The 288,358-nt window shown below is 40.1% G+C and overlaps 2 protein-coding genes across 4 annotated transcripts; both read right to left on the bottom strand.

Moving 5' to 3' along the window:
- Window positions 1-15,163: 15,163 nt before the first annotated feature.
- Window positions 15,164-45,425, bottom strand: HDAC2 (histone deacetylase 2). 3 transcript variants are annotated; one of them, XR_013967019.1, is made up of 14 exons: window positions 44,892-45,203; window positions 35,482-35,594; window positions 34,234-34,351; window positions 32,103-32,177; window positions 31,356-31,494; window positions 29,188-29,329; window positions 25,505-25,597; window positions 25,314-25,422; window positions 21,133-21,273; window positions 20,808-20,916; window positions 20,068-20,198; window positions 17,701-19,002; window positions 16,183-16,240; window positions 15,164-15,535 (listed from the first exon to the last, which is right to left on the bottom strand). XR_013967019.1 is itself a non-coding variant. In XM_080806714.1 (14 exons), exons 1-14 carry the CDS (start codon window positions 44,941-44,943, stop codon window positions 15,505-15,507), a joined length of 1,467 nt encoding a protein of 488 aa, XP_080662840.1. In that variant the 5' UTR covers window positions 44,944-45,425; the 3' UTR covers window positions 15,164-15,504. The 3 variants fall into 3 exon arrangements, 2 of the variants coding, with proteins under 2 accessions (XP_080662840.1, XP_080662841.1); XM_080806714.1 differs by having other exon boundaries at window positions 18,847-19,002; window positions 44,892-45,425; XM_080806715.1 differs by lacking the exon at window positions 44,892-45,203 and adding an exon at window positions 43,804-44,335 and having other exon boundaries at window positions 18,847-19,002.
- A 60,888-nt stretch (window positions 45,426-106,313) lies between these two features.
- On the bottom strand, window positions 106,314-260,676 carry HS3ST5 (heparan sulfate-glucosamine 3-sulfotransferase 5). Its single transcript, XM_080805128.1, has 4 exons — window positions 260,485-260,676; window positions 211,781-211,893; window positions 112,200-112,338; window positions 106,314-108,516 (listed from the first exon to the last, which is right to left on the bottom strand). Exons 3-4 carry the CDS (start codon window positions 112,304-112,306, stop codon window positions 107,586-107,588), a joined length of 1,038 nt encoding a protein of 345 aa, XP_080661254.1. The 5' UTR covers window positions 112,307-112,338; window positions 211,781-211,893; window positions 260,485-260,676; the 3' UTR covers window positions 106,314-107,585.
- Window positions 260,677-288,358: the final 27,682 nt, after the last annotated feature.

Here is a 288,358-nt window from a genome sequence, read left to right as displayed (position 1 = left end):
TATTTTACACACAGAAAAAAAGGTATAGCCAATTTAAAAGAATATGTAGCAATAATGTTAAGGAATTTTTTAGTTATTCAAAATCTCATCACCAACAATTGTTTAAAATTTTTTTCATGCTAGCTGTAATGTTTTGTAACAAAGCACAACAAAATTGACTGCCTTAAAATGCTATTATACCTAATGAATCTCTTTGACACTTAAGGATTCCCTGATCTAGGCTGAGTTTTTTGACGTTATAGGCTGAATTGCATCCCCTCAAAATTCGTATGTTGAAGTTCTAACCCCTAGTACCTCAGAATATGACTGCATTTAGATAAAGGCTCTTTAAAGAAGTAATTAAGTTAAAATTGGGTCATCATGGTGCGCCTAATCCAGTGTGATCGGTGTCCTCACAAGAAGAGGAAATTTGGACACAGATAGGCCTAGGGAGAGAATGCTATGTGAACATGAAGGTGACCAGCCTACAAGACAAGAAGAGAAGCCTCAGAAGGAACCACCTCTTGTCAGCCCTTCCTGATCTCAGACTTCTAGACTCCAGAACTGTGAAAAAATAAACGTCTCTTGTTTAAGCCCCATAGTCCGTGGCATTCAGTTACGGCAGCTCTGGCAAACTAATAGAGCCGACAGGAGCTGGTCTCCAGCTGGGGTTAAAAGGCTGGGAGCTCTTGCTCTAGGCCGAGTTTGGCTAGGTTGCTTTAACAGGGGCAGCTCACCTCCACACGTCTAAATTCCTTTTTCCAGCGCGTGGCTAGCCCTGGGCGTATCTTTCTCATGGATGGCAGGAACACAAAGGGAAAAGTGGAAATAGGCAAAATCTCTTAAGGCTTCATTCTGGAGCTAACGCACTATCACTTCTGCCTTATTCTATTGGCCAAGGCAATTCACGTGACTAAGCTGAAGGTAGAGATCAAACACAATGTAAATTAGAGTCCATAAGAAGTATGTCTACTGCGGGAGAGCATTGCAAAGTGGCACCGCATAAAGTATGGATATGCCAACGGGAAAGGGGGGTGGAGGGAACTGGGGCAAATAGTGTAATCTATCATGGCTTAGATGTTCACATATGTTTACATGATCTTAAGTTGCCTACTCTATCTATATATTTCCAATGTTATTTAATGTTTAATCTTATTCTACATTTTTAACAAGATTAATAATTTTCAATTTCATTGGATGTATAATACACCACATTAAACCCACTCTTTTCATTAATCAGGACTATACAGGTACAGAATCAATTTTAGAGTAGGTTAGTGAGGAACTAGAATAAAAGCGAATTTTCAATTTGCTTCTAACCATCAGCCTATGAAATTCACACATAAGTTAACCAACATTCAAGTTTAATTCAAATGGGAAGTTCATAATAACACAGTCTAATGTTTTGTACATAGTGAGCATTCAATATGTATTTGTGGAGTAGATTCTTTGTAAATTTATTTTGAATGTGAGAACTGTTGCTAAAACAACACATTAAAAAATGTGAGAAATCTCATTTGTTAAACAAAGGAAAACAAAAAAAATACATACAAAATACTGATGACAGTATTAACTGCATAATATTAAAATTTGGTATCCACCATCAACCTTCTGCTTAGAAATACGTGGAACTGCTAAAACTTTATTCACTTCGATGGAAGATTGACTAAAACTTAGCAATCCTGATAGCGATTATTTTTAAGTGTGATATTATTTTGCCCTCCAAAACCAGTCCTACATTTATGCAAAAGAATGCAAGAAATTATCAGAGAATTTTGTTTTCTGAAGACTAATAAGCCTCATTTTTCTAAAAGGATCAAAGAACGACAAAACTTTATTGAAGTTTCCTTTCTAAGAGAAAGTAAGTCTTGGTTCCAAGTTCATTTTCCAAATCAGGAAGCAGAAAAAAATTTTTTTAGGAAAATATTGAACCTGAGAAGTAGAAAAAAACTTTTTTCCACTGTTTAATTATTTTTATAATTTGGTTTTAAAACATTACCACTATATATATTCCTAAAAAAGATTTTAGTGTCTTATGTAATCAGTAATGCAGTCACTTAAAAAGTATGTGGAAATTGCCAAGCTAAATAGCAGACATATATTTATTGCATTTGATACATGCCCATACTCTAGGGATAGCTAAATTGTGTCTGTAGTACTCCTTTGTCTCCTCTTAGAAACCCCTCTAGAGCTCTGTTATGAATTATATTGTTTAAATATGTCCACACTCAGTTTCAGGAGAGTTATTCCCAAGTCACTTTCAAACTGAACACACGTTGCATCTGTTTTCTGTTTGTGAACACTGAATGCTTGGCACTTTAATTGGGATATTTTCCTTTGGAATGAAATAATTTCAAATATTTGCTTAATCAAAACATCAGTTTCCTTTTCCAGTTTCCATCATGGATTGTTGGTAGGTTTCCCAGACTCGGTCTCCTGTGCGTTGGAAAAAGACCCACCTGTCCTTGGGGTGTAGGGGGGCAAACAGAGGGAAATCAGGCGAGGGCTGGACCATTAGCTCATCCCTTCTCCATACCCGGCCCCTCTCCAGATTCCACCCGCCTCACATGCAAATACTCTTGAAGTTAGAACAGTCTCACCTTTTTTCGATAATTTATAACCTTTTTCTTTTCCCTTGACACTTTTAACGGCAGCAGAAAAAGTTTTCGCACAGGTGAATTCTGTGACGTCACTGAAAACTCACAGCTCCCTCCCCTGCCTGATTCAAGCACAAGTTCTTAGGGCCCCTGATCTTTGGGATACGTGTGTGTGAGAGAAATTAGCCTGGCAGCAGGGACAGGACAGGGCTGGGAGGATCAAAAGAGACAGGAGGGAAGGAAGACACACTGTTGCTATTGTCCACGGGGAGAACGAGAAAGGTCATTGAAGTAGAACTGAAATGTGCTTCTGGGTAAAGCAGGTACTTCAAGGACTTGAAGCAAAGCTCAGTCCCTTAGGAGCCCCTGGACCCAATCTCTCTACACCTCAGTTTCTCCGCTTAGAAAACAGATGTGAAATTAGCATTTGTAATTGTTTTAAAAACTAAATTATAAAGCTCTTTAAATGCCTAGTATTTTTAAAATTAACATATAATGTATTATTTGTTTCAGAGGTACAGGTCTATGATTCATCAGTCTTATGTAATACACAGTGCTCACCATATTAAATGCCTAGTATTTAGATTTTATTGATTTATTTGACAGAAAGAGATCACAAGTAGGCAGAGAGACAGGCAGGGGAGGGGGCAGGAAGCAGGGTCCCCACTGAGCAGAGAGCCCGATGCGGGACTCGATCCCAGGACCCTGAGATCATGACCTGAGCTGAAGGCAGAGGCTTTAACCCACTGATCCACCCAGGCACCCCAACATGCTTATATTTAATAGAAGCTCAATATTAGTATATGATTTTAAATGGACACATTTGAAAAAGACTGTGAAGGGAGAAACAAATGCATGTTAGTGGATTGAATACAGGAAATGAAGAAGAAAGATTTACATGAGAAGCTATCTAGCCCACTGACATATATTTCTCTACTTTATTGACCACAGGAAATTTTTTTTTTTCCCCACAAGGAATCTCAGAGGATACTGACTGGTTAAAGACCTGTGAACATGATACCTGTTCGGAGATCACCAAGCACAGCTTCACATTCCAGGCTCTGTGCAGGAGCTCCTGAAAATAAATTTGTCGACATTTAAAGGCTTCCCCAAACTGTTTGAGTGTGGGACATTTTTCTTGTTTTTTTTTTTTTTTTTAAGATTTTATTTATTTATTTGACACAGAGAGAGAGATCACAAGCAGGCAGAGAGGCAGGCAGAGATAAAGGGGGAAGCAGGCTCCCTGCTGAGCAGAGAGACGGATGCGGGGCTTGATCCTAGGACGCTGGGATCATGACCCAAGGTGAAGGCAGAGGCTTTAACCCACTGAGCCACCCAGGCGCCCCCATTTTTCTTGTTTTATCATGTGCCAATATGCCATGGAACTAGAGTCCACAGAATAGACTATGGGAGACACGGGTTTAAATGTGGATCCTGGGCTTTGTTACGGATTTTCAACTTGTCCTAAATGAAATTCAGATCAGCTCACTGGAGGGCAGCCCCTGGAGACTGGTCTGCAGACTCCCCAAAGGGCAGGTCCCTTTGTTCTGTGGCAAGTCTTCATCACACTGGCTCAACAACAGGTTCGGGCTTTCCGTACGTGTTCTTTTGTATTTCTTTAAGATTCTAGTTGAAGGAGCACCTGGGTGGCTCAGTCAGTTAAGCATCTGCCTTCAGCTCAAGTCATGATCTCAGGGTCCTGGGATTGAGCCCTGCATCAGGCTCCCCCCGATCCCTGCCTACTTGTGATCTCTCTCTCTCTGTCAAATAAATAAATAAAATCTTTAAAAAAAAAAAATTCTAGTTGAAAACAAAACAAAGGGAATCTCAAAGTTTGCTTCTCTGTGGAGATTTTTTTTTACCTCTAGCTTTCCCCCCATTATCTGAAAGCTAGAAAATGTTAACAATATTTCAGTGATAGAAAGTGAAATTAATCACATTTTGTGGTCAGTGAGTTGTTTTAAGAAATTATTTTATCAAACTAATATATATTTTCATTGTAAATAAGTTCAAAAATAGAAACAAACAGAAGAAATTAAAAATCTCATTATGGACATTGGGAAGGGTATGTGCTATGGTGAGTGCTGAGAAGTGTGTAAACCTGGTGATTCACAGACCTGTACCCCTGGGGCTAATAATACATTATATATTTATAAAAAAAGTAAATAAAATTATTTTTAAAAAATCACATTAATCCCATCATACAGAAACAATCACTGTTAATATTTTGACTTTTGTCCTCTGTACCTATGTATTTACCACTTGAACAAAAATGTAGTTATCATTATGTATTTGTTATGTAACCTGCTTCCCCCTCACTAATTAATATCTCTAAACATATTTCCATGTCAAGAATACAGGTTTAGATCATTATTTTGATGAAATAATGAATATTCCAGTGAATTAATAAACTATAATTCCTTACAGAAATTTACAAGAATGACTATTTAGGTTGTATTATAAACAACACTACAATGAACATCTTGGAACTAATTTTATCGTGTTTGCCTACAGTTTTTTTAAATCAGGCTTAAAACCACTTATGAAAATTTACAGTTTCACGCATTCTTCATATTTACAAGCACCACCCTCTCTCAGAGAACATGACGCAAGAAGATTAGTTAGTCCTCACACTTCTGATCAAAGAAGGGAAAGGGATGAGCATTTTCCTTCTCCTCAGCTGTGTTTTCCCTGTATATTTAAGGCACCCTGGAGCCAGTATCTTTGGGGACAATGATACATAACAGTCAAAATGTTGTCATCAAAACCTTGCGGCTTGCTTTCAAAGTACCTTCATATCTGGGGCGCCTGGGTGGCTCAGGTCATGATCTCAGGGTCCTGGGATCGAGCCCTGCATTGGGCTTTCCACTCAGCAGGGAGCCTGCTTCCCCCTCTCTCTCTGCCTGCCTCTCTGCCTACTTGTGATCTCTCTCTCTGTCAGATAAATAAATAAAATCTTTAAAAAAAAAAAAAAAGGACTTCATATCTTCATTCACTAACTCTTGTCTTCAAATCCCATGTATAGTTTTGTTATTTATTTTTCTACCTGGAAAGTGATTGGAGACAAGGTGATTTTAGCCTATGACAAGATATGCAAGTTTCCAAATCATGATATCTTTAATTTTTAAAAGTATATTCTAGCAACAATGAATCTCTACGTTGGTATACTGTTGAAAAACTAAGTGAATCCAGAAATCACAGATTAACCTTAATTGCCAAATTTTGTTCTGATCTATAGGATAGAATTTAAGTATTAATAATAAGTAACATGAAAATGGGGCACCTGGGCCGCTCAGTCAGTTAAGCATCTACCTTCAGCTCAGGTCATGATCTCAGGGTCCTGGGATCGAGCCTTGAGCTGGGGAGTTGGTCTGCCTCCTCTCCCTTACCCTCTGCTCTTCCTGCCCCCCACGCCCACCCCGCTCCCACTCTAGGTCTCTCTCTCAAATAAATAAATAAAATCTAAAAAAAAAAAGAATTGACCTGTTCTGCGTATTTTATATAAATGCAGTCATAAAACAGATGACTTTTTGTCTCTGGCTTCTTTAACATAGTGTAATGTTTCCAAGGTTTGTCTGTGCTGTAGTATGTATCAGTATTTCATTCCTTTTTATGTCTGAGTAATGTGTCATATATGCATAAGAGAAGTTGGTCCATAGTTTTTTCCTTGGGGCATCTTCATCTGGCTTTGGTATCAGGAAAACACCGGCCTCATCAATTGAGTTAGGAAGTGTTTCTTCCTCACCTACGATTTTGGAAGAGTTTGAGGATTGGCGTTAACCCTTTAAATAATGGATAGAATTCACCAGGGATGCCATCTGGTCCTGGACTTTTCTTTGTTGGGAGGTTTTATTAAAGAACTTCAATTGTTCTAGGTCTATTGAGACTTTTCTGTTTCTTTTTGAGTCATTTGGCAACTTGTGTATTTCTAAGAATTTCTCCATTTCAACTAGCTTATCTAATTGCTGGCCCACAATTCTTCATGTAGTCTCTTATAACGCTTTATTTCTGTAAGGTTGGTAGTAATATCTGCACTTCCACTGCTGATGTTAGTTATTTACATGTCCTTTCTTTTTCTTAGCCTAGGTGAAAGTTAGTCAGTTTTATTAATCTCTCCAAATAATTCTCAAATTTGACGAATATATGAATCTATGAAGCTCAGTGAACTCAAGAATTATGACTTCATGGGGCACTTGGCTGGCTCAGTCAGTGAAGTATGGGACACTTGAACTCAGTGTTGTGGGTTCAAGACCCACACTGAGTGTAGAGATTACTTAAAAATAAAATCTTAAAAAAATAATTATGAGTCCACCAAGAGATTTACATTCAGTAGGGGCTCAGTTTGGTATGAAGGCTTTCATTTTCTCAATGTGTCACCTTACCTCCTGTGTTTCTGAGCCCAGAACCAACCTGGTTCAATTTCTACAGAGGGCAAACCTCTTACTAATTGGGGTGGGGAAGGGGTGCCTGCCAGGCTTCTCAGGGCAGAGAAAGGTAATATAGGGATCTAATCACTTCTCTTAAAAACATCAACCAATCTTCCCATTTTCACCTCTAACCAGCACTGCAGCTTTCCTGATGCCTCCCATTCTAAGCCTTTCGGAAGTTCTGGCAGGCAACTGACTGCTTCCTGGCTTTCACCCTTGCAAGAGAAGGTTTCAGTTACTACTTGTCTATAACTTTCCAAAAATGATCATTTCTCTTCTCTGCTATAGTATCCTCTTACATTCCCCTTCTGGATTTACTTTTGTTCCTTTTTGATATACTAGGAGAGCTTTGGGAAGGACCAAAGATAGAGTCATATCTTGTTTAATCTTTATATCCCTCTGAAATTGATATTATACCCATTTTATAGAGGAGGAAACTGAGGCTCAGAGAGTTTAGAAAACTTGTCCAAAGTCACAAAGATAGTAAATGATGGATCCCAGTTACAGTGACCTTTATACTACCTTATCTAGTTTCCACAAGCTTAAGGAGACACAATCGGCTCCAGTGTCACCTGGTTCCAGCAAGTGTCTAAAACAAGTGTTGTTCTAGAGTTCCCTATGTTCTCTAAGTAAAGTTCAACAAGTTTAACCTCCTAGTGCTCATACCCCAAGACTAGACAGGTTCATTATTTTAACCTTCCCTCATAACTCAATACTCCTAGACACAGGAATCCTATTAGGCAATTGCCAGCAACGGTTCAAAAGGCAGTAAAGAGGAAACCAACTGGGGGTGAGAGTGGCTGAAAGAGGTGCTTGGTAGTCGTGCAGGGAAAAAAAACCCAAAAAACAAAAAAAGAAATGGATTTACTTCTAAGGAACGGAGAGCAAGGCCAAAGTGACTCGTTGGGCAACCTGAGTCCACAGATAACGGTTGATGATTTCCTACTCCACGGCACACAACAGCTAACACCAAAGAGTCCTCTGGAAAGAGGAACAGGCAGTTATCAGTGTATTTGGTTCTCAGCTCCAAACATACCGCTGCACGGCGGTGTGAGAATTCAATCTTTTTAAGTATTTCTCTTCTGCCAGTTGGCGCAATACTAAGATCTGTCAGTAGAGGGCGCTAGAGGGCGCAGTGGCTTTTCTGGTTCTGATGCGCTCTTAGTGGTCTTTGCAGGTGCAGGGCTTCTCCAGCACCTAATGGCCAGAGCCTGGGCAACTCTTCTAGCTCTTGGCTCCTGAATCACCAGTCAGCTGTCTAGCACTTGGCCCCTGTAGGGTATGATCAGCAGCACCCAGCAGCTAGTCGTTTCACCTGTACCTAGCCAGGCAGCTCGAGCAGTTTTATGGCTGAGTGCCCTCCACAGGACACCTTTCTTTTCTTTTCTTTTCTTTTTTTTTTTTTAAGATTTTATTCATTTATTTGACAGACAGAGATCACAAGCAGGCAGAGAGGGAGGAAGGGAAGCAGGCTCCCTGCTGAGCAGACAGCCTGATGCAGGGCTCGATCCCAGGACACTGGGATCATGACCTGAGCCGAAGGCAGAGGCTTTAACCCACTGAGCCACCCAGGCACCCCCACAAGACACCTTTCTATGAGCAGTTTTCGCTCCCACCTACAGGGAGGATATCTGGCAAGCGTCAGAGGGTGGATTTCCAGGAAGCCCCAAATGCAGTACCCCAGTGACTTCTCTCTGCCATCCAGTGAGCTGTCAATGTGCCCTTTTCCGAGTCTTGAGTAGGGGAGGTGGCTCTTCTATGGGTACTCTCAGTGTACCCAGTGGCTGCTCCTTACATCTGCTATTCCCATATTTTTTAAAAAAAATGATCTCTTCATTTTTTTACTAGGCAATCCCTCCTTACTTTAATCATGTTATAATTAATGGTAGAAGGATGGTAGAATGGTCATTCACAAAGCCCAATGCCTTACCATTTACTTAAAGATTTATGTTAATTTGATTTTCAAACAGATCTTAAAAGGGTATTCACCACTGAAGTGAATAGCACAAAAATCACACCTAAGTCTATTGCATGTAAATATTAAACTATACAAATAAATGTGCCTGAAGATAATACCTTCTTATTTTACTTCACCAAAAAGAAGTTTTGTTTGCATTTGATGGATAAGGAGGATATGAGCTAGTAATGGTTTGGACTAAGGACTGTAGAGAAAGTACAGGAAAATACTGTATTTCCACTTGAGGCAGATCCTATGGCGATCTGAGGAGTCAGAAGTTAGAAGAGGCTAACTCTTGAAATACTGAGATGAGCTCTCCCATTCTTGCATCTAGAGGGCTGTTGGCCACCACTGGAGCATCTCAGTCTCACCTGCAACATAGTCAAAGGCAACAAAGTTTGAACTTTCCTGCTATCCTGCAGAATAATGAGATTTTTGAAGTCTTTCCCACTTAAAACATAGCCTAAGTACACTTTAAAAAGGCAAAGGGAGAAATTCTTGTCTCTTTAAATCATTCAGTTTATTGGTTACCAGGCCATCGTGACCTTTGGTTGGTATCTGTTAAGCAGAAGGAATTTTGATGTTTCCTCTTTTAACTTGAGAATGCCTATCTATACTTGCCTATACATCATCCAATAAGTATAGACCACCTGATTGGAGGTCACCCTTGAAATGTTGATTTCCACCAGAATTTATTAATGATCCTAATCATAACTCTGTAAAGTACCAAAGATCAAAGAGGTTAGGTACACAGTTCAGAGCAGAAGTTGTAGAACAAGAATCCAATGCCCCGTCCCCCGCATATTACCTTCACTATACTAGGCTACATTTCCTACAAATAAATTTCAACTCTCCTTTTCTATTGTGTATATTAACTGATTAAACCCCCATGAAAAATAGAAAATTCTTCTCCTTCTAATATTCATTTCTGTTCTAGTTTTTACGAGAGAAGTCATGATTTACTACCAAATACATTCTCTTGTGTGTTTTGGACAGAAAGTTCAGGAATTAGTGTTATAATTGTTTTACCTAAAGAAAAGCCCAAATGAGTACGCCAAATTGTAGCTTAATTCAAATAGTATTGAATCCAATACTGCATCCAAAAGAGTCTGTTAATATGTGTTACTCTGCTTGTTAAATGGACCAAGTGATTACAGGAGAAAATGCACAAATAGAAGAGCATTTAAACAATGGAAACGTGCCATCTTGTGGTGAGGTGAGGAAATGCAGCAATTGTCCCGCAGTTGTAAATACTGTGACTCTCCTGAGCATCATCTCTTCACATTAACATGGCTACTCCTGTGAATAGCCAATAACAACGTAAGTCCTATTTTTTCTATAACCCATTCACAACAATTTTGCTTGACAGATTATCCTTAAGTAAATTGCAGGGGTATTAAGATTCTCCTAAATTTGCCAAATCTTACTAGCTTTTTTGCTAAAATCAGTTCTCAAAAGGTTGTTTCTCTATCCACCATGACCTAGGAGGGTTTTTAAAAAAATTTTATTTTTTTATTTAACAGAGATCACAAGTAGACAGAGAGGCAGTCAGAGAGAGGAAGGGAAGCAGGCTCCCCGCAGAGCAGAGAGTCCAATGCGGGGCTCGATCCCAGGACCCTGGGATCATGACCTGAGCTGAAGGCAGAGGCTTTAACCCACTGAGCCACCCAGGTGCCCCTGACCTAGGAGTTTTAAAAAGCATCAGACTGCATCAAAAGGCTCAAAAGCAACCCATGTGATGTTTAAAGAATACCTGAAGGGCACCTGGGTGGCTCAGTTGGTTGCGTGTCTGCCTTTTGGCTCAGTCCTGGGATGGAGTCCTGCATCTGGCTCCCTGCTCAGCTGGGAGACTGCTCCTGCCTCTCTCTCTCTCTGCTCCCCACCCATCTCTCTGAAATAAATAAAATCTTTTAAAAATAAATAAATGGATAAGTAAATAAATACCTGAAGATCTAAGACTTTCCTTCTGAATCATTTCGGCCCCATCTATCACTCTTTACCTGACAGGGTAACAATAGCAGCTGACATTTATTGATTCCTGTATTTCTTTAATCTCTCCATCCAACGTGGGGCTCGAACTCATGACCCAAAACCAAATCACATGCTCTATGGACTGAGCTAGCCAGGCTTTCTTTTTCTTTCTTTTTTTTTTTTTTTAAGATTTTTTTATTTATTTGACAGACAGAGATCACAAGTCGGCAGAGAGGCAGGCAGAGAGAGAGGAGGAATCAGGCTCCCTGGTGAGCAGAGAGACCGATGTGGGGCTCGATCCCAGGACCCTGGGATCATGACCTGAGCTGAAGGCAGAGGCTTTAACCCACTGAGCCACCCAGGTGCCCCTAGCCAGGCTTTCTTAACGGCAGCAGACAACACTTATTGAACGTTAAGTATGTATCAACTCAATCCTTGCAATAACCCTATGACATAAGAATGACTATCATCTTCCTCATTTAAATTAAAAAGGAATGGAGGCACAGAGAGATTAGTAAACACAAGATTAAGGTGAAGAAAAAGAGTCGTACACTTTGAAATGCACTACTTGTGATAGCACACAAATCAAAGTTTTTATTTAAACCTTGAAAACCCATGATATTTATATCACCATATAAGTTATATTAAGAAATGTTATGAATCCCAGAGAACAGAGAAGTTTCAGGAAGATTTTTACTGAAGGCACTGGAACCCGAAGTTGCAGGTAAATTACTTCAATGCAAGAACCTCAAAAACTCTCCTCTATTGACAGAATGCTAGTGGCTTCGGTAGAAGGACAAAGATTAATTATATTATAGTATTTATTGGTACTTAAACAGTACCAATGCTGATTTGGAACAAGCACTCACCTATGTCATGAGGAAATGTGAAAAATTAAGAACAAAGCAACATCTTCATTAAATTAAAGCACTGTTTTTGTTTTGTTTTTCCAAGTCGAGGTCTTGGTTTTAAAGTGCATTATTTAAAAAATGAAATGCTAGTGATAGTTGATAGCGACTCTACCCTGATCAGGAACATGATTCTCCCAGATGATTTATATAATCTCATCTTGGGCTCAATGTCTTAGGCTCGATGGCTTTTAGCCACATGGCACACCTTCCTTCTTCTTCAAAGAAATGAAACTAAGATAGTCCCTATTGTCCCAGCAACTGAACTGTATGAATCTGCAAGTCATTCCAAAGGATGATTTGAGACATGGAAAAGGAAGCTGTAAGGTTGTGTAAAATTTCTGACCCTTTGCCTAGAAATTAACTGCTTGTGTTTTTTAATCATTTTTGTGTAATGTTCACTTGCTGCAACGTTCAAATCGCCATGAAAGCAGCCAATGCTCCAGTGCTCCATTTCATTATCATCTTTGCCAGATATTACCATCAACTTTCTCTTTTTCTTTTTGCACTCAAAAAAGATAGTATGGCATGTATTCCACCTCCTCTTTTCTTTTAATGGTAGATCTTGAGATCTTTCCATATGTAGTATGTACTTCTCATACTTGCTATGGCTGCATTCTTTTGTAAATTATCCCTCAACTCCTCCTCTACATTTAAGTCCTTTAAATCTTTTTATTTCAAACAATGTTGCATAATGACTTCTGAAAGTCATTTGCACAGGTTTATTTCTCAAAATGGAATTTTGAATCAGATTTTTAATTTTTAAAAAAGATGTATGCATGAGCGAAAGCAGGGGGAAAGGGAGAGCACAGGGCTGTCTCACAACCCTGAGACCATGACCTGAGCCGAAACCTACAGTCAGTCACTTAACTGACTGTGCCACCCAGGGCACTCCAGATTTATTTCTAATTTTGACATAGGATGTTAAATTAAGTCATTATAGGTTATAGTGACTCTCACTCTCTACTACAGTGTATGAAAATTTTCTCATCCTCTTGCCAACATTTGTTTTTCAAATTTACAATAGGTTTAAAAAATAAGGTCAAAAAATTAAAAAATTACCTTCATAGGTTTTAATTTGCATTTCCTAAGTGGTTTAAGATCTTTCTGTATTTAAAGATTTTATTTATTTGACAGACAGAGATCACAAGTAGGCACAGAGGCAGACAGAGAGACAGAGAGAGAGGAGGAAGCAGGGGCCCTGCTGAGCGGAGAGCCCGACGTGGGGCTCAATCCCAGGACCCTGGGATCATGACCTGAGCCGAGGGCAGAGGCTTTAACCCACTGAGCCACCCGGGTGCCCCACGATCTTTCTGTATTTAATAACTATTTATTTTCTTTTCTTTCCCAGTATTCACATCCTTCATGCACTTTTTCAGTCTTTCTCTAGTAGCTGCAGATATTAGCCTTTTTAACTGTGGCCAAGTTGTAATTCTGCACACTGCCGCCTGCCACGTCATTTCCCTCAACTTAGAGCTATTTTGTTAGCTTCAATTTTTTTTGTCTCCCATAGTTTGGAGTCAGATTTTCTCTACTCCCAATTACTCTTTTAAGTCTCTTAAACAGTTTCTAGTACTTAGGGTCTCATTTTCTTTCCAATTTAAATTTTTCTAGTGGAAGGTATGAAACTTTTCCCATTTGACTATCCATTATCCCAACACTCCTTTAGGAATAACCCTCTTTTCTTCCCTCACCAATCTGAAATATTTATCCATTATTTATTTCCAAATGTACACTGGTATTTACCTAGTTACTCTCATCTTTCTCTTTAACACCAAAACTTCTTTACACTTTCATTTCTAGAAATTGTTATTGCTATTGTAAACAGGGCCTTTGTTCTTTCCACAGTTGTTCGGAGGTTGTACCAAGTCACTTGGGCTGAATGTGATTGTTTCAGAATTCTCTTGAAGCTTCAGTTATATATATGCTATTCGTAAATAGGAAAACAAAACGTAAATGTGCCCAAGGACGTTCATTACAGTACTGAAACAGATGTTTGGTGTGTCTTTACAATAGAACAGTAATACATAGCAGCTAAAATGAACTACACTTGCTCAACGGCGTCAATCACAATGTAAGAACCAAGTTACAGAAGTATATGTATGTGATACTTTCTGTGTTTCACGAACACTAAACACATTACCTTAATGAAGGACTGAGTCAATACCTAATGTCATCAAGGCTTAGATGCTGGATTTGCAGCAAGAGTAAAAGCATGGATAAAATATCCACGAACTTCAGAGAAACAGTTACTTCTGCAAAGTGGGAAAGGGGAGTTAAATGGCAAAGTTTATAAAGATGTCTTCAAACTGGTATAATATAAAGGAAAAAAAAACACTTGAAGCAAATATGGCAAAAGTGAAAAAAAGTGTTAAATCTGAATTGGTCCATGGTTGTTCGTTACCTAAATCGGGTGCTTCTGTGAATGTGTGAAGTATTTCTCAACACAGGGGCTTACAGAGAAACATCTTCCACATCACGTTCTAGAATTTTATGATTTTTATTTCAAAGCAATCACTTTAGGTCTGGCAAAAAGGTAATTTCACTCATTTTGACAAGTTCCTAAAACGTTATTTTTCCTGTTGCGTATCCTAGAGTAAGTATAAACTACCCACTTGTCTGCTTTTCTACCACTAGAATGCAGGCTGCGGCTGCAGGCGTTCTTCCACTACCTTCAGTGGCATACTCAAGGCATTAAAATGAACAAATACTCAATAAATGGAAAAATAAACTAATTATTTCCTTGGTTTGGAAACTTGTGTGCAATAGTGGAACCTGGATGCTGTGCAAAATGCAGTAAAAGGACCAGGTTTTGTCTAAATAGGTTTTATTTTAGACAGAGTTAATATGAATACAGGAAAATTCTGGTCAAACACAACCATACAATTCCTTTTCTACTTCGTACATAGTGGGGTTGGCAACAAAGTCACATATTGCTCAGTATGGAAGACAGTTTCCTTCTCCGATTAGGATTTCTTCTTTCAATTCAGAATTTTCATTTCCAGTTTTTGGGAATCTTTGGTTCAGCTCAAATATAATTCCTGATTTCAATCGCATAGCTTATATTATTAATTTAGAGATAAATTATTATAAAGAGGTGCCAATCTTCACTGGTGACTGGCCAAACTATAAAAACCAAGACAGCAGAACTGCTATTGCATTAAGAAATAAGTACTGTAAAATACTCTTTCCTGAACAGTAAAAGGATGTCCTTGAAGTTGTAATCAGTTATCTTTCACTCCTAATGTATCCTAATTGTACAGAAAGTCACGGTATTAGCCCCCCAAAAAGGATTTCATGTTGTAATAAACAGACAAAAGACAATCCAAGTACAATTTTTTAATAAAGATAATTACAAAAGATGGAAAAAATCAGCTCAGAAAGGCCAATTACTTCTTTAATAGATCAGTTTTTGACATAATAACTCACATCAATTTTAAATACTATCACATAAAGCATGGTGGAGAAAAGAAATTTTGCTTCATAATTAGAAAACTCACAATAAAACTTGCCAAGAAAAACAAAAAAAACAAAAGCCATTTTGAAAATAAATACAGTCCATGCCAAAGTAGTATAAAATGAAGCCAGAAGTCTTCAAAAAGAAAAAATTTTCCTTCCCAATATTTTCTCTTTTATGGTTTCTGAAATTGGTGAGACACTCAAATTCAAGGGTTGCTGAGCTGTTCTGATTTGGCTCTGTTAAAAGAGGCAACATAGAATATTAGGGTCCTATAGGGTCATGCCCAGAAACACATGATAATGCCTTGTATTTGGAGTACTGACTCCCTTAATCTTTCCAGTGATTTTTAGAAACTATTCCAAGTTATCCTATGAAGGCTGGCACAAAATTATACGTGGTCAAGTATTTATATGCTTTATGATTATAAAAACCTCAATTATGATTTTGCTAAACGTAAGTGCATTATGAATTGTGTTACGCTAGCCCCGTGTTTAAATTTATCTACCTCCCAACACTAAAAAAAAATCATATATGGAAATTAAAAGAACCATGAAAAGATCACATGAAGTTACTAGCAAAAGGTCTCAAATACATTGTGTACAAGAGTACAAACTAATTTACGTTCAGTTATACAGTATTACTATAGTCTTTATCATTTTTTAAGGCAAGCTACGTAAGTAACAGATGAACAAATAAACTGGATGGTTAAGATGGCATATATTACCTTATCCACAAATATGGACGAAAATTTAGAGCACCTCATACAACTTACTGATGCTCTCAAGCAAGTTCAGTCCAGCACTTCCCAAAGCACACACCCAAAGTAAATGTCTTTATTATTTTTATAGTATATAAAAATTACTAGATAAGGAATATAATTTACCCTTTGGTATCTGTTTTTTCACCACTACTGTCCTTAGATTTATCTTCTTCCTTAACATCTAAAAACAAAAATTGGGGAGAGTTTAAAGCCTATTTTAAAATACAAAAGATAAACATTTAAAAATATACTTTCCTTACAATAAAAAGCTGTCATATACAAACAGTATTCATGAATTCAGTAACTACAGAAGCTTTGCTAGGTTCAAGGGTCAATGTAACCACCCAGGTCCTGCCCTTTTGAAGTTCTGTTTCACTCATACTGCAGTATTACAGCTGGGCATGTGTTGTGGAGAAGTTCAGCCTACAGACATAGGCACAGCACTGAGGGAGGCTGGGAAAGGCTATTACAGAGAGAGACATTTGAGGTGTCCTAAAAATGAATAGCTTTTGGGTGGGAAAAGGGATTAAGCATCCTGAACAGAAGGAAAACTTAAAAGGACTTTGAGGCAAGACAGAATTTTTTTAAAGATTTTATTTATTTATTCATGAGAGAGAGAAAGAGAGAGGGAGGAAGGGAGGCAGAGGGAGATCCTGGAATCATGATCTAAGCCAAAGGCAGACGCTCAACAGGCACTGAACCACCCAGATGCCCCAAGACAGAACTTATAGATTAGGAGGAAGAAAGGAAAGACTGGAGAAGAACTGGAATGCCGTACTGTGAGAAGACAGGAGAATTAGGTAAGATAAGCTCAGAGGCGCAGTAGAGGCGAAATCCTCCTGCTTCCACCATTCACTTTTAACGCTCACTGTATGTCCTGAAACTTTACAATTCTAATAGAAATCAATAAAACAGTAACATTAACACTACAAACTCAAGACTACTAAAACAAATTAGCCCAAATGTGCTGAATTTCTTCAAAGCAGCATAGGAACCAAAGTTTTGAAGCAACAACCCGACAATAAAGATACCTGACTATAAAACATCGTTATTAAGCGTGCTACACAGACATTTCAGGGAACTGCTCTGACAATACAAACGTGTGTGACAATAAGGATACTATGACTTTTTTTGGACTACTGGCTTAACTTGGGATATGTAAACTTAGTAATTCAAAGTGCCAAAATGGAACTGAGAAATGGAAGCAGGAAAAAGAAATAGCCCCAACTTTAGGTTTTGATTTACAGATTTTAAAAGTTTTCTGTAGTAGTATTTCTTTCCGTGTAAGACAAGGCAATTTAAAACAAACGGAAGACCTTATAAGAAGCGCCCACCATAAAACAAAATTTTTAAAATTATCATTATCAGCAGCAAAAGTTTTGAGGAGCCAAACACTAAGAGATTAATCTACTACGAGGCCATTAAGCCAAATCAAACGTTACTCCCATTTTTAGCTAGAAGATCAATGAAGACGAGCAGCATGCCAGTGAAGGTGCTTTCCCATTTGAGGGGAAAAACGCACAAAAAAGCTAAAGATTTTTAAAATGAGAAGAAACTTCAAAAGTGACAGTAGTATGTACTGATGGTGAAAGAATGAAAAATACTAGAAAAACAATACAGCTAAAGCTAAGCCCTCCTTACCTCAAACGTAAGTGGAATTTCTGGATGTCAGTCGGTACATATGAGCAGACTGGAGCCATCATTGTGATACATTCAAAGTTAGAATTTTAAAAGTTAGAGAATGGTAGGTAGCCTACAGAGGAGTGAATCACGAGTAAAAGAATCGAACTGCAAGTGTCAGATGTGCTGGGGAATCTAACCTCTCTAGTAAAAAAAAAAAAAAAGAACATGACAGCTAGCTTACTCATGAAACTTCAACATTGACAGATGTAAGGAAAAGGATGCTGGCCAAGTAGGTCTATCAGTTTCCCACATGCAATAGGGTCAAAATTAACAGTCAACTAAAACTCAAGTTCATCACCATTACTTGTATACAGGTATCAGGTATCTGGTATCCATTCCGTCAAGGAACGCACCAATGTTAAGAATATAGATATTTAAGATACTGTGTTCCCTAGCCACGAGCAGCTCAACCTAGCATGGAAGTACATAAAATCCTATTATGAGGCATTATAATATATGTTAAATAAAATGACCAAGGTATGTGTAAGTACTCTGGGAACTTAGGTAAGAGATAAGAGATTCTGGTAGTAAATTTACTGCCTGAGGCATCCTTTTGTCAGAAGATAAGCTACCAGCATTTTTATGTTATGGCATCAAAGTATTATACCTCCCCCCTCCAACCCAGTTTCCACCTTCCTATCTTTCCTCAGAGTTTTTATGTTTTCATCAAAATTTCTGAGCAAAGTGTACTCTCTCTCAGCTCTTTCACAATGTCGAAACTGGCCTAAGGATAACTCTTTTTTTGTGTCTTATTCCTATCAAATAAACGTTAGGTAGTTAAAAACCATCTTAGAATTTGAGCTCTGCTCAGAGAATACAAATGGATCTGTAACCACTTTGTCTTTACCCAATCTGTATCACAGTGTGATGTCTGCTGTTCTATGCCTGTGTCGGCAAGAGACAGTAAGGTTTTCTATACTATAAGAGCAAATGTGACTAGTAACATTAACAGAGCAGGTAAGGTAAGCCCATTTACCACATGGAAAAGTTATAATCATCCTTTAATACTTGCACAATTGACTTCAGGATTTCATTAAAAAATTGCAGTGAAGCTCATTTTAAAAACTTACAATTAAAATACTTTTACCAAAAAATAAATCTGACCTGCTTTTTTGTCCTCTGTTTCTTTCTTGTCTTCTTCAATTCTAGCTTTCTTTGCTCCTTTCTTATGATCAGCCACATTTCTACGTCCTCCTTCTCCTTCATCCTCAGAATCTGAGAATTCTTCATCACAAGCTATTCGTTTGTCTGATGCTCTAACTGATTATATAAAAATTTTAATAAAAGTTGACAAGGCAGTCACAGGTTTTATAATTGTTGTAACACACTCATATACAAATGTACCAACCAATGTCCACATCTAAAAGTACAGGGTAACAGATGCTTAATAATCCTAAGATTAGAACTGAATGCATGGTTTGTTCAATAATGAAATTTTAGATTTTATCTAGGAAGAAGTAATTCAAAGAAACATGAAAAACATTTGGGGAGCTCACCAAAAAAAATTTGGAGGGAAAAACTATGTTTTACTAAAAGGAGGGTGGGATACTATCTTTCTCTAAAGAGTGACCATTTATTTCAGAGCTAAAAGGAGATGTAGACAGTTAACATTAAAAATATCATTAATACCAAGTATGTTAGAAGTCTATACAACAACATATACCATATTATGCTACAACTCTAGCAACCAATATTAAGTGGAATGAGAGACAAGAGAATCAAACAGAAGGTGCTTAATGTTACTGAACTCATTCTCATTTGGATAAATGGCATAATTTTCCAATTCATTCCCAAATACCAGTACAGGGTCCAATGCGGGGCTCGATCTCATGACCCTGAAATCATGACCTGAGCCATTATCAAGAGTCAGACGCTTAAGCAACTGAGGAACCTAGGTGCTCCTTGATCATATAAATAGAGCCACATGAACTAAAAACATTGACGCTCAAATGAGGCTTTAAGACACAAGAGGGGCGCCTGGGTGGCTCAGTCGGTTAAGTGTCTGCCTCTGGATTAGATCATGATCCCAGGGTCCTGGGACTGAACCCCGCATTAGGCTCCCTGCTCTGTGAGGAGCCTGCTTCTCCCTCTCCCTCTGCCTACAGCTCCCCCTGCCTGTGCTCTCTCTCTCAACAAAAAACAAAACAAAAAAAACAAAAGTCAAATCTACGTAAGATTAAAAATGGGAAAAAAGGACAACAATAATAGTGTCCTCGTGGAACATGACCCATAGTGAAGTTCTTGGAACACCAAAACCTTTAATTTGTAGTGCTATTTTTAACAAATCAGAAGAATGTAACAGTACACATCAAGGCATTATCTTACTAGAAATTCTCTTGTCTGGATCTTCTCCATCTTCATCTCCACTGTCTTCATGAACAGCATCTTCCGGAATAGCTTGCATCTGGACGCCAGGTGCATGAGGTAACATGCGTAAATTTTCAAATAAACGCTGTCTAAATTACACATGCGAATTTGTTAGACAAAATTCATTTCTTTTCAAGTTCCTCTTAAATGTAAGAGGAAACATTAAGCAAAAATTTCATCGTTTATCTGACTTAACCATTGAGTTAAAATAATAACATAAAAGCAAGATACTTCAGACTATCATTAATTCACCTAGCACTCAAAATTTTCAACATAGGTACTACTTCATCCCCCATTTCAATGATGAGAAAAATGTAAGCCTAAAGGCAAATTAACCTGCCAAATGTCACAGACCTAGTTGTGTCACAGAGAGGACACAAACTTGGGTCTGTATACAACAGCCCCCTAAACACTTTGCTCTTGGAGATAAAGTTTACCAAAATGTTTCGAAAAGGAAAATTTCACTTTCAAGTAAGGCAAGAAAGTATACAATTTACAGTGCCCTTTGAAATTTAAAAATCCATTTTAAAAGAAAATGGAAGTATTTTTGAGCTATGAAGCACATACATTTTCATTATCTCAGGAAAAAATAACCAGTGATCTTAAGGTTTCAAATGTTTTTGAAAAAGACAAAGGAAATATCTGATATATAAAAATAAAAATTAAATGTTTATCAAATCAATTCAATGATCTCTTACTTTATCTTTTCCATATATTCTGGAGTGTTCTGGTTTGTCATGTTTGAAGGACTAATATGCAGTTTGAAGTCCGGGCCAAAATACTCAAAGTAATCATTATATGGCAATTCTATTAAAAACAATGAAATAAAGCAACATATTAAAAGCTCAATTTCACGCAAACCCATGCACAAAATCCAGATTTAAGCTGTGAAACAGTCCCTAAGAAAACTTTTAAAAGTGACCGCTCTCCTACATGGTTTGGAATCTACTCTCATCATTCATCTGCCCATTTGTATACAATGACAGTTTCATACCATACAGACATCACAATATGACTACTTACCATTGGGAATCTCACAATCAAGGGCAACTGCAGTCTCGTATGTCCAACACCGAGCAACATTACGAATTGTGTATCCACCTCCCCCAAGCATCAGTAATGGTAAATTAAAAGTTTTCACAACTTCTACACATTTAGCATGACCTGAGACAAAAAAAAAGATTTGGGTAACAACAAATCTAAATATTCTGACAGTTTGACAAGTAAGTTTTAAAAAGATAATGAATGCAAACAACAAGTTTTACTCAACCAAAATGGCTTTTCTAAGTATTTAAAGAGTATGTAAAAATTTCAAGAAATTTCTAGTCTAAAATTTTTATTTAAATTATCTTTCACACAATGATATATAGAACACAGTAAGATATAAGTGGCTATTTTAACAAGTGTCCCTAACGGAAAAGTGAATTATACAACTAAATTAACATAAAAAATATGAACAGAACACCTATTTTTATTAACATAGGAAGACATTATGTGGTATGAAGATTCTATGTTGGTGTGACATTACATGGGGAAAAAAGGTTACAATGAAACATGAACAATCATAGGGCACCTGGGCGGCTGAACTGTTAAGCGTCTGCCTTCGGCTCAGAGGTCATGATCCCAGGGTCCTGGGATTGAACCCTGCATCAGCTCCCTGTTCAGCAGGAAGCCTGGTTCTCCCTCTCCCATTCCCCTTGCTTGTTCCCTCTCTCGCTGTCTCTCTGTCAAGTAAATAAAATCTTTAAAGAACCATGAACGGGGCATCTGGGTGGCTCAGTGGGTTAAACCTCTGCCTTCGGCTCGGGTCATGGTCTCAGGGTCCTGGGATCGAGTCCCGCATTGGGCTCTCTGCTCAGCGGGGAGCCTGCTTCCCTTCCTCTCTTTCTGCCTGCCTCTCTGCCTGCTTGTGATCTCTGTCAAATAAATAAACAAAATCTTAAAAAAAAAAAACAATGAACAATCTAAATTTTACCACTCTTCCATATAAACATAATGCAGACAAATCAAGAAAAGCTATACAACAAAGTTTAACTCTAAGTTATCTTCAGGTAGCAGTACTATGAATAATTTTCTTATTAAGATCATAAAATTACTCTCTATTGCTATTAAGAAATACTTCAACAAATACCTATGTGTAGAAATTTAAATGGAAAGTAAACCTAATACAAAAACAAAATATTTTCTTTGGATAAATGTAATTGTTTAATAATTAGTTTTAAGTTAGTCACCAGTATTAATGATGTATCTATCATTCAAGGCATACAAATCAATCTTTAAAGAAAAGCACCCTTCAATTACAGAAGAAATCCATGCTTACTGAAGAATATTTGGAAAAAATTAAAAAAGTACAAAGACGAAACTGCTTAAAACTCCATTATCCAAAGTTAGTTTTTGAAGTATTTCATTGCAATTCCTTCTGACTTAATAAGATTTAATGATTTTTTCATGTAATTGTATATTTGTGAGCATTTCCATTGAGTTTTCAACGGTTGCAATATAAAATTCATAACCCAATTTCTATTACTGCTACTAGAAAAACACGAGCTTCTTATAATAGATTAAAAAAACCACTTTAGTATTTTTTTTTAAGATTTTTTAAAAAACTTATTTATTTGACAGGGAGAGAGACTCAAGCAGGGGGAGCTGGAGAGGGAGAAGCAGGCTTCCTGCCCAGCGGAGATCCCGATGTGGGGCTCAATCCCAGGGCCCTGGGATCACGACCTAAGCCGAAGGCAGGCACTTAACAAGTGAGGCACCCAGGTGCCGCACACTTTAGTATTTTTAAAGACAAAATAAAAAGTTAACTCATAGACTTCTGAGTAAAGACAGCTAGCTGGCTAAACAAAAACAATTTTCCTTCTCCTTAAAACCTGATAAAAATGACTATAATGGTATTTTTTAAGGGATAAAACCGAAACCTATAACAAATGAAGAATGGCAGAGAACACACAGTAACAACATAAAGTAAGGTAGAAAACAGATGGACAAGAAGTAACGGACTTTAAAAGATCTGAGAAATCTAAATTGAAGCTGGCAATGGAGAAAACTTAGAATTAAGTTTAAGATCTGGGATTAAAAGTACCCTTAGTGCTTTATATAACTGAAATTCTAACAGTAGAAACGGAAGTTACTATAAAAGTAAAACACTACAGTTTGATTATGAATGTTAAAACTTTTAAGTATGAAAACAAAGCATTTTCAAAGTGCTAGGACATGAAAATGGACCGTTAATACCCATTTTGTACATTAGGAAGATCATATCCATTTGAAGCGAACAGATGGTTATCAACACATTAAGTTCAACAATATGAAACTGCTATTTGACCACTATTGACCTACCAAGAAAAGGGGCAATCAAGTTTGTATGGTTCAACCTAATAAAAGTAGAACAGATTGTACCATTAATTCTAATGCTAACTGGTATAGAAGCAATCATAACATTAAATAAAAGACTTTAATATCTAGATTTAGGTATTTAATTCCACTTAAGCCAAGTCATTTTTAAAAAGTTCTATTTGAGAATTCTTCACATCTTAAGAGGCAATTCAATGCAAGAACATCCATTTGTCAACTGAAAATTCAGAAGGAAAACAACTACAAAATCATGTACAATATTCATCATTACTGATCCCCATATAATAAATTTTAAGAACTTATTAAATAAAATATAGGATTTATTCTTATACCCTAGAAGTTCATTCCATGACGGTGAACTTTCACTTTGGTCTGGACTTAAGTCGCATGTTAATTTCAACAATGGATCAAATTTAAGTTTTGGTGCTATACTCCTAATCCCCCACACATCTTTTCTCAGAAAGCTACCTGAGAATGTGCTCTAACAAAGTAAGACAAAAATTTAGAGGAAGACAGAGGAAAGAGCAATGGGGGAGGGAAGGCATATAAAAGAGAAACGAAGATCGCTTTTTCCACCAAGTCTGTAAGAGATACTTGTCCAAACAGTAACAGCTCAGAAGGCTCTTCTTCAAAAAGGTAAAAATGATGGAATATTTGATGCAACTGAACATTTGAAGCTATTTAGATACTGGTGATTTAATAATAAGTAAAGAGAAAACTAGAAATGAGGCAAGAAAAACAAGTTATACAATAAAAATCTGATAAGCTGAAAAGTGCTTTAATGTTGATGATGCTGTAAACACTGAATGCCACACCAAAATTCTAGTATAATTACCAGATTTAAGCTATAAAAATGAAGATAGTGGGAGGGTGTATACATGTATTGGGGACAAAGTGGTGAAAAAGCGCTAAATCCCTCTTCTTCCATGATAGAAACTGAATATACACGGGGCGCCTGAGTGGCTCAGTGGGTTAAGCCTCTGCCTTCGGCTCAGGTCATGATCCCAGGGTCCTGAGATTGAGTCCCACATCGGGCACTCTGCTCAGCAGGGAGCCTGCTTCTACCTCTCTCTCTCTCTGCCTGCCTCTCTGCCTACTTGTGATCTCTGCCTGTCAAACAAATAATAAATAAAATCTTTAAAAAAAAAAAAAAAAGAAACTGAATATACAAAGCTAAAATTGAAAGTAACAAAGTTTGGGACACCTGGCTGGCTCAGTTGAAGGAGCATGCAACTTTTTTTTTTTTTGAAGATTTTATTTATTTATTTGAGAGAGAACATGAACTGGGGAAGGGGGAGAATCTCAAGCAGACTCTGTGCTGAGCACAGAGCCCAGTGCAGGGCCCTATCCCAGGACTGAGATCATGACCTGAGCTGAAATCAAGAGGTGCATGCTCAACCTCCTGAGCCAGACAGACGCCCGGAGAAACATGCAACTCTTGATCTCGGGGTCTTGAGTTTGAGCCCTATATGTTGGGAGCAGAGATTAAAAATAAAATAAAAACAAAAACAAAAGAAAGTTAGTTTGCATGTTATCTGGAGAAAGATAAACACCAAAAGGAGCAACGAAAAACAATGAAAATGGCTGCCTTGGCTAGGACTGCAAGAAGCTTTATAAAACTATTCACGTATGAATTCAACAACAAAATAAAAAACCTAATTAACTGAAACAGCATTCCAAATGCATATATACATCCAACAAAAACCAATGAAAAATACAAAACGTGTGATTCTGTGTTAATATAGCAGAGGCAAAAAATTGTAATGATTAACTTTAATGGGAAGTTCTCGGAGAGGAAAAAAAAAAGAAAACATGTTCCTGAGACTATCACCCATTAAACCACTTACCTTTGACTGTCAGATTGAAGCAACCAAGCCTATCACCAGAGAGTGAGTCTGCACCACACTGTAGCACCACAGCACTAGGCTGATACATCTCCATCACCTTTGAGATAATCTATGTACAAGACAACAAATGTTAATACCTGTAAAATTATTTCACAAAACTCCATTTTGATTTTGCAAATAAAAATACTTACAGGCTTAAATATCTGCCCATAGGACTCATCATCTATACCATCTCTCATTGGGAAATTGACAGCATAGTATTTGCCTTTTCCTGCACCAATATCCTAAAATACACAATTAAACCGCTCTTAGAGACTATTTCATAGTAAAAATGTTTGACATGCTTATTAAGGAATTTTTTACAAGATTAAAAAACTAGGTAACAATATCCAATTCTGAATTCATCTTTTAGTTTAAATACAGGAACAAGTGTAAATTCCATTATCAATGGATTGTTTTATTAAGCTGAACAGAACCAATTCCAATTAATCTGTAATAGCTATTTTGGGGAGAAAAGAAATTTAACAATTAAAGGCATTATTACATTAGACCAAGAAATAAATCATGAACAGAATATGTAAGACAACGTTATGAGTAAAACTGCAGAAAATAAATACTCTGAGCAAAAGAATCATGCAGAATAATTGTCACTATAACACAGAATCCTTCTTGTGGCTCACATTCTGGTGTAAGTTTATTTATGATGAAAGAAAAAGCCCCAACTTCCCTCAAGTTTTGACAACTGCAGACTAAAGCACCAAAATCTGCTCTTTAATTGGGCTTGAAATAAATTTTGTTTCTACTTGTTCAATTAAAACCACTCTAGGCATTAATACTTCCCTAAGCAGCAAAAGAAACTGAGAGCTGGGTTCAGCAAGATATACACTTAAAATATATATATACACCCACACACTACATATACTATTTGTATTATTTATTATGCATGTGTAGATGGATGTGTGTAAATGAACCTGAGTGCACACACACATAATTCCTAGAAGAAATGGTATAGCACAAAAATTGCGACAAAATAGTTCTTTAACACCAAAGAATTGGTGGTAACCGATTCTTAATGTGTTTTAAATTATGTCTCAGTGTACATGAAATCTTTAGGACTACTACTGCTCTTATATAAGTCTCCCTTTAACTCTCATATAATGATCTGAGTTTGATTCATTTTAAAAAAGCACAGTTTACCCTTCAATATTAGAGTTTCTGTGATCCAACTTCCAATGAAGAAAAAGTGGAATTAACTTATCTCCCCCAACAATTTTTCCTGAAGAAATCTAAATGTTCATATATAATTAAATACAAACCATTCAGATGTGGATAAACTAAAGCACGGTGAATCCCTAAAATCCTGCTCTAAAAACTGAACTGTGGAATATACTTTGACATTAAGATTTCAGAATACAGAAAGCTGGTCAGCACCTCTCACTCCAGCCAAAAGCTGGCCCCTCAGCTGTTGCCCTTGTTGCACCCAGATTTATCCCTTCTAGTTCTTACTCTTAACTGCTACTTTATCATACCCTTTTTTCCCTTAGACTCCTGCTCTAATAAAGCCAAGCAGTTTTAACAATGACCTAAACTCGAAGTAGCTTTCTTTTCTAATTTAGAATGAACTGGCAGGTAGAAAAGAGAATGTTTAGGGGCGCCTGGGTGGCTCAGTGGGTTAAGTCTCTGCCTTCGGCTCAGGTCGTGATCCCAAGGTCCTGGGATCAAGCCCCGCATCGGGCTCTCTGCTCTGCGGGAAGCCTGCTTCCTCCCCTCTCTCTCTGCCTGCCTCTCTGCCTAGTTGTGATCTCTGTTAAATAAATAAGTAAAATCTTTAAAAAAAAAAAAAAAAGGAATGTTTATTAAATTAACATCAAAGATACATACAAGTTTTATGAAATTCCAAATATAACTCCATACATAATGACTGACGTTTAATCTCCTTACAAAATTTTGGGAACACCTTTATAATAACCAAAGGGAGGGGCGCCTGGGTGGCTCAGCCGGTTAAATAAAGCCTCTGCCTTCGGCTCGGGTCATGATCCCAGGGTCCTGGGATCGAGCCCCGCTTCGGGCTCTCTGCTCAGCGGGGAGCCTGCTTCCCTTCCTCTCCCTCTGCCTGCCTCTCTGCCTGCTTGTGATCTCTGTCTGTCAAATAAATAAATAAAATCTTTAAAAAAATTATTTTTATTTTTTTTTAAAGATTTTACTTATTTATTTGACAGACAGAGATCACAAGCAGGCAGAGAGGCAGGCAGAGGGAGAGGAAGGGAAGCAGGCTCCCCGCTGAGCAGAGAGCCCGAAGCGGGGCTCGATCCCAGGACCCTGGGATCATGACCCGAGCCGAAGGCAGAGGCTTTATTTAACCGGCTGAGCCACCCAGGCGCCCCCCAAAGGGAAATTATTATGATGACATTTCACATAGCATAAAATCTTTAGTGAGTAAAAGAGAAATTCAAAGTCATTCTGAAATCTTTAAAAAATACTCATTCTCCAATACTTTCTAACAACTTCAATCAATCCTAAGAATATTGTCAGAAATGAACACAGAGGCCACGTTTTACTAATTCTGACATTAATTAGGATTATACTGAAAAGAGACCTTCTTTAAGCTTAAAACTAGGAAGAGCCTTTGGTGAATTTCCACTGAGTACAATGGCTATAGACCAAGGAATTCTACCGGTTTAGAGTAGTGGTTCTCAAACATTAGTGTGCAGAATCAGTTTCAGAGGCCTGACAGGATGTTCCTAGTGATACTGCTAATTTAAGTCATAAACTAAGAATCACTGTATGTAAAGTTAAGACCAAGAGGGAAAGGCACTGAAGGAGCTAAAGGAATGGAACTGAAAATATATATTTGCAATTTTAAAAGCCACATAATTTAAACTCAAATAAACAACTGACCTTCTATCCATTTATAAGTAAAAAAAAGATTTCACCATTACAACTCTTACTGAAAGAGCACCATCTTGTGGTCAAATTAAAAAACTCACATACAGTAAGGCCACTCTTCATTTGGTTGTTATATAGCTCTAACTACATACCACAGGTATGAAAAATAACCTTAATAAAATAACTTAGAATACTGAATGCCATGACAAGAGAAATTCCCCATATAATCCAGGCTGAATTTAAAACAACTATTTAAATTTATGACTAAATTTCAACATGCACGTAGTTTGGTTTAAGAAAAACCAGCAAAGCAAAAAACTTCAGGAACTTTGTTTTTTTTTGTTTTTGTTTTTAAAAACTTAAGGAACTAGGTACAAACAAGATCTGACCAGTGGTTTTCACATTCATAAGATTAAAAAAAGTACTAAATTGAAGAAGATAACAGAAGTATAAAAGAAATAAATGCACTTAATGTAACAGGCAGGCAGGATAAGCTATGGTATTCTTTCTCTCTCCAAATGATATAGACTACAAATTTCAGAAGCCTAAGGAAAAAGAGATTAAAATTAGGCCTATTAAATCAAGACTCATCGCAGAAGGAGGGCAAGAACCTAAAAAAAGAGTTATTTTCTTCCCCCAATTTTTACAATCAACAGCAATGCTGGCTACTATCAAGTAGGTTTTAAAGATGCAAATAAACATCTAGAAAACTTCTTCGTGCTTCAGGGATGTTCAAAAATAACTACTCAACCAACGAAATTATTTATGGCTGAGCAAAAGAAAGCTCTCTCAGTTCTCACTAAATTTTTGCTTTTGGTTAACAAAAGTGAATTCTAGCAAATGTTACACAGCATATAAAATGACTCAATTCTGCATACAAGTTTCAAATGAATGACTGAAGAACAGTATTAGTTTAGATATGATTATTAGCTTCCTCTGTTCTAATTTTTATATCACAATACTTATTCAGACAGAAATTCAGTCTTACCCTTAAGTCTCCTGTTCCGGGAAAGTATTCCCCATATTTATGGAATGATACAGTCATTACACGATCTGTCGTATAAAAAGCTTCTTCAACACCATCACCATGATGGATATCAATATCAATATATAAGACTCTCTGATGATACCTGAAAACAACGCCATCAGTTAAGTTTCTAAAAGGTTTTAAAAGATGAAAGAACCACCATGGGTTCAGAAAACCCATTTTTGAGCTCTTGCATTTCAGAATGTTCATCCCCTTTCTTACTTTATTTCCAGCCTAAGAGATCATTCAAACATCTAAAGTTACAAGTTTGGCCCTGAGATCTTTAAGTCCTTCCTTTAGCCCCACTCTAGGTAAGAAAATGTACTCTCCCTGTGAAATCTGTCCAATTCTCAGGTATTAAAAACATACTACATGTTTCTATATATTAACAACTGAAGATTATACTGTACTTACAGGATTATTACTTTAAAACATATCTCTAGTAAATTTTCAATGTTATAAAACAATGGTTGGTGATCTATTTTATAGCCCAAATCTGACCAACAAAGTTTTGTAAAGCCTTGAGCTAAGAATAGTTTTTACACTTTTAAACAAAGTAAAACAAGAATATTTCATATGTGACAAGGGAATGCAAATTTCAGTGTCCATAAATGAAGTGTTACTGAAACGTGGCCATGTTTATTTGCTTACAAATTAACTATGGCTTCTTTTGTGCTTTCAACAGCAAAGTAGAGTAGTTGTGACAGAAACCACATCTGGTACTCTCATCATTTCCTAGTGCTGCCCAGAGCACTACAAATTGTTGTGATACAGTTATAGCTCAAACGTATTTTAGGAGTCATGTATATCACTATACTGTGACATTTTTCTATCAGTACATACCCATGTCAAAACAGAGAAAATGAAATGAACTTTGAGTGTCATACTTTCATGGCATGGTGAACTGAGGATTATTTTGTTACTAAATTAAGTGGCAGAGCTTTGTGTGTTTATTATACAATGATACCACCACTACGTTAAAAGAAAATAATGTAATCTGACATTACTAAACTAAGCACTCATTAGAATATTCTCAACTCACAGGAAAGTACCATTCAGCAAAGTTATGGGGAAAAAAGAAGAATGTCTCATTATAATAGACTTTCTTCTCAAAAATAATTTTAAAAAGCTGTTAGTCAACTAAGTGGTTTATAAGTGGCTTATCAACAGTCAATTAAATTATGACTGTTCATACAAGTTAAAGAAATTTGTCTATACAAATTAAATTAAAACTTGTTTAAGGCTGTAAGCATGTGAGCAAAACCACTGACCAGAGATGAAGACACAAGAACCAAAATCAACAGGGAATTAAAAACCAAGGCAAATAATTTCAAGTGGTTTTCCTTGGCTCTGAATGAGTTAACTGAAACATTTTAGTTCTTTATCTGAGGAGTCAATACCAAATTTTAAATGACTGAAAAAGCAGCCTCTATAAACAGTGTGCATGGAATTACTACAGGCAAGAACATTTTTGATACTGAGAAAAAACAAATTCACTACAATCTGAAGTGGCATCTGCTAAGACATGTTACAACTGATCATGGTTAAAAAAAAACAAAGAAAAACAACAACAACAAAAACCCTGTAAATTTCCAAATTTTTAAGTCTCTCTATCGATCTCTCTCTCAAACTGCAGTCAAGGATAACTTTACATCTAATTCCTTTAGTTATTTAGAGACAATTATATCCATTAGTAGAGAACAAAGCCTCATTCCATGTGGAAACTAGGCAATTAGCTAGACTCATTTCATGAACAAATTTCCTTTAACACAAGGTTTCAAATTTTTGCCTTCAAAAGTAAAAACTTATTTAGCACATAAACTTTCAGGGTCCTGTCATCTTTCATTAGTTGAAACTGTAACTCAAAATCTAAATCCCCAAACTATTTTTGGTCTTTTTTAAAAGGATATTTAATGGGAATTTTAAACATGTATATGCATTTCTCATTCTTATTAATCCAAGAAATGGGGAAATGTCCTGTATTTCTATAATGGTTTGTAATGAAGAAGGCTCATCTCTGAACTATTTTTAACCTACATTGTTTCCTTGATATTTTTTAGGAGTTACAGATTTCTATGGTTTTAATTAAAACTTTTTCATAAGAAAAATATCAACATAAATTAACTTACTTTAGTAATTCAAGGATGGCAAGTACAATATCATTAACGTAACAGAATCCTGATGCTTCTGATTTCTTAGCATGATGTAACCCTCCAGCCCAGTTAACAGCCATATCAGTTTGTTGTCGATTTAACTTCACAGCCCCAGCTAAAAGACAAGACAGGGTAGACTCGGAAGTTTAAAATAAAAAAAATTAATATAACTAGACAAAAGCCCTATAGGAAAGAGAATGCCACGTACAAGTAAAACAGTTTAAAATTACAAAAAGATAAGGCTCATCATCTGCGACACCGACAACAGTTTTTTCTTAAATGTTATTCTAGAGCTGTATTCTGATTTAAATAAGAGTATATACAGAAACTGGTAGCTAGAAGAGAGACAGAGGAGAGAAATCTCTATGTGAAAATAGAACAGAAATAAACAAAAAGTTCAAGTCATTATGATCATAAAGCATGGGGTTTATTTTTAAAGAAAGAAGGTAATTACTTTTATTTATTATTTTTTTTTTAAAGTGAGCTCTGTGCCCAGAGTGAGGCTTGATCTCACAACTCCCAGATCAAGTCACATTCTCTACCAACTGAGCCAGTCAGGTGCCCCAAACGTGGATTTTTAAAGACAACTGTTCTACTATAAACATACAGACTACTTTTTGTTTTCAAAATCCACTACCACTAGAAACTTCTGCTTTAAACAAATAACCCAAAGGTTACATACCAAATTTAAATCAACTTTTAGAACTGAATCAGGACACTTACCAACTGAACCACCGGTTGAGAGCTGACAAAACTCAAAGAGTCCATCAAATACTGGACAATCCTCTCCAACATTAACTGTGAAAGACGGATTTCGGTTAGAATCCACTCTATGAATTAATTAAAGGTTTCCTTCCAAAAACTACTTCTTACAAACACTTTTTATATTTGATGCAACCACTGAACATACATCATAGAAGAAATCTAAACTTTGATATTTAAAAATAATTTGTCATTTTACCCAAGGTAATTAAAGTGTTATGTATGAAACAGCACCACCAAATCTTACCAGGATTATTTGTAAAACATCTTTGCTCTATTACTAAAAAAATTAATAGCCATCAAAATATAAAAGGCATTTATTTAATTAAAACATGCACTTAAATTTTAGGCATTTCTCCTTAAACATACAATAAATTAATCAGGATTCTAAAAAATTTAAGCAACTTTAATCCCTTTATGATTTACTTTCTCTAAAAAATCCCTAAATGCACAGAACATCCATTAACTTTGAAATGTATTTTAATGAGTACTAAAAAAAATAAAGCAGCTGGTTGCCTACCCAATCTTAAAGGATGGTAAGAATTAACTAGGTTCATAACAGCCAAGACATAGAAAGAAGGGGTATATAAAGCACAAGGAAACAACACATACAGATCCATGACACATCGCAATATATTTAGTTCCTTAGTACTGACAGGATAAGAGGGACTTATTATGTACATGATCCATTCTCAGCCTCTTCCCACCCCCAATTATAACCTTTTAAAAAATAAGGATAATTATTTTACACAGCTTTGCATACTCATAATTATTAGCACTATAACAAATGCATTTGAGTTTCTTACTGCTCAGATATAATCATAATCTTAATATAATTATGTAGTAAATCAATTCTGTTAATTCATTTGCCCAGTCTACCCATAACTTTTAATCTAAGCCTGATTCTCCATCAAAAAACCAAGGACAAATAATATATTCTATTTACATTATAGCATTTTATTGAGTAAATGAAATAATCTATAGTAGAAATGCACACAAAGTTCTATAAATGTTAACAATGTCTAGCAACTACACTTCAGTATTATTAAAATTGTTCTTTTTAAAAAAGTCATCACTGAAGACTATAGAAGTTTACTCTACAGAACAGAAACACTGATGAGAATGACCTTTAGTATCAAGCTTTCAAAAAACTCTTGTTCCAAACATTTTAGGATGACACTTTGCATTCCACTTTCAAGCCAACCACTGCTAATAATAAAATACTTTTTATCTATATAAAAGAGAATACTATATAGAAGAAAATCAAAAGCTTCAAAGGGAAGGAACAGGTTATATATTACAATCCACATTAACTAAAGCACACAAATAGAAGATGAAAAATATTTATACCAGGCTAAGGTCAATCGAAGAATTTTTTTTTTTTTTTTAAAGCAGGCAAGTAAGGTCTCCCCACCAATATCCATTTTCCCAAAGTTAAAAAGGGACAAAAACAAAGAATAGAGGAACATCCAAATAGCTTTTTGGCAGTTTGGCAGACCAATAGGCTTCAGGTAGATTTTGTTTTTTAAAGATTTTATTTCTTTATTTATTTGAGGGAAAGAGAAAATCTCAAGTTGACTCCGTGCTGAGTGCAGAGCCTGATGCAGGGCTCTATCTCAAGACCCTGAGGATCATGACCTGAGGTGAAATCAACAGTCAGATGCTTAACCAACTGAGCAGCGCAAGCACTCTTTTTTTTTTGTTTGTTTGTTATTTAAAATAGCTCTGAGGCTCGCACCTAGGTGGCTCAGTTGGTTAAGCGTCTGCCTTCAGCTCAGATCATGATCTCAGGGTCCTGGGATCCAGCCCTGCTGCATCAAGGCTTCCTGCTCAGCAGAAACTGCCTGCTGCTCCCTTTGCTTTTACTCTCTCTTATCTGTCAAATAAATAAATAAAATCTTTAAAAAAAATTTTTTTAAAAGATAAAGTAGCTTTAATATTTTTACACTGACTTTTCAAACCAACAACTAATTTAAAAATGTATTTTAGATCAGGCAGAATACCTAGATTTGGATAACTCTAATTATATGCTTCTAAAAATACTCATTTATACTTATAAATACTAATATATACTTTTAACACAGAAACGTACATCTCTGCATCTGCTTACTATACTCAGACATGTTATCTGGTCTTATTGAACGTAGAAATTTGATGTACTCATCACTGTGGTATTTTGTCATTTCTTCAGCAGTGGCTTTATGGGGCCTCTGTGAAGAAAAACATAAGTCAGAATTGTGGAACTACAACTGGTTATATCAGAGTTACCAATACAAAGTATACGATTTCCCCTAATAGTCCTCTCAAAAGAACTAGGTCTGCCAGAACAAAATAAATCCCAAAGCTAATCCAAATTTATACATGTGTTTTAGAAAAGAGTAGTCAATTCCAAAGCTAAGTCCTACTCCTTTAAAAGCATTACACAGGTCTGACTCCAACTATGTATTACTCCTACTATTTTAGTAGAAATCAGTCAACACTTACAAAGTTGAATCTGTGTTCAGAAACTACTTTCACTTTTCCCATCATAAACCTGTTCTATATCCAGTAAGAATGAAATTCATTCTCAATTATAAGTCTTTGCCCACAATCACTCTTCCTTTCCTTTGCCTATCCTAATTATTCTTGTTCCCAAGAGCTCAATTTCATTTATGACATACTTCTCCCAGGTTTCCAGGAAGATTTATCCAACTCCTCTTCTGTAAATGTTTATATTTGAAAGAAAGTAACTCATAGACACCCAGTATTGCTAACTGCTTCAAGTCTTTTCTCTTGTGTTCAAAAACAAAACAAAACAAAAAAACATAACAGGGAAGTTAAGGTCTCCCCACCAACATCCATTATCCATCCCAAAGTTAATATATAATTCCATCAGTGCAAAAACATTTAAGGCGGTTGTATCCTAAATGTTAGCTGTACTGTGCATGATCACTAACATATTGTTCCATATGCCAATAAGTATCTGTAGAATTTTCTACATAGTTCTTTCTCGTAATAACTACCCAGGTCAACTCTTCAGCAGCACAGCCAGGTCAACCACTACTTTAACAAAGATATTTAGTATGCTAAACTGAGCTGGTTTTCTAAAATGTGAAAAGATGGGGTATGAGAAACTTTTAAAAAATGGTTGAGGAAGAGGGACAAGAGAGGTCATAGCTCCCACACTCTCAGTTTCCTCTGAAGAGTAAAACAAAAAGAGGATTTTCTGTTTTCTTCTAGAAAACATCATGTGCTACATGAACTTCAAAAGGAATAAGAAACAAGTTTCAAAGCAGATTAAGAAAAAAAAAAAACAAAAAACAACAACCACTGCTGTGTATTTATCAAAAGGTATACTCACATATATTTCCATTTTTCTATATAAGCCATAATTTAGCAGCAAGTTATGGGTCATGCGGATTCTATGAGGTTTCATGGGATGACCCTGTCCATAATAATAATTTCCAATATCACCTAAAATAGAAAAAAAAAAAAAAACTGAACAATACAGATAAAAGAATCTTCACAACAATTTAAATTTATGTATATTCATCATTAGAAGGCACTTACCACCTAAATAAGATTTAAAGCCTTAAATGATTTTAGATTTTTCAACTCTCAAACTGTATTAGAAAACCAAGATCCTGTGTACACATTTACATGTGATAACTCCACTAATATATATGTTTATTTATAAATTAAAGCAAGCAAGCTTTTCTGATTTTCAGTTTACCAAAATTTCATATTAACCCTAATAAAATACTCTATAGACACTTACAAAAGTAGTTTTAGTTACTTAAATTGATAAATTTTTTCATATTTATGGGCAAATTCAGATGCCTAAAGTAAATTCTGAGTTTCACTGTTGCTATTTAAAAACTTTAGAGCAAATATTGTTTCTTGAACATTTACTGGCATCACAGAAATTCTTTATAGTTGGAATTATGGGGGTTAAAACATTCTACACATCCATCACAGTCTATAAGAGGAAATTTTTGGTAAATGAAACTTAGATCCATAAAGTTTTGCTCTGGTAAGACACACTCATGACATTTAAGATAGTAAGGATATTTTGTCTCATTCTTCATGATTAAAAGTTATAACTGCCAGCCTATCTTTCTATGACATCTTATATTCTAGTGTTTTAAACCAAATTTTCATCTATCAAATTTCAACGAAATCAATACTTTTAGGTAAAGACCCTGTGTTTTTATAAAGTAATATTAAGGAAACCCTTAAAAATATACTGTTTTTTAAATGTAACAAGCACTTTTTGCAACAACCTGTATTAAATTAGAAATTACCATTAGTATTAATTCTAGTCTTTAAATAAGTAATTCCAAGATTTCATTAGGTCAAGCTGATTTTAATGGCTTGATATTAATCATTTCAACACAAGCTGATATAAAAGTGAGGTATAAAGAATGTCATCTCCCCACCATCAGGATAAAAAAAAAAATCTTTCAAAATCCTGCCTAAATACACCTTTTTTTTGTTTAATAGAAACTGAGAACTCAAAAACTGTATTTCCCTCTCTTCCATATATTTGATAATAGTCCAGGATGAACATTCCTATTTCATAACCTACCTATTTCTAATTACCATCACTGCTTGAATTTGTTGGTATACCACTAATTTACTTACTTCTTCATTTCCAACACAAACTCTCTTCTGAAAACAATATATACAGTAATTTTAAGGGAAAGCCACCCTTCTCAAAACAAGAGCCAATGACAAGACTAAGACAATACAGACAAGTAGCTAAGCAGGGCTAAGGGGAGGTGCAACATTCCTCTGCATTTACCGCAGTCTAGAGGCTATGGGTGAAATAAGCGACCTGTAAGAGGATCCGCTGCAAAGCTCCTCTCTACGTGGCTGGCACTACACATAATTCCTTGAAAGCAGCCGGATTTCAAATTCTTAAGGTATGGAAAGCCCACTAGAATTACAAGGCATCGTGTACCCAAGTTAATGCCAGGGAGGTATTTCTAAGTTATCATCACTACCAGAAGAAATCACAAGAGTTGGAATAAAGAAACTGTCTTCACAGAACTTCCAAATACCTCTGTGTAAGATTTACTAGTAACAAGGAATGTCTCTAACATCTATTACATTTTAAGACCAAATATTCTAGTTATAGACATACTGAGAATCCAGTGGGAAGCCACAAATAACAGAATATGAAAGATGACAACCTACAGAAGGGAGACTACAGTTGGAATTTCTCAGCAAGCCTGTTTAAAAAAAAAAAAAAAGGACGACAACAGCAGTAGTTAATATTTATTGAGTGTTCACTAGAAGATTCTGCTCTAAGCACTTTACATGTATTATCTGTTTATCTTCTCAATTAACCCTATGATGTAGCTATTATTACTATTGTTCCTATTGTGAAGAAAGGTGAGATGCAGCTGAGTCAGGTAACACTGCCAAAGTAACCTAACTAGCAAGCCAGAAGAGCTAGATTCAAACACACGCAGAGCAATGCAGAAAATCGTAAGCAGTAGATACTAGGAAAGCAATGGCATTTTCAGTCACTAAAAAGAAAGGGAAAGCCTGGCAAGAAAAGGACACAATATGTAATACAAATATTTTAATCAAGATTTAGAATCTTTATTATTTTAGAGAAAATGAACATAAGAAAACTACCTATTCAATTCATGAAAGTAACTCACTTTTTTAAAAAACCAACTGAGTCTTCAAATTTTTTATGAATATATATAGCTTTCAACAAGTTTCTCTGCTATAATTAAGGGTCCCAAGCCAATCAAAAATATGTGCATTTCCTAAATGACACGTGTCCACAAGAGGAGCCAAGCCAAAGATAAGTGCTATTTCATTTATCAAGAATTCCCTCAAAATGTAAGGGGGTTATAAAAGAAACCTCTCCCAACATTTTCTGGCTTAATCACGTATCTCAAAATTCTCTACAAGTTGCTCTGTAGCTATCCACTTCTTATTAAATATAAAATTTCTTTTCTTAGTTTAAGAACCTACACATTCTATTCATGATTTAAACAGTTAGTTAAGTTGGGCATTTTAAATGTTATCTTGATTTTTATCAAAATACACAAAAATGCATTACCAATGAATCAGATACATCCAGAAAAATTAGCGCAAGGTGGTTCCTTGAATATAACAAACTTTAACTGTCAATGTGAAGAAGTTACCATAGAGAATTAGGTACGTGGAAAATTTCAGAAATTGCTCACTCTTCAAAAGAAGCTATCAGAATGAAATGAAATGGCTACTAAGGTCTATACTCTCTTATCCAAAGTACTTGGGACTAGATGTATTTTAGTTTTTTTTTTTTCCAGGTTTTATAAATGTAGTATGTTATATCTGCTATATATTATGTGGTACCCTGGGGTCTGCACAGGGTTCTATAATCAAACATTAATATTTTTGCAGCAAAAATGTGTGAATATTCTCAGTCAACAGAATAAAGACTACAAATATTCAGATTAAGCTTTTGATTCCAAATGAGTTACAGATTTTTCTTCCCATTTTCAGATAATTCTGAATTTTAAGATTGTAAAATGTGACTTTCCCCTTAAAAGATAAGCAGGCTACAAAAATTATCCAGGGGGTGGAAAAAAAAAAAACAAAGGAAGCAAGAAAAAGCTATTATTTTTACCTTCCACACACTACTTACTTAGTCCACTACTGGCTTAAACACTCTGTCCACTGGCTTCCATAACACCACCGTCCTGAACTGTATTCCTACTGCATAGCCACTCTGCACCAACCTTTAAATATCAGAAATTTCTCACGTTCATTCATTCATTTAACAAATTAAGAGACTGTTGTGCGCCACACACTATTAGGTGCTGGATTAGTCAGTGAACAAGCGTGATGCCCTAAAAATCCTCTTCTCTCTGCAATAAGTCACCTAACTGTTCAATCCATAAACTTAGAGGAGTTGTCCATCCTTTATTCTGTACCACCATCAACCACCTCCATCTCCGTTTCTAATCCATCAGCAAGTTCTATCTGTTGTATTCCCAAAACCTCGCCTCGGTGTGTCAATGTCTGTTAGCCACAACTATTGTATTCTATGTGGACCAACATGCATTCAATTCTTGCTTTCTGTCTTCTATTCGTCACTCTTCACCATCCTTTCTCCACCGGAGTTCTACTTAAAAATCCTTCAGTGGTTTTCTACTCCCTGAAAATCTCAAATCTCAAGCTCAAATCTCTTACTACAAAGTTTTTATGGTCTGGCCCTTTACGTAGCCTGGCATCCCATTGTTCCCCCATGTCTTCCTTTTTGTTTAATGTGCCAAATCCTAACTACGTGGCTTTGTAGTTTGCAGTATCTTACAGTACAACTCTTTTAAGGCTGGCCCATTCTTTTCCTTCAGGCCTTCCTTGTCTTGAACACACTACAAAGGCCCCCACTCTTACTATCTAGCATACAGTTTATTTCCTTCTTAGGACTTAAATAATCTTTTGTCTACCCGGCACACAGTAGAGACTTTAAGCCCTACTTACTTTCCTCAAAGATAAACCCGAAGTTGATTTCATGACCAAGTATAAACTAACTTATTAAATTAGAGAGCAGTAAGTCTTATTAGCCAGTACAAACATCCTTATACTTTTAACTTTTAAAAAAATATTTTATTTATTTGAGAGAGAGCAAGAGAAAACATGAGCAGGGGTGGGGGAGAGGGAAAAGCAGGCTCCCCGCTGAGCAGGGAGCCCGATGTGGGACCTGATCTCAGGACCCTGAGCCACAAGGCAGACACTTGAAGGCAGACAAAATCAACTGAGTCACCCAGGTGCCCCTTTATACTTTAACTTCTAAATCTGATCTCATCTGTGTTCAATGCTATTATCATTCCCTAAGAGGTTACCAGTTCCATCTATTTCCTTAAGCATTTGTCAACTGAAGCATTTACAAGTTTTTGTTAGGAAAAAGAAATAATTACTTAATACTTCTTTTTTGTATCAGTGGAAGGAGTTCCACTCTTGTGTCACCAAAAGAAATAAGAAAAATCTTTAGGTGCAAGATATTGACCTCTTCTTGGACATTAAAACTAGTCAGTATGGTAGAGGATAAGGAGTGGACTGAGGTCAAACAGGGATACTAATCTATTTTCATCTGTAAAACAGACAAAATGCCACTGATCCTACCTGTCTGTAACTCAGAGTGGTTGTAAGCAGCAGAGAGTGTTATATAAAAGTGCTCGATCCATAAAGGTAAGGTACAAATCATTTATTTACCAATAATTCAAAAAATCTTTAATTTTTAGTTAGATGGTAGAGATACAGATGTAAGCAAAACAGACTCTGTCCTCAAACTTATATGCTAGTGAAGAGGACAAAATTTTCGTGTTAGAAAAAGGATAACAGTACAAGTGGTAAGGAGAAAAGCAATAATCAGCATTAAGGTAACAGGAAAAAAGTCTGATTAGGTGAAATCTGAAGGAAATGAATAGTGAAGTATAGCTGGGGAAGAGGACCCAAATATAAGAAAGGCTGTTTTATTTGAGGATTACACCCTACTATGTTTAAACAATGATGTGTGATTAAAACTATTGGCACAAAGACTCTGTGCTCAGTGTGGAGTCTACTTGTCCCTCTCCCTCTGCTCCTTCCGCCCCACTTGCTTGCTCGCGCTCTCTCTCTCAAATAAATAAAATCTTAAAATTCTGGTATTTATGAACTGCTGCTGTAATTAATTCAGCACTCTGATTTGCTGATTACCTATTTTGGAAGAAATGATTACGTATTTTATGGATGATATTTACACTACAGCTAAGAACACAAGCAATTTTATTAAAGGCTATCTACCAAAAGACTATGGCACCGCTGTTACAAATAAAGGTCTAAAAAAATCTGTCAATTAGTTGGCTGCCAAATAAATTCTTATAGTCTCCTAAACTATGGGTATACTGGGAGGCATGATCTTGGTAACTTTTATAATCTTTGAATAGTGTTGAGTGTTTTTCACGGCACCACTGGCTTCCAAACATTTTGATACACCCTATTGAAAGAGGAAAAAACAAGAGCACAGAGCAATATCTGTACAACTATGTAAATTATGTTTATATGCAACCCTATTATACTGTATACATTATAAAAACAGGCACTAAATGTGATTGGCCTAAAGCTTAATTCAAAATAAAGTACACTTAACATTTCTGGATAAAATATTATAAATTATTTTTTAATAAAGATTTTATTTATGTGTGAGAGAGAGCACAAGAGAAGGAGCAAGGGAAGGGCCAGAGGGAGAGAGAAAATCTCCAGCAGACTCTGTGCTAATAATAATAAGCACAGAGCCAGATGCAGGGCTCCATCAAGGCCCTAAGGATCACGACCTGAGCTGAATTCAAGAGTCTGACACTTAAGGGACTACTCCACCCAGGCGCCCCCTAGATAAAATATTACAATTTTGAGTACTATAATATGGGACTAACACAGTTGGTTTGCTACTTATGTTTAAGTACAGAATTCACATCATTTTATAGTCAGAAGGTACCTCAGCCACTAAGTATATCATTTTACAGAGTACTGATAATCGTGCAATATATAAAAGATGACCAAGATTTAGAACTAAATTTTTGAAAACTTTGTGGGGGTATGGGTCAATATCTACAGTAAGAAAAGTGAAGTTCTTTTACTTTCCTCAAAGATTTAAGGATACCTCCTCATCCATCAATGCCTGAAGGTTCAGCTGGAACCAGCATTCCAGTCATCTAAAAAGTTTAATACTGAACACTGTTAAAGCATGCAGAGAAGAATACATGTCTTTAGACGTTCCTTTCATTTGCTAAATATTCTGTGTTGCCAAGAGTGTGCCTAATGATCCCACTAAGCCTAAAGGTAGGACTCCCTATGGTTATAGAACCCACTACTTCATTCCTGCATTCATCTTTCTTATTCCTACTTTCTTTATCAAGTTAAAACAAAATAATTTAGCAAGCTAGCAAATTTTTGTTTTACTTTTTAAAAAGATTTTATTTCGTTATTTGACAGAGAGTACAGCAGAGGAAGAGGCAGGCAGAGGGAAAAGCAGGCTCCCTGCTGAGCAGGGAGCCAGATGTGGGTGGGACTTGATCCCAGGACCCTGGGATCATGTACTGAGAGGAAGGCATCCACTTAACCAACTGAGTCACCCAGGCGCCCAACGCTAGCAGATTTTTAGTTCTAACCCAATCCACACTGTTTACCTTCAACTCTCCCAATTCTTTGGTGCAGAAACTGCTTTACTTACATCTACTCCTCCCCACCCCCGCCAAAAAGAAAAAAATACCACTACCTTTTTAAGATGACAAAATAGGGTTTTTTAAGTAATGAAAATGTAAGCTTTTAGAATTGTTCGAAGTTTAGTATATATACTATCACATACTAGTAATTGGCATAATGATACCCAACCCATTTAATAATTTCTACAAAACAATTTTATTAGCACCCCCCCCGGCCGCAAAACCCAAAGAATAGTCCAAATGCAACTAAAAATTCCATTCTGAAAATGAGGCATGAGCCTTAGACCAAAGGCATATAACCTAATGAAAGATTTACAAAGAAATCCAATGAAAGATTTACTGCTGGCCATCAATAAAGCATCTGAATGGTCTGAAGTTTTAAGTGACAATCACTGGACTTGGATATTTCCACTCTACCTATCAAATCCATTTCCTGCCCTAGGCATTCCATTCCCTCAGCAAAGGCTCATCATAAAGGGGCCCAGAAACAAACAGCTATTCATAAAATTGCTACTTAAGTGTACCCCTGGGTTCTACAATTCAAGTTTGGTAACAAGAAGTTACAAGCAGCTTACTTCATCAGAGCTTATCACTACCAATAGCAACCAACAGCTGTAGAAGAGCCTTAGCACCAGCCTCCCCAACTTTTTAAACCTTTCTCTTTTACCCCAACCCGACAAGAACAAGTCTCTAAACATTAGGAACAGCATCTTTTTAAAAAATTAACTCAAACATACAGTTATTTACTTTTCAATTTGGTCAGGGAATGCAGGGCTTGGATTTTACCATTGTCTCAAAATATGCATGAGAACTTAAAAGAATGATTTTACCAAATATAATTCATATTAAATTAAAATGTACTCTTTAGTCCTCCAGGACGGCATAACTGCGATTTGTATTACACATATATGTAGTGCTCTCAAAAAATATCTTTAAAATACAGCTGTTAACTATTTAGTACCGCCATTAAATAACAAACAATTCAGATTTTTTCTGTATGATTTTAAGTTCTTCCACAAATGACACAGGTGCTCATTTTATAGTCAGGCATTAAGAGATTCATCTTTGTTAACTGAAGTAATATGGTACGGCCATTTTCAAATTAAAATCAGATTTACTCTGACCTAGACCTCTAAGGTCTTTCCACCTAAGGTTTTGTAATATACAGATAATACACCATATGTAGGAAACATCTTCCAAGATGTGTATTGCTTCAAACAGACCAGATAGGACTTGCAGGTCACTGAGCCTAGGTTCTTAGAAAAATTTTTGAAATCTTTCTCTCGAGAGTAACCCAGTAAAAACTATTTACCAAATTAATGTCTTTGAGAAATCTGCAAAAACAGGTTACTACTGCATTTCCACAGGAAACAGGATTCAAGAGATTTAATGTTACTGCTCAACTTTCAAATGAGAGAACCCCTAGAATTACATTATCTTTCATAATTTCTGCACCGCAAGCTCATGCTTACCTGATTATTCAGTACTTCTGCATTACTCCTTAAAGTTTTCCTACACCAAAACTTCCAACACCAAGAAACAGCTTTCACAAACAAGATGCCCATACTCTGCTAGACCTCCAAAGCAGGGTCTATTTCCTGATCGAACAAAGAGCAACAAAGAAGTGGGTGGTAACCGCCTCTCACAGAGGCAAGCCAGAACCCATCGAGTCTGATCTGCAACACAAGCAGTAACAGCTCCACGTTTCCCTAACACCGTCACATTTCCCGCGAAGACTAACTACCTCAAACTCGAAAACCCCATTTTTTATCGAGGAAGTGAAGACTTTTCATTTGAATCCTGAGAAAGTGGCGCTCAAAGAACCCGGCGAACAAAGGAGAGTGATGGAGCCCGGGAGAAACGGCAGAGTCAGTGTGTCCCAAGGCGGACGTAGGCCCCCACCCTTGGTAACTGCTCGCCAGGACCGATCCGGTCGAGGGGTCCCGGCTGAAGCTGCAGGCGGAGAAAGGAGCAGAGGCGCCGGCCAGCCCGAGACTTAGAGGAAGGGAGGGGCGGGGCGGGAGCGAGCGGTGACGGGGCGGGGGAGGGGGGACGAGGGGGCTGGGGGCGGGGCTCTCGCGGCCGCGGGGCTTTGTGTGTGAAGTCCGGGCCGGGGTAGATATTTTGATTCGGGGGGGGGGAGGGGTCGGAGCCGAAGCAGGGCACCCCACACCTCCGCCCTCGCAAGTGGCAAGCAGAAGAGAGAGGGCAGGCCATCCCCTTGGCCACCTCCACCAAGACGGGGTAGGCCGGCACCGTCCCACAGACGGCCGCCTGCGGGGCGGCGGACCGTACTGCAGAAAGGAGAGCGGCATTAGAGAAAAGGGGGCGTCCACCTGGCTCCCGCCGCACAACCCGCGGGGCCCGCTCGCCGCGGAGGGGCTCCCCCTGACGGCGTCGGGTCGGGAATGGGTTAAGATGCGGCCAGACGCCGGTCCCTCCTCCTTCCCACCCCTCAGCACCGGCGCCCACTCGCGTCGGCGGCCGCGGAACCCGGCGCGGCTCCGGGCCTGGATCCCCAGCCCTGCCCACCCAGCCTCCTGCTGGCCGGGCCTCTTACCATCATAGTAGTAGCAGACTTTCTTCTTGCCGCCTCCCTGACTGTACGCCATGGGTTCCCCGGCCACCGCCGCCTCCCGGCTCCGGCTCCTCCTGCTGCTGCTGCTGCTGCCGCCGCGGCTCGGCGGGCAGAGAAAAGGGCTGGAGCGAAGGTGGGGGTGGCAGTCCCGCAGGGAAGGGCTGGCCGGAGGGAGGAGAGTAGGGGACGCCGGGAGGACTCGGTACCGCCCGGCCGAGGGGCCGAGAGCTCGGAGCGGGGGGTGGCAGCGGCGCCAACTCGCGACACTGGGGAGGGGGAGGGGGCAGCCAAACCACCTCCGGAGGCCGAGGGGAGGTGGGACGTGTCCACTGTGGCCTTTACAGGGGACAAAGGGGTCCGACTAGAAAAAGAAGTCTCTTCAGTCTTGAGATAAGAGGCCTTCCGTCGATGAACACTTGCAAAGGGCGACGCCAACTGCAGTCGTGAAAGGAAAAAAATGGCTAGTTTGTTGCTCCGCAAGTAGGTAGAAGGAGCGCAGAGCCGAGTGAACACTACCCCCCTCTGGATCTTCGCGCGGTGGTTGCGCCTATCCGGAGCCTGCGCAGTGGCGTCTTCCCAACCGTAGCCTTGGCCGCCTAGACCCCCTCCGCGTCGTCCCACGCCGCTCCCCTCCCCCACTGTCGCGAAGCTCCCGCCCGAGCGGACCACGTGCCGCAAACCGGGCGGGGAGAGACCACTACTGCACCCCTTCCGGCCTTTTCGAACGCGCTAGCGTGCAGCCCACGGTCCCTGGGCCGGGTCGCTTCAGGTTTCTAGTTTGTTCGTTTGTTCTTTCATTTTTTTGCTGGTAATTGCTCCGAGATTCTGACCTGTTAAGGGGACCTATTACAGATAAGGAGTTGCGGAGTGTACTGCCTGGGTTTGAATATTTATAGAACGCATTTGCATTGGGGCGTAAAATGCCGTTCTGAGCGTTTGCACTTATAGTATTTTCATTGATATCTATATATGGTAGATACCTGTTAATTCATTTAAGACTCTCCCAAACTCTGGGATGTGTTATTTTTTTTATAAATTACTTCTTTATAAATGGGGGCAGATTAAGGAACCTGGTCCTCTCAACTGTTGAGAATCTGGGGTTTGAATTCATTCAGTCTTTCCCCCAAATCCACACACCCTTTCTCCATTACACTACTGCTGCTGGCTGGACACTGCAAGATTGGAGCAGAAAGCTAAAAGAAAGCACTTTCAAAACTCATGGAAGTTAAAAATACCTGTGTCTGATCAAGTCAACAAACATTTATCAAGCACCTATTCCAAGCCAACCACATTGCATGTGAAGGGTGGGGGGGGGGGGAGTGACAGCTTGCAATATAGTACTCTTATCCCAACTATACCTTTTATAATTTTTCCTAAATAACCAAATACACACTCTCTTCCATACCCATCTAAAAAAAAAAAAAAAAAAAAAAAAAGGAGGGGGGGAAGTCTTCTTGAAGCAGGAAGCAGGAGCCATTGGAGCCACTACCAAAAATATCTTCTTTATTTTGCTATTTGACTTCAAATTCCCCAAGGTATTTATAGTTAAAGCAGCAATTTTCTTGGATCTCACCCCAAGAAGTTTAGGTCTGAAGTAACCTCTTTCCCCCCTCTTGCCAGGTCTTTTAACAAGCACCCCATGTAACTGATATGGTTGGTACCAGAGCAGTAGTGTGAGAAACACTGGCTTAAAGTTAATTAGGAGGTATTGACTTTCACAGTTTTACTCTATGAAGTCCCAAGTCAACTTTTAGATAGATTCTGAGAAGAAACTAATATTCTCAGAACCAACACAGTGAAGTCTGAAATGAGACTTTATTTACTTCAGGAAAATTTCCCTGCCTCTGGGCACCACTCTGCCCCCAGGCCTGTTTCTTTGTCCTTCACGTTGTCTGTCCTTGGGACTCGTACCACTCTAGCTCAACACCATGTTAAGGTTGCTCACAACTCCTCTGAACTTCTCATTAGAATAGTTTAACAAGAGGAGGGACTATGTCTGTCTTGGATATAATTGTATCTCTATGCCTATGACATGGGACAAGTCCCTTAAACTTTTTTTGGTCTGAATTGCCTTATCTGTAAAATGAGGCAGTATTATTTGAAGAATATTTTCTCATATGAATATTGAGTGGCTCAAAATATGGAATCGTTTTTAAACAATGAAAAACCAGGGACGCCTGGGTGGCTCAGTTGGTTAGGCGGCTGCCTTCGGCTCAGGTCATGATCCCAGCGTCCTGGGATCGAGTCCCACATCGGGCTCCTTGCTCGGCAGGGAGCCTGCTTCTCCCTCTGCCTCTGCCTACCACTCTGTCTGCCTGTGCTCGCTCACTCTCTCTCTCTAACAAATAAATAAATAAATAAAATTAAAAAAAAAACAACAATGAAAAACCATGTAAATATAAGGAATTGTTATGATTATTGTTACAATATTAGTAATAATAATTATTGTTTGCATCCACAGTGGCTAACCTTGAGCATGTGAGAAGGGACTGGGCAATATTTTGTTGTTGAGAAACTTGTCATTTATCATTTAATAATTTTACTTATTTTTTTTTCAAGATTTTATTTATTTATTTGCCAGAGAGAAAGTACAAGCAGGGGGAGGGGCAGAGAGAGAGGGAAAAGCAGTCTCCCTGCCAAGGAGGGAGCCCAATGCAGGACTCCATCGCAGGTTCCTGGGATCCTGACCTGAGCCGAAGGCAGTTGCTTAATGGCTGAGCCACTCAGGCACCCTTATTTAAAAATTTTAAACTATTAGAAGCAATTATTTTACCCTTAGAAACTGACATTAGGGAAGGATATCTTACTGGTGATAGGAGCAGGCCAAGAGAATTATGTGCCTAAACATCTATAATGAACTTTAGATTATCAGAGCTAACATACAGTTATTGAAACCTAATGACAAGTTCTAATTTCACTTACCATATTCAGACTTGTCTCCGTCAACCCTTTTTACCATTAGATAAAAGAGTTTTAGACAGTATACAGGGGAAGGGAACAAGTTTAGAACATGTTGATTCATAGAATGCATAATTGAGGATTGTCCTTATTCTTAAACTATTTTTCTTCACCGTCTATATGAGTTTATAATCTCGAAGATGTTTAGTGCTTTGGGATTATTCAAAGGATCTGTTAAGCATAAATGGGTTATTTAAACTATATAGAACCGACTGAGTATTTAGAAACTGTTTAGAAACCAATTGCCTCAGCTTATGCTAAAAATGAAACCCTGATACCAACTGCAGCAAATAGTCTAATTTTTAGTTACTATCAAGGAATTGTTCATAGTAACTTGTTTCTACTCTAAGGAAACTTAGGTTTCTTGGTGTTAAATTCTTTGTAGCAATTCCATAACGTAATACAGAAGGTGGAGAAGTATAATAACTACCACTAGGGTATTGTCACAGGCTAAACCAGCCTCAAGCTGAATTCTGATTTCCTCAGAAGTGTGATTCCTATTTTTACTCAGTACTATAAGCCATAAATCAGTTATCTGATCAGTAGCACCGAACAAAGATTACAGTGCTATTTGAACTGTGCATTTGTATAATAAAATTTAAAACTTCCAAATTTTATTAAAAACACATTTTTGGGGGCGCCTGGGTGGCTCAGTGGGTTAAGGCCTCTGCCTTCGGCTTGGATCGTGATCTCGGGGTTCCGGGATCGAGCCCCGCATTGGGCTCTCTACTCAGCAGGGAGCCTGCTTCCTCCCTCTCTCTGCCTGACTGTCTGCCTGCTTGTGATCTCTCTCTCTGTGTCAAATAAATAAATAAATACAATATTTTTTTAAAAACACATTTTTGTTTTTTTGTTTTTTAAGATTTATTTATTTGAGAGAGAATGTGTGTGCCCATGTGGGTGGGGGTTGGAGGTAGGAGGTAGCAGGTAGGGGCAGAGGGAGAGGGAATCTTAAGCAGACTCTTCTGACCTGAGCCGAAATCAAGAGTGAGACCCTTGGGATGCCTGGGTGGCTCAGTTGGTTGGACAACTGCCTTCGGCTCAGGTCATGATCCTGGAGTCCCGGGATCGAGTCCCGCATCGGGCTCCCAGCTCCACGGGGAGTCTGCTTCTCTCTCTGACCTTCTCCTCGCTCATGCTCTCTCTCACTGTCTCTCTCTCAAATAAATAAATAAAATCTTAAAAAAAAAAAAAAAAAGAGTGAGACCTTTAATTGACTGAGCCATCCAGGACCCCTAAAAACGTATTTTTGAATGATAGCTTATTTACTGAATTATTCAGTTACATTGAACTTTTCAAGTAACCCCTGTTAGCCTGTTAACCGATCAATGCTTTGTTCCTGTCCCTTAAAACAAAGTATTACTTTGATCCACTTAAAAAAATTTTCTAGTAAAATTCTAGACCATTCTGTGTCTGGGAAAAATCTATGTGCTAGTGTCTCCCAGTCACCCTGCATATGTATCTTAATTCTTCATTTTTCCTATGTCAAATTTTTAAACTTTCCTTCAAATGTGATAATTACTTCTTTCAGCTGAGCACCAGCATTCTATAAATGGAGGGGGAGTATGCTTTTTGGGACCATCAGGTGGAAAGCCAAATGATGAAGATGGTGAAGTGGGAGGATAGGGACCTGGGTCCTTGCAGACCTCATTTATATCTGTACTAGACCTGTACTGTTCACCTCTGGACTTCTGGTTACCTGCAGGGGGAAAAAGAACCCAATTCAAAACAAACATTTGGTTAAACCATTGTAGTCGATTTTGTTAAATGCACTTGAGTACAATCCTACCTCATGCGAAATAGGAATTAGAGGTTAGTGGCTTCTGGTAATTTCCACTAAGAAATTACAGATCTCTGTTGAGACCTAGCTTTCTGTGGGTTTTTGAATGTCTTGAGAGTGGGGGTACTAAATGTCCTTCTTTCCAAACAGTCTATTCAAAGATGTTTGTATAGAGGACAGCTTTGGAAGGTAGAGAAAATGGATTCTTCTGGAGCAAAGGTAGGGCTTGCTTACTACCCATTATAAAAGATTCAATTTCTCTGAATTCAGGATTCATCTCTTATAATGCAATGCACAACAAGTGTAGGAACGGAGGGTTGGCAGCACAAAAAAATAATACTTATACTCTGGTCACTGCTATGGTTGTGAATAATAAATTATCTTTGTCTTTAGCACAGGAGTCTTGTGCCTTATACTAGCATCTATGAAACTGTGGTTGGCTAGCTCGTTAGTTTGTAAATAGGGTAAAATCTCAGACCCTTCTCATTTCTTTAGTTTTGGTGATGAGGTTAGGATACAGAGAAAGACATAACTTTCTAAAAATGGAAAGATAAGAGCTTTGTCAACCAATGGAAGTTGAGGGAAGTCCATGGGAACTGGTGGCAAGCATCTGACCATGTTGCATAATCAACTGGGAATTAAATGGCCCTACAGTGTATTGCCTGTTAATGAGGAGGAAACAAGGGATTTCAGGCTGAATACCAGGAAATAGGGTTGCTGCTGCTGTTGTTGTTGTTTTTAAAGATTTGTTTATTTTAAGGGGGGAGAGGAACAGTGGGAGAGGGAGAGAGAATCTCAAGCAGACTCCGGAGATGTGGGGCTCAATTTTACAACCCTGAAATCATGACCTGAGATAAAACCAGGAGTCAGACGCTTAACTGACTGCACCACCCAGGAACACCAACCAGGAAGTAGGTTTACAGACAGATGGCTGGACAGTATCCTTCTTGTGTAACTTTCCTCCTGGCGGGGGGTACTTCTTCACCATGTCAGAGACACTGTCAACTGGACCTGTCCTTTGAGATGGAGGGTGATCTCTCTAGGGATCCCCAACAACTGTAATCAACACTTTCTTTCTGGGGATACCCTATTCACTTCCAGAACTGTACTTACGGTATGGAAGCCAGGCATTAATTTTACTGCTTCCAGGATCACAGTAACTTGCACCCTAGCCGTAGTCATAAGAGATTTTCAACTATTTAGGGATGCACCAATAGATTGCATAGGCTCCAGATGACAGTGGAGATCTCTCTAAAACAGAGCCACCTTTAGTTACTTGGGGGAACTCCCCAGAGGAATAACGGACTCATTTATGTGCACTCTGTTATCCTGATGATGTGAGTCAGTCAGTTAGAAAAGATGGTAAGAAATCTGTCCCTGAGTTTAGCTAGAGTGATCAGTGATGCCACCTGAGCCTTAGAGGGCAGGTCTGCCTCAACTCACTGGCCAGAGTTGTTCTAGATACTAGAATTGCTCTAGAAGGCAGATTTTGGACCATCCTCAATGCATTAGCTGAACTTGGATTAATGCCTCAGAGCAGACAGGAAGGTCAAATCAGAGCCGTAAGGAGAAAGCCAGTGGCCTTCTAAGGTAGACGCTGATGGCATATGAGATTCCAGGAACCTAGGGACATGATTGAGGTCAATATGACAGATTAGTCTCATCCTGCCACTTGGCTATTGGTGACAGGGCCTTAATTAAATGCCGTATGAGATAAATTGAATGAAGCCTCTGCCAGTCAGATTAATCAGAGTGGTCAACAGGGTTGTATATTCATGTGAAAATGTCAGTTCTGTGAAGAGCTCGTGGGGCAGATTGTTAGAAGAGGCTGCCCCTGCACGTTCTTGGCGAGTGTCCCACACATTCTTGCTGAATATGCTAGATGGCCAGGCATCTCTGTCTCCTGAGACTGGGCAGTTTCTAAAGCTAGTTGCAATGGATGCCTAACTAGGATGGTGACCATATCCTGTCTAATGTGTCAGTACTAACTACTCACTCTCAGGGTAGGAGAGACTGGCTTCTGGTTGCCTGCTAAGAAATCTGGGCCCTTAGTCATGGGTTTCTCTTTTACTGTACAACCCACTGTGTGTGCACATTGTCCTCTGGGTCCATTATGTGTTCTTTCTGGGACTTAGGGGGCAAAAGCAACAGACACCAATTGATGTTGCAGCTTATGCAACTTGATGCTCATGTAGCTTACTGTGCTGTGGGAAGTGAAGTACTTTGGGTCCAATCCAGGAATCTCCTGAGGTAGCCAGAGTCCGTGAAACTAACAAGTTAACTTAATTAGCTTGCAAGAGGGGATAAAATCTCCATGGCTCCAGAGTTTGTGACCAATATGAAGTGTTAGCACTGAGAAATGTTTCCTTACACTGTGAACCTACAGATATGTGCAGCTTAGGGTGAATTCTAGATTCTTCTTTGCCATCTTGAGGGAGAAATGTGAAAATTCCTAGAAAACTGCATATTAGCTCCAGATGGGTTTAATTGGGAGACTGCATCCGATTGGTAGGTAGCAGAGAAAAACTGATACACTTTTATCCCATTTGTGCTAATGTGAATACAAGGAAGTTGAGGTATTAAACAAAAGCACTTAAATAGAACCACAAATTATTGAAACTTCAGTATCTTTTTTCCTATGCGCCTGGACAGGGAATGCTAACAACCTAGAACAGATATTATGTAGGAACAGTGAAGGTTAGATTATGCCAACTGACTTTCTCTCCACCTTCTCTTGCTCTTTTCTTTTTTTTTTTTTTTTAAAGATTTTATTTATTTATTTCACAGACAGAGATCACAAGTCAGACAGAGATTACAAGTAGGCAGAGAGGCAGGCAGAGAGAGAGGGGGAAGCAGGCTCCCTGCTGAGCAGAGAGCCTGATGCGGGGCTCGATCCCAGGACCCTGGGATCATGACCTGAGCCGAAGGCAGAGGCTTTAACCCACCGAGCCACCCAGGCGCCCCTCTTGCTCTTTTCTAACTGATCTTTTTTTTCTTTTTTTCTAGTTCCATTGAGCTATAGTGGACCTATGACCTTTCTCATCCAAATTTTACATTGCCGTGCCCCAAGAGATTACCACACTTCCCTTAACATGGCAGTGACCTCCACCTGAGTGGGCATAATGGCAGAGACTGCATTGTTTAGTGCTTTCCTTTTCTCTACAGTGAAGTCTCATTTTCTGAAGCATTAAACTATCCCTATAGATTCTGGTCTTAGTTGACCTAGTGGCAGATTTGCTTCATAGGATGTTCACAGCTGATGGCCTGGTACCAAATTTTGCCACTTTGCTTTACAGGAATAAGTTGATACTAGATTTATAGTTTATCTGTTGATATAATACATACTTACATTTGTTGGTATATTAATATGTTAAAAAAATTCATCAGACAAAACTTTAAAAACAGGACGTTAAGGCTTGGTTTTTGGTGTTTTGGTTTTTGGGTTTTTTTTCCTTCTTTTCCCTCCATCCATTATAATTTGCTCTTATTGCATTTCATTTGTGATGGTATGTTAATTAGCCAAACGCATTTTCATTTTTCTTAAGCTTAAGCAACTAGTATTTATATGAGGTTTGGCTCAAGAAAAGATTTTGCTTAAAAATAAGACAAATAATATCCAAATCCACATAGAATTTTCCTAACCCTTCTTCCCTAACTCTCCCTTTTATCCTCCACCATGCCATGTGCAATTTCTATCTTAGCATCTGTATTTTTTTCTTATTCACGCTTCTCTCTCTTTACAAAATTGTAAGATACTTCAGGGCATGTATATTAGTTTACTAGAGCTGCCATAACAAGATCCCATGGACTGGATGGCATAAACAATAGAAATTTATTTTCTCACAGTTTTGGAGGCTAGAAGTCCAAGATCAAGATGTTGCTAGGTTTGGTTTCTTCGAAGCCTCTCTCTTTGGCTTGCAGATGGCTTCCTTCTTGCTGTGTCCTCACATGATCATCCCTTTGTTTTGTCCATGTCCTAACATCCTCTTTTTTTGTTTTTTTTTTTTAAAGATTTATTTTTTATTTATTTATTTGACAGACAGAGATCAGAAGTAGGCAGAGAGGCAGGCAGAGAGAGAGGAGGAAGCAGGCTCCCTGCCGAGCAGAGAGCCCGATGCGGGGCTCGATCCCAGGACCCTGGGATCATGACCTGAGCCGAAGGCAGAGGCTTTAACCCACTGAGCCACCCAGGCGCCCCCATCCTCTTCTTTTGTAAGGACACCAGTCATATTGGATTAGGACCAACCCTAACAGCCCCATTTTAACTCAGTCACCTCTCTAAAGGCCCTAGCTCCAAATACAGTTGCATTTAGAATTTCTAGGAGTTAGGGTTTCAGAATTTTGAGGGAACACAAGTCAGTGCACAACAGGAGGGAATCTTGTCTTATATGTCTGCAGATTTTGGATAACTGACGTAAATGTACACACCATTATGTTCTAAAATTAATCCAGGCTTTGTAGTGCATCAGAATACCCCCACTTATGCTGTAACTACTCTATAAAATATATCAAAACAATTTCCTTTGAAATTTCCTAGACAAGGGGATTACATTGGTCAGGGTTCTTGGTTGCCAATTCTGATTACAATAAACAAAAAGAAATGCATTAGAAGGGTATAGGTGGTTTACAAAGTTGGTGGGAAAGCCAGAGGATAGGCTTGAAAAATTGACAGGAATCAACCAGTAAGACAGACGATGAAACATAGCTAAATATCTTCATGAGAGGGGTCTGGTTATGATGTTGCTTCCTCAGTGGGCATTGGAAACTCGTTGCTAGCATCACCAATACCAGCTCAAGACCTTGGAGTCAGCTGCCACTGTCATGTCATGGTCATGCATTTTCTCTGCCTTCTCTGTGTGTTTACTTCAATACAAAAGTCGTGAGGAGGAACATCCAATAAATGTTTCTTAGGTTATATGCTCTAGGTGTCAGGAGTCAATGGGAGCCAAGTGTGTCATTTCAGTAGAAGATGAGAATTTGGCTTCCATAATGCATGAGTGGCAGACTGCCCAAACATAAGAAGAAGATCAAAATGCTGGTCACCCCAAAAGTGTCCACCTCAGATGTTAGCCTCTTGATATAAGTAACTCTGGTGGTTTTCTCTTATCCTGAAGGTCTTCCTTTATTTTCATAAAATAACTTGGAAAACTTAATTTTTCTTATATTCAATGAGAAACTAAGCCATTTGTTTAGGAACTAAAGAAAAATTACTGTTTATCTCGGGCATCAGATCTAACTTTTTTCATTGTGATGCTTAATTTTGTGTGTCACTTTGGCTGGACATAGTGCTTAGAGATGTGGCCAAACAATATTCTGGATGTTTCTGAATGTTGGTTAGTTTTACATGTCAACTTAAGTGGGCCACAGGGTGCCCAGATATTTGGTTAAACATTATTCTGGGTCTTTCTGTGACGGTGTTTCTAGATGGGATTAACGTTTGAATCAGTCAGCTGAGGAAAGCAGATTGCCCTCTATAGTGTGGGTGGGCCTCATCCAATCAGTTGAAGTTTCTAAATGGCAGTAAAGACTGACTTCCTCCTGAGCAAGGGAAATTCTGCCAGCAGATAGCCTTCAGACTTGAGCTGCAATATTGACTCCTCCTGGGTCTCTAGCGTGATTGCCTTTGGACTTGAAATACAGCATCAACTCTTCCCTAGGTCTCCAGCCTGCTGACCCACCCTGCAGATTTTGGGCATGCCAGCCTCCATGATTGCAGGAGCTAATTTCTCAAAATAAGTCTCTGTTTATAGATACACACATCTTATTCATTCTGTTTCTCTGGAGAACCCTGACTAATAAAATCATAAAGATAGAATGAATCCTATGTCACTGAAGAATAAGCTGTGTGTTGCATGACTGAAATCTGGCCGACCACAATTCTCTTATGTTGATGCTTTCTTTAAGCTATTAGGACCGTAGTAGAAACCAAAGAAGAAAATAACTGAATAGATAATTCAGTTTTTGTATTTTGCTGAGTTTCTCTCTACACTGTATTTCCAAGTACTTTCCAAGTACTTATAACAGGCAATAAAGATTTTTGCTACTCCCAATGGAAAAACTGTTCAGCATCTTTATAATAAAGATTTATCAGAATTTAGCTTAGCTCATTTTGTTCTATTAAACACATTTTTCCCACTAAATTATTTCCTTAATTACTTACTGCTTTCCGTTACATTACTTGCAAACACTCATTGGCTAGGTAGAATGGAAGCTGGGTTAATTATTTACCTTGCTTTTATTTCCTCATTTAATTATTATTCTACTAAAATTTTAAGATAATAGGAAATAACTTAAAATTGTAGATTCCCCAAAAGTTAATTTGCGAATTGAACTTCGGTGTATTAAAATTGTATATTAAATAATTAAAAAGTAGCCATGATGGCATTTTCTGACTATAAAAGTGCTTGCCCTAGGAATTTAGTTGGCACCTAGCAAAATTCTAGTAAATTTTTCCTTCCCTCTTTGTTCCTTCCTCCTTTCTTTCTGAATTATCTTTTCTTTCAAGGCTGTTTTGCTAATATCATGGTTATGATCCTAGAATGATTTCTATAATGTGAATTTTTGTGCATTTTATGAATTTTGATCCCTAAAAATTTGGAATGTATTCTACTAGAAAAAAATGTTGAAGCCATTTATGTAATATGATTATTCTATTTTTCAAGTCAAAGATGTTTAATGACAACTTCATAATTTTCTGATTAGTGTTCATGTTAGAAAAAAGAACTGTGCTATTGATAATAATCATAATATAAAGTCCCTGGCATGTATGACAGTCCTTTTTTTTTTTTTTTAAGATTTTATTTATTTGATAGAGTGAGATCACAAGTAGGCAGAGAGGTAGGCAGAGAGAGAGAGAGGGAAGCAGGCTCCCTGCTGAGCAGAGAGCCCGATGCGGGACTCGATCCCAGGACCCTGAGATCATGACCTGAGCCGAAGGCAGAGGCTTAACCCACTGAGCCACCCAGGTGCCCCATGACAGTCCTTTCTTGTCAGCACAATTACAGTTTGTTCCTTTCTTTCTTCCTTCCGTTCTCTTTCTTTCTTTCTCTCTCTCTCCTTTTCTTTCTTTCTTTCTTTCTTCCTTTCTTTCTTTCTAAGATTTTTTTTATTTATTTGAGAGAGAGAGAGACAGAGAGCACAAGCAGGGGAAGAGGCAGAGGGAGAGGGAGAAGCAGGGTCCCCGCTGAGCTGGGAGCCCGAAGGGGACTCCCATCCCAGGACCTGCAGATCATGACCTAAGCCAAAGGCAGGTGCTTAACCAACTGCGCCACCCAGGTGCCCCAGCACAGTTACAATTTCTTATTGACCAAATCACTTTGTCCAAATTAACCAGGTAAAGGAGTGAGGCCTGACACCTACCTGTTGTGAAACTGACTGCCTCCAGGCTCCATGCTAGTTTGAAAGGGATTAGCACTTGCAACTAAAGTTGATGCATAAAACTTTGAATTATATAGAATTTAAGCTTTGTTTTACATGTAGTTCTGTAGAAAAATAAGAAAATATAAACAGGCCAAAAAAAATCATCTATCATTCATCTCTTTCTGGCCTGAAATAGCCCTTTGTAACATTTTGTTGTATATACTGTCCTACTTTATAAATGCACATAAAGCTATGTAAGCAGGAAGAAAATACATTATAAAATGAAAAGTTTTATCAAATAAAACTGTTGATACACTGTTTTATACATGTATACTGTTTTAAACTTACCTTTTCCTCTCAGTAATACATTTGCATATAAATAAATGGCAAAGCTATTTCATGAATAAAGTAAGATTTGTTTAACCAAATCTCCATTAGATTTTTTAAAATGTCTGGCTCTTATAAAACTGTGCCTTCTTTAAATCTATTATAATGGATCTTCATACATTTGTTCAGTATTTATCTTAAAGAGCTTTTGATATATGGTTACCTATGTTTAGGTCCATTAGAATTACATTATAAAACTCTGCCTTTATCAAACATGGGGGTTTTTAGCTATGGTTTTTGTATGTACCACATTTTCCCCTTTTTCTTCTGGTTCTTTAAGTGAACTATACCTTGTAACCTACTACTCCGTCCCCCATCTTGAGCCAGGATCCTGGAAGGGTTGTAAGTCACATGGCTTCCCTCCTCCCCTCCCAGGGATCTGCTTGTGATCCAAATTGGACCAGACTATTACCCCAGACATTGCTGATAGAGCAAATCGAGAGACTTATTCTATCTGCTCTTGGCTGTCTTCCCTGGCATTAAGGAGAAGGCTGTTTGTACAAAGAGTGAGAGAAATAAAGAGGAAAATAGAACAGTGATAGATGATAGATAGGAAGGAAGGGAGGAAGGGCAGAAGCAAACAAGGGAGGGAGGGAGTGAAGGGGGGACAAGGAAGGAAATATTTGAGCTTCTGTATCTAGCCATGCCTGAGAGTTTGAACCACCTCTTGGACTCCCCAGCTGTATAAGCCAATAAATTCCTTTTTTGTTTTGTTTCTTGCTTAAACTAGATGATTTGGATCTTTTTCACTTTATAACCAAAACAGTCTTGACAATACATGAAGCATTATAAAAAACTAAAAGTTATAGACTTACCAGTCTTATCAATAAATTATCTTAACAGCTATACACGCATTTATTTTCTATCATGTGCTCCACTATTTTAAAGCACAGAATTTCTGCTGTCAAGCTTACACAACTTATCACTAGTCTCTATCTATTTAAACATCCGACTTTGCAGGAATACTGCCCTTTACAGAAACATGATTTTTTTCAGAGACTGAAAATTTGGCTTACAAAACTAGAAAGTTTGTATGTTTTTACGTTTTAAAATGTTATTCTATAATATTTTTTAAATGCTTCTCAGTGCAATGAAAATATGATTTCAATTATGCAAATTCAGTTTACTCATAACTTTTCAAGAACACAACATTATGCCAAGGGACTATTACATAATTTGTTTTGCGGTTGCATTTTTCCCATTCGTGAGAACTTATCCAGTTGTATTTTCATCATCTTTTCTTGGCACTTGCTTAGGTTGCAACACAGTTGTGGGACAGGAACTGACAAAGCTAAGGATTGGCATCACCTTATGAACTCAGGATGCAGACGCTGTGACATCTCTTTTCTCCCCACTTTGTCGTTTGAAAACTCACCTACTATATTTAATAGGAAACATAATGTCTCCTTAAGGTCTTTTCTCCCAAATTGTTCCCCAGCTGTGGGAGGTAACGGAGTTCAGAGGTTAGTTCTGGCAGAGATGGCGCTCGAGTCTGCAGTAGCTCCTCACTGCCACACGGTGTCACAAAAGGAAGAGCTTGCACACACTGATCACTTTGCTCTGGGAGTCCCGTGCTGGTCCAAATTCCTGTCCAGCATCCATGACATCCTCCGTAGTTTATCCCCATCCCCTGACGATCACCCATTGTTTCCTAAAGCACAACCAGCTTGTAAGTGTTGTTGGGATTCAGAGAAGCTTCTAAAAGCAAGTATTGCCTGTGCCCAAATGAGCCCCATCCCCTAAACATTTATGTCCTTTTCATCTTTGGGGGGGGGGGGGAGTCCAGGAAGAGCTTTGCATTTTGACATCATTTTAAACTTCCAGAATAGTTGCAAGGGTATAATGAGAAACTTCTATATACTGTTCTTCCAAATTTGCCAATTATTCCCACATACATTTTCCTTTTTCTGAGCCATTTAAGAGTAGGTTGGAAACATTCCGATCTATATTTCCTAAGGACTAAGAATTCCCTTACACAACTAAAGTAGAATTATCAAAATTAGGAGGTAACAATAGTTATATAATGCTATTATCTAATCCAACATCTATGTTAAAATTCCTATAACTATCCCAATAATATTTTTATAGTTATTCCCTCATCCCTCCCTGCCCCAGTTTAAGATGCAATCCAGGATCATATCCTGTTAGTTAAAATGCCTGTTTCATTTCCTTTAATTCAAAACAGTTTTTCAGCCTTGTTTTATCTTTCTTCATCTTGCCATTTTTGAGTACAGAACAGTTACTTTATAGAACATCTTTCTCTTTGTTTATCTGATGTCTCTTGTTATTAAATTTCTTTTTTTTTTTTTTTTTTCAGAAATACCACTGAAGTGATGTTGTGTCTTTGTCAAGTGCATTATGTTTGGAGACACATAATATCTATTTTCCTCATTAGAGGTCATGTTAACTGGTTTGTTAAGTTGGTGAAGGTAATGTTATTATTTTTCCCCTTGTAAGTAAGTTATTTGTGAAGAGATAGTTTGAGATTCTCCTTGTGGCTGCTTGGTGTTTCTTATAGCACAGTGGCTGAGTTCTATGAATGAACATATCAAGAGAACAAAGTAAAAAAGAAAAAAACATTTTTATGATCTTGCCTCAGAAGTCCCTTCTCTTCACTCCTACAGCAACTTGCATGAGACAACCACAAAAGTGCACCCCTATTCAAGGCCAGGGGATATAGAGCCCACTACACAATGGGTTGAATGTCAAGGTCACCTTTAAGACAAAAATGGATTGCAAGTCTTGGCAGCAATTTTTGGAAGATGCTATCTGGCACACTAGGCAGCACCATGCCTACTGACTCGTAGCCCTTTCTTCAAGCAGTACCAGCCCTCCCACTGTGTGGTCAGTCCGTTTAGGTCTCTTAGAACCCTGGCCTTAACCTCCAGTGGATTTGTTGGGGACCCAGTCATCTTGTGGGCCCTTTGCTGTCACCCAGTGCGGCCATCCAGATGGAGGAGGTGGCACACTCCTCCGAGCCAAGTTGGCAAAGAAGAGAACACAGACAAAGAATGGTTGGTATTTAATCTCCTTGCCCTTCAGTTCCCGTGATATGCACTTTTATGCTCCGGTGCTGGGATCTGTGCATACCTAACAATTGACTTTTTGCACCTTCCTCGCCAAGCCCTTCTAAGTTCCATGCCATGAGAACAGTGGAAGCTTTTGGAGGAAACTGGAGAAGTCTCCTCCTAGAACATAGATCAAAACTTATCACATTGTATACTTTGGGGGCGCCTGGGTGGCTCAGTGGGTTAAAGCCTCTGCCTTGGGCTCCGGTCATGATCCCAGGGTCCTGGGATCGAGTCCCACATCGGGCTCTCTGCTCAGCAGCGAGCCTGCTTCCCTTCCTCTCTCTCTGCCTGCCTCTCTGCCTACTTGTGATCTCTGTCAAATAAATAAATAAAATCTTAAAAAAAAATTTGTATACTTTGAATATATACAGTTTTTTGTGCATCGATTAATATCTCTAAGTGGAAAATAAGGAGTACTATGTACTCTAATGTATATACCCATTACACATGCTTATAATATGAATAGGTTTTAATTCACTGATTAGGAGATAAAAATGGCCTAGAAAAGCATTGCTGTTAATTGATAATATAATTCAATGTTAATTGATAGTATAATTTCATATTAAATAACCGTAAAAGAGGGCCACCACCTAAATTTCCTTTTACTGAAAACCTTTTCTTCTTCTTTTTTTTTTTTTTTTTTGAGGGAAGATTGTGACTAACTCTACACTCAATCGATGTTCATTGTTCTCTATAATCCTTAAAATCCTAGGCTGTAACATCTGTCATAGATTTAAGGTGACCTCAAACTAATCTCTGAGGACAGTGGATGGTTACTAGCTAGCTTTATCTTTGTGTAAATAATTCCCTGAAGTTTTCCAAAATGAATGGCAGCAAACCCAAAGGTAATGGTGTCTTCATTTCTAGGAACTGAAATTACCATTAACTGCACAAAAGGCCATTCCCTGGCTGAAAAGTAAATATTTTAACAAGTTTTCCTTGAAGAAGCATCACACACTACGGGGTCAAAAATTTGGAAGTGGCCTTGGGATGGGCGGAGGATCATGCTGTCTGTACCTTCAAGTGATGGAATTCAGAGGTCCTCGTGAAGTTTCCCAGAACCTGTCCCATCCCGGTCACCCTTCCCCAGGGGCAGGTGCTGTGTGGATGCTAAATTCCGGGGGGTTGAGTCAGGAGTGGAGCAGTGTCCGTTAGTGGGCTAAGGGGAGCCCAGTGGTCTGTAGAGCTCTGAAGCTCTTAAATGTTTCTGATACTAAAAACAAAGGCAGTAGGGAAAGTGTAAGAACGAGCTAGCCGCTGCTGGGAGTCCTTCTCATGCCTTACTGGGCTGCTTCCCGATAAATTCACTTGGCGGAGAAGAGGAAGGAGGAACTCTTACGTGATTGCAGGGCTGGAAACGTGTGTGCCGCCATTTGTCACCCAGAGTTGCCTCCAAATAAAGGGACAGTGTAAATTCTGCTGCAAAATTGCGTTGTTACGGTTCCAGCTGCCCTTCGGTGTCGGGTGTAAACTCGGTGCACTGCTCTTTTCCGGCACACATTCACCTGCTGGGCCCTTGCTGGGGCCAGAACCCGTCGCCTGTCCTCTGTCTCTTAGGAGAGGCTTGCAAACGGTGATGATAAAGGGGGTTCTCAGGAATTCTCCAGCTGCTCCTTCCATGGATTCAGCTTCCATTCCTGCCCAAACACTTGACGCCAGGCAGCAGGCTGAGGAAGAGGCGGGAGAGCCGTGGGCAGCTTACAGAGATGTCCCCCTGTGCCTGCCCTGCTGGCTTCTTCCCGTCTGCCACCGGCATGCACCTGTGACACCTTCAAGAAGGTCACATCATCAGAGGAAGCACAGTCGGTCATGGGCCGCCTAGAGGGCAGGGACTCCATGTCCTCCCAGTTACTGAGTTTCACGAACTTCAGTCTTTCTACAGCAGGTGTGGCATTTCCAGGAGCGAGCTCCCCCTGGGCTAGCCAAGGAAGCAGTTTACACAGACAGTGACTCTGTAGGTCCCAGTGGTTCATCCCCTGAAGTGATCCAGACCTGTGGGAGGACACTGAGTCCACCAAAAAGAAAACCAGAATCTAAATGAGGTAAAGACGGAGCAGTCTTTAGTTGGAAATCTTTGCCGTGGAAGGGTTCATGAGGATCTGAGAAGATCCTCCTCCGAAAACCCAAATATAAACCCTTGCAATGATCTGAGTTCTGTGGCCCATAACACTGATCACTCAAGAACCGTGTGACACTTTGCATTTCCCAGTCCAGATTTCATGAATTACAGTGTTTGAAAATCTGTAAAATAGAGCAAGACACTGAATCCGTTAGGATGCTTTGTGTTGGGTGTAACTGAAATCCTAACTCAAAAAATGGTTTAAATAATAAATGCACTTACTCTCCCTCCCTAAACAGGGAATCCAGAAAAGGGCACCCTTTGGGGTTGGTTGATTCAGCAGCTCAGCCATTCGGTGAGAGACCAGGTTCCTTTGTTCACTTTCTCTGCCTTCCATGAAGCCACCCCCATCCTAAGGCTGGCATCAGCATGGGCAGGGGGCTGCCTTTCTCTTACCTGGTGGGAGAGAAAAAGACACAATGAGCTGTAAATCTTTCTCATCAGCTTTCTAGGCCAAACTAGATCACAGGCCCACCCTGAACTGGTAAGGTAGCCATGGAGAAGACATACACCTCTTGGCTTAGAGTCCAGAGCTGCTCACTTTGTGCTGAGAATGGGTCGAGTGTAGAGCTCTTGATCGCTTCAGGCCCTGACGCTGCCATTTACTCCTGCCCGGAAGCCACTGTCACATCTGGCCACTCATCTCTAGCCAGAGTGGACTGTTCCCTTTATCCCACGGTGGCAGACACTATCCTTTTCCATATTTGTCATGTCATGAAAAACATGAAATAATCTGATGAGTTTGTCCATTTCCACGTGATATAAAATAAGCCTATATGTGGTTAGCTCTCACGTACTTCTATGCTTTTAATATCTTTGATTAATTACTTAGATTTTCATTGTTTAAGAGTAGTTAATACTAAAAAAGCACTCAGCCATGTCAGGCAATAACTATATTCATTTAATCTTCACAATGAGCCCATGAGGAGTTATTACTATTATTATTTTAGATTTTAGTTGTTTATTAGCAAGAGAGTATGAGCGGGAGAGCACAAGCAGGGAGAAGCAGAATCCCCAGCTGAGCAGGGAGCCCCATGCCATGGGGCTCGATTCCAGGACCCTGGGATCGTGACCTGAGCCAAAAGGAGATATTTAACCAACCGAGACGCCCAGGAGTTAGTATTTTTTTTTTTAAGATTTTATTTATTTATTTCACAGACAGAGATCACGAGTAGGCAGAGAGGCAGGTAGAGAGAGAGGGAGAAGCAGGCTCCCTGCCGAGCAGAGAGCCCGATGCGGGGCTTGATCCCAGGACCCTGGGATCATGACCTGAGCTGAAGACAGAGGCTTTAACCCACTGAGCCACCCAGGCGCCCCAGGAGTTAGTATTTTTATAACCATTTTACAGATTAAAAAAATTGAGAAGTAGAGTGGTAACGTAATTTGTCCAAGAAAACACACTAATCAGCACGGGAACTTGTGGTTGAACCCAGATAATTCCTAAATCTTTCCTCCTGAAGTCTGATTTGGGATTCTCTGAAAAAGATAGTGGCCTAATCCAGCCAGTACTCAACTTTTGTCTATGATATATCTATCAACTCATAATAAGAAAATTAAAATGTTAATTGTGACCAATGCCCATACACTAAACAAAAGAATCTTAATACTTGCTCTTACTAGGGAGGCAAGCATTCTGCTATTTCTACTCCATTCCATGCTCCTCCATTCTTTTTTTGTTTTTTTAAGAGGGGGAGAGGGAAGGGCAGAGAGAGGGAGAGAGAATATCAAGCAGGCTCCACACCCAGTGTGGAGCCCAACACAGGGCTCTGTCTCACAACTGTGAGATCATGACCTGAGCTGAAATCAAGAGTGGGATGCTTAACCGACAGAGCCGCTCAGGTCCCCCTATGTTCTCCTATGCTCGAAGAAGCAAGTTGTGACTCTCAAAGTTAATTCTAGTCCTAATAATAGGTCATGATCCACAATTTTTAATACTCTGGTAATATAATGGGATTGATTACAGCGATGACTTCAGATGCTCAGTAATCATTTCTGAGCCGAGGCTCCAATTCTTCAGGAAAAGCAGGGGGACACAGGCACAAGGGTAAAGGGATACCTGTAGTTCAGTGCAAATTAATCTCAAGGTTCTATTGGAACCTTGAAGGTTTTGTGCTGTGACAATAGCAGGAGATGCAGGTCTGGGAGTCAGCAGCAAAGAGTTGAAAACCAGTCAAATCTATAAGAATGAAGTCATGGGGAGAGAACATGCAAAGTGAGAAGACAGAGACCCAGGACAGAATGACAAGGAGCACCAATATTTATAAAAGGATCAAAGAGGTGCCTGCAGGAGCAGTTGGACAAGCAGGAAGCCACGGGACAGTGTGGTCTTGGAGGAGATGAGGAAGCCAAGAGGGGCTAGAGAGGTTGGTGGTGTGGGACGTAGCAATCACATGTGAAAGACCCAGTTGAGTGTTCAGTGGATCTATAGTCATGAGTCAGGAGCTGGTGGGAACTGCCATGCTTCTTCTGACCCAAGTTTCCTATTTGAGTTTCTAACCCCTGCTCTTTTAGACCACATACCTGGCTAGCAGCCTTGATTCTTTTCTTGATTTCTAATCTTTCTACTGGGTAGGTTCAGCCAGGAATCCAGCCTAGATTGACACCTGCATGCCACCAAGCCCTGGCCTGTGCTGGAGATGAAGACACCCTCACTATCAGCCGTGAGTCAGGCAAACATTCACCCCTTCAGGGATTCTCAACCCCAGTTCTGTGAAAGCAAGAATATTTTCCAGTCCTTTTATAGATAAGAAAACTGAGGCTCTCAGAGGCAAAATTACTTGTGCCAAGTCTCACCACAGGCGAATGGTGGGACCAGCACAGGAACCCCAGTCTTTCTGGCTCCAAAGCTAGTGCTTCTACTTTACTCGTCTGCTTGCTGAGCCCCCAAAGCCCATCATGCTTTTAACAGCCACTCTCAGCTGGTCAGTCCTGGATCTCCTTGCCCAAACCCTGTTGGCTGCTGGCTAGGTTTTTCTTCAATGTTAATGGGCCCCTGGACTACAGAGTGGTTAGCAAAGCAACTCCAGCTGTTGGAGTCATCCAGAATTACCTGCTGCAGTTTTCCATTCGATAGATCTGTTCAATGTTCAGACCCTTATAGTACTCCCAAGTTTCCTGTGCTCCCTACTGTTTGGTTCCCCCTTTCTACTTTCTCACCAGCCCGCCGATGACGTCCAGCATATTCTAGGCTAAAATCCTCAAGGAGTATGACATTTAAGGTCTACATTGATTATAAAACTCAGTGTGAGATGAAGATATCAAGTAGCTACCAGAAAAGTGAATGCAATTATAGACTGCTTTAATAAAAAAATTGTGTCTGATGAAAGTTTTGGAGTAGTGAACTTCTGAGCCATTCGTAAATAATTCTAAAACAGCGTAGACTGTGTGCCCAAGGAGTCACAAAGTAAAAATGGGAGACTGCTGACTCCAAAAGGCTGGGAGGAGATGATCTTTGAAATGGGCTCTAAAATAGTGGTAGAACTGATAGGTGGAGAGGCAGGTCAGACGTTCCAGGCTAAGTTAATGGTAGGAGCAAAGAAATAGAGGAAAAATTCATGGCCTGTGTGTGCAACAGGAAGTGGGATACATGGGAGGAAATCAAATCTTTAACAAAAATGAGGTTAGGTCATTAAAGACTTTTAATACCACTATTATTTACTAGATAGGCTGTTAAGAAGTTGACATTCTGGCTTTTCTTGCTTAGCAATCAGTCATTTGCGAGTTCGGAAGATTGTCGCCGCCCTCAGAGCCTGTTCAGGTCTGCATGAGCTGAAAGGATCAACAGTCCCGTGTGTGAGGTGGAGAGAGGGAGATCAAGATTTGCGGCGACCTCGGGGGTGTGCTGTGAGCCTGTCTTGGGTGTCCTCCCTGGGGAGGGTCCGCTGTGAGTCCAGTAGCTGTGTAGCTAGGCGGCCAAACCCCTCCTTTCTACCTAGCGGTCAGCTCCAGGCAAGGAGTGCTTTCCCCAAATGCTTCTTAGCAGTTAGGGCTTCTTTACTATAAGTAACAGGGGCTTCTACTAAAGAAGAGTTTATGAAAAGAGTTCAGGGGTGTGTCACAAACGAAAGGGCCAGCTGCAGTCCTGTTTTAGGAATACTTCCGGATCAAGGGTCGTGGGGACAGGAGCAAGGATTAGGGCGTCCTCATCTCATTGTTTTCGCCAAGTCTGCCTCAGTCCTCTCTCTCTCTGAAGACTGGCCTCTTCTGCCTCCCCCATCCCCTTGCAGGAAACATGGCCAGCCGCAGCTCCTGAACCCACCCACGGAGAGCCTGGTTCTCTGTCATTTGCTCAGCATCTAGGAGAGGACACTGACTGGCTCATGTTGGTACAGTGCTCACCCCAGGTTTAATCAACTATGGCCAACAAAGAGGAAAAATTGTTTGAACCTGGCTGTGCAGAGCCACCTGAGTAAACTTGTGGTGGGAGAAAGGCGAGGCCAGTGAAGACAAAATGGGAATTGCCCGCCCCCCCCCTCCCCCCACCAACAGAGCCAGGCTGGGCAGGACACGGATACTGGCCACATGTGGTTCGTTATAAATGTACATTTCTCAGAATTAAAATGAAAAATTCAGGTCCGCAGTCCTATTGGTCTCATTCAAGTGCCCGAGAGCCTCCCGGGGCTGGTGGCTACTGTATTTGGCAGCACACGTGGAACATTTCTATCATCGCAGACATTTCTGTTGGACAGCTCTCATCTAGACTATGGCCATTTCCGGTTCTAGCCCCAAAAGCCTTAAGCACTCCAGCTACTGCAAACAGCCAGTTTTTTTCAGGCAATGGACAAGTCAAGAGTTATTTCTCTTTTATAATCAGGAAAGAAGTTCTTTGGAGACCCTGGACCTAGTTCTTGATTACATTCCACCTGAACACCCAGCAGTGTCTCCTAAACCTCAACATACCCGATTTCATAGTCAGTCTTGCCCCAGAAGCTCAATGGTAATTAATTTAATCATGCATCGCATCTTTGTTATAAAAAGCCACCAGGGAAATGGCATTCCCTTCAGTTAACTGTCTTGCCTGGTTCCCACAATGTTCTCTGCTTCTTTGGTTACTAGTTTCCGGCTCAGTCCTATCTATGGTCCCCTCTCAAACCTTTGTGTGGTAGAGATGGTCAGCTGCTCCCCAGCACTCAGCTCTCCTTCTTTGGGTAGAGATGTCACTGGGAGGTGGCTGTCCAGCCGGGAGATGTATCCCCCAGCCCTTTCCACATCCAGATATGGCCATGTGACTAGTTCTCACCAGTGGAATAAGAGACTTATGTCACCTTCCAGGTGGTTTTTGAAAAGCAATCTGCACCTTCCCAGCTCTCTTACTCCCACCTGAATGGGAGGGTTCTGTAGTTTTAGGGATTGGCAGAGCCACAAGATACAGGGAGCTTGGATCTGGGGACTACTGCACAAGGTCAAGTTGCAGCCAATGACGATAACCTGCAATGGACTGGATGTGAGAAAACTAGCCACTGACTTTTTCGAGGTGATTTGTTACAGCATTTGTCTAGCATCCCTCTAATGGGTACCTAAATAACTTCCTTACATCCTCAACCTCCTTGCCTTAAATTTACTCTCCTACTCCTCCCTTAAGGGTTCAGTTCTGTAGCCTTCAGAAGAGGCTGCTCATTGGCCCTGGTCCAGAGACCAGGGGGCTGAGAGATGGCGCTGGCATTTTCTTAACTCCTCATTGTAGCTTTCAGACCACTGCACCTTTGAAATTAATGCCATCCAGCTTTTCCTAGTCAGTGATTAGCACATAGGCTCAGCATCGACCTTGGGATATAGTCTGTGTGTGCTCAGGGAGAGAGAACGTGAGAATGAAAGGGAATATCAGAACTGGGCCAGTGTCTATAGCAACCGTAAGAAACGTAGGAAGTGGGGTGCTCATTAAATTCTCTGATTACCAAGAGGAAAAACACTAATTCCCTCCCAGACTAATCTCTGTTATTACTCTCACCACTGCTCTCTCCACTCACCAATCGCCTCAGCTATACCATTGCTACGGAGGGTAGCCAAGGGAGATGCAGCATAAGACATCAGGTTGAAAAGCCTTCCCCCAAAAGACCAAAGACCCAAGGTAGCAGAAATCTCTAATGTTTACATATCTCCAAGGTTTCATGTTTGTGTTTAAATCTCCCAGTGATGTGATAATATACTGATGATCCACTTTGAAAAAAAGATACTTTCATATTTTTGTATCTGTGTTTCTGAAAAGTCCTAAAATTCAATACTCTTCTTGCATATCTCGAATATTACCCTGTAATTGCTGATTTTAGGTCAGCACTTTTTTTGCAGGCTGTCTTAAAAAAAAACTTACTTTTCTATAAAACCATCTAAGTTTCTTTGCCACTTATTAGATTTAGAGCTGATTCTTTCAGAGCTGACTTTCACCTTGACCTGCAGACAATAGCAGAATATGAAATTTTTGGAAGGCAGTAGCACTGTCCTTTCTGCCTCTTCCACCAGAAACAACCTAAGAAATGTTGCAGATCTGGTGCACATGGCTAAAGTAACTCCCATATAACCTTTTTTCTCTTTTCTTTTGGTTTGTTTCTCTTGTCTCTAGCAGTTACTAAATCTTGTGCCACTCATATCCTTCTCCATCTGATCACAAAAAAAATGTGTATCACAAGATGGTGTTCTTGTGCTCTGGTAAAACCCATCTTTAGACTCTGGGGTCCACAGTAAAGCAATGGGTAGAATGGACACCAATAAAGACAAGCATTCCTGAGTGGCAGAAACCAGGTGGGAAATGGCAGTCGTTGTATGTAGCGAATCCTTGGGAGAACAATTACTCCTTCGAGGTCCTGTGCAGGCATTTCAATCAGTGGCTATCAGGCAGGCTCATCATAGTTTAGGCTGAATTATAGCTCAGATTATTTTTTTATTTCTAAGGAACTGAGAGAAACAGGAATTGGGTATCTCTCTCTTTTTTAAAGATGTTATTTATTTCAGAGAGAGAGAGCATGAGTAGGGTGGGGGGGCAGAGGGAGAAGCAGGCTCCCCACTGAGCAGGGAACCTGATGTCGGGCTGGATCCGGGGATCCTGGGGTCATGACCTGAGCAGAAGGCAGACGCTTAACCTACTGAGCCACCCAGGTGTCCTGGTATCTCCTTTCATGTGAATTTTACTTTTTCAGAATGGAACAGCAACAAAAAATAAGTAACTGGTGTAACAGCAGAAGCATGGTTTCTTCTAAAATGGGGGTCATAGGGGTGCCTGGGTGGCTCAGTCAGTTAAGCATCTGCCTTTGGCTCAGGTCATGATCTCAGGGTCCTAGGATCGAGCCCCACATCAGGCACCTTGCTCAGCAGTAAGTCTGTTTCTCTCTCTGCCCCTCCCCCTTTCATACTCTCTCTCTCTCTCTAATAAATAAATAAAATCTTAAAAAAAAAAAAAGATGTGGTCCATATACACTATGGAGTATTATGCCTCCATCAGAAAGGACGAATACCCAACTTTTGTAGCAAGATGGATGGGACTGGAAGAGATTATGCTGAGTGAAATATGTCAAGCAGAGAGAGTCAATTATCATATGGTTTCACTTATTTGTGGAGCATAACAAATAACATGGAGGACATGGGGAGATGGAGAGGAGAAGAGAGTTGAGGGAAATTGGAAGGGGAGATGAACCATGAGAGACTATGGACTCTGAAAAACAACCTGAGGGTTTCGAAGGGGCAGGGGGTGGGAGGCTGGGGAAACCAGGTGGTGGGTATAGGGGAGGGCACGGATTGCATGGAGCACTGGGTGTGGTGCAAAAACAATGAATACTGTTATGCTGAAAAGAAATAAAAAATTAAAAAAAAATAAATAAAAATGAAGGTCATATTTAGAGCATCTCAAATCACGACAGTCAGTCTAACAAAAGGTCAGAATACCAGAAAATGGAAGTGTCTTAATTAAATAACCCCTAAATAATTTCATGGGTAAGCAGTGTGTTTTAAAAGGTTCAAAGGAAGCCAGGTCCCTATGTAGAAATACGCAGTCCTGTCGCTTGCACAGTTGTCACCATCTTTGTGTGCTATAGTCATATATGCTGCGCCCCAGCCAGGGATCTTTACATTGTGGCATAGATGCATCAGAATCACTTGTGTTGATGATATAAAATAAAGATTCCCAGGCCCCAAGAGTCTGCAGGTGTGCAGAGGGGGATCTGAATTTTTAAGCAGTTGGTCTGATTCTTCTGCTCACTCCTGTCTGAGAACACCCGCCCTCTGCTCCTTCTGGAAAGGCAACAGTCTTTGAAGAGCACTACAGCACAGCTCTCCACCAGAGAGACTTCTCATTTCTCCCAGCCGAGGTCACCCTCCGCCTGCTGCGTTTAACTGCTGGCTCCCGGCCTGCGGTCTGCTCACTGCTCTGCTCTCCAGCTCACACAGTGGAGACCAGCTGGGGGGCACCTGTGGGCTCCAGGTCCTCCACTCCGAGGCCAGGCTTTGGTTCTGCATTTACATTTTTGCAAGCATACCCTCTTTTTCTTGGAGAGGTTAACCATTTCAAATCTCACACTAAAACAAAAAATCACCTCCACTGAACTCTACCAAAGCAGCTTATAACTAGCTTTTTTAGCCACTGATTCAGACAACAGAAAAGTCAGCAGCAGCTGGATGCTTGCCAGTGGGGCTTTCTTGTGCTTTCATGCTTAAAGAGAAACACCATTGAGCTAACATGCCGTTGTTACTTTTTTCATTTAAAAAAAAAAAAAGAGAACTCTATCTTACTAACAAAACTAAACCACTTTCGTTCTTGGGGTTTCATTATTATGGCACTTAGAGAAATCTATTGAGAACTTCTTACTGAATTATAAGGTTTATCAATTGGTTATCATTGTGGAATAATTTATTTTCTAATAAATGTATAATTGAGAAACCTGATATGACTTCAACTCCAGAAGAATAATTAATAAGAGCACTTGGATTTTGGATCTCCACCCATATCTAATGCGAGTCACTAAAAATAGACCACTATCTAGGAGTTAGAATTTCTGGACCAGTTTCCCCTGATTACCTTTGTCTTGATGTTTATGGAACTAGTCATTTCCCAAATATTTCAGCTCTGCTCTTCCAGTCTTTAGAAGAAAAAAGAAAATAACAATAACGATGATAGAATCTCATCCCCTCCAGAGAATTAGCGGGGAAATGAGAGACGGAAGAAAGCAAATGGAAATGTTCGAATTGGGGAAAATGAAATGAAAAGCCAAATGGGAATGGGAATAGCAGTTGGCAAGAGGGGAAAGGTGGTGCAGAGGACAAATGTGTCGCTGGGGAACGTGGAGGCTGAGCAGCACGCGGCCTCCTCAATGTTTTTAAGTCGGTTCCGATAGTGGCTAAGACAAGAATATTGACACATCACAGAAGGGGACATGCCAAGCCTCTGAATAAATTTTAATGACAATAGCAACGGACTACCTTCTGGGATCACATCAGGGGCCACAGAGCTCCAGGAAGCAGAACCTTCACTGGAAGGAGATTCTTCACCGCCTCTTTCAAGATGGCGCACACATACTTCATTTATATTAAATTTCAAACACGGGGTGCCTGGGTGGCTCAGTGGGTTAAAGCCTCTGCCTTCGGCTCAGGTCGTGATCTCAGGGTCCTGGGATCGAGCCCCGAGTCGGGCTCTCTGCTCAGCAGGGAGCCTGCTTCTCCCCCACCCCCACCTGCCTCTCTGCTTACTTGTGGTCTCTGTCAAATTAAAAAAAAAAAGAAAATCTTTAAAAAAAATTTTCAAACACAAAAAGAAATTAGAATGAAATTTGTTTCTACCCTCACAACCTAACACCCTTTGAAATCTGACTCTTAGGCCAACCTAGAGCAAAAAAGCAACATTGGAGAATTGTAGAGTGAGAAAAGACTGTGAGGAAAGAAGACCAAAGAAAGTCCCCAGAAGGAAAGACTCCCGGAGCATGTATGGCAGCACAGTTTAATCCATAGACTATGTGAACCACCATCTGCAAGGGGAGACCCCGTCCAGTTGGTGTGGTGATAGTTCTTTCCCTGGCAGCAGCTTTCTTTGCTTTGCTTTGCTAGAAATTTCCTTTCTTTCCTTTCTAGTTACAGCGGGAAAGGGAAGCCCGCTAGCAGAACACATCTCTCCACAAGACTCTGACACAGGAGTCTGCATTTCCCAGTTTACACGACCGTCCTTGAGGAGAGGAATTTTTCGTCGCACTCCTCCGGAGACAAAGGAGCCTCGGGGATAATCAGTCAAGATCCTAACATGGCAGCAGGCAGTCTTCTTTGGAACTCGCACTTCCATCTCCCACAACCCGCAGGGTAGTTCAAATAAAACACTTGGCCAGCACTGGGGAGAGACCCTGAGGGGCATATCTTTCTCTTTTCCTCTGCATTTCATTGCCTGTTGTCACTCGTGGGAGGACTGTGGCGGGATGAAGACACCACCGTCTGGTGTTGCTGCCCGCAGGGAAGATGTTGGGTCTCGAGCCCGGCTCCCCAGTTTATAGCACTGTATACCCCTCTCCTGTTCTCTCAGTTTTGCTGCCTGGGGGGGGGGGGGGGAAGCAGGGTTCGCTATGCCGGAAGCGGCTGTGGCAACCATTTGGATGTAACCTGGGGCTCTCAGGGATACATCCATCTGTCAGGCCTGTGGGAGGAAGGAAGAGGAGTCAGCCGAGGTAGCAGCTCTGACGGGGTGCGCCTTAGAACAGATGTTCGAACTGCCCAGGCTTCTCGGTGGTGTGACATAGACCTGGGCAGTGTTGGTATGGAGTGAGAAAGTGAGTGAGACAGTGGGGCTTCGTCTTTGCAGCCATTTTGTTGTGGCTCATTGCGGTGGTCTGAAGGGCATGGATTTTATTTTATTTTTATTTTTTATTTTTTTTTTTAAAGATTTTAGTTTCGTTCTTACTCTTCCTTTCTTTTTCTTTTCTTTCTTTCTTTCTTTTTTTGGATTTTATTTTTTTAAAAGGGAATTTAGCCATCTGTGGAATTTCTCCGGTATCGAGCACCCTGATAATAGCTCATCTGCAAAGGGAAAGTTCCATTGTGAGTTGTCTCATTTTGTAAGAAAGCAGAACAGCATCGATTTATTATTTTGCTCTATTTTAGGGATCCTCCCTCTCTAGAGATTCATTTTTAGGTGTCACGCTTTCTCTCTCTCTCTGTCTCTGTCGGGTGTGAGGGAAGCTTTGCAATATGTTTCTGTGAGACTTCTCAAAAGTGATAAATGAGATTTTCAATCTTCTCATTCAAACGGTAACTGCCTGAAAAGCCAAGAAGTGGAGTGAGGGGGCGGGGCTGGAGGTGACAGATTGATGAAGATAAGGAGAAATGCGTTTGGAAAGGGAGGGAGGAGCAAACCGAGCAAGAGTTGTAAAAACTAGAAAAGCAGTTCTAAATTGGATTTGGAAATGGCAGAATGACAAAGTGAAGTTTTCTATAGGGAGAAAGTTGCTAGGCTGCCACATTTGAGACAGCCTGGAAATTTTGAAAAGTGAGAATTCAAAAAAGCCAGAGAAGGGTGATTATTTCGTAAGAGGCAGGCATTGATCAGAGGATCTGAAGAGACAAGGCTGGCCCGGCTCCTCTGGAGACGTTTCCTGGAGTCCTTGTTGTGATTTGATCAAAATAGCTTGTGTGTTTGGAGAGGATTAATTGCCCATCAATAATGATGTGGGTAATACTTAGTCATAGAGAGCTGACCGCAGGAACGCTGGCATGAATTTGGGATTTCTAAAGACCCCACATTCTTGTCTTCCTCGGGGTGCCTTCCTTCCAGCTCTGCGGCTTAGATTATCTCAATCTCTGCTGGTTCCTGAAAACTGCTTGGAAAGGAAAGATCCAAATGATCCACCCCCTTCAAATCTCACTGCCTCACAAATACATCCTTGTCTTCACCCCATCCCATGTGGGGTTAAAGGAAAATCCGTTGGAAATCTCCATCGGGACCTACAGGAGAACACTAGTGTCCAGGTTCACTGGCTGTCTGGGCTTCCGTGGTGTCTTTCCTTTTGTCTCCAGCAGGAAACTATCCATGCACCTTCTTCCTGCCCCCCAGCCCTGTTGTCCTCTGGACATAGTCTGAGTGCCTTTGGGTCTTACAGGGCTCAGAGCAAGGCAGCTGGACACACCTCATCTCTCTACCTAGCTCCAAGGTTTCCAGTGAGAACCAAATGAACTACTGTATCCAAAACGCTTGGTAAAGCAAGGCAAGCACAACCCATATATAGGTGTGATTAAAGTACTAGTCTTAAAAAAGTCTCACTACAGAGCTCCTTTTCTTGCTTCTGCCTGTCTCTATCTCATGTGTGTATATGAGACACTCATCAGCCCAGGAGTGCATCTGGCCAAGCATAGTTGCAAAGTTTCTGGTGCCTTATTTTTTAAACAGTTCTTTTTATGTCACCACAAAAGTGTTATAGGGTTCAGATTCCAATTAGTATGACTGTGTATTTACAAATGATGGTCAACTCTTCACTATCAATGGACGTTGGGAGCAACCCGTATTGAGCAGAACAGGAACAGGAGAAAGTGCTTTTATAATGAGCAGTCTTTTTCATCTGTCTTAGCATCCTCAGAACAAATTGAATTCGGTAATCCCCAAAAGGCCTAAAGATGAACTATCTTATTTTTTAAGACAAAGATGAACTCAGTGTCAGGGTTGTGCAAGAATATTATTGCTATTTCTTTTATTATCATATATAGTACCTTTCCGTTGAAAAGCCAAAAGGCATTTTACAAAATCTGACAGTGATCCTCACAATGTCCCTCTGGGCTCAGTAGGCTTCATTACAAACAATAAATAATAACTGCCCTCTATTTTGAAATGTCTCCTACAGAATTTATTAACAATGGAATGGCTGGTCATGATTCATGGGTTCTGAAGGGAGTTTATTTCCTGGGAGTTAGAGAAGATTGTAGATTTCCATGGGTCTCTAACTGTTCGAGTTGTTTTGGTTCAAAGAGCTGGTTGCATCGGAATGACTCCGGTGCACTTGAAAGGTATCTCTCGTAATTACTGGCATTTACTTTCAGATTGAAAGAAGTATAGACTATGATTATATTACATAAAGTAAATATGGGATGGTTATGCAATTTACTGGCTCACTGAGGATCTGCCAATGAGGTAAGAGCTACCTACGGGCATGTCTTCCAACTGAGTTTTCCTGATTTAGTGTTTTGTTTTGTTTATAATATTTATTTATTTATTTTTTTATATTAGAGATGCCATTCACGCTTTTTGGCTACCTTTCAGATATTCCTGAGGGAAGCACCTCATCCTCAGTACCTAGGGAGGAAAGAGCCCTGGGCAGTCATACTCGATACTATACATCCTTCTCTCTTCTGGACATAATTGGTTACATAGTAGGATGGGCACTTGACCCAAAGGCAGTCAGTGTATGCATTAGTCACCTGGGCACAAAAAGGTAATCTGAGACAATTAGATGGTCTTTCTTGGGCATTTCATGTGGGATGTGCCAAGAGAATAAGTGGGTTAGCAATGGGGCAAGAAAGTGAAAGGAGTTGAGATGGGAAATAGAAGGGGAGACAAACCATGAGAGACTGTGGACTCTGAGAAACAAACTAAGGGTTTTGGGGTGGGTGGGGGGTTGGGAGAGCCTGGTGGTGGGTATTATGGAGGACACGTATTGCATGGAGCACTGGGTATGGTGCATAAACAATGAATTTTGGAACACTGAAAAGAAATAAAATGGAAAGGTGTTGAGATAGAGCTAGGTCACGAGTGACATAAAACTACACACGAGTTACAGTTATGCATGAGCAGACACCTCAAGACGGAGGAAAAAAATCAGAGATTAGAGAGTGAAGAAGCGAATTCATGAGAAGAGAAAACAGAAGGCAAGTGGGGAAGACTTGGTGCTCTGTGGACTGTGGAGCACTGCGGCAAAGGCCTATCACTGCTGAGGACTCCAGAGAAATCTTGGGTTAAGACCTACCCTTCAGTTTATTCTCCAAGACTTGAACTTGAACCCTACTCTGACTCCTGTTTCTGTATACCTGTGGCATTCTTTTTCCTTTATCCCGTTTGTATGTCCCCAATACCTGGGCTGGAAAGTTTCTTAGGACAGTGGCCTTTCCAGTCTGAGATGGAGAATCAGCTATGTTCATTGCTGTGTCCACTTCACCAGGGTGTGGGTACAAGCCATAGCCATTCACTTAAAAAAATAGAAAATAAATAAATAAATAAATAAGAGAATGGAAAACCCAAACCCTTATTTCCAGGATATCATTCAACAATCTTTGAGATTGATGCCTGCTCTGTAGATAACTCCTAAAGAGACCACTTGCAAGCTGCCACCAAGCTGAGGTGCCAGCTTAAAGGTATGAGGATGGGCGTGTGCATATAATCTCCGTGCATTCTCTTCCTAACCAATTTTTTGTCCTACCCAATGACGTTAACATCAGAACTCATACTCAAAACACCTGACAAGTGTTGTTATACTTTGGTCTTCTCCCCAGACACCACTTCCAGATTTAGCTATTTTCTTTGGCCATATAATCTTCAAGAGCCATGCAACTTACTCTTCATTATCATTCTCGGGCTTTGACTAATGCTCTTTTGTAAATTGGTGAGTATAATTGTTGCCTTTGAGAAACAAATCTAGAAGGACTCATATAAAGTGTTCACAATTTCACTAATGTTTATTCTCCTTGGTGTTATTTATTAAACAATTAAATTACTATTAGCAAATGGTAATTGCAGCGTATATAATGTGAATGTGTATGATATCAAGTAAGTATATTTTGCTGATAGAGTTTAATTTAAATGCTTATTGTCGATTGGTCCTTTTCTCTTAGAAATAAGATAATAAGGGTGCCTATTCCATTCCACTTAGATTAATTAATGCATTTATTCAGGAAATTCTGGTGGTGTCATGAGTTAATGATGTGGAAAGATAGTGATTTTTGAGCATATGGTCAGTGTGCAAGATAACGGTCCAGGCACAGAACAGGCTAGGATTGAATGGCTTAATCTCTGTGAACCATTACTTCTTGTCTCTCTAGAGAGGATAGCACTCTTGAGTCGTGACTAGCTGAAATCCTTTACATTTCCTTGAGGAAAGGAAACGTTTGGGCATCAATGACCTCTCATGTTTTTCTCAACAATAACCTTTTAAAGTTATTTTTCCTTCATGGATTCCTTGTTTTAAAAGTGTCTATTTTTCGAATATGTTTTAGTCATTAATTTACTGAAAACTATTGAGGGGAAGTCTGCCGATTTAAGCTCATGATGGTAGGTACGTGACAAGAGTCTGCCTAGGAAGAAACCTAATGGGGAAACTTTATGGAATTATTTCTTCGTTCTTAAAATAAAATGGAAGGGGTATGCCTGGGTGGCTCAGTTAAGAATCTGTCTTTGCATGAACAGACACGTCTCCAAAGAAGACATACAAATGGCTAACAGACACATGAAAAAAATGTTCATCATCATTAGCCGTCAGGGAGATTCAAATCAAAACCACATTGGGATACCACCTTACACCAGTTAGAATGGCCAAAAGCAACAAGACAGTAAACAATATGTGCTGGGGAGGATGTGGAGAAAGGGGAACCCTCTTACACTGTTGGTGGGAATGCAAATTGGTTCAGCCGCTTTGGAAAACAGTGTGGAGATTCCTTAAGAAATTAAAAATAGAGCTACCTTATGACCCTGCAATTGTACTGCTGGGTATTTACCCCAAAGACACAGATGTAGTGAAAAGAAGGGGCATCTCTACCCCAATGTTCATAGCAGCAATGGCCACGGTCGCCACACTGTGGAAAGGGCCAAGATGCCCTTCAACAGACAAATGGATAAAGAAGATATAGTCCATATGTACAATGGAATGTTATGCCTCCATCAAAAATGATGAATACCCAACTTTTGTATCAACATGGATGGGACTGGAGGAGATCATGCTGAGTGAAATAAGTCAAGCAGAGACAGTCAATTATCATATGGTTTCACTTACTTGTGGAGCATAAGGAATAACATGGAGGACATTGGGAGAAGGAAAGGAGAAGTGAGCTGGGGGAAATTGGAGGGGGAGACAAACCATGAGAGACTGTGGACTCTGAGAAACAAACAGGATTTTGGAGGGGAGGGGGTGGGGCTTGGGTGAGCCCAGTGGTGAGTATTAAGGAGGGCATGTATTGCATGGAGCACTGGGTGTGGTGCATAAACAATGGATTTTGGAACACTGAAAAAATAAAATTCAATTTAAAAAATGCAAAAAAAAAAAAAAAAAAGCATCTGTCTTTGGCTCAGGCCATGATTCCAGGAGCCTGGGATGGAGCACCGCATCGGGCTCCCCACTCAGTGGGGAGCCTGCTTCTCGGTCTGCCTGCCACTCCCCTGCTTGTGCTCTCTCTCTAATAAATAAATAAAATATTTTAAAAAATGGAAGGAAGGGAAGATATATGTATATCTATATCTATGTCTATATCTATATCTATATCTACATCTATATCTATATCTGTATATAGTGGAGATACCTGGAGCTGCTGCAGTCATTTTGTGACCGTGGGGGGGACTGCTAACACATAGACAACTGGCAGGCTGGAAGGAGGGAAGAAATCTTGGCCGTGCCTGATCATTTGTTAAGCAACTTTATTAACTAATTCTGGAACTTCTCTTCCTCTGGATTTCTTTTTTATGTGATGTGGCTTAAGCTCCTCTAGCTGCATTTTTCTAGATATTTCTGTTCCTTGAAGCTGAAAGTACTTCAGCTGATATATAACTGTGATTATAACTTTTAAAATATTAACCATAAACAAATATATTCATGGAATCGCAGAGTTGGGAGGGATTTGAAAAGTAATTGATCCAATTATACAAATTAAAGGTTTGACAGGCAACTTGTAATTGCCATTAGCTGTTGTGACAGTAGGCTTGCATTGACACCCTGAAATCGTCACAGTGACCTAAGAGGTGGTATATTATCTGTAAGAGGAGACCTGTTCTGAACTGAATTGTGTCCCATTCCCCACCTTCCGCCCCCCACATTTATATGTTGAAGCTCTAACCCAAATGTGATTACATTTGGAGACAGGACTTCTAAAAGGACAATTACAGTTAAATATGGTCTTAAAGATGGGGCCTTAATCCAATATGACTGATGTCCTTATAAGAAATGGAAGAGACATCAGGCACGCACACACAGAGGAATGCCCATGTGAGGACACAGAAGAAGGTGGCCATCTACAAGCTAAGGAGACGGGCTTCTGTAAACCTGCCAACACCTCAGTGTCGGACTTCCAGACTTCAGAACTGTGAAAAAAATTTTTTTTCAGTTGATTAAGCCACCCAGTCTGCAGTGTCTTATTATGAGAGCCCTAGCAAACTAATACGAGATCCAAACAAGATTGCTTTAAATATAAGCAAATTTATCATCCTATATAACAGAGAGAGTTCTAGAGTTAGGACATTTCCAAGGCTGACTAATTAAAGCTCAATAATGTGAACAAAGAGCCAAGCTCTTTCCATTTTCCAGTCTGTCAGGCTCAGCATGTTGACTTCTAACCCCTAGGCTTGTCCACGAGCAGAGGCAGGAGAGCTGTTACCCGTCTGAGTGTTTCTTCCGCTCGCTCGCAGCTATTAAGAAGCAGAAAAAGCCAGCTTCTCCTCCTGCAAAGTGTTTGAATGAAAAAGCTCCTCCAGAAGCACCTTCCCCCCAACCCCCTCCCCCTCCCATAGTCCTAGGGTCAGTCCTGTTAGTCAGAATTGTGTCATATGCTTTTGGGTAAGTAATCCCTTCAAGGAGAATGGGGATTACTGTGATTGCTTTAGATCAATTGTGATTCACTCCTGGGGCAGGGGCCTCGAAGGGGACTCAGCCTCCCCTGAAGCAGGTAACCCCTCCGTAACTGCTAGCTGGGAGCTACGGGATGGGAGAGGGGATGAGTCTTGAAGAGGCAACCAGCAAGGTCCCTGTTGCGCGCTTATTTCATTTCCTGCTTTGATCAAAGAACTCTGACGCATCTTCTGGTGTGTCAAATCACCAGGGCAGGGAAGACAGTAAGATCCGCTAAGATTCCCTAGCTCTCTCTGACCTTATTTCACGCTGATTAAGCAGTTTTCTCTTGATTCATTGGGCTACCTAACTTCCTTGATACCTGGTAGGAAGAGTCCCGGATAGCCGCCTGACATCCTCAGTGCATTAGAGAGGTGGATCCCATGTTATCCATTAATAACTTCATGTTCTGACCCCACGTCACAGTGCCAGGAGTGTCCCTACAGTAAATAATTTGTCCGTCATTCCTTCGGCACTTTCTGTGAGCTGGACACTACGGGAGGCGCAAGCCATTCAGAAGGGACTGGGATGAGCTCTCTCTGCTGGGAGCTCACCGTCCAGAGGTGGCCTAGTGGCTCCCGCCGTTACCTTCTGTTCCTGCTTCCTAGGATTCTTTCCCTCACTCGTTCTGCTCCTGTCACTGGTCCACGAACTCCCGAAGCCACATGTTCGGAAATAATTCCTAACCTAGAATGCCTTTCCTTCAGGGATCCTTGTGGCGAATTCTCTCATCACTGTCCAAGATGGGCTCCCATATTATGTTCACAAAGAGGCTTTTTTCTGTCATTCTGTTGAAGCTTCTAACTTCCCAACGCTGCCCATTGCCCTTCTCTGCGCAGACTTTCGCCACGGACCACAGAGCATGCTCCGTGTTTCACACGTTGCTTTTATTTACTGCCAGTCTTCCCCTACCGGAGTATAAGGTCCTCGAGGGCAGGGCTTTTCGTCTGTATCCCTCATGTCTACAATAGCAGCCGATACATGGTAGGATCTCAATAAACACATTTTTTTGAATAAATGAATTATCTCCTCCAAGTAGAATTGATATCATACAAGTTGCTCTTCATTACAAAGCTAGGAAGTGGAGGAACTAAGATTTGAATCCTAGTCTTTCCAGTGGGAAAGCATCCCTGAAATTCCCCATAATCTTTGGAGTTCATAAGTCTGCAAAGACAAGTACCAGACCCTGGATCATGGTAACTGTTGGGGACCCTATTTCCATGGAGACTTCATGGAGGTAGAAATTTTTTTGAAGATTTTGTTATTTATATGTCAGAGAGAGAGAGAGAGAGAGAGAAAGGCACAAGCCACAAGCAGGCAGAGCAGCAGGCAGAAGGAGAAGCAGAGAGCCCGATGCGGGACTCAATCCCTGGACCCGAGATGATGACCTGAGCTGAAGGCAGATGCTTAATCGACTGAACCACCCAGGCACCCCTACACCAGCAATGTGAAGGGGGAAAATTTAATTTGAGGAATTGCTAGCTTGCTAAAGTAGTTAACAACTAAAAGGGGCAAAAAGGGACTCCAAGAGATAAAGAAGTACTAAGTACAGAAAAGCAGCACCCATCCCTGAGAGAGATGTGCACAGGAAGGACACTAAGAAGTATTCACCACACAGGCCAAATCCCCTGATGGCCTAGTGGAAACCTCACACCAGGTTAAAAAAAAAAAAGGAAGAAAGAAAATCCCGGCCTCCTATTCTGGCTCTTGCAGAGTCTCTCTAATACCCTCTGTTGGCCAAGCCTATATGATCTAGCCAGCAAAGGAGATGTGTTTATAGGGACCTGCTTCGGAGTCACAAAGCAGGGGCACCTGAGTGGCTCAGTGGGTTAAGCAACTGGCTTTGGCTCAGGTCATAATCTCAAGGTCCTGGGATCAAGCCCCGCATCAGGCTCCCCCTCTCAGCGGGAAGCCTGCTTCTCCCTCTCTGACTCCTCCTGCTTGTGTTCCCTCTCTCACTGTATCTCTCTTTGTCAGATAAATAAATCAAATCTTTAAAAAAAGAAAAAAAAAAAAAAGGTGGATTTGGAACTGTGAGACAACGCATTAACACCTGGCCCACCAACGTAAGAATGGCCCGTGAGGCCGCACGTAGGCAGGCGATAGTGACTGCGCCTGTGTCTTCTCTCCACAACACTGGGAAGTTCGCTGTCTTAGAACCTGCCTTAGCTGTTCTTGCACATTTTCTTCCCACATACAATTAGAGAACAGTTGCTTTAGTCTTTTTGTCGGTCTGCTCAGGATTTCCGTGTAACCAGATGGGGTGGCAGATGATTCAGCTGAGGAAAGCAATATTTGGGTTAATATAGTCTACCCCTATTTTTTTCCACAGTTAATTTCTTCCCAGTCTTATCACGTCCTTAAAGGGAGGATTACAGAGCTCCTATCCCCGCCACTCACACACACCGTACCCTCAGTTTGGTTTTCTCGGCCCCGGGATGCGTGGCGGTCCCAGGAGATCCACGCATCTCCTGTCGGGAAGTAGAGACCGATTCTCTCTCGGTGTGTGGACATACAGGGGCTTGTGCTTCCCTCCTGAGGGGGGGCTATAAAACATACGGAAGTGGAACCTCCTCATTACTATTTTAATAAATATCAATTTATCAAAGTTTCTTTTTCTTCACATCTTCAGATCTTTTGCCTGAACACGGAGTGCCACGCTTCTTCCACGTGTATGGTTTCGTCTTGCTGCGGGGAAGGATTCAGGGTATCATTTTGATGTCTGCCCCTTTCGGGCAAGCCATTTATAGATTTGCCGCGTGGGCAGCACTGTAACCTTCTCAAAAGCAGCAGAGCTGGTTTCGGGGGAGAGGTGAAGTACATTAAAGACAATAGCCTCGCTCCTAGTCTGAACTGAACTACAGTTTGGGTCGGACAGTTTTCTAATTGGTTTGGATTTTCAGTCCATTAAAGGAAAGCTCTGATTACATTTTAACAGCAGGCCACTAGGCAAAAGTCTGCTTTATCTGCACAATGAGTGTGGTTCCATTTCATTTGAGAGTGCCTTCGAAAGACACTTACTGTGTGCTGGGGAGTGAATGCGTCCTCTGGGGCGTCCCATCCTCCCCCTGCCTCAGAGCACTTGCCACACCCCAGAACCCTGAGGGAGGACACTCAGGTGCACCGTCTGATGTTCAATTAGCCATGTCGATGCCTTCAACATCGGCCTTGGAGCTTGCAAACGCCAGGGTGGTTTCTGCGTGAAGAAAGAAACACGAATAGACCCAGATCCCAAAGTGAGTTGACCTCCCCCAAAATCCTTGGCTTATGCCTGGAAAACCAAGTCTTTCAACTTTAATAGCTAATTGAGGACTAAGAAGGGAAACCATAGTCCAGGAACGTTGCAGGGTCCATTGGAAGGAAAGCATGCAGGGTACATGCATGGCTCAGCTGGTTGTGTCTGCTTTTGGCTCAGATCATGATCCCAGAGTCCTGGGATCGAGCCCCAAGGTGAGCTCCCTGCGCAGTGGGGAGTCTGCTTCTCCCTTTGCCCCTCCCCCTGCTCCTTCTCTCTTGCTCGTGTGTTCTCTCTCTCTCAAATAATTAAATAAAATCTTTAAAAAAAAAAGGAAAACATGCTTGTTAGTGTCTGTCATTTGTTATCTGAGATAGTCTTAGAATGACAAAAAAAAAATTGATCAGAAAGGAGGTAAATAACTAGGATTTTTAAAACTATATACCTATGAGCCTGGGGTTTTAGGATGGCTGCTGAAATGTTTCCTGCAGGCTTCAGTATCACTAAAAATAATTATACTGAAAAATCACTTCCAGCCTTGGGAAAACATCATCCTAAAGTAAAGCAGACTTTCTTTGCCTTTCAATCCTTTGTGAGAGGGGATTTGTTCTAGAAAACCAGTCCAAAAAGACATTTGTTTTTTTTGGAATGCCAATCCATCAGGGTTTTCGGACTTCACAAAATACTGATAGTTTCCTGGTCAAACGAAAGAGTCCACATGCTTTGTGGGCAAAAAAAAAAAAAAAAAAAAAATTATAAGAGGCATGTCTTTTCCTTGATTAAAATATAAGTGCCTTACTAAACTCCAGACTCCTCAAGGGTGGGCACCATGAACTCGTTGGTATCCCTCGTGCCGGCTTGGTACAACCTATAGTCAAGTGATCGGCAGAGGACAGGAAGGAAAGGAAGAGAAAAGAAAGAAAAAGGTGGAAGTGGAGGCAGGGAGAGGAAAGGGAAGGAGACTTCAGGCAGGTACAGAAGGTGAACGTAGCAGAAACCACGCCTTTCAGACAAGAGTGAGAGACCATGGCAGAAAGTGATGGGTCAAAGGTGACAGCTACTTTGCCCTTTCTTCCTCCAGTGTGTGTGTTATTTTTTTTCTTCTTTGGGGTTATTTTTCTTGTTCTCCAACACATTTTAGGGGGTTCCCTCTGCTTTTCATAGCTTCATAGAATAATTTTTTCTGTAGTGAAAGGAGCCGCACGGGCTACCAAGAAGGGTCGCCTGACATGTCCTTTCCCACCTGCCCCACCTATCCTGTCCCGGTGTGACTGGAAGGAAAGGAGGGCATTCTTTTGTCATTGAATCTTTCAGAGAATGAGGTACATGGGAGCTGGATAAATACCTGTAAAGAAATTAAAGCTTTTTGGATCGAAAAATGAGCCAAGTAAAGGTGAAGTCTTATTAGAGAGGACACACTTGTTGTGTGTTACTGAGAATGAGGTCTTTTGTGGAAAATGCAAATGACTTTTGTCCTAATAACATTTCCACGATGCTAATTTAAAACAATTCTTAAAACCTCAATTAAAAACAAATGCATTTCTTTGACTTTTATGTTTTAAAAGCCTAATTTTAAGACTATAATTGAGGATTAATTACACTGCCCTTTTCCATAGACCTCATAATACAATACTGTGCACTGTTTTCCACACCTACAGAAAGAATTTCAGCACTTGACTTTAGAGTAATTTTTCCTAGACTTTCTCTCAAAAGTAAATGATACTCAGCGTATAACCATAGCGTATAACATTTATTAGTCAGGATTTCTTCTTACGAGTGACACTTCTTTGTGTGCCTTCTGAAAATAATAGATTAATTATTTTGTGTGCTGACTGCATAACGTGGGGGTTATGATTGTGGGTTGAAATAAAAAATTGTGCACCTTTCATATTCTTAATGTACCTTCTCCACACCTATTGTCATCCTGGATTTACTCTCCTGGAGCCGTGCTTATCAGTCTCTGAGAGCCGATGCCAAAACGCACACCTCAACCTGGAAGCCCTCAGGGATTCTTCCCCCCTTCACACGTCCCACAATCCTGCCAGTTATCAGTCCTGTAGACCCTGTCTCCTTGTCATTTCTTCTCGCCATTCCCTCTCCCCATCCCCAGTGCACTGAGAGCTCGCTCTTACCAACCTCTGCCCGAGTGCACTGGTAAACGGAGCCATCCCATCTCCCCAGTGTATTATTTTTTAGACTTGGTGAAATGAACTCCATGCACCTTTTGTCCAACATTTTGTACATTTGTAAAGATAAATTTTAGATACAGATGATTGATGCAGTAATTTTTAAAAGTTGAATTTAGTAACAGCACAAAAGCGATTTTCTCACAAATTATAGAAATGCATTTACTTTCATTAAACTTCTTACATTAAAAAAATCTGCATGTAAATTTTTTATTTAGTTTTATTTAACATGCATGGAGAAAAGGGGACAAATCATTAAGTTTCTAGACTGAGGAAGTTTTGCAAAGTGAACATAGGTGTGTGACCATGTAATTTAAATTAGGTCCAGGAAATAGAACATTACTAGAAGCCAGAAGCTCTCCTGTGGCCTCCTCTATTCCATACAGCCCCCCTCCCCCTGCTGCCAGGGATAACCACTAGCCTGACCTCTCTGACCTCTGCCACCACAGACAATGTTTACTTGTTTTGAACTTTATGTAGTAGTCAAATAGCAGTATAGTGGTCAAATAGGGCGTCCTCCCTGCATCTGGCCTCTTTTGCTCAATGTAAAGTTTCTGAGATTGATTCATGTTGTGAGTATCAATGTATTTTCTCATTCTCATCCCTGAGACATCTTACTAGTTTTCAGGACTTCACCCTACCAATAGCTAACATCTCAAAGCACAACCTACCATTTAGGTAAGGCTTTCTTTATCACTGTAAAGTAATATTTCAAGTATTATGGACAACTTTAACTATTGTGACCAAGCGTCTCGCCAGATCTAGGCCTCCAGTGTGGCCAAAGGAGAGCTCCAGCTGAGAGAAGAAGTTTTGGCCGTGCCATTTCCTTGGGCTTGAATTTTTCATGTCCTCTACAATCTGATGTCTCTTTGCAGGAATCTTTTAAAAACCGTGTGTTCAACCATGTGTTCTCTTCACAGGGCTAGTTTCACTGGAATTAGATAACATAAGTCATAAATGCACTTGACTGGACCCTCGTGAGGTGCACTATACAGTCTAAAGTGTGTGAGATGAGGAGGATCCCGCCGGCTCGTCATGGAACTTTCTCTACTCTTCTATCACAGTAACAACGGCCCTCTGGCACGCAGAAAAAGTGAAGGCCCTCACATTAATTCGTATATTAAATGCTAGTAAGCCTTAATTGTTTTAGAAGACAATATAATAAATACCTATCAACAAGTTCTGATAGTCCCTTCCCTTACCACAGTAGATCAGTCTGCAGCCCTCCCAGGGTACATCCTTCCCGTTTTGGAAACCTCGGCTGAAAGAAATGGCTGTAAGAGCATCCTCTCGACTGTGCTAGCCTCTTACCCACTGAAGTATACCCTCCAAAGCTGCTAAGTCCCATTTTTTTTTTAAAGAGTTTATTTATTTATTTGACAGACAGAGATTACAAGTAGGCAGAGAGGCAGACAGCGAGAGAGAGGGAAGCAGGGTCCCCGCTGAGCAGAGAGTCCGATGCGGGGCTCGATCCCAGGACCCTGAGATCATGACCTGAGCTGAAGGCAGAGGCTTTAACCCACTGAACCACCCAGGTGCTCCCCAAGTCCCATTTTTTAAATGCATATCTAATCGAGGTATTTCCATGCCTGAAGCTTCACCCCCCAACCCCCTTCATTAGCTCTACAAACGGCCTCCAGCCTACACGGCCAAGCTCTTCACTCCTGCCCTTCAGACAGAGCTGTCCCCTCTGCAGAACTCGCCGGGCTGCCCTCTAGTCATAAGCCAGGCTGACACAGGCCTCTAACTTTTGCTGCTCTGCCTTCCTTGCCCAGAAGGCACTCTTGCAACTTGCACGTGGGACAAATGCTTTTTTAGTTTCACAACTCATCTTCTCGTCTTAAGAAGCATCTTTTCCATGGGGTTCCTCTTTTTCTGCAGTGGGGTTTTTGTAGCCATCCCATGCAACAGGGCTCTGTCCTCCTTTCTTGCCCTAGTTTTTGGTGCCAGCACTTTCTCAAAAGGTACACTTTCAGCAGACAGTGATGGTTTATAAATGACCACATTCATTAGACATAAAAAAAAAAAAGATAACTGGTTCTCAAACTTTGGAGTGTAACACAATCATCTGGAAAGATTTTCAAAGCACAGATGGTTGGGGCTTACTCCCAGAGTTTCTTATTCAGTCTTATGCACACCACAGAAAAGATATTCCAGAAACTTCCATCAAAGCTCCCTTAACGCTGATGTTGGCAATAGTGGAGCAACCTGGTTGGGGTGTGGATACAATGATGCTGTGGAAAGATTATACACCATATTTCAAAGACTAGATGCTAAATAATGCTCCTCGGCAGCAGCACTATTGATATTTGGGGTTGGGTAAGTCTTTGGGGTGGGCGGGCTCTTCTCTGACGTGTGCTTTCTAGGATGGTTGCCACCATCCCTGACCTCTGTCCACTAGTCGCAAGTGGCAATTCCACACCCCGATCCCCTCTCTGACCTCTCCCCACAAGCCCTCACCCTAGGCTGTAATAACTCAAAAATTTTCAGGCATTGCCCAACGTTCTGTTGGGGGAAAAAAAAATCACCCGCAGTTGAGAAACACTGTGCTAGATTCACCACTTCTTAGCTATGTGATTTGGGGCTAATTAGAAAATCTCTCTATGTTTTGGTATTATCCGTCCAGTGGGTATAATGCCCCATCTTAAAAGGCTGCCGTGTCGTTTACATAAGCTAATGTGTATGAAGGGCCTCGCTGGGCTCAGCTGGGCTCCCCCCAGAAACTCGGTATTCTCCTGGCTTCGGCACCCTAGACAATTACATTGCTTCATTTGCCTTTTTCTCCCTTTCACTGACTCTTCCATTGCCTTCAGCCTTCTAATCTTCATGTTCTCCACGGCTCATTTTTAATGACTCCATGGTTTCTTTTGTGTAAACGACTCCAAAATCTAAATCTCTAGGTCCCTTCCCTTTCAACCTCCCATTGTGCGTCAGCGATGGCCTGTTGGATATTTGGACTATTTTTTGATTTTTCTTGCCGATACCTCAAATTCAGCACATATAAAATGATTCATTCTATTCCTTTTTTCTTTCTGGTTTTCCTACTTAAATGAAATGCGTCATTCCTCCTTTTTTAAAAAAAAAAAAAGATTATTTATTTATTTATTTGAGAGAGACTGAGCACCTGCATAAGCAGGGGGAGGGGCAGAGGGAGAAGGACAATCAAACTGCCCCCTGAGGGTGGAGCCCACCTTGGGGCTCCATCCCAGGACCCTGAGATCATGACCTGAGCCCACATCAAAAGCCAGCCGCTTAACCGACTGAGTCACCCAGGTGCCCCAAAGTTTTGACTTTAAAAACAAAACTGGAAATTAAAATTAATAAGTATTTTAATTAAGTGTCTGCAAAACCGAACATATTATCAACTAATCAGATGCAAATCAACTTTTAGACAATGAGGTACAGATTATACTTAATGTGGGATTTGGGTTCTCTTGGATATGTTTGACAGACAATGGGGTTGGGTTGCCAAATTCAGTGTCTAGGCCCTAGGGACCATGACAGTCTTGAACAGTTCTTCTGGAGAAGTTGGAAATTCAGTTTTTAGTGGGAAATGTTTTTATTTTAAATGTTGGCAACTTATTTGTTTGAATTTTTAAAAAAATGTATGTAAGTATTTGGGACAATATGGATAGACCTTGAAGGCATTATGCTAAGGGAAATAAGAGAGGGAAAGACAAACACTACATGATACTAGTTACACATGGAATGTAAAAAAAGCTGAACTCATAAAAAAGAGAATTAGAATGGTGATTGCCAGGGGCTAGGGGTGGGGGAATTGGGGAGATTTTGTTCAAAGGGTATAAACTTGCAACTAGAAGATGAAGTAGTTCTGGAGAATTCATGCACAATATAATTATAGTCAACAATACTCTATTATATACTTCAAAGTTGCTAAGAGACTAGGTCATAAACATTCTTACCACAAAAAAGAAATGATAATTACGAGACACGATAGAGGTGTTAACTAACACTATTGTGGTAATCATACTTCAATAGATAAATGAACCAAATCAAAACTTTGTACATCTTAAACCTACATAATGTTATATGCCAATTATATCAATTAAAAAAAATAGTACATAGTCTAAATAAAATCTGTTGTGGGCCAGACTGGGCCCTGGGTTACCAGTGTATGAATTTGGTTTGATTGACTTGGATTATTGCAATAGTCTTACTGATTCCTCCACCTCCGTCCTTTTGACCCATCTTGTTCACAGATCTCCCTTCAAACTTTCTAAATCTTCAATCCATTTATCCACAGGTTAAATACAAATTGCTAAGCCTGACTTTCAAAAAATGACATCATTTTGCGTTTAATTACCTTTCCAAGTTTATTTTTCATTACACCTGCTACAGGAATCCTACACTGTATTTAGATTGGACAAGCCAGGTGAATTACAACCTCTAGAGATTGGCTGACACATTTTCCTTTCCCTGGATGCCTATATTCTCTTCTCCATTTATTTAATTCTTCCAGGACTTTCAAATTCATTTCGTGTCTTCACTTTCTGTAAATTCTTTCTTGACTTTTCCAAACCAGTGTTACCTCTTTCCGTGATATTTGTTTTCCTTAGCATTCATTTGGTAGATATTTTATTCCACTTTGTTGTTTTAATTCATGTTCATGTGCATTTTGGTTTTGTCTCCTTAATAAGTGTTTGGTGACGTTGACAAATCTAGGGTAGTATATCCTGGTTCAAAGTCTAGAAAATTAAAAAATGTCCTTGAATAATAATACCATGACACCAGAAATGGCGAGTCAGTACGTAAAAAAGGTCATGACTCCAGCTGCCTGGGAACATTCCTAAGACTGATGGAATATTGGACTGAATTGGCCAGATGTTCCGCTCCAAGTAAAATGTATTTTTTTCAAGAGTGAAAGTCTGTGACAAGAAATATAAGGCACTTATTTTTGCTCCAAAGCTTCTATGTATGTGCTTTTGTCTGCTTATGCCTTCTCCAGACAGCAGTGCAGATAAAATATAGCCCCACCTTACCATGCTTTGTATTGGATTGAATTTTCACTACTCACTCACGGTTCTTGGTATCATATTGTCTATTACATTGTTACATGGGTCTTAGTACTATATTGTCTATCACATCATCATGGGCTTTAAAGCTAGTTGTAATCTATTATTTATATTTAATAAAAACCGATCCTCCATACATAATAAGTTCACGTGTAAGGTACTGCTTCCCAAACCTTCCAAGAATCGGAGGTTACAGAATCTTTTCTTCTTGCATCTGAGGGTTAACACGAGTGCCGGCGGTGTCATTACTAGCGGTTCGCTGACTTTGACCTTTGGACCTTTCCCCTGAGTGTGAGATGCTCTCCTACTCTTTGTGGCGATCTAATTATGATGTTGGCTTTTCTTTTTGGTCCTCCTCGGCTCTACTACCTTGAAACGACATCTCGTATTACCTCTGTTAGTGAGAGGCCATATTTTCCTGCAACCAGGTTAGTTCCCCTTAACGAAGGGAAGCTTTGTCCGTTAGTATTCCAGATGGGTCCCTAAAAATAAAGCCTACTACTCCCTTTAGGACAGGAGTTAAACCAGCCAGTCTACCATTTTCTGAACCTAGAGCATCCCTGGATCTTTATTATTGTTACCTAGACTCAATTCCTTGAGAATTTCTCTTGAATTCCTGACCGATAGCACGCCAATTAAATCACCTTGGTGTTTCAGTGTTGTGCTATAACTTTGGCCAATCAGGACTTTTAAAAATGAGTGAACACTAATTTTGACCATGTGACCAGTAAGTGTTGATGCCGCGGTCTTGTTCATTCTCTTGTTTTATGAGCAAATGAGCCTTGCGAGGAACACAAAGATGGTTTCCCCTGCCTGCTTGCAGAAGCTGATGTACTTCTGATCCCCTAAAGAGCAGTTTCAAGTAAAATCAGGGAGAATACATTGAAAGTAGCTAGCTTGTTTATTTCTTTCATTTTGAGTTAGACTTTTTTTTTTTTTTTTCCTTTTCTTCCTCATCCTTAGCCTAATGGTCCATTTCCAAACTGGAGTTAAGTAGCTTTCTGTTCACAGTCATCCTAAATCCCATCTGCTCTTTGTCTGCTTGGGGCAAGTTTTCTAAAACAATTCCATTTTGTCAGTTTCCACCTCATTTAAATACATTCAAAAAGCTGTGAGTTACTGTCCTGAACAGTCTTCCAAACTTTCAAATTAATCTGCCATTTAGAAACCCTTTGTTCTTTATTTTAACTTTGGCAACTTACCTTTCTCCAAAGACCCTTGAAGTTATTATAAATAACTCCAGCAGAGTGTGGCTTTCTACTTCCTCTACTCCTGCCTTCCCTTTGGTCTTGTGCATTATTAGAAGAAAAAATATCCAGTTTCTCTTTTCTTGCCTAAGCTATGAGTTTTTCCAAAGTTACATTAACCTGTTTGCTTAAAGTGGTCAATTTTTTCTAATATTCTAGTTTTTATAGCATATAAACATAAAGTAAAAACAATATGAGTTTGAGGTAGCAAATGTCCCGATTCATAGAGTGCTCTCACCAATTCTTTTTACCAGGATGGATACAATCTTCAGACATATAAATATTTTCATGCCGGAGATGTGCGAGTCCGAGAACAGAGTGCATTTCTGATGAAAAGAATAGCTCTTGCATAAGCCATAGAATACATTAATGAAAACGGCATTGAGGGGGTTGTCTGACTGGCTCAGTCGGAGGAGCGTGCACTCAGTCTCAGGGTCGTGCGTTTGAGCCTCACAATGGGCCTAGAGCTCACTTAACAAAAAGCATTGAGGATAACTCCTTACTTAGAACTGTGCTAGGCACTTTGGAGGTATGATTTATAGCACGTTAGCATTCTTGGTGGAGGACAGATTTTGATATGGAGATTTAAATGACAGTTTAAGGCAATATGTTGAGAGAAGTTATGGGCAAGAGTGGGCTGTGAGTGTCCTTGGGTGAGAATGGTCAGAGATGTCTCCATGGAAAAGCCGACACCAGAGCAAAGTTTGTGTGATGGGAGGATCCAGATAGGCAAAGGCCAAGGAAGAGGGCATCTTGGTTGGGGACAGTGGTGGGACTGACGCTTACAGGCAAGAAGCAGATGTGGCAGGTCCTAATGCATACTATTGTCAGTTAGGAGGGAGATCTAATTTTGAAAAGGCATTTGGGGCCAGGTTATGGAGATTGAAAACAAAAAGGAATCTGGAGTTTGTCTTAAGACAAATAAGATGCTATTGGGGGGCGCCTGGGTGGCTCAGTGGGTTAAAGCCTCTGCCTTCGGCTCAGGTCATGATCCCAAAGTCCTGGGATCGAGCCCCGCATCGGGCTCTCTGCTCCACAAGGAGCCCCCCCCCGCCCCGCCTGCCTCTCTGCCTCCTTGTGATCTCTGTCTGTCAAATAAATAAAATATTTTTTAAAATATTAAATTATTAAATTAATTTATAATATAAATTAATGTGTATTAATATTATAATATATATAATATATATTATATAATATATTATATATAATATAATATAACATATATTATATTATATTAATATAAATTATTTATTATTAAAAATATTAAAAATATTTTTTTAAAAAGATGCTATTGGATAAATTACTAATCTCTTTGTATTCCAGTTTACTATGAAGTTAGAATAGTAATAGTTCCTATTGCATAGGACTGTTGTGAGAAATAATTGAATTCATGTTTTAAAGTTATTTTGTTCCTAGGGGCTCCTATTGTAACTTTACAGTGACGTTGCTTATTAAAAAATAAACACCATCATATTTTAACAAGAAAAAATAACTCTGATCACAAAAATCACAACCATAGCAAATGTGAATTCGTTGAAAACAGTGGTTGAAATGTTTTTGGATACTCATCTTTAGGTTCATTGTGTAAGACATTGACTTGATTAAAAAGAATTAAATTACTTTTGTGGGCTGGAATGAATTTAGGGAAAGGAAAGGAGAATGAGAAGAGGGCCTGAGGTGATTCCCACTGTTTCTGGAAAGCCTTCTTGCCGGGGATCTATCATTCTCCTCTAGATGATAACACAGGTCATGCTCTGCCTAACCTGGTCATCCTATCCAGCGTAATGACACTTTCTGAAACCGAACTGACTCAGTGTCAGTGACCTTCCACACATATCTGTGCTCACAGACTCGCTGAATTCAGTGGACCTCGGCATCCGTGGAATGCGATCTGCTCTCTTAAAGAATAAAACACTTTAAAATCAAATGTTTGCCATCTGAGTGACAGTGTAGTATAGTAGAGTTATAAGGATTTGGAGGGTGGAGGTCACACAATCATTGTTGAGCTCCGAGCTTCTAAGCAAGTCATTCAACCGTTCTGAGATTCTTTTCTTGATCAGTAAAACAGCAGCTATTTCAGAAGATCACAGTGAGGGTTCATGAAACGGTATATCTCAAATGACAATCCTGGCACCAGGCAGACAGTAAGCAATACTCAGTAGTGTGTTGCGCATGGCCTGTACCAGCTGTCAGGAACTGATGGATAAATTGTCAGAAATGTTGAGAGCTAGTTATTAAACACAGGCATTAACCTACAATAAAACAAGTTATATTGATATATACACAAAACAAATCACTTTCTAATCATTTCACTGTATTTTGTTATTATCTGTCTATGCTCTGAGGCGATTCACATCTCTTGGATCTGTAGGATGGAAATGTTATGTAACAATGTTCCGTTGCACTTGTATTCCCAGCTCTGCACTCAATGACTACTTGGTGGTGACTTGAAATCTCGGTGGAAGTATTTGTACCACAGATATTGGAAAATGCTACAAATCAGGGCTTCCCCCCACCCCGTCCCTTTCCTCTATCCTCCTGAAAAGAGCTGGTGGCTAAACATTTCCCAACACACCACTGGTAACAACAAAAAAAAAATGTTAGTTTTCTTCCCTTTAATGTACGTAAAGTGTCTGGCAGTGTGCAAGAGTAGTATACAGAATATGTTGGTGAAACAAGTCCTCATTGGTCTTTTTCCAAAAATATTTATTTATTTATTCATTCATTCATTCATTTTAGAGAGTGCACAAGTGGGGGGAGGGGCAGAGGGAGAGAATCTTCAAGCTGACTCTCTGCCCAGCATGAAGCCCAACTTGGGGCTTAATCCCACCACCCATGAGCTCACACCTGAGTCCCTGTCAGCTCTGTCCCAAGCCCCAGGTTTGGTAACTCATCTTGGGCTTCACTCTACTCCTCAGAGACCTGGCAGCACTGCCGAGGGCATCTCCCTTACTGGCCCTGCCAGGGGCCCTGTCTCGGGACCCTGAACCTCTACTGTTCGGCCTTTGCCTTGTCCTCGCCAGGCCAATCTTCTGCTGCAGGGACAGCATCCTGCTGGTGGCAGATCTTTGCTACCTGCTGCCCTCCCAGCACGAGTGAGTCTCGGATTTCACTTACATGTGGCTGTACTGCCCCCAGAGCCTGCCCTCACTGTTAGACTCAGCGACCTAGACCAGACATGCCAGCACCCATGGTTATAATATCGCCATACTCGAGCTACCAACCCCCATGTTTGGCCTGCAGGGCTGAGCCGATTCCTCCCGGCTCCTGTTTGCCTGTTTCCCTCCCAATTTGCCTCGGGGTCACGTATCCTGCAAGCCTCCTCCTTCTGTGGTTGGTTGAGGCAGGGCAGATCCTGTGACAAAATACGAAAAAAGTAGAACTACAAAGGGCAACTAGCTCTACCACACATTAAAATATCCTGTAAGGCCTCTATAAATAAGAGAGTTTGGGGCTGGCTCCTTGGAGAAGTGGGTCATTCCAGAACCGGGGCAGGGAGACTACAGATGAACCCGTGATGCCCTCTGATCTTATTTCCTGGGGAAACACCAGAGATTTTCTGCCAAGATCAGATACGGGCACATTTCTACCAAACTTTCAAAGACCATATGGTTCACATGCTCTATAAATTCTTCCTAAACAGGTTTCAACAAGCCCAGTCCCACAGATCAAGATCAAATCGGGCTCACTGGCACCTGTTTTTATAGATCAAGCTTAATTGGACAGTCACACTCAGTCACGGCCGCTTGTTTCCCCTTGGTCTACGGCTGCTCTGGGGTCAAGGTGAATTGTTGCAAAGGAGACCATGTGGACAACAAAGCCGAAAATATTTACTGTCACTCTCGACCCGTTACGGCACAAATGTGCTGACACCTGTTCTAATATACTGAAGAAGAAGGAAAATTTTCTGATTCGTTTTTGGAAACGAGTTTAACGCTGATCCGGAAGCCCGATAAAGACAGCACGAGGCGAGAACCGCGGACCAGCATCACGCATGCGCACTGAAGCACACAGACTAACAAAAATACACCAAAGAGTTGTTTTCCCAAAACCTCACAGACAATCGTTTTGAGCAGAAATGTAGTAATTTTGTTCAGCCACACACATCTGTGTCATCTCTGGTGGTAGTGGTTTTGTTTGGGGGGGGGGGTCACTGTGCTTAGTGTTGGGGATACGAAGACAAATAAATTATAAATGAAATTATAAATACACTTACTGTCCATGGAGGGGAAGTAGACCCTGAAAATATTTTGCTCAAAAGTGATGCTATTGGGACGCCTGAGTGGCTCAGTTGGTTAAGCGGTTGCCTTCGGCTCGGGTCATGATCCCAGGGTCCTGGTATCGGGTCCCATATCGGGCTCCTTGCTCAGCGGGGAGCCTGCTTCTCCCTCTGCCTCTGCCTGCCTCTCTGTCTGCCTGTGCTCACTCTCTCCGACAAATGAATAAATAAAATCTTAAAAAAAAAAAAAGTGACGCTATTTATCAGGGTATAAATGGGAGGTGTGTAAGCCGTTTTCAGGTCAGGGGCTTCGAGGAAGGCAGTGCCTTGAGGATAGGCATATGGCCTTGTACATTTCCTTGTTCATTTTTTTAAAAGATTTTATTTATTTATTTGACAGAGAGAGAGCGAGTAAGAGAGAGCACAAGGAGGCGGAGCGGCAGGCAGAGGGAGAGGCAGAAGCAGGCTCCCCGCTGAACGGAGAACCAGACATGGGGCTCAACCTCGGGACCCCGGGATCATGACCTGAGCTGAAGGCGGACGCTCAGCCGACTGAGCCAGCCAGGCGTCCCTGCCTTGCTCACGTTGCCCGTATAGAAGCTGGCACACATCTCCCATCCTGGTGTTCAGCACCGAGCCTGACTCCGTTCCCTCCAGGTGAGTACATTTCATTCTGCTCTGTTGGGCTTCGGGTGCCCAGCACGGAGCCTGGTCTTCAGCTCCTTGGGGGCAGGCGCCAGTGTCGTGCACCGTCCAGTTCCTCGTGCTCAGGACTCAGCCAGCTGGCAGCCCCTCGGGGGTAGATCGGTTGTGCGCTGCTGTTTTCCATCTGCCCAGTGCTGAGTCTGGTGCTCAGCTCCTTGTGGGCAGGCATCTTGTATCGTGCACTGTTGCATTCTTTGTGCCAAACGATAAGCTTAGAATAATGGCTTTCTTGGTACATGGTTCATGGGGCCCGCTTGTGAGCCTGGCACACAGCTCCCCTGAGGGTCCGCATTTCGCCTCGTGCACTTTCAGGTTCCTTGTGCCTAGTACCAGGTCTGGCACATAGGAGTAATTGGAATGATTCTCAGTTGAATCTCGAAGGGGCAGCAGAGGTTCCCTAGGGAAATGTAGACAACAGGATTCTGGGTAAAAGAAATAACTGGAAGGAGGCAGGAATGTAAAGTGTTGACTTGTGTATTGACTCCCCCTCCCCTACTTTTATTCCTTTCTCTTCTTATTTTCCCTTCAGATTTTTTTTTGCCCTCCCTGGCCAGTGGGGCATGGGGACACGTTTCCGGCGACCCGCTGAGACCTCTGCTTACCGTTGGGGGCTACATGTTGGGGGGCTTGGTTCCGCTGGCCATAGAAAGTGTGTCTTTGCAGTGAGAAAAGCAAGGCTCAGGGAGCTTTCTCAGAGATGACTGTTAGGCTCACGAAGCAGAACACACACACAGAGTCGTATGTACACACGCACACGCACACACACACACATGCACATGCACACGCGCACGTGCACACACACTCCCCCTGGAATTAACAGCACAAGAAGCAACTTACTCTAACTGACTTTCACATTCCCACTGCTCTACCTAGAAACGGCTTTTTGTTATTTCATGGTTTCCTGATGAAAGATGTCACGGGTGGGAAAATCTTCAGCAACACTCCGAGTGTCAGAAACGTTCAAAGAGGAGGGAGAACCTGCTCCGAAAGCTGAGTGAAAACCCCTCTCTCTTCCGAATGCCCTTCACAGCCTCGGGTCTGGTCTTTTCAATTTGGCTTTTGAAGTTCGGTTATCTTTCAAGCTTAATTCCTCTTGGAGTGTGACCAACTTACCAGAGAAGTTACGTTTTTCAAAAGGAATACCGGAGCCCAAGCATTTGCATAGGAATAGGGATTAGTATTCCGGCGCTGCTTCTCCCATCAGCCTTTGCTCTGTTCAAAAGTGCGTTCTTGGGCAGACCCGTGAGTCCCACGCTCTGGTTTGCCGAACAAATTGACAAGGTCAAGCCCCGTGAGTATGTTACGGGGATCGCGCCCTCCATCCTGCCCATCCTGCTGTGGCTGAGTTTAGGTCCAGATGTATGAGGGCGTCGCTTCTCGGAGGTCACGGGGCCTGCCACCATGTTTTGAAGGTGTGGGTGTATTAAAAAATGAAATATGTCAAAATATGTGATATGTGTCTGAATTTTTCAGGGACTGCAGTCGATTCCTCCTCGGAGGTAATGCCGCTGGTCTGACTTTGACCTCTTTGCCAATGCGAGGCTTGGAGCCCGTGGCCCTTCTTTGACCTCCTGCTGCAGGTGATGAACCCTACACCAAACCCGTGCGTCTCGGAGGATCTGTATTTGGGGGTCCCTGAGCGGCTCTGGGCATCAGAAGCTACTTTTCAGCAAACAGTGATCTTTTGGTATTTTTTATATAATTTAAATAGTTGAATTTTTTTCCTTCACAATTTAAAAAAAATCATTTACTCTGGTATGAGTCTCGGGCCTGCTGGGGAGGGGGAGGTGTCTATGACACAATCCTTGTCCTAAAATTGTTTATTGATACAGAAGAAATGTCAAAGACACCATTCTCTTAATTATGCCGCACTGATTAAGACAAAGAAGTCAACATGTACATTTTAGGATAGAAAATAGTGGTTCTCCACCTGGGCTGCCTGTCTGTACCACAAGGGATAGGAACTGACATACCCATTTCTTTACGGTCTCTTCCAGAACTGCTTGTGGGATACTGAAATACGCAGCCCAGAGGGTCCGCGTTATCCGTATTACCCATTGTGCCTTGACAGGTGTGGTTCTATTGACTTGGGTAGAGAGTCAAGTCAAGACATTTCTTCTATGCACAGTCGCAGCCTCTTTAGTTGGTGAATTTTCCGAAATCATTCATTCACCAAAGTATATTGCTCAAAGGGGTGCCCATGTCTGTATGATATAACCACCACCCGAGATGCAAGAATCAGCTAGACTCGTAGAATGACAATTTCAATTTGCAAGTACTTTTGCCATTAGCAGAAATAAATGGACTAGGGGCCTGGGTGGCTCAGCTGGTTAAGCGACTGCCTTCGGCTCAGGTCATGATCCTGGAGTCCTGCGCTCCCACAAGTCCCACATCAGGCTACCTGCTCAGCAGGGAGTCTGCTTCTCCACCCCTTCCCCCAAACCTCTCTCCTCTCATGCTCTTTCTCATTCTCTCTCTCTCAAATAAATAAATAAAATCTTAAAAAAAAAAAAGAAATCATCTATCATTTGGTTGTTTTACTTGTACATACAGGGCCTTCAATAATTAGTTCAGTTAATGTAATTCTTTCATTAATATCTACTAATGATTTTCTAAACATGTCAAAGCAAATAAAAGGAAGTATTTCTCCTGCTCGAAGGCAGGAGCATTATTGTGTATATGTAGATCCCTGTTATTCCCCAGTATTCTGGGGGCTCGTGAACTGTCTATGTCTCATCCATTATATTGCCCATCATACTGTGTCTGCACATTCCCAGACTAAGACGCATTCACATGCAAAAAGGTAGACATCAAGTGTCGTTGAAAACAAAACCAAAGAGCTCTATTTCTATCCCACCAGTGAACTGAGCGGCTCGCCTTTCATATTATAATCCCCTAAACAATGATACTCAGAGCATGGTTTACTATGACGAACGTGGCAATTAGTTTATTGTTTCTGAAATTCACAATTTTAATTTGTGCTTCATTAAATGTAAACCCTAACAGTTTAATAGAGAACGTTTAGAGAGCTGTCTCACTGGTGCCCGGCATGAGAAGGCAGAGAACAGAGTTTGAAGGCAGCCCTCGGTACTTAGCATTTGTATTGTACAGTACTTTAAATATATAACGGGCATTTGGGAGCCCAGCAAAAGCCTGCCATGTCCACTGCTGTTTGGTGGGTCGGCCACCAGAGGTCTATTTGCACAGAAGACCTTAGACTCTCCTGGCAGAGACCCAAACTCAGTCCAGCAGTAAAGCCTCCATCATCATACTGAAAGAGGATTTATTCATTCAATCCACAAATCTTTACTGAATACTTATCACAGATTCTAAGTTTAATATGGTATCTATTCCCCAAATTTGTCTTCTGCTCTAGCCTGGCCTTATGGAGAGGGTGATTCTGAACATTGGAATGGGAAGAGATGCTTTGTTGATATCTCCATAAGAAGGTTTGGGTACTTCTAAAAGGCAGTATAGCAGAAGATTCGAAGGATACCCCCCTCACATACATTCATACACCGGGGATGTGGAGGGTGTGGCCACGCCGACTGGGGAAGCCACAATGCCCAGCGAAGTTGGCTGAGGTGCTGAGTGAGAGACAGCCATACCTGACAGGCGCACTGTGGCGTGGGCTGGCTTGTTTGTCAGCAGAGCTAAGACGCTCTTGAGGACCTCTGGGAATGCTTTGAGAGCACGTTGCAGGGGCTGGGACCCATGTCGGGCATGAGCCAGCCAAAGAGATTGAAAAATAATTATTTTCATATAAAAAATTAAAAACAAATTTTAAAGCTTTTATTTATTTGTCACAGAGAGAGAGCACAAGCAGGGGGAGCGGCATGTAGAGGGAGAAGCAGGCTTCCCACTGAGCAAGGAGCCCGATGTGGGGCTCGATCCCAGGACCTTGAGATCCATCATGACCTGAGCCAAAGCCGAAGGCAGACGCTTAACCCACTGAGCCATGCAGGCATCCCCACATAAAGAATTTTAGGTTATTTCTTCAAATATTTCAAAGACATTGAAGGAGAACTTGAAAAGATTAAAGTGACTTTTTTGAAGATGATCCTAGTCACCAATAATTTGGCCAGTTTAACACACTGTTCAAAATAAGGGTTTGTGTGGTTGAATTCAGCTGGTTAGTGTGTGTGTATAAACACAGATAACACTCAGTGTGAGTCTACTCCCTTTGTAGTCTTTCCCCTGAGGGGGCTGCGGATGAAAAGCCAGGCACTGGGGCTAGTCTGTCCTTGTGATTCTGACCACTCCCCTCAAATTCCTTTTGCCTTCTTTGCTGTTTGAACCTTTAGCACAGAGTTCCCCAAGACATCCCTCCCCCCCGAGGGAGTTGTCAATTCCACGTTCTGTGTCCCTACGAATTTCACGCCATTTTTTATATTAGTGCCTCCAACACACCAGCTACAGATAATAATGCCAAGTAAACAAGTTGTTCTTAAATTTATCTTTCAATTTAATTGTGCTTTCAGAGAAACTTGATACAGTTCAGGTGGAAGATTCGTGGCGGTGATCAAGCCAAAGTAACGCGATAATCACAGGGGGAGGAGACACTGTTCCAGAACCGCTGAGAATCACAGCCATGCACACGTGTGTCCATGCACATGCACACGGTCGTGCTGTGAATAATTCTTCCTGTGTGAGCACCTGCCGTATCCTCGAATTAGCAAGACATATGTCTTTCTACCATTAATACTTCTTATATTCGATGTAGCGATGCTTTAATTAGGCAAGTTGTATTCTTTTATCAAAGTATTTGTTTCCAGATCAGTTGATGTGAAATATTAATTTATTGAGTTTTTCTTTTCTTTATGCGTATTCACTTTGTTTGGCTGGACTGTGACACCTTTGGAATGGAATTTTTAAAAGGCAGCTGTGCAAATTTGATAGGTAATTGCTAACAAAAGAATGGTTTTGATTATTCCCATAATGAACCATTATCATTAGCTTCTTTCAACAAGCTTACAAATACAAATATGCCCATACATATTACATGTGTAATAAATGTGTGTACATTTTAATTTTAATGCTAATTCATATTTTTATACAGACTCAATACACGTTACTATTCAAGGTTGATTAAGTACAAGAGGGATGAAATGCAGCCAATAAAACAAGATTAGAAAGAGATTAGAAACAAATTTTAATTAGAAAATCACCACCTCAAATCCTTTTAGGAAGTAGGCAGACATAAATAATAAAGAGAACCATTTAGAGACTTCTTGACAAGCAGTCCTGGTCACTTTCCGGTCACTCCTCTAACGCTAGCTTTTCCTAGTGACCTTTAGCAATTGTTTGCTAGATCTTTCAGGAGCTGGGAACATATTAGGTGATCAGTAAGTGCCTCCGAATTTCATTAATCCCAGGAGAAAGGATCTCAGCTCTTTGTTTTCTTTACAGGATAATTTTTGAGGCCATTTGGAGGCGGTCCTGGGACCAATTTGAAAAAGACCAAGTCTCCCGTCTCTGAGCTTTGGAGACTTCGGACATTCTGGATCAAGGCTAGATTCTATGGACTTGTGAAAAGACTGGAAATATTTTCTCTTTCTAGTGTACAAACCTTAATGTTAAAGAGACAGTTACATAACGTATACCTTGTCATAAGCTTCTCTGCGAGTTACCATTAAGCTGTTTTTGTACCCTTTGAGCTTCAGGGGAAGTGTCCCAGAAGGAATGAGATTTGCTCTGGTTTTTATTACCAGGGAATTGTCTCCTCAAGGGTCACTCTGCCTGCATTTGCCCTTGGGAACTTGCAAGGATATCCCTGTCCTTCAGGACTTCTGCTTGCTTGGTTTGGAAATGCCCTTTGGGACTGATGCCTGCTGCTCCATCACCCTGTGAAGGTGAAGGAGCATCAGCTGTATAAACACGCCAGCACTTTGGAGAGGACTCTGTTTCTCCTTATTTTGTGATTGTTTTCTACAGCCCCTGTACCAAATCACTGCAAGTCAGTCATTTATAAAGACACAAACTTGTTCTGACATTTCTGTTGGTCTAGCAATCCAACACAAGCTCCACTGGGCTAAAATTAAGGAGTTGGCAGGTGTTCCCTTCTGGAGGGTCTAGGGACGATCCATTTCCTTGCCTTTTCGAGCTTCTAAAGGCAGCCCACATTCCTTGGCTCACAGCTCCCTCCCTGCATCGTCCAAGCCAGCAAAGCTGCATCTGTCTGAAAAGGACAGGGGAAGCAGAATTCTGTGCATGGGGAAATGTTGGAGGTGAGCCAGCTCTTTGTAAAGTTACCAGGCTACGGGGAAGCCCTCCCCTTTGCGGCGGACTGCTTTTAAAGTGGGGGTGGCATGTGTGTTTAGAAACAATAGCCCTTTCACCAACGGCTCCTCAAGACCTGATAGACTGTCGTGGTTCATGGACTCAGGAGGGATAGAAGGAGGCCTGTCAGGTACCAAGCCTGCTGCTGCCGACGTGTTGTACCTGAAAGAGTGTTTCTTCTCAACTGGGCTGCCTGTAAATAACAGACACTCGTTCTTTGGGATACCAGTCAGGGGCTTTCTACGGGAGTGCATACTGTCATCAGCTCAGTTCTGCCTCTTCTGCTCCCCACCCCATTTTGAATGATTATTAATCAGCACTCTTATTCCTAACATGTACCCTAAAATGTCATTGGAAAGAAATCTTTGAAAGTGCATTTGCATTTGTATTTGTAGCATGTGTAGTAAGGCACCCTTGATTAGGACCTTACCGAATGACCCTATTTGGGCCTAAATTTCATCCTTGGCCTCGCTCTAAAGGCTTCCTATGAAAATTGATAAACAGATGTTAGAGGGCCTGAGGAACCTGCTTAAGAGAACAGACTGTTTTGAAATACTTGAGGAACACCAATTTAGAAAAAAAAAATTATGCCAATCGAGAGGCTTTTATTTCATAAAGCAGACGCAATTAGATATTTTTCAGTATATTGTTAGGACAGTTTTGCGGCTCATCCACTTGGGAATAATTGCAATGCGTTTGCTTGAAGATATTCTGTATTTTCACCTTGTTAGCTCCAGTTGCTAGGATTTTGCCGTATTTAGTCATTTTTAGGGGGAATGTTTTCGGCGAAGTTTTCTTTTTTGCTTACTCTGTGGACTGTTCTCCCGAGCAGAGAATGGCTGCTGACTGTACCAGAAGCGTCCAAGAGACTTCAGCAGGAAGATACAATTTACGATCATTTGAAATTCTCCATCCCTGGGACATTCTCAAATCGGGCTTAGGGAGGCAATCCAATTTGGCTAACTGCTAATTGGAGAAAGCAAAAGCTTACTGGCGGGGCTGGCATGTGGACTTCCCTTGTCCTGGGTTCCCACCTTCCCTTAGCAGCAACCCCCACCCCCCACCCCCCGGGCCCCGGGTAACGCTCCTCACAGGGCCCTTCTACCAGCTGCGGCACCCAAACAGTGCTCTCGTGAGGCCCTGTCAGCCTTAGCGGCAGTTAGTGAGGGTTCTTGCTTGTCTCGCCACAGGAAAGGTGCCAAGTCTAAGATCAGATGTGATCATGATGGTTCACATGCCTTTGCTTTCTCATACACAAGTAAGGACCCTAATGTCTTAGTTGTTTCCTGTACGGCAGTGAGGTTAGTAGGAAAAGCGAGCGTTTTCATCAACCGAGGGCTTCTGTGAGGTGATTTCAGGTTGAGGGGGACAGACTTGGAACTGGGGATGTGGGCCTCTGGGTCTGTAGGTCTCTTTTTCTCTCTGATCCCTTGGGACTCTCATTCCTGTTTGTGTATTTGTAATCAGAATTCCTTGCCTTCCAAAATGGTGTCATTTCAGCATTTTTGGTCCAGCAGAAATGTCACCATTGCTTAAAGTTTTTTTTTTTTTTTTTTTTTTTTTCCCTCTTTGCAGTTAGAACGATTTCACAAAGCCGTATGGTGCCACCAAGCCTCCAGGAGGAACACAGAGATTTCATGATGTAAAAGGAATGACTTATTCAAGAGAGCCCTGGTAGGGCTAAGGTAATGAGCTGAGCATTTCTCTAGAGGTCTGCTGCCTGTTTGATGACAACAGGAAACATTTTTCTAAACAAGGAGGTTTAAAACCTCCAGTGGAAGTAAGCTACTAAGTTATAGGATTTTTACTTCTCTCTATGTTGCCCAGTCAGCAGTGGCTGTGGCTGGTTTTTTTGTTTGTTTGTTTTTTGTTTTTTTTTCAGTGCAGTGAAACCTATTTCCAAAACATCCTCCCAGGCCAGGCCTTCTGATTTAGGCCCCCGGGGGGAGGCTCCAAGGTTTAAAGCAATTCTCAAACTTATTAAGGAAGCAGAACTATTGGAAATCACAGACTCTTTTTTCTGAGTGTGATGAAGAAATACTGGCTTACTGAGCCAAAAATAACCAATTAGAAAAGTCAGTATAAGTCAAATAGAATCTTTGAATAAACTCTGAGACACACATTGTTGGTAACAGCAGCAAAATTTAAGAAAAATGTAGAACATAAAAGATGATCACTGATTAATTTCTATTCATTGTTTTAGAAAAATTTCTCTCGTTGCCTGGGAAAAGACTGCCATTTATCAGTTTTATTGGTGGAATACTCAGGCTGACTTTTGGAAACACCTGTGTTCCAATGGGGCGTCATTTCACAGTTACTGTTCTAATACAGTATGAGCTGCACAGTGCTCTAGAAAGAGTTCCAATGGAATCGATGATGGCGTGTGATTATGACCTCGAATGTAGTATTCAGAGCTAGCCGACAGTTGAGGCACAAGAAAATCTAATGCTACATTCATTATGTTTGATTTCATTCATGGCTTGAGGGAGAAGGGATTGGTGTCTAGACCCGAGACCCCCTCTCCAGAGTCGCTGCACGGGGAGGGAGAAGCGGGCCTGTCAGCGTGTGCTGGTGTCACGCCTATTGCACGCTGAGAGAACGGCATCATCGCTGATCGAAACAGGAGAGATGGTCACTAAGGCTGTACCTGAGAAGCAATATATACCGACACCAGAGGGGAAAGGGCTATTTATTTAGACAAGTTCGCCATCAAGTCACTGGACAGGAGAAACAAACTCATGGAGAAAATCAACACTTATTACAATCAAAAGGGAACCCACTGTACTTCGCTGACTTCTCTAGGCACACTCGATGTGATGTTGAACAAAACTCCCTCAAACCTCTTCTACCGGATGAGTAGCCATGACTGGGAAAAAATCCGTCTTGGCGTTGCTGTCGACACCCCTCTTTCCAGGGTTTTCGGAATTATATTTAAGCATGATACAGTGCATCTGATGTTAGCACACACCCGATTTAGCATTAATTTCTCTGGATGGAAATAGAAGCCATATGTTTACGTTAGTAACAGCAGCACTACGCATTTGATCATTTCTGAGCAGACTGATTTTTTTTTTTTTTTCATCTCAAAGAGGGAGTTCTGAGAGTTTGTATTCACTTGTGAAGCATCAGCAGCTTTCAGTACAGAGGCCACACAAGTTTCCTAATCTTATTTTATTTAATTTCTCCACTGGTCTGACTCTGATTAGAGGTTCAAATAAAATTGTGATTCTTCTATGCCTTGATTATGTTAAAATATTTCTGTCTCTCTCCGGACACAGCAGCAATTGCATGTAAATTAATTGTTACAAAGCTGTAGCAGAAGAGCTAGTATTCTTTGAGGTGGCTCTATGACTAGATTTCCAGATGGCTGAGTTTTTTTTTTTTTTTTAATATATTCAACCTCACTTCATAAAAACATTTTCACAAGGGTACAGAAATCCAGGGGAGAAGCGTTATCTTTCCAAGTGCGCTCATACGCACAGGAACAGCTTTGATTTGGGGAGCCAGCAGGGGGCGTGTAAAACAAAACAAGTTAAAAAAAAAAAAAAAAAAGGTTGCACATAGAGTAATTTTAATCCATTCCATTTTTAAATACCACGATAAATTTAATTTTCACAATAAATTAAATAGCCATATTCAGTTTACAAAATAGAATTACTTAGTGTGAAACCAGTATTTACAACAATATACATTATGTACATGACATTTCTCTTTGTTGACATAGAACATGGAAGTAAAAGGACTTTAACTTTCCAAAGTGTGATTGACATGCTACAAGTGACACCATGGTCTATACGAGAAAACAATAGTGCAAAATCACCACAGGAACTTTGGGACAATGTCAATTTTATGAGATATGACATTCCTTCAAATAACAAGAAAACAGTATTTTCTGTTTTCACGGCACCGATTCAGTAGCTGAATTAAAGAGCCAGCTTTCCCTTAGAAAAGAATGCATAACTGGGTCCTCTACTTCCCGAAGCTTCACAGCCATTGGTACGTTTTCACACATAATCTTTTGGCTTAACTTTATGAAAATGGCGGGCGACAAATTCTGACTCAAAGGAAGACTAAGCTTTTTGAGAAGAGCTGAAGTCCCTTTCCCCCAATACCACCACCTTTTCTTTTTGTAAATAGCTTAAAAGATGCAACTACTCGAACAGCAAATTATTTTTTGTAACTTTTCAATAGAAAAAGAATTGATCTTATATTTGGTCACACACTGTGTATGTACAAGTATACATGGAAAAAATGACTTGGATAGTTGTGTCTAAGAAAAGTGCATATTTTAATCTAGAGGAGACATTGTGTGTCTCCAGCCACAACACATAGTGTTATAGGACTTACTATTTTAGGGCCAGTTCAATGTCCTCCCAGTGATCTGGTAAAATTTTTGATTGAAAGGGTGAAAAAATTTGCGCAATTTGGTAATGACAGAGGGGTCTACCTCTGGATGAATGCGCCCCTTGCTGCCCGCCAGGCACTTATTAAAGATAATGTTAAATCGCAAACAGTAAAACCCTCTGGTGGCATTAAAATATAAATTGTATTGACTTATCCTCGGGGGAAGGTTCAGGAACTTCTCCACGAGCTGAAGTTCTGGCAGAGGTTCCGTGATGAGGCGATCTCCATCGACGATGTGAAATTGCTCAATCGGAAAGTACTTTAACCACCGTTCCAGATGTTTGGTGTAGATGCTGGTTCTCACGGCCTTGTACTTCGTGTTCACTTCGCAGGTATTGGGGTCTATGGCCAGCTTCTCGAACTTGTAGTAAGTTTTATTCTTCCTCTCCTTCCCCTCTAGCACCTGAGTGTAATCAGAAATAGCTCTTGTGGTCGGCTCCCTGACAATGATCAACAACTTGATGGATGAGTTCATTTTGTAAATCCTTTCCGGAACCTCCTCCGTGATAAAATACGCCGGGCTCTTTTCAATGGTGATTTGCTGTGGGTAGGAAAAAGGCATCTTTTTCCTGTACCACTCAATGCCCTTGGCATAATTCTCATCGTTGTCAAAAAAGTGAATTTCTTGAGAGGCTTTGACCACAGCTGGATGGAGGTTCAGCATCTCCAGCAGGGCCCTGGTGCCTCCTTTCCTCACCCCAATGATAATGGCCTTGGGGAGCTGCTGGACCAGGTCATGAAGGCGAACCTGATCCTTGGAAGCGTTGCCCTTCCGGAACTCGTGCAGCAGGCCACGCTTAAACTGCAGGGCTCGGAGAGGGAATTCGGCCTGGCTGCGGGCCCCGAATCGGCCTTCGATAGGGCAAATGGGCTGTAGCCTGAAAGCAACAGACAGAGGCTTTTAGAAGCTCATGGTGACTAACGTGTCATTTTTCTGCTTCCCTAGTTGGAGTAAGACTTTAAACGCATAAATAAAACCACTGGTTCCCAGCCTGCTGCAATCCATAATGAACATATGTTTGGGAAATTTTATTTTAGGCAACCCTGTATTAAATGGAGCACACATAATTGATGGGATTATTTTTATTAGTGCTCCTTAAAATTTTTATTCGTCAAGTACTTAATTGACTACAACGTGTACTTATGTTCGCAGTACAGGACAGGCAAGTGACACGAGCCATACTAATAGCCTTTTAACAGCTCACCAGTTAACATCATTTAGGAAACGTGAAAGGCAGAAGAGGAGCATCTTCAGCTGGGAGGACGAGGGCTGGCTACGAGGCCACGTCTTTTGGGTTCCGTGGGGTATGACTTCCTTGCAGCTCAGCAGCACTCATGTGGCTCTTAGAAATCTGAGACCTAATCTAATAGAGGTCCTGGTCTCAGCCTGTGGCTAGTTGTATCGTCAACCTGCAAAAATCCAATCTTGGGACTTGCTGAACTTTTCGTTCTATGAGAATTCCTGCCGTGGGCCTTGGGGACAGCCAGGTAGATGCTGTATTTCTTCTGCCTCTCTCTCTCTTTCTGTCTAAAGGGGTCAGGATTATGGTCTTACTTTGCTGAATGTGAGAACAAACCCAATGCCATCCCCAAGTGCCATCTCTCACCTCCCACGCCTGACCAGAAATCAACCAGACCTTGGCAGAGCCAGAAGCTGTGGGTCCTCACTGCCAAGCCCAAGGATATCAGGGACTGAAGCGTAGGAAGGAAGGAAGGAATGCAGTGGATGGAGCCAGAAAGGAGGATTTCCACGTCAGCGTTGCCCGAAATAATGAACAACCACCACTGCTTTTTTCAGAGAGAAAGGCATGATAACAATCGTAATGATATTAGAGTACAGTTATGGCTTGATTTGGCATGGCCAATGTCTAGGGGTGGCATATGGTGTTTCCTTTTGGGTAACAGTCTGGAACCTAGCTGAAATTCATTATAACTTCCCCAAGTTTATCTGAAACGGCATTTCAGCCTTCTTGCTAAAGGGTAGAAGATTAGTCAAAATGCTGCTAAGCCAATCCTCCAGCTGAAGCTTCTAGCTAATGAGGCTGTCTCTTGCTTTTCCCGAGAGACCTATTGTACCATTCTCATCTTCTGTATGTTTATAATTAAAGGGAGAAGAGGAAAACTTCGTCATGCCACAGCATTCTACAGAACTGAGGGAAAGGAGTTTGCCCGTCTGTCTAGACGTCTATCTATCATAAGGCTTATGGAAAACTATACTTATATATTATTTGTTTGTGGTGTTTGGTTTTTATGATTTTAGAAACAATTCATGCTCACCGTGGAAAACATGAAAATATGGAATCGTATAAAAATGGGAATCACCACATTTAATATTTTAGGTTAACATGAGTTTTGTTTTTACAAATTTGTGAACAAGATAAATATGCTAGAGCTCTACATGGAAGATATAAAAGTAGCAACCCATACATAGTCAAAAATATTTTTAAAATTGTGACATGGGGATATGACAAATTCATCTTTTAGCTCTTCTTGGGTTCTGGTTGAGAATTAAGCCCCAGTTCCCTACAGCATCCACTGGATGTAAAGGATGGACTTCTCTCCAATGCGTCTAGAATGATGTTAGTACCATCCTTGGGAGAATTGAGGAAGTAGTCAAATCCTTTTCTCTAAGCACTTAATTCTCTGCAGAACTCTGGCCAAGAGAGGCTGAAATAGACCATTTTTGTCCTGTTAGGGCAGGAAGACTTTCTCTACTTCTAGAAAGGGCCGTTCCTTCTTTCCTTCCTTCCTCTTTCTACCTTGCACTTTGGGAGCTCATACCCTGCAGAACAATTGCTTTTTTGACTTCCTAACTCACCATAGGAGAAAATACATTATTACCATTTCCCGAAGAGTAGATTCTGAGCATGGGCCTCTGATAATGAAAAAAAACATGGAAACTTAGGACTGGAGGGGACAGCTCAGCCCCTCAGTCAGAGAGCAGGTCTTCAGTTACTAAAGGATAGGGCGAAGTAAGTGTGTGTCAATTTCAGACGTAATTTTGTCCATACTCTCAAATGAGAGGTTTTGGGAAAGCCCCAAAGCCATCCCATTAGAGAACAGACGCCAAGTTAAAAATGAAAAGAATCGGGGCGCCTGTGTGGCTCAGTGGGTTAAGCCTCTGCCTTCGGCTCAGGTCCTGGTCTCAGGGTCCTGGGATTGAGCTCCGCATTGGGCTCTCTGCTCCGCAGGGAGGCTGCTTCCTCCTCTCTCTGCCTGCTTCTCTGCCTACTTTGATCTCTCTCTGTCAAATAAATAAATAAAATTAAAAAAAAATGAAAAGAATCTTCAACTAAATAACTACTGTGCTAATAATCATTGGATCAATTACTCAATAAAAAGGAAATGACTGGAAGCTAACTAAGCATAGGGGACGAACTTGACATAAAAATTTCATTAGGGACCTAGGACAGTGGTGCCCACCTCAAGGCTTTTCACTAATAACCAAGTACCACTTTAGAGAACTACTTAAAGTCAGTGACAAGCTCTGGATTATACCATTTCCCATACTTAGCAACCAGTGAGTGGGAAGTTCACTTAGGAATTTTGAGTTGAAAAGCGTCAGAGGGGTTCACTTAACCAGTCAAAACTGACACCGGCTGAAGGAAAATAAAACCATGCGATATTATTTGTTAAATAACCTAGTGATAAGATCTATAGATTAGAAAAGGAAAACTGTAAGGAAGATATTTTCATTGTAAGTGTGGCTGGATTTTCATGGAAAATGGGAGTTGAATTCATAGAGAACATACTTCTGTCTTTCCAGTGCAATAATTCATTTTAAAGGGCAAAGAAGGGAGCTTCGCATTTCAGAAATTAACTTTTCTGTCTCTTCCAATCATACCGAATATGAGACAGTCCAGAGGGACTCAGTGGGAGGCCAGCTGATATTTGCCTGGACTTCTGCAAGTCTAGTACCTCTCAACGGTTTGCTCATTTACAGTCAAGTGCTAGTTCTGTAAATTTCCTTTCCCTGGATTTTCCATTGTTCTCTGGGCAATTACCCTGAGTGGCAGCCTCCTCATCTGGTACTTTCAGCTCCTGGAAACCAGACCTAATTTACATAGTTCAAACTCCCCAAGCCTGCAGCCATCTTTCCAAGACAATGGATTCCAAACTTGATGAGCTCCTTTCCAGGCTCATACATAATCTTAACTCTCACGGTAGCACATTAATTGCTCACTCATAAACTGCAAAATGAAGATAAATAGATACAACATCACTATTTTGCGATGGCTAGAGGTCAACGGCCAGATGCACATAGACCACACTGAGCTCTAATAAATGACATTTTTACTGTATACGGCTTTATCCCTTCTCCGAAAACAAATGTCAAGGCACACAGAATACAAATGGATCTTGACGAACACCTTGCTTTGAGCAACTTGGAGCCCTTTCTCTTAAAGGCTCAATAAGTCAAAATCAATACCACAGGAAAGCCCATTTCTTGGGAATTTTGAGAGAAGAAAACCAATGGATAGATTTAAAATTATGTCCTAAGGAAGTTTAAATCAAGAGACACTTGAAGTCAAACAGGCATACATACGTGTTGATTACGTACCTATCCAAGCTCCCAACTCTGGCGACTAGATACAGCAGACTCCCAACCGCAAGGCTTCCCAGCACGAGCAGCTTCTGTCTGAGCCACGCCTGCTGTTTGAATAGCATGGCCCTCCATCAACCTTCAGGACTCCTGCAGCCTGAGAGACAGGGAGAGAAGGGGACTCATCAACAGTTGTCTCTAATGGGCTCTGTGGTTTGCCACAAAGCCAAGGAGGGGGAACACAGGCGATTAAGTGGTGCGTCATGGAGAAAAGATCCCATTCTGACCTTGACAATGTTCAATAATAGGTATTTACCCAAACTTGCCTTCCTTTTTTCTGGCCCATGGTCTAAGATCAAATGCTAAACTAGGGGGAAGTTACTAACTAGAAAGAACCTGCTGGGCAATTGTCAAAGTGAACTAATGCGTATATTATACTATATATTTACTTGCATGATTTTTTGTTTTGTTCTAACTCTGAAGGGGGTGAGATCAAAAGCTAGTTCTTTACTCTCCGAGGTCATCCGTGATAACTAGCAGGACCTCAGATGTCGGAGGACAGTGGCTCCGAGTAACCTGATGTTGCCCTTCGCCCCCTCTGCTCAGTCCGGGATTGGACTGACTGATTCTGGAAACATGCGCAGACTAGATTCCCCTGCTGTGTGACCCCCTGCTGGCTCTCAGTGAATTCACACAGATTTGGTGATACGGGTTTCACTCTTCTATCAGGACAGAAGTTTACCGGGGAGCTTTGTGCTCTTATTCCTGAAGTAAGGCTGGCTGAGGAGTGTAAAGCTTTACTAGTTCTATTATCAAATTTGGGGGAAAAATGCAAACTTCCAATTCAGTCTTTCTTATTACACAGTAAGTCCAATCCCCCTTTGAAGATAAGATTGTTTGTTTCTTATTGAAACTCAAAATAGTAACCTGAGAAGAGGGACTCCAGCAGTGGGCATGGGTAGAAATTATTTTCTTGCAGTGGTATTTCCATGTTTGCTATGTGGAAAGGGATATACGAGGATTGATTGACTGGTTTATTCATCCACTCATCAGGAGATTACCGGCCACCAAGAACATTTCCAGCGATTCTATTAGATTTATGGAGGATTCCAAAAAAAAAATCCTGAAAGAATTTTAACCCTTGAAAAACTAATAGTAGGAGCAGAAATTGCAAAACAACCAGAGAACGCAACCCAATTCATGATAATATATATATTAGTGTTGAGGAAAGAAAATAAAGAAGTGGTTGGGGAGGTGAACTCCATGGGAATGTTTTTTCTGTGGAATATAGTATATGATCTGGGGAGGAGAGTTTAGGAAGGAATCCCAAAGGAGAGAGGTCAGAGAAGCATTTATCCAACAGTCAACAAATATTTATGGAACTTGCCTTATGTGCTAGATTCTCTACCAGGTGCTAAAGAGATAGTGGCCAACATGGGAGTCTGTGGTCTAGTGGAGAAGACGGATATTAAACCGGTAAGCATCAGATTCACATATGCTTACAAGTTGTACTACCAGAGGAAAATTATAGGAAGTAATGAGAAAGTATAATAGGAGGAAGCGATTCAGTCTTTCCTGAAGAAATGACACTTTGTCTGACAGCTGAGGATGAGAAGCAAGGAGGGCAGGACGAGGGCACAGCGGGTTTTAGGCAGAAGAACCGGCGTGCACAAGAATACCGAGGGGGAAGAAGGTTTGGCTAGTTCGAGAATCTAAGGAAGTTGGTGACTGGACACAGGAATTGAGGGGGACAGAGAAAGGGCTAGGAGCCAAAGCAGAGAGGAGGTGATAGAAAGAGTCTTTGCAGACACTGGGTGAGCCTGTTGGTTCTGACTGAGCACATCCTGTGCTGTGTGTAGGTAAAATGCGGAAGAGAAGGAAAAGAGGGATTTCAGGAAATTCTCAGAACACCCTATGAATACATTAAGGAGGGCACGTATTGCAGGGAGCACTGGGTGTTATACACAAACAACGAATTATGGAACACTACATCAAAAACAAATGATATGCTGTACGGTGAATAGCATAACAATAATGATGATGATGATGATGATGATAAAAAGAAAACCCGATGAAGTTATTTCCACTTTATGAATAGGTAAACCGAAGCTCAGGCAGTTTTCTTTAACTTGCCCGTCATCACACAACTGGCAGAGCTAACGCGATGGCAAAGGCAGTAACTTGCACTGTGTGATTCAGGGCTGCCCCGAAAGAGTCAATTTTGTGTCTCAAGGTTAGTGTCTAATGTTGAATTTGGCAGTTGGAGCCACAGGTCTTTAGCAGGGGGGCTCTGATCCTTGTTGAAATGAAAATACTGCAGCAATAGGGTGGAGGAAAGAAAACTGCTCAAGTCCCCTAGTCACTGTTTCCTCCAGCAGCTCTGGGATCGTCCGTGGGGCTGCTTCGATGCCCAGGGCCTCCCTTTCCCTATCTATAAAGTGGGGACAGGCTCTGACCTCCCCACTCCGTAGGCCCACGGTGAAAATGAAGCAAGGCTTCTACCAGGAACATCGCTGAACACAGATTTATTGCTATGATACTAACATAAGGGATTATATGTCATCTTTTGTTAGTGTGAATGAATTTCACATGTATTCACATGTCAGAGAACAAAGAGCTATTATGTAGGTGAAGAGGGCCAGCTACAAATGGGACAGATGAGAAGAGCAAAGGTAAATGTGCCTGTCCCATGGCCTTAGGGAGGGTCAGCAGTCCTATACAGAGGAGCAACTCAGAGGAAGGCTGGGAAAGCCACCTGGCCTCCTCCACTCCAGAACGGAGTGCCCACACTCTCCTGCTTCACACTCTGCGGCAATTTCCCCAGCTCACTGGCGCCCTGGTTGGTCTTCAGCTACAGGTCACCCAGTGTCTAAGGCCGGGCTACATCCCAGTTCCCGGAGGCAGGGCCCCTTGGGCTGACGGCCCAGTGTGGTCATCTCCAACTGCCTCTGCATTCCTGTGGTGGGGGTCCGGGCAGCCACAGCTGAGGTGAGCCCTCCATTGGTGTAGGTGCTGGATGAGAGTGAGCGGCCGCCTTCGTCTGTGGGTATCACCACGTCTCCCAGCAATGGGCTAGCCATGCTCGCTGGCTCAGAAGTACCAGAAGACTAACTGAAGGGTGGTGAGCCTGGAATCGCTCTGCTTTGCTGCATAGGCTCCGGGGTCTCTACGGTAGAGCAGAAACTTCAGAAAAAGCACACCTGCCACCACCTTCAGAGATTCCAACTGGATGGGTCTGAATTAATCTTGCATCATGTTTTGCCTTTTTTTTTTTTTTTACAGTGGAGTGAATGACACACAAACCTTAGTCATAGTCATTTTCTACTTTTTTTTTTTTTTTCCTCTTGAGTCACCGGAGTTTAGCAAACTCTTTCTCCTTAATTTCTTCTTGCCTTGTCTTAGGGAGGAACTTAATGTGTCCCTTATTTCTTAAGGATGTTCTCTTTGTGCATTTCCTATGGCTGGTATAGTCTGATTATTCTTCTCATACAGGTTGTTCTGTCCCTCATCTGTTTTTTGGTTATTTGCTGGATCAAGTCCGATCTCTTCTTGAAAGCACAAGCCCTTCCCTCTGACACCCCAGCTTGGATGGTCAGCCTCCTTCCTACTTGTCACTCCCCCACATCAGCCTCTGTGGCCTTCTGGTCAGCTGCTTTACTCCTTCTCACACCTCTTCGCTCTGATCTCTATGTTTCCATCAGCTTCCTCATGGGCCCAGAATGGTTTTCCTCCATTTCCTCCTTCAAGACTTCCAGATCCTGTTAATAATTTCCTGGAGAGGGTGATCCTGGTGGATGGGCAATTTGGGGAGAAATCCCAATATGCTGTCCATTAGTGGGGGGGAGTGGGTCAGGTTCACTGTTTAGATAATTACAGGAATGAAGGGGATCGCTGGGCTTAGGGATAACACTGGGGAGACATTTGCATGTGGAGGGGGGAATGACTGGGGCTATGAAGGCTACAGAGGAAAGAGCCCAAGATTTACAAGAATATCACAACAAGCTATCGAGCCTTCTACCGCGATGCCCATGCCATCTGGTAAACAGTAGGTTATGAAACCTTACTGAATATGACTCCACTATTTTTTCCGCCACCCAGGAGGATCTTTCACTGTCAAAAGCACCAATACTCCACCTACAGACCCTCCCATTATGGTAAGTCCAGCTGTCACCGTGGAGGATTTGCTCTGTGGGGTAAGCTGCTACTGCCAGTCTAGCTTCCGTTGGATGCCTTAAATAGGCTCACCGGGTATCTCCAAACATTTGTTTACATCCCCTCTTCTCCTTATGGCAGGCCCATGGCACCCTCCAAAGCATCCTCTTGTCAGCTCAGGATATTGAGGAGAATGACAGTTTTCATTTGAGGGCTCAGTTAATGTGAACGAGTCGTCCGCGGTGAGGTGCAAAGACCACTGAATTGGTAGTCAAAGACCCTGAGTAGCATCTTGGTTTAGTTTTATAATGGAAACTCTCCAAATTTTGGTATCCTCATCTGTACAATGAAGATAGTAAGGTCTATCTCACAGGATTATTATGACATAAGCCTTGAGTAAGACAACGTGGGATAGAACTTTATGAATATTTGGGTACTTAAAAAAGTGAAGCATGACAAATATCACCAGGAGGCTGGTATATTTGTACTTGCAGAGCATTTTCAAGAGGAAGAGAATAAAATAAACGCATTCCCACTAACAATATAATTAGATTGTGAAAAATAGAAACCTTTTTTAATATAAAGAACTTTGAAAAAAAAAGATTTTATTTATTTATTTATTTGACAGACAGAGATCACAACTAGGCAGAGAGGCAGGCAGAGAGAGAGGGAAGCAGGCTCCCACGCTGAGCAGAGAGCCGATGCGGGGCTCGATCCCAGGACCCTGGGATCATGACCTGAGCCGAAGGCAGAGGCTCAACCCACTGAGCCACCCAGGTGCCCCAATATAAAGAACTTTTAATGGAAACTACTGTTAACTATTAGAATCCTAACACTATATTCTCTCTTCAAAGTGAGATGGCAAAGCTTGGCAAAGCAAAGAGTTACCAAAAACAAAGACAAAAACTCAACACTTACTGCATTAGGTGGAAATCACTTGGAACTTTTCAGAAATGAAGAGTCCAAGTCAATAGTTTCTAGTAAGGGTCTCACAGGAAGTGAAATCTCATTCTGTTTTGTAGTCTGTCTCAGACTATATACTAAGAGACAGTATCCTAGCAGCCCCTGCATAAACCCTGCTCGGGGAAGACCAAAGGTGCTTGGTTGATCTAACATTCAAGATGTCTCTTTGGTTTCCCAGACCATCATGAAGTGCCTCAGCGTCCGCCAGGGCGGGGTCTGAAAAGCTGGGAGTTGTTGGTCTTGGTCAGAGCATACAAGCCAAAGAGAAGTCACACCATCCAAGGTTTACCAAAAATAGTGCTAAACTGGCGAGAAAGTTAACCGCTCTTCCAACCCCCAAGTTTCTTCCCTTTAGCTATGCCAGCTTTAATGGATATCTTAATAATCTTTCATCACAGAAAGCATACTGGTAATAGGCAATTTATATAAAATTAAAGTTTTTAAAAAGTTTATTATTTCCTCTTATGAATAAAAGAAAGGTTAAAGACCTACAGCGACGTTTAAGCCCTCCTTCATCTCCTGTTTTTAATCTCTCAGTGCTTTTCATCTGGTGTGCCAAGAACAGTACAATTATAGTTTCCCCAGATTACTAAAGCTTTAATAGACACCGTATCTTAGCTGAACAAAGCAGAGTATCTAAATAACAGAGTACGTGGCCAGAAACGACACATTGTATAGACATCTGGCTGTTTCTTAAAAGCAGCACTAAGCAAAGAGAGAAATGATTCCCAAGCTGAAACAAAGAAATAAGGGAACTCAAAAATAATAATAATAAAGATATGTTCAAGTGCTGCTCAAAAGCTTGTAGACATGGTTACCACAAGCCCCTGGTAGCAGTAAAAACAGCAACAGAAACAATAGCAGTGAAGTTCATTAAAAACGACTGAACTCCCGTAGCAGAATTATTCCGAGGAAATCACAACTGTCTGCGGAGTATTAGCTCACGTAGCAGGAGCCTTATGAAGTGGACAGGAACTACACTTACTGAGCAATACGCTGTTACTTTCTTTCACATTTATCATCTCATGTTACACGACGTGACCCTTTAGTACGATCTATTTTATTTTTTCTGATGGAAACTGAAGAGCAGAGAGGTGAGCAGGTCATTTACCCAAGGGCATGTGGCTGGTAACTGCAGAAGGAGAATTTAAATTCACAATTAGCTGATGCCAAAGCATGTGGCCCCTTGATGGCAATGCCACTCGTGGAGCTTTGGCCGCTCACCTGGGAGACTCTTAATAAATACTTGTTTACTGATTGATGAGAGCTGACAAAACCACTTAACACCACCCAGATTACCTGCCACCGAACCCTGATGTAGAAGATGGGGAGTTGAGAGAAAGTGAAAGAGAAGAATTCCCATGGCCGGGCGCAGGCGACAGGGACATTTTTGGATATTTTGAACCGGGAAAAACGAAGGGAAAATATTCAGAAGTGATGATAATGAAGATGAAAATGAAAGGTGCTGGTCCTATGGGAAAATAATGTTTTTAAAACCTTACAAAGTGGTTTTCATATTCACCATACCATTTCTTTTACTTTGGCTTCTTCTGTTGTTTTTGGTTGCTACATTCCTTATGACATTTTTTTCTTTATTCCTTTATAGACCTTTCAGATTTTTTTTTTCTTGGACTGATGGAGAAGTGAGGTCATTTGTAACATATAATGTCCCTGATTGATTATTTATCTATTTTAGAATGTTTTTTTATTTGTATAGTTATTTCCAGTATAGTTAACATACAGTGTTATATTCATTTCAGGTGTACAATACAGTGATTCAGCAGTTCCTTTCTCAGTGCTCATGATGACAGGTGTAATCTTAATCCTCATCACCTTTTTCATCCATTTCCCCCCACTGCCCACCTTTCCTCTGGTAACCACAACTTTATTCTGTATATTTAAGAATCTATTTTTTGGTTGCCTCTTTGTTTCTTTTGTTTCTTAAATCCCACGTACGAGTGAAATCACATAGTATTTGTCTTTCTCTGAATGATGTTTTTCACTTAGCGTTACACTTTCTAGCTCCATCCACATCCTTGCAAATGGCACTATTTCATTTATTTTGTGCCTGAGTAATTTTCCATTGTGTATATATATATATATATATATATATATATGCCACCTCTTCTTTACTCATCTGTCTACCAATGGACATTGAGGTTGCTTCCATATCTTAGCTATTGTAAATAATGTTGCAATAAACATAGGAGTGCATATATCTTTCTAAATTAGTGTTTTCATTTTTTTGGGATAAATACCCTGTAGTGGAATTATTGGATCATACGGTACTTCTATTTTTAATTTTTTGAGGAATCTCCATGAAGATTTTACACCGTGAAGGAAACCATCAATGAAACAAGAATCCAACTTTTATATTTGCAAATAACATATCCAATAAGGGGTTAATATCCCAAATAGATAAAGAACTTATACAAGTCAACACCAAAACCCCCGAATAATCCAATTAAAAAGTGGAAAGAACACATGAACAGACATTTTTTTCCAAAGAAGACATCCCGATGGCCAACAGACACATGAAAAGATGCTCAACATCACTCATCATCAGGGAAATGCACATCAAAAGGGCCATGAAATATCATCTCACACTTGTCAGAATGGCTAAAATCAAAACCACAAGAAACAATAAGTGTGGACAAGGATGTGAAGAAAAAGGAACCTTCACGCTTTACTGGTGGGAATGCAACCTGAAGCAGTCACTGTGGAAGAAGGTATGAGGTTCCTCACCACACCATTAAACCAACCAGACCATGGGAACCTCACCTGTCCTCTCCATCATTTAAGAACTGACTTTCCTTTTGATAAATTTTACAGCAGATTATCAAAATAACATTGCTTTTTACTGCTGTTTGATTCAGATTCTTATGTCTGATCTCCATAAGATCTTGGTTACATCTATTAGTGACCTCTTGTTATCACCTCATATCCATCCTACCTTTCTCAGTTCTTTCCCTTTCTATCTCAGTGAATGGCACCCCCTCTGCCCACTGGGTTGCCCGTACTGAAAACCTTGGAGTTCCTTCTTGGCTCCATCTGGCCCTTAACATTCAACCATCCAGTAAAATTCTACCTCCAAAATACTACTAGAATCGACCTACTTCTCTGCATTGTCATCTGTGATGGCCTTGTTTCAAACCATGTTCTCTTTTCCTTAGAGTATTACAGGCTCCTAAATGGGAGTAATGGTCTCCCCACCATTACTTTTGTTCCTGCCTCAGTTTGTTCTCCATACTGATGCCAGAGTGGTTTTTCCAAACAGAAATTTGATCATGTTGCCCTCAGGCTTAATGCACTTTTTTTTTTTTTTAAATTTTACTTATTTATTTGACAGACGGAGATCACAAGTGGGCAGAGAGGCAGGCAGAGAGAGAGAGAAGGAGGGGTTCGAGAAGCAGGCTTCCCGCTGAGCAGAGAGCCTGATTACGGGGCTTGATCCCAGGACCCTGAGATCATGCCCTGAGCCGAAGGCAGAGGCTTTAACCCACTGAGCCACCCAGGCGCCCCAGGCTTAATACACTTTAATGTGTTCTTATCATCTGCATGGTTATGAAAGACTCTATGCTCCTTTCCACTGCGGCTCCACACAGCCCCCAACATCTCCATCTACAACCTTTAGCACAGAAAATAACTTTTATTTCTTTTCTTATCCTGTCTCATATTTTGCTTTTCTCAGTTTCTTTAAAGAAAAAAGAATTGGAAAATCTCTTTCTATATAACATCAATAGCATCCAGGGATGGCCCATCCATTGGAGAGCTGGGGCTGGTTTGTACTTGGCAAGTCAGCTGTTAATGCCATGATTTAGAGTTACATTATAGGAATTCATTACTAAATAAATTAAAACAAAGGCAATAAATATTTAAAACCCCATTATTTCCCAATTATCATACTACATTTTACTCTTATCTATGCTTTGAGATTAAGTCCACTGTATCTGTACAGTGAAGATACCACTGTGCATCTCTCCCTAATTTCACATTCAGTGAATTCACGTTGGTAGCTCAACATTGGACATGGGGGGAGAGAGGAGTTATACAACGGAAACTGACAATTACTAGAAATCATCCCCTTCCCCAAGAGCTGGCTGTTAAGTATTTACCAGCACACCACTGATCGGACTCCATTCATTTTCCTGAGCACGGTCATTAATCAGGCCTTTCCTGAGTGCCCTCTGCACGGGCAGTGTGGTACCAGACGCAGTCAGGGAAAGAGAGGGGGCCTCCCTCTCGCATTCCCCTTCTCTTTTAGCTTCCTCATTTTCCTGCCGCTCTCTAGGGGTCCGTTTTCATTTCTGAGGCCCCTTTCTGTTTTCACTTTTCTAGGTCTCTCTCGTCAGCTTTCAGCGCCTCCTCCCAGGTTCTCCCTGCTTCTGCCGCAGCCTATGTTCTCTAAAAAACAGAACTTAAAAAAGAATACAGTGCTATTGTTGATAGCAACACTGATAACGAAAGAACAGTACAGCACAAGGTCTTAAAAATCTTAAAAATATTGAACAAATCTATAAAACAATCTATACTGGTTTGTATGCAAGATTATACCAAAAGCTGTCCAGACTTGGCAGGCTACCATTTTCTTAAATTGCAGTATTGTTAACACGCTTCAAAACTCTCCTCGGGGCACCTGGGTGGCTCAGCCATGCAGTGTCTGCCTTTGGCTCAGGTCATGATCCCAGGGTCCTGGGATGGAGCCCCACATTGGGCTCCCTGCTTCTCCCTCTCCTGCTCCCCCTGCTTGTGTTCCCTCCCTGTCTCTCTCTGTCAAATAAATAAATAAAATCTTCAAAACAAAACAAAACAAAGACCCCTCTCCTCTTTTTATTATCAGAGATACCTCTTTCCTTGGACTCTCAGATCTTCCTTTCAAGGCCAGAAGGGCTCCACCAAATTCTGACACTAAGATAACCACGCACATCACTAGTCAACAACAAATGTTTACTGAGCACCTACCACGTGTCAGGCACTGCAGACACCAGGAATAATATAGAGAACAAGAGACACACAGACCATGCCTGTTGTGGTCCTCTAGTAGTCAGGGCCAATTCTTGATGAAAGTGCAAGGAAACGGCATCTTCCCTTAAACAAGAGCCCAGATCCTCTTAAATGGCAGTGAAGGAAAATTCCCAGGAGCGCAGGGTCTGCAGGACCTCAGAGACTCCTCCCTTTGCCCTAAGACCCACTTTACCAATGGAATGTTCCTGCCTCCTATCCAAGTTGCTAAGGGCAAGCCACTCTCTAAAAGGTACTATTCTTCCTTTAACAGGACTCCTTTTCTCAAAACCCTTTGCTGAGTGAAGACTTCACTGAGCACAGTTAGACCAGACTTGGCCAAATTAAGTGCTTGTGACCAAACAGCACTAGCATCATGGGTATGTGACTTGTGGGTCTGTATAGGGCTCTGTATTCAGAAGGATCCCATGCTTCTTTTTTTTTTTTTTTTTTTTAAGATTTTACTTATTTATTTCACAGACAGAGATTACAAGTAGGCAGAGAGGCAGGCAGAGAGAGAGGGGGAAGCAGGCTCCCTGCCGAGCAGAGAGCCTGATGCGGGGCTCCATCCCAGGACCCTGAGATCATGACCTGAGCCGAAGGCAGAGGCTTTAACCCACTGAGCCACCCAGGTGCCCCTCCCATGCTTCCTTTATTTCTCTCTTGCCACAGTCCTGAGATCCTCAATTTTCTGAACAAGAGGCCCCACATTTTCGTTTTGCACTGGGTTGGACAGATCATGTATACAGTGCTGCCAGCCTTCAAAGAAGAGATTACTTGTGTGTTGACATAACTCGTTATGGTGGCACCTCCTTTTTCCAGATGCTTGGCTTCAGGAGGCAGACATTGTCTTAACCCCATCATGTAAGAACACCAATCTTTAGGTCATCTTACACAGCTGGGAATTCCACTCCCCTTCACTTCTTTAAGTTCTGTGACCTTCCCTGAGGCCCATATCTTTGCTGAGTCCCCAGTACTGAAAATGGCGTCTGCCTTCAGGACACACAAATCTTTACAGTCCTAAGTACAACATCCACAGTGGGGCAAGTGCCATACAAGGATGATGTTCACACACACACACACACACACACACACACACTTGCACACACAACAGCACGGGGGTTTCATTACAATAGACTAGTGGGGGGAAATCCTGTGAGATGAAGAGGGCAGTATCATCATCGCTAACATACAGATAGGAAAAAAAAGAGACTTAAGGACTATAGGCATCTGCTCCTCTCATGGGCGGAAAACTATCTCCCCATTCCCTTCTCCCTTCAAGACAAAAAAAAACAAAAAAAAACAAAAAAAAACAACAAAAACCCTAGGGAGTTCAAACTAAGTTATGCACCTGCTATGCGACTGTTGGCCAATCTTTTAACCTCCCATATCTTGTTTTTTTCACCCAAGAAGGAAAGGGCTTTGAAATGATGAGTTCAGCAATCCCTTCTGGGTCTAAATTTCTCTTGTTCTAAGGGATGCCACCAGATGAGCACTAGATGAGTATTCTTATAATGACAGATTAATGGGTAAGGAAGTAAAAACAATTGCAGTGGGGGGGAAATTAGTGCCCGAGGTAAATCTTATTTTTTCTTATTATCCCCTAGCTTTAAACAGCTTGACCCCTTTCAAGATGGCTACAGCACATTATACTGCTTATTCCTGTGAAAAACAATCCTCTCATTCTAAGACATGAAATTTCTTTGAAAAGATACGGACACTTAAGAAAGATTCTACTGATTAGCTTTCAATTTGCCCAGCTGTCAGAGAACCCATAGGAATCACATTTTGAAAAAAATTAACCAAGGGCAGCTGAGGAAAATTGTCATAAAGAATTCGCTTTTCTTCTATTATAATGATCACATAAGAGAGCTGTAATGAGAAAGAAACAAATGAAGAGTCACAAGAACAAGGGCACGGAAGCGGTGTTCTGCGCGTGTCAAGTCGAATGTGGAGATAGGGTGTAGATTAAGAGGAAAATGGACACCATTTGTTAGCAGATTAAGCAGAAAATGTATCAGTCAGGATGCTCATAATTGCTCTATCAAATGACTGAGGAAGCTATTTAGCTCTTTGTTTCTTCAGTTAACCATGAAGGGTCAATGTTAGAAATGAAAAGGAAAAAAGTTGATAAATTATACAGAACGGCGGAGTTTATTACTGCACTACGTTTGGTGCTTATCCTCCTGGGAAATACTGCAGGAGCAGCTTTGAGCAAATTCCAAATTTTCAAATGGGTTCTCCATTTCTTCCCTCCATTCAGCTTTTGATATCATGCATACATAATTTATCACACGCAGCTACCATTATTGTGTTAGCTTGAGTAGTCCTCTGGCTCTCCGTCTGCAGGAAGATACTCATTTTGCATTTGTAATGATCGAACTTAAAAGGAGCCAGTTAATTCTGCTTCTGTTCAGGGGTCTCATTTAGTGGAATAATGTCTTAAGGAAAGAGATGGGAACTGAATTGTATTTTGGCATAGAATTCCGATTACTCTTAATCTCAGTATCTCATTGCTATATGTAACTAATGTTTATGGAAGAAGAGTGTCTTTCCCCTGAAAGTTTCTTTTCGGTTCATTAAATAGTTGTTGGGGTTGAGTAAGTTGTCCTGCTGGTGAGTTTAGAAGTAGAATCTTTCCTTCTCTAATCTAGTGTTGATACAGAGAAGTGTGAGTTGGAGAGGTAACAAGTATACCGGTATTGAAGTTAATATAGCATGGTCCAAGCAGCTCATTCCAGTAATTTAGGCTCATGCTGTTAAAAAGGTGAAGTTCACTGGATAAGCTCTTCCCTCTGCCTTTCATAGCTAAGGTCAGTTTTATAGTAATATTAGTTCTACTTATCACCTCCCAGGAAAATCAAGTGTAATAGTCACTACCAGACAGAAGGTTATTTTTCAAATCTTATTTCCATTCTCACAAATGTTTTGTTTTTGGTGAGGATCAAATAAATGATGTCTTTTTTCTAAAAGATTTTATTTTATTTATTTATTTAAGATTTTATTTTATTTATTTATCTCTGCTGAGCAGAGAGCCTGATGCGGGGCTCGATCCCAGGACCCTGAGATCATGACCTGAGCTGAAGGCAGAGGCTTAAACCACTGAGCCACCCAGGTGCCCCAGAAATGATGTCTTTTAAAGCCATAAATAAGTTAGAAGTATGGTAGTATTTTTATCATTAATTTTTTAAATTTTTTATTAACATATAATGTATCATTAATTTTTTATTTGATTGGCGTTCTCATTATCTCTTCTCTGCAGTGACTTCTTCCTCTTTTAATCTCTGTAACACTATGCCATATGTTTCTTTTATAGTGACTAAAAATGATGCTGATTTAACATTAAACATTTTAAGTGAAGAATTAAACCATGAGTAGACTGATTATACATAAATATGAATGTACATGTTTAAGTTACCAAGTTAGACTCAGAAAATTCAACACATTTAATGTAAAATTTAGAGAAATTTGAATGGGTACACCTTCCTGAAACCTTTACATAAAGAGTTCCTATTCTCCACTAAATCATTATAAAAGTACAATCCATAATACTACTATCCATTTGTGTGGCATTTTACAGATTTTAAAGTTATAGTTTAAACATTATTTTATTGGATTTTTACAACAAAGACATGAGGGACAACAATACCTACTTATTTCTCCATTCTATAGATGAGAAAGCCAATGCCTGGTTCAGGTATGGTACCCAGGTCCATCCAGCTAATGAGTGGCAGAGTTCAAAATAAAATACAGCTGTATTGAACTTCAGTATTTGTGCTGGGAAATACAACCTCTTTCTATGAAGATGTGGCATTAATTTTAGTATCAAGACCTGATGTTCACTCATTAGTGCAAATCTAATCACTGGATGTTACAGGTTTTGAAAGAGTGCTAAAGTAATTTTTGTTAAAGTATATGACTTGGATAAAAGGAAAGAGATCTAAGGTAATTTGTGATGAACAAGTGTTAATATTCTTCCTGTGTCTCCCTGGTTGGATCATCAATTCCTCTCAGAAAAATATCCTGGTAGGAGAAAGATTATAGTAGATTCATCAAGAAAAGAAAAAGAGGAAATAAGCTAATTCCTGAGTATAACAATCATTATGTCAATTGTGAATTTAGAACATTAAGTCCAATCACCTTCTCCCAACTAATATGTATATTTTTGGTCAGGATTTTCATTCTAGCCCGATTCCTTAACCCCTTTTACATTGCACAATATTTTCATTATTACTGTTTTGCACAATTATTGTTGGTTTAGATTTATCTACATTTCTTTTATCCTCAGACACTATTCTTTTTAATTGTTGTCAAATTTATTGAGATATAATTCACATACCATGCAATCCACGCATTTAAAAGTATAAATTCAATGGATTTTAGTATATTCAGACTTGTGCAACCTTACCACAAGCAATTTTACAACATTTTCCCCACCCTGAAAAGAAACACTGCCTTTGAGTAGCCCCCCTCCCCCATCTTTCCCCCTAGCCCTAGGCAACCACTCAACCACTTTTTGCCTTAGTCTACCTTCTTGCATCTCATTTTCCTTTTGCCAGAAGTACAAGTTCCTCCCATCCAGCAAACAAACATTGTGACATTTCATATTCATTGCAGAAATATCTTCCTCCATTTTTCCTTCCCAAAGGGAAAACCAGGAAGTACTTCTTTCTTTCTTTTATATGTTTACTCCATTAGGGTGATCTAATTCCTGAAGGATTTGTTAGCTGTTGAATTAGTAGTGAGCTGAAACTTAGTTTAAAATAACAAATTATTGGGGCGCCTGGGTGGCTCAGTGGGTTAAAGCCTCTGCCTTCAGCTCAGGTCATGATCCCGGAATCCTGGGATCGAGCCCTGCATTGGGCTCTCTGCTCAGCAGGGGACCTGCTTCCTCCTTTCTCTCCACCTGTCTCTTTACCTGTGATTTCTCTGTCAAATAAATAAATAAAATCTTAAAAAAAAATAACAAACTATTAAAATGTTCTCTTCCAAAATTAGTCTTTTTTTTTTTTTTTTTTTAAAGTGGGTTTTAAGATGGTTAGCGTTCAGTAAGGGGCTCTTAGGCTAGTAATCACCTCCAGAACATAAAGAAAATAGCTGGGGAAGCAGTCAGCACCAAGAGGCAAACAACTTCACTGGGACCAGGGGAATGTGCTGAGATGTCATTGAGTGGTGTTAAAGAAAACAGAATTGGACACTAGCTAAAAGTGGTCAAGACAGATTTTTTTCAGTACTACTACTGCAGCAGGAGAGAGACTTCAGTACAGAACTGAGCTTACCTCTGAGGGGGAGCTGACTGGGAGCTTCAAATAAAAGGGAGAATGAGGGAGCGGGCAGGGAAGGGAGGGGGGCTCTAGTAGAGTGGGGAGAGTGAACAATTATTGAGTGGGAAGGGGGTGGGTCACTGTGATTAAGCCATCTGGGTTTGTTAATTGGTGCTTATCTGGAGGATGAACAAACTTCTTATATCTTCAGGACAGGAACTAGTTTTGCAAATTGGAGCAAGGCACCCAACAAATTAGGCTCTTACTCTACCCCAGGGTCTGGGAGGCAAGAGAGCAAGAGCCACCTCCCTGAAGGTTTGCATTTCCAGATCCTTAGACAGTTCTGGGTGTTGGATTTATATCTCAAAGGGTCAAGAGAAATAATTTATAACTATAAGTTTTCTAGTCCCTGCTTTGAGAGGGAGTTCATGGGCCTACGTCAGGTTTTGGCTGGAATAAACAGTAAATTCCTTCGACGGTGTTGAGCTGCTGTAGGCAGACATTTTAAGGAGGGCTGGGGTTACCCTAGGGACAGGTCCTGAGGCTGCCTGAAGCCAGGCTAGAGTTTGTGCAAGACTCTTTGTGTGTGTGTGTGTGTGTGTGTGTGTGTGTGTGTGTGTGTGTGGTGTGCTGGGATGGTAGGGGGGAGGGTGGATGAAATTGTTTGTGCTGAGTGTCTGCAGTTCTTATGGAGTAAGGATGAGGCCTCACTGAGAAGAGGGCCCAAGGGAACCTGACTGGAGTTTAGTCAAGGAGAGAGTCTCTGTCAGCTCCTGCCATGTGGTAGGTCACAGGTCTGCACGAGCACGTGGGTGAATCCTACGTTTGTTTGTTTTTTGACTAGTAAATCAAAACAGAGTTTCCAAAATTTTCTTGGATAATCATTAAGAGTAATAGTGGTGGATATTACTTATGGGGCACCGTTACACTAAGTTAGTATGTTAAGTATTAAGTACTTAACATACATGATCCCTTTTAATGGCTTTGTGAAGTTGGTTACTGTCATGACCATTTAAAGAAACTTGCCCAAGTGGCAGAGTCAAGAACCCTATTATTTCTAAGCCTGGGCTCTTAACAGTGATGTTATTTTACTTTTAGCCTGATTATCATCTTAGCCTGAATTTTCCTCCTACTAACTGGACACTTTTACCTTTGTTACTGTTTAATACAGTAAACATTTGGATCATTGCCTTTTATTTGAAACAGAATTGCTTTTAGGAAAAGTCTTTAGGTGAATATTCACTGACTTTGTGTTTAAATATGAATGTCTTTTTTCATGCTCATTTAAAAAATTATTTATTTTTATTTTTAAAATTTAAATTCAATTCATTAACATATAATGTATTATTTGTTTCAGGGGTATAGGTCTGTGATTCATCAGTCTTATGTAATAACCAGTGCTCATTACAATGCATACTTTCCGCAAGGTCCATCACCCACTTATACCACCGCCCTCCTCTCTGGCAACCCTCAGTTTGTTTCCTATGATTAAGAGTTTCTGAGGACGCCTGGGTGGCTCAGTTGGTTAAGCAACTGCCTTCGGCTTAGGGCATGATCCTGGGGTCCCAGGATCAAGTCCTGCATTGGACTCTCTGCTCACTGGGGAGTCTGCTTCTCCCTCTGAAACTCCCCCTTCTCATGCTGTCTCAAATAAATTAAAAAAAAAAAAAAAAGAGTTTCTTATGGTTTGTCTCCCTCTCTGGTTTCATCTTGTTTCATTTTTTTTCCTCTCTTCCCCTATGATCCTCTGCCTTATTTCTTAAATTCCACATATCATTCATGCTCATTTTTGTAAGGAAGTCTGGGTATAGAATTCAAGGGAAGTAGCTATTTTCTTGAAGCACATTCTATTAAATGTATTATACCACTGTGTTCCAGTTTCCTTTGGTGCTGATTCAAAGTTGACAATCAGGCTGTCAGTTCTTTCAAAGCAATGTCTCTTTTCACTGTGCTTTTAAGATCTTCTCTTTCACTTTGGAGATCTGTAGCTTTACTGTAGGTCCTGGTGTAGAAGAAAACTTTCATTTATCTGATTTGGGATTTACTAGGTTTCCTGGTTCTTGGGATTCATATGTTCCAATAAATTTGGAAAAAATAGGAATCATCATCTCATGGAGTATTCCTTTTTTCTGTTATTTCTACTGCCTTCTGAAGCTGATGTAATTTATGTGAAACCGTCTCATTCTATTCTCTATAATCCTTGACCTTCGCTTAAATTTTATGCCTGTTTGGACAGAATTTTAGTTCATTTCTTTCTTTTTTTTTTTTTCAAGGTTTTTAGTTATTAAATTAGAAAGAGAGAGAGAGAGAGGGAGAATGGTGGTAGGGGCAGAGGGAGAGAGAGAATCTCAAGTAGACTCCCTATTGAGTGCATAGCCCGATGCGGGGCTCCGTCTCACGACCCTGAGGATCATGACCTGAGCCGAAATCAAGAGTTGGACGCATAACTGACTTAGCCATCCAAGTGTCCCTCTAGTTATTTCTTAAGATATCTTCCAGTTCACTATCTTCACTGTATCTAATCTTTTGGATAGTACATTCATTGCATTTTAAATTTCAGTGATTATATATTACTTCTAGAATCTAATATTGTTGAAAGACGGTTGGTCATTATTTCATGGTCTCCTGTTCCCTGCTCATATTTCCAAGCTTTTGGTAAATTTCATTAAACACAGCTATTTTAAACTCTATGTCAAAAAATCTCATTATCTGAGACCTTTGGGTTGGTTGTTTTACTCGTAATATCTTATTTCCTTGTTTCTTCTGATTCTCACTCTGGGTTGTTCATTTTCCAAGGAGGTTTATTCTTTGGTATTCTTTGAGGCCTGGGTTGAGGTTGAATTTTCCAAAGGAGTTACAAATTTGCTTCTTTCTGCCAGTTGCCTGAGGGCATGGTCCTCTGGGGTCATGCTTGAGGTTTTTTGGACCATACATGTAGGATGAATGAGAACCCCAAACTCAAGAGAGAACAAATTTGTGATTATGAATCTTCAGGGAATTTTGTCCTTTTATCCTGGGTCCAAATTGATTTCTTTATGGAATTAGGTTTTATTTCTAATTCTTTCTTTCAGTGACAGTATAATCCTCTAGAATACTATTTTTATGAGTTCTCAGTTTAGATTCCTTGCACTGACCAGGCCCTTTGCTTTTTTTCTCATAGCTGAGCCCATAAAACCATCAAAGTGGACGCTTAAGGATCCTACAGTTTGGCAGAAATTCTCAGAGTAATCCTCATTTTGGAACTTACTTGCCAATCATGTTTCCTGATTTTTATCTCATTTTGGGACTCTATTGATTCCTTACTTTCAAGCAGCCTTATAAATATAGTTCTAGATTTATAGAGATGGACATATAGTTCAGTTATTTCACCATAGATTTTAGTTATTTCAGTAGCAAGTGTGACACAGACCATCTACTTGACCATACTGCCAGAAACGAAAGTGTCTTTTATTTTATCCCCTTTCCCTTAAACTCACACAAATATCTTGCTCACCTCCTTAATCACTCAGCCAGAAGAAAATCTCTCCCTTCTTAGACATTCAAAGAAATGTTATCTCTTTGTTTCATCTTGTAAAGCGGCCAGAAATTTCTTTCAACTTAAAAAGAAAAGGAAATGGATTCATGTGGATGTGCTCTGACCAGATGGCAAAGGGCATTACAGGCAGGGAAGGATTTCTCATGTCCCCCCTGACCTCTGCTCCTGATGTTATTTCTGTGATTATGTCATCATACAGAGCAAAAAGATTTTGTGGATTGTAATTAAGGTTGCTAATCAGTTGACCTTAAGATACGGAAATCATCTAGGTGGGCCTAATCTAATCAGAGGAACTCTTGGAAAGCAGGAAGTTCTGTTTAACTGGTAGCTTAGTGTTCAACACACTGCTAGGAGCTGGAAGGTGCAAGGACTTGGAGAGCAGCCTCTCCGAACTGAGAGCAACTTCTGACCAGCAGACAGAAAGAACAAGTGACCTCACTCCTTCAACCACAAGGATCTAGATTCAGCCAACCACAATGAACTGGTATCAGTGAGTGATACCAGCCTATGAGACTCTCCACAGACACTCCAGTTGAACCCATCTGCAACTTTATTTTTTTAAAAGATTTATTTATTTCTATTTGAGAGAGAGGGAGAGAGAGAAAGAGAGAGTGGTCGAGTGTGGAGGGGAGGGGCAGAGAGAGAGGGAGAGGGAGAGAGAGAATCCCAAGCAGACATCACACTGAGAGTAGAGCCTGACGTGGAGCTTGATCCTACCACGCTGAGAAGATGACCAAAGCGGAGATCAAAAGTTGGATGCCCAGCCAACTGAGCCACACAGGTGCTCCTACACCTGCACTCCTGATCTATGGAACTGTGAGCTTATAAATGGGTGCTGTTCTATGTGGCTGTGTGTAGTCATTTGTTATGCAGCACTGGAAAACTAATATAGGCCTATCTCTCCATCATCTGTAGCTTAAAAAAAAAAAAAAAAAGCAGTGGTGATTTTCCCCTGAAGCTTTCTTCGCAGGGAGTACTGAGTGCCAAACAGCAGAAGCTCAAGAGATACGCTGTACCCCTTACAATGCTAGCTCTTACTCTCAAACTTTGAAGGGAGACTATAATGCAATTATGTTTGCTACTGGCAAGAAAAGGTCGATTTAGTGAAATGTCGAATACTGAAAGTGAAAAGGCAGATCATTACATCTGACACCAAGTCAGTACTCTGAGTTATACTGTGCAAACTACTGTCTTCATATTTCTCCCTTAGAAACTGACGCCTCTGTGTCTTTTTCTCAAGCTAAATCCATGTTCCCCAACACATCTGTGGGTCTGAAGTGGCTTCTCTCCCAGATGATGCTCCAGGTCTGTGCAGCACAGTGGAACACTGTGCATTGACCTAGACGTTGACCTCCCCCACCCCCGATTTCTCTTTCACCTTTCCTGCTTCATTTCTTACGACATGCCCACATGGACCGCAACTTTGGCAAATATTTATTATTTCCAAGACATGCCAGATACCTTCCTAATTTTCCTCATGCTTTTCTTTCCACTCTTCCATTTCCACTTGCAGAAATTGTACTTATGTTTCAATATTCAGCTCAGATGTCACTTCCCCCATGAATCTTTTCTGGATTCTTCCAGGCAGAATTGTATATTCCCTCTCATGTTCCCAAAGCTTTTGCTCTTTGTTGTGTAGATAAACGTTCACTTTCCCTATGTGATTGCTAAATTACTGTCTTTAAAAACAACTGTCTCTCTCTATATATATATCCCCAAAGATGGCATAGTTCATTAATAATAGAAGTATGATTCACATCTGTAAAACAGAGGCTTGGGTCTAATGAGATAAGCAAGATAATCAGGTGATGACAAAGAATATATCTGCTTCTTCTCCAACTGTATGAATCAGCTCATCGATCACTACTGTGTCCTTCAACTGGATTGTGTAGACTTTACCTTTCTCTCAACTTGTGTAATCTGTGAGTGGACCACCATAGTCCATCCCCAATCACTTCAAACCCAGATAATTTCAACAGCATCATCTCCCCATCTTGTGTCCACTCTACATACTAAAACTTTATTCAGCTACTGAGAAATTGCTTTAACTGAGCCACTGTCCACCTCAAAACCTAGCAGTGCCTCCTGGAAGCCTGAAACTACACTGCACAGAATGACAGTCACCAGTCAAGAGACATAAAGACAACATGAGATGCGCTGAAAATGCTAAATACCCAGGGGTTTCAAAGGCATAGTATAGAAAGAATATGAAATATCTCATTAATAATGTTTTCTCTTGTTTATGTGTTAAGAAGATGTTTTCCTTGGGCACCTAGATGGCTCAGTGGGTTAAGCGTCTGCCTTTGGCTCAGGTCATGATCCTAGGGTCCTGGGATCTAGTCCCACATCTGGCTCCCTACTCCATGGGGAGCCTGCTTCTCCCTCTGCCTCTGCCTCTGTCTCTCATGAATAAATAAATAAAATCTTTTTAAAAAAGAAGATATTTTGCTTTTACTGGGTAAAAGGAAATGCGTCACTAAAATTAATTTTACCTGTTCCTGTTCATTTTTTCTTTTTTAATGAGGCCACTAAAGTTGAAAAATTATATATATGAGATTGAAATCAAAACCACATTGAGATACCACCTTATACCAGTTAGAATGGCCAAAATTAACAGGACAGTAAACAACAAGTGTTGGAGAGGATGTGGAGAAAGGGGAACCCTCTTGCACTGTTGGTGGGAATGCAAGTTTGTGCAGCCACTTTGGAAAACAGTGTGGAGGTTCCTCAAAAAATTAAAAGTAGAGCTACCCTATGACCCAGCAATTGCACTGCTGGATATTTACCCCAAAGACACAGATGTAGTGAAAAGAAGGGCCATCTGTACCCCAATGTTCATAGCAGCAATGGCCACAGTCACCAAACTGTGGGAGGAGCCAAAATACCCTTCAACAGATGAATGGATAAAGAAGATATGGTCCATATATACTATGGAGTATTATGCCTCCATCAGAAAGGATGAATACCCAACTTTTGTATCAACATGGATGGGACTGGAGGAGATTATACTGAGTGAAATAAGTCAAGCAGAGAGAGTCAATTATCATATGGTTTCACTTACTTGTGGAGCATAAGGAATAACATGGATGACATTGGGAGATGGAGAGAAGTGAGTTGGGGGAAATTGGAAGGGGAGACGAACCATGAGAGACTGTGGACTCTGAGAAACAAACTGAGGGTTTTGGAGGGGAGGAGAGTGGTGGGGGGTTGGGTGAGCCTGGTGATAGGTATTAAGGAGGGCGTGTATTGTGTGGAGCACTGGGTGTGGTGCATAAACAATGAATCTTGGAACACTGAAAAAAAATTAAATTTTAAAAAATATATCTGTGGCTTGCATTAGGCAGTGCCAGCCAAGGGCATAAAGTTCCAGCGCCTGAACTTGTCATTGTGATTCACATGTGGCCTCAATGTCCTCTAAGAATCTCATCTCTCATGTTTTGCACATGAAATGTCCATCACGGCCAGTAATTTTTTCAGAAACTCTGTCCTTATTCTTTTCCTCGGCTCAGACTATTTCCTTCTTAGCTTTCATTTTGTTTAACCTTCTTCCAGGCTCTTGTTAGCTAGCTCCATTGTCTATAAGAAACCTTCTCTGGTCCTATCAACAAAAATAAATTTTTTTTCTTCTAAAGGTAGGATTCGGATATTTTATTATTTGTGAATATATTTTGTCTCTTCTTTATAAAATAAGTGCTTAGAGGACAGGGACAGCTCAACATGTCTATCTGTGTATATATACCTCCACAAATAACAGCACAGTGTCTTTTCTCAGTGAATCTCAAAAAATGTGTGATGCATGAAGGGAATGGAGGAATTCTTTTTAGGAAACAGATTATATTCTATATACATATGTGTATATATGTACTGACATGTTTGTGTGTGTGTGTGTGTGTGTATATATATATATACACACACATGCATATATATACACACATACTTATAAATATTTCATAATTTAATGAAGAGGGAAAGATCACCATGAAGTCTCTGAGTCTTTGGAGAAGAATAAAGAATGAAAATCCATAGAGAGAAGGGTACCTGGGTGGCTCAGTCAGTTAGACAGCTGCCTTTGGCTCAGGTTGTGATCCCAGGGTCCTGGGATCGAGCCCTGTACTGGGCTCTCTGCTCAGCAGGGCCCTCTCCCTCTGCCCCTCTCCCTGCTCATGCTCCTTCTCTTGCACTCTCCTCTCTCTCTCAAATAAATAAATACAATCTAAAAAAAAAAAAAGAAAATCCACAGAGAGAAAAAAGACTGAGAACATCAGAACTGGAAGAGACTGTGGTGAGCATTATGTCTACTTCCCTCGTCTTACAGATGAAGGAGCTCCGGCGGGAGAAGGTGAGTGATCCTGCTAGATGTAAGCCACGTGAGAGGTAGACTGCGCCTGCTTTGTGCAGGACCTGACACATAGGAGTCGATGAACACTGGTCCAGTGAATGAATGAATAATACAAGGTAACCATACCTAATGAACCGAAACTAGACTATACATCTGATTCAGAGTAGTGAGATTTCGACTCTACCACACAGAAAGGGGGAGACAAGTTGGGAAGCAATACAGAAGTGTGTTTAAAACATTCTTCTTAGTCAAGCATTAAATTAATTTTTAAAATTTTTTTTTTTCTGACAGTAGCATCTAAGCATATGTGGATTTACAAGAGTAAATGACTACTTTCGTTCCTGTTCAGATGACCCTTCCAAGGTGGTAGTGCTTATCTTGCTGCTCCGGATCTGTGCAGAAGAGAATATGACCCTTCAGCTACTTGAAAAATAGCAGTAATGGGTTTTCATGGATTTCCCTTGTTCTTTCTTGTCCTGGTCCCTTTTGTGCATTTATTTATTGGTTGGTATTTTATGGAGAACTCCTCTCACATATATTATATCCTAAAATTCTCAAAGCAAACTTAGTAGGTATTATTAGTACCCCCCCCACTTTGAAATGTAAAACTCAGAGAAGTTAATCTGATCAAACATCATACAGCTAAGAAGTGATGAGGCTGTATGTGTCTCCAACATTGTCTCTAAATATTCTGATTGCTTTCCCTATGATACTCTTATGAGTATCATAAGATACTTATGAATAAGAACACCTGCTCATTATAGCTGGGACAAGAAGTATTATTCGAGGCATGAGTGGAGGGAAGCAACTGGTCAACCTCAAACCTTAGCCTTACCAGTTAATTTCTTATTTTCAGAATATTCTGTTCTATTCTATTCTATTCTATTCTATTCTATTCTATTCTATTCCGTTCCATTCCATTCACTTTTTTTGTTGGAGGAGGGGGAGAGTCTTGAACAAGTTTCCCACCCAGCACAGAGCCTGACTCGGGGCTAGATCTCTTGACTCTGAGATCATGACTTGAGCCAAAAACAGGAATTGGAAGCTTAACCAACTGAGCCACCCAGGTGCTCCCAGAATATTCTCTTTAAAACAAGGAGAAACAACTTTTGGGGTTTAGTATGAGTGGAGAGAAAATACCTCTCAATAATTTTATCTAATATAACAATAACCAGAATAACTGCTAAATTGACTCCCCAAAACTTTATACTGAGGGTCCACTTGCTATATTTCTGAAACTCCAGTAATGGGGAGAGATTTATTGACATTTTTTGGGAACCCTGTACTTGTACAATTCTCCTTCTGCTAAAGATTAGGAGACCTGTGAAAGCTTGAAGCTTTTGAACTGTGAGGCTTAGACATTAATGATTTTTCTCTTTCAAAAAGAAGGTGAAAAGAATGTAGGCTATGCTTTTAAACAGAATGATAAGTAAGACAAAATTAATCAATAGATCTCAGCTGAGGTTGTTTACACAGGAGATCTGTGCATCTTACGCATTTTCCATCTGTGTAAGGCTATTCGCTTGTTGTGGATTAGATGTGATTGACACAATCTGACAATCTGGTTTATTAGTCTACTTTGTAAGTAATTGTATGTAAAATGCCAACATTTTCCCCACCTAGATCTCAGCAAGAAGACTTACTCTAAAGCGGTAAATGAATGTCCCAAGGCTTCTCCCTCCCGTCTGCTCTCCATCTCTCCTCTTTTTTCTTCCTTTCTAGTCTCATCATGAACTTACTCATGAAAACTTGGTACTCAGGCATATTACCGTGGGTATGCTCTGTTCCACCATTTTGTCTGGGAAGCGGGAGGAAATGTCTGCTATCGCCTTATGTTGTAGCCCTGCTCCTCCCATCCCCCCACTTCCCTTTTGGGTATGATGGACAGCCTGAAAAAAGTGCGAATGAAATAAAAAGAAGCAGCTCGAAAAGACATGGACTTGCACTATGAAACCCTAGTACATAGAAACTACTAAACGAACAAGAAGTAAATAATGAATCATTTTGCTAATTAACCCGGACATGATAAATATTGCTGCAGCTGAAAATCAGCAATAAAACTGGAGTTTGTTGAGTCATCATCTGCTATTTCTCCAATGTCCACATGTCTAGCGATTTCAAGAAGGTGTCAAATTTTTGTTACAAATGCTAATACTGAGTTACTTAGGGGAAAAAAGTCACGAATACTTTCTATGTGGAAGAAAATAAGCATTGCTTGCATTTCAGGGGGCCTAATTATTACACCACTTTCTATTTTAGTCCTTATTTATTTTTCAATTCTTCAGGGATTGGGTAGTATTTAACAATGAAATAAGCGGTGTTCCAATGTCTAATTAAGATTTTCTTGGAGGATTAATAAGTCGTGCCTCATTAGCCCCACTGTATGAGAGGTGTTAATCTTCACCTTGGCATTCTAATCTTGAAATAAGTTTGTGAATCAAGTATTGAAGTATTGAAGAAAGTTGAGCAAACACTTTGATTAAAGCCACCAAGTCTTCAGATGCCAGTCCTATATTATTGATTCAAAGGTATCTCTCTATATAAATGCTTAGATATGTCTTTTCAAACATACTAATCAATGATGGTCTAGATTGACCACTGGAGGAAGCCGCCATCTTGGCACTCCCTAGCAAAGGAAAGTAGCAAATGTCTTTGCATATTTCTGGAATTACCTCTGTTTCTGTGATGGATTTTTTTTTTTTTTTTTCCTGCACACTGGGGTAAAAGCAAAGAAGCCAGAGCACAGCAGCCTCAGAGAGCTTCTGTCAGTTTTCTGGTAGATCTGTGCGGGTTATGGAATGCACATTTGCTGGCAGTGTTCTGAGAGGAGGGGGCTCACTGACACAGCGACATGGCAGACAGCAAACAAGGGACTTGCAAATTCTGACTCAGTCAAAAAAACATCCTAGAGTTTTCCTTTATTTTTCAAAATTATAGTGACTTCATAGGCAAAGAAGTGGTTAGTGAAGAATAAATTAAAAGTCAAGTGTCCTCTCTTTGATTCTCAATCGCACCTTTGTAAAATTAGGGAGTTGGGCTAGACGCTCTCGCAGGTTCTCCTGTTTTTAAGATCTAACCCATGCCGTGGTGATGTAATCCATGCCTCGCTCCAGGAAGCCACGCCTTTATTCTTGTTAAGGAATCCCACATAGTGCATCACACATAGTGGGTGCTCAGCAAATAGTTGTTGACTGAATGAACAAATGAAGAGGGACCTTGAAATGCATTGTAATAGCAACTGCTGTCTGAGTCTTTATAATGAGCTTAGCAGTGGGAAGCCTCTCCTTAAGGAATTCATAATATCGCTGGGGAAATTAGCTTAAATAATTGAAACTCAGAGAACCCAGAGAGCATTCTGTGACAAATGGCACAATGTGTGAGGCTGGCTGAATGGATCGCAAGAGCTTAGAGAAGGTCCTGCAGATCTCAGATGTGATTCGGTAGCCATTTTGGTTCTGGCAGAAGGCAAAGAAAAATAAATGTGTATATACTTGCTAGACGTCAGCTATTTCACATATACGTACACTTAATATATATATTTGATTCTTATAAAACCATAGATTGGTATAATCATTCACATTTTGCTGATAAGTGAATGAAGGCTTGAGGAAGTTCAATAAGCTTGCCTTGTGTAGTCCAAGGCCACACAGCTAACAAATGATGGAAAAGGAATTTGAACCCATGACTGACTGGCTTTAAAGATCATGATCTTCAGATGCACCTAGCTGCCTGCATAGGAAGTACACTGGATCATGGGATATTCTGGGTATCCCACAGAATACCACATCTCTTATCAAGCTGTTGTTTTATCAAGCAGGTGAATGTGCGTCTGCCTACCCTCTTTGCTTACCCTAGCCTTACAGAGCCTGAGAAAATCCTTGCATGTGAACTCTCTTGTCCTCTGGGATTTTGTTTCCTTGGATACTTTTTTGTCTACCCCTTTCTGCTCATCTTGGCTCTTGATACATACATTCATCCAGGCTAACCAAGCTGGCTTGACTCTAGGGATTGGTTTTGACTTCTAGGATGTCATAACATCCTTGGTCATTATATCCAATTTTTTCTAACCTTCTGGCTCTGCCTTGTCCACTACCTTCTAAGTTATGTTATACATTTGTTCTGTCTTTCTTTCTTTTTTCTATTATATACATCTGACTTTTCCCTCATTCTTTACCTGGAGTCTCTATGGTTTGAACTCTATTCATTGTACTTAGAGAGTGCATGATGATAGGGTATGAACGATCCAAGCTGGGAGTACAATATGAGTGATAAGGAAACAGAAACAAGCTTGCCTTGTGTAGCGACCAGAAGGGCATTACTCGGGGTGGGGGGAGGGTAAAGATGGTTTGTACTGAAGAATGGAAGTAAGACTGAATGGAAGGTGTATTAGATGACAGATCTTTGAAAAAGCCAGACGTAAGTGTATGTAGATGGTAGTGTAGGAAACAGAGCAGCAGCACAAATGATTGGAAAAAACTGCTTGTTAGAAGTTTTTATATATAGAAGCACAATTCAGTCTGGAATAGCAGTGACAGAGAGGGGAGGAGATATTAGAGTAAGGACAGCAGGCAGGAGACCGACGCTGATTTATCCAGACATGATGCTTAATAGCTCAACCTTGGTAGAAATGTGAATGGAGAAGGGTGAGTACAGAAGGTATTTTGAAGAAAAGATAATTAGAAGTTGGAAGAAGTATAATATAAGGCACTTTAGGATTGTCTCTAGTTTTCAAAAAGTCATGGGTGTTTTTGAGGGGAAGATCAAGAAAGAGGTGCCCAAAGAAAGGATTTAAAGTCAGTTCTAACATTTCACTAAATATTCACATCAGCGAAACTTCAGAGTGGACAGGAAGCAACTGGCCACAATTCTGTGTAACGTCATTTGGTAGGAGGTATTTCTGGATTTCGTTCATTTATAGTATCCAAACAATAAACTGAGGTTTTTCAGAAGCATACGAAAGCCCGAAGACCAAATTTTTATTAGATGCATGACATAACCCCTCCTGGGTGGATGTTGAAGACCAGAAAGAATAGAGTTATTCCTTCCCACCTTCTGACAGTACATACTTCCAGGATATATATTCTTTTTCTCATGATCCTAACCCAGTGTAATATTGGTCAAAGTCATAATATAATGGAATTTCCTTGAATTGACAGTTGGAAGTAAAGACACCCAGAAACCTCACACCTTTAAGCTTTATAAAAGGCTCACATGATGGACATCTTGGGGTGGCTCCCATGAGCCCTGGTTCCTGATGTTTGTGCCATTGTATATTCCCTTCCACCTGAGTATGGGTGGGACCCATCACTTGCTTCTAACCACAAGAACATGGCGAAGATGACAGGACAGCATTCCTGTGGTTTTGTTGCATTATATAAGACTGTCAGGAAAGCTCACACTTTCCTAGGTGAGCTTCCAGAGGACAACTGAGCTCTGGCTGGCACCTTGGTTGCAGCCAGGCAACACTGGAGAGCCCAGCTCAGCCGTGCTCAGGCTCCTGATCCAAAGGAATGATGAGATAATAAATGTGTGTTGTTTTAAGCTGTTAACTATGTGGCCGTTTGTTACACATCCTGCAAGACTGATAGAGTTCACGTTTGCTCCTTCTCTCTTATTGGCTCTACAAACCAGGGATGAGTGCTTCCATCTTCCCAGGGCCCCCACCTCTGGCCTGCCCCTCATCTTTTATGCCCAACATCTAATACCTAACCATTATGCACAATCTGTGACCCAACTCTTACTCCGTCCTTTTCCATGCCTCACACCCTCCACAGTAGTACAATTTAGACTACACAACCCGTGTCTGTCTTAGGGCTGAAGGCTACCAGATGCTCACTTGCGCTCACTCTCAGAGACACAACAGGAGGCAGTGGTATTGCCAAGAGGAAGGGGTAAATAACCAAAGACAAAACTGATGGACTGCTGAGCTGAGGCAGGGAGATGCCAGGGCCTTTGCTCAGATCCCAGTTAATTCCACTGTTGCCTGGGGCATTGGTGGCCCAGAAATGACCTCACTTTATTACAGAAGCACTTTTACAACTTACTGCACCAGCTTTCATCATTGCCTGCCCCGACCAAATATTCACTCTGGCTTAGATCTTATTCCTCCTCAAATCTATCCCCTACTCTCATCCCAGACTCCCTTCCTAAACCAAATGTGATGATATCATAATATTTTCCACTGTGTTCAGGATAAATTTCCAACTCCTTCGCGTAGCCCCCAGACCCTTCCATAACTGGCTGGCTCTGCTCCATCTCTGGGCGTGCCTCCAGAGATCCCACCTCTCCCTCTGTGTTTCAGTGAAACTGATAACTTTAATAACAGTTTCAGGGAAAATCCATGCTATTTTCATCTCTATATTCCTGTTGGAATTGTCTTCATTGTGAGGAATGCTCTCCATAATTCTGAGACTGATTTCACCTCCTCGTCCTTTAAGATTCTGTGCAAATATTATAACCCCCAGGAAGCCTTCCCTTGCCTATCAAGGAGGATCTGCTTAGACTGGAATAGAGGCTTTGTGGGGCTATGCTTAGAAAGGCATTAGAACTATTGCAAATTACTCATTTGATCCAAGGGAACATCACTCTTCAGCCGATCATCAAATCTTCACCATACTTAATAGTAATATTAGAAAGCTCTAAACCTGTTATGTGGCTGCCCCAATGATAATGTAGTCTAGGTATCATTTTCTGTATTTTTTCCTTTGGCTAGATGAAAGTAGAATACAGATATGTCTCTGTACCACTGTAACATTAAAACACACATCTATTCGGGTGGATGTGTGTTTTTATCATTTAATATAGGAATTTTATTTCCCACAAAAATGTTTTTCATGTTGAATCTCTAAGTGGCTTCTGAAATGACTGGAAAGGTTATACAAAATGAGAAAAAATGAGAAGAGATTTTAGCAGTTGTGCATTGGAATAACTGGAGACCAGAATTATTATGATTACATTTTTTGATGCCAGAAATGTACACAACATATGTGGGGCAAGTCCACTTAGAGTTAAAAACTGGGGGCAAAAAGTCAGCAAAAATATGTTTAGGTAGGAGAATTGGTCCAAGGAGTTAGTAAAGAAAAGCACTAACTTTATTCTTGAGTTTGTAAATTTACTAGGAATACAGGTGCCACTAGGGGGCCCCCTAATATTCCAAAATTGTTGGGAGACCTGACTCCCAGCAGGGGCAATAGAATAATGAATAAAAATGCTCTGTAATTTAAAGTATATTCCTTAGTAACATTAACATTTGCATGTTTGTATAAAGCCTGAAAATGGAACTTTATTATTTTAAGGTTTGCTAGAGTTAAAAATGTATTTATGGTAAATAATTTAGCAATGCAAATGTAAATATGCACCTGATAGAGAAAGGCATAATATGCTTCACTGAACTCAATCTCTTTAGTGTAGTAAAAGGGGGGAAAAAGAGAACTCCATCTAGCTTCCTGATTACTTTTCTTCCCGAGTAATACCGAGTAAAAAGATTAAGGTTTTTACCATCTGAATTAGCCTACCATATTAATAGGTCAGTATTTATTGATATAAAATAAATATCTATATATAGATATATACGTAACTGGATATTAGATTATTTAACTCTATTTAGCAGAATATGCAGAATAAACATTTTAAATTGTGAATACCAGTATATTACCCGTTAATGGAATCTTTGAAAGGCTTGATCCTACATAGATGTCCTTAGAAGAAAAGGTTACCTTTATTATTAGGGTATATTTGATTTACTGTTCTAAGGCATGTAAAAAGAAAAACTCGTTTAAAAACTTTTTTCCAGTAACAGTAAATCATATGTATGACCCAAAGCATTATTAGGAAAGGAAATACTGGATATTTAGCATCCTTTATATAGTGTATTGTGATTCATGGTTGTTTCCACAGACTTTCAGATGTGTCCAAATTATGAGTACTGCATTACATATTTCTTATTTCTAGTCTTGTCGAATATTGTGGTGTGAATATCTGAAAATTCCATATAGAAGTATATTTGGAGTGCATTTTGTGCTTTGGGAAATATGTACCCTCTGGTCTATAGCCATAAACCACCCTGAAAGCTCCTGATCTTGTCCGGAAAACATGTACCCTTTGAACAGAAGTAATCAGAAATATTTTGGGGGTGGTAGTTGTGGGGATGCCAAAGCGGAAGCAAATGTCCTAAGCTTTCCTTCCTTATGTGTTTTCTTTTTATCAGAGTATAGTACACGTTCTCATTCTTTTGTGTTTCCCACCTCAGACGTTTAATTCCCCACTCAAAATTTAAATACAGATTTTTAAAGCTAATTCTATCCCCAGTGAACCAAAAATTTTGTGGGCTGGCAAGTAATACATTCTTATTTTTAGGTTTATCCATGTGTATTTTTTTCTATTTCTTTTCTACAAACAAAAAACAAATACATGACTTATATATAGACATTTACTTGTCAGCCCTTTTCATGAGTGCTTGACAAAGCAAAGACGGTCCCTGAAAAGGAAGGATGGGAATTAAATATTAACATATGCTGTCTAACTCAGATTTTTATCCTAAGTGAAGAACATACTAAAACATTCAAGGTGGTATGATAAAGTTATGATCTTTTGCTTAATCTGGAAGCTTTTGGCTGTGACAACCTTCTGCTAAATTTTTTCCTCTGAAACTTAACACTTAAAAATCAATGAAGCAAAACCCTTTAATTCGGCAACTGAAGTCAAAATCAGAAGATCTATTAGTTTGTTAAATGTATACTTTTTAGACAATACATTTGAAAATACTGGGTGGCCACTAAATCTGAAAAGAGGCAAACATATAATAAATGATTTATTGATATTATATCACATATAGATAATAAATTAGTATTATCTATTTTTCCAGACTTCATAGCTTTCTCAAATCATTTTACCTCATCGTCTCAACTATATATATTTGAAAGTGATATTTAATATTCCTGAGCATGAGAGAAAGGCATCCTAGAATTACTTGGTGAATGTGTATTTTAAACAGCTATATAAAAACCACAAGAAAGGAAGCACATTTTTCATTCTGAATAACATTTTCTGAGTTGATTTGAGCTTATCCTAGAATGCATAACTGTGTAAGGCCACTGGTATGTACATAGCTTTTTAATTTCAAATGTGAAAAGTGGCTAGGTAGTTTAATGTCACAGGGATGGCTAGATCATCTTGCATTTTACAAACATATTTAAATAAATACATGCATAGCTACACCTGTGTCTGTATAGGTACACATGCGTGTGTATTTGTAACTTTATTCCTTGCGCCGTAATAAAGTGAGCCATTGCTGGCAGTCCAGTGAACTACAATGCATGGGGTCGGTCTTTATTGAGCTTACTGTGTTGTCAGAGAGAACTTAATAAACATGTGTCCAAGGTTAAATAACAAGACAACAACAGGAGTGGCAGGAGGCAGAAGAGCCAAGAGCTGGTCTCGAACCACCACGGGCAAAGATCTCTGGGTCTGCCCTGGTTTTCCCAGCTGCACAGAGGGCTGCCCTTGTTGCCTCTTTAGGGAAACCCCAGACACTCAGCCAAAAGTCTCAGTTTCTTAAACTACAGGTCCAGCAAGCCACCTGGTTTAAGAGCTAGAGATTAATTTTAACTGTTTTAAGACAGGGGGCCTAACCAGAACAGTCCCATCTACTTAGATCATGTTACTAGCAGAGTAATTAACTGTCTTCTGAAAATTTTTGCTATACATTCCTAAATTTTAACAGAGGACATTGAGTACAGAATGATCTCATGACAGTAATTCTCATTCCCCTAAGGTCCATTTCAGATTATTGTTTTCCCTTTATTCTCAAAGGCAAAGTATGTAGATCGTAAAATTTAGAATATCTCAAAGGTCATTGAGTAATCAACAAAAGTTAATCAATTGGCAATATGGGTTTTTTTTTTTTTTTTTTTAATCACAAGTGTGTGCCTAAAGCCAGTGAATCAAACTAAGTGGATTTAGCTCTTTAAGCTACCATGGAGAGAATGGCCTTTCCCTTATCAGTTTATTAGGGTTTTCTCTAATCCCAATAGTTGATTTCAAATAGTTCACATATATTGGCAGACGATGACCTCTTTCCTCTTCTATACTAATTTTCCATTTTAATTGCCCAATATTAGAGTCCATGCCCTACCCCAGCTGAACCACGAAGGGCAGCTGAAACCCCCACAGATCTGACCCAAAGCTGCATGATTATTATGAGTCTTGGCCTTTCCTTATATTGTTCATCAATATTTACAGACACTGTCGTCTATGAATAAAGCACAGCTCAGGAAGTTATTTCTATGGGGTTGGGAAGAGTGTGTGTGTGTGTGTGTGTGTGTGTGTGTGTGTGTGTGTGGCTAGTTTTCCTACCAACTGAAGGAGAAGAAAAGCCCTAACTTCATGGTCTACAAGCTAATAGATTTCACTCCCCACCCTATATTATGGTTATCTTTGAATAGAATTTTCTAAAAATAAACATATCCTTCAGAAATGATTTCTTTTGGGACACACGGTGTAAAAATTCCTAGCTTTAGCCTATGTGTATGTTATGAGCCCTATACAAACAGGCCAGTCGGTAGGTAGGTGTGCATGGATCCCCACACCTTCCCACATACACATTCCTCTTAAGCTTTATATTCTCTTTCTTATTTTATTCCTGGATATAGGGACTCTGGGCCATTTTTTTTTTTTTTTCCCAAGCAGAGACTGCAGACCATGGACTAGCATCCCACCCTACCTCAGTTAAAGAGGAAAATTTGATGTCTGGACATGTGTAGTCTTGTGGAAAGGAACCTTATTTCACTCATAGACAAGAGCAGTAGTATGGCTAGCAGTATTTCCCCAGAGATGGTCTGATTTAAAAAAAAATCGATATCAACTCTTGACACATTTTCATTTACATCAGCGCATGGCTTTCAGTCGGGGCACAAATCAATAGGCAGCTTTTAACACTGCCCAACTATTTCTTACTACTGGGCTTCAGGCAGGCCATTTGCTGTTAACATACCATGTTTCTCAGGGAGGAAGTTTAACTGTTTTTCCTGTGACTAATCACAATAGCCTAAACTGTAGCATTAATCACATGACATCTTCTTCATCACCACTTACAGCCAATTGACTTTTTACTTAGTCAAAGTGTTTGAAGGAGGCGACAGTTGTTCTGAGGGGGTCAAGAGTCAATGGGAAGAAGAAATATTTAGTTCCAAAACGTATAAAGTATACGGCTTCTAAAGTTGACACCATGCCAGACAGCCATTACAAGCCTTATCGCTTTGTAGGTAGGGTTTTGTGGACAAGATGGAGGGTAAGATTTGTTTAAAATTAAAATGTTAGCGAAGAGTCTTGGCATTTGGATTGAAAACAATTAATCTGTGCCTTTCTATAAGCGAAAAGCCGCATCCAGGGTCACTAGCCATTGACAAAGTGTTTTTTCTGACTTTTGAAAGTGAATTCTTTCTCTCTTTGTTTCTTTTTATTTTTAAGCTAGTACGAAAATCCAGTTAGGTTTGATGCCGTGCGAGATTGGCAGGCTCTGCGGTTAGGCAGTCTCGATTAAATGTAGTATCTACCTCATTACTGTAGCTACTCAGATTTCTAAATAATGAATCAAATTCTTACATTATTCAGAAGCCACAAAGAAAGAGGTTATTAAGCTGAATAAGCAGAGACTCACAAAGGTTTACGATATATTTATCTAGGGCAATTCCACAGCACCAAAGTAACATGTTTTAAAAATATATGAAGAGGTAACCTCCGATATTATATTGGGTTATTTTTATATTATCCCCAAATAGCAATGATATCTTTTTAGAGCAGTGGTCCCTTGGGACCCTGGTCTCCTCAGATACTCCCTAAAAAAGAAGTATGCGGTAAAATCAGTTTGAGGGATGAAACGCCCCGTCTTAGTGATTTATAGTGCCTAATGGGATAGCAAAGCCTCCAAAAATACCTTCAGTCAAAAAAGACCGTGTATTTACTGCAGCATTTCCTCTACTGCCTAACTGTCCTGGTGTATATTATTGAACTTCCAGCTTAGAGACGGTTGCACGTAACCCATCCTACGTCAGGACATCAGGCATTCTCTCGGCACATAAGCTGGTTTTGGAACCACTATATTCGGTGCTGAAATGGGAGCAGATCATAGATCTGCAGGGTCTGTTACTGTTTATCTCCTCACCCCTACCCTCTGGAGCATGATGACTGGTGTTACAACCATTTTGGGCAGCGCGGGGATGGGCCCCGTACGCCTTAGGTGCCTAGGAAGAATCCTGTCGTCAAGGAGGATGGTGCCGACCTGGGTAATTTGAAAGGTGGTAATAAACCTTGATGGCAGTAATTAGACTCTGGGAAGGAAGAGTGAGGAATTTGGGCTTGAATGGATTTGCATGGTCTTGGTTTCCCCATTTAGAACTCTCAGTTTCTTGGATTGAATGTCTGTGCCAAACAGTCACAGAATATAACCTTATTTTAAATTCTATCATTAAAGTTACATCATAATGCCAGCCTGGGGGACTACAGCTAGGACGGTGTGAAGAAATTTAAAAATCTGCCTTCGGAAGCATGCATTTCAGAAAAGCCCACCCTTCTGAACTGTAGATTGTGACAGCGTGCCGCTCTTCTGGGGAACAGAAGTTGCTGGATCAAGACAGAAATTTAAAAAACCTCAATAAAAATTTCTCTTGGAACTCTACACTTCCGATGACTTAGTTATTGTAAAGACATTTCAAAATAAAATTCCAGCTCACTGTAAGTTAAAAATCAATACCGCACTTTTTAGGAGGAGACTGATTATATTTGAAAAAGGATCAAATAACAATTGCCAAAAGCTTTTGAGAGCTTCCATTTTTTACTTTGTCCCGTGTTAACCTCTTGCCTGAATTTTAAGGCTTTCTTCTCTAGCAATGTGTATGAAACCAAGATACAGGGAGAACTTAAATTTTTGAAATAAGTATGCATTTATTTTAATATGTATTACAATGATATAAGAAGCACACCAACCTCTGAAAAAGAATGAATATTACTTTTCAGGTGAGACATAAATAATCACAAAAGAAATCAAAAAGTGATCTGATTTACAGAAAAAATATAAGTAAATAATATAGGTGGTAGGAGGATATTAAAAAAAAACCAAAAACTCATGAAAATGCAAAGGGTGTTCGCTTCTGTGAGCTGTAATTCCACAGTACCTAGCTGACTTCAGAGAACAGTCAGCAAGTCCTTACTGCTTGATTGACTATATTCTTAGCATCTTATCCAGGGCTCTAATTTCCAAAATACTCCTACACATTGTATCCCCTTTGATATTTAAAACAATCCTGAGATCCAAAGGAGAGAAGCATTTGACTTGCATTTAAAAAATGCTTAAACCACAGAGATTTGTATAAATTCTAAAACTCCAATGACAAGCAAGTGACAAAGCTTGGAATTGTACTCCCTTCCTCTGATACCTAGTCTGTGTGGTGTATTTGGAAAAAGGACTACCAGCTAAGTAAGGAACTATGCGCATTCAGATTTCCCGGCAAACGGACACGGACACTCTTTGCCTTTTACCTCTGTTGACTAATTACAGGTTGAATCTACTCCTTGAGAGCTACAAATTCACGCTCATCATCTCCTTTTCTGAGCATCCCTAAATGTTTACATCAGTTGTGTTGGGTCCCCGAGTCTGGGTCCCCTGTAGCCATTTTACTCTGCATTTTCTCCAATTTGTTCAGTCTGGGGTTTTCCCAGGATTGGTCCTTGTTCCCTAGACTCTCTCAGACCCTGCAGAATCCTACACTTCACCTCCTCTCAAGAGCCACTCTTGGTGCCACTTGAACGGGGCTGATTTTATCCCCACACTTCACTTCACTTGACTTTGTTCAGCTGTTAGGCATGCACGATGCAGGCGGTGGTCTTGAAAAGTTATGGAAGCTCTCCCAAAGGCCGACCTGACTTCTTTACCCTTCCTTAGAAAGTTCTGAAGAACTAGGACGCGGGGCCAAATGCAAAGGAACAGGAGAAGACGTTTGGTTCAAATCCCCCGAGGATGAAGGGTCCATCACAGGACATTTCCGTGGCTTGGAATATCCTTCCCCTCACTGCAGGCCGAATGAAGACCTGTTTTTGGCACCCTTCGTCCATCCGGTCACTGGAAACTGACAGATTTTGCAGCCAGAACGTGTTCGCTGCGATACCTCTCACCTCCTCAGTTCCTAAGAGCACTTTCAAAGCTCCACAGACCTCCGTAGGAAAAGCCTAAAAAGTCCGTGCTTCAGACCCCGTGAATTTTTTTTTACGGCCTCCCAGTGAAGTGTGAACCACTCTCATAGCTGTTAACAGCGGCTACATTATGTTGAGGTGATTTTAAGGTTAAGAGGATAATTGGGAATGAAAAGTTTTGCTTAGCAGGGGGGAGAATACGCTAGGAAAAAGGAGGCAGCAAGCCAGGCGTCTATGGATGGCTCTAGGGGAGTTGAAAAAGCCACACAATCCCTCAAAAATCTTCCTGAATTCTAAGCCAAAGGAATTTGAGTAAAACTTTCACTAAGGCATGTGTTAGCTGGTACTGCTGCTTGAGGCGATATTGTTTGGTATCGCGAGGTGGGGCTGTCCTCATCCGTGAGGGACCCGTAAGTAGTCCAACTTTCTGTCTTACACAAAGGGTAGAAATATTTTGCTCTTTTATCTGATCGAAGTTTCTATTAGTGGTGTCTTTGCTACTGTGTATGATATGGATTATACTTTTTATTTACATTCGTTTGATCGGGAAATGTAACCACAGTAACATTTTCCCCTGTGAAGAAATATTGTTGTCAGCTTAGACCTACTTTTCAAGAATTAAATTTGGTGAAGAGGGTGGACCCCTTATTCTTCTGATCTCTACTGTCCCCGTTTTCCTTAGGAAGAGCATGTACATCTGCCGTTAGAACTAGCTGCTCAGGTTTGAAATTCCTGAACAGGGGCAGGTTTCCATGTCAACGGATGTTTCCATACAATCCTGCATGCGTCCCCTTCCTCATCTGGACATATCTCAAGTTATCCAACTAGAATAGTTTGAGAACATATTCTTATTTGTCTTATAAAACTACCTTTGTGAGATCAAGTTAACATTGCAGGAAAGAGACAGATTGATGAAATAGGTTGCACACGTGTTCTTTTATAAATGGACTTGACTCCTTATGGCATTAGCAAAATTTACATTGATTAACCAGTAAGCTGTAATGTTGTTTTCGATCTGAACTGAACAGATCAATTTTACTTAACACTCTAAGTTTTCTTGACTTTGGGGTGTTTAGGGTAAGTAGATATTATATTGCCTGTGGGAAAACACTACACTTGTAATTAAGCTAAGGAGGTAATTTCGTGAAAAGAAGAAAATAGGGCAAAGTTTTAAGGATAATGGGATTTCCAGAAAGGCAAAAAGTCGCCCTACTTGAATGAAATAAATTACGTGATCATCCATCATATGACTAATCTAAGAGTAGCCATCTCTCTGTTAAAATAGACCTATCGAATGAAATGATAAAATACCATCATTTAGGAGAGGGATAACAAATTAAGAAATACTATTAACAAAAGAACCCTGTGTGGAGTTGGCATTCCCCAAACGCTCCTTGAACTGAATAAATGAAAAAGACTTGCATAAAAGGCACTCCTCCGTCTCCATTTGTAATATGTTCTATTTGTGTTTTGCCAGGAACAAAGCTATATATAATGGACATATACCCACATTTTAAACAGATTACCTATAACTACCTCTTTTATTCAGTACAAAAAAATGCTGTTCCGATGTGAGACAACTCTAGGTAAAATGCCCAGAAGAGATGTCCAAACAGTACGGGAGAATACTTAAGAGTGAAATTGAAACTTTCGACAAAAATTCCTTGATACTTTAGAGTTGAAGCTCATACCTGAATACAGTTGAGGCTTATGCAAGAATTCACGTGTTCGTGATAATTACAAAATATCAGGTCCATGGCAAAAGTTGGAAAGGAAGGTAAGGCTCTGAGAAAGTATACGACCCGCTATTCTTAGACAATAACACAGAAAAACTACTTGGACATTATTTCTGTTGTGGAAAAATTACAAATAAGATATAAGTTCTATAAGGCTATTACATATTTTACCAAATCTTAGTTTCTGTTACTGGTACTAAAATTAGAAGACTAGCAGATGGCATATTAAAAATAATTCCATTAACCACATCTCAGAAATTGCACAAAAAGACTTGTGTTGGAAATCATAGTGAGAAGTAATTGGCAGCAAACATAAATTATAGTCTTCCCCAATATCCAAATTACTGACTAAAATTGAGTAAAGAATGAAAGAGAAAACACCACATTTTCCTTCCTATTTTTTTCCTTCTCTTGAGTTTCAATTTCTGCCTTTTTTGAGAAGAAAAACAACAAAATATTTTAAAAAATGACCTCATGTCCAAGTGGGGTTTATCCTAAGAATGAAAAACTTTTAACATTTGAAAATGAAGTAATGTGATTTACCATGGTAATAGACTAAAAAAAGAAAAACCGTATGTTCACCTCATTAGACACTATAAAAGCATGTGACAAAATCCAACATCCATTTCTGATGAGAACTCCCCAGCAAATGAGGAAGGGAAGGGAATTTTCTCAACTTGATAAAGCTCCCCTATGAAAAACCCATAGCTAACATCATACTTAATGATGAAAGATTTAATGCTTGTCCCCTAAAATCAAGAAGACAAGGAAGTCTGTTTTCACCCATTGTTTGGGAAGTTCTAGCGATGATAATAAAGCAAGAAAAAGAAAAAGAAAAAGGTAGAATTGTCTCTACTTGTAGACAACATGATTATGGAGACTGATGGAACCTGTAAAAATGCTACCAGAAAAAGTGAATTTACTGAGGCTGCAGAATGTAAGTTCAATACATAAAAATCGATTATATTTCTATAGACTAGCAGTGATCAATGTGTAATTCAATGTTGTTGCAATAGCACACACATATGAAATATTTAGGAAATAAATCTGACAAAAGATATGCAACCCTGTAAACCAAAAATTATAAAACATTGCTGAGGGAAATTAAAGAAGACCCAGTAATGAACAGGGATATATACTCATGGGTTGGAAAACCCAGTATTGTCAAGCTGCCAATTCTCTTTAAATTGATTTATAAATTCAACATCATCCCAGTCAAAATCTCAGAATGCTTTTTTGTGGGGGTAGAAATTGCTGAGAGGATTCTAAAATTCATATGGAAATTCACTGGCTTACAATAGTCAAAAGCAAATTTGAAAAATTAGAACAGGTTAGAGGATGAATACTACCTGATTTCCAAACTTATTATAAAACTCTGTTAACTAACCATATATAACTATACAACCGTACCGTGTGGCACTGGTATATAGGCATATAGGCATATAGATCCACGGAACAGAGTCCAGAATAAACTCACATACATCTGGATAACTACTTTTGGGCAAAGGTACAAGGCAATTTTGTGGAGAAATGATCATCTTTCCAGTAAGCCATGCTAGAACAACTGGGTATCTATACGCAAAAAAGAACTTGGATCCAGACACAAATATTAGCTCACAGCATCTTAGACCGAGTGTCGGACCTCCAATTGTAAAGTTTATAGGAGAAACTCCCACAGTTTATAGGAAACTCCTCAAGTGTATAGGAGACACAAAAACACAGGAGAAAATCTTTGGGTTCCATCTATACAAAATTCTAGAAAATGAACTCGAATCTACAGGGACAGAAAGCACATCGGTGTTTGCCTGGGGGAAACAGGAGTAGCAAAAAGGGATGGTCAGGAGGTTGTATAGCTATAACAGGTATGCAGATACAGAGGAGGGTAGACAGATAATAGACAGACAGACAGGCAGACAGACAGATAGATCGTTGGGTGGATAGTCCAGGTCCAACCTGGAGAGGGGAGTAAGGCAGTAAGTCAAACAGAGAAAGTTTAATACACAGAACCAGGAGATTGGAGAAACCCGGGCTGGCTAGTAAGAGGAAAAGAGAACTCTACAGGAACAGCAGATATAAGAAGCAACTATCAACCTATATGCTGAGACTGAGTATCGGGCGGGGAGCCCCAGCACCACCCCCTCCCCTCCTCCCAAGGTTGAGCTATAGACCTTGCTGGAGAGGGGGCAGCTTTGGCTCACTGGATAGCAAAGAAAGCAGCTGGGTCAGCTCTGGTGCAACCTGACCGAGATCCATCCTCTGGGGTGCCTGGGGAACTTTCCATAGGAGGTGTCTTCCTGGAGGCACCCAGCTAAGAATGTGCCCAAGGGAGCGCCGGGGGAAGATTCTGACTGCCTGATGCTGCTGGCTGCTGGGCACTGCCCAAGCCTGGCCCAGCGCTGGGAACAGAATCCAGAAGCAAAACCCTTTCCTCCTGTGATAGCTCTCCAGCACCCTCTACTGACGAAGCTAAACAAGGTGCCCGCTGCAAAAATGGCCAAGGTCCATTTTCAATGGAGCAGGCAAAGAAGATGCATTTGGAGCTGCGAGGCAATAGATCAATAACGGCACAGAGAGATTACAAAGAAGCATGAGGAAATTGTTTTTTTTCGGGGGGTGATAGATATGTTCATTATCTTGATTGTGGTGATGGCTTCACAGGTATATACAGATGTCGAAACTAATCACATTGTACATTACAACATGAGCAGTTTATTGTATGTCAATTATACATCAATAAAACTATCAAAAAATGTATACAGCATGTCTCTATTCCTCTCCCAATAGAAGTAATCTTTGCATCTCTTAGATTCTTAAGCTTAAGTTGAAGGTGTTTGCTTGTATGTATTTATTACTTTTTCACACCAAGAGACAAAGTTGCTGGCTGTCAAGGGCCCCTTGCTTCACTCAGAGTAAAATCCTCTAGAGCCACTGGGACTTGAGTCTGGGAGCCAGTTTTGACTGAGAAAACTCACCCCCACTTGCCTGTCCAGGGGGGCCAGGGATTAAGCAGCTCTCCTCTGCCAATATTCCGGGCCAGCCTCAACTTGGACTTGGTTCTCCTGAGTACCTACTGGCTGCAGCACGGCCCCTGCCCCCATCCCTCCCCAGCCGGCGTCCTGGTGCGACTGGATATCCCTGGACCCTTGAAGACCCCGCTCTCTGGGAGGGTGGTGTCCACGGCTGCTTCTCGTTCAAAGATTTAGAGCACAGGCTGAATTACCGCAGTGTTTGCTACCTTTGCAGTCTTAGAAAGTACGGACTCCCCTTCCCCTCATGGTCTGTCTCCTGTATGTTGAAGAGCAATTCTGCATTAACTTAATTTTATTTAGTGACTACTATATGCAGGTATTGGGTTCGTTATTAAGGAATGCACAATACAGACATAGTCTTTGCCCTGATGGAGCTTACATTTAGTAGAAACTGTAGAGAGTATAAGAGGAACTCTCAACGTGTCACATCATTCCTCAAATGGGAATTATCATCAGCTTCCTAAGGGCAGGGACCCAGAAATGGTGCCCTCTAGTGATGGCACTTCCATACATCCCGTCTACCTACAGAACATTCACCTTTTGGATGACCTTTTGGTGGATGAGTGCTTACTGAGGAGTTGTGTTGTTTTCTCTTTGGTTTACTCTAAATTAATCTGTCTAAAGTAATTAAAATTGTTTATGAAATATATGACTATGGCCTTGAGTCTATATATTGTTTTACTTCCCTGACACTTTACCCACCGCCATCACTAAATGAATCTCAAGCTCGTGGCGGGGGTGGGTGAGGGTGCCATGGGGGGTTGAAACATGCTTCAGTTCTTCCCTAAATCAAAAAATAAAACCTGCTTTCGACCATGACCCTGTGCCTGTGGCTGGCCTGGTTCTGCAGGGTCTAATTTGTCCTTATAGACGTTAAATTGTTAAATGTTAAAACTAGTCAGTAGAGACCATTTGACTTGAGAAGAGTGGTACTAACCCCAGGCCAAAAGCAAGTCTGAGAGGAGCGGTGTGTGGGTCTTATGGTCAAGGAAGTCTCTGTGGAGAAACTGGGCTTTGCAAGATGGTCAGAAAATTCAGAAGCAGAAAGCAGGAAGGATGGATGTGAGAATGTGGACAAATGTGTGATGTGGGCTGAGACATGTGAGGCTATTAGAAGTGTCACGGAAATAATCAGATGAATTTTTTAACACGGCAACTTGTATTTGCATATTCATAATGTAGTGGCATTTATTATTTTAGCAACATATTTAAAAGATGTAGTTTCTAGTTAAAACAGCAATTGATTTCTAAATTCCCTTCAAAAGGCACAAGGCAAATCCTTATTATCCGATATTATTATTATAATCATTACATTTAATTAATTATTGACCTCGGAACACATAACCGTGCCATTCCCTTTATTCTCCAATTTTGTTCAGTAGCTTTTTCGTCCAACTCAGATTCACCTCCAAATTACAGAGAACATACAGATCTGGCCTTTTGCATTCAGTAAGCTGTCATTTTGTACTACCTTGGAAGAAAGTATATGCAGAGACTTGGAAGAAATTAATGATAGTTTAATAATGTGACATGGAAACCATGCACTTCACAGGCAATTTTGTACTGGTTTCAATAGAGCAGAACTAATTCAGTGCTTTCTGGGCAGAGTACACTAGAGAGGACTCTTTCAATGAAGACTGCAATGAGATGACCCACATTTGTATTGCGAAATAAACCATGAAACAGTTTTAGGTTCAAAATAGAAACATCCTTACCAATTTAGATACAGAATGTTCCGTTGGTACCACAGAAGGCATCCCAAATGACTCTGCCACACTTTAGTGGAAGCAGGTACCCATAATTTTCGAAGCCATTGACTAGCCCCTGAATAGAATGGCTACCCTCCTCACACAGGGCACCGGCCTTCTGCATGGCTGTTCTGGTATCTGCTTCCCTTGGTGACAAATCCCTCCCCTCCCCGCACCCCGCCCCCCCGACCTGAGGTTGGAAGAGGAGCTTCCTTCTCACAGGGACAGGGACAGAATGTGAACTTGGGCTTACTTTTCAAAATGGGTAAATGGTACTTACTAAAAAAAAAAAAAAAAGCACCAGGGGTGCTTGTGGGTGTGATAGATAAGTTGATTATCTTGGTTGTGGTGATGGCTTCACAGGTACATACATATGTCAAAACTAATCCCATTGTACATTATTATTGTACAATGGAAAACTGTCTCCTTGGGTCGATACTAGGTATCTGACTTACTCAGGGGAAAATGACTTGTGGTGGATTTGTTCGGGTCCTTCAGTTTCAAAACTCATCAACTTTGCCATTTCCAATCATTCTAAGTCTCTGAAACCCCGTTTTTAAATCTGCTGCTCTATGACCATCGCTTCCTGTCCTTCCATCTTACTGATTCCAATTCCCTTCTCCAGAAATTTCCTGATCTCATTGAGATCCATCATTCCTGGATATTACCGGTTTGTCCCCTTCTAAATCATCCTTTTGAAACCCCCACTGTCTGCTTATGGCTTGGATTCCATAGCTCAGCCCTATAACCATTTCTTGAAAACACTCTTAAGTTTCTCATTCTCTTACCTTTTCTTTGTCATTCTTCACCTGGCAAAACTCCAACCATGGTATATGCAACGGATTGAATCATGTCCCCTTCTAATTCATACGATGCAATCCTAACCTCCAACCGGACTATATTTGGAGATGGGGCCTATAAGGGGTAACTAAGGTCAAATGACGTCACAAGGGTGGGGCCCTGATCCCATACAATTAGTGTCCTCATAAGAAGAGACATCAGAGAGCACTACTCCCCATCCTCACCATTGGAACACAGAGCAAGAAGGCAGTTGTCTACAAGTCAGAGTTCTCACCAGAAACTGACCACACTGGCCCTCTGATCTCAGATTTCCAGCTTCCAGAACTGTGAGAAAACAAATTTCTGTTGTTGGAGACACCTAGTTTACGGTATTTGGTTATGGCAGCCGGAGCAGACAGATACAGTATTAGGCAGAATACTGGTTCCACAAAGATGTCCACAGCCTAATCCCTGAAAGTGTGACTCTGTTAGGTCACATGGCAAAGGGGAATCAAAGTTGCAGATGTAATTGATGTTGCTAATTAGTGGACCCTGAGATGGAAAGATTATCTTGCCCCAGGAAATCACACTGGAGGCAGAAGAGGGGGAACAGGAGGGCTGGCAGCATGTTGCTGGCTGTGAAGAGTGAAGGGAGCAGTAAGACAAGAAATGTGCTCAGGAGGCCAGAAAAGGCAAAGCGACGGGTTTTCCCTGAGGGTCTCCAGAAGAAAGGCGGCCCTACTGACATTTTGAATTTAGCCTCGTGAGACTCATTTTTGATTTCTGACCTCTGGCATTAGGGTAACTTTGTGTTGTTTAAAGCCACTGGTTTGTGGTTTGTTACATAAGTCGGTGGTATGTTATAGCAGCAGTAGCAAACTAATACCCATGGCTAAATCCAACAACTATCTACTTAGTCTATGCCAGAACCCACAGAGCTGATCACTGGAAAAATTATACAACAAGCTAACTGGCCTCACTTCAAATATAGTCGACTGTGTAGGCCCAGGAGTGGTTGGTCAGTTAAGCATCTGACTCTTGATTTCAGCTCAGCTCATGACCTCAGGGGTGTGAGATGCAGCCCCACGTCAGGCTCTGTGCTCAGCGCAGAGTCTGCTTGGGATTCTCTCTCCCTCTCCCCCTTCCCCCACTCACATGGTCTCTGAAATAAATAAACCTTAAAAAAATATGACTACATGTCAAAAGTGACTACTTGACACTTCCAGAAAATCTGATCACACTTTTCTATAAATTAACTTTTTCTCCAAGATGATTATTTCGTATCTTTTCTTTCTTTTCCAACTCTGTCTTTCCTCAATTTATTCTCCACTTGTGCTTATTTCCTCACAGAAAAAAATAAATAGTTGGGAAATAGAGCTTCTTCCTACCATTTCCCTAATCTGCTTCTATTGTTACACATGCATTTTGTCTTCTACATGTTGTAGTGGATGGACTGTCCATGAGCCAATCAAAAACCAATCTCTTCCATTGAGTCCTAGATCCCAACCCTCTTAACTTCTAAGAGGCCTCCTGAATGGCAGTAATGCTCAGTAGCCTAGGAAAAGCATGCATACGTTTTAATTCCACTTTCCCCCTCCCAGACCACATCCAGATGTATAAGTAACATTTGTGTGCTCTGAGCCCAGTGATTTCTCACATCCCTACCACTGGAGTCTACTCCAGTTCCCCTCTACCTCTCACCTGGACAGATGCAATAACCTCCCTGTCTTCATTCCCCATGGCACTATAGTATTTGAGAGAGAGAGAGAGAGAGAGAGAGAGCGAGAGCAAGCATGAGCTGGGGGAAGGGCAGAGGGAAAGGGAGAAGCAGATTCCCCACTGAGCAGGGAGCCCAATGTGGGACTGGATCCCAGGAGCCTGAGATCATGACCTGAGCTGAAGGCAGATGCTTAACCGACTAAGCCACCCAGGCGGCCCATCTTAATGACTTTTCTAAGGACTAAACTGAATTATTTCCCCACTTATAATCCTCAAAACTCTTTCCACTACACCCAATTAAAAAAAAAAAAATCCAGATTCTACCCTGGGCTATAAAACTCTATGTAACTATGTAACTGGGCACCTGTCGACTTTCCCATCTCATCTTTTCCAATTCTTCTCTTCATTTGCTCCAGCCATGCTGACCTCTTTCTTCTTTCTTCTGTTCCTCAACTAAGACAAGCTTATTTCCACCTCAGCACTCTTGTATTTGCTGGTTCTTCTGCTTGGAATAATCCTCCTATGGGATGAACTATGAAGTTCAACCATCTATACGAGGCTACATTTTTTTTTTGTGCTTTCCCAAATGTTTCTCTCTCACATGAAAAATATATGAAAATAACACATGACTATTAGAGTGGTTAAAGAGTGTTTTTATCTCCTTGAAGATAATTTATTTAAAATCCCGATTTTCTAAATAGACTGGAAAAGTCTCTTATTGACACATTCAGAACAAGGAACGATGACGTTTATTTGAAGATGGGGGTGAAGTGTGTGCAGTATGTATAACATGAACCCTGCAGTCTTAGAACAGCTTGAGTTAATCACACTGTTCTCTTAAAAAGCTTAACCAAATCTTTATTAGCTGGGTCTAGTTCTGCTGTTAGGAAAAGAGTATAATGTTATACATCCATCCTATCATTACAGCAGTGATAAGATGCTAACCTCTGTGGAAGGGGTAACCCACTGACTCTAAAACCCTATTCTTTCCCTTATACCAGAATCCTTCTACAAATGCAAAACGTATAGTGTAACTAGCTGTGATCTTTCCCCCTATTATTTCAAAAGTTCAAAGAGATGTGAAATAAAATCAGAAGTTGAACTATTTGAAGGAAGTTGTCTCTCCTTTTATTTTCTGTTTGAAATTCTGTTTAGCATTGAAGCAGGCTTCTGTGATTGAAGGTGGTAAATGATAGATAGGGTTCAATAGAACTCTGTGGTGAAGGGTAAGTATTTTAGTGTGCCCGTGACCTGATCCAAAGGCTATTTCTAGCAGTTTGTCAGCTAGTACAGAGAAGGTTAGTGAGGTCATGCTGATATATGATCTTTTATGCTCTGAACATATATCATTGCCGTTGAACTGGCCCTATAATTCTCATTAACATTGAGCAGTTATCTTTTGATACTAAAGAATAAAATAAAACAACTGCTTTGTTTTATCCATAAACTCTAATATAAAGAAAAGTCAAAGCTTAAAGTTTAAAGTATTTAGTTACAGAAATTTACAGCATTTTTATTTTTACCCATAGAAGCAAAGATAGCTCTGGCATTCTCAGAAGAAAACCAAATAAGATCACATGGATGGGATTGCTGGTGGGAAGTGTCTGAATGTTAACATCACCATGATAAATATTTAGTTCTAGTAGAGAATGAGATTACCTTAAAAATGTTCTAGCATCTTAGCACACATTCCAAAAGGAAAAGAGTTCTCTAAAGAAAGAAAATGCCAAAGAGATGGGAAGGCACTGTGGGATGAGAGAAAAAACTGCCAGCCAAGGAATTAGAAGAGCTGAGTTCTAGCTTCTGATTTGCTCTGGTATGAGGTAAATGCCATTCAGTGAAGACCATAACCTCTTTTCACTGGCCGTTTCTTGCTTAAATTTCAATAACCACCTCTTTGAATGTTTCTGAGTCAGCCCAAAGACCTACTACCAGGTGCTCAAAGCCATTTGCCCCACACATCATTCTAATTTGGTCAGATCATCAGTGTCTCCAACAGCATTAAGAATAAAATGAATAATTTTTAGCAGGCTATACCAGGTTTTTCCAGGTCCAACCCATGCTTACCTCTTTGGCCCATCTCCCTTCACTTTCCAACTTCTTTCCCATCCTCCCACCATGCAGAGTCATTTGAGCTTCTTCTTTACTAGAGCTCCATTTCCCCCACCCTTGATCCAAGTAACTCTCACTTCATGAGATTAAGCAATGGCTTAATTCACCTTACTGGCTGCCTTTTCCAAGAAGTTTTCTTCACCTTTCCTTCTGGGTTTGGTACCATCCTTTGTTATATGATAGCATTTACTATAAGAATCCATTTACTTACCTGTTTCCTCCTCCCTCCACTTGTTAGATGAAAACTTCTTGGCAAATAGTATTAAATTCACGCATAATTAATGAATGAAAATCAACTCTCCTTATCGCTATTATTTTGGAGTGGGGAGGATTGGGGAATGGAGTTAGTCACTGGCTGATAGCATCATTAAGAAATCAAGTCATCAGATATCTAGGAATAAACCTAACCAAAGAGCTAAAGGATCTATACTCCAGAAACTACAGAACACTTATGAAAGAAATTCAGGAAGACACAAAAAGATGGAAAAACATTCCATTCTCATGGACTGGAAGAATAAACATTGTTAAAATGTTCATCTTGCCCAGAGCAATCTACACTTTTAATGCCATCCCTATTAAAATACCACTGGCATTTTCCAAGGAGCTGGAACAAACAATCCTAAAATTTGTATGGAACCAGAAAAGACCCTGAATTGCCAAGGGAATGTTGAAAAAGAAAAACATAGCTGGGAGCATCACACTGCCTGACTTTAAGCTATATTACAAAGCTGTGATCACCAAGACAATCTTGTATTGTCATAAAAACAGACACATAGACCAATGGAACAGATTAGAGGGCCCAGATATGGACCCTCAACTCTATGGTCAACTAGTCTTTGACAAATCAGGAAAAACTATCCAATGGAAAAAAGACAGTCTTTTCAATAACTGGTTGCTGGGAAAATTGGACAGCTACATACAGAAGAATGAAATTGACCATTCTCTTATACCATACACAAAGATAAACTCTAAATGGATGAAAGACCTCAATGTGAGACAGGAATCCCTCAAAATCATGGAGAAGAACAAAGGCAGTAACCTCTTCGACATCGGCCACAGTAACTTCTCAAAAGACACATCTCGAAGGCAAGGGAAACAAGAACCAAGATGCCCTTCAACGGACGAATGGATAAGGAAGATGTGGTCCATATACACTATGGAGTATTATGCCTCCATCAGAAAGGACGAATACCCAACTTTTGTAGCAACATGGATGGGATTGGAAGAGATTATGCTGAGTGAAATAAGTCAAGCAGAGAGAGTCAGTTATCATATGGTTTCACTTATTTGTGGAGCATAACAAATAACACGGAGGACATGGGGAGATGGAGAGGAGAAGGGAGTTGAGGGAAATTGGAAGGGGAGGTGAACCATGAGAGACTATGGACTCTGAAAAACAACCTGAGGGTTTTGAAGGGGTGGGGGGGGGTGGGTGGGAAGTTGGGGGAGCCAGGTGGTGGGTACTAAGGAGGGCACATATTGCATGGAGCACTGGGTGTGGTACAAAAACAATAAATACTGTTACGCTGAAAAGAAATAAAAAAGAAATAAAAAAAAAGTAAAAATCAACTTTTGGGACTTCATCAAGATAAAAAGCTTCTGCACAGCAAAGGAAACAGTCAACAAAACAAAGAGGCAACCCATAGAATGGGAGATGATATTTACAAATGACATTACAGATAAAGGGCTGATATGCAGGATCTATAAAGAACTTCTCAAATTCAACACTCAAAAAAACACCCAGTCAAAAAATGGGCAGAAGACATGAACAGACACTTCTCCAAAGAAAACATACAAGTGGATAATAGACACATGAAAAAGTGCTCAACATCCCTAGCCATCAGGGAAATACAAATCAAAACCACAATGGAATAACACCTTACACCCGTTAGAATGGCAAAAATTAGAAAAACAGGAAACAACAGATGTTGGCGAGGATGTGGAGAAAGGGGAACCCTCTTACACTGTTGGTGGGAATTTAAGTTAGTACGGCCACTCTGGAAAATAGTATGGAGGTTCCTCAAGATGTTAAAAATAGAGCTACCCTACCACCGAACAAGTGCACTACTAGGTATTTACTCCAGAGATACAGATGTAGTGAAACAAAGAAGCACATGCACCCCAATGTTCATAGCAGCAATGTCCACAGTAGCTAAACTGTGGGAGGAGTCGAGATGCCCTTCAACAGATGAACGGATATGTAAGATGTGATCCATATATACAATGGAGTATTACTCAGTCATCAGAGAGGATAAATGCCCACCATTTGCATCGACATGGATGGAACTGGAGGGGATTATGTGAGGTGAAGTAAGTCAACCAGGGGAAGACAATTATCATATGGTTTCACCTATATGTGGATCATAAGCAATAGCACGGAGGACCATAGGGGAAGGGAGGGAAATCTGAAGGCGGAGAAATCAGAGAGGGAGATGAACCATGAGAGACTATGGACCCTGGGAAACAAACTGAGGGTTTCAGAGGGGAGGAGGGTTGGGGGGTGGGGTAACAGGGTGATGGGTATTAAGGAGGGCACATGTTGTGATGAGCACTGGGTGCTATATGCAACTAATGTATCATTGAACACTACATCAAAAACTAATGATGTACTATACAGTGACTAACTGAATATAATAAAAAAAATCAAGTCATCATTTTTACTGGGAATCAAAAATGTCTCTCCCTCCCCATTCTGGCTGAATGTTCTGGGGAAGAATAACTGATTAATTAACCAAATTAATTTTATCTCAGTAGAATGACATAACTGATAAAAGTAAAATTAGTCTTGAAGCAATGGTTAGTTCCTTTAACTTCCTAAGCAGAAGAATCTTAAATTTGGCTTCAAATGATTAGTTCCTTTCTGTTTCTTCAATCAACTTCCTCCTTTCCTACTCTACATTGGTTCTAGCTGATTATGGTTTAAAGCTGGGTGGCACCTGTCTCTGCCAGAAAATAGAGGCATCCTAGAACAATGGAACAAAAGATTACTCTGTGCACAATCAGAAAATCTGGGATTGAGTTTGTTATTTCTTAATGTGGCAGCTTTAGCAACATACTGAATCCTTTAGACCTTGGTCTCCTCCTCTGTAAATTAGGATGATGCCCAACTTACAAAGTAACAGTAAAGCTAAAATAAGATTATGCATGCTGTGAATGCACTTTGCAAAGAGTTAAACGCTAAACAGATATGTCATTACTCTAACTCTAAACCCAAAGCATCAGTATTATTTATAACCAGCTCTCCAAACCAACTTTTTCTTAGAGTTCCTGTACTGGGCAAAAAGGACCAATTTGAATTTTATCTCCTCTGCTAACTGGTTAGGAGAGAAACCAGAAAAATGCCTAAAGAAAGGAAGGAAGACCAGATCAGTACATCAAGCAGCCCAGATATAATCCACAACATAGATAAATGACTCTGCTTAATTGGGAATTCAGGAACAGACATCTCTGCCCTATAGAAATACCCCTTGCTTCAGACATTTCTCTCTCTGGCCAGACATTCTCCTCAAACAGCAGCACTATTGGGAATCCAGAGTACATTAAATGTCTACAGTGTCTCAAATTCTGAAAAATCCCTTTGCTACCAATTCTATGTATTATGCCTCACAAGGTCCTAGAGAAGTATGTTAATATTACCCTTGGACCAGAAAAGGAGGACAGCTAGCAACTAAGTGATTTGCCTCGGGTCATAGAGAGAATTAAAGCTGAAGTTAACATTCACAGGGCCTTCTCTTGGTGGCAAGGGGACTCCTTTATTCCTCTAGTTATGGGTTTTCTGTATACGACCAGATTTACCAGTCTTTTAAGCAGGTGATTTTGTGATACTGTTGATGGTTTGATGGGCCAAGTATACAATTCTTGCTGGCTTAGTCATTCCCACATGTCACAGGAGGCAGGCCTAATTTTCAGTGGAAAAATGATATATAGAAAGAAACTGATGCATAGTTAGGCAGGAAATACAAAGAAGAAACAGGACTGCAACTCATGTTTTGTCTTAAGAGTTTGATGTCTCTCCAGTAGACTCGTTGATTCTCAAACTACTGATTTCTTAAGGATGAGAATTAACTGTATTAAAAACAATCTGCATATAATAAGACAATTACATGGGGTTACTACCATTATCTTGACTGCTGGTTTCCATTTTTCTATTCAGGAAAACTTCCTATTCTGGTTAATAAATTAAGTGAACTTGAGATTTAAAAATGTGTAAGTAAATATGAGCTCTAGTGGGTGGGAAAAGATTCCAAAACAGAATGCCTTGGTAGAAAGTTATATGTCTCAGGTATTAATCTCTTCACCAGTTATTTCTGGTTTTTCTTTTAGACTAGTGGTAGGAGGGTACTGCCCCCTCGCTTTTAAGACAGGCATGGTGTAGGGCTCACTCAGGCTATTGAAATATGAGCAGAAATTGATACGTTGCCTCTATAGGTGAAAGCTTTAAGAGCTTGTGTGCCGCAGGTCTTTCCCCCTCTGCCACAGTGCCTAGTGTGTATGTTCCAGATAGTAGCTGGTCTCTTTGCCTGGTACTAAACTGGGGCCAAATGGAACAGAAGAGCATTCCAATCCATGGTGGGTTGCAAGGGAAAAAAAAAAAAATTAAACCATTTAGATTTGTGAGTTGTTTATCATGAAAAGATAACATACACTGTCATAACTGATAAGTTCATCTTATTCAAAAGGAACAGATACACTAAAGGTAGTAAGAGATTAACAAAGCACATGAAAAGGTATACAATGAATGGATACCCAGAAACCGTAAAGGAAAGGTAGAATGCAAAGTGTCTGAGTGAAGATAAATGGACCAGTAGAGAAGTGACTTTGTAGGGTTTCATCAGCCAAATGTTTTCCTAACACAGATGGTGAAACTGGCATGGTGGTCCACCACCATGCCAGTCCACCACCACTGGGAGATTGTAACCATTTGATGTATATTAAAAATATTGTTCTGATAAAATGACAGAATCTGATAGATTCCTGACTTATCCAGAAAATATAGCTATCTTTCGAAAGCAGCACCATGGGATTTTCCAAAGCTGGGGAGGCAGTCAGGAGAATTGTAAATGGGAATTAAGTTGGCTCAGTAAAGAGCCACTTAATGTTAAGGAAGTAATGAAAAACATGGGAGATTACACAGCAACCCAAAGAGGGAACACTAGACATCAAAAATGTACTCCAGCTTGGAGAAAAGTGAGTCCAAAAGGCTTAGAAAAAAGATATTTATGATACTGAAATTATAACATTTAAAAGGGACTGGAAATCTGGCAAGATCTAGTATGTTATGTTATGATAAAGTCACAAATAATCTTAGTGAGGAAACTAAGTATAGTAAGGAAATCTTAGTGAGGAAACTAACTATAGTAACCTTGAAGGGTACTATATTGTTCCATTAATTTATTCAATAAATGTTTATTGAGTAATTGCTAGGAGTTAGAAATTGTGCTAAAATGTTGAGGGTCCAAAGAGGATATAATTCCTGCCCTCAAAGAGCTTGCAGTCTAGTCAAATAAACAGATAATAAGCCAGTAAGCCTCCAGCTAGCATTTATTAAATACTTAGTATTTGTTAGTGATTATGACATGGTCTTTACATAATTTTTTTCCCCTAGGCTGTACAAGCTTGCTGTGTAGGGGTTATTCACTGAAGCTCAGAGGGATGAAGTAATTTGGCTTTATTACATTCATATAGAAATTGACTAAACTGGGACTTGAAATCAATTTTCTGTGATTTCAACGTCAGTGTTCTTTTAAACCTGATGCCTTTGTATCTAAGATTCTGTGATTTTTTTTTTTCAAAAGATTTTATTATTTATTTCAGAGAAAGTGAGTGAGCAGGCAGGGGGAGGGGCAGATGGAGAAGGAGAGAGAGAGAATCTCAAGCAGACTCATGCCAAGAACAGTGCCTGATGCAGTGCTGGTTCTCAGGACCCTGAAATCATGACCTGAGCCAAAACCAAGAGTTGATGCTTAACCCACTGGGCTACCCAGGCGCCCCAAGGTTATGTGATTTTTTTAAAATGCTTTTGAAATGTTAGTGTGCCTGTATGTGTGTGTACACATGGGTGCTTTAAATGGACAATGGATTTATTGAACAAAACAAAAAAACTACCTTTCTATGTGATTACATTTTGGTTATTGAATTTTTTTTTTTTTTCTAAAAAAATAAACTGAACTGGAAGATGGTTTTAGAAACTCCTGGGACATTAATGATTTATAAGCCATATTTTGAGAATCTTTTTAGTCAGTCACATGCAAAATGCTAAGTTGCTTTTCAGCAAAGAGTCTAGAAATCATACTTTATACAGAAAAAAGGATATTCTTAGATAAAGTAATAAAATCTTCTCTAAAAAGACAAGCAGTGATCCAACTGGTTTTACAAATTTATAGCCAGAGGTCATAATTTTCTTCTCTGAGTGATTAGTTATTTTTTGGGAGGACCTGAATTCTAAGAATTAAAAAAGAGAGGTTTTAATATTTTTTTCCAGAAGCCCCAGTAATGTACACCTATAATTGGAAGGAAATTTGGCATCGGAGACTACAGCTCACCGTTTAGTACAAGCCAAACAGCTAAATTGATTTTAGCATTCTGGAAGAAAAATTGCACCTTTGGTGCTGAATAGCTTCCCTATGAGCATTGAGCCAGATATTAATGTATATTTCAAAGGAAACAAAAAGCATTCAAACTCTAATGGACCTCAGGCTTATAAATTGGAATTCAGTCACTTTAAATTAAGTTGGATTTCTTGAAGCAAAACTACTCTTATTATTTTTGTATTACTGCTTTGACCAATAGTTTATATGCCACATAACAATGTTCTAAGTTCTTCAGATGTAACAGAGATGGAAACATTTATGCTGGAGGCTTCTGTGGTAATGTTCACTCCCGAAAACACAGACACACATAGCTGAGTGTCAGCCCATTTCTTAGGACTTGTGAAGACGTACGATAGTCCACTTGGATGACTTTTTGTAAGCTGGTGCATCGAGGACAAATTTATTGCATGTTAAGATTTTAGAAATTTTTGTTGCTCTTTTGAAAATTTTAGAAGTCATACATGTTCATTGTATAAAAATTCAGAATTCCAGATAAACAAAAAATGTAATCCTGTTACTGAACAAAAACCACTAATAATACCTTGGCTTAAATCTTCCTAAATTCTTTGCTTTGTAGGCAAATTAAATTTTCTTCTTACAAAAAATACAATACTAATTATTTATTACCTTATTTTTTCACTTAATTACACGATAAAAGAATATTTACAAGTCATTTTATGTAATGCATAATTATCCCATATTTTTTTAAAACAATCACTGGATTTGAATACTAAGGTTGTCTCCAATACTGTATTATTATAATATCATTCCTTAAAGATATTTGCCACAGTCTTTGGAAAAAATTTGAATGTTTATTTTTTAAGAAATTGTTATTTATTTACTTATTTATCTGTACCTTTGTTTATGTTTAGTGTACGTTAAAAATAACCTTTTGGAGGTGGGAATACAGTTATGGGCAATGTCTAAGGACTTAGTGTTAGATCTTGGTCTGAGAGCTTGTCCTACCTTCTACCCGCTGTAAGTCCTGTCCTAGGCCAGCCTGAGTGCTAGATGCCAGGGCTCACTGCCTTTTATGTCCTTCCTCCCCTCCGGGAATTGCGGCTTTTCCCTAGCCCAGCCCTGTCCCTGGGGATAAGCCTGGTTTGTGTAATGCTGAAAGAAAGGTCCAGCTGGGATCTTCTGCCCCTCTGCTTAGCCAAGCTTGCCACTGACCGTTTCCAGAATGTATGACGAGCTCTTGGAATCATGCCTCGACTGCCTGGATCCCTCAGGAGTCACCTTGGCAGGATCCATGCCTTCCTTTGAGGCTGACTTTTGGGGTTGTGCTTAAACATTTCAGCATTTCACATGTCACAGCATTTCTTTCTTTCACCCATCACACAATGTAGTGAGCCCCTACTTTTTGGAAGATTGTCTGGGGCTGGGGATATAGTTGTGAATAACATAATCTCCGCCGCCATGGAGTGGGTCTATGTTTCAGAAGTTCTGGGGAATGATGAGAAGAGAGGGAGAGAGACAGAGAGAGACAGAGAGCAAGCACATTTATTGCATCCTGTTGGAAAATCCTCTGTGGAATTCATCTTCATCTTCAATAGGGTGGTAGGTTACGTTTAGTTTGGAATGATTGTGGCATCAGCTATTTCTAAAACCTTTAGCCCTATGTGCTTTATTTCTATGGCTTTCCCTTTAAACTCATGACAATCCTTGTTAACATAAGTTTGGAAGAAAATAAATCACCTAGGATATTGAAACTACACTTTGGCTAACATATGTTACAAATCCATTACCATACATACAGCCAACTGGGCCTCCACCAACTGCACGCCCCCCACCTTTGGAAGAGTGTGTGTTGAACAGTAAAGTGTGGGGCACAGAAACCAAGAAAAAGGGATGACTCATGGGTCCTATTATCCTCCTTTACACAAGATTATAACATTTAGTCCACCAAACTCCCATCTGCAGATAGCTATTTTTAGAAATTAAATCATTAAGCGGGTGAAAACAACTTTTTCCCTTTTTCAGTGTCAAGTATATACAGTATTTTTTTTTTAAAACACTGTTTAGACTCACAATTGTAAATTGAAAGAGATCTAAGAACTATTCTAGCCCAAGACTCTCATTGTGGCAATGAGGAAAGCCAGCCAAGATTAAATGGCTTGAGCTTCCTTCATTTCAGAGTTAGGATATCCAAAAACAGTTTAAAGTTTACCTTAAAAAAGTGAAAGAGCAAGGTCTATATCCAAGAGAAAAATTCTTCAAAAAGTATCAAAGAAATGAAAATAAAGATTTATTAATAGCTGTCCAATTAAATCAAATCCAAATTCTTTAGCTTGACATTCAAGGTCCATTTCCTCTTTCTACCAACACGTGTTCTTCTCTCCAGCCAAACTGTCAATTTTTGAACACAATTAACATTTTTTAAAAAGATTTTATTTGTTTGACAGAGACACAGTGAGAGAGGGAACACAAGCTAGGGGAGAGGGAGAGGGAGAAGCAGCCTTCCCGCAGAGCAGGGAGCCCCATGTGGGGGGAAGGGGGGGTTTGGTCCCAGGACCCTGGGATCATGACCTGAGCTGAAGGCAGACGCCCAACGACTGAGCCACACAGGCACCCCGAATGCAATTAACATTTTACCAGAAGCACGTAGATACATCATACCATCCAGTGGGCTAATCCATGGCCTTAGCCTCCTTCACACCTCGCTCAGAAATCCAGCCCTCGTTTTCCCTAGACAAATGGGTCTTTCTTCGGCCACGGATCCTTGGCTCACATGTACTCTGTAAGGGACACGTTTACTTGCAAGTACAAAATGTTACTTTAGAAATGTAATATTTCTTTGCATATGTTGACATTTGACGTCTCCAAACGCTTTGTCCCCACCCCCCCAATTTTTTTTTTTTTTTTTTTTTTTTACAACTTGCTAGAATGCACCAGGGAGAATTTGTTGCTGCAGTCTGGGTTTCTTTTTCGAGCATTACACAAGGATACCAGCTGCCTCCCTTCTGCTCTTTACATGGTCACCATCACATCTACTCTCTAAGGTGGTCAGAGCTGGCCTTAATAGTTCCCTTGCACCCAGATGAAACTTGCCGCCAATAACTTCCTCCCCAGCTTTGATTTTTTCCAACTGCTATCCCTGCTTTTTTGTCTGATTCCATGACTGGGTTTGCCACTGTGGACCTGATACTTCAGACTCTTATCCTCTCGGTGCTACCCAGGAGTTTTAGAGCTGCTATCCCTTTCAATGCCAGCTCCAAATTGTGCAGAACAGGATAGAGAGCCTTCTGCCCAGAGGGAATGAGGAAACTGGGAATGCAGGTTATACCAGTCTGGCCAGGCTATATGCCTGGGGTTGAGTCAAAAAGTTTGTACTGTCTTTACTCTATAAAAGCTTGAACTAACCAAACCACTGGTGCCTACCCACATATGAGGTTAAAAGAATGGGTTAGGTTGTTTTTTTGTTGTTGTTGTTTCTGTGTTCCTATATCAGACTGATATTTTGATTTACGTAAATGAGTTTTGAGAAGGTTTTGGCTTATACTTTTCTTTCTTTCTTCTTTCTTTCTTTCTTTCTTTTTTTAAAAGATTTTGTCTTTATCTATTTATTTGTCAGAGAGAGAGAGAGAAACAGGCAGAGTGGCAGGCAGAGGCAGCAAGAGAAGCAGGCTCCCTGCTGAGCAAGGAGCCCGATGTGGGACTCGATCCCAGGACCCTAGGATCATGACCTGAGCCAAAGGCAGCGGCTTAACCAACTGAGCCACCCATGCATCCCAGCTTATACTTTTCTACCCTTATGGCTCAGTTGTTTGGTAAGCAAATTTGCCCAAGATTAACCTTTGAAAAAAAAAATCTAAATGTACCAGCTGATGAAAAATAAACCCCGATAATGGCAAAAAGAACAACACAAAGGAGTTAAGTTTATCATCCTTCTTTCTCGGTACATTTGAAACAGTGTAATTGAGATGTCTCTCCTCTTTCAGAAGACAAAGACAAAGAAAGGAACCATATTATTGAAAATCAACTACCGATTTTCAGATTTACATTGTTTTGGGGTCATTTAGTGTATTTCTCTCCAGCAACTTGCTTGATGGTTGTAAGGAAAATGTTCTATAAAACGAGCAAGTAAGATGCAATATTCTAAAGCGTGGTCCATGGGGTGATTCTAGCTGTGTGGTGTAAGCAATTTGCTGGGGTGGCTGCTTTTGCTGGAAATTTCTTAAGAGGGGCAGCCAAGATATAGGTTTATTTATCTCAGATTGGCATTAAAGTCAGTCTGGGGAAAGTAAATAAAAGGTAATTGATTTTTCTCTGGAAGATATGATATTCTACTAAAATATGCAGAATGGAATATGGTCAATAAATTATATGATTTTCTTTTTCTTTTTCTTTTTTTAAAATAAAACACTACTACAGGTGAAATATCTTTAGAAAGAATTAGCGTTTTAGCTTTTCCAGCATCATAAGTCAAGAGCAATCTAACATGTCCCTTTCAACTAAGAATAGTATATACCATTTGGAAACTTCATGTTTCTTGGTAGAAATTCCCTTACCCATGCCTACAATTTAAAAGGCGCATTCTAAAGGTCATTTAAAAATGAGTGTTCTGAAAAAAAATCAGCTCTAAAACTTAGGGCAATCTATCAAAAATAGTTTTAAGCATACAAAACTTGATTTTAGTTGGGCAAAAAAAAAGAATCATTAAATTCTAGAAAACCAGTGTTCTCTCACTTCGTGAAAGTTGTTAAATAATTAAGCAAGATCAGAAGACGCCCCGTTCCTGGCATCATCTAGATCACAGGGGCTGCTGAGGAAACTGGTCATTAGGTAGAATTTTATTTCAGTAATGGAGCCTTATATCCCATATTCCTGTTGAAGGGTCTAACACAATAAATGGCATACGTGGGACCTAAATTGAACTCCTCCGGATTCATTGATTCGCAGGCTACACGGAGAGCAGTTAGGGAAGCCAAGCTGGAATGGCTGCCCAGCGTCTCACATACGTCAACTTGATGACTCGCTGCCTGGCCTTTCCTGCTGACGTCTTGTCAACACAGGATAGCCTCGTTGGTATTGTTTGACCGGCTCTCCAACGCAGAAATAGGCAAATTACCCTGGCGCGCCTTGGAAGTACAATGCAAGCTGCTGGGCTCTGCCAGGAGGAAGAGGAAACAGCCCTCCGAGACCTCTCAGCAAACATACCGGTTGGAGGCCATTAAAACAACACAGCTCTGAGGTACAAGCCCATCGAAGAAGCTTTAATCAAAGAGCAGCATGAATCTTGTATTCTTGTTCTTTCTTCGCCACGATTAATATCAGCAGATCCTTAGGGCACTCGGTAAGAGAGAACACGGCAAAAACACTCCCTGGAGACTTCCAGAAAAAAGTGCCGAGTACACATTCTGCGCAAGGAAAGAATCGAGCGTGGAGGGAGAGGAAAAGAAAACAGAGGGGCATTTATAAGTTTTTTAGAGCAAATCATTCGTAAGTAGTAATTCAAGGCAGCCCCGGACAGACTTAGGCAAAAAGTCCAACGGGAGCCATCTACGCAGCCCTGCGGTCTTGGGGTGAACAGGCTCCTCTAGTTCCCTGCTGTGTAACAGTTTATCCATCTGGAATATGGGGATGAGAATGCCCCCCCTCCCCGAATCATCCTGAGCATGAAGGGAGCGTAGGATCCTGGCACAGAGCCGGGGGTGTGGGACAGGTTCAAAAAATGGCAGCTGTTGGGGCACCTGGGTGGCTCAGTGGGTTAAAGCCTCTGCCTTCGGCTCAGGTCATGATCTCAGGGTCCTGGGATCGAGCCCCGCATCGGGCTCTCTGCTCGGCGGGGAGCCTGCTTCCTCCTCTCCCTCTGCCTGTCTCTCTGCCTACTTGTGATCTCTGTCAAATAAATAAATAAATAAAAATTAAAAAAAAAATGGCAGCTGCTTTTATGACTTTGAAAGGATTCCTACCAGGCAAAGTTGATGTAACTGCAGCTCTCCCAGGGCTTTTCATTCGAAAAGGCATTTCTAGAGGATTTCAGAATTCTCAGGGCTCAAAGATGCCCATTTACTCGAGGAATTTGAGGCATCTTGATAGGCTGGTGGATGGGCTTATTTTTGTCCGGGAGCCTGCCCTGTGCCCTTCGGAGACGTGCTCAGGCAGCTGTGAGCTCTGAACCTGGATCAGGAGAATTAGGTTCAGGTGACAATTCTGCCACTTGCCGGATGTGTGACCTTTGGCACATCGTGACTTAATCCTTTATGACAGAAGCTTGCTCTTTGGTAAGGTGGGGATCATGATCTAGCACAGGGTTCATTAAGAGGAATTCGTGACACAAAGCATGAAAATCAGTGCTGTCAGGGGTCAGGGCTACACAGCGTAAATTATTACCACGGTCTAGTCTGTGTCCCTGCCATGGAACATGCCCTAAGAGTCATAGAAATTTCTTAACATTGAGACACATAACAATCTGACTGGCTAAAGAGAGAAAAAAAAAAGTCCCCACATGTTCTAGCCTTCATTTGGTTAGCAGAATTTGAGAACCATCAAAATTACATGGGGAGACAACCAAGATATAAGCAACGAAATGCATGAATCTCAAAGCATTATGCTAAGTGAAAGAAGCCAAATACGCCAGTGTTCATCGATGGGTGAACAGATAGCAAACTGTGATTTATACATGCAGTGGAATATCGTTCGCCTTAAAAGGGAAGGAAATTCTGACACACACTACAACATGGATGAACCTGGAAGACATGTTAAGTGAAGTAAGTCAGTCACAAAAGGACTAAAATTGTATAAATTCCACCCACATGAAGTACCTATAAAGTAGTCATATCCATGGAGACAGAAGGTAAATGGTGTTTGCTGGGGACTAGAGAGAGGAGAAAACGGGGAGCTGGTGTTTAATGGGTACAGAGTTTCAGCGGGGGAAGATGGAGAAGTTCTGCAGGTGACCGTGGGGATAGGTGCTCCACAGTGTGAATGTACTTAATGCTACAGAACTGTACACTTAAAAACAGTGAAAATGATAAGTTTTATGTTATATATATTCTACGACGATACAAAAGAAAAAGAAGCCAGGCACAAATAGTACACACTATAGGGCTCAACTTATGGAAAGTTCTAGAAGGAACAAACTTCATCCATGGTGGATGGAAAGCAGATCAGTGGTTGAAAAGGTCTAGATGATAACTTTCTAGAGTGAAGGGAATGCCCTATATCTTTAATGCAGTGGCAGATATAGGGAATATACATTTTCAAAACTCATCTAACTGTACACTTAACATGGATACATTTTATTATATGTAAATTTTACTTCACTGTGCTGGTTAATTTTTTTTAATTTTTAATTTTTTAAATTAACATATAATGTATTATTAGCCCCAGGGGTACCGGTCTGTGAATCACCAGGTTTACACACTTTACAGCACTCACCATAGCACACACCCTCCCCAATGTCCATAACCCCACCACCCTCTCCCTACCCCCCTCCCCTCCGGCAACCCTCAGTTTGTTTTGTGAGATTAAGAGTCTCTTATGGTTTGTCTCCCTCCCAATCCCATCTTGTTTCATTTACTCTTTTCCTACCCCCAAGCCCCCCACGTTGCATCTCCACTTCCTCATATCAGGGAGATCATATGATAGTTGTCTTTCTCTGATTGACTTATTTTGCTAAGCATAATACCCTCTATGTGCTGGTTAATTTCATGTATGGCATTGACTGGGCTATGGTACCCAGTTGTTTGTTCAAACACCCGATGTTGTTGTGAAGGCATTTTATAGATGTGATTAACATTGAAGTCAGTACTCTGAGTAAAGCAGATTACCCAATAATATGGGTGGGCCTCATGCAATCAGCTGAAGGCCTTTACAGAAAAGACTGAGGTCCTCAGGAGAGGAAGGAATTCTGCCTCCAGACTGGACTGAGACAGCAGTATTAACTTTTGCTGAAATTTCCAGCCTGCTGGCCAACCCTGCAGATTTCAGACTTGCCAGCCCCACAGATATGTGAGCCAATCCCTTAAAATACATCTCTCTCCCTACCTCTCATCGGTTCTCTTTCGCTGGAGAACCCTGACTAATGTACCCAAAAAGATGATTTTAAAAGAAAAAAAAAAATACCTAGGCTTCTCTATGAAAACAAACATTCTCAAATCCCACCCTGGATTTATTGAGTCAGAATCTCCAGGGGTCAGACTTGAGCCTATGGAGTTAATTTAAAAAGCTCTTCCAGGTAATTCTGATACACACCCCTGGTTGAGCACTGGAAATGTGCTGTAATCACATCTAAGTCTAGCTCAATAATTAACATTTGAGGAATTTAAAAACCCATCACGTTTTGGGTGCATGCCTTTTTATTTCATGTTTCTGAGTATTTTATATAATAATAAAACATGATTAAAAGGAGGCAAAATCACCACCCTCCAAAAAATATTGGGTAGAGGAACATAGCACAGCTAAATGAATACTTTGAACTTTGGTCGTCATTCATCTAAAGGATGGTGTCAGACAGTGTTGTAAGGACTGCAGATATATGTAGAGATGAACGAACCAGACCAAACTCCTGCCCTCATAGAGCTTACACTCCATCAGGGGGGACCTTGGAAAGAAGACCATTATGCCTATACCCTGAATACAGGTTTTCCTTAAAAAAAAAACAAAACAAAACTTCTCAATAGGCAACACATTGGACTGACAGTAGATTAAAAAAGAAAAAAGAAAACAAAATGTGTAGCTGTTAGCGACTTGTATTTTTATCGTACAATTAGTTGAGGGTGCTGAACCAAGATTAGCAGCATCCCGGAGTGATGAAGACAATTCTCAGAGTAAAAAGTACAGGAAAATAGAGTCAGCCATTAGCTCCAGTCCAGGTGGATGTCACGAGGGAACGTGCACTCTTTACAGCTCTCCTGCATTGCTCTTTCAACACTGAGTTGCTACAGATGTTAGGTAGTCACCTATGCTTGGCAGTGAAGAAAAACGGCTGCTAAGGTCTTGTCATTGTAGAAAAGGCTGCTGATGAATTATTATTATCATTTTTTTCTCTTGCAATGGGCAAGCTAAACTCCAAGAAAAGGAGAAGCTAAGTTTCTGGCTTCTTTGTCCCTTAATAAATCTGTAATTTATTAAGGAGAGACTGCAGTGTGTACCACATAGATTTTGTGAGGACCAATGAGGACATAAATCTTGTATTGTAGCACAACGTCTGGTCATGGGAAACTCTCAGGAAATGCTGAGTATCTTCACTGGTACATTGGTCTCATGATTGGCCAGGCACCCCTTCAGGAGCTGGGGATACAAAGACAATAGAGACACGTGCCTGCAACAAGACTCTTAAATCTAGCCCAGGGAGGGATGCCAAACAAGTAAAGCCTTCTAACTGCTGTCCTAGGGATCAGTGGTGTCGCTGAAGGGGAGCTCTCCGCAGGGGAGGGAAGGGGGGAGGGAGAATCAGGTGAGTCATGAAGGATGAGGTTTCACCAGGGCTAGCTTTTGATGTAACTGCAATTGTTCCAAGGCTGTTCAGAAAAGAATACTTTCTGCCATCTGTGTAAAAAGTGGTTGTGATAACGTTGATCACCGAAGCTGTGTATGAAACTCGTGTATACGGTCATTCTCCCTGATGCTATTAAAGGCTCATATTATTACATTTGATGTTAAGGTTCTGATAAAAGTTAAGCTGGGTGCAAAGAGTACGATATTTTGAGATGCACATGAGAGACAAGTTTGAGGTACAGAGAACATTCGAGATCACGTAGTCTACACACTCATTCTACTAATGAAAAAATCGAGGTGCACACAAAGTGAAAACACAAACACAGGTTCGGTCTCAGTGGAATGAGGTCTATGGGCAACAATCCACACCTGTTTGTTCTGTGCTGTCCAACCGCTGTGCCACTAACTACCTGTGGCTATTGAAATTTAAAATAATGATGATCAAATAAAATCAAACATTCAGTTTCTCAGTTGACCTAAGGACATTTCAAGTGCTCAATGCGACGAGTAAGCTTTCATATCAGACAGCATATATAAAGATATTTTCACCATCCCCAAACATTCTATTAGGCAGCTCTGTGTTAGTTTTCTGCAGTGAGAGAGATAAACAACTTTTATTCACTATTAAAAGCATTTCACAATGAATGAAGAGTTTAAAGTCATGACCAAATTTTCCAAATGCACTTCTAAAATTACCTATGTAATTGCTAGCCCATAGGAAAATCTACCCCAGCACATAGATGTTTCACAGGAAAAACTGGGCAGGCATCATCAGAGAATGCATAGTTTTCCAGATGCATCAAAGTTGCACATGCAATTTTGGAAATGGGGTGGAAACCACTTTAATGTTCCAATTGCCATACATTTCAGGAGCGATCTAATGCAAATATCTACTACGAAGGTGATCAAGAGGAAAAGAAGGAAGGGGTAAATGAAATTTAAGTAGACCATATTTGAAGAGAGAATTTCTTAAAAAGGAAACAAAGTAGAAAATACACATTTTGTTCTTAAAATGTTGCAGAGATAAACTTTGAAAAAATTAGTGACTTTCTCTATATATTTAGGAAGCAGAAAATTGTAAAGCATTTTCCCACTTTTGGCAATAATTTTCCAAGTATAAAAATACGTAAGATATTAGTTCTTGAGAGATGTAGTTTAAAAGAGTATGTCGAATGGAGGGAAAATGTTCTTAAAGTTCTTAGGGAACATAATTTTTACATGATGATTGGAAACTGGGGGGAATAATACGAGATTAAAAAGTTTTTTAATCTTTCAGGAAGCTGACTTTTGAAAGACTTTAACATTCTACTTTAAAGTTTGCTTGGAAGCCCAAGAAGTCAGAAAGCTACCAAATATCTTTGTCCAATTCAGTTTCTTTTCATGCATCAAAATCCATAAGTTTCACTTCTGCAAAATTACTCTGCCATTTTTTCCTCTATGTTGTTCTTTCTGACTAGTAAAATTTATTACCGGTGCTCACCATGAGCTTTGGCCTCAATCCTGTGAATATCTGATATTCCAATATGTGCCCTTTCACCAAGGCCGAGGGAGTGAGTGGCGTGGCTTCCATGTGGAAATTTCTTCCACTACCATTTCGTGGGTTTTTTTTTCCCTTCAGCTTAATTTTTCTATATTTTTACTTTATACGTGTTTTGAGCCTTTATCTTATTTGTGCCCTAGCTTTTAAATTTTCTTCTGCATGCTAATGAGTCACTTCTCAATATTCTCATAGCTTCCTATCCCAAGGCAGAGGTTCTCAAACACTAGTCCACTAACTAATGCCAAGAGAAAACGAGCGTAAGGACTGGGGAGTGGCCATATATGTGTATGACAAGGTATAGATAGTTGTTCTGTAACTACTCTTGTTGCACGATTTTATGAATTCCCAGCAAAACTTTGCAAAAATGCCCTTCATTTAATCGCTTGCTCTTGAACTAAAATTTATTGGCAAATGTGATTTCTGTTTTCAGACACCCAACACATCAATTTTTGATGCCAATCTATACACAGGGCTTACTGTTAAGTTTGACATATTTTATTATGCCATGTAAATGCTGGAAATGAACAAAGATCACCCTCTCATTCTCACAGTGGCTGGCTAGCCAAGGTAGTTAGAAAGAGAGCTATTCAAAATTCAGCCAAATACCAGGCATTTTCCAAGAATGTGCTAGTGGTCACAAACAGAGCATTTTCCAAGCTGTCCACCTACAATATAAGAGCAACAGGAAACAGAGCAGTTGTTATGGCCCGAAGCAATGGAGACAGCCTGGCCCAATTTAAACAAGACTTTTGGCCAGGTCCAAGGAGAAAAGGCAGATTTGTAAATGGCTACAGGCTCTGTAAATATTAAATAAGGTCTGCACCAAAGTATGCCTGTGTACCGACTGTGAACCAAGGCTAGGTTTGCTAGTTCTGAAAGACGAGCTAAATGCTGGACTTTTGGCTCCTGTCCCATTTACCCCCTGAGGCTCAGGCTCCCTTTCAAACCTGCGAGCCTTTGGAGGACTTGAGTTTTGAGTTTGTTCTGGGAGATGTTCTGGGCTAAGAAGACTGTGTATTAAATGCCATTTTTCCTGTCCTGTCCTCCTCGTTCTTATCTCCATTATGCTTTGGTCAACTTAATCTCCAGCCAACGCTCCGATCTTGTCCCTCTCCCCCAAGCCCTTTCATCTGACTTTTTTTTTTTTTTTTTTTTGGTGGGGGGAATGTCAGAAAAATTAAGTCAGGTGAGAAAACGGATGGATGATTTGCGGGGGGAGGGACTGTGTCCCAGAGCCATGGGCAGCATGACCACAGCACTTCCCAGGCAGAGGAAAACCAAGAAACGGATAGGAGGCTAAGGGCGGAGAGCAGCAGCAGGGTGCTGTTTATGAGGTAATGAACACCGGTAATCCACGGCACCTGAGCTGGAACAGATGGGTCAGATCCCAGAAAACCTACCTGCTCGCACATTCTCCCCCTGCTCCCTGCTCACGCTGAGCCCGCTGCACGTCCACCTTGCTCCCACACTCTTTCCTTTGCCCTCCCTTCCCCTGCCTGGACTAATCTTCCCCAGATATCCCAGAAATCCACTCCTCTCCCTCGTCTGTCTTTATTCAAATGCCATCTTCTCCACGAAGACTTCCCTGGATACCTTATTTATCACGGAAGCCAACACTCTCTCTCCCTTCTCTGCTTTTCTTTTCTCCACGTGAGTCATGGTTATTCTAGCATTCTATATGTTAGTCTCATACAAGGGCAGGGACACTTGTCTTTGCTTTATCTACAGCACCTAGAATAGAGACTGACGTGCAGTCAGCGTCTAGGGTCTACCGTCTGAATGAATGACCGAATCCTGCCTTGCACTACGATTGCTAGAGTAGCTGTCTTGTCTACAAACCTTGAAGACCAGGAACTGTTCCGCATCCCCCTCATCTCTCTCACCACACCTCATACACAAGAGTTCACCTGTATCTGTTGTATCAAACTGAACTGGGCCTTAATTTGAAATCCTCAGTTCCACCTTAAGGGGCCACTTTGTGTGGTCGTTGGCTACTGTGACGTATTGTCCTTGTTACATGGTTTTGGCACTGACTGACTCACTCACTTGAAAATACAATTCAAGGAATTTATGGCAATTTAAAAGCCTTGTTTAGTTCAAAAGGAGGTCACCGTAGAAAATGCCTCATTTCATTTGCATAATCCAAGTACTTGAAATCATTCTGGACATTTTCATGGAGTAAGACATGGGGGTATTTTTCATATCGAGCTCCACATTTTTCTGGCCTCGTTTTCCTTCTTTTAATGATAATAGTTGCAAAAATGGTATCTATGGAGTGCCAAAAGTCCTGTTTTTTTCATGAAGAACTGCTTTTGGAGAGAATGTCATTCTTCAATATTTTGCCTTCTCAACCATATTCATTCAGAGAACATAATATATTCTGCTGAGCATTTTTTACCAAAGCAATTTTTTTCTGTTACCAAAGCATTTTTTTCTCCTAACTGGCTATGTGGGTATGACACTATAATGCATCATAGCAATCTGATTTCAGTGACTTTCTGGATAATGGCTGTTTCCAAAGTAGAAACCGGAGAATGAACTCTTCTTCAAAGATACTTTCTCTTTTAATGAAAACAATTCTTATTTCCCCCTTTCTTCTCACATATCCCATTAAAAATTTCAAAGTATGAAAGTCACAGCATGCTGGCTTTAACTCTTGGGTATGAGAAAATTATCATTGCATATGAGAAAGCCACTTATTTTTGTTAAAGCGATAGGAGAAGTGCACACCAATGGATGTCTCCGAGATAAGACTGTCTGTAGTCCTCGTTAAAAATGTTGAGTGTCGCATTACTGGAGTGCCATTGACTACCTTTTGGACGTTGTGTTGCTCCACAAATGTCTGCTAAATTGATACACTACACAAAGAGTAAGTTGGTCATACCAAAGAGTGAAACACAAAACAGTGGCAAGAAAGAAGACTTTTTCTTGCTGACCATCCAAAATCCCCAAGTTTTATTTCTCCTGTAGTCGAGTGGGAGTGGATGCTCTAAGCAGAAGTCAGAGAGGTAAGTCCTTCTGTCCCGAGTGCTAATGAGGCAGGCATTGTTGGCTGGTCACTCTGTTCCTGCCTTTTATATTTGCCTGCCTTTTATATCTGATTCTTTTATTCCTATGACATCTCTCCCACTTTTCTCATTTCCACTGCTTATGACTCCCTTTGGCATCCAATACTATGTCCTATTGGTAGCACTGACTAAAAATAGTTGAATCTTTAAGGAAATGGCATTTTTAGACTTCCCAAATAAGCACACAGCACAGATGCACTTAGCTACCATTTATTACATTCCTCCTTTGGGCCAAATACTGGGATAGATGCTCTACACACATTATCCCTAATCTGAAAAGTATCACTCATATTTTATAGACGAGAAAATGGAGGCTCAGAGAGCTGGGTCCATTGGTTAAAGTCACACCAGTAGTAAGTGGCAGTAAGAAAGACAGCAAAAATCCCCATCTGATTCCTAAGCTCATTATATGCCCAAATGTGCATTCATTCATTTGACAAGTACGTATTGAGCATCTATTATGATCCAGAGCAGAGTCAATGTATTGGGGACAGGACAGTCATTGACCTGATAAAATGAAGGGCATATTGCCCTCAGCTACTGAAGTAAACTTAAAAAATTATTCTTTCCACAAATTCACTTTTCCGATTTCCTTTGTTCTTCAAAAAAAAAAAAAAAAAAAAAAGGAGGGGGAGACTTGTATAGTATCAGCACAGTTAGAAGCAGAAGGTATTTGGGTTAATAGGATCTTGTCTGTAATTGCTGTTAGGCCAACTCCTGGTTAAAATGATGGAATGCTGGAGAGGGCTGAGGGTCTTGACATTGGGAGAGGTCAGATAAATTTAAAAGCAGAAGCCTGGGGGCACCTCGGTGTCTCAGTCGTTAAGTATTTGCCTTCGGCTCAGGTCATGATCCCAGCATCCTGGGATCGAGCCCCTTATCGGGCTCCCTGCTTGGCGGGAAGCCTGCTTTCCCTCTCCCACTCCCTGTGCTCATGTTCCTGCTCTCGCTGTCTCTCTCTTTTGCTGTCAAACAAATAAAATCTTACAAAAAAATAAATAAAAGCAGAAGCCAGGATTAGGAGAAACTGGGTTGGAATAAGCAAGTAACCATTTGGGGATATTCTATATATACTTTAATTTCTTTCCTAGCATTCCCCCGCCCCCACCTGCCCCACACTTATGAGGTTGAATGGCTGGAAATACCACAATTCACAGTCTGTCGGTGACGCATCTATGTGGCTCTTCCGATAAATATCCAGAGTAGGAATTTAAAGGAAAACTTCGTGCAGGCTCCACTCTTAAAATGCGGAGCCAGGCTGTGCAGGCCACCAAAGATGGCAGTGGGGAGAGGACTCCCAGGAGCAACACAATCCAGCCCAACAGCAAAAGTTATGCCCCACTGCCTGGATCTTCTGCCCACTCTTTTCTGAGAAGCACACCTTTTGTGCTTTGCTGCAGTGACTGAAATTTTTAGTTTCCAATTACCCCTGAGCTTTGTGTTGAACAATGAGGCCACTGGGAATGAATTAATGTAATAGCTTAGGGTGGTTGCTCTTGGACGAATGTGGATGAGGATATTGAAGGAAGTAGGAAAAGTAGTTGGAAAGGTATGTGAAGAATTTGGATTCAAAACTCTTCCCAATGGCTGATGGCATGTGGCACAAAGGGGAAAAAATGGGTGAGGCAGGCAGAGCAGACTTCTGTAGGCCGCGTCATCTTCTGGGTGGTAATCCAGCATGAGTAATCCTATTTAACTATTTTTTTTTTTATGATTTCATTTATTTTGAGAGAGAGAGAGAGAGAGAGGGAGAGAGATCATGCGAGTGGGGGAAGGGACAGAGGGAGAGGGAGAGAAAGAAGCAGGCTCCCCGCTGAGCACAAGCCCAACCTGGGGCTTGGTTTCAGGACCCTGAGATCACCAAGAGTCGGGATGCTCAACCAACTGAGCCACCCGGGCGCCCCCCATTTATCTTTAATTCTGATCCATATGGGTAAATAGAAAAGATGCCTGATAAACTGAAGTTGAATTTAATTGATGAGTTCAGAATGAAGGATACAAGACTCCCATCCATCTATAGATTCATATACTGTTACTTATTTAATATACCTAGGATTCTCAACACCATGCTAGGTTTTCCCTGGCAGAACTTGGATCTGTGGCAGAATCTGCATCCAGCTCTTTTAACTTTATGTGTCTTTACAACTTTCTGTAACTTTGTTACATGTCATCTTCAGCCTGTGAGGCAGCATGCAGCATTAACAAGAACAGTGCCGGGAGTCAAGAGACCAGCTGGGTTTTGATCGTGCTGGCAATAAGTGACAGGATTAGAATCCACACTCGATTCCAAAGTCCACATACGTCCAAACAGCTCATTCCTTCATGTGCTGACATCTACTAAAGGCCGGGTGCCAGATACGTGAGCATAGAAAACCATCTCGCCTTTCTGGATCTTAGTTTCTTCTTTGGGAAAATGTGGGGAATAGACAAGACCAGAGTGTTCCAAATGATGAACACAAAACCATTGGTTATGCTAGAGATGACTGTAAGTAATGCACAGACACAGAGTTAAGGAACACCGAACGCCCTGGAGAAAAGAGTTATTTCCTTCTAAATGCTCTTTCTCATCCTCATGTTTCTTCAAGGAGAAAAGTCTCCGTGTGATGCTACAATGTCTTCAGTATCTCTCAAACAATTTCTAAGATGCACCAAGAAAAAAAGACCCTGCTATCAATTTCAGAGTTTGGACAATATCAGGCTAGAATTTAATAACATTACTTTGCTTTGTCTGTATTTTTTTTTTTTTTGCTTTGTCTGCATTTTTATGATTAACTTCAACTTGTGGAAAGTGATACTAGTTTTCCATTTGTAACAGTGATGTCAAAATTATTTTCATAAAAAATACATTTAAGGTAAAAATGTTTATTTAAATGGTATATGAAATAATCATGAAAGTGGTGGGTCAATATGACTGGCTGAAATCTGAAACACATTAGAAGTTTGAGTTGAATTAGAAAACCTCTAAGGTCTGCCTACTCTTGCTTGTTATAAGTTCTACAATTCCTTTGTAAAGCAAATGCAGATTTAGAAAGCAAGGCACCCCCCCTCTTGGTTGTGGACCTCACACAGGGCACTGAGATCACATTCACATCCGCTCCCAGGACGTCTGGAAGAGCACTGTGGACCAGGCAGCACAATAAGGAGGATGGAGAGGGTTGCTCTGGGACTTAGCCACCAGAAAGATGGGTGACTCTTCTGTGAAAAACGGCATGTTTGCTATTTCCCAGATGGGAAGCTGTGTAGGGCAGAGCTGAAGGTGCAGGGCTTACAGCCTGTTAGCTCTTTGCATTTACTAACTGCATGATTTTCAGCAAGTTACCTAGCGTCCCTGGTTCAATTTCCTCATTTGTAAAATGGAGAAAAATGCCCACCAGGTTGTTAGAAGGATTAAGTGACATGGAGTGTTGCAGTGCGGGCAACAGATTGGGTAATAAATGGTAGCTATTATTTTTAGTCACATGGGAACCAAAATGGCATTTTGAAAATACATGAGGTACATGATTCTAATATCAGAAGGACAAGGAATTTACTTCCTCATTAAAATGTACTCACCTACTCTACCACTGGAAGCCCATGTCTCTTCCTGCCTCCCCAAACTTAGAGACTCTCCATTTACTCACGAACCAAGGACAGAAACCTGGGATCATTCCCAACTGATTCCTTTTCCTCCCTTTTCACTCAAGGATTGAAATGTAATCATAGCACTGCCATGGATGGCTAAAAACAGCCCGTGTATTAACTGAAAATTTTTATCATGTAAATATAGATACTAAACTTGTTCTGCAGCATATCAGTAAATCAGTGATGAAGAAGTTATTTTTCAGATCTCAAAATTCCATGTAATATTTATAGCCTCTGAATATATTTAAAGCTAAGCATACCCGGGATAAGAAGAAGTTCCATAAGGGGAGAAATAAATATGCTAAATGTGTGCAGTATATCTGTCCTACGAGGCCCAAGCATGCTTTATGCAGTGCCGAGAGTTTGCGAGTGAGGGGTAAGCTGCATTTCCCTGGTTGTTCTTTTTAACTATAAAGGAAAGCGATAAATTATAAATGTGCACCAGCCACCCCAGGATGACAGTTTTAATTTTCATTTTAACACTATGTACAATACCGAATGCATGAAACTCAGCTGGAACGTACCAAGGAAGTAGAGGATATTTGGAAGGTGAAGCTGGGAAGGTGAGCTTGACCTTCCTGCCCGTTAGCTCCTGCCCCGCCACCACTGGTTAGGGACCACCTGTGCTCCTCATGCCCGGCCCCACCCCTCGGCCGCCTCCACTCTACCTGAGATGGTCCTTAACGTGTTGCAGGCTTGTCATGCTAGTGACTGCCAGACTATGCTATTGGCTCTCAGATCCTTCCATTATCTGAAAAAGATGAATATTTCCCAGCTTCATTTTCTGATCCCACGTTTTTAATCTTCATTATCTAGAGCCAGTTGTCTGCGATGTTCATGAGATTTCTTGGTTTCCATGTTGTCTCTCCTTTCTCTCTCACAACGTAATGCCCTCCCCTTCAATGTTTCAAGCCGTGCACTGCCTTCCTCTCTTCACCATTCCTATTTCTAAGCTTTTCTCTTTGAGCATCGCTGCCTGGTTATTTCAAGGGTGAGGAACCTCCCACCTCTGTATGGAACGTTCAGAAGAGGATGTGAGGAACGTGCCATTTACAGACATTGCGCAGTTGCCATTAGGAATTAAAAAAACCCAAAAAGTTTAGGACTGGCCACCCATGAAAGGAATTGGTCCAACGGAATAACATCAGGGAGGAATGCCATCCACCTTCTTTCTGTAGAATCCACTCCACGCACAAGCACCGAACGTGGTCACGTGTCATGGGTGAGAGCGGAGCTGGCAGGAGGGAGGGGTAGGAGCTGCCGGTGGTGAAGGTAACGCACACCTTGGGAGGCAAAGGGAATTTCAATGTGACCGTTTTTGAAAAACATTTGTCAAGATGAATAATTATATCATCAATAAGTCTGATAAACTTTTTTGCCCTTGCACGTGAAATCACATCACGGTAAATGCCATTATGGAAAAGTCTTCTGTATAATAAAACGATTTCAAAGTCTCAGAAAAGGGGCTAAAATAATGGCATTCAAGTGATCTCGTCTTAGGAACTCCACGCAAAGAGTCATCCCAAGTCAAGCTTTCCTAGCTGTCTGTCTGTTTGCTGGGCACAAGGAAGCAGGACAGATGAGGGCTGCAGAGAACAGTATCATTTCCTTGGAACTGTTTTTAGGTAAAAGTAATCCTCCCATCTCACTCCTCATTCCCTGCCTTGTTATCACAGATTCGTCTCCTAAATATATTCACAGAGGAAAACTGTCAGGCTTTTGGAGCAGGAGAGAGGCAGGCGGGGACGGTGGCCACGGGGAGGAGCGTAGGGACTTAACCCGCGCGGGCTAGGCGCGTGAGTTTCCCGAGATCACTCTTCTCCATGTGCTCATTCTAAAGGAGCTGTCATTTTAGTAGCCGCTGAAAAGGGGTTAGAACGTGAAAACCAGATGTGTGGTCTTGGGCAAGTTACTCACTGGGTCTATGCCTTAGTCTCCTCACCCTTGATGGTGGTGTAACAACAGGACGTACTTCCTCAGTCTGTTGGAGAGATTAAATGAGTTACTATCCATGCAGTGCCTAGAACGATACCCAGCATGTAATAAACAGTCCAAAGATGTCTGGCGGCCAAACAGTGGTTATCGTTGTTACAACACATACGCTGCCTTCAGGGGAGATCGCTGGGGATAGTCATTCCCTCGCTCCTTTTCGAGATTTGTGTTTCTCTTAGGAACTGTTTCCATGTCTAAGAGAGAAGAGGAGGTGATTCGGGGTATAGTGTCGTTGCTGTTCCAAGGCCAGAGTTTGGCAGGCAATGTAGATGCACTGGAGGTGTTCCCAGGGGCAATGTGTCTGCCCCCCTCCACTCTGTGGCCTGAGCTGACGGGCACATAATGGCCCCTTACAACATGGGTGATTCGAGTGTCAGGAAGGCTGCTGTCCTGTATTTTGAGCCTGCAAGATGTTCATTCTGTTTTGGACTATGCAAAGACAAGCCTGCAGTGCTCCCAAACACCAGTAGGGTACAACTGAAGACCTCTCACTGTTTTTGGGTGACCTTAGACCAACATATTTAATGAGATGATGACATTATTAATGTAATTTTCCACTACTCGTTGGTCAGGGGCTGCAATTTCACAAACAAAATCGAAGCCAGACAAAAGCCTTCTTTCTTACATCACAAAGAAATCTGTTTCGACCTTGGACTGTCTTTGATAAAATGAGAATGGGACATGGACTGAACCTTAAACTCTCTGAGAGTTCCTACGGTGTGACCAAACGTGACCATTTCATGACGAGAGAACTCCCTGACCAGAAGATTGTCCTCACTTCAGCGCATCTACAGTACGCAAGTGGAGAAACGGAAACTGAATCTGGCAGGTTCAGAAAATCCATGGACTGTTTTAAATATGTTCTAACCCCTGCTCAGTGGCAAACCCAACACGGTTGTCCGTGGGTAGATCTGGGCAACGATCTTAGCCTGGGTTCTTCCTGCCTGTGGGATCTGACCCACGCTTTAGGCTCCTCCCCTGGAAAATGCTAAGTTGACATGTACTTCAAAGTGGTGTCAAAAGAATCCAAACGGTTAAAAAGAATCAAATGAGCAACCTTGCAACAGCTCCTAAGACCGTGCCTGACATATAACGGTTGTCCAGGAGATCCGAATCTCCCCGGCTCACCACTCTGTTGTGAGTCAGGACCTGAACTGAAGAGTGCAAGCCTTTAGCAGGTGGCGTCTCACCTGGGCCCATACAGTCTGTGCCCTTCAAACACGCTCGGCTGATGCTCATGGACATTACTCTCTCTGCTCACCTCTTCCTCATCCCAGCTCCTCTTTCTCTCGGTCTTTGTCTCTGACGTACCCTTCACTTTTTGGCAAACCTCATAGTTGACCCTGAGAATCTTGCCTTTGAATCTGATCTCACACCTTCTGTACTAACTATGTTCTGGTTCTGGTATTCTGCCCATATTCCTTTAAGTTCCGACCCGGAGTTTGGCTTTGTACTTCTAGGTTGTTCCTGATGGCACCTTCCAGTCCTGGCTCACACACAGTCCAAAGACTGTCTCACTAAAACCAAACAATACAAAACAAAGCAAAATAATATAATACGACACAAAACGACACTTCATACTGACCTTTCACCATTCTTCCAGGAATAGAGTTTTTTAATAATGGAAGGTACTTTCTCAAAAATGGCTTAGCGTGCTTCTAGTCTCATCTCCAGTGTTATGTGCAGTGGCCCCTGCTGCAGGCCTGGCCTATGTGGACCCTGGTTTAGGCAAGGCTGAGAGCCAATAACAATAGTAGGTTTGGAAAGGCAGATTCCCAAATCAGAGAATAAGAAAGATGAGAATACTCACAGGGAGACCCAGAGCCTGCTTAATCAGGAGAGAGACTGGAGAGAGTGCGGCCAGGGTGGTTTATACGGATAGGAAACGATGGCTGCCCAAAGAGCTGAGGTCCAATGGAAGGGGCCAGGTATGGGCAGCAGGCAGGGTCTAGGACACCAAAGCAAATGATGACAGCAGATGCAGAAGTGAGAGGTCAGTCCTGTGCTGCCTGGGAAATTGCACGTGTGAGGAAATGCTCGTCTGGGTGTGCCATGGGAGGGCCCTGGCTTTCTTCAGCAGACGCGCGATTAGTGCCTCCAGTCACAGCCCTCTGCTCTGGGCTTGACCATTTCTGACAACAGTGTTGTACTCAACCATAGCTGAATTTAGAGAATTTGTAGAAAGTGGTCTTAACTAAGTTATTATTATGCCTCATCACCTTTAAACCAAAGGACAACCGAAGGGAAGGTACACCTTCTTAAGGTTGCACTGAAGTGAACTGTTATTAGACCCTGGCTAACAAAATGGGTACAAAGCCTCCATTATTTTCAATAGAAGGAATGTCTGATCTGGAAATAAGATTACCCACAGCATTTCCATTAGAAATGACAAAAATTACCTAATCCAGCTGCTCCTGCTTAGAATTCTTCTCTTTAAACCATAGTTCTACAAGAAGCATTCCTTGATAGTAGAGCCTTATCCTCATGACCAATACAAAGATGGCTAAGTAGGATATTTGAGAGAGCAAACTGTAAGCTCTGTGAAAGAGTGACTACTGTTTAAAACAAAACAGAACAAAAAAGTAACCAACTTTGTCCTTCTCTTATGGCACTGGTCTAACCTGACTAAATTTTGAGAGAATCATATTATTAGAGAAAGAAGAAGGACTGGGGTCATTTGATCCCTAAACTGGACCCCAAAGAAGATATTCCATCTCAGCTCAGATGTGGCTAAGGAGAATAACGGACAAGGAAGGATCACCCAGTGGCAAATGTCAGAGGCCATGGAGGTTGATGATCAAGTGAGCCCTCCAGGGTCTACCCAAGGGGACCAGTTTAGTAGGGCAGGGGGTCTCTGAAGTCCCTCCCTTGGCATTTGGGCCCTGGTGTGGACCAGGGATGCCTTATTTCTTTTCTGAGTGGGAGACTTCACTGTGGCTGTCCATCCCTACATCAACACCATATACAGAGGGTCTGTGGGTAAAGCCAGACAACCTGTTTATAGGTCACCAGCAAACGACAAATATCTCTGGTCCTAATGGAAAAAGTTGTGCACAACTTTGCTGAATCAAAGACCCGGGGGGGGGGGGGGGACTTTGAAAGCACATGGAGATTTGGCTATCCAGAGACGCGAAGTTGGGTGAGGACTCCACAGACTATGTTTTCCAACCTTCCTTGCCACTAGAGATGTGGCCATATGACTGGTATCTTACAAAGAGAATGAGGATGGAAGTGATGGATGCCACTTCCAAATAACTTACTTGAAACAAAGTTGCTTACACTTCATTTAGCTCCTCCATGGGTGGGAGTACCAACACCTTCAATGATGAAGATAAAGATGGTTGAAAACAACATGAAGGTTCGAACCTGGGTCTTGGAATGACCTGTGGGAACAGAGTCACCCTACTAACCCGGACTGGTCACTCCAGATTGTTAGGATGGTGGGAAATAAACCTCGTTGTTGTGTACCTAAGCTTCTGTTGCTTGGGTTCTCTTTGTCGCAGCAAATATATCCCCCTTTGTTCCTGTGCATGACATCATAATTTCAGAATGATTTTATGTAAAAACAAATATAAACATCGCTTCTAGAGTGATTTGAATTTGGAATTTTAGTTCTAGGTACCACAAATTCATTTTTCCCAGACATCAATTCTTAGGTCGACAGGAGTTTAGTATCTGGGGTATATCACCATCCTGAAATTACATGTCAAAAAAGTTCCATTTTTATCAACTATTCAAAGGTAGTCCCAAAGGAGATAAAGCATTCTTCAAAATCCTGGTACTTCTGTGCCCTCCGGTATCAAACAGAGACAGGGTTAAAATACAGTTCTCCTTTGCTGGCTAGAGGAATACGTTGGCTAGAAGAGAAAGGAGACGTCCAGTGCCAGGAGAATGTTCTGGTACTGTGCGCCCAGGGTTATTTTGGAGACTAGAATTTATATTCTTCAGGGAGTACGGAATGGCTAACTATGTTTCTCTTGGCTGCCATCAATTACTCTTGTTGAAAATTAGCCTTTTGCTCATCATTATTAGGTAAATAGAATTAATTTAATGATAATTCCAATACAATGAGCTGCTTCAGATGTCTACACACACCAGAGGATTCACACAGATCTAGATGTCACATAGCCCAGTCCACACAACCATTACCATAAAAACAACATTCAGCTCCATTAGGCTCCAGGGACAGTGTGACTGTTGTTCTGTGTTTGCCTTCCTAAAGTTTTTTAACACAGGCAGTTTCATAAGCAAATGTGTGGCGATCCAGGAGCCCTTCCAACTGAGTACCTCAAAATAAGTACTCATTTCATATATAAGAAATTAAACAAGGACACTTTACAGAGTAGAGAACTTGTACAGGGAAAGCTGTAACTGGACCTAGATGGAGGAGTGGAGTAGAAAATCCATTTCAGGTTCATTCGGGAAAGTTTTTCTAAAGAATATGGGAGTTTACACACATTTGGGTTCACTAAGAGAAGATAAGGGGACCTGCATTCTACAGTGTACAGTGCAATTAAAAAAAAAAAAAAGACCCGCAGAAGAAGAGAACATCTGAGTATGAGAGACATAGTCAGTAATTACATTAAAACCCTGGAAGAGGGGTGCCTGGGTGGATCGGCCAGTTGGTTAAGCGTATGCCTCCTGGTTTTGGATAAGGTCATCATCTCAAGGTCGTGAGATGGAGCCCAGCTTAGGGCTCGCTGCTCGGTGGGGAGTCTGCTTCCCTCCTCACTCTCCTTCTGTCTCTCTCCCTGCACATGTGCACACACTCTCTCTCGCTCTCTCGAAGCAATAAATCAAACTTTAAAAGAAAAAAAAAAAACCTGGAAGAAAGCACTGTTATTTGTGGCCATATTTATTTATTCATTATAAGTATGGAGAAAAAAACCCAGGAGGGACACTCGAGTTGTCTTAGGTGAATTACGTTGGAAAACTTGTGTGTGGGATATTTTCAAAGCTCAGAGTATTTTACTTGATTTTGAAAGTGGAGATTCTAGTGTAACTGGGAAGATAAACATATTTAATAGCTTTTCATCTTGTATTTTTTACTGCTTTTTTTTTAAAATCAGAAAACACATATTCTCTTGCCCCTTATAAATTTTAAATTTTTCATTTTTCAAGTCATTCAAATGAAGGCTGATTTAGACAGCATGAAGCACCTAAAAACGATGATGAGGTACAGGCCTTACAAATTAACCATGTCCAGTCAGGATTTTTTGGTCTTCTTTATTCTGGGTTCTATAATTTGACCCACAGAATAGCTATCTGAAACCATGTAATAAAAATCTTTTCCAAAAAGGAGTTCCACTGGATTGGTTTTAAGATCAGATGTCAGTGTTCTTTGATCTCTGTTGCTCAGATGTTCTCATTATGGGGAACGGAATTCAGCAGGTGTTTGGTTGTTTATCCAGTAAAGGGGAAGGTGAGCTGGGATTAAATTGTTATGACATCGCTTTGTTTTAGCCCTGCTGAGTCTCACTGAATTTGGAATAATCATGTTGCTGCAATAGCAATTTTGCTAAGTACAATAGGACACGGAAAAGCTTGGCTCGCAAACTAATGGGCTGCAGCCACCATCTGTGGGATTGAAATAAAATGCCTCTAAAAGAAATACTCATGAATGTAACTGGCCATCTTGTTGATTAGCTTTCTGGTGGACAGGATTCCAGTCACCTAAATGAACCAGCACAACCTCTCTCTGGAAGCCAATAAGTAGATGAATAACCATTTACTCCTGAATAAGCATTTACCCAATAAATTCCAATATACTCAAAGCCCCTTTGCAAGAAGACACTTACAATCAAATTATGTAAAATGTATAAAATTATATCAACACTTTGCAAACTGTAAATTAAAATAGAAAAACATAAGTTCTCGTGCCAGTGTTTATAAGGTCACTCTTTTCCAATTCAACACATTCTGTTCCACTTTTAGATTCTATTCTCTGTGGCTGGGTTAACTGTATCCTGGCAAGTTCAATTCCTTAATTTATCCAAAAGCAAACTTTGGTCTCAGTTGTCAATATTAGCACACAAGTTTCTATTTTTAAAGAAAAAGAATCAGTCTTTGCAAGTGCCCAACTGTGTGTCTCTCAGTGTACTTATCTACCTATCTACAGCACTCTAAGACTTCAGGAACTGTGATTAAAACACCTAGAGTCTTAATGTTTACTTTCAACTCCAGAATTTTGAATTTCTAAGGGCATCATTCTTCACTGAAGCCCAGTTAGAGTTGAAGTTTTAGATAATGAAAAATAATTCGGTAAGTACGTGTGCTACATGTGATTTTTAGAAAGAAGGAAGCACTTGAAACTCACAAGCAAGCGACTTACAGATTTACTTTCCTCATGTTTCTCCTCTGAATTTCATCTTGCAGCACAGTGGATTTTTCAGAGTCTCTGTCAGGTGAGGGGGACGAGCGGTAGCTTCCTTCTCTGCTTCTACCCACTTTCTTCACGTGGCCCAATTCCCAAATGCAGATGGACTCGCGGGGAGCTTGCCCCTTGATCAGTGTGTCCTCCTCTCAGCCTGGAGGGATCAGGTGCCCCTGTACTGGTGAGCACTTTGGCCTGGGTTTCGGATTGCGATTCCACAGCTTCTGCCTTGTCTTGATTTACTGGATCACAGTTTTACTAACTGAATTTGCCCGAAAGTGCCCTATAATTTCCACGCCCCTCAGTTTGCTGCCTGTTATTCGAGCCTCCTCTACACCCTTCTTGTTCCACTTTACAAGTAGTACAAGTCTTGCCTCTGACCTCCCAGCCAATGGTTGAGGTCCTATGCATTTGCTTGAATATTTCCAGTTGCTCTATCTAACCAGTCCATCAAAACTTCCCTTATCGCCCAAGGTCTATGGTAGTGGTAGCATGGTGACTATTGTCATTAAGATACCAGGCTCTGCAATCTATACTTTTAATGCCATTCTGATCAAAATTCCACCGGTATTTTTCAAAGAGCTGGAGCAAATAATCCTAAAATTTATATGGAATCAGAAGAGACCCCGAATTGCTAAGGAAATGTTGAAAAACAAAAATAAAACTGGCGGCATCATGTTACCTGATTTCAAGCTTTACTACAAAGCTGTGATCACCAAGACAGCATGGTACTGGCATAAAAACAGACACATGGACCAGTGGAACAGAGCAGAGAGCCCAGATACGGACCCTCAACTCTATGGCCAAATAATCTTCGACAAAATGGGAAAAAATATCCAGTGGAAAAAAGACAGTCTCTTCAATAAATCGTGCTGGGAAAACTGGACAGCTATATGTAGAAGAATGAAACTCGACCATTCTCTTACACCGTACACAAAGATAAACTCGAAATGGATAAAAGACCTCAACGTGAGACAGGAATCCATCAGAATCCTCGAGGAGAACATAGGCAGTAACTTCTATATCAGCCACAGCAACTTCTTTCAAGATACGTCTCCAAAGGTGAAGGAAACAAAAGCAAAAATGAACTTTTGGGACTTCATCAAGATCAAAAGTTTCTGCACAGCAAAAGAAACAGTCAACAAAACAAAGAGGCAACCCACTGAATGGGAGAAGATATTTGCAAATGACAGTACAGACAAAAGGTTGATATCCAGGATCTATAAAGAACTCCTCAAACTCAACACACACAAAACAGACGATCATATTAAAAAATGGGCAGAAGATATGAACAGACACTTCTCCAATGAAGACATACAGATGGCTATCAGACACATGAAAAAATGTTCATCATCACTAGCCATCTGGGAGATTCAAATTAAAACCACATTGAGATACCACCTTACACCAGTTAGAATGGCCAAAATTAGCAAGACAGGAAACAACGTGTGTTGGAGAGGATGTGGAGAAAGGGGAACCCTCTTACACTGTTGGTAGGAATGTAAGTTGGTGCAGCCACTTTGGAGAACAGTGTGGAGATTCCTCAAGAAGTTAAAAATAGAGCTTCCCTATGACCCTGCAATTGCACTACTGGGTATTTACCCCAAAGATACAGATGTCGTGAAAAGAAGGGCCATCTATACCCCAATGTTTATAGCAGCCATGGCCAGGGTCGTCAAACTGTGGAAAGAACCAAGATGCCCTTCAACGGACGAATGGATAAGGAAGATGTGGTCCATATACACTATGGAGTATTATGCCTCCATCAGAAAAGACAAATACCCAACTTTTGTAGCAACATTGACAGGACTGGAAGAGATTATGCTGAGTGAAATAAGTCAAGCAGAGACAGTCAAGTATCATATGGTTTCACTTATTTGTGGAGCATAACAAATAACATGGAGTACATGGGGAGATGGAGAGGAGAAGGGACTTGAGGGAAATTGGAAGGGGATGTGAACCATGAGAGACTATGGACTCTGAAAAACAACCTGAGGGTTTTGAAGGGGCGGGGGGTGGGAGGTTGGGGGAACCAGGTGGTGGGTATTAGGGAGGGCACAGATTGCATGGAGCACTGGGTGTGGTGAAAAAACAATGAATACTGTTACGCTGAAAATAAATAAAAAATTTAATTAAAAAAAATGATACCAGGCTCTGCCTCCTAGTCTCCACTTTGTCAGAGTACTCACAGCTGATATGCACCTTCTTGAGTACGTTCTCTGGTGGTGGGGGAGTGCCAGGCCCCGGCCTCTGCCCTGCTTTAGCACAGCCCCTGGATAATGTTCAACAATCCCCCATTAAGTGACGACAGGTTGGAACACTTACATATTCTATTGGAATTCTGTGGCACATCCTCATTTTCCAAATGTTGTCTGTCTCTATATTTTCACTGATATACTCATCCTTCCCACCCACCAGTTGAAAACTCTGCCCCCTCTTGATGGCAGGAATTCTCTGGTGTTCACTTTCCTGTTCATGTTCTCAACTGGGCAGACTCCCATCGTATGATACTGATGGAGACATCAAGCTTTTGTCCTGGACTGTATATTCCGCCTTAGTTCACTCTAGTTAACTCTTCTATGCTCAGCCATATAGGACAGAAGCAGCAATACACTAAAACTACAAGGCCAGTACAAAACCCAAGTAATTTTCACCGCTCTTTCTTCTATTTCAAATTTCTGGGACCCACTTTTCTCCTCTGTTTCTATTCTATCAGATCAAGGACTCAACTGGAGTCAGCCATCATCACTTAATTAATAGCTCCTACATCATACTCACAACAATCCTGCAGGCAGGGCAAGATCAGACTCATTTTGCAAATGAGGAAGCCAAGACCTGGAAAGGTCAAGATTATTCTGCCTCTAGCTCTTTGCTGTTCAGGTCCCTTCAAGTGGGCGATGGTGAGCAATGAGGAATTACCCAGGGGACCAAAGGGGAGGGAGTGCACACAGGGTCAGGACGGTTCTCAGGGCACTTTAATTTCTGGCTCAGGAAACCGGGCTGAAGCAAAGGCAAATCCAGCTGCTGGAGGCATGGGTTTAGACCTTAGTCTATTAATGAAGCAGGGGGAGGCGAAGGGCAGGGGTGGAAGGATGCACATATTAAGGGCTATATCTGGAATGGTTCATCTCTTGGCCGGCTCTGACCTTCTGGGTGGACTAGAGAACTCTATGATCAATTATTGCTTCCTGCCTGGGGGAGGAGAAGGGAGAGACAGCTTAATTTCTGATCTGCTCTTTTTGGATTCACGACAAATAATCCAATTGGAACTGTTTATAACTAAAAAGAAACACAAAAGAGGGGCAAACTGGTAAAGTTTGGATTGGATGTATTGAAGCAATATTACTTGTGAAGGTGAGTTGCTTCCTGTATTTGAATCTTACTGAAGTGACTTACCGTTCCCTGCAAAACAGACCACCCCGTCCCATTACCCTGCCTATCTGACTTAGGAGCTTGCCATCTTCCCCTTCCCCTGTCCTACCTTCTTCCAGCTACACTGGTCTCCCTCCTTGGAGGAAAGCAGGGGTAGGGACACATAAATACTTAGCAAGTTCTTAGGCAGTTGTTGGTCAGGCTTCCTCTTCCTAAGATGCCCTTCATCCATAGGTGGCCAGGGTTTGCTCCCTGTGGCCTCTGTCAAACATGATCTCACCTGAAAAGTCTCCCCTGACTGTGTGCATAAGAACACACCCTTTTCCGCCCATCCCCTTGGCAGCCCCTACCCACTTATCTTTGCTTTCTCTTGCCCTGCTGCCTTTGTTACCCATGTAACTCTCTGCTCCCTAACCCCCCATCCCCACCTAGAATGAGAGTCCAGGAGGGCATGTTCACTGCTGTTGACCCAGCACACAGTGGAGCCCCTAGAGAGTAGCAGGTGCTCAAGAAGTTTTTGTTGAATGAGTTTATGCTAATTATCTCGTGGAATAATATCTCTCGTGCTCAGCCCTAATATATTTGACTTGATTTATTATGCTTTCTTCTGTTAGGATACTAAATTTTAATAGTGCTTTATTGTGTGACTTAATAAAGTATCTCCTCGTCATCCTCTGTTCAACGATACGCAGCCCACAATGATAGAATTAAGATATAAATATATATAAAAAATAGAGAAAAAAAAGGATAGGGTTGCAAAGCGAAGCTTGTGGTGGGATTAGAAGACAAAATAATGCGTCTTCTGCTAATCGAGGCAGTGGCCTCTATTCAACAATTTGGGAAAAAACAAAAAACAAAAAACAAAACAACAAAAGCAAAAAACAAACAAAACCAAAGCACACCAAACAAAAATACTACTCTTTCGTTCCATTAGTTCGTATTCGTTCCATTCGTCGTATACTCGGGCAAATTACTTCATTTCTCAGGTTCTGACTTTCCTCTTGGTAAAATGGACATTATTCTAGTGTTCCGTCACAGTGCTGGCTGTCTGGAGAATAAATGAGACCCCAGTGTACCGACGCCCTCAGTCCAGCGCCTGCCTGCTCCATGGGCTCAGACCGGAGAGGGGGACATTCCCCGGGGAGGTGGGAGACAGGGGTGGAGGGCGCCCTGCAGGGCTCCGCAAGACAGCCGGCTCCTGAGCTCTACCCTCTACGCGACAGAGCCACTGTGAGAAGGTGCCATCCCTATGAAAGGGCCGATTATATCACACGCCTAAGTGACCTTAGGTATTTTTAAAGGAAAATTCCCCACACACTATCCTTCCCAAAGCTCTTTAAACACGAATCTCACGTATTAAGCTGGGCTCCGGCTTGGTGTGAAATTGTGAGGATAAACACACCCTACATTTACAGATCGAACTGCAAGCAGTGCTTCTACCTAGAGTTCCTACAATCCCCTAAACAAATTCGCTATGCTTTACTCTGCTGCTCCAACAGGAACGGCCTGTGTAAATGAATGAGCTGGTCTGGGTGGACAATACTGTAAATAACAGCCACCAGGAAAAAAAAAAAAAAAAGTCCTGAGGAAAATTAATTTTCAACAGTGGAACAGACCAGGGAAAACGGAACTGTGCTTTTCCTGCTCGTGATTTATAACATGTTCCCTCTTAACTCACAATAATGAATCACCGACTTTTCCTCCAGGAGTTTATCCTCTCTCTGAGTTTGACTCTGCATATATGTACATGCGAGGACAGGAACTGTTTTTCCATTTGGGATTCCTCTATGCTACCTTTCCATACCCCATTCTTTCCAACACGAACAGAAAGAGAGTGTTCAAAACCAACTTATCCAAGGAGAATTTCTTCCTCACCTTGTCATTCCTGTTTCTTTGGAATTTGCAGTTGAGTTTCATTAAAAGGCAAATTTCTAACAATTCCATTAGGGCATAAAATTCATATTCTTCTGCAGAACATTTCTATAATGCAAAGGTGAATGTCCAACCAGTGATGCACACCCATGAAGAGAGAAAAAAAAAAAAAAAAGGCAGGATCAAAAGTGGTATGTACTTTGTAGTTGTTGTATTTTGTAGTTCTGGCATTTAAGTCTTTTTTTTTTTTTTTTAAAGATTTTATTTATTCATTTGACACACAGAGAGAAAGAGATCACAAGTAGGCAGGCGGTGGGGGGGGAGGGGGAAGCAGGCTCCCTGCTGAGCAGAGAGCCCTATGTGGGGCTCGATCCCAGGACCCTGGAATCATGACCTGAGCCGAAGGCAGAGGCTTAACCCACTGAGCCACCCAGGTGCCCCCTGGCATTTAAGTCTTAAAATATGTATTTAATAGGTCTTAGTGCAACTGTCTTACTAATACAGCCACGTAATGTGCTATTTACTAACATATTCATCTGGAATTCCCTCAACTTTTAGTTATGTTTCCATTTATTATTTGGACCCTAACTGGCTCAAAGCCAGCCTCTTCTTAGCGAAGTCTCCACAGATCCCCTTACTACGAAATCAGGGGGTTACAGTTCTCAGTACTCAGCTTAGTTCACATCCCTGGCAGTATCTGACACTAATGGCCATTCACGCCCTTCTGGAAACATTTTATCCTGTTGGTGATCATGACACCCACACTCTTCAGATTTTCCCACCACCCCTGTGGCTCTTCTTTCTCAGTGTCCCTTGAGGTTCCTCTTCTTCCGTCTCTATCTTACAGACCTTTTCCTCAGGTCTCTGGTCGAGGCCACTCTCTTCTCTCTCTCCACTCTGCTGAAGCAGGCTGCCTTATGTGCCTGGCTGCTGCAACTACCCATGCTAGTTCCATGTTCATTTAAGATTTCTCTCCTGAACTCAAAGCTAGTTATTCAGTACTTACTGGCCTTTGGCACTTAGATAACACAGGCGCTTCACTCTTCACAGGCCCCAGAGGAATACGTCCATCTTTCCCCTCCACTTTCTCTTCCTTCTGAATTTCTTCCTTCAGTGACTACCGTGACGATCCATCCCATTGTCCGAGCTAAGCGTATGTGGATGATCCTAGATTTCCAAGTGTGATGCTTTTTATCATTTTTCTTCTCCCCTTCCTCCTTGGAGACCTCAGACCACGGTTGTCCTCTACCTTGTTCACTCTCTTCACCTCCTACCTGACTCCTGTCCATCCAATCCATTCTTCACTGTGCACCAACAACGGTGTTTCCAATATACAAATGCGATCTTGATACTCAAATTCAAAGTCTGGTCTGACACTCAAATTTAAACCATTCAATAGCTTTTTGTTACCCTTAGGATAATGTCCAAGGTCCAAAGACCAGTTCATATGCCCTTAATGGACTGGTTCTTCCTTGCCTTTTTAGCCTTACCTCTTTCTTCCTGACACTACCCCGCCCCTCCACCTCCTCTCTCCAACTTAGCCTTCTCAGCTTCAGTCTTTCTGAAAATCTTCATCTCTCTAATGTTGTTTCCACTGCCTGGTATGTTTTTGCCCCAACATTCTTATTCCTCTCTTACCTGGTCAGTTCCTGTGCATCTGTCAACTGTGAATGGAATGTCACTTCCTCCAGAAAGCCTTCCTGGAGGGAAGTGCCCTGCTGTGCAACTGGTACTGTCTGAACCTCCCATTTATGCTGTGTCCGACTGCACTTGAACTGCCCAAGGACTTGCAAGTCATGTCAGCTTTGTGTGCCCAGGGGCGGTGTCTGACCTGTTTGTGGTGGAGCAACCGAGTCAAATAATTTTGACTCAAAAGTTTTTGTGGAGGGCACCTGGGTGGCTCAGTGGGTTAAGCCTCTGCCTTCGGTCCAGGTCATGATCCCGGGGTCCTGGGATCGAGGTCCACATCGGGCTCTCTGCTCACAGGGAGCCTGCTCTCCCCCATCTCTCTGCCTGCCTTTGCCTACCTATGATCTCTCTCTCTGTCAAATAAATCAATAAAATCTTTAAAAAAAAAGTTTTTGTGGAAACATTAATACAAGAAAGGATAAAATCTAGTGGTCGAGTTCCAATTGACTTTATAGCATGTCTGCCTACTTTCTTGAAGCATGAGCAACAGAATCTTTACATCTTTAGACAGAAGTTGGAAGAACACCCATCGTAAAATTAAAAAACAAACAGAACATAATAAAAAAAAATAAAAAAGAAAAGAAGAAAGAGAAATAAACAAACTACAACACCACCTAACAGCTACTGAGTCTCGTGTGCAGGCACTGCACACAGAGCTTCACCTGCACTGTCCTTTTGTCCTCACAGCGACATATGAGGCAGGGCCATTATTTTTCTCCAAATTACAGATGAAGAAAATGATGCTAAGAGAGATAAACAATTTGGCCAAAGTCAGTTGGCAGAGCCAAGATTACATGAAACCCAGAAGTGCCCCCCCCCACCAAAGAAACCCTATCCGATAAAATGGATGCATTCAACAAAATGTACTGAATACTTGTTTTGTGTAAAATGCCACAAGAGATGTATCCACACAACCCCTGTGCTACTCTTCTCCAGTGAAAATAACCAGGAACGGTGAAGAGTGGTGCTGTTTTGCATTCGGCCAGGTACTACCATCAGCCTGGCAAGAAATATGTTCCATATGTGGAAGAATATGACTGGATAAACCAGAAAACTCTCCAGCTTTTCTGTACCAGATACTGTAAATTCATTATTTAGCACCACATGTGAATGCTCAGGTTCATTAACAGTCAAATCCAGATGCAAATGCAAATCGAGAAATATAATGGAAAACCAAATAGCAGATTCTCATTATCTGCCTTTTGTGCAAATCCATGCCAATGTTCTCTTTTGTAAACAAGCACTGAATTACAGTATTTCAGGCCTGATAGAAACCTAGAAATTACTTACCCCGGTCCTCCCAAGTATTTTTAAGCTTAAGGTCCAAAGGAAAATAACTAGTAAGTGTAAGAGATTGCCAGGACTCAGGAAAACTGGGTGGCCATATCTACGAAACCTGAACCTGTACCTACCCTGAGGCCCGGCCCAATACTCCAAGAAATATACCCAACAGAGGTGCTTCTATTTTTCACCAAATGACACAGATGGAAATGCTAACACAGTAGTTTTGTTTTTGTTTTTTGCAATGATCCCGTACTGGAATCAATCTAGTGAACATCGGTCGTAGACTGGGCAAATCAACATATGGACTATACCATGTAGCGATGAAAACAAACTACAATCACGTGCAAACCAGGCGGATTAATCTCAAAAACACGATGTTGAACAAAAGAAGTCATAATTTTATCATGACTTTGTTTATACAAATTTCAAAAAGCTGTCTAGCCTAATGTATGATGTCAACAGTAGGAAGAACGGTAGGGGGTGGGAGGGCTGGAGAGTGATCAGCTGGGAGAGGAAATGTTGAAATGCTGGTGATGTCTGTCTCTTGCTTTTTTTTTTTTTTTTAAAGATTTTATTTATTTATTTGACAGAGATCACAAGTAGGCAGAGAGGCAGGCAGAGAGAGAGAGGAGGAAGGAGGCTCCCCACTGAGCAGAGAGCCCGATACGGGGCTCCATCCCAGGACCCTGGGATCATGACCTGAGCCAAAGGCAGACGCTTAACCCACTGAGCCACCCAGGTACCCCGTCTCTTGCTTTGAGTGCAGATTACATAGGTATGTTCACTTCACAACAACCCACTGAGCTGTATGCTTATTATATGTGCATCTTTTTTACTGCATGTATATTATACGTCAGCAAAATCATACCCCTTTCCCCCCAAAAGGAGAAACTTTGGCATTTCCTGTCATCCATCTCCTCCATTATCAAGAAATTCTCAGGCACATGGGAAATACTTAAGAATGTTGTGAATCTTAATTCTGCTAAAACTAACATTTGCTTCAGTCATGTCAACAAAAATAAATACTTCAATATTGAAAACATTTGCTAAAGAAACAAATGTGTTTGATGAGAAAACAAAAAACAGTACTTCCTTTGGCAAGCATTTGTTGGATTGGAGGTAGCAAATGTAAAACTTCCAAGTTGTTACTGAATTTGCTTATTTGCTCAGTTTACTCAAGAGTCAGAATTTTTGTGGAGTTGTATTTTTTTTTTAACTATAGGGATAAAAATAACTGTAACAGAAATAAAAAAGACTGAATTTCTAAACTGTTGCTCTGGCCATGTCCCAACTATGAACAGCTGTGTAATGTTTGGCATATAATAAGCATTAAAAATATATTTGCTCTATGAATAAAGGTACACTCCACTGGGCACTCTGTAGAATGTTTCTCATCAATCTTTGTCACAGACAGGTACAACGAGTATTTTTTAAGTACCTGGTAAAGAGGAAATTACCCATACTTCTTTACTATTTTAGTAAATATATAATAGAGAATAATGACTGAAAAAAATAAATCTCCATCATAGTGCTAATTAGTATTATTTACAAAACACCTGTAAATGACAGAATATCACTAAATTATTGATGAAGAAAGACATGATTTAAGATAAAGAAGTTTTATTAAAGAAAAACATGGAAGTCATTAAGACCTTAGAAAAATGAACCAAAAAAATCTCCCGCCAACTGAATTTAAGGAAAAAATTGAGAGTAGTATCACTCTCCCTGGAAGTCTTCATACATTAAATTGGTGTCAAGAAAACCTTAGAAAATATTAGCTTTCAGGAAAAAAAAAACCACTTGCAATTTATATTTTCTACTTTCAAGTAGTATATTCTTACTGTGACTCTAAAATCTGTCCAAATTCCCCATTAACATTTTAAAAGAAAGTTCTCCAGTTCTTACCAAACAGAAATAAATAACACCTGACAACAGCATTAGGGAACATAAACATAAAATTACCTGTTATTAAAAACTGAGCACATTTTTCTCAAAGAAATATATTACTCAGCTGTAAAGTAGTATGTTTGCCATTCACGCTAATGTTTCAACATTATGGTTCAATCTTCTAAAAAGCTGACACGGAAAATAATGGTGTAATAAACTAATTCATCATAATGTGGAAAAGAAACCGCTGGAATAAATTGTAATAACCTTTCAAAAACTAGCAGCTTTTAAAAGTATTAATTTCTACTCCAGATAATTGGAAAGGACACCTGGGTGGGGAGGCAATATTTTTTATGGGATTGCTCTGTCAGGAGCTCAGATTGTCTCTGGACTCAGCAATGATCATTTAGCACTAAATGACAGTGAATCTTGCAAATAGGTCTTCCTAGATGGTGTTTGCCATAAATTACCAAAGTCAACTCCCCTCAAGGTCAGCCATATGAGAGGGCAGGTATCAAACGGCCTTCGTGGAGACCCGGAGTGGTCCTCGGGTTTCTCATAAATGGACAATAGTTGTGTTGGCTGCCATAAAATCAACTTAATGGACTGACAACATAAATTACCATCAAACTTTGACAACATCCGTCCCTAGAAAACAGCTGAAGAATGCTTTTATATCAAAGCTGGAGAAAATGGATAACAAAATGCTTTGCTCTATACCAGATCATAAATATTTTTAACAATTCTAAGTGGGGAATGAATTAATATTAGAAGCTACAATATGTTTTACTCGAGGCATTAAAAACAGCATCTAAGTAATATTAAAATGACACTTGCTTTTTGAAGTAACTAAGATATATCATTGTAATGCAATGGAGTGTGTGTGTGTGTGTGTTTGTGTGTGTGTACACGTGCATGCACGTGTGTGTGTGTGTGTGTGTGTGTGTTCTAGGTAAGAAGGCTACATTTGCCTGGCACTCGGTATTTCACTAAACCTAGATAACTAAAAAGATTATCAATGTCTTTCTAGTTTTATTTGATCTCTCTAGTCCAGTGGGCCCACAGGTAAGATAGGTTCTTGAGCTCTCACAGTATTTAGGATCAATCATTAATTCACTTTCTTTATGGCTCAGTTTTTCCATTTGTAAAGTACAACAATTACTATACATGGACATTTCGAAGACAATGGAATTAGTCCTAGCAGGAAAGCACCAAATAAGCTCTAAACTGCTAGAGAATCATATTAATATATCTGTGAAAATAATGTATTCCGGACAATCAATTAATGACTTTTTGAAAGTCAATTTGGTAAAACAAAACAAAACAAAAGAAAACAAACCAACAACAGGTGAACTATGAAACTGAAATTTGGGGGTAAGTTAAACAGGATTGTTTAGTTGAGTTTTCATTACTCATCTAATTATGCTTCCATCCTAGAACTGTAGTCATGACTGTTAGTAGTCACAGTAGCAGGAGTAGTACAACATAAAGCTACAATTACTCTCCCAGGCATTTTTATAATCGTATTTATTATCTCTTGGAAATCAGAACTTCACTGCAGATTTTGCTAAAAGAAATGCTACAGGGAATAAAAGCAAGATGTTCCTGGCACCCAGTGACACCTCAGACCATGAATAGTGTGTATAATGTCAGCGAACTCTATATACTTTGTGAACTGTAAAAGTTCCCAAACAGAACGTAAACTTGGTATATTTTGTGTCTTTCTCTCCCACATACCGTCGTCACCTTCTCTCCGTCCTTCTTTGCACTATCGCTTGCATTTACTCTTTCCCTCTATCCCATTGTCACTTCTGTCTACAACCTCATCACCTTAGAACTGAATTACTGTGGTAGTTTCTCCGCTCCTGTTCTCTACCAATCCATCCTGCCGACTCCTGCCAAATTCATCTTTTTTAGAGCACTCTTTTTTAATTATGTCATTCTGCTGCTCAAAAATTTTCAATGAGTTCTCATCACCTGGAGGCCAAAGGCCAGAGTCTTTAGCTTAGAATCAAAGCCTTTGACTATCTGGCCTCACCTCCTTTTCTAATCTCGTCTTTTCCAGTTCCCCTGCACAAAGCTACGGGATAATAAATGCCCCTGCTGCCTGGCCACTTCTACCATAGCGCCTGTCTGGCAGGTACCATCCATCCTCTCTGCCGAGCCAGTTGCCTTCCTTCTAGGAAGCTTTTTTCACTACTTCAACCCATAGTCAGCACCTCCAGCCACGAAACTGGAACACTCACTGTTTTGTTTTGTTTGTTTGTTTGTCAGTTTTTGGTATTAAAATGATTTATTTCACTGTTGCAATATGGCTTAACTTCAGTTGTCATTGCTTCATGGTTTCCTAGTCTTTTCTCCTTAATTAATTTGTAAAACTCTTTAAGGGTAGGGGGGTTTGTGTTCTTATTATCTGCCAATCTCCCTAGCATGAAGTTATGAAAATAGTTAGCAATCAGTAGACACCCGTTTAATGAATGAATGCAAAATGCCTCTCTAGGCTTCTTGCGAGATGAGCATGAACGCTACTCAGTTGTGCTGGTAACTTGTGGTATTCCAGAGCAGCAATTTCTGTATGTGAGCCTAATAAATCTGTTTTCATATTTAAGTTCTTAGTGAAGTCCTAGATTATGAAATATAAGTTGACCACATGAGATTTTATAATGTTACAATATAACTTTAATGTAAATTTGGGCACCATTAGGATAAACACAAAGTAGTACACATTCATTGAATTAATACTCATTTTCTGAAAATTCCTTAGCCACAGAAAGCTCAGTAACTTTTAAATAAAACTAAAATCATTCTTAGAATAAATTTAGAGAAAAAAAGAGTAGAGAAAAAAGAGTATGCAGCAGTGCAGAATCTTTATTTTATAAATCAGAAATGTATTTTAGTTTATAATATTCTGCAGAAAGAATATGGATTTTGGAACTCATCAAGACCTGGCTTGGCAACTCTGTTCTGCTGCTTACTGGGCATGCCATCTTGGATCTGTGACTCAATGCCTTTGAACTCTAAAATTCTCACAAGGCAAAAGAAAATATTAATATCTAGTTCACTTGAAAAACCCGAGATGAATGAACTCCTTATGAGCTGTTAATGAGGCTATGAATTCAAGGGCACCCTGTGGCACCTACCCCCACATCTGGCACATTAATAAATGGTAGCTACGATTATCATTTTTGTTTTGAGAGCTTTTTGACTCCTTACTTCCTATTGCTTATGGAGGAAGATGGCTTCCCCAATAGTTAAAAAGTATGAGTACAGCAGGCTAAAACATTTTTAACTTGGGGAACTACCATTTACTAGTTTATTAATCTATTTACTGATGGATCTGAGCCCCAATTGTATAGGTGGGTATATGAAGAAAACAAAATCTTGCAGGGACATTCTAAAAATTCAAAGTGATGTATTTTAAAGTGTCTAGCATAGAACAAGCACTCTGTTACAGTAGATATTATAATTCTTATGAGTCGTCTCTCAGGTGCTATCCTGCTCTATGTTAAAGAACCTACGTTCATGAGTATTTTTTTAAGTAAAAGTAGGAAAATTTCCCTCCATTATATTTCATATCTTTGCAGAAAAACATAACTCGATATTATAAATGTTATTCTTTTTTTTTTTTTTTTAAAGATTCTATTTATTTATTTATTTATTTATTTATTTGACAGAGAGAGAGAGAGAAAGAGACAGTGAGAGAGTGAATACAAGTAGGGGAAGTGGAAGAGGAGGAAGCAGGCTTCCCGCTGAGCAGGGAGCCCGATGCGGGTCTCGATCCCAGGATCCTGGGATCATGACCCGAGCCGAAGGCAGACGCTTAACGACTGAGCCACCCAGGTGCCCCTATAAATGTTATTCTTATAAATAATATTTGTATAATGACTTATAGTGTACAAAATACCTTTACAGGGGCACCTGCGTGGGTCAGTGGGTTAAAGCCTCTGCCTTCAGTTCAGGTCATGATCCCAGGGTCCTGGGATGGAGCCCCGCATGGGGCTCTCTGCTCAGCAGGGAGCCTGCTTCCCTTCCTCTCTCTCTGCCTGCCTCTCTGCCTACCTGTGATCTCTTTCTGTCAAATAAATAAATAAAATCTTTAAAAAAAAAACCAAAAAACCTTTATAACTTGAGACAATGCTCTAAAAGTGTTCCCCAAATCAACCACTCTTTGCTGTGATTACTCCAATCATTATTCTGGCAACCCATTCTACCGTCAAGATGTTTAGTTACAAACAATAATGATAAAACTCAAATATTAAGGCAGCTACTTAAAAGTCAAATGTGTTATGTCATAGGCCTATGTTTTTAGAAATCCTTGGCAGTTGAAATTGGTTAGATGAAACTGAGTAACTGGTCACAGATTCTCCATCTCAACAGTGGAAGCCTTCTCTAGGCAGGCTTTAACAAGAGACACTTCCAGAAGCGCTTTCTTAATTTCTCTTTGACTTCTTGAATATTGTTTAAAGTATCAGTTAGGTATGCCACTGTTGTCACTGAGGTTCAAATACAATTTAAAAAAATCTGGTAGGTGGTTTTTGGAACTTATTACGTAAACAAATGAAAAGCAAAAATATGGGTAACTTTCTTACATCATGGATTAGATCAGATGTTGATATTAATGACTACTTATCTAAACTCAGAAGAAATGCAATTAAATGCTCAAGAATGGAAAGCACCTTACAGTTCATAAGACTAAGTTGTTTCTACCAGCACAGTAACTTCACTGAAGCACATGCTTAAAACTCACCAAATACATTACTTCCCTCAATGTTTACAAGGTCAAAAGCAGACATTAGCCACAACCTGAAGTGTCATGAGTTGCTCTGAACAACTTTTGGATGGATCGCTTCAAGAAGCAGCAGGCTGGTTCCCACTAAGGCCCCTGGGGTGTTCCATACACATGTGTACTTTGAGAACCAAGTGTTTAAGGACAGCATTACTCTTTTTTTTTTCTTTTAAAGATTTTATTTATTTATTTGAGAGAGAGAGACAGATAGTGACAGAGATAGCAAGAGAGAGAGAGCACAAGTGGGGAGGAGAGCAAGAAGCAGGCTCCCGCCTTGCAGGGAGCCTGATGTGGGGCTGGATCCCAGGACCCTGGGATCAGGACCTGAGCTGAAGGCAGATGCTTAACTTACAGAGCCACCCAGGCCCCCCCTAGGACAGCATTACCCTTAATCCTTCAGATGAGCAGCCTAACAACAACCATTCTTTATGCAAGGTCTACAGCTCCTGATGCAACAGTCCTCGTTTCCACTGTTTTATCCTCTATTCAGTCCTTTCACCCTCTATTCAGTTTAGCAATTGTGGCCATTACACTTACATTTTAAAACATGATGTGACATACGATATGGGTAACCGCCACTTAGTGACCGATGACTGACAGCATTGGACTGGCATTAGCACTAGAGCAGTCTTTCCTAGCTCTGCCCCCAAAATCCCTACAAAGGCAGGGCGTTTGCTTGTTGTTGGCCTTTGCTTTCTTTCACTGCCTGGCATATCCATCAAACCACTCGGGGGGCTTCTAACCTGTTTCAGTGTCTATTTTTACCAGACGCATTAACTAGAGCTTATGTTTAGAGCACCAATGATAATTTCAAGGCTATTTTACAAACCAAATGTTTGATCTTCATGATAAAGTGACATGAGACGAGGAAACAGGCATGAAGAAGTTATCTGATGTGCCTGAGTCACTTGAAGCTAGTGTCCAAATAGAGTACCGCCGTCCTGACTCTGAATTTGGGCTCACTTCACCCCCATCACAGTTCACCATTTGTTGGTCTTTGGATTAGACTTATGTGGGAAATTCTTTTCACTAGTTGTGTGATTTTTACATATATTGGTTAGACCCTGAATTTCAGCTTCCTTGTTGGTAAATGGGGGATACCAATACCTAATTCATAGAGTTACTCTGATGGTTAAATGAAATGGTATATGTAAAGTAAAAAACCTAGAATAAGGCAAGTGCTCAAAAACGTTAGTCCTTCCGGGGCGCCTGGGTGGCTCAGTGGGTTAAAGCCTCTGCCTTCGGCTCAGGTCATGATCCCAGGGTCCTGGGATCGAGCCCCGCATCGGGCTCTCTGCTCAGCAGGGAGCCTGCTTCCTTCTCTCTCTCTGCCTGCCTCTCTGTGATCTCCATCTGTCAAATAAACAAATAAAATCTTAAAAAAATATGCAAACACGTATCATGAATCTCTGATTGGAAATATAAGAAACATTTCGCATAATAAGGCATACTTGTTATCTGGTTACAAAAGCAAGAGGATATTTGTAAAAAAAAAAAAAAAAAAATGTTAGTCCTTCCAATCCCAAACAAGACTTCTTGTTGAGTCTTCACCTAAAGCTAGCTCCTTTAGGTCTACAGAGGATCTCTGAAGTTACTCTGTAAACCAGTGGTGGGCCAGGAGAGCTGAGTATATTACTGTATCACTAGGATGGCAACACTTCATTGAACCAAGGGTTTAGCAGTCATCTACTATATCCCAGCACAGTGCTAAGTACTACAGATGCACAAAGAAGTAGCAGCAGCCAAGGAATTTTGGCAGTGACAAGAACCAGACTTGATTTCCTAGAAAATAAAGATACTCCAAGAGGGGCTAGTCTGCCAAGTTCAACAGGACTTTTTGAAAATTCTCCCAAATAATTTCAAATAGAATAAAATGATTTAAAAGCTTATACATATTAGAGTTTACTTTTGAATGGCACATTCAGCCAAACCCCAAAGTGTTATTTTTATAGGCAGTGGTACTGTATCCAGACCATATTATGACATGGGATGAGGAAAGGAGCATGAAGAGCCAATCTCAAAGAGACCCAGGAAAGAAAGGTTTAAAAATATGTGAGGTGTTTTGCTTTGTTTCCATGAGTTGAGTCACCTAGATTATAAAATACTCTAGGGCAAAACTATCCATTTGGTATTTTCTCTATCCTTCTCCTTGAGTGCCTGCAAACAGAAATATTTGTTGAGTTGAATTTTAGCCTCCCAGTCAAACCAGACAGACAACCAAAAAAAAGGTAATTATAATTCCACTCCATTTGGATTAGCCCATAAGAAAAGTATTTACAGGCAACTAAAACATGGCACATTGAAAAGATTTTTCAAGGTCAAGGCTAGTGAAATCTCAGCATAATTTGATTTAAGCTATACATTGCATCGTTAGCACCAGTAAGTCGTGTATGAGGCAATGTGCAGTGTGAAACAACACAGGGTTTAAGGTCAGACAAGTTGGCTCTCATTGTGCCTCTTCTTGTGATTTTAGGCAATGACCCGACCTCTCAGGGCCATAGATTTCCTCCTTTTAGAGTGGGAATAATGCAATCTACCTTATGACATCATTGAAAACCTTAATTGAGATGGACTATTACATGTATGCACAGTAATTACTAGGTAACAATTTTTGAGCATTGCATACGTATTAGACTATTCAAAGCATTTTTTATTTAACTGGTTTAAACTTTACCATAACTCCAGGGGATGGATGTATTAATTATTCCCATTTTAGAGATAAGGAAATTGAGGCACAGAAAGTTTTTTGAAGCACCTTGCCACGGCCAATTACTAGCTGGCTGAGCGGGAGTTCAAACTCAGGCTCAGGCAGTCTCACTGCGGATCTATGTTCTTCACCATCTCGCTTTGTCCCCTTGCTGGCAGAGCGGCTCATTCCATGCCCACTACTCCTCACCCTGGATTTTGGTATAAAAAATTCAATAGTTCCCACCTTTCCAGAAATAAATAGTTACACTGAGGATGCAGGGCACATGCATAAGGAGAGACAAAGTCATACATAACACAAGATGTCAAATGTCAGAGCGCGGTGTAACTACAAGTTCTATGGCGGGTTCGAAGGAAGGACATAGCTGGGATGGAAAATCGGCAGCACCATTTTTGTGATGTAGGTGGAACTTGACTTAGGTCTTAGAGGAAAAGCAGAACTAAAACCAGGAAGGAGGATTTGGGAAAGTTATTTCAGATAGCCGAGACAGCAAGGACAGAGACGCTCTGTGTTTGGGAAATAAGGTTTGGTGTCCGTGGGAAGGTTTCTATATGGGAACACTGAGACTGGAGAACAGGAGGCACTTTCAAGTCATTTTTTAGAACATTTGAGAAGCCCAGAGAGGAGGAAGGACTTCCTCTCATAGAAGAGCCACTGGGAGTTTCTGAAAGGTGGTGTGTCTGCATGGACAGTGCCATGTCATGCCAAGTAGTGCTTTTCCAAAGGCTGATGAGATGGCAGATGTGTAACCCATGGGGTGGGAGGACCGAAAGTTCCATCACCGAGAGCATGTTAGTCCTCAGGACACATACCTACATTCAGACACTTCGCAAGGATCCCGCGATGATTATCTGCTTGGTGGATGTTCCATGGCCTCCTCTCACCTACCTCCGGTCCTTTTGGCTTGTTCCCTGCTTGCTAGCACCTGGGGGTAGAGACGGAGAAAAAGTGATTTTCCAGTTAGTCTTTTATTTTGTTTTATTATTTTTTTTTTGTTTGTTTTTGTTGCTGTTCCTCAGTAGCAGTGGGTAAAAATATGTTATGGGAAGAAGTATATTTTGGATGATCAGATTTCCTTCTTTCTTTTTTAAAGGGTACTTCCAGGTCCTTTATTAAACAATTTGCTGATGAACAGCAGAGCTTACATTTGAGCCTAACCCTGGAATATGGAACCGTTAATTCCCCTGGATTAGAGATGGACTTCTAAGTTGGGGACTACCCACATGCACTTTCAGATAATGTTCCTACAGCAGAACCCTGTTTCTGCTATTGAAGTTTTTAGGTAAGAGAGGTTAAACGTACTCTCCTTAAAGATGCCCACATTGTGTATCTCCAGACTGTCTTTTATAGCCGTATGATCATTATCCATACAAATCATTTTTACCTTTCCTACTACTTGAATATATTAAGCACTTGCTGCTTCTTCCTAAGTTGAATATAGAACACTAGGAGACCTGAGTAATTCTCTAGCTGCGGAGTACATGTTTGGCTCTAAAACTAGAGTGTTGTATTAGATTAAAAAAGAAAGAAAGAAGGAGACGAGAAAATGAAACAGACTGCAATGAAACAGGTTTGCAATGCCAAACTTTTTTTTTTTAAGTAATATTTCATTGTTTTTTTCCTCAGGCTATTATTAAGAGTATATATGACATTTAAATAGATTGCAGGACCCAGTCCCAATACATCATTATCACTAATATATATTTAATAGTAGATATAAAGATTATTCTGGTCCCAAATGGCCAGAATATTCATCTTTTACACACACACACTTTTTTTTTTAAGTTTTGCTTTTTTTCTTAAAAAAAAAATATGTATTTGTTTTAGAGAGAGAGAGCAAGAGAGGCACCTGGGTAACTCAGTTGGTTAAGTATCTGCCTTCGGCTCAGGTCAGGATCCCAGGGTCTTGGGATTGAGCCTCGCATCAGGCTCCCTGCTCAGTGGGGAACCCACTTCTCCCTCTCCCTCTGTTGCTCCCCATGCTTGTGTGCTCTCCGTCAATAAATAAATACAATCTTAAAAAAAAAAAAAAGTGAGAGTGAGAGCAAGAGCGTGTGGGGGGAGGGGCAGAGGGATAAGGAGAGGGAATCCCAGAAAGACTCCACACTGAGTGTGGAGCCCAATGTGGGGCTCGATCCCAGGACCCTGAGATCATGACCTGAGTTGAGATCAAATGTCAGATGCTTAACCAACTACACCATCCAGGCACCCCACACCCACCACATCTTTTTCAAGAAAAAGACTAAAATTGTATACATTTGGCTGATTGCCAAATCTCTTGTATCTCTTCTCTGATTAACACACTTTCATACGTTATGTCTAGTTCTTCCACTTGAATCCCATTCTCCACCTCACTATCCCAACACTGCCCAAACGGTTCCAGAGAAACCAGAGAACTAGTAGAAAAAAAGCACATTAGGTTTTTTCAGGACATGGCACACATCGGTAGTGGCTACTTATCAGACAGAAAAGTGGATCCATTGCTTGTGAGAACCTCTCACATGCTCATAGGCTGCTGACCTCAACATGAGACAGAGGAAAACAAAGCCTCAACCACTCTGCGTCTCAATTTGTTTGAGAAGCTAGAATTATTTCTAAAGTTCCCAAATAAACAGAAATCATTATAATTATGAATAATTAAAATGCTAAACTCAAGAGGGCACTCAACATTCGTTACATTGCAGAACTCATCCCCTAAGGGTAGTACCTTCAATTAGTTCAGTTTTTACAACAGAAGAAAAATGTGACAATCAGTAATTGCAGGTATTTAGCACAAAGAACAAAACAAGCTAACTTGCCTTTACATCACTCTCTCTCAGCCAGCAGGGGCACTGCTCTCTTGGATTTTTAATGTCTATTCTAATTCCAGGACACAGAAAAGCAGTATTTGGCAGGAGAGCAGAACAACATCCCGCCTTCAAAGTGCTAAGGAGATGCACTTTGGCTTTATTCACTATTTGGAATAAAGTAGAAGGTATCATATAAAAATAAATAGTTTTAAAAGAGAATCTTTTAAAACATACTTTATAAAACTTATCAATACATTTACTCAACCTACAAATGTTTATTAAGCACTTAACCATGCATCATGGTTCATGCTAAGTGATAATTACGTTGCACTAAAAAAACTAGCCAACAGTTTATTTTTTTTAAACATATACAAATTCCATAGAGAAATTTGAACATAGCAATATATTTTTACATTCTGACAAATACAAAGTTTGAAGTATATAGTTACTATATATAAAATGAAGCTATCCAAAGCATTACTCCTCAGTATCCTTGAAGTTGTAAAAAATTATTTTAGTTTAAAAAATTAAATCACAAGTTATTCAGATTTTTCTTCCTCTGAGCCTCCTTTATGAAAAGCATAATTTTTTCTTACAAAATATTTCTATTTTTTTGCAATAAGAAACACTATTACAATTACTAGGGTTTTTCTTAGATTTTTAAAGAACTAAAATAAATGTCATGTTGGAAATGGTTTAGCGAAGAGTAACTACAGTTTTGTATCTAAGAGACTGTAGCAAAGCAAATTTTTTTGCTCTGAGTCCATTTCAAATTGAAAACAATGACCTAAGAAAGGGTTATCTGCCACACTGAGGAGATACATTTTGTCTTTCATTTAAGTAGAGGAAAGAATTCATTAGAAGTGTGGTGCGAGTAGTTTCAGAATGATAAATCTCAAGTCACCAATTCTACTTTTAATGATTAGTTGCCTGAGTCTTGTATTTAATTAAAATGGTTATTTTAAATGCTTATATTTAATTTACAGATAATTAGCTGAACCTCAATGTTACTGCTTCATCCATTTCGAAATTAATTAATTTATAAAATAGCTCAAAAAGTGCTGTAAAATTTTAATATTAAGATAAATCAGGGTTCCTCTGCATTTTGTGTTGGTTTCAGTTGTAACTCATAATGAGCCATTGGTGGTAGGTATGACTGCAGGGTATCTAGAATGGCTAATATGTAGTAGAACCCAATATTGACAGGTCACTGCCATTTCCTTTGTTACACATGATATGTACTTTAACCTCTTAGGTAATAAAAGTCTATATCATCAAGGATATGACTGTCTTAACTTTAAAGGGATCTAAATTTTATAAACTAATTCTGGCTTTAATACATTTAGGAGGAACCACTGTTTTAGCAAATGATTCCTAAGTGTGCAACAATCGGTGTTAAAAAAAAAAAAAAAAACACCTTTGAGTCAGTCTGATCATGGAACCAGAATGTGTTTTCAAGGAAATGTTCTGACCTTAATTTCTATTTAAACACACAACATAGTTTATATACCTAAGGAACCCAGAGAGAGCAGGTGGTAACACAGGACCAGATTTCCCTGGCTTACAGAATAGGAGGAAATTCTAACCTCCCACGAGAACTACTGAAGTGGGTTTCCTGGTGCAATGAGGAAAAGCGCCCATGAGCAGCCTACTCCTCGGTGTGCTGTGCTAGGCTGTGCAAACTCGTCTATTAATGATATTGCTATCATTTATTAGTTACTAAATAGGTGTTGACACTGACCTAAATGCCTCATGAGCTGGTTTCATTAGGCCCATTTTACAGGTGAACAAAGTGAGGCCTAGGGAGTCTAAGGCACCTGCCAAGGGCCGTGTAATTAGTGGTGATGGGGGCGGATGCAAAACCGCACTGTATAGCTCTGCACCTCACTGTCCCAGCTCACCAGCTCAGAGCTCTAAAGGAAGCATTTTCTGTTGCGAGATGCTTACCACCACCCCTGCTACCACAGCAAAATACCTCTCCCCTGCAATAATAGTGCGAGTTAATTAAAAGACGAAGGCAACACATTTGGCTCAGCTATTGGGATTTAAAATCTGGGGCTCCCAATATCAGTCTTCTCTCATATCAATCTACACAGAATTTTCTAGTATTTAATTAAAACCTGGTCTGGGTCTCCTACTCTCCAATGAACCCTCCTAGTGGCGGAATCTGTTCCTACCATTCTCTGATATCAGCTCAAACCTTTTGCATCCCCTCCCACCCTTGAGGAATTTTAATTCTGGGCAGGCTCAGCTTCCCCGTGAAATGAAGTCACATAGAATGTTTCTCTTCTTTTCACACTAGTACAATTATGTGGCATTCCAGGATGCCTTAAGCTATACCGTATCTCAATTACCTCAACTGCCATCTGTTTCTATTTCTTTCAGCCCTTCTCCCTGGTACCCTAAACAATGAATGATATTCCCACTTGAGAGTTAGACTTAGTGTATTCTCTGCCAAGGATGTGGGTGACACATAGAGATACCCCTCCTATTTCAGTAAGATGATATGAGTTTGTGACCAAAACCAATTATCTATTGATTTTCAGTTTGACATTCCAACTATCCACCATTGTCTTAATTCTGGAAATCCTCAGATGATCCGAAGCATTGGATCCATCACAGATTAATCATAACGGGGAAGTACTATGTGAGGAATGAGGAGAGGGAGACATACAGGCGCATCTGCTTTGTCAATCTTGCTAAGGCCTTTAAATGCCATCTGTTTTCCATTCTTTTCTGGCTACCATCTTTCCCTAGGTTAAAAGATTTTCCAATGACTGTGGAAAAAAACCTTGAAAACTAGTTTGAGATTTTAATTCTGTATTTCATCTGCCAAAGAGTTAGCCTCAGCAAGTGTTCCTAATAGATAAGGGAGTTGTTGCTTCACATAAAATTACACTGAGTCTAACGGTAGACAGAGCCAACCATATCATCTTCATACTATCAGAAGTGCTAGTACGTCTGAAAGGCATCCATTTTGAGGAGGGTCTAAGCTACTTTTATTTTACTTCAAATAAGGGTTATCATGGAATAAAACTGATAATTCTTTGGGGGAACAATTTTTGGAATATAAAAAAAAAGTATGAAAGGGTAAATGAAACCAATGGTTGTGACTGGCAGTAAGTTCAGGCATTTTGTGTTCTTTTGTGTTTGCTTTGGAATGTTAAACAGGTCGGGTTCTTTGTAAAAGAAAACATTTTATTCAGAACATTCTCCCATGAAAGCCCTCTTTGACAAAGTGTCATTTTTTGATATATTAGTACATGTCTGCCCACATTTTATATTCAAAAAAGGCAAGCAATGTTTTAACAACTTTTGACAAGCGTAGGGAATTAAACTTGCACAGAATTGACTCTAAGTGTAATGCCATAGCCTGTTACATTTTCTATTTTGTACTTCTTCCTGGCAGACCACAACATTTTTAATTATATCAATTTCTGGTTGGGAAAAAACCCAGAAATTAAAGGTGTGTAATTAGAATAGGAAACTTTTAAGTCATCAATAAAATATGTTTTAAGCATATAATCCAAAATGTGTCGAGAAAAAGAGCTACAGAAACAGTAGTCAGTTAATTATAAATATGTAACAGGAGCTAAGTCAAAGAATTTTCTAGAAAACTAGTCAAGGACTCTCAAGAAATTTAGCTACCTCTTAATTAAACTTACAGGTTCCCTACCAGATCATAAATTTCAAAATCAAATCATCCTTGGTTTTTTGGCAATGCAGGCTCTGCCTCCTGAAAACTTTTTGATACCCAGTGTACCTCAAGGCAACAACCCGCCCTTCATCCTGTGTCCCTCTATGACCCTGCACGGCTGCTCTCTGGCCTCTTCTGTCTCTCCTCCACTCTTGCTCATTCATTCACCCAGAGCTTCTTTCAATTCCCTGAGTATGTCAGGTTCTTGCTCTATAACAATCAGCTCAGCTAATTTCTCCTCTTCTTTTTGAACTCAGCTTAGAGGTCACTTTCCTCATGAAGATTTCCCTGACAATTCTCTCTCTCTCTAGGTGTCTTTTCTTTAGATCCTGTAGAATCCTGTTCTCTCCAGACTTAAGTCTTTGTCATACAGTGATATCACTGCCTCCTTATCTCCCTGGATGGCCAACAGAGTAGAAGCTCCATGAAGGCTAAGACCATGTCTATCTTTTTTACTGTTGAATCTCTAGCTGCTTCGACAAGCGCTTGGAATATTCTAGATGTTCTCAAACACTTTGTTAAACAGTTTAATGAATCCTTTGAGTGAAAAGTTCATATATGACAATATATACTTTTCCCCTTTTGGTGATAACACACATTGTTAAATATAACTACTTTTAAAAATGTGTTAATTTATTTGAGATGGTGTGCGTTAACGTTAATGTTCCCATTCGATTATGTCATCGAGCTGGAAAAACAAGTTTCACACTTGGGTCCAAAGGCTTTCTTATACCACTTCTCTCTACAAGGAAAGTACAAAGTGGTAACAGGAGACACGGAAGAGTGTTAGACTCTGCAATGCCATGCTTGGGTTTGCGTTAAGATAACAGACTGCTGATGGCAACCACAACAGTAAACTGAAAGGGGACAGAAAGGATTTATGGAGAATAATGTATAACATCTGAAAGAACAGAAAGTCTTGCTTTATATCGCTGTGTCATTACTATGTGGTAACTTCTGTGGGGGGGTGTGTGCTGTGACTGGAAAAGGAGAATAGTTAAAATCAGGACCTATCAGTCCGGCAGGGGAATGGAGCTGGAGGAAGAGGGCATCTTATGAATATTGTTATTAGATAATCAAGAGCTGTAATAATCAATATTCTTTTGAAAGGACCTTAAATCTAATGAAGCAGCTGTGGATAACGAAATTATGATTATGACAAATTCAGGGAATTGGTTCAGGGTTCTTTGCATCCAAAATTCAAATAAGTAATCAAAGTGAAATTGCATTAGCTGACCTCCTCAAACCACCTCTGAAATGCAGGAGGCATTTATAAAGAATACCCCAACCAAATAACAGCATGACATAAGCGCTTCCATATTTCACAAATGCCTTGGGCTAAGAGGGTGGGTGGATGGAGCTGGGTGTGGGCCGGCGGGTACGAGGGGAAGGACACAGAATGAAGAGAATGAGCTCTTACAAAGAGATAAGTGGAACTCTTATTTTTTTAAAGTGTCACAGGAGCACTTCTCTTAAGTCAAGACTAAAAATGCAAGGAGCTTAACGGACTATTATTTTCCACAGCAAAAGTTACATAAAACAATTTTTATTCCCATATAAATTACTTAACACAGGTGCCACTGGTTTTATAGATTAATGCTGGCACTGACTGGCCATCATATACAAAAAAGAGTCTTTCTCTGTATTTTTTAGCCTTCAGTATGTGTCTCTTCAGTAAATTCTTATTTCTTATTCTGCAATATATTGTAATAGTTTACCAGGCATAAACGTGGAGTTGTTTTCATCCGCTCCCTTCGGGGCTTCCCGGGGCCATCATGTGGATGGTAGCAGCAAACAATTTCAAGGACAATAACAATGATGAATAAATTAAAGCTCGGTACATATAGTTCCCATCAAAGAGTTACATTTGTTTTACTGAACTGTATTTTCATCTCAAGGACTCCCACCCCCACCTTCATCTCTTTCCAAAATGCTTCTTTATAGCAATTCTCATTTCAAAAGGGTGCTTCAAATTCATTCTGAGGAATTTAAGTTCTTCACACTCTTTTCTGGCAATATGCTTTTTATCAGATCAGTAAAAACAATGTGAAAACACCTGTCACAGCAATTTCGAATGTCTATCATCTACCAAATTATCCATAAATGATCTATGGTTGCAAGGTGGTCCTTGAATGAAGGACTTTTTCAAGAGAGATGCACTGATGCTGCTGAAAATATAAATGGGTACAATGCAAGAAAAAGCCACTTGTAGCATTTGTGGAAACTTACAGCTTTTATTTTTATCGTTAATCAGAACCAAGAGAACATTTCTGAAAGAACTAATTTTGCTTTTCATTCACCCAGAGCATTATATATACATGCACGCCTACTCTCAGGTATAGACATTACTCAACTAAACTCCACAGGGTTGCGGCTGGAAATGGAGTCAGACTGGTAACAAAGCATTTCCTGAATGCTTACCCAGGGTAAATGATAAAAAGTCTACCCATTACCCCCGCCTCCAGCCAAAACAAAGAAAGGCGTAATTGTTGAATATGTACAGATTTTTTTTTTTTTTTAAGCGCAGAGAAAAGCTCTGGGTTTTAAATCTATTTTTTATTTCTACATACCAACTCTTTTCTGTGGTCTGAACTTGCATGCTAGTTACTGTCAAGAACTGGTGGCTCCAAGGTGATTCTGTTGTGCAGCCAGAGTTGAGAATCTTGCTCTATTAAGCCTTCTGCTTGGCAATTTCCCATTTTCATTGCAGTCACCTGTGTGCATCTGCTTCTCCCTCTCTAACAAGTAATTCCTTCACCAGGGCTCGAACGTTATATTTTCCTATTCCATCCCACCTTCTGTGCTCAGAACTTGCAACGCAAATTTACTTTGTTTTGAACAGGAGGTCTTACACATTTTAACGTCCAGATTTAAAGAAACAAGTCTGTGTATCGAAATAGTGTTTACATTTCTTATCAAAAAAAAAAACAACAACAACAACAAAAAAACACTTGAAATAGCTAAGTCTTCTGACATGGGGTTGCTATTTTACAGGAAATAATAAAGGTATGAAGGGCAATGGAAAAATACATCCTTTTACTCTTAGAGTCAGCGTATTTCAGACTTAAACCTATGAGAACATAATGATGGTATATTATAATCATTCTAATATTCCTAAAGGTTTGACATTTTTAAAGAGTGTTTATAAGATTTAGATGGGGCTCCGATGAATCTAACCATCCTAGTGCTGTTTTGTAAAACGATAGCATGACAGCAATACCCAACCCTCAAAAAGCAATAAAGAACACTCTAAAATGTGCTTTATTTCTAACTATGGTGACACCTTGCAGTACTCTTTGTCAGCACTGTATTGGTCTCACAAGAATAAAAACAAATACTGAGGTCTTCACTCCGAAATCCATTTCTAGAATTTATCTTACTAACAAAGGACCTGGTCCTGTGAGAGGTGTTCTAGTTATAAAAAAGGAATTTCTCTTAGTAAGAGTTTATTTGCTATTTGAAGGGTTATCTTTATTTGGCCCTGTAAATTTGTAAGTGTGCATTAAAAGCAACAAACTCTAAAATCATACCTTCCCATGATCCATCTGATAAACCAAACAAAGGAGACTTAACTGAAATAACATTACTTTTCTGTCGTGGGCAAAACTGGTACACGTACGCATTTACATGGGAAGAAGAAAAGAAATCCTAAACTTTTTTAAACATGAAAAGAATTTTGGACCAAGTCCAATTTGTTTTCAGCATTGTTTCTAGTGGTTCTTTATTGACTGCAATTGTGTATTTGTTGACGTCTTGCAAAAACACTTACTCTTACTTTTCCCTTTCTTTTATTTAGGCATAAAACGATGGGCAGCTTATCTCAATGCTTCCCTTAGCTATTTTGATTTTGGATTGTGTATACATGAACTCAGGGTGCCTCAAAATAATAAAGGAAAATAAGACATATTTCCAAATCAACAAAGGAACAACCCGTTTTACTACGCTGTTACTGTGGAGAAGTGTCTTGGATAATGGGTTTTTTAGATCTGAGAAATGGCTTATGAATCGTAACCAAATCCATTTTCCAATCAGCCCAATGACAAAAGAATGAAAAACACAACAAATAGCATGGTAAATGGCCACTAAACAAAACAAAATCCACTCTACAATTATTTATGTAGCCAAGGTCTCCACATTTTAGCTTGCCTTCTGAATCAGGAGGGAAAGATGAATATAAAAAGGAGATCACACATACACCCCAAGACTAAGGAGGTTCCCCAAACTGTCTTCTACAGACTTCCACAAATGTTGAGAAGGGGAGCTGGCAACACAAAGCGGCCCCTTTCAGAAAGTATCATCATGAAGCTTTAATTTCCCGAATTGTTTAAAAATCTGTTTTCCTTCTTGCCAGGCTGAATTTTTTTTTTTTTTTTTTTTTTTCCAGAAACAAGATTCAGGAAAGCAAATGAAACATTATGGGACAAAGGAAAGATCAAGGTATACCTCTTTCTAGGACAAGAATGCTGTCTTTATATAAAGCCTGTCTTTCCAGAACGGAGAGATGAAGGAGAAGAAAAGCTTTTAGAGAGTAAGAGTGACAATAGCTTTTTGCAATATGCCATGTTAATAAGGGTCCTTCATGCATTTTTGAAAAAGAAATAAGCAATATTTATCATACCTGTGACAAGCTATTTGGCAGCCTATGTTTCCTTTGTCTCTTTTTACATATATTTAGCCATTACCAGGAACTGTGTGAGTTGCCCAGAACAAGACCTTTTTGTATGTGGGACATGGCTGGGGACTCAAGTTCAGGTTCTTGCTATTAGACTCATTAATGCCCTAGGACGTAAGCTCCGTGAGGGTGGAGGGTTTTTTGTTCGCTTGTTTTGTTTTGTCCGTTTTGCTCGCTGCTACATCTCTCATACCTATAATCTTGCCTGGCAGATAGTATGTATGGAGTAAATATTTGGAGTATGAACAAATGAATGTAGACCAGTCTAGACCTCAAATTGTCTGGCATTGGCTACTACACACAGTTACCAATTCAAGAAGATGTTAGCCTGTACTAGACACTGTGCCAAATACTAATCATTTAATTCTCACACTGGCTATGTGATAAAAGCATTATCATCTCCATTATAGGTTGTGTAGTGAGGTACTGGAATTAGAATGAGGCAGTTAAGTAACTTGCTTAAAGTCTTGCAACTTGTAGAAGGTAGAGAAAAAAGTTAACCTAGTTAAATCCAAAGCCGAAGCTCTTACTCACTATGCCAAATCCTGGTTCAGCGTTCCTTGGTTGATGACTCTGTCCCTCCCCCCCACCCCCCCCAGTCTCTGTCTTGTCTTTATTCTGATCCCTGCTCTTATCTAAACTCTGCTCTACCTCTGGTCTTGGGATCCTGCATTGGGCCTGATGCAGCCTTTGCTTCAACATTCCAATCTCCCCAGTCCACTACCGTGGTGTTGTCTTAGCTCGGGATGCCACAACAAAATCCCATAGACTGAGTGGCTTAAGCAATTTGTTGTAGCACAGTTCTGGGTGCTGAAAGTCTGAGATCATGGTGCCAGCAGTCAGGTTCTGGTGATCTCGCAGATAGCTATCTCCTTACTGTGTGCCCACATGGTCTTTCCTGGGTGCATGCACATGTAAAGAGAGAGATCTTTCTCTCTCTTCTTGGAAGGACACCGATCCTACTGGATTAGGACCGCAATCCTTATGACCTCGCTTAACTTTAATTACCTCTTAGAAGTTCTACCTCCAAATACCGTCACACCGGGGACTACGGTTTCAAATTATGAATTTTTGAGGGATAGAATCCAGTCCATAGCAAGTGTCCTGAGCTAAATTATCCGGGACAGTAACACCAAATACACTCCATTTCCTTGCTTTGAGCCACATGATTCACTGTCATACTTACACTGTCATCCTCTTTTATCTTTTCTGTTCTTGCTATGTTTGCCTCAGTAACCTAGAGATTAAATATGCATATTTCAGTCAAATGTGGACTGCATTTGAAGAACTGTTCAAATTCAAGTCATGCAATCTTCCAACAGTAATCCATCAGGGGGCTCCCAGATCTTTCCAGAGCATTACGAAGGTAAACACAGACATGGGGTCATACACTTGAGTGCCAACCCTCCTTCTAGCTGATTGACAGAGAGAACATGGTAAAATTCACAAAAATATATATTCGAAAATATTGTTTGTCTAAATCTACCAAATCATAGATCCTTCCTGCTTCCCAAAGGGAAATTCCATAGATACCACATGGCCTAACATTGTGTCTAATGCTCATCATATCAATGTGCTACTTTCCTTTGTATCACTGAGAATTTGTTCTGAGTGGACAATGACCACAGGGTTAATACAACCTTAAATGTTCCTTGGGATATCCTGACTATTTCTTGGAATTTTCTAATGAGACCTCAGAATCAGAAAGCATATTCTAACCTAATTATTACAAAGTTTCCTTACTACAGGAAAAAAAAAGAAGACTTCCACAGTCTCTCTTGGGAACAATAGCCTTGTTCTTTGAACTTGTAGTAAGCTTCTCTTGGGGTGGCTGCGAATCCCGTAGAAGAGTACAAGAACGTGGTATCAGGACTCCAACAAGATTTCAAAATACTGTTGTAGATCTGACTACAGTAGACATGACTAACACGTGAGTCCTGGTGCAGCAGTGCGAAAATTTAAAAAAAAAAAGAGCTTTCTTGGTTTGATAAAACAAGCATTCTTTTTTCAGGGAATTCAGGGGTCTGATTGTGTGTGTGTGTGTGTGTGTGTGTGTGTGTGTGTGTGATATGCAGATGCTGTCTTAAATTACAAGGTTCCTCTGGAGGGTGGGGCGCCTGGGTGGCTCAGTGGGTTAAAGCCTCTGCCTTCAGCTCAGGTCATGATCTCAGGGTCCTGGGATCGAGCCCCACATCGGGCTCTCTGCTCAGCAGGGAGCCTGCTTCCCCTCTGTCTCTGCCTGCTGCTCTCTTGTGATCTCTCTCTCTCTGTCAAATAAATAAATAAAATCTTTAAAAAAAACCAAAAAAAAAACAAGGTTCCTCTGGAGGGAAGATACTTCTTTATATGTTTCATTAGCATATACTTCTTTATATAATGTTTCATTAGCATCAGACACAATAGTATGTTTTCTACATATGATTGAAACTATTAAAATGTAAGTATCCACAGTAAAAGCAAAGTCACGATTTAAAACAGGATGAGAATGTGTGTAAGTCAAATATATATTGCAGTATTTATAAGCATTCCTTGGAAATATTGTAATAAGTTATCATCATTAGATTTTCACATAATCACTGATGAATATAAAATTTAAATTATTTTATAAATAAGAGACTGATCATCCCTAAGCGGGTATCAGGTACTAAATTTAGGCAATAACGCAAAATTCAAATAGAAAAAGTAATTATTTTTTGCAATGTTTTCTTCTACCCTTGAACAAAGAAAATGAAGTTTTCTATTGTTGGGTAACACCACGATAATTAATTTGCTTAATTTAATTTCAGCTTCTCTATCAGGCCAAGCTATACTTTTTTCTACAATTATAGGGAAGAGTTGTATATGAGAAAACTTGGAGATCTGAGTTCCTGCTTTAGCTCTGGCATTACATAGTTTTGAGACCCGGGGCAGACTGCTAAACCTTCTGGAGCCTGTGTTTTCCTCGCTGCAAAAGGAAGGGCTAAGGTAAGAATAGATGAACTTTCATCAGGGAGCTCCTAACAGGTTCTCTCGGTGGCTCCAGGTAGTTGTTCTGTTACTAGAGCCAATAAAGTTAACCTCCACGAACAGAGAAAATAGTGAAGGTTATTCCAGGTGAGAACTGTCTTTTACATGGTCACAGTGGCTAGCCTTGCCATTATTAAACAGAATGCTCCAGGTGGCATCTCACCGTTAGTGACTCGAGCCCAACAGATGCCACATTGGATGGTTCCTTACTCCTCCCTGAAATTCATTACTCATAATGACCTTTCACCAACTACTGGGGTTGGCACAGACCTCATTAGAACGGGCACCTTCCCCTTCTTTCAGGGTTCATATAAGATTAAACAAGAAATTAAGGTTATAGCATTTAGCACAATTGGTAGTCATAGTTACACATCTATGTAATTGTATCCTATCCCTCTTTAGGGTATAAATTCCAAGACAACTAAGACTAGGCTGTGTTTTGTTTTGTTTTGTTTTTCCTTTTTAAAAATTTGGTCTTTATATTTTGAAGGTGACAAATGAACATATCTTAAAGAGACAGGTGTATGGGGCTTGTTAGGGAAGACAGCCGCTCTCTACGTACTCCAATGCCATTTTCACCTCTAAGACAGCTACTTTCAACTCTTTCAGCTGAATATTTTGGCGTTTTTTGAGTAGTTTTGTAAATATCATGCTTATATTACTTTCTCTTGAATTTTTAGTTTTAAAACATTGAATAATGAGTTCCCTCTTGGAAGAGAAGACTTTGGTTCTCCTTCACATTCTCCTGCCACATGGACCACACGAACCCTTACCACACAGTCTGTGAGCCCGTTCTCCCAATGCAGACCAACAGTGATTGTTGAGTTTTATAATGAATTACTACTATGGATTATTATGGATTCTCAGCTGAGTCATGGAGTATACTATTTTTGTGCCCCCCTTTACACAAATCCTGACTCTGAGTAAACTAAACTTGTTTAGTTTGTTTTCAATAGTTTGAGTCTTTCAATCCTAACTTTTTCTAATTGTGCAAATCTCTCCATGTGTTTAAGTGTATTAGGAATTCTGTCAATTTTCCTCTTTTGGAGAAATCTTCTAGAGCCTTCTGTCTGGTTTCATTCTAAACAAGTTGCTGCCAGATATATCCTGGAATTTCCAAAGTTCCCTTTTGGATCATTACTTGTGTTTCCTGATTCTGTAAATCCCTTGTATCATACTTTTTTTCTTCTTTGGTGAAGTACATCCTCCAAAGGCTTTTTACAAAAAGGTACATGTAAGGTAGAGTTTCCTGAATCTTATATACTTAAAAGTATAATATTGTGACATACATTTATCCTCACAAATAATCAGTAGGGCCGCTTGGTATAGATCCTAGATTAGAAATGATTCTCCTTCTAATTTTTGAAGGCAATTAGTGTCTTCTAGCTACCCAACATTGTTGTTGAGAGGTCTGATAATATATGGATACTTTATCCAATCTATGAAATCTGTATTTTTGCTTTGGAATTTCTTAGGATTTTTTTTTTGTCTTCAGTGTTATAAAACATCTCAATGAATGTGGTTTATTTTTATTCACCGTGCTGACCACTCCATGGCCCTCTCAGTGGGGAAACTCATGTTAATTCTGAGAATTTTCCTTTGATGATTTTTTCCCTTCATTTAAATTTTTTATCTCATACTGAGAAATTCTTAGTATTTAGAAGTAGAATCCTTCGACTAATTTAAAAAAAATCTTCTCTCACATTGTCCATCTTTTTAATCTTTTTGCTGTATTTGCTGGGAAAATGCCTCAGTGTCACCTTCTAATCCTTTATTTTAGTTTTTCATATCTGCGATTATAACTTTGACTTCCAGGCATGTTTTTTCAGTTGTTCTCTGAAAGTGCCTGTTCTATAAGCACACTCTTCTAGTTAAAATGAGGCAAAAATCTTGTCTTATCTCTTCATATAATCTCTGTTTCCTGGAAGGTGTTACTGTTTGTTTTTTGGTCTGTATGTCAAATTAGATGCCTTCCGTAAAACATGTGTTGATGTATTGTTGTCTACTCACAAATATGAGTGAAGAGCTTGTGAGCATACAGAAACTGGTCAGTCATGCTCATTACTCCAGGATGACCTGGCTGGGCTATTTCCTTAAGGAATCCCTTCCCCAAGGCTCATCAAATAGCTTCCTTGGAGAATTCTGATTGCCAGGGTTCCGTGAGTCCAGGGATCAAGGCTGCGGATCTCAACATTCCGTATGTGGATTCTCACTTAAATCCATTATTTTTAGTGTGGTACTGCTGTTCTCTCTCCCCCCTAATGCTCCCAAGTCCACTGACTCTCTGTTTTGCCCTAATCATGGAAAAAACTTCGGGGTTCCAACTGCATGGATGAATGAGGGGATCTGGAGGGTGTCCAGTGTTGCTCTTAGTCCATCTTCCTGTATGAAGCTCATGTTCACGTCCCGATTCCAGAGGTACACACAGAGGCCATTTCCTGAGCCTTTGGGAGGGCTTTGGTGGAAACTGCATCAATTCTAGCCTCTGCCCACTGCTGGCTTTAGGATTCAGCATTTTTGGTCTTGCTAAATCAGTTTCTATGTCTACATCTACTTTCCAACTTTAATGATTTATTGCCAGTGTCTCATATTCCCTGCTTTTGTCCTTCTACATGTGTGCCTTTGAACTAATTCTTTTTCAGTTGTCTCATTAGGGTTTGGAAGGTATTACACCATAACTACTATGGTCACCATGGCATCCTCATCAGGGAGCACAGTGCTTGGCACTTAGAAAGCCCCTTATAAATATTTGCCAACTAAGTGAAGGAATCATTACCACACGTGATTCTTTTCATCCTCCTCATATAAATGAGGCCCTACCAGTTGAACAAATTCTCTGTATCTGTCCCATGCAGATGTCTTCAAATATTGTGAGATATTCAATACTCGTTGCTATTCTAACATGAAACCATGTACGGAGCTCTTTGGTCTCCTAGAATGCTCATTGCTGAGGTGAAGATACTACTTTTTGGGAGCTATTGCATCATCCAGACTAGAACTGAATACCAGTCTCCAACTAAGACAAAGAACTCTGGGGCTGATACTGCCATCTGTCCCGTTTCCACTTAACATGTATATTAGTTGTTTGAATAGATTCTTGGATGGTAAAGGTCACTTTATTGCTGCCCTTTGAGTACGGGGTCATCATGAATAACCCCCAACTGCAGCTGTGGCCAAAGAGAAAATGACTCCAACTGTTGACAAATGCTCTTGGTTCAGACCTACTGGTGGTCTAATCTCATTAAATATAGAAAATACGGGACAAAGGAAAACACGGACTTAGAAAAGGATCCCCGTGCATACAACCTGACATGTTTTCTTCCCCTGAAAAGAAGTTCTTCAAAACACATATTCCACAAACCCTCTGACGTGATCGCTCTTTGGCTCCCCCTCCGTATGTTATTTTCAGTTCCAAAGCAATAATTACGATAAGGTGAAGATATCCTGAAAATTGATCATTACTGTCCTTCAATCCTGCCTTGTGGGTTATTAACACACATACCACCCCTATGAAAATAGGGGTCTTGTTTTTGTTAGAGTGATCCCCAAACAGGCGGTCTCAAACTGCACTTATTCCTGCTGAAACAAATGTCACGTTAGGGACAGAGCAAGACAACACGAGAACCACATTCAATGAGAATCAGTCTTGAGTAACTGCCAGGCTGTGAAAATAAAACAACGGATGCTGGCTCACGGCTGAGCCTTTATCTCCACTTTCATGCCAGCGCTAGGTAGAGTGTGGGGAATCCTCAGTGCTCAACCCTGCTCCATCAAACCCCCACTCATGCCAGGACCCGTGGCAATCCTCTGTCGAACCCCCACTCACTCCAGGACCCGTGGCAATCAAAACCTGGGGTTTCACAGTTATTCTGGGATGTGTGTGGCGGGGACTATTTTTGGAGGAAAAGCTTGGTCCTGTCCACTGTGGTTCCCCAGCCCATCTCCCTTCTAGGCCCCTGTGACTGTCTTTGAGGCATGCTCTCTGAATAGATCCCTTAATTTCTGTGGCCAAAATATAATTCTGTTTCCATTTAGTTATCATAAGAGCACATGTATCTTTGCAATAGGCACTTAAATTTAAGTTCCTTCCGAAGGTCGAAACCTTGCATTCTGCGGGCAAATTCTTCCCCAAATCAAAGGTGGCGTATAATTTTCATTATCTTCTAGAAACGATAATCTGTTCTTCAAGAGAGAAAACAGGTTTCGGGTGCTAAATTCAAAACTGAAGTTTGTCATGTAGTCCTTGCATAAGAAATAACATAATGAGTATTAAATAACACAATGGATATTATTTTGTATATTGATTTTAAAACTTAGAGAAATGTTTTCACCTTCAGTAAGGGCAGGGCACAGTATTATAACAATTGTGGAAGGAACTTTTGTTGAGATCTAATGTATTCACATAGATTTCTCCATGGCCTGGTGGTGATGACTGTAAATACTCCTAAAGTACTGATCACATGCCAGACACTGTTCTGAGCATTTACATACATGAGCTAATTTAATCCTCCCAGTATCTGTAAGAGCTAGACACTTCTTATCATCCCATTCTAAAGAAGAGGGAACTGGGGGCACCTGGGTGGCTCAGTGGGTTAAGCCTCTGCCTTTGGCTCAGGTCATGATCCCAGGGTCCTGGGATCGAGTCCCGCATCGGGCTCTCTGCTCAGCAGGGAGCCTGCTTCCCAACCCCCCCCACCACCTCTGTCTGTCTCTCTGTCTACTCGTGATTTCTCTCTCTCTCTGTCAAATAAATAAATAAAATCTTTAAAAAAAAATTAAAAAAAAAAAAAGAAGAGGGAACTATCTCACAGACAGGCGAACATCTCCTCCAACATCCCACTGCAAAGTGACAAGAACACAAGGCTAACGCGTGTCTATCTAAGATACATTCCACTTATTTGGGGCCTACTCTTTAAAAACAAGAAAACAAAAAGCATATCACTTCTTCACTTCTTTCAGCTAGGATTTTTTTGGGGGAGGGGGGAAGAAGTTGAACAGTGATAAATTCAAAATTAAACTCCAAGGCCAGAGCCTACAAGCTTGGAATTATAAAGTGTCAATGAAAAGAACAATATGCAGCAGCAAGGGTGACATTCCATTTCTGAAGATTTAGGAGACTGCCTCTAGGCTCGGAGGGAGGGCCACAGGTGATGCAGCTGGAAACCTCAGAGTTCTATAATTTGGGAAAAATTGGGCCCAGGGTTATAGCTTTTATCCCAGGATTACAGAGTAAAGAAGAATAAATCACTCCGATGTCAATAAAACATAGATGCTATCACAGTTCTTCTTTAACAAGTTATATCACAAAGGGCGCCTAGGTGGTTCAGCCAGTTAAGCAGCCAACTGGATTTGGGCTCAGGCCATGATCTCATGCATATCAGGATGCAGCCCCGCGTGGGGCTCCACGCTGAGCATGGAGTCTGCTTGTCCCTCTCCCTCTGCTCCAAACCTGCTCTCTCTCTCTCTAATAAATAAATAAAATCTTTTAAAAAAGGTTATATCATGAGCTTCTATGCCACAGAAGATGGTCTGATTATTTTTTGTCCATATACATAGTTTCCATAGAAGATTATTATATGTTAAGTTGTTTTCTCTTCCCTTTAAAAAAAAAAAATTAACCTGATAGAATGGATATATCTGCTTCTTTCTTTCTTTTCTTTTATTTATTTATTTTTTTTTCTGCCAGATTCTATCTGCTAGCATCATAGCAGTATTAGTGGAACCAGGACTATGGCTAATGTCCTGCTTGCCCACCCATGAAACACATTGAATCAGCAAGCTCCCACGAATCACTAATATGTGGGACAGTGGAGATCAAAGGTACCCACTTCCCGATTTAATCAGCTTTGTTAGAGGAGCAGACATATAAACGAACAATGCCTGTGTAGTATGGTACAGGCTAAAAGAGAAATACAGATATATGGGTGGGGGCAAGGGAGAGAACATGTATGTGTGCATGTATGAGTCACAGGAGCTTTGACAAGGAAGGAAACCTACTCTCTGTGGAAAAGTCAGGGAAGTCCTCAGGGATGAGGTGATATATGAATCCTATTTTGAAGCATAAACAGCAAGTCACAAGATGGTCCTGGTGAGCAAAGGTGTTATTGATAAAGGGAAAACCTCATGAAACCCAAGAATTAGTTAATATTCATTACGTTATTTCTTATACAAGGACTACATGACAAACTTCAGGGCTGGGGGACTGCAGGGGCTGGGAAATAAGCATGTGTGTGAGGTAGCGTCACATGGAGCTAAGAAGGCAGACTCTGTCATCGTTCTGCTGGACGTGAACCCAGCGCTGACCTTGAGCAAGTTCCTTATTAACTTCTCTGTGCCATGATTTCTTTATCTAGATAACAGGGTAAATAGCAATACCTAAATAGTGTTTTGGGGGTTAATGAGGTAGTATTATAAAGCCCTTAGTAAGTTCCTGGCACACAGTAAAAACTCATATTATTATTATTATTACCCCAAAGAGACAACTAATCCTTAAGTAATTGATATCACTATTAAGGTGAAATTTCCTCCATATGTGTCTTCATGCAAACAATAAGCAATATTAGATTATGCTTATAGATTCCCTTGGAGAGGTCCTCCCTTCTCTAAATTAGAAAGCTACTCCTGGAAGGCAGCTTCCCAACTCAGGAATTGTGAGTGGTGCCTGAATGGCTAGGTCACGGCTCACGCAGGCATTCAGATCTAATTTATGAAGTCAAATGATGAATGGGCACACACACACACACACACACACAAAAGCAAGAAACTCATACTGTCCCTAAATACCTCATGTATATATTTTAGAAACAGAAACGTATTTATGTATTTGTTGAGACATGTAAGGTTTACTTTCTTCCGGGAGATGAATCATATTGAGAAGAACAAGTTCTCATTTAAGCCAAATAACTCAGAAATCAATCCTCTAATTTTAATTGATTTAAACATCTTAGACATTGACTAAATCTGGGCATTTGAATGGGAGAAAGACTTGACAAAATTTATTTTCTAAAAACTGACTCCTTCCACCTTAATCATATTAAATGATCATGATCACTTCAAGAGACATTACTGAGAGACACAGGAAAAGTTAGCAGGACACACAACATTTACATTTAGATTCCATATTTCATTGCTCTCCATGTGAAAGTTTGAAGTCATTGTAAGTTTAGAAAGCCACTCAGGAATGGCTGTTCGGATGACATTAACAGGTTTAATTGGACCTAATTCCTCCAGAGCCAAAATTTAGCAGAACCAAGTTCCATAGTTAGGAGATCTTTTCTAGTCCCTAGATCAGGCCAATTTGTTTTTAGGATCTCCTATGTTTAGCTTGTGAGTTGGGGTTAAGGTGGGGTGAACAAAGGAGTATAAATATCTTTCCTCCATCTGTCCTTCCACTGAGCGGGGCTTTTGTGACAGAATAAGACAGTATATCCTTTAAGTAACTTCTTTTACTGTATTCTTTCTTTGTGTTTACTTTTTACTCTAAAATGGCAAATAGAAAACTACTGCCCAAATTGCAATGACAAAGCCAAAGAAGTAGGGAGTGGCCCTTTAGAAAAATCTCCCTTCCTGGCCTACAGCTAAAAAACTAGCATCTTTCCTAGCACCTTTTAGCTAGGCTGAGACACCACAAAAAGACCCCAAATTCCATGGAATTGAGTATCTGTCTATAAAGTGGCAGTCACTAGGGACAGATTTTAGTATGTGTGGTGACAGTACACTACTGTATGAGTATTTTTTTGAAGTTCCCTGTTTAATGATGTTCTGATAGTTTTTTTTTTTTTTTTTTAAAGGAGGGGATTTGGTATCAATAGAAAGGAGAGAGTAAAGTCCCCACAAATTTGTAAATGAAAAAGAAATATTTAACAAGAGGTAAGGAAGGACTAATGGAGGAAAAGTTTTTTTTGAAGGGTAAAGTAGCAAAGGTGTAAGGTTCTTTTTTTGGTGGTTGTGGCCTTGAAAAGACAAGATAATTTTAGCTACAGGAGACAGCAGGGAAGCCCCAGGGCTCCAACCAGCTGGCCAGGAACCAGCCAGTTTGGGATGAAATGAGTTGGGACTTCTCCATTCTATGGAACACTCAGAGTTAATGGAGAAAGGCAGGAGGTAACTTTCAGGGGCAATTAGCACACCTTTTCCCCCACACACCAGCAAGGCTAACATAAGTGACTGGTCGGGCTGTATAAAGAAATCCAGGGATAGCTCTAAAAATGCACAAAATTCAGTGCAAAATTAAGTAAATTACAGAAATGACTGAGTTTACTTGGAAGCATTCTCTATTTATTGTGGACTTTGTTTTGCGAATCATGGGGATTTAGAAAGATTTAGTAGAAATTAGAGATTAATGAAAATAGCTACTTGGTACAATTCTTATTTTAAAGAAAAGAAATGCATTAATGAGGTAATTATGGGTTGTATACCTAATTCTCATGGTGCCCTATGCCTGAGGACACCAAAAACCCTGTCTATGACAAATACAGCTGTGCCTCCTTTCTCCAGGAGCAGTAAGGCTTAGTGCCCTCAAGCAGTGAATTGGCCTATAAAGGGTTGCTTTTAGACTAACAAATATTTTACAGACTTAAAACATTGGGTGTGACTTCAGATAGATGCCCGGGTGCTTCTAAGATACAAAGTAACTGTCCAGAAGTGGAATTGAGGAAATACTGGTTTTTTATTTTATTTTATATTTTTATTTATTTTATTTCATTTAATATTTTATTATTAAAATAATAAAATATTAATGCCATTATTACCACAGTGGTAAAAGAGGAATATAGAATGTTTATATTTTAGCCTAACACATACATAGGAACATAAAATATCATAGCATGCACAAAGATAGGGAAAAGAGCAAGATAGCATACACCAAAATAAACAGGGAGAACAAGCAACAAATTAAAAATTCAAGTGCAAAACTAACGTAAGTTTGGCAATAAGGGCCAGGTATTATGACAAAATAAATACACCCACTCTTTCTGGAATTGGTCAAGTTTGTATTAGGTCAGCATGGCATTTTCTAGTGTGTTAATCTGAAGAATACTGGTCCCACGAGATACTTCATTAAAAAAAAAAAAAAAAAGTTCTATGGTCAAGTAGATTTGACCATAGAGAAATTGACATTGTGAAATATTGCAAAACACTTTTCCCTTGGAATTTTATAATGCATGTGAGCAAATTAAAAGCCCTGTGAAGTCCTATAGTAAAGGACTGTTTATTTTCAATTTACACCAAGAGCTTACCATTATAAGGACAAATACAAATAAAAAACAAGAGCTTTAATTCTCCCTGTTGACAATTAGCAAACAGACTTCTTCCCAACCTTTCTTTTTCCCAAAGAGTGTTTACTTTAGAAAATTTATAACTGTACTTTCTTCTCTCTTTATTTTATTTTTTAAGAAGATGAATTTATTTATTTGAGAGAGAAAGAAAGAGAGGGTGAGAATGAATGTGGCAGGGGAGGGTCAGAGGGAGAAGGAGAGAGAATCTCAAGGAATCTGATGCGGAGCTTGATCTCACAACCCTGAGATCAGGACCTGAGGCGAAAATCAAGAACTGACACTTCAGTGTCTGAGCCACCCAAGTGCCCCACTTTCTTCTCTCTTTAAAATATATATAAAATGCCTTGAAAATTAGATGGGCCTTTTATCAGCGTTATGACCTAGGAAGATGGGAGCCATCCTTTTGAAAAGCAAATCTGAAAAGAGGCAGCACCCTTACCTTCCAGTTTTTGTGGGAGGGTAGAACTTAACTTTAGTGGGCGACTTGCTCCAATTTTGCGAATTTCCAAAGCTACCTGCTGTTATAAGATATGAGGTATGTTTTTCCCACGGAAAAAGCCAATAAGCTAACGTAGATGCTAGTTAAAGGTAGGATAAACTATGTGTGAAAAACAGTGCTGTCAAGTCCTCTGATGTGAGGACTAATTTATCTTAAAACATGTGTGTAATGGGTTGTATCTGCTTGCCTACGTAAGGGGGTATACGATGCCTTTTTGTCTTTGAAATCTCTCAGTGGATTGCCTGTGATGCATATCACATTTTGGTTTAATGCTTACTTAGTAACAAACATGTTTTCTTTTTCTACTACCCTTCTGGAGAGGATTACTGCGTGGATAGAAAGATTTTGTTTTAATTAATTTAATTAATTTTGTATTTAATTAATTAATTAAATTAAATTTCTTGCCCGGTTATTCCAAATAGCCTCTTAGTAGTCTCTCTGTTTCTACCACTGGCCTCTCTCCTGCCCAGTTATTCTTAGCATGTAGCTAGACTGGCAGTCCTTTTAATAAGTTATCTCTGAACACATCCAGGCACTTTCTTTCTTGCTATTCAAACATGCTAGGTACCTCCCACCTGAGTCTCCACAACGACCTCTCCCTCTGCTTGGAATTTTCTTTGGCATGGCCACATTCCTCACCTTCAAATCTTTTCACCCAAACATCACCTTCTCAATGAATGTACCTTGACCACGTTACTTAAAATTGCAACTCATTTCCCAATTTGTGGTGTTCCTGATCCCCATTCTCCTGCTGTTTCTTATCCCATCCCCCCTACCCATAGTACTTACTTACTTCTAATACACTAGGTAATGTACTTATCCTTTATGTTTATTGATATTTTCTGACTCTCTTCCCAGCTCTAATATTTAAGTACCATGAAGGTAGAGACCATTGTATTCCAAGTGCCTACAGAGCTCCTGGCACATAGGAGGTAATCGGATATTTGAACAAATTAAAAAATTAGAGTTTAAAGCCAGCAGTAGGTGAGATGAAGATTGGATGCACAGAAAAAAAGAAATCTCAATAGACTGGTTGTCAGGTTCATTTATAGGTTAATGAGCAAAATCACAAAATCATCTCCTAGGAAATCATACGTCTAGAGTACATTTCTAAACAGTCTAGCACAATGAGGAGAAGCTAGCCTGGAGGCAGGGTAATGAAGCTGACTTTGGTGGATTCAGAGAGCTCTACTATTTTATAAATTATTTTAGGGAGAGGAGGGGAAGGAAAAAACTTGAGGGTTATGCTCGTCTTTGAAAGTCAACCTGAGAGTATCTACTGACTAGGAGCTTATTAACTCTTCCTGAACGAAAACTGGGGTCATAAACCCGTACTGACAAAGTGGTGTTGCAAATAATTTAAATGTGGACACTGCACGCAAGGCTCACAGGTGATAACTTCGATTTCTTAACCCAAAATAGAAGGAAGACTTGAGTTATGAAGCTGAGGTATGCTCAATTCTCTCGTTGTATAATCCAAACTGATGGTTGGTTGATTACTTGGCTAAGGTATGGATTTGACAATTAAAGCACACTCCATACATTGCATTTTAACTGAAGATGCATAAATCATCTTTTAAAGGAGGATAACAGCCTTCTGAATGTGGGTCTGGTGACTGGTGTTCCTTATTTTCTTCCTCCGTAGGTCACGACCCAGATTTCATCTACCAATTCATTTCATTGCTTTAAAGTAAACCCTTGAAGACACTAGTGAGGAATTTTGACTGGAGACGGCTAAATTTAGTTTTTCTACTGCAACTCATATTTACATAATTAGCTTTTTAAAAGCGATTCTATATGTATATTCTGGAATAATTTCTTGGGTAATTTTATATTCTAGGAATTGTTATATTTTAATTTTTTAAAGATTTTAAATTTTTCTTCAGTCTTTCAGAGCAGTCTTGCTCATGTCCACTTCGATAGGATTTTCTGCAATTTACCTTTAGTGAATCTTCCTAAAGAGTTCATGTAAGTTTTCATAGAAACTACATTCTTAAATTTATTTATTTATTTATTTATTTATTTATTTATTTATTTATTCTAGAGAGAGGGAGACAGAGAATGTGTGTGCAAGTGAGGGGAAGAACAGAGGGAGAGGGACAAGCAGACTCTGCTCTAAAGCAGGGCTCAATCTTATGACCCAGAGATCATGGCCTGAGCCGAAATCAGATGCTTAAGCAACTGAACCACCCCAATGCCCCTCACAGAAACTACTTTTGAACTTCACATTCATATTCCTAAGATTACTCAATATTCAATTACAATATATAAGTATATAGAATATGATTAGCACAAAAAACTTGGGGGCAAACACTAGCAGTTACTGGTAAGTACACAGCACAAATGGTGGGAACAAACATGCAAAGTGATGTAGAGATTACTGCATTGGCCACAGATAGTCTGAAATGCCTGAGGCACACTGGGCATTTTATAGAGGATATGGTGAGCACTGGTATTTGGTTTTTGCAAACAATTATCAATTCTTCAATTATCTGACACCAGCTAAGTATCCTACAATTCAATTCAGTTTTGGCATTAGTACCCAGAGTTAGCACAGACACCTCCCCCCCAAACCCCGCCACCGCAACCCCGCCCCAGGTTAAGGGCTCGGTCCCACAAGACTGCCCTCACTTCAAATGCATGTCTCTAGTCCTGGGTTTGCAAGCTACCCACATTTCTGTCTGACTTGGTTTCAAATTCAAGGGTTCCCTCACCCCAGGTTCAGTATTCACTATAGTGACTCACAGAACTCAGGAAAACTTACTACACAACTTAGGAACAACAAGATAGAAGACATGTATAAGGCACGAGATAGAAGGGTGATGAGGGAGGGGGTTGCTCTCTCCCATTGTGCTACCCCTCCTAGTATATCACTGTGTTAACCAACCCAGAAGCTCTCTTAGCTTTGTTTCAGGTTTTAATTGAAATTTCATGCAAGGCATCATTAGTTAAATCACTGGTCATTGGAACGGAACTCAGTTTCCAGGCCCTCTCCCCTCCCTTGGCATTGGGAGGGTGGGGCTGAAAATTCTAACCATCGAATCACTTGGTTAGTTTCTCTAGCTCCCTGTTCCCCCCTTAGTCATTATTAGCAGACACTGAGACAGTCCTGTCACCCAGAAAACACCAACAGTTTTAAGAGCTTTGTTCCAGAACGGTCAGAAGGGGGAACAAAGACTAAATATTTTTTTTATTGTATTACAAATGGTTTTGGTATTGTAGTGAGCTTATGTGTTTATCTGCTTTTCCTTTGGACTGTGTACTCCCTGGGGGCAATATCTAATATCTGTTTTTCTCCCCCCACAATACACAAAGCTCAAATACTCACAAATTTTTAATAAAAGAGCAACTGCTTGAATGAAGCAAGCAAGTTGCACTTTAGTAGTCTACAATATGGCTCAGTAATAAAAATATGATGGAACTAGACATTTCAGCAGAAATGAAACTATCATATAAATTATAATAATTCATATGACAAAATTCTTATCAACTAAATATTGGGATGCAGAAACCCTGATACTGAGCCCCAGACTGGCCACCTACTCATTATGTATGACTGGGCAAGTCACATAACCACTCTAATTCTGAATGAAAAATAACACCCTCTCTAAAAACACGGCAGTAGTGTAAGCGTCAAATAAGTTAATGCACAAAAGTGCTTGTAACTTTAAAACACTGGTCAAATAAAAGTAATTAAGATGTTATTAAATATATAACATTAATAGATGTATAAGACTCACTTCTGAACAGAACAAGAATATTAATGAAAAGACATAGAAAAAAATTAGCTATAGAATTTATTTAATTCTGAAAGAGGCTGAAAATTTTGGAGTTGCATACATAGTTCCATCCAACCCCCCTCCCCAACTCATAAAGTTTGAGGAGGCTGTGGCATTGGAGCGGAAAGGACATTGCGAAGTATATTAAAAATTATCTCGTCTTCAGTGCACTTTGGGTCTGATGCTCTAATCAATGGGAAATTTTCCTGCATAAAGGCTGGAGAATACAGTATATCACATTCAACTCTTCCCAATAAGGTTATTTATTGCTATTCAATTCCCATTTCCCTCAGGTTTTGGCAAGATTATAGAATTTATTCTCCTACACAGTGGCCAGCCAAGTAAATCACATTGCATACTTCCATTGTCACACATTTTTCTTACCCAGCATTGGTGGCTTTTTTTTTTTTTTTTAGTCCCTCAGAGTATCTTAAGGTTTAGCTGTAAGAGCTTCCCTTTTATAATTCTGCAATTTAGTATTATTGCTTCTTTCCTAATATTTTCTTAATCAAAAGTGGTGGGGGGAAAAAAAACCTACTCAGGTAGTTTTCAACAACAAAACCAGAGACAAGGTGATAAATATTACAGATGAAACACTTTGCCTTGTAGACAAAAGGTACCAGTTGATATTAAAACAAAAATAATATTATCTCTGCTATAGGGTCTCAAAACACTTCATTAGAAATACAGAGGCACAAAGAGCTGCATTAGAACAGCCTAGTGCGCTCCCCTAAGGACAGTAATAGTGAAGATAACTCACTCCCTCTGCTTTACGCCAACCATTCTGAGTAAGTCCAGGCTCCTGAGAGCTGCTCAGGTTATGCTTTACTATAACTCAGTGGCTCTTACGTTTTTTTTTTTTTTTTAAACCAGCTCTGGTTTAGGCAGCCCTTTTGGGAGGAAGAAAAGACCCCATCATTCACCTAGGTCACCTGTTTCCACTTCCTAATGGAAAAAATACTCTTGGTGATAACAATCCTATACCATACCACATTATATGATATTATTACTATACTATATTGTACTATTCTATAATGGTACAATTATAATATAGTAATTATAATTACTATATTATAATTATAGTATAGTAAATTATACTAGCAGTAGAGTATAGTATTATTATATTTATAGCTTACCATTCTATACTATATATGCTATGCTGTACTATATTATACTACGTAATTTCTGAAGGGGAGTTTGTGCAAATATCTACTTTAGCAAGAGGTTGCAGGAACGACTCATCTTTGAACTGCAGCATATAACATGTCTTAATGTATAGCTACTGTAAGTTATAGGCCAAACATACTATTCATAAAAGTAGGGATCACTGAACACTTCAGAGTTAACCAAACAGCACATAATGAACAATATAGATAATGGCGACTTTCTATAATAAGGAATTACAGCAACTGAAAACCTCCCTACCTCAAAAGTGCACTGTCAAGGCACTGATAACATGTTCTTTCTGAAAACTGGGGGAACCCCAATGTTGTATACGCATTCGCAGGAAATTTCCGAGCGAGCGCTGCCCTGGGGTCAGATTCTTGGTCAGTTGATAAATTCTGCTAATCACCAACGTTAGGTTAGGAGTGCCAAGTTTATACTTGGTGGTTAAAGGCCTACACTAACCTCAATAAATATTCGTGGGCAATGAATACAATGGATTTAGCTAAGGGCAAACGGGGACGATGGGGTTAAAACCCACAAGAGAGCACATCAATTAGCCCATTTACAGCAAGTTGGAACCGTGGGCAGGGAGATCATGCGAGCTGTACAGATTTTCAGAATCACTTCATTATTGCCAAACTGAAATCTCTATCATGTTCCTTCTTTCATTCTGCATTTTCAGTGAAACCACACATTCTCTGCAGTTGAGTCAATTCAATAAAACCAACTTTTTAAAAACATACACTAAATGTGGGCACTGTTTTGCTTTGAGAATTATTAATTATGTATTTTAAATATTTTTTTAAAATATGCATTCCTAGTTCCCTTTTTAATTACGGAAGAAAAAGAAACTTGTCTATCTTCTCTTTCATAACTTTCTTTTTAAAATATGTTCCCCACGTATAATTCTCAAACGTTTTCTTCTTCTGAGCCAATTTTTTCCTTTTGGTTTCCACTTCCTACATTTTCTCTCCCTGTGTATTCTCAGCTTTTCCACTGAGTATTGTCTTTCTTTTCACCAACTCACTAAGTGGTCCTGGAATCAATAATTTGGGATTCAAATTCTGGGTACTCATTGTAATGAAAAGAAAGCTGCTCACGCAGGCGAGGAGAAGAACTTGTTCCTGTTCCAGTTTTTATTCTGAAATCCTCTATGCTGGGAACTGGAGGGCAAGTTTGAATTTAAGTTGGTTAGAAATATCCACTGAAGAATGTAACTTCAAATACTGACCGATGGGGCATCAGGAGGGGAAAAGCAGAAGAAAGGGAAGGAGGAGGAGAAGAGAAAGTGGGAACAAAGGTGAGTGACTGTGCTGGAGAGCCGCGGCATGAAGTTCAAGGTTTTTCCCCCTTTCAAGGTAATTCTCAAGGAAGAGCATAAAGAGAATTTTTGACCTATCTTTAAAATCCACAGAACCTATCGTTCTCATAGAATTTTGTCATCACGCCCAGGTGGTTGATGGTCTCCGATTTTTCTGTCAAAGACCTTGGTGGCAAAATGGATACATTAGCCGTGGCAAAAATGTCAAGATGGTGTTGTGAGGAGACCAGATGGAATAAAATAGAAAGGTTGCTAAAACGCTTGGATAAAATATTCATTACAAGTAGTAATTACAAACTGAAATTAGGAAACAAAAGTTCTATGGGAGCAGAAGTGATTCCGTAGCTCCAGCCCTCTGTGTGTCCCTCTTGGTAGGTCCCACATTTTCATCGCCTAATACGAAAGCAAAAGCCTGTTGTCGTCTTGGGCCTTCAATAAAATGAACAACAAAATGCATTAAAAAATTCTGTGATCACAATTCATATCTTAAGGGATTTTAGCCTATGTTAGCCATCACAGCGGCTACTTTTGTTGCTGAGAATATGATGGACAAGAAAACCACCAACACCTCTCCAGCTAAAGCGGTGGCAAGGCGAATACCAACTATATGACAGAAGTGGTTCACAAGGGGCTGCGCTGAACGGCTCACTGTGGAAGTTAAATGGATGTTTCATTACCTTTCCAGAAGGCAAATGGACCCTCTGATGTATTCCTAAGAAATTGAACCATACTCCCTTAAGGCTTGGGCCATTTCTATGTGATTCCGATTGCAGTTTCGGAGGTACCAAGAGCTGTGGCCCTTCAGAGAGACCAGGCACCATGATCACACAGGCCGGCGCCATTTAGGTGGAGCTCCCTCAGCACTCTTGGTGAGCCAGGATGGGCGTCCGCCAATCCAGGGACAACGTGTTACCTGAAAGCATCGCAGCTGCAATAATTACAAAATTTGCACTTAAACTGAGAAAAGACTGACATGTGTCTTCTACCTTTTTCCCCTTGTTCTGTCCTATGCCTCTACTCCCCATCCCCATGCAGCCTGCAAGTACTCAAGACTGTTTTTGGTCCTCTACTGTATTTTATTTCCTCCCAGATAAATGTTCTCAACCCCCTTCAGGGCGCTTCTTGGCCATTCCCAGTCCCGGGTGCCCTGCTCTGAACGCACGTTGTCTCTGGTCCAGTTAGAGTACCCCTCTCCGAGCACCATGCCATCTCTCAGGCATGGCTGTGGGTGTGTGCAACCTAGAGGATGACAGGCTGTCATCTGCTTTGCTCTGCAAATACTCTTATTACAAATCGAATCCAAGGTCATATGAGCTTTTGGGAGGCAATTATATCATCTCTCTAACTCATACTTTCAATAATTAAATGAAAGCTAGAATCTTTCATGTGTGTTTTCAAGTTCCTCCCAAGGCACTTTATTTATTTATTTTTTTCTTTTGACTGGAAGATGGAACTTTTCAGTTATCCTCATTTCATTTTATTTCCCCAGATTTGGCCCAGTGTTAGAGCCAATAGAGATCTTTCTTAGTCTCGATGCTAACTTCCATGTATGAGTTACTCCTCAGTTTTTTATGCCATCTGCAAATTTGATTTCCAGGATGCCACTGGCTCCTAAGACCTGTTCTAGAATCACTTTCACCATAGTAAAATTAAAGATAAATTATACAGGGACACCTGGGTGGCTCAATTGATTAAGCTTCTGCCTTCGGCTCAGGTCCTGATCCCAGGGTCCTGGGATCGAGTCCTCCATCGGGCTCCCTGCTCAGCAGGGGTTCTGCTTCTTCCACTGGCCCTTTCTCATCTCGTGCTCTCTCTCTCACTCACGCTCTCAAATAAATAAATACAATCTTTTTAAAAAAAAAGATAAATTATACAAACATTTTATATGATTCCTAAGTTTCTTTTCTATTAACTTTAGAAGCTTTTTTTAATGAATTTTATGAATCTATTTCTTAATATTATGCTATATTCTGTGCAAATAAAGACTTCATTTACCAAGACAAGTGCTTAACTTTATATACGTCAGTAGAAAATGTGTTAAAAACCAGCTTTCGTTTCTGGATTACACAGAAGGACCAAAAAGTTATTTCCATTTATGACACTGTAGTGGTACAGAAAATACTTGGCATAACAGACGAAGCTAGAAGAATCAAACAGAATCCAAATTAGACTCAAAATGCTCAGAGGCTCTGAAATAGTTGAAAGATCATGTAAGGTGATTGCTAATATCTAAGACATAATGAATGGGAGAAAAAGATACCCTCACGTGACATGTGCACAGGTTATGTCCCCCACATTATTTTGCAGTCTTAAGGGAAATACGTTAGAAAGACACATTGTCACACTCTGGAGCGATCTTATGTGAGAATTGGCAACTGGAATTCAGTATTTCAGGCCCGGCTGTGGGTATGGTCTATAACTGCCTCTCACTGATGCCAGATCAAACCTATCTGTGTCAAGGGAGGTTCTCCTCCTGAACTGGTAAGCTGTTTGCTTACCTGGGGCTTAGCAGGAGTTAGACATCGAATTAGCAGGAGTCTCCCCTCCAGGAGCCACAGAGCTGCTTCCAAGGACAGCAGGCCTGGTCTTCTGCAAAATCATTATCATGGTCACAGTGGATATTCCAAACTTCTGCTGGGTCTTCCCTATGGGGAGCTTCTGGCATTGGGTTAGGATATGCAGGGGGAGGGAGGTACATGGCGTTGTTGATGTTTTTGTGCTCTTTTCTCACTGACACTACCAGAGCAATGGGTACCCCTCTAATCTATCACTCCTCCTCTTGAACCCTAAAATCACGACACCAACTTCACATGCTCTAAGTCCTGGTGGGAAACACAAAAGTGGCGGTGGCGGTTTATGATTTCTTATTAACAAGTACATTAACTGGATCAAACTCTTTTATACATAATTTTCAATATTGTTCAACATTTTGGGGGGTCTTCTAATTACACATGTTTACTTCTGCAATTCGATTGAAGAACTCTCGATTTTCTCTATCTCTGAACATTTAAGCAACAGTCGTTAACCTTAAATATATTGCCTTGCGTTTTTAACTCCCTTCGCTTGCCCACCACAGTCAGTCCATTGAGCCCTTCTGTTAGCTGTTCTGTTCTTCCAGCTCCTCTCCCAGGCATCTGTCTTCCGGCCCGCAGATGCTGGCCTTCTCAGCAGTGTCCTCCCTTTCTTTCATAACGTGCCAGTCTGGGCTATTTCCTCTATATGCTTGTCCCCAGATATCTCAGGAGAAGATACACTTCCAGTTGTAAAGGACTTACAGTCTCGTGAGGCACAAGCTGAAACACAGGGCAACTTTGTGGCCTAGGAGAATCAGGCCAAACCCCTTGGTTGGCATGCAAAAACTTTCACAATTTCACCTCGCTGACCTCCCAATGCACCTCCGTCCCTCCCTCACAACCTCGGTTTCCACGTGGTGGACTCAACCCCGTCAAGTTGCCCGCTAAGCTTCTTCCCTGTTTTATCTACTTGACCGCCTGTTTCTTTGCCTGTAATTAAATCCCAAGTCTTCCTCATGGGCTCTACTTACAGTGGTGCTTTTATTTATTTATTTATTTATTTATCTTTTTCCTAGGACCCTTCCTCTTCTCATGTCTTGACCACCACCTTGTTTTTCTCTCCCTGGACATGTCCTTATCTTATCCTTGGATGTCCAGGTGGCCCTTTATGAACGTTTATCTTATCAACTGGAAGGAACTTTTTTCCTTCTCGGAACATCTGGATGTATTAATCTACTCCTTCCCTATAGGATGTATCCATTTTTAAACTTCTAATTTGAAATGAATTTAGGCTTACAGAAAGTCTGGAGTTCCCAATATATCCTTTAATCAGATTCTTTGAATGTGAATCTCTCACGTACCATGTTGGCAAATGAAGGAATTAATACTTCTACGATACTTAACAGTTAAATCCTAGAGCTTATTTGGGTATCGTCAGTTTTTCTAGTAATGTACTTTTTCTGGTCCAGGATCCAATTCAGGATCCCACATTGCATGGAGCTGTCATACTACTTAGCTTCCTCCAAACCGTGACAATTCCTCAGCCTGCCCTTACCCTTTATGACCTTAACAACTTTTTACCATATAATATCATCACATTTGTACATGTGTATTCCCTCACTCTGCCCTAAGTTTCCTGAAAGGATGTGTCACTGAGACATGTTTTTATTCCCAGTGGCACATGATAAGAACTCAATAATTACTACTTAACTATGGATCAGAAAGGATTAGAAAGAATAGTAACAAAATCTATGTAACGAAATAGTGAGCTGTGTGCTATGGTAACTTCAAGTTATCATAAAAGTTAGAGGGCAAGACTGCAAACTAGTAAGACACAAAACTCTCTTTGCAGATACTGTATCTGAGTCCACCTTCCCCAGGTGCCAAGAGCAGAAATCACTGGATCTCATCAGGGCGCAGGGATGCCTGGTGGCCAGCCGGAAGGGTAGATGCAGCCTCAGTCTCAGCATCTAGCATGACTGCTGTTGGATCCCACGAAAAACAGACCTCATCTGTCCTTTGCACTGTGCACAGATCACTGAGCTAAAGTAATTCCTTCCTGCCTCTCTTAACACCTGGGTTTCCATCCTGTAGCTTTCTGTTAAGAGACTCGGTACAGAGAACGCCAGTCTTCTTGCCTGGAACCCTGAATCCCAGCTGCCTTCTTTTCTGGTTCTCCCTACAAGTGACTGATGGTATGTCCTTGAGGCCCCATACCATGATACCACAACTCACCTACTCTTTGTTATCTCCAGTTCCCTGGATTTCCTCAGTGTTATAACCTATCTGGCTCTACCGTGACCACTCCTCTAAGAAACCATGACAATGCTAAGCTGACAAGTCTGTGCTTTTTTTCATGCTGTCATACCCTATGGTTGCCCTCCTTGGTCATGGAGGCTTCTTCTCCTTTCCTACCAGTTCCTACTGCAAAGTCCTAGCATATATCAGAATTGTGCCCATTCCCCTTATGACTTAGATACGCTGTTATTTCAAATTATTGTGGTATCTGCCCAAATTGACACTTTCTCATTAGTACTGTAAAGACTGGATCTGTGTCCCCCCACCTCCCCCCCACCCCTACTGCACTTGTTAGCTTCTGCCTGCCAAAGAGTCCACTCATCTCCTGGGGCCACAGAAGCTTTGCTTTGTTTTGAAGGGACTCTAATTACTGACAGCTGAAATTCCTTAATTTCAGTTCTACCCTGCATTAGCTTCAGATCTTTCACAAAGATCCAGAAATAGCCTCTGACAGGTTCAAGAGAAATTGAACTGATATCTGTTGGGTTTTAACCGGGAGCATTGCTGCATAATTTTTCATTTTTCTTTGGAAGGTCTTACCACAAAGGGAAAACATGCCTAGTAGGGTCCCACAGAGGTGTTTTGACATTAGGCTTAATAAAGCATGAAGAACTCATTAATAAATAATGTTCTGCTAGGTTAACAAATAAAGCTGAATGCACTGGCTAGACCCTGGAGTAAATCAAATCATGCATGCAGTCATGCGACTTGTTAACTTGCCGTGGTCTCTTCACAATGTCTGGCACAGCCCAATGCAACGAGGCACAAATAAAACCGACATCTTATGAATGCACGCATCTTCGGTTACGATGCAGACTGTCATTTTTTTTTTTTCCCACACTCTGTGGGCCCCAAAGTGTAAGCAAACCTTCACTGATGTTGATCAGGAGGCATTCCACTGATACATTCAATCTTTGCTAAAAGGAAGGTACCACTCCTCAGCATATCTACCCGACAGTAGGCACAGGTATATCCTCCCATCTCATATCCTTTGTCTCATTATCTACAAACAGGGAGCTAGAGAACAGGCTAATGTGTGCACACAGGCTAGCCTATTCAGCCAAAATGGTCACTGATGAACTCTTTAACAGACCCAGAAAACCTTCAGGGGCGTCCAGAAACAGAGAAAAGAAACCTTCTCCATTTTAAAAGAAAGAAGAAAGAAAAAGAAGGAAAGGAAACGAAAGGGAAATGAAAAAAGGAAAGAAAGTGCAGTGCTCCTAAGAGCTCTTTTCCTGGATTCCGAAGGTTGCTGTTTGTTAGCTGGAGGGAGATTCCTGAGTCAGTGAAAGCCCTCTCCCACTCCTGCCCCCGCCCCCAGCCGTGGTGGGTGGGAGGGAAGCTATGGTACTTCGGGCAGTTGGATTTCTCTTTTGGTGCTCTGGTCCTGAAGGCAGCTGCCGCTTCACCAAGCTTTTCTCATGATTAAAAGCTGATGGACAGCTGTCAAGTGTCAGTTAAGCATGACTCACTCCAGCTGCTCAACAATCTGGAGGGACACAGTCTCCTGCCCCACACGCGTCTGACGGCGCACATTCACCACTCGCGGGTTTAGCTGGAAAGCCAACCACCATGCAACACAATGCAAACATTTCCAGGCACCGTTTGATGAAACAACTTGTTGGGTGGGTTCAATTTCAACTCAAAGGGCTTGCCAACCGTGCCCATATGCACGGATTTACACATCTTGCCAGACCTTTTATGTGGTTATGATGACAAAGTCATTGAGTTGCCATTTAAATTCTGCTCCAAAGCTGCAGATTTAAAGCAACCACTGTCCTGAGAGCAAAAATGTCCCATTAAACGATCTTACTTGAATCTTTTCACAATTCCTGGATGCTTATATATATGTACATAATATGTAGACAGCTGTAGGATGATGTAAAGTTATATATTTATAGTTTCCTCATTTCCAAGTTTATGGAAACAATGAAAATGAAGGAGCGGTCAGGGTTCAAAGTGCTGCATGACAAGATTTCATTTTTGAGAAAACAAGAGAAGCCGTGTGGGATAGTAGAAATGTGACTAGTTTACAGCGATCGAGCCTTATGCAGTACTTTCCATGACTCATCTCCTTTAGTCCCAGTTGTCCTCTGATGTTGGCACCATTAGCATCTGCATTTTACATAGAGGAAATTGGGACTTAGCAAGTTGAAGGTGTCCAAGGTCACACAGATAGTGAGTAGCAGAACTAGGGATTTAAATTTAGGCAGTCTGATTCCAGAGTTCACAAATTCTTTTTTTTTTTTTTAAAGATTTTATTTATTTATTTGTCAGAGAGAGAGAGCGTGCACTGGCAGACGGAGGCAGAGGGAGAAGCAGGCTCCCTGCCTAGCAAGGAGCCCGATGTGGGACTCGATCCCAGGACACTGGGATCATGACCTGAGCCGAAGGCAGCCGCTTAACCAACTGAGCCACCCAGGCGTCCCAGAGTTCACATATTCTTAATCCACTCATGGACTCCCACCACTCACCAGGGACAAAATGGGACAACGCCCACCCTACCCCCCGTTAAAATGAGATGGTTTTCAATGCCAAGGTGCAAAACAAAATCAGAAAGAATATTTTCATTCTGTTACCTGAATAAGTAAGCAGCTCTAGCTTCAGTGACAAATGTCCTTGACATTTACTCAGATATATATTGGTTTGAATAATTTCCTTCAGAAAAGAAATAATACTCAAAACCCCAGTGTTGAAAATTTTGATACTTTTGGAAAAGAGGAAAGCTTGGTTGAAAGGGTATGGAGTCTTTCAGTAGGTATTAAGTTTTGAAAGAACAACGTCATCTCCTGATGTGCTGGGAGTGAGCTGGGATTCACACAGAACACCGTGAAGAAATGGGAAACAGATACCTTGATTAGGCCTCGCCTGAGATGACATTATTTGATCCCTGTTTGGAATCAACCACCTAACTTGGCTGTGTTGAGTTCAAATCATTAGAAAATACACATGAATGCAACTTTGGGCATAAGCTTTTGTATGCACCGAACTATTTACATATAAAATACAGAAAGAGAATTTATAATGGCCATCTCAATCCATATAGAATTCTTAATTATTATTAATTAATTCGGTGTAATCTGACTTCCTTCTTTTGCCTCTGTGTTTTTACTTCCCCAATTAGAGTGAAAGCTCTTTGTGGGAGGAAACTGCATTCGGTATTTCTTTGTTACCCTTTGGAAAACAATTCTACTTTCAACAGTAAGTGATTTATTATGCAAGTCTGAACTCTAGGCAAAAATGTGTAAATGCAAATGCTCATTCACAATAAATGTGGTGCCTCGAGGCACTATTTCTAGCTTATAAGTATTTGGATATTATATTACATGATATTGTCTGTCAAACCATACTTTCAATCATATTACTTTATTTTTACCCAATTTACATAATGTGTGAAAGACAATGAAAGGCAAAGGTGTACTCAATTTTATTCACCTTAAGAGGCAAACTAAGACACTCTGATCACCTAGGCTTACATAGAAGGGAAAGCTGGTCCACTAACTCCTTTGGTTATCAGAGAACAATTCATCTAAGAAGTGATTAAAAATGGGAAAAAAAAACCACATTCCTTTGGGAAAAGAATATGCAAAAAACGTGGTGCCTTCTAAATCACATAAATATTCATGGAAGGGGGAGAGGAAAAAAGGGATGGACATTTCCAAGGACATCAGTAAAGGCTTCAGACAAAATGAATCCAATCAATCAAAAATAAGCATAAATCAGTTATTTTCACAGTTTCCTCCCTCTTTGGTAATCTGAAATATATTAGCTTTGTATTTTCTTAAACATCCTTTTCTGTTATTGTTGAAAATATTAAACAATTAGTCTAAAAGGCTTAATGTTCGAATACTAATAATCAGCCATCACATTAATAAGAACCAGATGTAGTTTTAAATTATAATTTCCAATTAACTTTACCTATTAGAGAAGACTTTAACTGAACTGTGTTTTGAATATCAGAACAGATAGAAGATCCAGATTTTAGCTTTTTAGTCTTAGGGGATTTACAAGTGTACGGTAACAAGTAAAAACTGGGTAAACTGTACAGTTAACTTCATTCGCTATCAGACAAAGCCATCAAAACCGTGATAAGTTCACAAGTACTCATTAAGTCTGCAGGACCCTAGGTATTTACAGCTGTTTTTCATAATCATCATCATCAATCATTTAGATCCTTGTACCCACTGCTTTACATAGTTTTTAATTTACTTAAGATTTAAATTATATTGGTTTAATAAATGATATGCCTAGAAATACTATGAAAACTCTATTCTGTGCCTTGAGAAACCCCAATTTTGTCATTATATAAAGCCACGGTTATATCTTTCATTTCAAGCAAATTTAGAATCCACTTATAAGAACCAAATGTCCAGCATTTTAAGATGTATTATAATGCTTAAAGTAGAAGCTGTCTTAGAAAATTAACTGATACTACTTTAATTGTTTATTATTATTATTATTTTTTTGCATATGAAACTCCCTGGGCTTAACAGAAAGAATTTTTAATGCTTTGTTGTTCTGTTTTGAATATACTGCCACCCTGCTCTATTAAATCTACTGGAATTATTTTCCAATCAGTTACATAATTTTCCCTTCTGAGGGTTCATAGAGTTTTCACATGACTCTGTATCATTTCCTAGGGACACCAAGGGACCTAGGGCCCAGATGCTACTTACACTGTTTTCTAAACTCAGCATTTTACTATTTATAACTTTCTCCTTCCACAATTCATTGAAAAATAATACAGTTGTATTTCATTTGTGCTCTATATACTGATGAATAGGTAAGTAATTTCAAGACTTTATAAATAATTTCACTTATTTTTTTAAAGAAAAACTCTCAAAAGATTATTCTAATTTTTTTTTTAAAGTTATTTCTGGTAGTGGTATAGCGGTTATCAAATATAGGAGACCATTCTGGGAGCTCAGGCACACTTACAGGTAAGATGACTTTGTAGAATTCAAACGTATGGTTAGTCACTGTTCCTTATTTTAAAGGAAACATTATTTTAGTAATAAGTGCTGGAAAATCTCAGGTAGAACGATGTACCTGGAAACATACTTGATTTGGATTTTAAAGAAAGGCTTCCGATCCCAGTTCTCCCACTAACTGGCTTCCTGGACATACCATCTAGCCCGCACAAATTAAGTACCCTCTTTGGGACTCCGTTTTCACACGTGCAAAGTGTAAGCAGTTGGAATACAATTTCTGGGATCCCTTCCAGCTCAAACAGGCTATGATGCGAGAGCACTGATTGTTAGCACTGACGGTATATGAGAATCAACGTGAAAATAATTCTTAAAGTGGGATCACAATATGAATAAATTAAAAATGACTGTAGGTTATTTCTTTAATTTTTTACATTTTTATTTATTTGTTTTTAAGATTTTTATTTATTTAAGACAGAGAGAGAGCAAGAGCACAAGTTGGGGGGCTGGAGGAAAGGCAGACAGAGAAGCAGATTCCCCTCTGAGTAGGGAGCCCAGTGCAGGACTCGATCCCAGGACCCTGGGATCATGACCTGAGCCAGAGGCAAATTCTTAACTGACTGAGCCACTCAGGCACCCCTATAGGTTATTTCATTTAAATATGCACTCAAATTTAGAGTTCAATCCTCATTTTTCTGAGACTCAAGTAAGAATCTTATCTCAAGTGTCCATAACTAGATACTTCCAAAAACCCAGATTAATTCTAAAAGTTAATATATTTTTACCTGATGTTTGGATCTTTTTGAACTAATGTGGCATTGCTTAACATCCCTGACAAGGACTATGGTTACATTGATACCATAATTTAAAATTACTCCATAAATCATAAACTTTCAGGACAAAATTAAAAAAAAAATTAATGCCATTTTGTATTCTTCATCACTTGACCCCTGGAAATTCCATGGCATTACTTGGAGGGCATTTGTTAATTAGATCACCCGTAACAAAACCAGGCAAAGAACTCCGGTGCTAACACTTAAGAAACACACAAGGTTGACTGCTTTAGTTTGGCTAAACTCTAAGGTAAAGCTCTCAAGAGTGAGTGCCAACGCATGGAGGCTTGTCCTTAATGTAAGCACATTTGGAAGAGTCATCAAAGAATGATTCCACCCTCCAAGTCCAATCCACATACTCTGATTTTAAGTCAGCCAGACTGAACACAGACTGAACACCTGCCGGAAGAGCTGGTCCTGATGCAGAAGTATCAGATGTGGTCCCACTGCCCTGCACCTTGTCCTGTCATTACCCTCCTGCCTGTCTTACCTTCTCTTTTCTTCCTTTCACGCCTTTGTGGAGTCTATATACTATGACATAATTCACTTCCTTGTTACAATTCATTAGTGTTGTCTGCATGTCCGCCCCCCCCCCCCCGCCAAAAAGCCACGTTTTGTTCACTAATGCATCTTAAGTCCTAAAACAGCCTGGTACTTAGTAGTCATTAACCAAAGAGTCGTTGAATGGAAGAAGAAATGAAGTTTGCATTGGATTATAGCCTATCCAGCTAACAGGGCGTCATTCTCACTGGCATCACTGTACTATGCATAAAAAACAAATACTTTCCAAGCCAGTGTCGTTTATAAATTTCATACTGGGCTTGGCTGGACATTTACTTCCCTTGTTATAAAAAATCAATCCTTAAAGTTGGCAGTGTTGACCAGACACGAGGAAAATACAGTGGTCACGGCCTGGTGTTTATATACCTTACTCATGAAAGAAGAACAAAGAGTAGAAGAGCAGAGTGAATTACCTGGGCACGAGCATGGAGCTAGAAGAGTTTGTGGTTGTAAAATATCAGCTCAGACACTCCTCTCCTCTGTTTGGTTTTAGCCAACTTGACAGAACTGCCATCTAGAATTTTCTTATTCAAAGGAGAAGACCAATAACTTAGTAATGTGTGGCTTCCATAGTTCAACTTGCATTTATTACAGAGGTGGTTATTCTGATATCAGCAGACAAAAGAGGAGAACTGAGCGATCTTTACTTTCTCAAACAAAAGTAAGGAAATTTTGGCCCACATAGTTGAGGCTTAGTGGGAGAGAAAGAAATTAAACTGGAGAAAATTTATGTAAATTAGAAAAAAAACTCTGCTCTTTAGGAATAAAATGGTATTCTGAAATATAATCGCTTCATTTAAATCTTTTTGCTGAACTAATATATCATAAAGGCCACTGTATTACATTTTTATTTTTGAGTATTTTTCTCTTTTTATTTTAATAGGAGTGTCACCTGCTAGCATACATGACATTTCTTCACAATTTTAGGTCAGAAAAAATAAGCTTTTTTTCCCCCCACATAATTTTTCATGCTCTACAAAGTTTGCCATCATAAACCACTGCATTTATTATAAATAGGTATTACATTAGAAAAGCTATTTAACTGTATTCCATTTCACTTGTGAGGCTAAGCGGCTTTGCATGGTAACTAAGTTGTGTTGCTGGGACGATGCTTGGAGGCTGTGTTAACCTGGAACTGAAGTTACCCAGATGTGCCCTACTGGACTCAGGAGTCTGGAGAATGAGGGCAGGAAACCTGCTGCGAGGTGGATGGGAAGCTATTACAATCTGCATTCCTAAATGGAATGAAAATTTTTGCTCAGCAGAAACCTCTCGATGGCAAAAACTCTGAAATTATACCCTGCTGTTAAGAATACCTGTTAGGGTGGGAGGAAGATGAACAGTCCACTTTTCTTCAAATCAAATAAGTTTAACGTACACATTTACAGTCTTAGTGGAAGCTATAGTTGGTTTGTTTGTCTCCCAAAGACAAGCAACTTGAAACTCCCTTATGCTGATAATGAAAAAATTGTCATTAGCCAAGTACTTAATTTTTGGTTAATAGGTGGTTTTGTCTTTGACATAGAAATATTTTCTCTTGGGGCACCTGGGTGGCTCAGTGGGTTAAAGCCTCTGCCTTAGGCTCAGGTCATGATCCCAGGGTCCTAGAATCGAGTCCCGCATCAGGCTCTCTGCTCGGTGGGGCGCCTGCTTCCCTTCCTCTCTCTCTGCCTGCCTCTCTGCCTACTTGTGATTTCTGTCTGTCAAATCAATAAATAAAATGTTAAAAAATTTTTTTCTCTTGAAAATAAATTTCAACGCAAGTGTTTTTCTTTATAACAGGGAAGATGACTTTGTGGACTTAGTCTAGCACCTAAAATGTGGACGATAGCTACTTCTTGGGATGTTTTTAGAAGTTAGGGTTATTTGCTGAACAAACTCCTATGGTAGCCCTGAAAACTATTTATTTGCAATCGTATACATTCATTATATGAGCATTCACTACAAAGTTCCTCTTTTGTCTTAATTAATGCTTTTTGGCCCTAAATTTCACCTTGGCTTTTCTAAGTATTTTTTAAAAGATTTTATTTTTAAGTAATTTCTAAACACAACATGGAGTTCAAAACCACAAGCCCAAGATCAAGGGTCACATTCTTTACTCACTGAGCCAGCCAGGCTCTTCTAAATTTCACCTTTTCTTATATTAAGATGCTAACTTCTAATGTCTACCTTTTCATTTTCAAATTTTTGAATAACTTTTGGACCCATCCTTGTATGCAAGCTGAGAATTTAGCTCTGCACTGTGATCTAATCGAAAAGAATTTCTCTGAAAGAAATAAATGTATTTCCATGTATTAATAAGAAGGATATGGCAGGATATTCTTTCATAAGATTTTAAATGCTCTGTTAAAGGTTTTGAAAACCATTATACGGTCTGTTTGCCTTGTTTAATATTTACATATAGCTTCTTGAGCGTATTTAATAGGGTGCATATTTTCTTCTAATTTATAACTTTGTAAGTTCACGTCATAACCTACATATGAAGTTTGTAACTTCATGTAATAACCTTGATCTTCTATATCTTTGGAATATTTTTCATTCCCTATGATGAGTACAGAGAAGTTCTTTTCTTTCTTCCTCCTCCCCATTCTTTGTGGCCCGGTGTTGGACAACAGCATGACTTTCTTAGTGTCTTTTTTTTTTTCTTTTGGACTCTTAAATAGTTCTATAACTTGATTTGTCAGGTTTAAAGGATATCCACTGATGCCTAGATATTGAGAATAAAGCAATAAGCCAACTTATTGCATGCACCAACTCATTGCCGTTGCGCCCTCCTGATTTTTGTTGGTTGCTTTAGTTCTGCAGGACGTTATACTTGTATGCTCTGTCCCCCTCATCTACATACGTATTTCAGATTTAGTTTTAAGGTGACATAGGTTTAATGCTTATGATCGGATTGGTTATTTTGCAGTCACCTCTTGGTTTGATGGACTCTGTTCTCCAACAGGGGCCCCCAGGAGGGCTCACTGACAAGAGCAGTTCCTGAGTTCCTCTATGCTCAGAATATTTGCCTCTTGCTTTTACATTTGAAAGGTAATTTGGCTGGTCATATATACCTTGGGACCCAGTTTCTTTCCTATGATGACAGTAAATTCATGATCTCCCAAGGCATCTTATATCATTGTTAGATATCTCAACTGTAACCAGGTGAGTTTTGTTTCTTTTTGTAATTTTTGTGAAAACTGGTCTCCTTGAGAACCAAAGGAGCAGCCTGTTGTCCCTGCCACATAAATCCCCAATCTAGGCTAAAAGTACCAAGTCACTGAAGGAGAGTTCTAAAGGCCAAAATGTCTCCAAAAATCCTTTTTAGTAGACTCAATGATTTGTTACTCAGTGACGAATTGCATCTTCCTGCCCCCCTCCTTGTGCCGTACCCAAGTGCTCTTTTAAAGCAAGTTATAGGGGGCCTGGGTGACTCAGTGGGTGAAGCATCTGCCTTCACCTTAAGTCATGATCTCAGGGTCCTGGGATCGAGCCTCACATCGAACTCCCAGCACAGCCGGGAGCCTGCTTCTCCCTCTCCCTCTGTTGCTCCCCCTGCTTGTGCTCTCTCTCTCTCTCTCTCTTTCAAATAAATAAATAAAATTAAAAAAAAAAAAGAAACTTCTTAAAAAAAATTAAGCATGTTACAGTTAATAAAGCGATTTAGAGATAAAAGGGACCACTGCAAAGGTCTTATTTTACAATGAAGAAACTGAAGCCCAAGGAAAGGTAGAGAAGAGTTCTCTAAGGTCATGCCATTGCCAGGAAGCTGAGCCTGACCTTGAACCCCAGAGAATGCCAGGCAAGGGTTCTTTTCCTTTCACCGAGTCCTCCAAAAATACAATGATCAATTTTCGTGTGTGGTGAGAACATTTAAGTTCTTCTCTCTTATGTGAGCTTATGGATATGTTAACTAATCTTACTGTGGTAATCATTTTGCAGTATATATGTGTATCAAATCATCTTGTGTACCTTAAATGTACATAATGTTATATGTCAATTATCTCTCAATGAAGCTAAAAAAGATACAACGATCAAGTGTTTCATTGCACCTAAATAATTTAAAGTACGTCCCATGACATACAAAAATCTACCTAATGTCTGGTTGAAAATTATTATTTCATGTCTCATTCTAACTATGTATGGAGCAACTCATGCAGGATAGCTGTACTAGAGAATTTTCAGTGGGTTTATTGTTAATTTACATTATATAATTACATAAATTGTCACTTTCATTTTCTGTTTCTTGAAATTGAGGAACTTCAGATAAATGTAGATTTAGTTTTCTTACCCCAAACTCTCTAAACCATCATTTTGAAATCAAATTACACAGTTTATGCTTAAAACATAAGGGCCAGATTCCATCTTCAAATACACCACCCACTCTCTAACAGCAGAATTTGGCCCTAAAAACCCATTAACAAATATTGTCATTAAACTAAAGAGCTAATTACTTTGGATTCAGACAGAATGAACAAAATCATAGGCCAACCACAGCTGGTGGTAATAATGGTGAGACTAACCGTATGTTACACTGGAGATTTAAAGAACAAAGACGTATTAACACTAATGTAACCAAACATATAAAATTATCCTCTAAATGGAGAAAGCTATTATAGTGGAAAAATTCTTGAAAGCACATTGGAATTATCTGATACATGAAATAAAAGATATTTCTAAGGAATTAATTGTCATAATTGGAAGTTACCAGTGTTTAATGAAGAGAGAAACTTGAAAATTTTAGTGTCTTGTAATACCTACAAATGAAGAGTTATATCTAAGAATTATTTTCTCTTATTGGAAGTGCTAGACTCACATAAAATCAGTTTAAACTACAAGATGCAAGAGCTTTGCTTTATGGCTATTTTAAACAAAGGTTATCAGGACTACCTTATAGTTCTATAAAAGTAAATTTCCCAGATAACTGAATATTTTCCCAACCCTTGAAAAATATTTTTAAATTACATTAATATACATAATTCAGAAAAAGTTTTACATACCCCGAGAAGCAATAAGAATCAATCAGAATTTATCAGTTGAACATAACCATTAATAGTATTTTGCTATATATCATTCCAATTTTCTTCCTATGCATCTGTTGCTTTTTTAATAAAAATGGGACTACATCGAAACATGGTCTGTAACTTGTTGCTTTCATTTATAGTGTATTATGAATATTTTGTCCACATCAATAATTATACTTTTACTACATAAATTTTAATGACTTAGCAACTTTTCTTTTTTTTTTTCAAAGATTTTATTTATTTATTTGACAGAGAGGGAGAGATCACAAATAGGCAGAGAGGCTGGCAGAGAGCCTGATGCGGGGCTCGATCCCAGGACCCTGAGATCATGACCTGAGCCGAAGGCAGAGGCTTAACCCACTGAGCCACCCAGGCACCCCAGACTTAGCAACTTCTTAAATTGAGAATAATAAACACATTTTAATCTTTTCAGGTATCTCACAAATATCATTATTATACTGTTTCATAATAACACTAACACTCTCCAGAGATTGTTACACAGTAAATCCCCTTTCTCCTGTATGAAATGGCACCAGATGGCTCTACTGTTCTGAAGCTGTATCTGACTTTAGCTCTTTTTCTCCTTCAATATCAGAGTTCCATATAAAGCTGACCAAAACTAAAGTAGACCTAACTTGGCTGTTTTCATTTTTAGATTAATGACATGAAAGATCATCTACTGACAATGAAAGTAATTAACGATTTGAAGTTGAATTATATTAATAAGAACTCAGGTATTCTCTTCACTTCTTCAATCTTCATCTTGGATGACAATTTCCTTCTAGCCTTCCTTACCCAAAAAATCATTATTGAAAAACATTGGCTAGGTTTGTCTTTTTTTTTTTTTTTTTTTTTTAAAGATTTTATTTATTTATTTGACAGATAGAGATCGCAAGTAGGCAGAGAGGCAGGCAGAGAGAGAGGAGGAAGCAGGCTCCCCGCTGAGCAGAGAGCCCGATGTGGGGCTCGATCCCAGGACCCCGGGATCATGACCTGAGCCGGAGGCAGAGGCTTTAACCCACTGAGCCACCCAGGCGCCCCTGGCTAGGTTTGTCTTGTTAAAGAGTCACACCTTGCCAGACTGATGTTGACTGCTCTTTGTATTAACCTTTTACACAGCAAGCTTGGAAGAGAAAAAGATGTGATTATATATGAGGGGACCAGACTAGGAAGAACTTAATGGTCCATTTCTGCTCTAAAACTTTATGCTTCTCTTCTTTAACAAAGTTTCTATAATTTATTCTTTTGTTGTATATTTGCCTCCTGAGTATGGAGCCCGTCTCACTCAGGTTCCCTGAAACTACACAGTAAGTTTTCTTTAGGGAGTCACAACTTCAGAAAAATATGCCTGTGATAATGAACGTGACTCACTTGAGGACACTATTTCATTCTCTTTCCACCTGCTCCTCTGCAAAGGAAAAAGGAAAAGAAAAAAAAAAGCAGAAGAGTATTTTCTATGTTTCTCTGAAATAAAAGTATTACAGAAGATTTGCACTAAAAGCTTTATTAAATCTTACTTGAGAACTCCTTTGAATCATAAACTTGTATGGTACCTATTTGAGGATTTTACAGTTTGGGTGCTACAAATTTTTAGGATTTTATCATCAGATGTGGCAGTGAGAGCATTGCCTATTGAGAACAATACTGACAACAAATGGATGTGAAAATTCATTATTACAGTTAATCTAATTCTGTAATTGTCTAGATTACTTGAAGAAAGCGCTACCTTGTTTTATGCATGTCTATATTCATTTTCTTTGTGTAATACTAATAACTAATATGTGTAGCTAATTGCCATTATGGGGATATACTTTTTTTTTTATTAAGGATTTATTTTTGCCATTTGATATTTTATTGACAAGAAACCCTTTACAATATGAACACATGCACACAAAAATTGAGAGAGAAAAAAAATGTCCATAAGCCTGAAATTCAATCAGAGGATTTTAATTAAAAATCTCACTCTTCACTATGAAACAGGATCATGTTGTACCTTTAAGGAACCATCACAATTTCAGTTCTGAATCTGCCTCTACTAATCACTTTTATCACTGGAGCAAAAAAGCAAACTTTACATAAACTTTAAACTGCACATAATAACGATGAAATTGCTAAATGAGATAAAGAAATATAATAAGGTGATATTCAAGAAATGTGCATATAACCTGCTATAAAGATAGCACATGATTTAGAAGTTTTTATCCGCAAAGGACAATGAGTAGCTAATGGTGTGTTAAGCAGATTTGTTATCTTGAAAATCTAATGTGGAGTTTTCCAAGTGAAGAAAAAAAGAAAAAAAAAACCTTCAAAAATGAAAAAAATGCTTAGCCAACCCTGGTAATTAACTCATTATTTCTGTCTTCTTAGAAAGTTCTTAGAATTGATCTAATAAGTATAAACATCTGAATAAACTAAAACATTACAGAAAATAGAGAACCAGCTAAAGACCGCAATGAGCGCACGCTCACTCTGAAAGCAAGATAGGGACTCCTGGGACTTAGCCCATCATACTGAATTTGAAAAAGGTGTATCCGAGAGCACTAACCATCCAGTTTGGGGGATCAAAAAAGGAGCACTAATTTAGCACCTCTGTGCTAAATGTGCCTTCCTTATTTATTCTTGTAGCTGAAGGAAACAAACAACATAAAACCCCATTTAATATGAAGTTTGGAAAATTAAAAGTATATCGTTTTGAATGTCAACTTCAGCATTTCCCAAAGGACCAAGACCCACCTTCATCAGGATCATTTGGGGTGAGTAAATAAAATGCAGGTTGCTGGGTCACATCTGAGATGCAGTGCATCTAACTCTCTGTGAAATATGCCCAGGAATCAGAATTTTACAGACCCTCTCCCCCCTTCATGTGACTGTCACTCACATTACAATTTGAGAGCCACTGCGATTACCATGATTTTTTTGTATGAAACTGATGATCAGTTATCAAAGTTTACCACTGAACCCTGCTTATATTTATACTGGTATGACATGTAACAACTTTCAAAGTTTACATTTTATTTTCCCTTCTTGCTGTGGAACTGTACAGAGATGGCTATTTTCCCCATATTCAGTAACTGCTTTTAACTTTTGTATATTTTGTTAAATATATTAAGTATTCACTTTTGATATAATTAAGAGTACATAGCAATGTGATTTCCTTCCAAAATTCACTTACCTTCAAATCTGTATGCTTATTCAGAAAGTTCTGAGCAGATACAATGGAAATTTCCAAGAAGACTAATGCAGTGGATTCTCTAATTTCCACGTATTTCAAGGCTGGCCAACGAGACCCCAGAAGCAGACACCAGAAACGCCATGGAGAAGGTAAGACACCAATGCCGGAGCCTCTGGGCACCTGATTCTCTCTGAACAGAACAGAAACATAAGTAGTCAGTCACCTGAAATTCATAGAGAATCTGCTATGGAGAAGGTTATTTTCAGTAAACTGGCAGTGTTACTAAATTTAAACTTGGCCTGGGTTTGCTGCTCCCTGATTTAGCACAGTTGTCATTTAAAATTTCATGTCATTGTGAAGGCAGAATTGCATGATGCTACTGCCTGCAGAGGACTCCGGTTGAATTCACGTGGCTTTAATTGACTATTTCTTCTAAACATTGCATCAAGTGGTATAGCTAATTTTATTTTTGATATGCAGATGCTAGGTTTTGGTGCTGAACTTCTTTCTAAGTCAAGGTTGATGAGTTCTCTTGGAAATACATCCTTACATGAGCCTCTCTCCCACCACAGAAAAGATAAAATGTGATGATACTTTTACAAAATCCCAACGGAATCATCTGGTACTTTCGCTATATTTTCTCTCACATGCGTAATGCTTGCCAGGATAATTAGACATAAACAAAAATAATATCTTTCTTGTCAATATGTGTTGCCTCCTCAGGGAAACCAAAATTCTAGCAGTTTGCTGAATAAGTTAAGCAGACATTGGTAGGGGCTAATGGAAAAAGAGACTAAAACATCTTGTTTTAAAACTGGTAATTGACAGTGCAAATATTCTCCTAAAGAGTAGAGAAAGCAACATATACAGATAAATACAAAGTCAAATACGCAGTGACAAGAGCGTAATACACATGTAAGCATAGAATACACTACAAAATAAGTTTTTCATAGATGACATTAATGTTTGGCCACCCAGACACCATTCCCAACTTTCTTCTTTCTTGCTATGTTTCAAAAATAGAGAACAGAAAATCAAATAAAATGTTCACTTTTCCAGTCCTCTACTGCTAAGAATGGTTACGTGATTCCTTTCTGGCCCATTAGGTAGAAGGAGTATGCTGGGTAAAAAATCCAGGCAAAAATTTTCTTTATCGGAGAGGGAGACAAACCATGAGAGATTCTTAACTATAGAAAACAAACTGAGGGCTGCTGGAGGGGAAGTGGGTGGAGGGATGGGGTAATTGGGTGATGGGCATAAGGAAGGCACATGCATTGGTGGTATATGCAACTGATGAATTACTGAATTACTGAACTCTACATCTGAAACTAATGACGTACTATATGTTGGCTAACTGAATTTAAATAAAAAAAATTTGCTTTACTGATGAGAGATTCCTGTCCCTCCTCTCTATTTCACATAACTGCTTGCCCTGAATGATAAGGATGTGATATTTGCAGGTAGAGCAGTCATCTTATCATCATGATGTAAAACACAATGAAAACCCAGAAAAATGCAAAGATATAGGTCAGAAGACCTATATCGATGGGCAGCTGAACCAACACTACAGTTTCTTCTGGAATTCTATTTGTTTTACACTACTGGGTTTTCTGTTGCTTGCTAACAGAATCATTGCAGGTTGACAAAGTGTTGAAAAAACATTTGTTAAAAAGTAAATGCCACTGCTATAATTGAAGTGGTATCTATCTTTTTACATGATTATCTGCGAGTTCTCATTCTGAGGAGTCAAGGACAGCCTTCATTAGGCTGGTTAAGGTTGGAATTTGCCTCCTTTTTTAATTCTAGGAAAGCTGTACTTGTGGGGAATAATGGGTCACAGGATGATGGTAACTAATTAGACCAAAATGAAATGGAAAGCCTAGTCTAGAGCTGGGTTTGGAGGAATAGAGTCCAGTCCAGTATCATGGATAATAAAAAGATCTCATCTTTGCTTCAGTGCCAAAGCTATCACACTAGTTGAAATCTCAGCGGAACAGTTTGAAATTCCATCAAAAAATTCATACTTATTATCTTGTGATGTCCTATGGATTCTTTGTTTGAAATACTGTTTCATACAACACTTCATTACTTCTTTTCATCAACATTTCTTACTCAGTCACAGTCTGAGCTTTTACTGTCTCTTTCTTAGACTATTGCTGTAGACTCTTTAACAGATTCTCTTCTTCTTTTTTATTCTTAAACATTCCAGGATGTCCTATAATTACTTTAAGATTTAGCTCCTTAAAACATCTCCTCAGATCCCTCTTCCATTCAAAATATAAGAGCTCCTTTTGGTCTACTGGATTAAGTCCAAGCTCCTTAAATTGGCATTTAAGTCTCCCCATAATATAGATAAAATTAATAGTAAAATATAGATTCTTCTAGATTTCCTATCTTCCTTCCCTAACACTCCACATGGTTCAGTAGGAGAATATGTCTTCACTGCAGAGGTGCACCCTAAGCAGCTTAAGATAATCTATGTATCTCAATCTTTACCAACAATATTGGGAATAAGCACATGACCTTAAGAGGTTAATGATCTCCATTCTGGGGTCTTCTTTGACCTATTATGTAAAAAACAACTTTCGTTTTTCTTGCTGGACATAAACATGTGATCATGGAACATTTGGAACTACTGGCAACCATCTTGGGATCATGAGAGAACTTGCCGGAACTTAAGTCAACACCAAAGAAACAGCTGAGAAATAGAAAAAGAGGAGCTGGGTCAGAGCATGTCGTTTCACCCCTGGACAGAGTTTTGCTTGTGGGTAGACTACTCTGAACTTCTCAGCTATATGTGAATTGATAGACTCTTCTTAAAAAATTATTATTATTAAGCCAATCTGGGTTGGTATCCCCTGTTATGCGCAACCAAAAAGAACTCTGCAATATATTTATGTTTTTGCGGCTCTGCCATTTCAATCACATCTACTTCTCTCTTATTTCTATTCTTTCTTTAAGGAGATCAAGCCCTCTTCATGATACATTTCCAGATTTTTCTAATTCATAGTGAGAGAACCCGACTGTAAACCACTTTATTTTTCATTGTATGTACTAATAAGAGCACTCACCAAGATATACGATGCTATCATTTCATTATGACTCTCAAATCTTTAGCTTAACATTTTTTTTCCCTCTTTATCTCCAGACTTTTATTTCTAACTGACTAGATGACATCTCAACTTGCATGTCTTGAAGGCTCTGCAAACTGAATCCATCCATAACCAAATCCATAAAAACCTTTCTCTCAAGAACAGCTTTCCTCTAGTTTCCCTTTTTTTTTTTAAATAGCACCAACATCATCAGTTGGAGAAGCCAAAAACCAAGATCTTCAACATTTTAAAACAGACTCAGAGTAGGTTTGATTCTTCTTTTCTCCTTCAGCCCCAGGATTTGATCATCAAGCCCTTTTGGTTTATCTCCTAGTTCTCAAATCTACCTACTTTGTCCATTTTCTTTTTATATCACCTCCAAATTCTCTCTCTTGCTCTACCACCATCACCACCACCACTAAGATAATGTTGCCTGGAATGCTGCTTAGATTTTTTTCTTTCTCCCATCTCACGTTTTGTTTCCCTCCAATATTTTCTCTGTGGGGTATTTACAGTGATCTTTTAAAATTACACAGTGGAGTATCAATCCCTTGTTTAAAAACCTTCAATGCCTTCCCACTGTTCTTAGGGTAAAGAACAAGGCCTTATCACCCAATCCCTACCTAACTCTCCAGCCTCATATCCCTGGAAGACAGTGACCATTTCTGTTTTTAAATACACTCATGTTTTTAAAAACCCAACATTTAGCAGAGTGTTTGGCGCAACCGTATTTGTTAAATGTATAATTGCTTTGCATAACTCTTAAACCATGAACCATACTGTTATTTTTTCTTGTATATTTTATTTTCTGTATTACTTATAAGTACACTGACAATAAGAAGTGTCATGTTTCTCTGTAACCTACAGCAGAATGCTATGTGAGTAGGAGGGGTTCAGAAGGTATTCAATTACATTGCTATAGATATTTCTACTCTGATTCCTTTAAAAAAGGTTGAAGTTTATCCTCTCACACAATGGATAGTTATCACTTTTCTATAAGATTAAAAATGAATAAGGGGAAATTTATTATGTGCAAATAATGGAAGTGAAAAATAGAAAACTTGTTTCTGATCACAATTCTATGGAATTTGCACAGATTAATTAGAAAGGACCTGTTCTTCTGCATCACATGGAAAATCTTCACATAAGCCCTGAGTTACATGGACAAACATTCAAACATCATGTTTGCAATTTTCACTGTAATTTCTTCAAATATTTTATATTTTTCTTTAGAAGTCTTTACCTTTGAAAAATGTAAGCAAAAATTCAATACTTTAAATAATTAACAGCTGAAATCAAGACTAATTTTGAAAAATAGTTACCACAAGTACAAATTGATTCTTAGTTATTGGATATTTATCTGAAAAGGCAAAAAGAATTTCAGAGATTCAAAGGTGGGTATGAAATTTTAGACTATGCTATTAAACCGATAATACCCAAAATAAGAGACATATCTCTTAGGGTAGCCTAAAATGAGAACACACATGAGCAACCCAAAAGCAACGAAACAGGAGGACAGGGATGCATGCTTCTCAAAAGCTTCTGATCTGTTAGCTGTGGCTAGATAATGTTTTCCAAGTTGGGGAATGGTAAACGAAATTAGGATTGAGGGGATCTAGAAGGAGGAAAGTCCAGGACATAAAAGAGTAGACAATGTGGATTTTCTACCTGAAAAAAATTCTTGAGCAGAATTGACCTGTTTCTTAAAAATTAGTTGAAGTTTGCCTAAGGGATATTTATACAAGAGATAATTGGCTTTGGGTTTCTATAGGCCTGTTGTTCAGTTATAAGTATCTTCCAGTTTTCTCAGGATATTGAATCTATTAGGGAGTTTGTAAAAATATTTTAAAAAGGAAAGAAATAGAAGAAAAGGAAATTTTCTTCTTGGAATGCATTTTGAGAATGACTACCAATAGCTGTCCTAAAAATCAGAGAGCAGGATAGTTTACAGTTTTTCCTCTAGGGTATTAAAAGATATTTTAGGAAAGCAGTGATTCATGATTTAATATTTAACTGCTTTTCAAGCAAAATAAGAAATGCTACCAGGGTATAGACATGATTTTTTTTTTTTTTCCCTGTAACCTAAGTCCCAAGGGATAGGCTGAAGTGGCACTGTTTATTTTGCTCCTCTTTAATAAATAAAAGGTGAGCTGAACTACATGATGGAAAGACAGAACCTTATGCACTTCTTTACATATGCTGCTTTCCTGTATAAAGGAATAATGATTTTCAAGTGTAAAGGATTTCACCTGAGAAACATTTCCATCTTATTTGTTCATTTCTTTATTGATTGACTAGATTTGTCCTTTTGCACGAAAATTGATACATGTTCTAAAATTATAGTACAAGACTTTTGTATTTTTTTTAAATTGATTCCTCTGTTAAGAGTATGAGATGGCCAATGGATTTCATTGTCTTTCTATACTGCTGTAGTATAATCCTTAAAAACACATGGAATAAAGATGTTTGTTAGAGTGCCAAAAAAAAGAATATGAGATTGCCCATTTATGCATACTTTACGTAGGTTTTCCTCTCAATCTTGCATGAAAATGCAAAAAGGTTTATTTACCTACCTTTAGCTCAAAGATTAGAACCCCCTATAACAGCAATGAAAATTAAACAAGTAAAAGCCACATATAAGACATCCATGATTATCCCAAGATGATCAACCTCCTGTGATGTTCTCAATAAGAGTGACTAAAGAGTTTGGAAACTCCTAATCCTCCACTAAGGAGATCTTGAAATAATGACATTATAAGGAGACAGAACTGTAATATGATCAGAGAAGCTAAAATTGTATTATAATAGGGAGGGGGATGGCTAGATGACAGTAGTTAAAATGTTTTCTTTTTGAGAAGATTCATCTCCCATAAAACAATTCTTACACAGTGCCCTAGAGTTTTGTGGAATATGATTCGGGCATCACTAGCTTTGAGAGTAAAGGAGAGAAAATCCAGGAATCAGAAGTTTCCAGTGTTGATCAAGGTTTTTGGTGCTATTATAAATGGAATTGATCCCTTAATTTCTCTTTCTACAGTCACACTGTTAGTTACAGGAAAGCAACTGATTTCTGTGCATTGATTTTGTATCCTGCCACATTACTGAATTGCAATATGAGTTCTAGTATTTTGGGGGGTGGAGTCTTTTGGGTTTTCCACATAAAGTATCATGTCATCCATGAAGAGAGAGAGTTTACTTCTTTGCCAATTTGAATACATTTTATTTCTTGTTGTCTGATTGCTGTTGCTAGGACTTCTAGTACTATGTTGAACAACAGGACAAGAGTGGGCATCCTTGTCATTTCCTGATCTTAAGGGAAAGGCTCTCAGCTTTTCCTCAATGAGAATTATATTTGCTGTGGGCCTTTCATAGATGGTTTTTATGAAATTGAGGAATAGTCCCTCTATCCCTATACTCTGAAGAGTTTTAATCAGGAAAGGATGTTGTATTTTGTCAAATACTTTTTCTGGATCAATTGGGAGGACAATGTGTTTCTTGTGTCTTCTCTTATTTCTGTGTTCTATCACACTGATTGATTTGTGAATGTTGAACTACCCTTGGATGTCAGGGATACACCCCAACTGGTCGTGATGGATAATCCTTTTAATATACTGTTTGATCCTATTAGTTAGGGTCTTGTTGAGAATTTTGGCATCCATATTCATCAGGGATATTTGTCTGTAATTCTCTTCCTTGATGGGTTCTTTGCCTGGTTTGGGGATCAAGGCAATGCTAGTCTCATAGAATGACTTTGGAAGTTTTCCTTCTGTTTCTATTTCTTGAAATGGCTTCAGGAGAATAGGTATTACTTCTTCTTTGAATGTTTGGTAGAATTCCCCAGGGAATCCATCAGGTCCTGGACTCCGGTTTTTTGGGAGCTTTTTGATCACTACTTCAATCTCATTACTGGTTATTGGTCTATTCAGGTTGCTAATTTCTTCCTGTTTCAGTTTTGGTAGTTTAAAGGTTTCCAGGAAGGCATCCATTTCTTCCAGGTTGCTTAACTTATTGGCATATAGTTGTTGATAATAATTTCTAATAATTGTTTCTATTTTCATAGTGTTAGTCATGATCTCTCCCTTTTCATTCATAATTTTATTAAATTGGGTCCTTTCTCTTTTCTTTTGGATAAGTCTGGCCAGTGGTTTATCAATCTTATTGATTCTTTCAAAGAACCAGCTTCTAGTTTTGTTGATCTGTTCTACTGTATTTCTAGTTTCTAATTCATTGATCTTTGCTCTAATCGTAATTATTTTTCTTCTTATGCCTGGCTTAGGCTTTATTTGTTGTTCTTTCTCCAGTTCTTTAAGGTGTAAAGTTAATTTGTATATTCAGGACTTTTCTATATTTTTGAGTGAGGGTTGGATGGCTATGTATTTCCCCCTTAGGACCACCTTTGCAGTATCCAGTAGATTTTGGACTGATGTGTTTTCATTCTCATTGGTTTCCATGAATTGTTAAAGTTCTTTGATTTCCCGGTTGACCCAAACATTCTTAAGCAGGATGGTCTTCAGCTTCCAAGTGTTTGAATTTCTCCCAAATTTTTTCTTGTGACTGACTTCCAGTTTCAAAGCATTATGGTCTGAGAATATACAGGGAATAATCTCAATCTTTTGATATCAGTTGGACCTGATTTGTGACCCAGTATGTGGTCTATTCTGGAGAAAGTTCTATGTGTGTTTGTTGTTTTAGGGTGGAATGTTCTATATATATCTATGAGGTCCAGTTGGTTCAGTGTGTCATTCAAAGCTCTTGTTTCTTTGTTGGTTTTCTGCTTAGATGATCTAAGATACCTTGGAATAAACCTAACCAAAGAGGTAAAGGATCTATACTCTAGAAACTACAGAACACTTATGAAGGAAATTGAAGAAGACACAAATAGATGGAAAAACATTCATGTTCATGGATTGGAAAAATAAATATTGTTAAAATGTCTATGCTGCCCAGAGCAATCTATACTTTCAACATCATCACAATCAAAATACAAATGACATTTTTCAAAGTGCTGGAACAAACAATCCTAAAATTTCTATGGAACGAGAAAAGACCACTAATCCCCAAGGAAATGTTGAAAAGAGACACAAAGCTGGAGGCATCATGTTGCCTGATTTCAAGCTATATTACAAATCTATGGTCACTAAGAAACATTGTACTGGCATAAAAACAGATACATAGATCAATGGAACAGAAAAGAGAGCCCAGATAGGGACCCTCAACTCTATGGTCAAATAATCTTTGAAAAATCAGGAAAAAAATATCCAATGGAAAAAAGTCTCCTCAATAACTGGTGCTGGGAAAATTGGACAGCTACATACAGAAGAATGAAATTGACCATTCTCTTACACCATACACAAAGATAAACTCTAAATGGTTGAGTGAGACAAGAATCCATCAAAAACTGAGAGGATAACATATGCAGCAACCTTTTCGACATCCGCCACAGCAACTTCTTTCATCTCCAAAGGCAAGGGAAACAAAAGCAAAAATGAACTTTGGGACTTTATCAAGATAAAATCTTCTGCACAGCAAAGGAAGCAGTCAACAAAACAAAGAGACAACTCATGGAATGGGAGAAGATACTTGCAAATGACACTACAGATAAAGGGCTGGTATCCAAGATCTGTAAAGAACTTCTCAAACTCAATACTTGAAAAACAAGTCAAAAAATGGGCAGAATACCTTAACAGGCACTTCTGCAAAGCAGACAACTGGCTGGGGCACCTGGTTGGCTCAGTTGGTTAAGTGGCTGTCTTTGGCTCAGGTCATGATCCCAGGGTCCTGGGATCAAGACCCACATCAGGCTCCCTGCTCAGTGGACAGCCTGCTTCTCCCTCTCCTTCTGCCCGCCACTCTGCCTACTTGTCCTCTCTATCTCTGTGTCAAATAAATAAATAAAATCTTCCAAAAAAAAAAAAAAAAAAGAAGACAAATGGCTAACAGACACATGAAAAATTGTTCAACATCATTAGCCATAAGGGAAATTCAAATCAAAACCACATTTGAGATACCACCTTACATCAATTAGAATGGCAAAAACTAACAAGACAAGAAACAACAAATGTTGGAGAGGTTGTGGAAAAAGGGAAACGTTCTTACACTGTTGGTGGGAATGCAAGTTGGTACAGTCACTTTGGAAAACAGTGTGGAGGTTCCTCAAAAAGTTAAAAATAGAATTACCCTATGACCCAGAAATTGCCCTACTCCAAAGATACAGATGTAGTGAAAAGAAGGACCGTATGTACTCCAATATTCAAGTCCACAATGAATGAAGCAGCAATGTCTATAATAGCCAAACTGTGGAAGGAGCTGAGATGCCCTTCAATAGACAAATGGATAAAGAAGATGTTGTCCATATATACAGTGGAATATTATTCAGCCATCAGGATGAATACCCAACACTTGCACCAACATGAATGGAACCGGAAGAGATTATGCTAAGTGAAATAAGTCAAACAGAGAAAGACAACATATAGTTTCACTTATTTGTGGAACATAAGGAACATAGCATGAAGGACATTAGGAGAAGGAAGAGGAAAATGAAGGGGGGTGATCGGAGGGGAAGGTGAACCATGAGAGACTACGAATTCCAGAAATCAAACTGAGGGTTTTAGAGGTGAGGGTGTTGGGAGATGGGTGAACCTGGTGATAGGTATTAAGGAGGGCATGTATTGCCTGGAGCACTGGGTGTCATATGCAAACAATGAATCATGGAATACTACATCAAAAACTAATGATGTACTGTATGGTGACTAACATAATAAAAAAATTATTTAAAAAAATTTGCCAGTGTTGATCAAGATCTCACATCCTGATCTCCTTGTAGCTGGAGAAGTCATTTACTTAGAAGATTCCTCAGACTTCCATTTGATCTGAACTGCATCTCTCTCACAACCATCCATGTTTACTGGTGAGCTCCCCCTATGACCGCCAGGTCAGAAAGAGGCACTGTAGAAGAAAAGCATGAAGGACACCAATATTTTGGACACAGTAGTAGAGTGGTTCAGGTAGTTCATTCCCCTGGACATCTGACCAGAATGATGTCATCTCCTTGAGTTTAACTCTCAGGCTGATAATGAGGAAATTCAGATTGTGAGTGGTGGTAAATTCCACAAGTGCATTCTTGGGTTCATGATAGGCTGCCCTCTGTCCCGCTCCTTCTAATACACCGATCTTTAGTCTGCGCCTCTGTTATGGGCATTTTTTTCAGGTCTTTTAAAAAAGTGATCATTAAAAAACCTGTTATTCATGAATTCCTTGTACTACGGTGATAATTAGTATAAATCATACACAATTCACAAAAGACACAGACACACATGTTCAGTCTAACTATCTAATTAGGTAAATATTGGAGACTTATAATAAGTTGAAAATTGTGTGAATGTACATAGCTCTACTCATAATTTGTAGAATATCTTTGTACTTAAAAGTTTTTTCTTAGTCAAATGTTTATTCTTTCCTCCCTCCTACTTTAAACTGTATTTATTTACTTGCTTTTGATTGATAAGAGTTGAGGGCATAGACGATGCCGTCAACATTCCTCTGCCCATAGTAGAATGTCTGGCTTACAGCAGATGCTTAATGCATGATGATGATCACAGCACATAAGATTTTGCATGAGTGCAGAAGAGAAAAATGTATCTAGTCTTTATCTACTATCATTTTCATTTATTTCTAGAACTGGCAAGACAGAAGATTTGCATTACTTCTGAGTAGAGGCATGATGCATTTAGATATGCTTTTCCATCTTTCCACAATATAAAATATATGCCATATAACAATTGGTACTGCAATTTTATGCTGAATTGAAATATTTTAGACTTTGATGGGCTCAACAGATATATCCATACAGAAAAGATAGATGTCAAAGAACAGGAAAATGTTTAACTATCTCTACCTTAACCCTGCTAACTATGAGCCATGTTATCAGTGCTGTTTTCTTAGAATGTTTCTTGGGAAGTGAACTACACATACTTTATATGATAAGTTTAAAAATGGGTCTACCTATGCTAAAATGATTTGAGATATCTTCTGTCCTTGTAAAAAATGGAAGTTATAAATGTGTTCCAAAAATTCTTCACAGCAATCAAAGACTAATATATTTTTGGTGGAAGGGAAGGTCAAAGACACTGAGAAATAAAGGAAATTCATGTGTTAATTTATACTACTGCACAGCATGGTGGTTTTTTTCTCAAGTGTATTTGGGGGAAAAAAAATTAAGGAGCATGATTCCTTCTGTTAATGTTCTCAAGGGAAAGTTCAAACAAGTCCAAACTAACAAGATATTAATGCTGGATTATTATGGAAATCGCTCTGAAATGGATGTTGGTTATGTGGCTTTTAATCCGGTCTCTAATGACCTGACATACACAGTTCCTACCTAAAGGGTTTTTATTTTGTCTATCCACATGAAAAGAGGTCTGACCAAACCAGGGGTTTTAAAACCTTGGCTGCATATTAGAATATACATGGATTAAAAAAAAATACCCATGTGCAGGCCCCATCCTCAAGAAGCTGGGTCAATTGTTCTGCGGCGGGAAAAAGGAGTCTTGTAAATTCCTCTGGGGATTGTAATATGCAACCTCAGTTGAGAATCACTGAATGTATACCTTCTAAGCAACTCCAGTGCCCTAAGTTTATTATTTTGGAATTTCTGGGAAAGTCCCTTTTAAATATGCAGGTGCATGTGTGTGTGCACATACGAACACACGTACACACTTAGAAATTTGTTTATTAATCTGAACTCTCATTTCTAGTCTGATGGTAGTTTTCTACATTAGTGAGCTCTAGATTTTCAACTACATTATTGAGCTCTAGATTTTCAACTGATACCCTGCATGCAAATCAAATTAAGTATTAATTAACAGGGAAGGTAGTTAGAGGAAAGAGAAGCAGAGAAATAAAACGTTAAGTGGCATCAGAATATAAACTTTCTAATATTGTGCCAGCTTATCAGAGAATACATATACATATAGAATTATATACAGACTTCAGAATTCTAAGCTTTTTATAATTTTTCCACTTTGAGGATATCTTAACAACTACGGAAAGATAATCATGATAGAGGAAACAAAGTTCACTGCTACAGAAATACTGAGGATTGGTCTAATTAAAGGAGACAAATCTATTTCAAGAAAGAAGATGCTTGATGATTGTTTACTGGATGAGTAAAACTCTCCCACATCTTAAATGTAGACCTTATGTTTATCTGATGATTGGAAAAGATCTTTCCTAGGAAAATGTCAGTGGCTTGGGTTTGCTAAAGGAAGATCCAGAATGTCTCTGAACCTAAAACTGGCATGGGATTTCATTAGAGAGGGAGGGATATACAGTATAAATAATAAGGATATCTGAATTAGACCTTCCTCTCCTCTCATTTGTACTCCTCAGGTCACAGTTAAGGGGCTGGAATTATGGTTTGAAACCAGGATAGGAGAACCATGGCCCTATTTTGCCACCTATATTCAGCTCAGTCCTCTATTTCCGCTGTTGGTGGGATTCCTTCCCGTCTGAGAAATGACAGTAGGGACGGAATGCTAATGGTCATATCTGAAAGGCTGTCCAATTCTTAGATCCTCTTTTCTGGGTGTAGGGTTTTAATATCTAGAAAAAAGACAAACCACAGTCACTAAAATGTATTTAAGTGGATGACATTCATTTGTTCATCCAATAAATAGTTATGGTGTGCCTTCTTTGTTTTAAGCCATAAAAATATAAATATTCTTTTTTTAAAAAAGATTTCATTTATTTATTTGACAGAGATCACAAGTAGGCAGAAAGGCAGGCAGAGAGAGAGGAGGAAGCAGGCTCCCCGCTGAGCAGAGAGCCCGATGCAGGGCTTGATCCCAGGACCCTGGGATCATGACCTGAGCCGAAGGCAGAGGCTTTAACCACTGAGCCACCCAGGCGCCCGAGAATATAAATATTCTTAATTTACAAGCAAACAACTTTATTTTCTGACTTCATTAAACTGTTTGAAGTCAATTCTCAAGCTTACACACACACACACAATGGAGCTCTTCCATTCTCTGTGTTTGAGTTAATGATGATGGGGGGAGGAAGGCTTTCCACCTCATGAAGTATATCCCATTAGAGGTGCCCTTTTTTTTCCTCCATTCATAAACCACCAATTCATAAATCACTAATTTGCCATCTAAGTTTACTAGGCATTGCTTTTTTCAATTTATTTTTAATTCCCATCTGAAAATATCACAATGAAAAGAAGTGACACACAGTATTTCAATGTTAAAAGCAAGAATGTTCAGATGTGGGGGGAATGGGGAGGAGATATATCGGTAGACATCTACTGGTGGTGAAAAATATTTCTTGCAATTATTGAAATCACCCTTTGTCACTAAACATAAGACAATGTTGTTGTTCTGATTTAAATGCTTCACGAAAAACGGGAGCAGACTCACAAATATATTTTTGTAATTTAAAGTGTAAAAAAAGCCCACCATGTAATCTGGACTCCCTTCTCTATGTAATTATAGTCATTTTCTAAAGTGTCTAGTATGAAAACACAGACCATACTGTAGTTTTCAGTAATATCTTATGAAAAGAGCATCCCAGAGCTTAAAATCCCTGCATCATCACCCCAAACTACCCAAGACACTTGCTTTTTGGACACAATACACAAGTATTGATCACATCACTGATGAAAGTCAAAAGTGCCCTGGGTTGCCCAAGAACATTATGCCAAGTGCCATCACTAAGACCTTCAATGTTGCCAGAGGAACAAAGAGGCGTGAGGGCAGCGACCCAGAATGGTTTTGATATCAATGGGTTACATAATCAAAGTCGTGAATCATCACTGAAAAGACATGCAATAAGCAGAACAGGATTAAAAAAGAAAAAAAGAAATCACGAGGGGATCTGTAGCAGTTGAAAGAGACCTCTTTCAGTTCTCGGAATTACGCCTAAATATTTAAAGAAACATCAGATTGTTGTAGACTACGAAGAAAATATCTTATCTCCCTATTCTTGCCAGGCTCTTTATCTACAACTTCAAAAGACAATAACTGCTTTCTAAAAATTACCCTCTTTGATAAACTTTGCTTGGGCAGTTTCGTGTGGAAAAGTCAAAATGTTCTTATAGGCAGTTTATATACTTAATCGGGCCAAGAACAGATAAACACTATTAATGTTTCCTTTTTTCTTTCCTTCTCATTTTCTCCAGGCTCTGCCTCTGTTATTTCTTGTACTACTTCTGAAGCAATGTTTTCCTTTTTTATCTACTTTTATTATACATTCTCTCTACAACCACCCAGTTTTTCTTATTAATTTTTTTAAAGCAGATATCCACTGAGAAAGATAACTTTTCCATTCAACTTTTCTATCATGAAGGATTCTCAGCTCTTATCAGGTAGAGTCATAATGTGGAAATTTATCCACCTAGTAATAAGATCTCAGGTAATATCCCTTCACTATATTGATTTTGCAAAAAGCCACATCTTTTTTTTTTTTTTTGGCCAGACTTTGAAGCACAATGATGACTTTTCATAGGAGATTTTAAAGGGCATGTTGAAGTATCTCCAACTAAACTAGGATAAGGAGATTGTTTGAGGATGTGGAATAGAGAATTATTAAAATAGGGAAAAAACTGCCACACAGAGCCATGACCAGATCCAAAGGGTATAAACATAGGCATTTTCCCAAAACAGTCAGTTAAAATGTGAGTTTCTCAGAAAGACAGAAAATGGTGACATCATTTAGATTAATTCTCCTTTCTAGATTGAAAGATCCATGGGGCAGCCGTCTTATATCCTCAGCACCAAGTTCAATACATAGTCTGTAGCTTTACTAGTCACTTGTGGGTTTAGTACTTGAAATAAAACTAGTCCAAACTGAGGTGTGCTGTAAGAAATACATACTGGATTTTGAGGATTTTGTGGAAAAGGAAGAGAACATAAAATATCTTAACTTCAGGGGCGCCTGTGTGGCTCAGTGGGTTAAGTCTCTGCCTTCGGCTCGGGTCATGATCTCAGGGTCCTGGGATCGAGTCCCACATCGGGCTCTCTGCTCAGCGGGGAGCCTGCTTCCCCCTCTCTCTCTGCCTGCCTCTCTGTCTACTTGTGATCTCTCTCTCTCTCTGTCAAATAAGTAAATAAAATTAAAAAAAAATATCTTAACTTCAACGTTGATTACATGTCAAATGTTTATATTTTAGATATATTTTACTAAAATATATTATTAAATATATTTTTGCCTGCTTATTCTTTTTTTTAATTTTTTTTTAAGATTTTATTTATTTATTTGACAGACAGAGATCACAAGTAGGCAGAGAGGCAGGCAGAGACAGAGAGAGGAGGAAGCAGGCTCCCCGCTGAGCAGAGAGCCCAATGCGGGGCTCGATCCCAGGACCCTGGGATCATGACCTGAGCTGAAGGCAGAGGCTTTAACCCACTGAGCCACCCAGGCGCCCCTGCCTGTTTATTCTTACCTATTTAAAGATGGGTACTAGAAAATGACCACAATATATTTCTATTAGATAGCACTTGTGTAAAGAACTCTGTGTTACACATTAACTGAACAATGAGTGAACACATGTTTGAATGACTGAAAGGTGCCTTCATCTAGAGCTAACACTACCAGAATGAACACTACCCAGCTTTTGATAGAATGATACTCAAGAAAAATAGGTTTTTATAAATAGATAAGTAGACTTTATTAATTTTACCAACCCTTCACCTCTTCCAGCATCCATGTGCATTGCTACATGCCTTTGTAATCTCTCCTGATAAGGACATAGAATGTCTCTCCCTACTCCCTGTCTTTGGGTTTGGTCGTTTGACTTGTTTTGATCAATGGAACATTAGAGAGCATGATGTGACCAAAGGCTTGAACAATGCTCGCTCTATTGACTTTGCTCTCTGGTGCTTCTGCTACCGCCATGAGAACTTGCCCAGGCAGGAAGAGGATGGGAGGCATGGAGAACAGAACCAAGCTGCCCCAGTAGAGCCTGGGCTAATCCCCAGCTGACTACAAGCCACAGGAGCAAACAGCTGAGATCATCACAGCCACCCAGCCCAGCATGGCCTAGATCAGCCAACTCCAAATGACTCACAGACCCATGAGACAGGTACGTGCTTACTATTTTTTTTTAATATGCTGCCAAGATCTTTGGTTTTATCCAGCCTCTTCTGAAATACCTAACTGCTACAGAATTGTAATCTCATAAAAGTTCAGTTCTTTCATTTTTTAATATGATAATTCATACTGGAAACCTTAAGGTCATACTTGAAAATCCCCCTCTCTCTAACTTCTCAGATAAAATATTTTTGGCCGTGACAGCAAGTATGAGAACTAGAGAAGACATTCTAGAAGAAGCTGGACAAATTCATCCCAGAGGTGTAACTCACTGGGTATCAAGGAAAGTTTCAAGGGAAGCTTGAGCAGGAATGCGAAAACTCAAGTAGAATTGCATAGCACAACATAATTCTTATTTTTCCAAGCAAAGAGTGGATTTGTTAAAGAGGTCTCTCCTATGGTTGTTCCCAAGTTTTTTTTTTTTTGTTAGGGAAAAGCTGCTAATATATGAGTACTCCCAGCTTTGTTTTATCTCACTGCTTGTTGAAGTTGGTACAGGCTGTCCCCTCGAGTCACTCATACGCTCCCTTCAACATGCTCCTGGGAAGGTCCTACTAGCTAGTGTGTGGTGGGTTCTTCGGTTCTTTGGGCTTCTGCAGTGCTCAGTAAGAATGTTGACAGTGACAGAGAATTGAAATTATGGGTAGAAATATAGAAGGGGAAGATTAGGAGAACTGCATCTTTTTCTTAAAGACAAAAAGCTGCAGAAGATCCGGGATGGCAGAAGGTTTTATGAAGAAGTTTTAACTGAGAGGACTCAGAGAAAGTGGGGTTTAAGGGACCATGGTTAGAAAAGGGAAGGAAGTTTTAACAAATGCTCCGAATCATGCTTCCATGATTTGACAATGTAAGTAGAAAACCCGAGTCAATTAATTAGTTTTTTTAAAAATAATACCACTTTTCTGAAACTGGCTTCTGAGAATCACAACTTCTGCCAGTGATGATCTTGTACAAAAAGTTTAACACAGAATGGAGTCATAACATGGCAGAGAGAGTAGAAGAACACATTGGACCTATAGCAATAGTTACTTCCCATATCGCTTACTAGCTGCCTAGCTGGACCATTCCAAAACTCATTTACTTGACTCATACCATAGAGATAATAGTATATTCCATAATATAGTCCATAGGTCGTCTTCAAGATTAAATAAGACAGTGAATATTAAAATGTCTATCACATTGCTTAGACATAAATGTTAGTTGAAATGTTGAGCACAGTATTTTCTTTGTGAAAATTCAAAGTTTGGCTTGTAGTCACTGTAAAAGTTGACCTGTATCGCTGAACTGTGTTCCACAGTCAGTAGCAGCAGCTGACAAAGACAGCTTTGTTTTCTTTACAGTTACTTTTGTGGGAGGCCAAAGGAACTATGCTTCTTCCCAGCCATAACTGATGAGGGTTTCCCAAGGTGGGGCAGACTGAAATGCTAGGAAGCATAACCAATAAAATGAGCACTTATGAGGACTTCTTGTTTGTTTGTTTGTTTTAAAAGGATTATTTATTTTTATTTTAGAGAGAGAGAGAGCGTGCAAATGTGGGGGGTTAGGGCGTGGGGGCAGAGGGAGAGAGAGTCTTAAGCAGACTCTGCACTGAGGGCAAAGCCTGTCTTGGGGCTCGATCTCACGACCCTGAAATCAGGACCTGAGCCAAAATCAAGAGTCAAAAGCTTAACCGACTGCACCACTCAGGCACCCCTTATGGGGACTTTTTAAATTAAGTTTTTGAAAAATCACCTGATATACTCTTCCATTACTCCCCAAAGTTGTTTTGTGGAGAAGAGAAAAGAGGCTTACCCTTGATCAGAGTTGTGTCACATATTGTTTCCAGAAGTGAAACATGAAAACTAGAGTGTTACTGCAGGGGAAATGACGCTGTTCGGACAGAATTCTTGTCTTCCTTAGCAATACAACCAGTGAATCCCAAGATGGTATCTAGGCTTTAGATACTGCTCTGCATGAACTCTACAGAGCCCTATAGAAAAGGCACTGGCAATGTATGGTTTCAAATTACAATACAGAATTGATGGCTATAGGCAGCATCTTGCCCAAGGTTGCAATGAATGCATATCAGAATTAAGTTAGGTGAAGAAGATAAAGATGCTCTTCTGGAAACTGGAAAACACTAAGACAGGATCATGCTTCTGACCTTACAAAATGAGGGTTTAGAGAGAACAGAGGTACTAACGTGCGACCCACAGCTGCGAGACAGAGATGAATTACAAAAATCCGCCTGGTCCTCCTCCTCGCACACTTGTGAATAATGCTTACCAGTAAATGGCGAGTCGGGATCATCATCAACAATAATGTGCTGGTATGCAGCCAGCCCACCAGCGCAGATCGTCACACCAGAGCCCCACAGGTGAGAAGGACAGATGACAACAGGATAACCGAGCAGATGAGGTTTGGTGAGCTGCGGCGGGGACAGCCACAAGCTGCGAGGACAGATACGGGCTTGCAAGGACACTGAAGCCCAATTTCAAGGTACCCTGTGGAGAGCAGTGGACTGTTGTGAAGGAAGAGTACCTGATAGATTGCGCTGACACACAGCCGTCAGGGAGAGTGGCCCTGTTTCCAAGACAAATACCAAGCAGACCTGGCACGAAGAGCAGACTCTCAGAATCCCAGGCTCTGTCCATAGCCGCAGAAGCCACGAACAAGAAATCATTTGCACATGCAGGTGGGAAAGGAAGGCTGCATATGGATGATGTCCAAGCCTGGTTCGTTATGTTAGAGCTAAATCTCCTGGAAAATAGTCTGTGCTTTGTAGTGATATAAAGGTCAAAGCTTTGGGGGAAAGGGTCCAGGGAAGATAGACCAGTCAAGTCTCATGACTGTGGCTTCAATGATACAGCAGCACACACCTTCAGGCTTCTTGTGCCAGTGAACAAAATAAGGATTTTGACAGACTGGCCTTGCCTGAGATTCTCAGGGGCTATTAGCAGTGGACGGCAGTCTAAAATACATAATGCTTGATATAGGTGCTGTATTATATTCTCTGTTAATAGAATGTCTTCGCAGAAATTTGTAGGAATCGTGCTCGTCCAGCATTCACTTATTTCCACAATGACTGGCCAAGGGAAAGATGTCACACAGCAATATTCCATGAAGTAAATTACCAAGGGGAATGACTGAAAACTGGTAGGCATAGCCGAGTCACGTGAGTTTTGTAATGTGTCCGCATCCCTGCTTAAGTCACAGTGTTTTTGTGCAGATCGAAAGTGATAATAGATACAGGGATGCTGTGTAATCCATCGAGCACTATAGACACATATTGTAGGCCTTAAAGCGTAATCAAGAAGGCTTCAGCAACAGTGTTCAAAGCAGACCTCGTATAATTTGCTCTTCTACTCCTCTCAGGTTTAACAGATGAGAATATAGCTAGTCTGCCAGTCACTTAAGCTAAGGCAAATACCAAGCAGCTTTAATGACAGCTTCAGCTGCATTTGTATAGCAGTGCTACTATTTAAGAGAGAAAAGGAACAAACTCTCCACCTCAAGCTGCCTTAATAGCCCTAAGGAAAACCATCTTCCCACCCACAATCAAGTTTTCCATCGGTGTGTCTGTTTAGACTTTACACGCGTACCCAATATAAGGCTCACTAATTGAGAGTTACTGAAAAGCACATAGGTTGTACTCTGTTCTACTCTCAGAACAGGAGCACCTTCGAAGAGAAAAGATCTCTTTTTTTAGCCGAATTTTTTATGTACATAGACAAAAAAACCCCAGAGAAAATAAAAACAAAAACAAAAAAATCGCCAACAACTTTGAATCAAAAAGTGAACTCCAATCTTCTACTACAGCCTGCTTTCACTTATTGTTATCATGGGAATAAGAATGGTAAGAACAGATTCAACATTGTCTTTTCTAATTTTCTTTTCTTTTTAATCAGAGTTCCTACCTAAAATAAAGTCATGTGTTCTTTTATTTCTTGGCCTCCAACGCAGAATTGGCAATTCACACAACTGTGGGTTATTATTTTCTCTTCTTTCCAAATACCACCCTAAGGGTAACATTCTACTATTGTTAGTCTTGTTTCAATACAGTAGTTTTTCCATTGTCATGAATTTAGCATATAGGACCTTGGGGAGAGTGCTCTGTCATTTTGTAATGGTGTCAATTTGAATCGAGAGTACAAGCAACTCACGCAATGAGAGAGTTACCCCAGTAGCCACCAATGTTATTAGGCTGTTTCCTACTTGTTCCTTAGTGATGAAAACAAAACTGTGTACCTTCATCAGAAATGAGAGAGAGGGGGGCACCTGGGTGGCTCAGTGGGTTAAAGCCTCTGCCTTCAGCTCAGGTCATGATCCCAGGGTCCTGGGATCGAGCCCTGCATCGGGCTCTCTGCTCAGCAGGGAGCCTGTTTCCTCCTCTCTCTGCCTGCTTCTCTGCCTACTTGTGATCTCTTGTCTGTCAAATAAATAAGATCTTTAAAAAAAAGAAAACAAAAAGAAATGAGAGAGAGAAAAACAAAGAACAAGAGATACATCTAAGAAAAGTAGGAAACCTGAGGTCTGAGTTGAGTCTGAAAAATAAGGAGTGACGGACAGAAGTACAGTTTTGAAGAAAGCACGAAAGTTTCTACAAACAGTTTGTAATATACAAATTTGGTGATTCCAAAATATTGGAACATATTTTGTAAAGAAACTGTCTCGTGTTTAAAATTTTAATAGTTAAAAATAATTTGAAGAAACTTTGTTCTCTAATCATTCTTCAGTTTTTCCAGTGTCCTTGAACATTGCTCATCCCATTTTGCACTTCTATCCTTTATGTAATATCTATATTTTTTTTCTATTTTGTATACTGGATTGCATAGCCTGTGAACATGAAGCTGAGATAGAAACTTTAATTTTTATTATTTGCTTTTGAAGTCAACAGAAAATTATTTTCCTAACTGAATTTAAAAGCCTAACCTTGGGGCGCCTGGATGGTTCACCTGGAGGAGCGTGCAACTCTTGATCTCAGGGTCATGAGTTTGAGCACCATATTGGGAGTAGAGTTTACTTAAATCAAAAGCAAAAAACCAAAAAACTAAAAGTCCAAGTTTGTTGTATTCACAAACAATCATATATGAAATAGTCACTATGAGTCCTACCGATTACATATTTATATAGATGCTAACATTTTTAGGAACCAGATGTACAGTGAATAGTTGAAAATGAAAGGGCAACTAATCTTTGGTTAGAATACCACAGTATGAATGACTGCTATGAAAACTGCATCTCTACATAAGAAAGCAAGTACTAACAGTTTACTATAGAAAGTTCTGTTAGCTCTTCAAGAGTCACCCAGCAAATGACTCAGATATTCACCAAACAGCCTGAGGAAAGACGTATGGTCACTAGATTGCTATGCACTATTTCATCTGGTTGATGGTTCTTGCATTTATCAAATATTTACTGAACACCTGCTATGGGGCCAGGAACTACGTTAGGCTGTAGGGATAAATTAGGGATAAAATAATATGGTAAACAGGGATAAAAAATAGGGATAAAATAAAATCCTCTTCTTTCATGAAGCTAATGTCTAATGATTCAGACAGTTTAAAAATATTTTGGGGGGACCTGACTGGCTCAGTTGGAAGAGCATGAAACTCTTGATCTAGGGTCTGTGGGTTTGAGGCCCACACGGGGTGCAGGGATCATAAATTAAATAAACAAACTTTTAAAAAGTTTTAAAAAGAGCCTAATTTATAGGAAAATAAAAATTGCAATAACTGAATAATAACACAGCTAATGACGACCCTCACTTTCCACAGCTCTGATATGCACACATTTCAGTTAAAACGGTCCTGTGCAAAGTAAGGATTGCCTGCAGCATATTATCAGCTGTTTCCGTCCAAAAACAGAAGTTTTTCGCTGAAGGTATTGCTTATTCAATCTTACATCTACTCTGATTTGTTTTTTAATGTTTTTCTGTGTATATGTTATGTGAGCACATCTGTGATACTTTTGGTGGTCCCAGCTGATAGCAAGAGTGCTGCCCAGCTTTTCAGAGTCTTGTCAAGACTAGCCCATTTAATCAGTGAAATGCATGAAATAATTTCCTTGTGATTTACTCTCTTTCCTCCCTACCTAAGAAATATATTACGCATCAAAAAAAGTCAACTTCTAGAAATTTACTGCCTTGTGCCTATGCTTTTTTATTAATATTCTTTTAGCACATACATGCTAATCAATAATTAACCTTTGAGGCCCAAGGGAAACTCTTACACGTTTTTCCTCTTCTATCAACCATCTATTACTTGTACTTTCATTGTATCAACAAATGCCTTTTCCTTTATTCAATCATGCATTCAAAGTGACAAGAAATAATTTGTTTGAGTGGTGAGCGAGGTATAAAACAGCAACAAGTCCTTGTCACTCCTTAAATAGATTCTTGTTGTTCTACTCCTTAAAGCTCCTTTTTGGCAATGAGGGTGAGAGGGGGAGGGCCCTGTAGAGTAAGTGAGTGCCCCCTTCAGGACTAAAGTCTTCATTACCCCAATTTCTAAGAGTATTGACTGTAGGCAGCTCACAGGTGCACGCTTCTCCTAGTATTGCCCTTGACTAAAGGCAAACGCCCTACTGAAGGTATGGTTCCTCCCCAAGAGCTGGTTTATATCCAGTGACTGGTCAACATGGAATACAAAGGTCAAGACCCTTCCCTCAATTTAGGACAACTCTGAGGGCCCATCTAGGTTAAGAGCTCTCATGATAACCTGGGGTCTGTGTTGTCACCCTTGTCCAATTCTGCTTCCTTCAATTCCTTATTGTCGTTCTCAAACACTTCCCCAAATTCCATGTACACAAATTTCCCATAGAGTGTTCTAGAAAATTTGCAGAAGGATACTGTACCCCATAAAAAAACAAAGAGAACTCACATAAAAATAAATCAATACGAATCTGAAATACTTTTATATCCTCACTGATTTTAATGATTCTTATTCGATGTGTGAGGAAATAATACTATTTATGTAATAGTACCTTCCACAAAAACTTAGGATAGAAATATTATTCGTTGTTTAAGACTGAAATTTGGGAAATATTCTGAATTCTCTAAATGCTTCTCAGAAAATATTTTTTTAGGGATTATATATATATGTATATATATATAAATTTGAAGATTGATTTACTTATTTGAGAGAGAGAGAGTGCAAGTGAAGGGAAGAGCAGAGGGAGAGGGAGAGAGGGAATCTCAAGCAGACACCCCACTGAGCAGGGAGCACAGCACGGGGCTCAATCCCACAACCAGAACTGACACCTAAGTGACTGAGCCCCCAGGTGCCCCAGGGATAAAATTTTTTATAATTCAAATACATCATTTTGATGAAATGGGATGGAACTAAACTAAATACAAATAAATATGATGTTAAGATGTGAATCCTTTCAAAACTAACAATGGATGCAATATATTTTCAAATTTTGCATTTCATTGACTAGATGATGAAGGAGATAAAAATTTAGCAGAAAAGATAAGAATTCACCAAATATGTGATCCTAACAAACTTAATGTCAACTTTAGCATGAAGTAAGGGACATTTTTGCCTTCTCTTGGGTTTAAGTTTGGCTTGTTGTTACTTTAAGTGTTAATTTCAAACTATAAGGTATATGATAATAAGTGGATTATTGGAAAGACAACCATATAATATATTTGCCTAGTATCTACATTAGTGGAACTCATTGGGAGATTCTCTCATCTGTTGAGAATCTCACTTGCTTACTCATGACCTTAAAGTTGAGTGTTTAGAAGTGTTAGAGAGGTAGAAATATTTCTCAAGTGTTTTGAGTAAGTAAATGGAGCAGGGAATGGAAAGAATGCCTATGAAATGACTACTATCAGCAAAATATCAGAAGCATAAGATGAGAGCCTGTTAAATGGAATTTTCAGCATTAAGACCAAAGTTCCAAGAAATGCCTTCATGACATTCTGATTCCATTCTGTTAGCACTGGAAGAGGATGATGGCAATAGGGATAAGTTCTTGAATCAGAGAAGAGTAATGTACAAAAAGTATAAAATGGAGGTAACTTTGCCACTGCAGTAGCATTAATGTGGGAAAGTGGTTTTAAAACTGCATTTCAGGGGTGCCTGGGTGGCTCAGGGGGTTAAGCCTCTGCCTTCGGCTCAGGTCATGATCCCAGAGTCCTGGGATCCAGTCCTGCATCGGGCTCTCTGCTCAGTGGGGAGCCTGCTTCTCCCTCTCTCTGCCTGCCTCTGCCTACTTGTGATTTCTCTCTGTCAAATAAATAAATAAAATCTTTAAAAAAAAAAACTGGATTTCAGTAGTGAGGCACTTTCTTCAAATGAAATCTTGTATGTGAGCCCAAGATGTACAATAGGCAAAAAGAGGACTAACTCTGCTTGCAGTCAGAGGGAAAGGGCTGGGGATTTTAGTGGTGTAGATCCCCTCACACCCTGAGATACCACTTTAGCATTCCTAGGGCTCTACGGAGCAGAGTGTAAAAACCAGCTGGGGTATCAGAAAACTCTCCACTGTGAGCACTTGAGGGAATAGATTATTAAAATTTTGTGTTGCTTCCCAGCATCATTTTCCCATTTCCTCTTTCTAACAGTACCTCGAAATTCTCAGCATGTATTTTGGATGGATTGGACACCACTCTTGACTCTGGACGTGGTTCCTGTTTGGCTTAAGCCAGTCAGAGTATCCCATCTCCAGGTCACACTAATTGATTCAGGGTTGAGTACAGGATCCAACTTGGGTAATCAGAGCTGTGAGAATCAATTCCAAGTGGCTGGTCTTTATTTTTCAGTTGTTTCGGTTTTTAATCCTAAAAGCAAAGTGGACTCTCTTTTGTGCTAGATTTGTACCCAAAAGCACATAACCTCAGAAGCCGCTGATTGTTATATTGTGACAGTAATGGAAAAGGCTCCCAAAATGGAGCCAACAAATGAAGGAAGCGGCACGTAGAACTAGAGACAGTGATCCCAGTGAATTCAGATGAGTCAAGAGTTGCCTGAAGCCAGCCTGAATTCTCATTACATGACAGTGAATTTCCTTTATTCTTTTTTTTTTTTAAGATTTTATTTTTGAGTAAACTCTATACCCAATGCGAGACTTGAACCTACAGCCCTGAGATCAAGAGTCACATACTCCACTGACTGAGTGAGCCTGGCGCCCTTCCTTCATTCTTTAAACCAACTTTCTATTGGGTTGTTTAAACAGGAAAACACTGTAACTGATTATCTGCTGCATCTCAGTACCTAGAAGAATACCTAGCACCTAATTCCAGATTTTCTCCTAACTGACAATTCATTTAACTACCCCGGATCTTACATTCTTTATTTATAAGACAAAGGGTTGCTCAGATTGTTTCTGGAAAATCCATCTCTGCTTCAATACTATGAGTCTCTCTGTGCCTTTGTGCATATTATTTCTTATATATTTGCTTCTTGGCCAACTTGCAGAGGTTTGAGAGTTAATACACTGATTCAATTTTGTGCAAGTTTAGCCCTGAGGATTTTTCATTAGCTGTTGGTTAAGGTCATCCTATTCCTCCCTCAGCAGACTGCCTGAGTGTGAAATTATAGTGACCCACGGAAGGGAAGCCATACATCGGAGACTAGGAGCATAGAATTCATGGGAGTCAAAGCTGGGTTATTACTATTTCCTTATGAGTTTCCTGAACACCTGTGGAAGGGGATGAGTGTAAGTTCTAGGTGACAGCAAGAGAAAACTGTATTTTTTGATGGTAATTGCAGGGACACATAGAATTCTTAATCAAAATTTTAGAATGCTGTGAGTTTGTGAGCTGAATGTATTTAGAAATGGAAAGAAGGGCTTTCTTTGGAAAAAATGTAATCCACCTCTAAAGTCACTCCAGCTTAAGGATGACCCTGTCTGAGGTGTGTCATTGCACCATTATCTTTGGATCTTCAGCAGATAAGATGGGAGTAGAATCTCTATCCTCTCTTTATAAGCTTCCATATTCTAGGCTGTTCTCCATCATGTCACAATCTTGAGCAGAGTCAAGAGAAATATAATGCAAGTGAGCCACAGATGCAATTTCAAATTTTCCAACAGTCAGATTAAATAAAAACAAGTAAAAAGAAACAGGTGAAACTAATTTTAATAATCTATTTTATTGAACCCAATATATCCAAAATACTATCATTTCAACTTGTGCTCAACATAAAATGTTACTCATTGGAGCACCTGGGTGGCTCAGTGGGTTAAGCCTCTGCCTTCGGCTCAGGTCATGATCTCAGGGTCCTGGGATCAAGCCCCGCATCAGGCTCTCTGCTCAGTGGGGAGCCTGCTTCCTCCTCTCTCTCTGCCTGCCTCTCTGCCTACTTGTGATCTCTCTCTCTGTCCAATAAATAAACAAAATCTTAAAAAAAAAAGCTACTCATGAGATATTTTGGATTTTTTAGGTACTATGTCTTGGGAACCTGAAATTACAGTAAATTTCCATTCAGATTGTAGCATATTTCTTTCTTTTCTTTTCTTTTTTCCCTTTTTAAAGATTTTATTTATTTATTTGACAGACAGAGATCACAAGTAGGCAGAGAGGCAGGCAGAGAGAGCGGAAGGGAAGCAGACTCCCTGCTGAGCAGAGAGCCCAATGTGGGGCTCCATCCCAGGACCCTGGGACTATGACCTGAGCCGAAGGCAGAGGCTTTAACCCACTGAGCCACCCAGGCGCCCCCAGGCTGTAGCATATTCCAAGTGCTCAATAGCCACATATACTTGTATGGCTCAACAAACATCCAGAGAATAGTCATCTCCTCCTGAGTTTTGTTCCATTTTGTCTGGGGTGGGTGGACTTTCAAGTAGAAACACTTCCAATGCTGTAGTTTAGATCTAAGGAGCTGGCATATCTCTTCTCACAAGGGATAAAAGTTTAATATGGGCCGACCCCGGGGAAGAGGGAGGGAGTGATAGGAAAGAGGAAAAGGCAGTGGGCGTGTGCGAACTTGTCCAAACGGGAAAGCCAGGTCTGTAAGTTTAGGCATAAAACACCACACAATGAGAAGCCACTGAACATGTTCCTACAGGGTAATGACGTGACTGAATTCGTGTTTTGGGTCTCGTAGCGGGTCTCCGTGGCTTCAGTATATACAAGGTGTGGTGAGACGATATTCGAAGTACCCACCTCTTCTCTCTCTCCCTGGAGCTCTTTTTCTCTCTCGCCACGTCAGCAGAGAGCAGACCCTCTGCTCACTGCCTTAGGGGAGGCATGTGGCAAGGTGAGAAACAGAAATGTTCTCTTCAGTTCTTCTGATCCACAATTGCCTTGGGGCAGTTGGGAGAGCGTGTGACAGAGGTCACAGGGAGAGAACGTGGAGGCGCAGGGGTTTTGAATACAAATGTGAGGAAGGGCAGTCCCATGGACCAGAAGGAGAGAAGAAAGAGAGAAAAAGGTGACCAGAGTGAGAGACAGGGTTTGAGCTCTGCTCCATGGAAAACAGGTCCTCTTCACAAAGACTACCTGGGGAAGAGGCAATACCCCACAAAAAGAATGTCTGCTTCGAGAAGATCGATGCGCAGGACAGGCAGGAAAGACTTCTACGCCCAGGAGTGGCAAAGACGAAGCAGAGCCTGCAGAACAACGCTCACCACTGTAGTGGCTGCCTCGTGGCCGTCTTTGTGGTGCAAGGACACGATCCCCGTTTGTTCCTCCCCCAACAGATGGTATGACACCGCGGAAGACCCCGGACCTCCCAAATGAGTGTGTTTCCATTTCTTACCATCCTGGC

This window comes from Martes martes, assembly GCF_963455335.1.
Source record: "Martes martes genome assembly, chromosome: 6".
Lineage (NCBI taxonomy): Eukaryota > Metazoa > Chordata > Mammalia > Carnivora > Mustelidae > Martes > Martes martes.
Note: the sequence above shows the minus strand (reverse complement) of the source record. Positions and strands in the feature narration are given on the sequence as shown.

Coding starts and splice junctions, on each gene's coding strand:
- HDAC2 (XM_080806714.1), bottom strand. CDS start 44,943: ATGGCGTACAGTCAGGGAGGCGGCAAGAAGAAAGTCTGCTACTACTAT. Junction 16,241..18,846: donor AACAGAGGACAAAAAAGCAG/GTCAGATTTATT, acceptor TTTTGTTTTTAG/ATGTTAAGGAAGAAGATAAA. Junction 15,536..16,182: donor GAAAAAACAGATACCAAAGG/GTAAATTATATT, acceptor CTCTTTTAACAG/AGCCAAATCAGAACAGCTCA.
- HS3ST5 (XM_080805128.1), bottom strand. CDS start 112,306: ATGCTATTCAAACAGCAGGCGTGGCTCAGACAGAAGCTGCTCGTGCTG. Junction 108,517..112,199: donor AGAGTTGGGAGCTTGGATAG/GTACGTAATCAA, acceptor TGTTGCTTTCAG/GCTACAGCCCATTTGCCCTA.